Raw genomic sequence first — 230,445 nt, 5'->3', positions numbered from 1 at the left:
ACAAGATAGAAAACTGCAGGAGGATTTTCCTGTAATGCAAATCTTTAATATGCCTCCAGTATATGAAGCAGTGAACCACCCAAAAAGGACGCATAGTATCAAAAGAATGGTTTAGATTGGAAGAAGAACCTTAAAGAATCATCTAGATCCATTCTCCCTGCCATAAGCAAGGGACACCTTCCACTAGACCAGGTTGCTCAAAAACCTGCCCAACCTGGCATCCACACCTTCTCTGAGCAACCTGTCCCAGTGTCTCACCTCCCTCACATGACAAAGCCTAACACCAAAAGAGAATGAACAGGGACATAAGAATTATAAATTAATTTATAGAACACCCTTGTTCAGAATGCAAATGTTAATATCAATGCAATGTGGAATGATCAGGAAGTATTATTAGATTATTTAAACATTGTTCTAGTAATACAAGGTTCCTGAAAAGTGAAGAAAACAGTCAACCAACCACCCAAATCCCAGAAATTACTCTGTTTGGGTTGTTTCAATAAATTGCACTGGGAAACTTCTCAGTGTTTATTAGCAATCTAAGGGAGGAAAAAAAACAAACCACAAACCAAAACAAACAATAAACCCCCCAACACCCCCAAAACCACCAAACCCACAGAAAACAGAATGGAGGATCCCAAACCAAAATACCCCCCAACCCATGGCTGTCAGGATTTTCAGTCATTTCACTGACAAGCTGCACAAGCCATTGTACTATCTTCTTTACTGTGGGCATATTCAGTTCATTCTTTTGTCACCTGTAATGTTCCTCTAAACAAGAACTGCTCTGGAGCACCTCTCCTATGAGGACAGAATGAAGGAGTTGGGGCTGTTCAGTCTGCAGAAGAGAAGGCTCTTAGGTGACCTAATTGTGGCCTTCCAGTATCTGAAGGGGGCCTACAGGAAGGCTGGGGAGGGGACTTGTCAGGATATCAGGTAGTGATAGGACTAGGGGGAATGGAATGAAGCTGGAGGTGGGGGAGATTCAGGCTGGATGTGAGGAAGAAGTTCTTCACCATGAGAGTGGTTGAAGCCCTGGAATGGGTTGTCCAGGGAGATGGTTTGAGGCCCCATCCCTGGAGGTGTTTAAGCCCAAGCTGGATGAGGCTCTGGCCAGGCTGATGTAGTGTGGGGGTGTCCCCTCGCCCATGTCAGGGGGGTTGGAACTAGCTGATCCTTGTGGTCCCTTCCAACCCTGACTGATACTGATACTATGAACTGAAATGCTCCAAGCTGCTACATGTGTAGTGGAAAAAAGGCCTGGCCCTGACCAGTTTTCCTTCTTGCTCAGGGACAAATGCAGCAAAGTGTATTACCAAGTCTGGAAGCTCTGCCCAGCAAGAGCTCTAAAACACCCTAAGGCTTCTTGTTTACTTCTAGATGTCAGAAGCAAGTTTCCTGTTCTCTAGAGGCTTAGGCCAAAAATCTAATCACAAACACATGCATGGAAGTGGGAGCCATTAGCCTTAGGAAATGAAGGCATTGACTTATGAGGGAAAAGAAGTCTGAAGTAGGTATTTGCTGGACTTTTCTAAATTCATTATTTGAAATACAGCAGCCTAGCTCTCTTTGAAACTGAGAGTGTGACTGAACTAACAGGATCATTTTGAAAGCACTATCCAAACTTTTTAAAAGCATGAATGCTGGCACAAATTCCCCAGATAATGATAGCTGAATATAAGACTGGAGAACATGTTTACTTCAGTGTCCTTGTACAGGCAAGGGAAGAGAGACAAGCAGCTTCAGAGTGTCAGTCGGTTCATGAAAACACATTGAGATGCAGATTTCTAACTAAAAACAACGCTGCTAAGTGCTTTAAGGATCATAGGATTCATCTGAACTAACAGACAACAGGATCTCTAGTTTCATGAGTTCAGAAATCCAGGGAGTAGGGTATAAAGTTGTCCATCGTTAGTGTGGATCAGATACAGGACTTAGGATGTCTTTTCAATGAAAGTTGAAAAGTTGCAATGAAGTTGGTGAGGGGCTTGGAACACAAGCCCTATGAGGAGAGGCTGAGAGAGATGGGGCTAGTTAGCCTGGAGAGGAGGAGACTCAGGGGTGACCTTATTGCTCTCTCCAACTACCTGAAGGGAGGTTGTAGACAGATGGATGTTGGTCTTTTCTCCCAGCCAGCCGAGTACCAGAACAAGAGGACACAGTCTCAGGCTGTGCCAGGGGAGGTTTAGGTTGGATGTTAGGACGAAGTTCTATACAGAGAGAGATGATTGCCCATTGGAATGGGCTGCCCGGGGATGGTGGGTGGGAGTCACCATCATTGGAGGTGTTCAGGAGGAGACTTAGCAGGGTGCTTGGTGCCATGGGTTAGTTGTTTAGGTGGGTTGGATTGGTTGATGGGCTGGACACGATGATCTTGAAGGTCTCTTCCAACCTGGTCCTGGTTCTGGTCTATTCTATTCTATTCTATTCTACTTCTATTCTATTCTATTCTATTCTATTCTAATTCTATTCTATTCTATTTGGGCTGGGGAGGGGCCTCGAGCACAAGCCTATTGAGGAGAGGCTGAGGGAGCTGGGGGTTGCTTAGCCTGGAGGAGTCACCAACCCTGGAGGTGTTCAAGAGGGGATTGGATGTGGCACTTGGTGCCATTGTTTACTAGCCATGAAATGTTGGGTGGCAGGTTGGACTTGATGATCTTTGAGGTCTTTTCCAACCTCATTGATTCTATGATTCTATTTTCAATAGCACTGCAACAGACAAGGAATAGTGAAAACAAAAATTTATAGACAAACTAGCTTAATATGAACAGACTTAGACATTGGTCCAGGTTTGCACATTCACAGGTGCTTAACCCATTGTCTGGGTTAGGGCCATGTTTGGGGCTTGTCCCCTTCAGGACAATCCCAATTCATAAATTCTGGTTTGGTCAGCTCGCAGTCAATGAGCCTGTTAATGAAAAAACTGCATGTAATAATGAGCTGAATGTTGCCAAAACAGAAGACTGATTTGCCTTCATTATCATGTCTCCTTATTCCTAACCAGCATTTTCCCCAAGGCAGAACTACACCAGCATTATGGAGATTTTTGATGCAAAGCAACCCATACATCAAACTTTGTTCAGGATGCATGGTGGATTATCCTTCTATTCTGTATCCCTGATGTTAATTCACTGTAAAATTAAAGCAGTGAATACAAAAGAGGACAAATTGCCACACAAATACTGCTCTCAGTAGGCTCTTCTTCACAATATGTATATTTAAATTAAAAAAAAAAAAAAAAGGTAATTGCACCCAGAAAGAATGTCTTAGAAGGTTTTAATATCAAAACTACAATGTTCACCTATACCAGAAACTCATTAGGGAAGACAGTATAAAAGCTGCTGTTTTATAATGAAGAATAATCTACAAGATCTCAAAGAAAAGTTTAAACATTTTAAAGAAGATTACAGAATCACAGAATCAACCTGATTGGAAGAGACCTCCAAGATCAGCAAGTCCAACCAATCACCCAACTCTATCTAAGCAGCTAGACCATGGCACTGCGTGCTTCATCCAGGTCTCTTCTTAAACACCTCTTGGGATGGTGACTCCACCACCTCCCTGGGCAGCCCATTCCAATGGCCAATCTCTCTTTCTGGGAAGAACTTCTTCCTAACATCAAGCCTAAACTTCCCTTTGCACAGCTTGGGTCTGCATCCTCTTGTTCTGTTGCTGGTTACAGTTAAATCCAATCCATTCTTCAGTCAGAATCACCTCAAACTACCTTTTAAACTTCTGTTTATCATGAAGAGACAATAACATTTTGCTATTCAAACTTCTTAAGTATAATACCTAAGATAAACCTTAAGTGGATTAATTTATTGTAATTTATATTACATGCACATATGGCTGTGATTGCTGAAGTTTATTGATTTTCTGTGGCCATTTTGGTTATTAAAATACATAGTACTGTGGAAAAAGAACAGAACATGCACACATATGAATGGCAGTTTGTTTATCTAAAGTTTTCAAGCATACCTAGGAACTATTTCTAAAAATCCCAGTCTAATATTTAAATAAAGCTTTCAAAATTTTAATAAAATGAAGCAAGACTTAAGAAAAGTCTCTGTGTGCAAGAAAACAAAATGAACAAAGACAGTGAGAAAGACAGAAAGAGAAAGACAGAAAGAAAGAAAGAAAGAAAGAAGGAAAAAAAGAAAGAGAGAAAGAAAGAAAGAGGAAAGAAAGAAAGAAAGAAAGAAAGAAAGAAAGAAAGAAAGAAAGAAAGAAAGAAAGAAAGAAAGAAAGAAAGAAAGAAAAAAGAAAGAAAGAAAGAAAGAAAGAAAAGAAAGAAAGAAAAGAAAGAAAGGAAAGAAAGAAAGAAAGAAAGAAAGAAGAAAGAAAGAAAGAAAAAGAAAGAAAAGAAAAGAAAGAAAGAAAGAAGAAAGAAAGAAGAAGAAAGGAAGGAAGGAAGGAAGGAAGGAAGGAAGGAAGGAAGGAAGGAAGGAAGGAAGGAAGGAAGGAAGGAAGGAAGGAAGAAAGAAAGAAAGAAAGAGGAGAAAGAAAGAAAGAGAAAGAAAGAAAGAAAGAAAGGGAGAAGGAGAAGGAGAAGGAGAAGGAGAAGGAGAAGGAGAAGGAGAAGGAGAAGGAGAAGGAGAAGAGAAAGCGAGAAGGAGAAGGAGAAGGAGAAGGAGAAGGAGAAGGAGAAGGAGAAGGAGAAGGAGAAGGAGAAGGAGAAGGAGAAGGAGAAGGAGAAGGAGAAGGAGAGGAAGGAAGAAAGGAAAGGAAGAGAAAGAAAGGAAGAAAGAAAAAGAAAGGGAAGGAAGGATTGAAAGGAAGAAAGTAAGGAAGAAAGGAAAGAAGGAAGGAAGGAAGGAAGGGAAGGAAGGAAGGAAGGAAGGAAGGAAGGAAGGAAGGGAAGGAAGGAAGGAAAGGAAGGAAGGAAGGAAGGAAGGGAAAGAAGGAAGAAAGAAAAAGAAAGGAAGGAAGGATGAAAGGAAGAAAGGAAGGAAGGAAGGAAGGAAGGGAAGGAAGGAAGGAAGGGAAGGAAGGAAGGAAGGAAGGAAGGAAGGAAGGAAGGAAGGAAGGAAGGAAGGAAAGAAGGAAGAAAGAAAAAGAAAAGGAAGGAAGGATGAAAGGAAGAAAGGAAGGAAGGAAGGAAGGAAGGAAGGAAGGAAGGAAGGAAGGAAGGAAGGAAGGAAGGAAGGAAGGAAAGAAGGAAGGAAGGAAGGAAAGAAAGAGGAAGAAAGAAGAGAAAGAAAGAGAAAGAAAGAAAGAAAAGAAAGAAAAGAAAAAGAAAGAAAGAAAAGAAAGAGATAGAAAGAAAGAAAGAAAGAAAGAAAGAAAAGAAAGAGAAAGAAAGAAAGAAAGAAAGAAAGAGAAAGAAAGAAAAGAAAGAAAGAAAGAAAGAAAGAAAGGAAGGAAGGAAGGAAGGAAGGAAGGAAGGAAGGAAAGGAAGAAAGAAAGAAAGGAAAGAAGAAAGAAAAGAAAGAAAGAGAGAAAGAAAGAAAGAAAGAAAGGGGAGGAAAGAGAAGGAGAAGGAGAAGGAGAAGGAGAGGGAGAAGGAGAAGGAGAAGGAGAAGGAGAAGGAGAAGGAGAAGGAGAAGGAGAAGGAGAAGGAGAAGGAGAAGGAGAAGGAGAGGAAGGAAGAAAGGAAGGAAGAGAAAGAACAGGAAGAAAGAAAAAGAAAGGAAGGAAGGATGAAAGGAAGAAAGTAAGGAAGAAAGGAAAGAAGGAAGGAAGGAAGGAAGGAAAGAAGGAAGGAAGGAAGGAAGGAAGGAAGGAAGGAAGGAAGGAAAGAAGGAAGAAAGAAAAGAAAGGAAGGAAGGATGAAAGGAAGAAAGGAAGGAAGGAAGGAAGGAAGGAAGGAAGGAAGGAAGGAAGGAAGGAAGGAAGGAAGGAAGGAAGGAAGGAAGGAAGGAAGGAAAGAAGGAAGGAAGGAAGGAAAGAAAGAGAAAGAGAAAGAGAAAGAAAGAGAAAGAAAAAGAAAGAGAAAGAAGAAAGAAAGAAAGGAAAGAAAGAAAGAAAGAAAGAAAGAAAGAAAGAAGAAAGAAGAAAGAAAGAAAGATAGAAAGAAAGAAAGAAAGAAAGAAAGAAAGGAAGGAAGGAAGGAAGGAAGGAAGGAAGGAAGGAAGGAAGGACGAAAGAAAGAAAGAAAGAAAGAAAGAAAGAAAGAAAGAAAGAAGACAAGAAAGAAGAAAGAGAAAGGAAAGAGAAAGAAAGAAAGAAAGAAGAAAGGAGAAAGAGAAGGGAGAAGGAGAAGGAGAAGGAGAAGAGAAGGAGAAGAGAAGGAGAAGGAGAAGGAGAAGGAGAAGGAGAAGGAGAAGGAGAAGGAGAAGGAGAGGAAGGAAGAAAGGAAGGAAGGAGAAAGAAAGGAAGAAAAGAAAAAAGAAAGGAAGGAAGGATGAAAGGAAGAAAGTAAGGAAGAAAGGAAAGAGGAAGGAAGGAAGGAAGGAAGGAAGGAAGGAAGGAAGGAAGGAAGGAAGGAAGGAAGGAAGGAAGGAAGGAAGGAAGGAGGAAGGAAGGAAGGAACGGAAGGAAAGCAGGAAGGAAAGGAAGGAAGGAAGGAAGGAAGGGAGAGAAGGGAGAGAAGGAAAGAAAAAGAGAGAGAAAGATAAAGAGGAGGTAAGAAAGAGAAGAAAAGGAAGAGGGATTCTAGACTGGGCTAATACTTTGAAATACACTTTTTCTCTTCTGCAAATAGCAATCTGTGGGGTAATGTTTGTGATCATTGATGAAATTCCTATCCCTTCAAATATGTGTTGCTTTATTCCTGAAAGGAATAAGGAAAGCAGGCCCAGCCCTTTGCCATGTTGTAACTTCAGTTATAACAGCTGAACTTTATCCTAGGCAGAATGAACTTTTTAACAGAGTGGAAATGTTGAACATCTATCTTCATGAACAAGAGAAACGATCCAAACGATCTTATTTCAAGAAGCACTTTGTGAGTGTTAAGTAGAGCATTCAAAGCTTAATCCAGCTTCTTACCATATATTCAACATAAAGGTTTAAATTTAATGTGGTGTTACAGATGAACATTTGCATATGCCAGACTCAGGAAATTTCAAAATGCAGGTTCTCACAGTCACTGGCACTGAGCCCCTTTGCAAGCATGTAAAATTTTACTAGAACAATGATGTGAGTCTGTGCTGCTGTGGCTGCAATGTAGTTAAGTGACAGTTGCTGTGAAAAACATAAAATCCAATTTCCTGACTTCTGCACACTGTTCACATCCTCTTGAATTAACCCAAATATTTATAATGAATACAATACTTGGCATTCTACTATGAATTGTTTTGGCTTTTGGAAAAATAGACAATTTTTCATTAGAAAGCACATATGTAATCTACCAACTACTGACTCAGTTTAATGAAGTGCTGTATTTTAAATGTACTTCAAGTCTTCAAATATATTAATAGCTCCTATTTTCAGTTCATGGTCTGCATGTTTTGTCTATTGCAATGCCTGTGTCTGAAAAGATAACTTGTCTGAAACTTTAATTCATACCTGGGGAAGGTGGGGGTGAGGGGGATGAGGGGGGCAGATATTGATGGAAATGAGAAAAAGAAATGTTTTCTGATCATATCTTCTCTCCTTTCCCTCCACAGGCACTAAAGAGTTTCCAGTATAGCCTTGTATAAGTACAATTTGTATTTGCTTTCTTTGAGAGACTTCATTGCTGGTTGAAGACTCACATTGTTTCTGAAACTGAACTGAATGGATTTGACTCTTCTGGTAAATACAGAGAAGTAAACTTATAATGAGAAACAGCTGCAAGGGTCTACAAAGCACGAAGATCAGTCACCCTAATATTAAAAAATGTCAGTCACTGGAGTGCTGATAAATATAATTAACTATTTCCTAGACCACATCACCTCAGGTTAGGTCAAAGTAATACAGAGTCCATGGTCTTCCATGGTCCCCTGACACCAACTGTCATTGCTGCAATTAACAGGGACCAGCCAAGCAGGACCACCTAGGCTTTTAATGACTTAAGCATTAGAAAAATGCCTAATAATAATAATAATAATAATAATAATAATAATAATAATAGTAGTAATACTAATAAAAACCAGGTTGGAAGAGACCTTCAAGATCATCACATCCGACCCATCAACCAATCCAACCCACATAAACAACTAACCCATGGCACCAAGCTCCCCATCAAGTCTCCTCCTGAACACCTCCAGTGATGGTGACTCCACCACCTCCCCAGGCAGCCCATTGCAATGGACAATCACTCTCTCTGTATAGAACTTCTTCCTAACATCCAACCTAAACCTCCCCTGGTGCAGCCTGAGACTGTGTCCTCTTGTTCTGGTGCTGGCTGCCTGGGAGAAGAGACCAACATCCACCTGTCTACAATCTCCCTTCAGGTAGTTGTAGAGACCAATAAGGTCACCCCTGAGTCTCATCCTCTCCAGGCTAAGCAGCCCCAGCTCCCTCAGTCTCTCCTCATAGGGCTTGTGTTCCAAACCCCTCACCAACTTGGTTGCCCTTCTCTGGACTCGGTCCAGCAAGTCAACCTCCTTCCTAAACTGAGGGGCCCAGAACTGGACACAGGACTCGAGGTGTGGCCTAACCAGTGCAGTGTACAGGGGCAGAATGACCTCCCTGCTCCTGCTGGCCACACTGTTCTTGATGCAGGCCAGGATGCCATTGGCCCTCTTGGCTGCCTGGGCACACTGCAGGCTCATGTTCAGCCTACCATCAACCAGCACCCCCAGGTCCCTCTCTGCCTGGCTGCTCTCCAGCCACTCTGACCCCAGCCTGTAGCACTGCATGGGGTTGTTGTGGCCAATGTGCAGAACCTGGCACTTGGATAGATCTGTGAGAGTTTTCACATCACAGTGTCTTAAAGAAAGAAGATGTATTTACCTAAACCTGTTATTTCATCAAATGTCTTCAAATCAAACAGATCTGGGAAAAAAAAATAAAAATCTTGTAATACATTTATTTAGACAATTATAGAGAGCTCTCCACAATGCTGCATGGTCAAGTCTGCACTGAGAGAAGCAGTTGAAAGTTTGCACCAGCACACCAGCAGGCATAGCCTCCTCCTTAGAAAAGAGCATATTCCTTTTTTTTCAGGAGACAAGTGTGGGATAAGTGGTTATTGACTTAATGTGATATTAGTGACACCTGACACACAGAATCACAGACTCACAGCATTATTGATGCTGGAATAGACCTCTGAGATCAAGTCCAGCCTACGACCTAACACCACCACAAAGAATCAACCAGGTTGGAAAATACCTCAGAGATCATGAAGTCCAACCTATTACCGCATGACTAACTAAGCCATGGCTTCAAGTGCCGCATCCAATCATCTTTTTAACACCTCCAGGGACAATGACTCCACCACCTCCCTGGGCAGCCCATTCCAATGGCCAATTACTCTTCCTGTGAAGAACATTCTTCATGGACTAGACCACATCACTAAGTGCCACATCCAATCTTTTCCTAAAACACCTCCAGGGACAGCAACTCCACCACCCCCCTGGGTAGTCCATTTCAGTGTCTAATTACCCTTTCCATGAGGAAGTGCTTCCTAACATCCTACCTAAACCTCCCCTGGGGCAGCCTCAGGCCATGGCTTCTTATCTTGTCACAAGTTGCCTGGGAGAAGAGCCTGACCCCCACCTTACTACAACTTCCCTTCAGGTAGTTGCAGAGTGTGATAAGGTCCCCTGCTCTGTCACAGAATGATGGGGCCCATAATTCATGACAAATTGTCTCAGCTACAAAGCACAGTGCACTAGTATGAAATGAAGCTTTAAATTAATTCTTTTTTGCCCCTGTAATTGGCAAACTGCAAAGTGTGAGGCTTAGATGTACACTAGTTCAAAGCAAGACTGTGTAGTTTTGTTTTCACAAAGCACCGTGCTGCTTCACTCCATGACTCTCATTATGTGAATATGAGGGAGGTATTCAGATAGCATGAGGTGAACACTTAAGGTAAAAAAGTTATTAAGTTATAAAAGTTAAGTTGATGATCACAAGCCAGCAATGTGCTCTTGTGGCCAGGAAGTCCAATGCCATTCTGGGGTGGATTAGAAGGGGTGTGACCAGTAGGTCAAGAGAGGTTTTCCTCCCCTTCTACTCTGCACTGGTGAGGCTGCATCTGGAATATTGTTTTCAGTTCTGGGCCCCTCAGTTCAAGAGAGACAGTGAGCTGCTTGAGAGAGTCCAGTGCAGAGCCACAAGGATGATGCAGGGAGTGGAACATCTCCTGTACGAGGAGAGACTAAGGGAGCTTGAGCTTTTTAGCTTAGAGAAGAGGAGACTGAGAGGTGACCTCACCAATGTTTATAAATATATAAAGGGTGAGTGCCAAGAGGATGGAGCCAGGCTCTGCTCAGTGGTGCCCAGGGGCAGGACAAGGGGCAATGAGTGGAAGCTGAGGGATAGAAAGTTTCATGTAAATATGAGGAAAAATTGTTTCACTGTGAGGGTGACAGAGCACTGGAACAGACTGCCCAGGGAGGTTGTGGAGTCTTCATCTCTGGATATATTCAAAACTTGCCTGGATATGCTCCTGTGTAATCTGGTGTGGGTGATCCTGCTGTGGCAGGGGGGGTGGACTAGATGGTCTTTCGAGGTCAAGGTAGCCAAAGTTCACAGGTTGGTGTCCTTAGCAAAGATCTGCCTTCAAAGTAGGCCTGAAAAACACAGAAGATATTTTCTCTTACTGCTAAAAATGCTAAAAATGAGTCTATACCCTGATCCATAACTACAATGTGAATTAAAAAGACTTATATAGCCCACAGCCTGGATTGAATGAGAAAGACAGAGTATCTGCCCACATTAGAGAAAAGATTGAATCCCTGTATTCACATTGCCCCACTCACAGTCTTTCTGAAAACAAAAATCCTTTTCCGGCTGTACAACTCAAATAATTCAACAGTTGCTGAATTAAACTAAAATAGGAAGTGGCTTTCTTCAGAAGTTTTGGAGCAGCTTCCTGAAGCAGTGTGGTGTGTTGCTTTCATAACACACAAAACCTCTAAAATCACAAAGCTTACTGAAGGCTCTTGGTAAGTCACGATATCAGTAACAGAGAGAAAAGCTTTGTGCTGCATGTTGCAAAGCTGGCTATAGTTTGCTCATTGAAGCAAACAATCTTTAACAGATAAATAATATTTCCTTGTGCCAGTTGCAACTGATCCCTATGCACCATAGCATCATAGTTTCATAGTTTCATTCAGGGTTGGAAGGGACCACACAGATCATCTAGTTCCAACCCCCCTGACATGGGCAGGGACACCCCACACTACATCAGCCTGGCCAGAGCCTCATCCAGCCTGCTCTTAAACACCTCCAGGGATGGGGCCTCGACCACCTCCCTGGACAACACATTCCAGGGTTTAACCACTCTCATGGTGAAGAACTTCCTCCTCACATCTAGCCTGAATCTCCCCACCTCCAGCTTCATTCCATTCCCCCTAGTCCTGTCACTACCTGAGATCCTGAGAAGTCCTTCCCCAGCCTTCCTGTAGGCCCCCTTCAGATACTGGAAGGCCACAATTAGGTCACCTAAGAGCCCTCTCTTCTGCAGACTGAACAGCCCCAACTCCTTCAGTCTGTCCTCATAGGAGAGGTGCTCCAGCCCTCTGATCATCCCCATGGCCCTTCTCTGGACACGTTCCAGCACCTCCACATCCCTCTTGTAATAGGGGCTCCAGAACTGGACACAGTACTCCAGGTGGGGTCTCACCAGGGCTGAGTAGAGGGGGAGGATCACCTCCCTCGACCTGCTGGTCACACTTCTCCTGATGCAGCCCAGGATCTGATTGGCTTTGCGGGCTGCAAGTGCACATTGAGAGCTCATGTTGAGCTTTTTGTCCACCAGCACCCCCAAGTCTCTCTCCTCAGGGCTACTTTCCAGCCAGTCACTGCCCAGCCTGGATTTGTGCCTGGGATTGCCTCGACCCAGATGCAGGACCCTGCATCTGCTCTGCAAGTGCAAACTGCTCTGCAAACACAGCATGCCATCTTTTTTTTTTCATTAGGATATATATTTATAGATATAAACTTGTTGATTCAGGTGCATTATCAGTTTTTAACTTTTTTATTCTTCCTTTTTTTTTTAAAAGTGGCTAAGAGACTTTTTTATCAGTTTTACACTTTTATATTCTTCCTTTTTTAAGTGAGTAAGAGACTTTTTTTTTTAATAGAAGTTATTTAGAATCAGGCTAAAAATTGGACAGAAGGAAATTTGAGATCCAAAAGTGAAATATTTAACACTCTTGCCTTCACCTCTGATGTCTGACTACATGGCTCTTCTGCAACTATCAAAGTATTGTGACAACATAGCAAAGCACAGCTGCCTTCCAACACCTGAAAGGATCCTACAAGGAAGGCTGGAGAGGGACTTGTCATAAGGGTGTCTAACAATAGGACAAAGGGAAATGTTTTTAAGCTAAGGGAAAGTAGGGTTAGACTGGATCTTAGAAAGAAGTTCTTCAGTATGAGGTTGGTGTCACTCTGGAAGAGGCTGCCCAGGGAGGCTGTGGATGTCTCGTCTCCTCTTTGGTGGAGTTCAAGGCCAGGTTAGATGAGGCCTTGAGCAGCAGTCTGATGATAGTGATTGCTATTCCAGCACTATCTCTGTCTGGAAAAGGTGTAGCCATCTTAAAATACTTCTTAAAATGTAGGTTGTTTGTGCTTTAAGTCTGCCCAAGGAGGTGGAGGACTTATAGACCTCTAGAAGAAAGGCTGCAGAGACAAAATGTATAATCATGAGATTTAACACATCCAAGTGCTGGGTTCTGCACATTGGCCACAACAACCCCATGCAGTGCTACAGGCTGGGGTCAGAGTGGCTGGAGAGCAGCCAGGTAGAGAGGAACCTGGGGGTGCTGGTTGATGGTAGGCTGAACATGAGCCCACAGTGTGCCCAGGCAGCCAAGAGGGCCAATGGCATCCTGGCCTGCATCAGGAACAGTGTGGCCAGCAGGAGCAGGGAGGTCATTCTGCCCCTGTACACTGCACTGGTTAGGCCATACCTCGAGTACTGTGTCCAGTTCTGGGCCCCTCAGTTTAGGAAAGATGTTGACTTGCTGGAGCATGTCCAGAGAAGGGCAACAAAATTGGTGAGGAGCTTGGAACACAAGCCCTATGAGGAGAGGGTGAGAGAGCTGGGGCTGCTTAGCCTGGAGAAGAGAAGACTCAGGGGTGACCTTATTGGTCTCTACAGCTACCTGAAGGGTGGTTGTAGACAGGTGGATGTTGGTCTCTTCTCCCAGGCAGCCAGCACCAGAACAAGAGGACACAGTCTCAGGTTGCACCAGGAGACGTTTAGGTTGGATGTTAGGAAGAAGTTCTATACAGAGAGAGTGATTGCCCATTGAATGGGCTGTCCGGGGAGGTGGTGGAGTTGCCATTACTGGAAGTGTTTAGGAGGAGACTTGATGGGGTGCTTGGTGCCATGGGTTAGTTGATTAGGTGGGTTGGATTGGTTGATGGGTTGGATGCGATGATCTTGAAGGTCTCTTCCAACCTGGTTTATTCTATTCTATCAGCAGTATCAGTAGTATCAGTATCAGTCAGGGTTGGAAAGGACCACAAGGATCATCTAGTTCCAACCCCCCTGACATGGGCAAGGACACCCCACACTAGATCAGGCTGCCCAGAGCCTCGTCCAGCCTCGTCTTAAACACCTCCAGGGACGGGGCCTCAACCACCTCCCTGGACAACCCATTCCAGGGCTTCACCACTCTCATGGGGAAGAACTTCCTCCTCACATCCAGCCTGAATCTTCAGCTTCATTCCATTCCCCCTAGTCCTATCACTACCTGATATCCTGAGAAGTCCCTCCCCAGCCTTCCTGTAGGCCCCCTTCAGATACTGGAAGGCCACAATTAGGTCACCTCAGAGCCTTCTCTTCTGCAGACTGAACAGCCCCAACTCCTTCAGTCTGTCCTCATAGGAGAGGTGCTCCAGCTCTGGGCTTCATGTTTGTCTATTAAAACAAAGAAAAGATACACTTCCCCACCTTCTTCCAGTGATTAAGCCTAAATTGTGGTTTAAATTAAACAGCATTTTCTTTTACAACTTGCAGAGTTACTTGAGCAATGAAGTCTTTTTTTATGAGTAGCTGGCATAAGGCACAGGAACAGAGGTTTTGTTTCCTGTATGTTCAGGTTATCCTAAATAAATATATGATGCAATTGTGAGCTGTCAAGTTATTTACAAGGCTTGTATAGAAAAACTTCTAGGGTTTGTATAGTATGTGGTTACATGGTTTACCAGTCCTTTATTTGTTGCATATGAAAATGAAATGAAATGTTTCTTGACTTCCAAACAGGAAAGCTATAGTAAGATGAAGTAAAGACTGCAAGAAAGTAAGTGTGAATGAAAGGAAAATATAGTTCTATCTTGAAATCCAGCCTGCTGAATTGTCAAGGTTAAAACTTTGAATCTGGACATTTCCAAGTAAGAATCTGCGATGCACAACTGCAGTACTCCTTGCAATAAATTCCTTTCTTGTGAATACTCCTGCTTTCCATTTTGACCTTCCTCTATTCTGCAGGCTGCTTCAGATGCCCTGCACCATTCCATTCCTTCATCCTCTCCCCTCCTGAGTAAAATACTAGGTTCCCCTCTAATGATATTCTGAGCTCTGGCTTTTCAGTTTCACGCAGTGAAACCAAAGCAGCAGCAGTAACCAACTTCGATAAACATTAAAAGATCAATGACAGTTTAGGTAAGAAATCCATCGATTCTCTGCTCCCACAGGCAGTCTCTCTTAACTCATTAAATCATTACAAGTAAGGAAACACACAAAAGAATAGAGGAGCAGTGTTTATAAATCTTCTTATACCTGTTGTCTCAAGAATCCCACCTAAGGACTACCTGGATCTGTATGCAGTCTCAGTATTCATGAAGCAAACATTAAGTAAACATAATTGCATGTATTCAAATTATACTGTGCACCAAATTTTGTGGGTAATAATACCAAACCACATAAAAGTATGGTAAACCCAGTCATAGTGAGACCAACCAGCTTGACAAGCTCAGTTAGCATCTTTTTAAATACAAAGGCAAAAAGCCAGAAGTCATTTCAGAAATATCTAGCTCCTAGACACATTTCTAGCTCAATTTTAAGGCTGCCTGTAAATCTGTGTTCTCTCCATACCATCAGACACTGCTTACAAATAAGACTCTGCCATCCGTTCCAACTCTTGGCCTCTCTGCACATTGTCTACTTGGACTCCATAAGATTTGGAGACAACTGTTAAGAGCTTGTACCCTGCTTTAGGCTCTGTCTGCTCACAGAAATAGTATGGCCCCCATTCCTATAGGTCAAAATCATGCATAAATGACAACACACATATCTGATTCTGTATGGGCAGTACTCTCATTCCCAGGACCTGGATTATATTTTGAACTGCCAAACAATTTCAGTGGAAATTACCTGAGGGCTTGGACAGCAGCCACAAAAAATATTAATGGTAAGTAACAATATGGCAGGTTCCTGGTGTGTAATAGAAAAGGGTTGTAAGTTAGTTATGCTTGTATATATTAATTAGTGAACTTCAGGAACTTTGCTATAATAAAAGAATACAGAATAACTGACTTTAAGGAACATAAATATTTCACTAACTGAAATATCCATTTAGTTTCAAGAAAATTACAAATATAACAATTATAGCTATATATATATAAATAAATATATATATACACAAATATAACAATATAACAATTACAAATATAACAAGCTCCATAGTGAAAATCATGTAACCATTTGTGAAGGGGAAACAGCTGTTGAACGCTGCTACAAAGTCTGACTCTTGGACCCAGAAATTTCAGGACATTGCAGCCCAGAATTCTGTAGAATTGTGTGATGCTGACATTCAGGAGAATGTTTTGTGAAATGGTGCTGTATAAGGGACATAAAAGGTGTCCTTCATGCAAAATACACTATTTGGGCATCATCTAAGAAGCAGCATGAAAAAAAATTCTGAATTCTGAATAAAACCTGTGCTGGGTCTTCCTTCAGGGTACAATGACTACATCATTTCTAGTATCCTCGGAATGCAAAATAGATCTCTCAGAGAGCAGTTTTAAGCAGCCATGGGGTGTTGTTCCAGAAGCTCTCTGCTTGTAAGAACCAGGGAGCTAGTGAGCACAGTTTGCACAAACAGTGCCAAGATACTCATACTTATCTGAATACATATCAGTCATTCTATCACCAAGCCATAGCAAACATCCTCAAAGCATACTTTGGGGTAAGTGGAGCCTATCCTGTCTTCCAAGTATAGACAGGTCAGTTTGGAGCAGAGAGACAAAACCCACCAAAACTCTTCTCTCCCAGATCTGCAGACTTTTTGCTGCAGCTTGGTGTCATCGGCAAACTCGCTTGAGGGTGCACTCAACCCCATTGTCAGTGTCACCAACAATCCATGTTATCATTTGGGCATATCCTGCATGAGTCTGTGCTAGGTGTTTGAATTTATCTATTTTTTAATAATGAAAAGGTATACACCATGTAATTGCTTGTATTGAAGATATATGGGTAACTGGCTATTCAAAAAGGAGCAGCTGCGTTGCAGATAAAGAAAAGCACAACACAAGGTTTTCTTCATCAAGAGGACGATTGCTATTCCAAACGAACAGAACAGAATGCTGCCTGTACAATGTAGTAGGTTGAAAGAAAAGCAGGAAGGTAACTGTTTCAGAAAGACAACTAAGTAGAGGGTCTAGTGTACCATCCATGAGAATGTACATACACCTCTATTCACCCATCATACTGTAAAAATACAGATTACTTGGAAGTACCATTACAACAACTATAGCTTGGGGGCAGCTGGGACAACATTCATAAAGTGATGTTAGAGGGATATCCTCTGCTGACTGCTCTCTTCCTGTATGTGGCTAGATGCATAAACAGCGCAGCCACATGCAGCTAACTCAGTTTTTATCCTTCAAGTTCATCTGGCAATTCAGGTACTGCGTAACTGATCCATACTGGTGTAGTGAAACCTAAACTTCCAGTGTTTTTTCCAGCTATGCATGTACAGATTGGCTTAACCAGGCATGCACACTGTATCAGGTCACAGGCAAGAGAACAGACTGCTGTAAACAGTCTTTTCCCCTCCCTGGCATCAGCACAATAATTTTCCCATCTGGAAGGATCATGAAATAGATGACATTTCAGTCAGCACAACAGGCTAGGTTGTACTCAGGATCACATCATGTGATTTCACTGAATCCTTTTATAAATAGCATCTGCATTTGACTGGCTGACATGACACTGAAGAAGTTCTGGCTTCATCTGTTCTGATTACAGAGGTGTGTTCAACATGGCTGAAGACTAATCAAACAACTCAGCAACCTACAACTTTTTAAAACCGCTGTAATCTTTCCTTTTGAAGAACACTTCCTGTCCATATCTGCACAGAGGATGTGGATCTGCCGTTAAGTCACAATCTATGAGTTCTATCACTAGATTTCATACAGATGAGAAAACCAAGGACATATCTTCAGCATCACTACTGCTACCTCTCTGGTTATTTCAAGAGCTGCAAAAGAGCTCCAGCAAGTGTTTAGTAGCTAAGGTCATTTTCCTGCCCTTTCCCTGGAAAGCAAATGTGACTGATGTTATGAAACGCTCAATTATGTGACTTCATAATTAAACGTGGCAAAGGTGGGAGACAGTAGGACAATCCACCACCTCTGTTGCCATCAGTGCACATCTGCTTTTGCCACAGCAAGGTGTAAGGAAGAGGCACTCTGAGAGAAGTTGACAACACTTATGATGCTTCACAGCATTCAAGGATGGCCTAACAATGAAGCAAGGATGCAGGATCTGCTAGTATGATTCTTTCAACAGGGAAGAAGCAGGAACTACAATGCTCAGAAAAAAAACTTTCCACTGCTGGCTCCCTGATGTGGCTCCAGCCTTGCATTTACATTTGAACTTAGGACAGTCATTCAAGACTGGTGCCTACTCCATGCAGATTCCCTCCTGCTACAGATTCATACTTGGACCTCACAGTTCTCCCATGCTGACTCATGTATAGAAAAGCCACAGGATCATGGGAAAGCTTGCAGAAGTTATAATGCCTCAGCAAGCTTCAACCTGGGAGTACAAACACACACACTCCAAAATATCTAAGCATCAAAATGTCTAATATAGCAAGTTGTTAGGAAGTAGCTGGTCACAATGCTAACCAGCTTAGCCAGGGTACACTACTGTACCAAAATAGGTTATATCCTAGGCAAATACTGCAGACAATGGAAAAACTAAGTAGGACTTTCAACAACAAAGCCAAAGAATACAGCTGAAGATGGTATTACTGCTAATGTGACAAGAAAAGTCTACTAAGCAGGACTAGTAATAATCTCATTCTAGACTGCTTACATTTTCAGGTGATTCAGTAGGCTGTAGAAGTTGCAAACTAAAATGTAGCAACTTCAAAAGAAAATTCACTAAAAAATAAATGGATTAAAAAACTATACAGACCATAAACTGCTGTGTATGCACAAACCCCAGGTGGGAAACAATATGGCAATAGTAAAATGAGATCTAATAAGGCAGCTGATAAAGATGAAACAATCCTGCAGCTGTACATTTGGTCACAACCACAGTTTGTAAAGGAATAGGTTGTAAATTTGATCGACCACTGCACTTACATGCACTTAGTGCTATCGTTCTTACAGGTGCTCTATCTGTAATGCTTGAGAGTTTCTCCATTGGTACCTAAAATATTTACAGCTCATGTTTCCGTTGCCTTCACAGAATTTCAAGCAGAGATTAGAGATGTACTTTCTAAACATTGCCTGCCATCAGTGCTGCTTGTGCAAAGGGATGAGACAGGCGTGCAGTGATCCTGGGAGCTGGGAAGAGTAATTCATCCCGGGTTCAGGTGAAAGTGAGCTCCTCCTTAGTACGTCCTGTACCTGAAACTGGAAGCTGTTTTAAAGTGGATATGGGTAGGAACTGTCCCGCACTACGGGGGCTGCCGGAGGAGGCGGTACGGTGCTGACCGGAGCGGCCAGCTGAGGCCAGGCACTGAGACCGGAGCTGCCGCGCTCCTAACACTTTTCCGTCGCCCTGCCAGGGAGAGGCTACCGTGCTGCCCGTCGGCGAGGGGAAAATTCGACCCTCCTCAGGATCTGCCTTCACCTGAGGCCCGGGAGGGGGCAGAAGGCCGCGCGAGGAGGGATGAAGGCGACTTTGAGGTACTGCCCAACCCGGGTAACCGGGGACGGGAAGCTTTTCCCTTCTCCAGCACCACAGCCCGCTAATTGAGCCGGGTGGGGAGACCAGAGACGGCGCAGGCGAAATCCCGCCGTGCCAGGACCAGGCGGCCCCGCGTGGACTGATCGGCCCCGAGGTCTGCCCCTGACGCTGGTCGGAAGGCAGCTGCCGTTTGGTGGCGGAGCGGCGCGGCCCGGCAGCGGGGCCCGGCCCGGCGGAGGGCGCGGACCGTCCCGCCTCCGCGCCGCGCACAGCGCCAACAGTCGGAGCGGCGGCACCACCTCGGCGGCGCTGGGCCGGGCTCCCCCCTCTCGCTGCGCGTCTCTCTCACCGCCTTTTCCTGTCTGCATCCTCCCCGGTCCTCCGCCCCCACCCCTTCCACCCCCCCGCCATTTTCGCCCGGGAGGAGCACGGCAGGACTTCCCTGAAACTTCGCGGGGGAACTCGCCCGGCGCCTTCGGGGCGGCCGCAAACTTTTCACTGCGTCGTCTTCTCTCTCCATCCGTCCCTGGTCTCTCGGCTCCGGCGGCGGCTCCGGCGGGAAGTTTTCGATGAGCGCCCCTCCGCTTATCCGGCCGCCTAGCCCGCTGCCGCCGCCGGGTGTTGCTGCCGGCGGCGGCGTCGCCTTCCACCTCCAGATCGGGCTCAGCCGGGAGCCGGTGCTGCTGCTGCAGGACTCCTCGGGGGACTTCAGCCTTGCCCACGTTCGGGAGATGGCTTGCTCCATCGTCGACCAGAAGGTAAGAGGAAACCTCCCATCCAAGCCCCCTCCCGCCGTGCCCCGGACCCGCAGCCTGCGGGCGCTCTTGGTAGCTGTGAACTTTCCTCTCCCCGGCGGCTGGGCGCCGGAGCTAACGAGATCGATCTCAACTTTCCTGTGCCTCTCCCTCTTAGCCGCCCACCCCGCTCCCCTCTCCCCGGCCCCCCTCTCTTCCTCTGCTGCCTCCCCAGCCCCGGTGCCGAGGAGGCTTCGTGCAGGATGCTCGCACGCTCGCTAGGCTTTCATTTTGTTGGCAATTAACTGTACTGAGAGGTGTTACTGAAAACAAACCCCAGCCGGATCTATCTGCCTGCTTTTTAATGCTGCAGAAGGACGCGGGGAGGCAGAAACCTGTCAGCTGTGATGGCAGCGCCCTTGGGCAGTTTGCGCCTTGTCCCGGCCTCTGCTGGGAGAGGAGGAAACTTTCCACTTTGGAAAAAAAAAAAAAAAAAAGGCAAACAGCAACAAGGAAAAACCAGTCCTGAGTGCCCAGGATTCAAAGCGCCTTTCCCCGTGCCGGGCAGCCCGGCGGAGCCGTGAGCTGGGGCCGCGGCCACCGCACCTTGCCTGCCCGTGGGACAGCGCCAGGCCGCGGGGGCGGGCGAAGCGCCGGGGAGAGAGGTCTGCGGTTGGAGCTGGTGCTAGGTGCCAGCCCCAGGAGCTGGCAGGTGACCGAGACGCAGGAGAGGACCGAGTCAGCCCTCGGGGGCAGCTGCTGCGGGCGGCAGTGGGTCTGCTCGGCGGGAGGGCGGCCAGTTGCTTTGGTGGTCCCGAGGAACAAAGGTGGCACCACCTCGCAGGTAGCAGCGGGTAGCAGCGGTCGCTTGGCTGGGCACGGTTCACCAGCACGCTGGTAAAATTCGTGCAACGCGCTAAAATCAGCCTCGCTTGCATCTGAACCTCCGCTGTCCTTTGCTTTTTCCGATTTCAGTGTTGTAGCAGTTATGTTCTATACGAAAAGAGTTTTACTTCACTACTGTTTGTTCTGTGACCCACGTGTGATTGCAAAGGATAAGAAGAGCCCTGAGCATTCAGGATAGTTATAATGGAAGGAGTTGGGCATTTTTTCTCCCATGTTTTTACTTAGTTAAAATAATTTCAGGGTATTTTCATTTATTTTTAATAAAAGTTGATAGCCTTGCCTTACATCTGTTTGTAGGTCCCATCGATCTGAACTTCATTTAATAACAGAATTGCCTGGTTTTTTGAGGAGCAACTAATGAAGTGTTTCCAAAAAAGTATGACATACACATCTTTGTGGCTAAGTTGTCTTTTCCTCGTAGTTTAAGAAATAAATTTATTGAATTAAGTTCTGAAGAAAGGCAGACCCTTTTGTTCAGGCACACCTGCTTTAAAAGCGAAGTCAAAACTCACTTCTTGGTCACATATACTTTTAATATTTCACTGTGCATAAGTTATTGTGCGAGCAATAGTGGAAACATAAAGATTGTTGTATACAGTGTTTATATACTTATGCTTGAGTAGTTTATTATTTTAATAGGTTTAAACCTAAATCCTGATAATGCTCCATTGTCTAAAGAGAAAACTTAGTGTGTTGGCCTCTGCTCAAAGAGCCATACCTACTTGAGTACATGCTGACATAAAAATTTTGACACTTTAATTTGTTGTTGTTTCCTGACTACATAGAGAGCATCATTTAGCAGCTTCGCTGCAGGGGACACTTGAATGACGAACTTTATTATAGCTACAGTTTCTCAGGGCTCAAATGTCTGCTTTTCCAAGGCTGTTCAGAAGGCTCAAAGAAAAGGAAAACTGGAAGAAAGATAGGCTTTTTTTTTTTCTTCTTTCTTATCTGGTAGTGGCCTCTACTTCCTCTACTCAGCAGATTAATTTGCTTGTTACATAATCCTCATAATCTCTGTTTTATGCTTAAACCTGCAAGTATGTCTGTATAGATGACATCACTAATGCACATTGTTTTCACTAAGTATGATGGAGTGTTTTGCAGAAAAAAAGTTACTGGCAACCTGGCAGAGGCCCTGTTTGCAAAAAAAAGTGGTGTCTAGAACGGTTAGGAGGTGACTTTTTTGTGTTGTAGAGTCATCTATCTTTTCCTGAAATGATTTGACGCCTTGCTTGCTCTTGGTCTTATGAGAGAGATGTATTTCCTTATCATAACCACATAGGAGACTAAAGTGTTTAGAAAATAATATCAAAATCTCACACTGCTTTCAAATTTCTTTGGGTCTGTAAAAATCATGGATTACCAGGTAATGGTTTTGTCCCAAAGTCTGTTTGGTTTGGATTGTTAAAGCCATACATGAGGATGGGAAAGTGTGATTTTGTTTTTTACTTTGGCTGTCATGTTGGACTACTAAAATCAACTCTGTCTCTGTGGTGTGCTGCTAAATATTTAAGTAGTCTTCCTGTACACAGCTTTATTTTCAGGGTTGTGCTGAATTCTCTGTATCAGTGTCAAATAATCTGTTTATAGGGAGAGTCTCTTCCGTGGTAGTGTTGGTATACCTGATTCAAGGCATTTAGGACCCTTACTCTGGACAGATTTATGTACCAACTTAATTTATTGCTTCTCAAAATTTACCTTAAATTAGAACTAAGCTTCTCGAGGTGTGCAGAATGGAGCACATCCAGGCCTGAGTAGGATGTTAGTATAGAGAGAGTGTGTGCATATCTACAGGTGTGTTTCTGTATGCTTGTACTTGTATGTCTATAAACCAACCATATTTCTGTACCCTTATGAGGTGGTTTTATGTATAAATGAGATTATATGTGCATGCACATACATAAAACTGTTGCTGCTATGTATAATTAAAAAGTTTATATTTGGAAATAAACGTGTGTTTACATACATTTACACTAGCAGATCTCAAACAGCACTGGAAGTGCAACAGTTAGTTTTTTTCATTTTGGTAGAGTGTAATTGCATTAATAATCTTAAGTATATGTTGTGAAAAATGGAATGAGCAAAGTGTGGCTTTTTCTCTGCTGTCCACGAGAGGCATTGTTTTAGGAACTTCATCCTGAGACATGTGCATGGATATTCTTCTTAATTTTTAAGATGGAATGGTACATGCAAATTTCAGACATAAATTTTCAACACATTTAAATCTGTTAGGAACTGCTCTGAAGACAACAAAATTTAATGCCTTTGAGTCAGTGTGTTTTATTGCCTTCCTTAAAACGAGTGACGTGAAAACCTTGTTCATGGGGGGTTAATTTTTTAATTCAGTGGGAATGGGAGCTTAGGATGGTTGACAAGAAATGAGGATCAACTGCAAGACGTGTGTCAGTGTTTGACTTCTAGACTGCCTCCTTCCCCCCCCTGAAAAAAGCACACCTCACAAAACCACAATGGGAGGAGATTGGAACATACAGTCTTTCTTTTCTGAATATAGTTTGAATTATTGCCCTTTTTTAGGTTAACCACATGCAATACAACTACTTCTGCAGGGCAAAAGTGTCATGCAAAGTAGGCATGCAGCATATTTTTAGTTGGCTAGAATTACCATCTTACCAAAGACTTTTTACTAGCAAAAGACAAAGCAAGAATCCTTTGCACATGTTTTGATACAAATTTGTGCAGATTGAATTCAAATGAGATCTTAGTTATTATTTATATTTCCTGGTTGTTATTTATATTGTTGAAATTCTTTGTCGTTGTTACACCTCACCTAAGATGTGTTGGGCTACTGTAGAGGCATTGCCAAGTTTTGAGAACTCAAGTAAATATGTGATGCAATGTTATTTGACTGGAGAATGTGGGTTTTATGAAACAGCCTTTAGGTCAGCCATTAAGATCAGATGTTGGCTAGGCCTTCAGCACTTGAAGGCAAGAGAAGTTGTGAGGAATAGGAAACAGGCAACGAAGGCAAGAACCAGAAATTGATCTGAAATGGAGGAAGCAAAATTTGATCCGCATGGGCTGCGTGTAGTTCAGACTGACTTACAAAAATAGGGGTGTGGGTGGGTTACTGGTTTGGATATTTCTGACATTTCACAGTAGGGGAAAAAAGAAAGGCAAAACACAAAGTAGTCCATTTTGGGAAGGGAAAAGGACAGGGAAAAAAGAAAAGTAATAAAAAGATGGTTCAAGTGGCATACTGAAACTAGAATACTGTGCCCAGGTTCATCTTGCTGCAAGGTATTCAGTGTTAAACTAGGAAGATTGGCACAAATCAAGCCGAGAGCCCTTTGAAAATATTCCTGAGAATAGAACCAGGCTCACTCAGGAGCAGGTACACATCCACTTGTGCTTCTAGTTCACTGTGGTAAGGGAAATCTAACTTACTCTTAAATAAAACAGGAAAGCAAAAATAAGTTTATCACAGAATCTATCCAGTTGGAAGAGACCTCAAAGATCACCCAGTCCAACCTTCCACCCAGCCCTGAAGGGTCAACACTAAACCACATCCCTAAGCACCAGATCCACACACCGCAGGGATGGTGACTCCACCACTGCTCTGAGCAGACCATTCCCATGTTTGATAACCCTTTCAGTGAAGAAACATTTCCTAATATCCAGGCTAAATCTCCCCCAGCCTGGTTTAGTTATGCTTTCTCAGGCTGGAATCTCTAAGCTTGTTTTCTGAGCAAAGAAAGGAGCTCTTCTAAAGGTTTACAAGAAAATATACTTAATGTGTTTGCTAATATTTCAAGCAGCCTTAGTGTGGTAGTTTGAGGCTTCAACCCACCACACTTAGAAAACATATGAGGGTTGGTTATTTGGATGATGTTTTGGGGTTTTTTTTTGGTGTCCTATCCACTCTCCCCAAATCCAATCACTCTGCTGGTACAAATAAGCGTCTGGTGGTAATTAAATAATTTCCTTTGGACTAAGATTGGGATTCAGAGTAAATAATACACTAGAAGGAACAATTTTTAGCCTTAGGCTAAAGAGAAATTGAAAGGGTTTTAATGCAGTGAAACTCCTATACTTATAATCAAACACAGGGATGTAGACATGTTCCATGCTTCCTTCTGGAGAGCTCCCAAACAGAGCAGGACCTGGGGGTGCTGATTGGCAGCCACCTAAACATGAGCCAGCAGTGTGCCCAGGTGGCCAAGAAGGCCAACGGCATCCTGGCCTGCATTAGGAATAGTGTGGCCAGCAGGAGCAGGGAAGTCGTTGTGCCCCTGTGCTCTGCATTGGTTAGGCCACACCTTGAGTACTGTGTCCAGTTCTGGGCCCTTCAGTTTAAGAAGAACATCGAGACACTTGAACCTGTCCAGAGAAGGGCAGCAAGGCTGGGGAGAGGCCTTGAGCACAAGCCCCGTGAGGAATGGCTGAGGGAGCTGGGATTGTTTAGCCTGGAGAAGAGGAGGCTCAGGGGTGATCTCATTGCTCTCTACAACTACCTGAAAGGTGGTTGTAGCCAGGAAGGGTTTGGTCTCTTCTCCCAGCAACCAGCACCAGAACAAGGGAACACAGTCTCAAGCTGTGCCAGGGCAAGTTTAGGCTCGAGGTGAGGAGAAAGTTCTTCACAGAGAGAGTCATTCGTCATTGGAATGTGCTGCCCAGGGAGGTGGTGGAGTCACCGTCCCTGGAGGTGTTGAAGAGGGTATTGGACGTGGCACTTGGTGCCATGTTCTGGTCATGAGGTCTGTGGTGCCAGGTTGGACTTGATGATCTTTGAGGTCTCTTTCAACTTTAGTGATACTGTGATACATTTTGGGCTGTAGTCACAGTGTTAATATGTTCTGGAGCAATCACTATAGATGCTAAAGTTAGATGTTAAAGTTACATTCTTGTGGAGTCTTTAAATGTTCTCTCCCTGAAGCAAGCCTTTCTCTGCACTGAATGCTTCCTTCTGCCTGTGTTGTGAAAGCACCAAAGTCAAATTCCATTTGAGGAATATGAAGTACCTTGTCCTTACGCATATAAATATATTCCAACGTGGAATAATCTCATTCTACAAACTTAGGTGAGACTTTGGATATTTACAATTTAATCTGGGTTTGGGTTTCTTTTTGTTGTTGACTTTACATTTATTCTTCACCCTGAAACTGTAAGACAGTGCATGTAACACCAGTTTGTAGATTGATTAAAATTACTGTTGGAGTACGTGTGAAAAAACACTAGGAAAAGCATAACTGCTGAAGGGGAGTCAGTCTCAATTTTCTTTAAAGAAACTGTATCCTGTCAGTGGTCCAGATGAGGAAAATGGTTAAGTTCCTTGCCAAAGGTTAAAAGCTATTCTTAGAGAACAAGAAAGAAGGAGGAGCTTTGGATAGAGAGCAGGTTTGTCACCGAAGATGTCAACCTTGTAATTTTTGAAGGAATTACAAAATCATAGTATCATAGTATCATTCAGGGTTGGAAGGGACCACAAGGATCAGCTAGTTCCAACCCCCCTGCCATGGGCAGGGACACCCCACACTACATCAGGCTGGCCAGAGCCTCATCCAGACTGGTCTTAAACACCTCCAGGGACGGGGCCTCGACCACCTCCCTTGACAACCCATTCCAGGGCTTCACCACTCTCATGGTGAAGAACCTCCTCCTCACATCTAGCCTGAATCTCCCCACCTCCAGCTTCATTCCATTCCCCCTAGTCCTATCACTACCTGAGATCCTGAGAAGTCCTTCATCAACCTTCCTGTAGGCCCCCTTCAGATGCTGGATATCATAGAATCATAGACTCAGTCAGATTGGAAAAGACCTCAGAGATCAAGTCCAAGCTATTACCTAGTACCCAACATGTCATAACAACTAAACCATGGCTTCAAGTGCAACGTCAAATCCTTTTCTGAACACCTCCAGTGATGGTGACTCCACCACCTCCCTGGGCAGCACATTCCAATGGCCAAGCACTCTTTCTATGAAGAACATCTTTCTAACATCCAGCCTAAACTTGCCCTGGTGCAGCCTGAGACTGTGTCCTCCTGTTCTGGTGGTGGTTGCCTGAGAGAAGAGACCAACCCCCACCTGGCTACAACCTCCCTTCAGCTAGTTGTAGACAGCAATAAGGTCTCCCCTGAGCCTCCTCTTCTTCAGGCTATACAGCCCCAGCTCCCTCAACCTCTCCTCATAGGGTTTGTGCTCGAGACCTCTCCCCAGCCTCTTTGTCCTTCTCTGGACACCTTCAATTGTCTCAATGCCCTTCTTAAACTGAGGTGCCCAGAACTGGACACAGTACTCAAAGTGTGGCCTAACCAGTGCAGAATACAGGGGCAGAATGACTTCCCTGCTCCTGCTGGCCACACTATTCCTGATGCAGGCCAGGATGCCATTGGCCTACTTGGCCACCTGGGCACACTGCTGGCAGATCTTCAGCTATTGTCATCCAGTACCCCCAGGTCCCTTTCTGCCTGGCTGCTCTCCAGCCACTCCAACCCCAGCCTGTAATGCTGCATGGGGTTGTTATGACCAAAGTGCAGCACCCAGCACTTGGACTTGTTAAATGCCATCATGTTGGATTCTGCCTATCTGTCCAGCCTGTCAAGATCCCTCTGCAGAGCCCTTCTACCCTCTAACAGACTGACACCTGCCCCAAACTTGGTGTCATCTGCAAACTTACTGATGATGGACTCAATTCCCTCGTCCAGATCATCAATAAAGATATTGAATACAAAACTTAAATGACTTCAGAGATTTCTGAAATTACTTTGCTACCCTCTTCCTAGTGGGTCTTAAAAAAACTTAGAAGAAAAAACCAATTTGAAGCCCTATACAATGGGGTCTGGGTTTACTGATGCTCTTCCAAATTCACTATCAGCATTCCAGCAGCTGCATTATTTTGCAGTTCCAGTGCATATTGGTTATATTCTTCATGTTTTCTGTTCCAGATTTAATGTAATTTGGTTGGAACCGGGTGATCTTTAAGGTCCAGGCCCACCTCATGAAGTTCAACAAGGCCAAGTTCAAGGTCCTACACCTGGGTTGGGGCCATCCCAATCACAAATAGAGGCTGGGTGAGGAGTGGCTCGAGAACAGTACTTGGGGGGAGAAGGACCTGGGGGTGTCAGCTGATGAAAAGCTCAACATGAGCTGGCAATGTGTGCTTGCAGCCCAATAGGCCAACAGTGTCCTGGGCTATATCAAAAGAAATGTGACCAGCAGGATGGGGGGAGTGATTCTGCCCCTCTACTCTGCTCTTGTGATACCCAACCTGGAGTAACTGTGTCCAGTTCTGGTGTCCCCAGTATAAGAGGGACATCGAGCTGCTGGAGACCTTATAGTGGCCTTCCAGTACCTGAAGGGGGCCTACAGAAAGGTGGGAAGGGACTTTTTACAATGGCTTGTAGTCATGGGACAAGAGGGAATGGCTTTAGGCTTGAGGAAGGTAGATTTAGACTGGATATTAGGAAGAAATTCTTTACAGTGAGTGTGGTGAGACACTGGAACAGGTTCCCCAGTGAGGTCCTGAATACTCTCTTCGTGGAGGTGTTCAAGGTCAGGTTGGATGAGGCTTTGAGCGACCTGGTCTAGTGAAAAGTGTCCCAGCCTGTGGTAGGGGGCTTGGAAGGTTCTTTAAGGTTCTTTTCAGCCTAAACCATTTCATGAATCTGTGTGGGCATAGTATGACACGTGCTCAGGGAATTTGAAATGCCTGAGGTCTGATACAAGACTTAATTGGAAATAAACTACATGGATAACCTGAGAACTCACAGTTAGCCCACAGTGCCCTGAAGGTGCAGTGGGTTTACTGCTCATACTGAGGTCATCTGTGGTGTGGATTCTGCATGAAACACCCTGTATGTGTCCTGTGTGGATTTGTGCAGATGTTTTCCACTGTTTGTTTCCCCCCCCGCCCCCCTTAATTTCTGGAAATCCATTGCAGACATCCCAAATAATTTGCTCTTCTCTAGATTCCCCCCCCCTCCACCCTTATGTTTGGAGAAATGTGGCTGTATGTGTACTATTTGTGTTATTCTGAGGTTATCTGTAAGGAAAGAATAGGATAGGATAGGATAGGATAGGATAGGATAGGATAGGATAGGATAGGATAGGATAGGATAGGATAGGATAGGATAGAATAGACCAGGTTGGAAGAGACCTTCAAGATCATCGTGTCCAACCTATCATCCAACACCACCTGATCAACTAAACCATGCAACCAAGCACCCTGTAAAGTCTCCTCCTGAACACCTCCAATGATGGTGACTCCACCACCTCCCCAGGCAGCCCATTCCAATGGGCAATCACTCTCTCTGTGTAAAACTTCCTCCTGACCTCCAGCCTAAACCTCCCCTGGCGCAGCCTGAGACTGTGTCCTCTTGTTCTGGTGCTGGCTGCCTGGGAGAAGAGACCAACCTCTGCCTGTCTACAACCTCCCTTAAGGTAGCTGTAGACAGCAATAGAACAGAACAGAATAGAATGGAATAGAATGGAATGGAATAGAATGGAATGGAATAGGATGGAATGGAATAGAATGGAATGCAATGGAATGGAATAGAATAGAATGGAACAGAATAGAATGGAACAGAATAGAATAGAATAGAATAGAATAGAATAGAATAGAATAGAATAGAATAGAATAGAATAGAATAGAATAGAATAGAATAGGAGTAGACCAGGCCAGAAGAGACCTTCAAGATCATCATGTCCAACCCATCATCCAACACCACCTAATCAACTAAACCATGCAAAGCACACTTCTTAAAGCCTGTATATTACTACTTTTGGTTTCTTTTTCTTACTGTGTTTTGTCTGTGAAACAATTTCAGTGTAAAGCTTTTGCCAAATGTACATTTGCCTTTTTAAGTGACTTTATGTCAGCAGTTATTGTATGGAATTTTTAAGATACGGCTACGTGAAGTAAAAAAAATTACAACCAATTAATTAAATACATTAATGAATTAAATGAATTAAGTACAGTGAGACTGAGAGTTGTCTACCTCAAGCAGCCAGTTGATAAGCACATGCATTGTTTGTAGTCATTTTAAAATCACTTCTGTACAGTGCTGCAGGTCATCACTAACATCTTAACTTTGCCCTCTGGTTGACATCAGACAGGTGTATGTTGACATTATGTAACCTGGGTGCAGTTCTGGAGATACAATTAAGTATATTAAGTGTATAAATAAAACCTCTCTCTCAAGTATTTATCCAAAGTGTAGATGACCTTTTCTCTAGAAATATTTGATTAATCCTCCCCCCGTAGCAGCGTGGCTGTTAGTCAGTGCTTGTGTAAGTGTGTGGGTATTTAGTCAGTGCTAGCAGCTGACTTGTATTTGGCGCTCTCTGCTCGGAGGAGGATGACTTCTCTCTCAAATTGTCTTCTGGAGCTACTGTATGCTTCTTGCAAAATGTCAGCTTGCCACTTTGGGATAGATTTGAAATCTGCTTTAGAGTGTGTTCCAGTACGATACTTGTCTCCTTTTTTGGTGTCAGACTTCAGTGTCTCTTCACACAGGGTTGATCGTAGAGGTTCTCCTAGAGAGGCTACCTGAATTTTGTTAGCATGTCTCATTAACTCCAAAAGAATGTGATTTTAAAAAGCCTCTATTTTACTGAGATCTTTTACCCCTTATTTGACAGTGATTTTCTTTCCATACATGTTACATTCAATGTGTTTACCACTTTGTGAGAAGAGACAGTGCCATTCTGTGCTTGGCTGCGGGGGTGAGCTTGGATACCCAGCATGAACTTCTTAGTGCTTTGCCCAGACATCACCTTTGTTTGAGCTCCCTGGGCTTGTGGTATCCTTGTAAACATCCAGGATTCTGCAGAGCAAACCAGATTTCTTTTCCAGGCTTTCAGTTTTCCTCTTCTTCCTGCTACGTGATCCTGCTCTCTGGGACTTTTCTTTCCTTTAAAGTGTTTCTATCCATGTAAGATAGACATAGGCTAAGATGACAACAGACTTGATGTCACTCAGGAACTGTGTAAAGATTAAAATAACTGGTTTGAACTTTTAAAGTATAAAACCTTGAAGCCTGCACTTAAGTCAGCTACTTCATGAAGCAGATCTGTGCTTTCTAAATCTTCTTCTAGTTTTGTCTGCTAGAGCAATGTGTGAAAGTTAGATTGTGTGGTGTGTTATGCTATAATGTAGAGGTAATACTAGGGGGGACGGAATGAAGCTGGAGGTGGGGAGGTTCAGGCTGGATGTGAGGAGGAGGTTCTTCACCATGAGAGTGGTGAAGCCCTGGAATGGGTTGTCCAGGGAGGTGGTTGAGGCCCCATCCCTGAAGGTGTTTAAGCCCAGGCTGGATGAGGCTCTGGCCAGCCTGATCTAGTGTGGGGTGTCCCTGCCCATGTCAGGGAGGTTGGAACTAGATGATCCTTGTGGTCCCTTCCAACCCTGACTGATACTATGATACTATGATAATAATGTGGACATACAATAGTGATACATGCATAGTCATGAAGTTAGACATAAATTTCAGTGTATATCAATGTCTCTTACTTTCAACTGCTCCATGTACTTGTGGGTCCCTTTTGCTTGTTCTTTGTATTGTTTTCTTCTTTGTCTGAGGACAACTGGATCAATAGGTAAACTTTCATTTCTCTTATCATGTGACATGTATATTGGTATTGCAGTCTTTCTTACACAGCCTTAGCCTGCTGTGTCTGCATCTATTGCAGTCAGAACCAGCTCTGAAAAGGTGTTGTGGCATTAAAGGTAGAACATAACTTATTCTTTTGATCAAAATGTATCAAATATCAAATTTTATTCTTTTTAAAAAAAGAAACATGAACATAATCTACTATCAGTCTTGACTGTTTCCTAAGAAAAGAGGCATTCAGAGGCCTTTGTTAGTGGCTGGCTTACAAAGATCTGTAATTTTAAGCACAAGGTACATGAGAGTATGCAAACAGAAGCTGCAAACCATGACCACAGTTGCCAGCTCTCAACCTCTATCCTGTACACGTTAGAAGACTCATATCTGAACATATCCTGTGCAGTCTCAAAAGCATGTTCTGTTTCTCCTTTCTTCAAGCTATGTAAAAAAACCCCAGTCAACCTTCAGATATATGTTCCCCCCCCCCCCCCCCCCCCAAGTGTTCGAAATAGTTTTTGTTAGCATCTTGTCAGTTGCAAAAGTGCAGACAAGACACAGCTGGCACTGGGAGCAACATTCTGGCTACAAGGCAGTTTGCCTAAGAGATGCTTATCCTTCAGAACAGCAACTTTCATATTGTCCTATCCTTTCCCTACCACTTGAGAAATCCTTTTGCATCAAAATCAAAATTACATTGATTTATGTGAACTGTCATAGTAAAATACCATGCTCTCTCAGTCTTCCTTTCTGCAGCACCTTATGTCCTTATGTAATTTGTGGATGCTTGGGGTCTGTGTTCAAACAGTCTTGAAAGCTTTGTAGATCCTTGGGCCACAAGAGATTATTTATATGATTTAAACTTCTTCATTTGTGGCTTTGATCCATGAGATGAGGGTCTGTGGAAGGAAGGAAACCCCACTGAGAAGCTTAACAATATGAGTTATTGAAACTGTTTTCACTCTAGCTGTGCTAATATTCACACTTTGCTCCTGGAGTTTGATTCCTCTCTGTACCACTTTTAAAGGGTGGCATTACAGGCTGTTTATCTGTTTACATGATGTGACTGTAGATGTGCTGACCATGCTATCTAATGTTGCAAAATGCTGAGCTTTTCTGTCTGAGGATTTCCTATTGCCACCCAAAATCAACTGTATCTAAGAAAATGTGAAGACTGTACATTAAAATAATAAGATGAGCTTTGCAGACATTTGCAGCATGTATGAACTCATGCATTTGCACTGGAGCTTTTATTATGTGTACCTCTAAAAAGATGGAATGCAGCAAAATATGTAGAATATGAGTAGGAGTCTGTCCAGTTCCAAACCCACAGAGTTTTCATGGTGGTTTTTCAAACAAAGTTGGCTGTTCTGCACAAAAAGTTTAGGGGGAAAAAAGGAAAAAAGAAAAATAAAGTGAGGTGAAAACTGAACTGGTCTGGTAAAACTACCTGAAGGGAGGTTGTAGACAGGTGGGGGTTGGTCTCTTCTCCCAGGCAAGCAGCACCAGAACAAGAGGACACAGTCTCAAGCTGTGCCAGGGGAGGTTTAAGATGGATGTTAGGAAGAAATTCTGCATAGAGAGAGTGCTTGGCCATTGGAATGGGCTGCCTAGGCAGTGGTGGAGGTGTTTAAGAGGAGACTTGGTGGGGTGCTTGGTGTCATGGTTTAGCTGATTAGGTGGTGTTGGATGATGAGTTGGACTTGGTCATCTTGACGGTCTCTTCCAACCTGGTCTATTCCTATTCTATTCTATTCTATTCTATTCTATTCTATTCTATTCTATTCTATTCTATTCTATTCTATTCTATTCTATTCTATTCTATTCTATTCTATTCTATTCTATCTATGCCATTCCATTCCATTCCATTCCATTCCATTCCATTCCATTCCATTCCATTCCATTCCATTCCATTCCATTCCATTCATAGTTTCATAGTTTCATAGTTTCATTCAGGGTTGGAAGGGACCACAAGGATCATCTAGTTCCAACCCCCCTGCCATGGGCAGGGACACCCCACACTAGATCAGGCTGGACAGAGCCTCATCCAGCCTGCTCTTAAACACCCCCAGGGACGGGGCCTCGACCACCTCCCTGGACAACCCATTCCAGGGTTTCACCACTCTCATGGTGAAGAACCTCCTCCTCACATCCAGCCTGAATCTCCCCACCTCCAGCTTCATTCCATTCCCCCTAGTCCTATCACTACCTGAGATCCTGAGAAGTCCTTCCCCTGCCTTCCTGTAGGCCCCCTTCAGATACTGGAAGGCCACAATTAGGTCACCTCGGAGCCTTCTCTTCTGCAGACTGTACAGCCCCAACTCCCTCAGTCTGTCCTCATAGGAGAGGTGCTCCAGCCCTCTGATCATCCTCGTGGCCCTTCTCTGGACACGCTCCAGCACCTCCACATCCCTCTTGTAATAGGGGCTCCAGAACTGGACACAGTACTCCAGGTGGGGTCTCACCAGGGCTGAGTAGAGGGGGAGGATCACCTCCCTCGACCTGCTAGCCACACTTCTCCTGATGCAGCCCAGGATCTGATTGGCTTTGCGGGCTGCAAGTGCACACTGAGAGCTCATGTTGAGCTTTTTGTCCACCAGCACCCCCAAGTCTCTCTCCTCAGGGCTATCCTCCAGCCAGTCACTGCCTAGCCTGTATTTGTGCCTGGGATTGCCTCGACCCAGATGCAGGACCCTGCACTTGCTCTTATTGAACTTCATGAGGTTGGCCTGTGCCCACCTCTCCAGCCTGTCAAGGCTGTGTGTGTGTGCTTGTGTGGCAGTGGGGTTAGATTAGGGCAGAGGATCACTTGATTCTAGACACAAGAAGCTTGAGAAGTCATCGCAGAAAGAATTCAGGTAACCAGCCAACAGATTGCTAGGCAGAAAATATAAGATCAGACCATTTGTAAAATAAATTCTTGTGCTTTACATCTAGAAACATATCTGGTATGCCTTCAATATATGTTTATTGTCATGCATTTTGTTTTCATGCTGTGTGAACCTGGCCCAGAGAACAACAACACTTTTCAAACCTGCAAACAAATGCCAGTGTTTTGACTTTCAGTGCTTAATCTAGGTTAAACTGATCATCCAATGTAAACTCTCACAGAATCCCAAAATGTTAGGGGTAATTAGGGACCATTGAGCCCAACTTCCTGCCAGAGCATGATCACCTAAAGCAGATTACATAGGAACATGTCCAGGCAAGCCTTGAAATTCTCCAGAGGTGGAGACTCCACCTCTCTGGGCAGCCTGTTCTAGTGCTCTGCCTTCCTCAAAGTAAAAAAGTTGCTTCTCATGTTTAGATGGAACTTCCTGTGTTCAAGTTTATGCCTGTTACCTCATGTCCTCTCACTGGGGACCACTCAGAAGATTTGCCCTATCTTCCTGACACCCACCCATTATGTATTTGTAAGCATTAGTAAGATCCCTGCTCAGCCTCCTCTTCTCCAAGGTAAACAAACCCAGATTTCTCTGCCTTTCCTCGTAGGAGAGCTCTTGCAGTCCCAACAGTATCTTAGTGGCCCTGTGCTGGACTCTTCTGTAGTTTCTCTTTTTTCCTTCTAGTTGATTTACTTAGCAGCTATCACAGAACCAAGAGGATTTTGAGCTGTATTCTGGTGCTGAATTTGTTCTTCCTGTGAACTGAGTGCTTTAAGAGGATTTACAGAGGCGATAGAGCTAAACTGTTCTACCTAGTGACAGACTGAAACGAAGTGCAATGACTGCAAATTGTGGTTTGAAAGGGGTTCCAATTGGATATTAGGAAAAAGACTTTTTTTTGCTGGAAGAGTAGTGGAATACTGAAACAGGTGCCCAGAAGGGTGATGGAAACTTCATCCTTCATGTTTGAGCATGGGTAAGCAAAGCCTTGTGTTGAAGGTAGTCCTGCTGTAAGAGAGAAGTCAGACTAGACAAATTGCAAAGCTTCTGATATTTCTGTGATTCTCAGAGTATTCAGTTCATCATAGTCTAATTGAACTAATATTCAAGTTAAAGTAGTGGCATTACCCTGTTGGACACAGCTAAAATCTATTCAGCAGTTGAGACAGCCTGTATATTGACTTTAATCAAGCTGTTGAATAATCAATCTATTTTTTTTATCATGCTTTGTGTTGCATCCGTGGTGTCTTGTTTGCCTCTGATTTGAATACTTCAAAATTGAAAGTTGTATCTGATAAACATTAAGTTATAGCTGATAGTTCAATATACTTCCTAAAGAGAAGGCGGGAAACAGCTGTAAACCACTGGTCTTAACAGTGGTCTTGAATCTTTGTTCCTGTGTGCACATTTGTTGCATTAATGCCTTATAGATACCAGCAGGCTGTGTTATGACACAGCCTTATTATAAACTGTATTGTGTACAGGGAAGAAGTCTCTCCCTTAAGTGCTGGTTATTACACCTCATCTGAAACCACATAGAAGGATTTCTCAACATTAAAACCAGATGCTTATTGACAGTGTCTCTGAAGAAAATGTTGTGAGAAATCCATCCTAGCTTGTGGGCGAAAGCACGAAAGTTCCTCATGGAAACCTGTGGTTAGCAAAAATGGTTAGTTAAAACCACTGGCCCTTTCAAAATGAAATAAAGACCTCAAATCTTATAGATTAGAAAAAAAGTAATGGTATTGCATAGGGGAGGGGCCTGCTGAGTTACCTATCCTCATGAAATGGTGAAGGGTTAGTCTGTGCAAAGATGAAAAAAGGAGGAATAAAATGAAGCAATATATCCATCTGCTGCAAAGATTGCTTTAAGTGGATTAATGTGTAATTTTTCAAGGGAGGAAGAAAATAATGCTGCTTGAATAGTGACCTGATGAGAATATATTTGATCTGCCTGTCTTTGCAGGGAGGACGTGTGCGTGTTAGAGATGTTCCACAGGAAAAACGATGCATTATTTAGACCCCACCTAGCTGTTAGGGCTTAGAGGGAAGTTCAAGGTGATGGCAAAGCTAAAATTAGTGTTTGTTGTATTACTTCCTGTTTTTCCTCTTCCTTTACCTTTGCTGATTTTCCCTATGCTTCTTAACAGACTCATCAAATGGTCATACTGTGTAATTTAGGCATCTAAATTCAATATCCTGAACTGAAAGACAGCCATTGGATAAACTAAGGCCGTACAGTCTAAGATAAAACTTGCTGATTTGTTCAGTGTGTCTTCAGTCTGGAGAAGAGGAGGCTCCGAGGTGACCTAATTGTGGCCTTCCAGTATCTGAAGGGGGTCTACAGGAAGGCTGGGGAGGGACTTCTCAGGATCTCAGGTAGTAATAGGACTAGAGGGAACAGAATGAAGCTGGAGGTGGGGAGATTCAGGGTGGATGTGAGGAGGAAGTTCTTCACCATGAGAGTGGTGAAGCCCTGGAATGAGTTGTCCAGAGATGTGGTTGAGGCCCTGTCCCTGGGGGTGTTTAAGCCCAGGCTGGATGAGGCTCTGGCCAGCCTGATGTAGTGTGGGGTGTCCCTGCCCATGGCAGGGGGGTTGGAACTAGCTGATCCTTGTGGTCCCTCCCAACCCTGACTGATACTGTGATACTATGATACTGTGAAGATGCTGTGTCTTCACAAATGGCACATGACTGTGTGTGCAACTGTATGTTGAAATGTAAGAATGTTAACAACATTTTGATAACATTCAAATGATTGTTTTATGCTGTGGTTAAGGAGTTTTCTTAAATAGCTTGTTTTACCCAGAAACAAGTGCTTTCTGTTGTTAGCAAAAAGAGAAAACACATTTATTGAAGTTTCCCCTGACAGTTTGGCAAGTTTCACATATTTGGTAAATAAGGGAATAAGGATTACATCTCTTTAGTGGTTCTTGTTTCATACTTCAGTCTTCAAAACTTTTAAAGGCACTGAAAGTCAGACCTGTTTGTTCAAAGACAGTTCCAAGAACAAAAAAGTTAATGTGGGCAGTTTGAAAGGATGGCAAATACCTGCTTCCCTCTTTGAGAGATAAATAACATGTAAAAACTTGCTACAATGTATTTAGAGATGGCTCAGGAACAGTTCTGAAGGAAAAGAGCTAACTTGAACCTCCTCAGAGACCTACCTGGAAAAATCCCATGGGTTGGGACTCTAGAAGATAGAGGAGCCCAAGCGAGCTGGTTAATATTATTCAAGCACCACTTTCTCCATGACCCAGATCAGTGCATTCCTATGAGTAAGGAATTGAGGTAAGGCAGCAAGATGCCTACATGGATGAGCAAGGAGCTTATGGAAGAACAAAGTTTACAGAATGTGGAATGTGGAAAAAGGGACAGAGAAGTATAGGAACGTTGCCAGAGTAGGGATACAATGCAGAAAGCTAAGGCCTTCTTGGCATTAATCTGGCAAAGGATGTGAAAGACACCAAGGTCTTCTTCAGGGACTTCAGCAGCAAAAGGAAGGCAAGGAAAAATGTGGGCCAGCTGCTGAATCAGGTGGGCTGCCCGGGTGATGGTGGATACAGAGAAGTTGGAGTTGCTGGCTGCTGTTTTTGCTTCACTCTACTGCTGAGGCAGGCCCTCACGAATCACAGTCCTTGAAGATGAGAGAAGAAGTCTGCAGGAAGGAAGACTCCTTTAGTTGAGGAGGATTGGGCCAGAGATCATCTAGGAAGGCTGTATACCCACAAATCCATGGGCCCTGAAGGAATTAATGTACAAGTTCTGAGGTGTCTGGCTGATGTTACTGCTAAGCTACTTCCCATCGTTTCTGAAAGGCCATGGAGAACGGAAAAGGTGTCTCAGAATTGAAAGAAAGCCACTGTCACAGCAGTCTTCAAACAGAGCAAGAAGGAGGAGCCAGGAAATCACAGGCCAGTCAGCCTTGCCTCCATCCCTGGAAAAGAGATGGAGCAGCTCATTCTGGAGGTTGTCTCTAAGCATGTGGAGGAAAAGAAGCTTATCAAGAATAGTCAGCATGGATTCACAAAGGGGAAATCATGCTTGATCCGTCTGATAGACTTATGTGATGGTGTGACTAGCTGGGTGCATGAGGGAAGAGAAGTGAATGTTGTCTGCCTTGACTTCAGCAAGGCTTTTGTCACTGTTGTCTGTAATATCCTCACAGGTAAGCTTAGGAGGTGTGGATTAGATGAGTAGACAGTGAAGTCGATTGAAAACTGAATGAGGGCACAGAAGGTTGTAATCAATGATGCAAAGTCTAATTAGAGGCCTGAAGCTAGCAGTGTTCTGGGGGGGTCGGCACTGGGTGCGGTCTTGTTCAGCACCTTCATCAACTACCTGGATGAAGGGACAGAGTGTACCCTCAGCAAGTCTGCTGATGACACAAAACTGGGAGGAGTGGTTGACACACCAGAAAGCTGTGAGGCCATTCAGTGAGACCTGGGCAGGCTGGAGAGCTGGGTAGAGGGGATCCTAGTGAAGTTCACAAATGGCAAGTGTAGAGTCCTGCATCTGGGATGGAATAATCCCATGCACTATTACATGTTAGGGACTGGCCTACTGGAAAGCAGCTCTGCAGAGAATGACCTGGGAGATTTGGTGGACAGCAGGTTAACCAGGAGCCTGCAATGTGCTTTTGTGGTGAAGGAGGCCAATGGTAACTTGAGGTGCATTGAGAAGAGTAACCAGCAAGGCAAGCGAGATTCTTCTTCCCCCCTACTCTGCCCTAGAGAGGCTGCACCACAGTATTGTGTCCAGTTCTATGCTTCCTAGTGCAAGCAAGACAGGAAACTACTGGGAGAGTTCAATAGAAGACTACAAAGATGATTAGGGAACAGGAGCACCTTTCTTGTGAGCAGAGACATCTGAGCTTATTTGGCTGAGACATCTGAGCCTATATTGCCTGGGGAAGAGAAGACTGAGAGGATCTTACCAATGTTTGTAAGTATCCAAGAGCAAGTGTCAGGAGGATGGTGCCAGACTGCTTTTAGCAGTGCCCAGTGATAGGACAAGAGGCAATGAGCACAAAACAGAACATAGCAAATGCTGTCTAAATATAAGGAAAAAACATCCTTATTGTGAGGGTGTTGGAGCACTAAGCCAGTGTGCCCAGAGAGGTTGTGGAGTATTTCAAAACCTGTTTGTGCATCTTCATGTGCAGCCTCCTCTAGGAAAACCTTTACATGGGGAGGTTGGACTGTGTGATTCCCAGAGGTCCTTTCTAATTACTACATTCTATGATTCTGTTAAAAAAATATCCCCAAACACAAACCTAATCCTTCAAGAGTGCCCATAAAACACTGAGTGTGTCTCTCATCCATTGCATTATTTACCTTCAGTTTAGGCAGCATTTTTTTTTTCAGTTAAGAAATGAATTTTTGAGCAATAATGCCACTATTGTTTTCCTTCAGTACAAGAGGGAGGTTCTGAAAACAATAAAAATCATTATATAACAAGAGAGGCTTCACAAAGGGCAAGTCAAAGCTTGATTTCCATCTTTTGGAGTACATAAAAACCTTTCAGTAGTGTGGCTTGATTGTTAGCCCAGTCTTTTCCCAATAAAAAGGAATGTTGAATGTCACTTGCTCTGTTGATATCCTTGATTAGCTTGAGTACTGTGTCCAGTTCTGGGCTCCTCAATTTAAGGACATTGAGACACTTGAATGTGTTCAGAGAAGGGCAACGAGGCTGGGGAGCAGTCTGGAGCACAAGCCCTATGAGGAGAGGTTGAGGGAGCTGGGATTGTTAGCCTGGAGAAGAGGAGGCTCAGGGGAAAACTTATTGCTGTCTACAGCTACCTGAAAGGAGGTTGTAGGCAGGTGGAGGTTGGTCTCTTCTCCCAGGCAACCAACAGAACAAGAGGACAGAGTCTGAAGGTGCACTAGGGGAAGTTTAGGCTAGAAGTGAGGAGAAAGTTCTTCAGAGAAAGAGAGATTTGCCATTGGAATGTGCTCCCCAGGGATGTGGTGGAGTCCCCATCCTTGGAGGTCTTCAGAAAAAGATTGGATGTGGCACTTGGAGTCATGGTTTAGTTGTTATGTGGTGTTAGGTAATACGTTGGACGTGATGATCTCTGAGGTCTTCACCAACCTGGTTGATTCTATGATCCTGTGATTCTGTGATGAAATGAGTACAGATAAACAGTAGGAGAAGATTTAAAAAGAGAGTGAACCTCATGGCAATTACAAATACATTTTTAAAGATTAATATCTCTTCCATTTATTTTTAATCCAACACAGATACTATTATTTGATTCCAGAGTTTGGGTTTGGATCCTCAGGAGTTAGATTAGCAACCAACCCAGCAAGAATTTGAAAATACATGAAGCTTTAAATCAGAATGATCTGTCTGTTTATTCTTTCTCTAAACTTAATTGCTTGTGTCTGTGAATGCAGCACTAGGAGAGATATTTTCCTTTCTCTGCACAGTCATTATTTTGTCTGAATTGAGAAAATAGGCCTTTGTATTACAATTATAAACATAAGCACAAGTATTAACACTTTGAAGTTTGCATCTTAAGATTTATCTAAAAGCTGTGTATTTCTGTGCTGCCTTTAGAAACTTTTGTATCAAGGCATACAGAAAACACTGAATCTGGGAAATGTGTATTTGATAATTTCTCTGACTCCTGCTGGCCAAGGATATCACTGAATGAGTCACTTCCTTCCCTGACTTACTAATTTCCCTTTCTGAATGGCATATTGATGCTGAGGATGACTGAATATGAATAAAGCAGGATTCTGGCTGATTAATCCTAGTGGAATTGTTTACTCCCTGTGTATCTTAAGAATTTAATGTGTGTTTTGATGAATCTTAGAATTTACAATACAAAGATTTGTGTAAGTGACCAGAAATGTTGCTGAAGATTTATGCAGTATATGCATAGAATCAGAGAATAGTTTGGGTTGGAAGGGACCTACAAAGGTCATCGAGTCCAACCCCCCTGCAGTCAGCAGGGACATCGTCAACTAGATCAGGTTGCTCAGAGCCTCATCAAGCCTGATACTGAGTGTCTCCAGGGATGGGGCCTCAACTGCCTCTCTAGCAACCTGTTCCATTGTTCCACCACCTTCATGGGAAGAAACTTGTTCCTAACACCCAATCTAAATCTATTCTTGTCTAATTTCAAGCTATTGTCCCTCATCCTATGATTACAGGCCTTTGTAAACAGTTCCTCTGCAGCTTTCTTGTATGCTCCCTTCAGGTAGTGGAAAGACTCTTAAATCTCCCTGGAGCCTTCTCTTCTCCAGGCTGAGCAGCCCCTGGAAATCTATATAGTTTTCTGGTTTTCAAGGAGGTAGAAATGGGTCTCTCATTTTCAGAGTGAGCTATTACCAAAGCTTTCGTAGTAATACAGAAACATCAGCAAGGTAAGAGTGGGTGACGCCTTTTAATCTTACTTCAGTGAAGCACTCTGTTGTGAAGGGTCTGATAGGGAATATTTTGTAGAAGACTTGGTATCCCAGGGAAAGTTCTGTTTATTGAAACAAGGAATTTGCTACATCAGTCTCTCAATAAGCAGGATGGAAAAAGAAGAATAGAAACGGTAGCACATCACCACTGAAACACGAACAAGTAGCTGGAACCTTTTCTGTTGTGGGTTCTCATTCCTTGGGACTCGGGCGGCCGTGTGAGGATGTACACAGGGCAGTTAAAATACCACTGGAAAATTATTTTTAGCAGTCTGTTGTTATCAAAAGGAAGGCATATAGTTGTAGCTGTCAGAAAGATGCTGCTGTAAACAGTGTTGCAGTTGACTCAGCCCTTTGGACCGATAAATGTTGTTAGTTTTCTACTTTAGATCTTTCCAATTCACCTGAATTCATTGTAGACCCTGCTTTAGGCAGCCACTTGGACTAAATGACCTCCCAAGGTCTCTTCTAACCCAAATGACTCTGCAGGAACAAGGGATAAAAGTTACAGAGGAAAAAATAAATTACTGCAGTCTGTGGTTTTGTGCAAGAAAATCTTCCAAATTCAATTAATCTTTGGCAATCTTTAGGTAGCAATATTGGGGACCTCAGCTTGCAGGTTCATGTTGGAATACCTTTCTTTTGTGTTGAATTTCCATCAAGTTGCAAATAGTTGTATTTTCCCTTGTGTGCTATATTATGTTATTAAATCTTCCCTCTTTTTTTTCTTCTTTTGGTAGTAAAATGCTGTTTTTCCATTGTGTTTTATGGTTTTGTATTTTGTAAAGTAACTTACGGATTTAAAGAGACTAAATTCAATCTTTCAAACTTCCAGGGTAAGGGGAGAAATAAAATTAGGTAAGTTATTTGTTTCTTCATGCAGAGGTTGGTCTCTTCTCCCAGGCAGCCAGCACCAGAACAAGAGGACACAGTCTCAGGCTGTGCCAGGGGAGGTTTATGCTGGATGTTAGGAAGAAGTTCTTCATAGAAAGAGTAATTGGCCATTGGAATGTGCTGCCCAGGGAGGTGGTGGAGTCACCATCACTGGAGGTGTTTAGAAGGAGATTTGATAGGGTGCTTGGTTGCATGGTTTAGTTGATTAGGTGTTGTTGGATGATAGGTTGGACATCATGATCTTGAAGGTCTCTTCCAACCTGGTCTGGTCTATTCTATTCTATTCTATTCTGTTCTGTTCTGTTCTGTTCTGTTCTGTTCTGTTCTGTTCTGTTCATGCTTAGGCTTCCAGTGAAGGTATATAAGAGGATAAAGTTCAAAGAGAGAAATTCCTCTCTTCTGTTATTTGTAGAGATAATTCCATTCCCTGTGGTACTGTAGTGTTCTTTAGTGGTTACAATTATGCTTGGCATTTAAAAATTTGACAGCAAAGACTTCTCAGTTCAGTAGGTCATATATATTATATATATACAGGTATTTAAACTGGACACTATATCTGTTTCAAACATAATTCAGTTTCTCATTAGTTCATATGATCATTCCAGTGATTAAATAATTGCCCAGTATGTAAATGTTTGGGGTTTTGGAACATTTAATTTTTCTTTCAAACTTAGTATTATTTATGTAGCTCTTCAGCATGTATCTAACTTTTCCTCTATGAGTTACATGATCCAGCTTACTGCACAGCTGCTCTGAAAGGTCAGCAGGGGAATGGAAGCAAATGACAGGCAGATGGGGTGGACGGTATTGAAAGAAACTAGATCTTGGTTTTCAAATCTAAGCTTCAAAAGTTTGTTGTTCTGTCATCTCTGCCTCTTCCCTTTATCCACACCTCCACCCCTCCCCATTGGTTTGTTTCAGTTTCATGATGGAAGACTAGAAATACGAAGGTAATTAGATTACTGTTTTTAAACACTTCGGTAGAACAAGTCACCAAGTAGCCTGATTGAAGGTAGGCTAACCCAGAGCTCTGGCTTATTAGGTTGCAGGTAATTCATATGGGAGACAGACATTTCAACTGGCTTAAGCACAGAATATTTTACATCAGAATTTACAAACAATGATGAGACAAATGCATTGAAACCCAAGATTTATTATTACTAGGTTAAATGGATGCAAATTATTGTGCATCCTTAGATTTTCTTTTGCCTTCTAATTTGCCTCAGCAGACTAAATTAAAGGAGCTGTTTGTAGGCTCCCTACTTATATGCAAATGCTTAAATATTGATGGACTATTAATGAGCTTTCCTAAATTAGTTATTTATTTTAAATGTCTTTCATCATACTGTGTCTCCTCGCTCTTGGGATCTAGGCTATAATTCTAACAGGACAGGCAGATCATCATTCTCTTGCTCCTTCTCATAACAGACTGATGTTTTGCCATCTTTTTGTATTGCTCCCATATGCAGTTTTAGACAGAGCATAGTTTATAGTTTGATTTATTTTTATCTTTTAGAATAAAGCTCCACAAAACAAAAAGAAAACTTCAAAAGAGTAGATCCACTTCAAACTCTGCTACAAAGTATTGCTGTATTTGAGATTCATAATGACAAATTTCAGTGAAGATAACATATAAAGGATAGATGTGAATCTAAGCAAGAGTTTTCAGTAAGCAGTTGTAGAATCATAGCATGGCTTAGGTTGGAAGGCACCTTAAAGATCATCTACTCCAACCTCCCCATCATGGACAGGGCAGGGGCATCTCTCAACTAGACTCAGCTGCTCAAGGCCTCATGCAAACTGTCCTTGAACTCCCCCAGGGAGGAGGCATCCACAACCTCCCTGGGCAACCTATTCCAGAGTCTCACCACCATCATACTGAAGGACTTCTTAAGATCCAGTCTAAACCTACTCTCCCTCAGCTTGAAACCTTTCTCCCTTGTCCTACTGCTAGACACCCTTATGAAAAGTCTCTCCCCATCCTTCCTTGTAGGATCCTTCCAGGTGTTGGAAGGCAGGTCTAAGGTCACAGGATCACAGGGTGTTAGGGGTTGGAAGGGACCTCCAGAGATTGAGTCCCTACTGGAGCAGGACCACAGAATCTAGCGCAGGTCTCACAGGAACGCATCCAAATGAGTCTTGAAAGTCTCCAGAGAAGGAGACTCCACAACCTCTCTGGGCAGCCTGTTCCAGTGCTGCCCATGTTGAGGTGGAACCTCCTGTGTTGTAGTTTATATCCGTTGTCCCTTGTCCTACCCCTGGGTGCAACTGAGCAGAGCCTGTCCCCTCCCTCATGACCCACAGCCCTCAGATATTTATAAACATTGATTAAATCCCCTCTCAGTCTTCTCTTCTCCAGACTAAAAAGCCCCAGGGCTCTCATAAAGCAGTACTCAAGTCCCTCAATCATCCTTGTAACCTTCCTTTGGAGTCTCTGGAGTAAGATCCCTGTCCCTCTTGAACTGGGGAGCCCAAAACTGGACACAATATTCCAGGTTAGGTGTTACCAAGGCAGAGTAGAGGGGGAGGAGAGCCTCCCTCGATCTGCTGCTTTTCTTCCTGCATGTATATATACAGCCTCACATCCTCCAGATAAACATAATTTAAAAATGGTATTTTTTGTGCATTGTGAAAGCTATATGGAAGTATTCCCAACTTCAAATGCAAGTGTGTGCTAAGGCCACACTCGTGGAGCCTTAGGGCTGTACTCTTAAGAGGTCCTTTGTGCACCCTGGAGCGCACCTGCCCTGCAAGGTGTATTGAGCATGATATCTGTTACATGTATCAATGCACCTCAGTGAAAAAGTGTCTGATACCGCTGAGACAATGAATTTGGGCTATCTCATTGACAGAGCATGACAAATGAAGTTGCTTTGCTGTCTTTTGGTGTGCATGTTTCACTGTTTGAAATTTTCACTGTGACCTCCTTAACAATGCAGAAGATCCATCGGAATAAAGTTTTTATGGGCAAAGAGATAATTAAAGAAAGCCTTTCCAGAAACTTTATTTGATAAAGAAAGATAAGCATGACCATATTTTGGTCTGTGGGGTTTGTTTGGGGGGTGGAGGGATTGTCCTTGACAATTTAGTATGTTTGCTATCACTGGTGGCTGCACAGAGTAGCAGGCAAACTTTCATTATATGTTGAATCCTGTCCAACTGTAGTCAAATTACTACTTACCACTGCTGATAGTTTATACTGATGCAGTCTCTTCTGCCTGTTTTTGTTGGACTGACCTTCAGTGTTCATGGTGTTATTTTGTACTCAACCTCAGTTAAACTAAGTTTCCACTTTCTGCATGTGTTGTTTTTATGCTTGGTATCAATCAAAACCACACAATTTGCTCAGTTCAGTATTTTAGTACACTTTGTTTTAGTTTCTTTCCCTTCAGCCTGTTTAATTCATTAATGGAACTGCAAATTTGGGTTCTTTTCTCAGCACTGAGATTATTGAGGACTGTAAGGCCACTGCTTTCATTTTACTTTTCTCATTCTTGTCTCATGCTGTAGCTGCCCTTTGACAAAGTGCTTTTCACCTTTTCATTCTCAGTCATGTCCTTTGTGTTGGTTGTGTTGAGAATTTGAAGTCTTCCACTACTTACTTCAACTTCTAATAATGTTTACCATTGCATTCCAAGAACTTGAGGGACAATCAGGTGCATTAGGGACTAGGAAATTGCAAAGCAAAAGGAACTAGGATGCTATTTATGTGGTTTGTTACAGATCTAGGAACATATGTTCACAATGCATATTTGTCACCTGTGGGAAATTTGAACCAGGTATTGGGCTTAGGTGTGTACTGCACAGAATCGCAGAAACATTGCACTTGGAAGAGACCTCTGAGATGGAGTCCAACCATTAACCCAACACTGCCAGGTCACCACTAAGCCATCTCCTTCAGCACCACATCTACGTGGCTACAAGGCCTCTAGGCATGGGAACTCAAGTCTAGGGATTGGGCAGCCTGTTCCGGTCCTTTACAAGAAGAAGCACTGAGGAAGAGGTCTCTTCCAACCTTAGTTATACTGTGATACTGTGATAATGTGAGGAGTTCATTCTGTGGATAACCTGCTGCACACAATCTCCTCTTGACAAGCATCTGAGACTCTCCCAGTCATTGTTGACATTTCTGATACACTCAAAGGACTTTTTCTGAGGGACATTTGTGTCTCTTCTGTGGAATAGGGCAACTTTTCTAGCTGCCTTCCACAGCAGCTGTGATGGCTACCTCCTGCTGCTGGGTTGTCTTCATGGGTCAGTGGTGCCTCAGCAATTAGTCAGTCTGCTTCTTTAGCATTTTGGTGCTTTCCAATGCAGAGCAGATTTCTGGATAGATTTGTGTACATGCACAGGGTTTGTGCTGTTTGAGGGACTTTGAGAAGCTACACTTTATTTCTAGTGTAGTGGCTATTTTTGTCTGCCTTGCATGTGCAGTGTTACTGTGCACAACCTCAACTTGGTTCCACTGGAGGGGAGACTGTGCTGAACACACCAGTTACATGTTGTACTACCTAACTCCAAGAACGGCTGCAAGGCACATTTGCACCTAAAAGATGCCTTCAGTAGCCTCTACCACTAATCCAAGTGCATCTCTGTGTCCTGCTGCATTTGTCTCACAAATCCCTAAGAAATTAAGGTCTGCGGTTTGAATTAGTCGGCTGGCTGTTTTAGAAGACTGGTGTGGATCATTTTTGAGTCATAGGAGCCATTTCACAAGCTAGCTGAGTTTCAATTATACCTCAGAACATCCATGTCCTCTGCTTCATTCTCTCTGCTTTGTGTATTAAGCTGTTTTTTGTGAGGTCTCCGAGTTGTTTTCCTCCTCGACTGCTACTATGAGTCACCATTTTGCTATCCTGTTGCTTTGGATTTTGCGTGTTTCTTTGTGTTTCATCTTTAATGTGGAGGTTTGTCACTGTTTCCTCATTGGCTTTTATTTATTTAGTTTTATTTTTTTACCAGAAAGGAGCCAACAATGTGTGCTTGCCACAGAGAAGGCTAATAGCATCCTGGGCTCTGTTAGACAGAGCATTGCCTGTTGGTTAGTGGAGGTGACTGGGGCCTCTACTCAGCACTGGTGAGGCCATACCTGGAGTACTGTGTCCATTGCTGGGCTCCCCAGTACAAGACATGTGTGGACTCACTGGAGAGAGTCAGTGTAGGGCCACAACAGTGATTAAGGGGTTGAAGCATCTGTCCTATGAGGAAAGCCTGAGAGAGCTGAGGCTATTTAGCCTGTCAAAGGAAAGGCTCAGGGTGAATCTTAGTGTGTACAAATATCTCAAGGGATTGTGCAAAGAAAAAGAAGTCAGACTCTTTTCAGTGGTACCCAGTGCCAGCTCAAAATGCAATGGGCAAACAGAAACACAGGAAGCTCTGTCTGAACATCAGGAAAGACTTTTTGTCATCGTGAGCCTAATGAGTTTTAGTGCCTCCATGCTTGCAGATATTCAAAAGCTGCCTGGGTATGAGCATGAGCAGATGGCTCTAGGTGGCCCTGCATGAGCAGTGGGGTAGATCTAGGTGACCTCTGGAGGTCCCTTCCAATCTCAGCTAGTCTGTGATTCTTGAAACAGAAGGAAAGTAGGGAACAGGAGCAGAAAACTGGGGGTTCTGCCATTCAACTGGAGTGTGTCAACTCTGGAAGTACAGTCAGAATTCTGTGTGAGAATTTATGGAGTGTTTCAGTGAGTGATTTCTGGCGAGTGTCCAGAAATTTGATTAACTCATATGATTTATTACTGTGGGCTTAGATACGTTTGTACTGGCACTTGCTTGTCTGCTCATACTGATTTAGGCAAAGCTTGCAACCTTTTTCTAAATCCTGTCAAAGAGAATTGTCAAAAAAGAATTCTTTGAGAGCCTACTGTAGGACCAGGCTGCTGTTGTAACCAGCACCATGTATTGACTCAGCTCATAGAACTGGCTCTATGAATAGCACACTGATGCAAAGCTCATAGCATCAGAGAATGGTTTGGGTTGGAAGGGATTTCCAAAGGTCATCTAGTCCAGCCCCCTGCAGTGAACAGGGCTATCCTCTGCTAGATTAGATGGCCCAGAGCCTTGTGAAGCCTGACCTTGAATGTCTATCTATATGTATGTCTCTTCTTGAATCTATCCACATGTATCTCTCTCTCTCTCTCTCTTTCTCTTTATATATATATATATATATATATATATATATGTATAAATAAAGTGAAAAGTGATCCTTCCTACCCCAATGAAAAAGTGTAAATCAGGTTTATGAACTTAGGAACCCATCAGTTTCAAGACTACATGAAGGTGAGGTTGGATGAGGCCTTGAGCAGCAAAGTCTAGTTGAGAGAGGCATCCATGCCTGTGGTGGGAAGGTTGGAGTAGATGATCTCTAAGATCCCTTCCAACCTAAGCAATGCTGTGGTATTTGAATGACAATTTGTAATCCATCAACAGTGTTCTTTGTAAGAACTACTAAGTAAACAGGATGGTTGTTGAACAATATCTGCTTGGGCAGCTTGACATCTGCATCCTAAAACTGTGAAATGTGTCTCTTGGTGATTCGAAGTTGTCTGCTTTTTCCTTTTGGACAAGACTCATAGCAGTACAGCTCTGTGTTTTGCTTAGCTATTTAAGTCCCCAGAACTAAGTGGCTTGGTGGGTTAGGTTTAGTAGAAAAACAGCAGGTGCAGAGATACTGCATATTGGAAGAGATACTGCATTTCAGTTAAAATGTAAGAATTAAATCTTTAATATGTGAGGTAGTGTTTTCAAAGGTTGGGAATCTTCTGATGTGCAGAAAATTGCCGTACTTGTAATAGGACACTTTTCTTCATGTTTCAGCATATTGAGCACCTTATGGTGTGGTAGTAGAATATAAATTTGAGGCTATTTGTCCTGTTATTTGGGCTTACAGTAATAAATCTGTTAACCAAAACTCAGATACTCTGATGCTGCCTTCAACTGTAGTATTTTGGTTTTTATTGTGTTAGTATGCATGAATGCCTGTGAAAAAGAACAGCTGAAGGGGTTTCCTTTTGCTCATCATACAGTAAACCTCATTTGGTCTTCCTTTGGTGAAATGTGGAGGGAATCCGAACTAGGGTTCTAATAATTTGTGATTGCACCCTGTTTGGCCCCCCCCCCCCCCCCCCCCCCCCCCCAACTCCTCCCCAGCTCCCATTAAAAGAAGAAAAGAAAGGAATTACAATTTGGGTGACCTGGGATAATAGTGAAACAGAAACTATGTTGTGAAAGGAGAAATCAGTCTGTTGAGTAAGCAGTAATAGCTAACTTAAAGGAAAAAGTAGGGAACTGGGTGAGAAAAAAATAGCTGGGCATGTATTTGAGTTGGGGGATATGGACATGCTGGAGTGTGTCCAGAGAAGGGCCATGAGGATGATCAGAGGTCTGGAGCACCTCTCCAATGAGGACAGACTGAAGGAGTTGGGGCTGTTCAGTCTGCAGAAGAGAAGGCTCCCAGGTGACCTAATTGTGGCCTTCTAGTATCTGAAGAGGGCCTACAGGAAGGCTGGGGAGGGACTTCTCAGGATCTCAGGTAGTGCTAGGACCAGGGGGAATGGAATGAAGCTGGAGGTGGGGAGATTCAGGCTGGATGTGAGGAGGAGGTTCTTCACCATGAGAGTGGTGAAGCCCTGGAATGGGTTGTCCAGGGAGGTGGTCGAGGCCCCGTCCTCGGAGGTGTTTAAGACCAGGCTGGACGAGGCTCTGTCCAGCCTGATGTAGTGTGGGGTGTCCCTGCCCATGGCAGGGGGGTTGGAACTAGCTGATCCTTGTGGTCCCTTCCAACCCTGACTGATACTATGATACTATGAATATTTAATTTTACAGCTGAGAACAAGGGCAGCTTTTTAAAACTACAGAAACACAGTTCAAGTTTAGATGTAGAGATCGGAAACATATTGGTTTGTCTGTGTTGCAGCTGTTACAAAGTAGGGACTGTAGAAGAAAAATTCTGCAGCAGAATTAAAGATTCAACTTACTAAATCAGTTTAGCTTAAGAAACCATTAAAACTCAAGCTAAGGAGCAGTAGGAAAGAGTATCAGTTATTTTTATTTACAGCTCATTTTGTTAAAAGGATGTAATTTGCTCCCATAGACAAACATAAATATTAAGTTCCATGGGATGTGCAAGGTATAATTAAAGTCAGAAATAGTATGCCAAGAAACGTGCATGATAATGCTGCACACGGTTTTAGTTCAGGATCTGTTGTGTATTAATCCAGATGTCATTTTTCCAAGGAGAATAGATTTGGTTTACAAAATGCTGGACTTTTACCTCAGTTGGAGTTTGAAGCCTTAAAACTTTACTGTGGTTTGACTGTATGCCTTAAGAATAAAACTGTTTTTGGAACAATTTCTTTTGCTAGTCATAAACAACCTAACTAACTTCCTTTGTGCTCTCTGTAACTGGTATAGGTTGTTGGGTTTTTTTGTATCTATATCAGCATGAGGATAGTCTGGAGAGTATCTCCAACGTGAGTTCAGTCTGGAGAAGAGAAGGCTCCGAGGTGACCAAATTGTGGCCTTCCAGTATTTGAAGGGGGCCTACAAGAAGGCTGGGGAGGGACTTCTCAGGATCTCAGGCAGTGATAGGACTAGGGGGAATGGAATGAAGCTGGAGGTGGGGAGATTCAGGCTGGATGTGAGGAGGAGGTTCTTCACCATGAGAGTGGTGAAACCCTGGAATGTGTTGTCCAGGGAGGTGGTTGAGGCCCCGTCCCTGGAGGTGTTTTAAGCCCAGGCTGGATGAGGCTGTGGCCAGCCTGATGTAGTGTGGGGTGTCCCTGCCCATGTCAGGGGGGTTGGAACTAGATGATCCTTGTGGTCCCTTCCAACCCTGAATGAAACTATGAAACTATGAAATACTTGAGACCAGATGGAAGTGATCTTTAGATCTGATCTCCAAGAAATAGTTGTCTGTGAACTTTTTAATTTGCCACACACTTCCAGTGTTAGGCTATTCTGTGTTTGTTTTTCCATCAACTGTGTGCTCTGTTTGTGCATGCATGCTTCTTGCATAGCTCCCTGAATGTCAGCCAGCACTTCAGGGCACTTCAGATTTTATATCTCAGAAGGAATCTGTTTCCTGGGGAACCTGATGTTTTTTTTTTCCTCTTTTACCTGTGGGTTTCTTTTCATGGAAGCCCAACAGCTCTTTCAGTGTTGTGAAAATACAGACAATCAGTTTAAGGGGACACAAGTAACACGACACTGGATTTTTTTTGGTTGGTGCGTGTGCTGCTGTAGCTGGAAAAGACAGCCATTGGAAGAAACAAACTTTCAGAGCCCAGGGCAGTGGTTGAGTCACCAACCCTGTGGATATGCTTCAAGGTCATTTAGATGTGGTGCTTGGGGATATGGTGTAGGGGTGAAATTTGTAGAGTAGGGTTAATGGTTGGACTTGATGATCCCAAGAGTCTTTACCAACCTGAAAGATTCTGTGGTTCTGTGATATAATCAGTGATTGGCTTTTGAGGAAAACTTAGGGAACGAGATACTGGCTGAAATCAAGCATGAAGAAGTGTAACCAACTTTATTTTGTATTTTTTTTATCTAACATTTAAAAGGCAATCAGTGTACTTTTTTTTTTTTTTTAACTACAGCATGAAGTATGCTATAAAGTGTACAAACTGAGACTGGCCTTTACAAAATTAGAAAACACAATTAGGGTGGAGCTGTAAAACTGTTGACATCTGGTTCTCTATGCAGCCACTGTATCTGGAACCACTTACATGCTAGGTCCTATTTTATTTGCAAGAGTGAAGCAGGAAATCACATTTGTATAGCTTACTGCACAAGCCCTATGAGGAGAGACTGAGGGAGCTGGGGTTGCTTAGCCTGGAGAGGAAGAGACTCAGGGGTGACCTTATTGCTCTCTACAACTACCTTAAGGAGGTTGTAGACAGGTGGATGTTGGTCTTCTCCCATGCAACCAGCACCAGAACAAGAGGACACAGTCTCAGGCTGTGCCAGGGGAGGTTTAAGTTGGATGTTAGGAAGAAGTTCTATACAGAGAGAGTGATTGCCCATTGGAATGGGCTGCCTGGGGAAGTGGTGGAGTCACCATCATTGGAGGTGTTCAGGAGGAGACTTGATGGGGTGCTTGGTGCCATGGTTTAGTTGTTTAGGTGGGTTGGATTGGTTGATGGGTTGGACACGATGATCTTGAAGGTCTCTTCCAACCTGGTCTGGTCTATTCTATTCTATTCTATCCTATCCTATCCTATCCTATCCTATCCTATTCTATTCTATTCTATTCTATTCTATTCTATTCTATTCTATTCTATTCTATTCTATTCTATTCTATTCTATTCTATTCTATTCTATTCTATTCTATTCTATTCTATTCTATTCTATCCTATCCTATCCTATCCTATCCTATCCTATCCTATCCTATCCTAAATACCTTGAAATAATGAAGATCTAGTAGATCCAAAACAATAGGTCCATGACAGATATTCCACTGGTAAAGAAAGCATTTCCCATTTCTTTTTTTCCCCTAATGAACATATGAGTAGAAATGTCTCACCATACCTCAGTACTAAACTAAACTAAACCCCAGAATGCACCCAGAAGAATATAGATACATGTGAACTTCTGGGCTGTAGATCTGGTGTTGAGCTGAGACAGGTTATTGGAGGAGGCTGTTGACATGAGGTCATCTTTCTTTGTTGCAAATTTTGAAGCATATATATGGTGAGTGAAGCAAGAAAAAAAGTGGGAAAAAAGGAAGGGATAATGGCATAGTTTACAAAGTTGGGTGCTATTTTGGAGGATTGTATTCATCTCCATACCTGCTGCTAAATTGCCTTGTAGAGTAAGTCAAGTAACTTTTCACTAATACCCCACCATCGCTTTCTGTGTAGCCAATTTCAGCACATGAGACCTGGCTCACAGAAATGTAGGGCTCTGCAGCTGCAACTCCATGAAGAGCTTAATTTTAAATGAACTGGACACCATGTAACAAATACAGACTTATTTTGGATGTAGTTAAGGAGCCAAAGAGAGGAAGCTATTGTGGCTTTATCTTCTTGATTACCCTTCATCACTCTAACCTGCAGTGCTGTGAAAAACATTTTCTCCCCCAATGTGTGCTGTGGCTCCCTTCTTGTATTTTGTGACATAAAAGGATGTGCTGTCTTAGTTTCTAGGTTTGCATTATACACATCAGCCACATGTAGTGGGAGATGCTTTGGAAAGGAACAGATACATACATGAAAGATCAAACTGGGCACCGGCAGCCACTTTCCATTTACTCTTTCTGACTAAGTTCCTAATAATTCAAACAGACCTAACTGTAATAAGAACATGAGTGTGAAATTAAAAGTTATTTCGTATGACTGTTGCCACAGGAATATTTTTGAAAGATGAATATGCTGTAGCAATGAGTATCAGACAAAAGTAATTGAGAAAATTTAGTCAAACATTATTTCAAAACAAGCAGTCAGCATCTCAAAAACAAGTTGCTCCATGCTGTCCCTGAACATCAAGGAGAAAACAAACCATGTAGACCCAGGCACAGAGTAAAGGGGACAGAAGTAGAATCATAGAATGAACCACAGAATCATAGAATGGTCCAGGCTGGAAGGGACGTCCAAAGGTCCTCCAGTCTGACCTCCCTGCAGTCAGCAGGGACATCATCAACTAGATCAGGTTGCTCAGAGCCTCATCAAGCCTGATACTGAGTATCTCCAGGGATGGGGCCTCAACTGCCTCTCTAGGCACCCTGTTCCTTTGTTCCACCACCCTCATAGTGAAGAACTTCTTCCTGATATCCAATCTAAATTTGCCCTTCTCTAGTTTGAAGCCATTGCCTCTTGTCCTATCACCACAGGCCCTTGTAAACAGTCTCTCCCCATCCTTCCTGAACAACCACAGTTCCTTCAGCCTGTCCTCATAGCAGAGGTGTTCCTACGCCCTGATCATTTTCATGGCCCTCTTCTGGACCCTCTCCATCAGGTCCATGTCCTTCCTATATTGAGGGCTCCAGACCTGTACACAATACTCCAGGTGAGGTCTCACCAGAGCAAAGTAGTACAATGACAAGTGTAATGACAGGTAGTATTGTGGTTCTGCAAAGCAGACGGGTGAAGGTTTCATGGGCAGCCTTAATTTTGGTGCTTCTGAGGTTTAAAATGTCTGCCTTTGCAAACTTAAAAATCAGTGTGTGTGTGTGTGTGTGTGTGTGTTCAGATATGTGCTACTTTAAAAACACACAAAGGGAATTTGTACTGATCTGTGTGCCTTACTACTAGGCTTGGAAGCCTGAAACCCCTTTTACAGTTTGGCAATTGACCTGATAATCTAGGCCAGTATGTGTAATGTTTCCCTTTTCATCCTGGAGCTTGTCATGTTATCACTTTTGGTGATGAAATGTTGTATGTTGAAAAATACCTGTAAAATCTTCATATTTTGAAAAAATTCTAAGATACTGTTAGAAAGAAATATTTTCTCTGCCTTGTTTCTGGTGTGACCAAAGCTTCTGTTTTCCTGTGTTTGTTGAACAGTGTAGCAGAAGAAAAAAGCTTCCAGGACAGAGGTTTTCCAATTAAGTCATATGGTTCTTATAAATTATACTCACTTTAGATTGATCAGATTCATAGTCAGAAATGGTTCTAATTTGTACTCAAATCCTCTAATTTAAAAACCTATTCTGTGCATTAGGTTTAAGAGCACTAGTATGTAAAATAAATGCATCTCATGTATGGCAGAAAATGTTATATGGTAAAGTAATCCTAATGAGCAGCCTGGTGAGTCGACTTCAACCCCATAATCTCCCATCAAGTCCATTCACTGCTGTTCCAGTCCAGTGGTCTGGAACTTCATGGTGTGATTAACTTTACTTCTAGGCAACTAAACATGTTGTCCATTCTGCAAACACGTGGAGGACTTGGAATTTTTTTTTTGATTTGGATCCCCTGAGGCAAGTACTTTCTGTATCAGGCCTGAAGTTTGAAAAACACCTGCCTCATGAAGGACATAAAATGTACACGCCGTTACTGACATTCTTCCGCTTAAGACAAAACACTTGCAGTAGAAATTCTCTTTCCTTTCTCTTCACTTGCCATCACTGTGGGCTACTTTGTTCCAAGTTCCAGTTAGAGGGTAGAAGGGCTCTGCAGAGGGACCTTGACCGACTGGACAGGTGGGCAGAGTCCAATGGGATGTCATTCAACAAGTCCAAGTGCCGAGTGCTGCACTTTGGCTACGGCAATCCCATGCAGAGCTATAGGCTGGAGTCGGAGTGGCTGGAGAGCTCCCAGACAGAGAGGGACCTCTCTGGTTAGGCTGCACCTTGAGTACTGTGTCCAGTTCTGGGCCCCTCAGTTTAAGAAGGACATTGAAACACTTGAACGTGTCCAGAGAAGGGCAACAAGGCTGGGGAGAGGCCTTGAGCACAAGCCCTATGAGGAGAGGCTGAGGGAGCTGGGATTGTTTAGCCTGGAGAAGAGGAGGCTCAGGGGTGACCTCATTGCCCTCTACAACTACCTGAAAGGTGGTTGTAGCCAGGAAGGGGTTGGCCTCTTCTCCCAGGCAAGCAGCACCAGAACAAGGGGACACAGTCTCAAGCTGCGCCAGGGGAGGTTTAGACTCGAGGTGAGGAGGAAGTTCTTCACCAAGCGAGTCATTCGTCATTGGAACGGGTTGCCCAGGGAGGTGGTTGAGTCATCATCCCTGGAGGCGTTCAAGAGGAGATTGGACGTGGCACTTGGTGCCATGGTCTAGTCATGAGGTCTGTGTTGATAGGTTGGACTCAATGATCCTCGAGGTCCTTTCCAACCTAAGTGATACTGTGATACTGTGATACTGTGAAGTGGCACTGGACAGGCTGTCAGGAAAAGGATTTTTATGCATTTCTCATTGTCCCTGCTCTCCAAAAAGACCACCGATAATCATTGTGTCTGTCTCATCAGACTGAATACGCAGTGACATGTGCTTTACAAACGTGGATGTACAGTTGAAAAAGACAATCTGGCAGGTTTTTTGGGGTTTCAGCAGTTTAACTAATTGCTATGTATGTAATAATGGTAAGTGGAAATAGAAATAGACCCTATGAATTTTCATTATTATGAAATACAAAACCCTACTCAGACACTGCTTTAAAAACAAAACAGAAAACACCCAACTTGGTCTGCAGATAGACAGTGCTATGCTATTTGTTTGTTCATTGTACAGAGTACCTTTTCACTTTATGCCTCTTGGGGGTGTTCAAGGCCAGATTGGACAAGGCCTTGAGCAGCCAAGTCTAGTTGAGAGATTTCCCAGCCCATGGTGGGAAGGTTGGAGTAGATGATCTCTAAGGTCCCTTCCAACCTAAGCTGTTCTATGGTTCATGTAAGTAATGTAGTATCATATGACCTTTCAACTTTTCAATCATTGTTTGCTTGAAAAGTAATTGTTCTTAAGAATCATAGACTGGTTTGGGTTGGAAGGGACCTCTAATGGTCATCTAGTCCACCCCCCCCCCTCTACTGAGCAACTAGAGCAGGTTGCTCAGAGCCCCATCCAAACTCACCTGGGATGATTCCAATGATGGGGTGTCTACCACCTCTCTGGGCAACTTGGGCCAGGTTCTCACTGCCCTCAGGGTACAACATTTTTTCCTTCTCTCTAGTCTGAATCTCCCTCTTTTAGTTCAAAACCATCACCCCTTTTCCTGTCATAATGGCCCTGCTCAAAAGTCTGTCCCACAGCTTTCTTCTGTACCCCTTTAAGTACTGAAAAGCCACCCAGAAGGCCCCCCTGGAGCCTTCTCTTCTCCATGCTGAACAACCTCAAGTCTCTCATCCTGGCCTCACAGCAGAAGGCTTCCAGCTCTCCCATCACTTCCATGGCCTTCTCTGGCCCCACTCCAGGTCAGCAAAGGAAGGCAGAACCCCAGTGACAATCTCTACAAGGCATTATAATATGAAGTTACCATACCTTTTGTTACCTTTTCTGGCTGCTGCACACTATTGGGATCAAAACATACACTGTTTTACATTGAATCTTTTAAGAATGGTTTGCTTGCTGCTTTTTTGGTTCCCTCCTTTGTAAGGAATGTTTATTTCATATACTATGCTTTAGGAAACCGATTAGGAGTTTTCCTCAACTTTTTCCTAAGGATTCCATTTTAATGAAGAAGGGAAGGTAAATGCACTTGTTTTATGCATGTGGGAATAATGTGTTTAAAAGTGTGTCTAAAATCTGTAAAAGTTTTAAAACACAAGCTGTTCTCCCCTGAGTCTTTGATCTCTGTGTTTTGATATTACTGTAGATAGAACTGACCTTATATATGGACTGTGGTGTGAAATGTGGTAAGAAAGTGCTGACTAGAAGTTGCTATTACTTTCAGTGTTGTGGCTCTGTTGTGAAAATTTAAGTCTTTGACACTTTAATATGATTGAGTCATTACACCACTGCCTTTATTTTTTCACCTGTGGAAAGCACCAAGTATATTTTGCACTTTGTACAGTGGTGTGCTTTGAGATCACTGGGCAGCACTTACAGAAGCTTACTGGTAATAGCAGTAGCACTTTTAAATATTTGTAAATGTTCAGATCTGTTAATCTGTGATTAACATAGAATGGCTTAGGTTGAAGGCCACCTTAGAGATCATCTACTCCAACCTCCCCACCATGGGGAGGGATGCCTCTCAGCTAGAATAGGCTGCTCAAGGCCTCATCCAATCGGACCTGCAGAGAGGAAGCATCGACAACCTCCCTGGGCAACCCATTCTGGAGTCTCACCACCCTCTTACTGAAGAAATGCTTCCTGAGATCCAGTCTAAAACTACTCACCCTCAGATTCAAACTGTTCCCCCTTGTCCTATTGATAGACACCCTTACAAAGTATGTAGGAAAAGTGAATGCTATAAGGGTTCTGCACTTTGGCCACAGCAACTCCATGCAGTGCTACAGGCTGGGGTGGAACTGGCTGGAGAGGAGCCAGGCAGAAAGGGACCTGGGGGTAATGGAAGCTGAACATGAGCCAGCAGTGTACCCAGGTGTCCAAGAAAGCCAGTGGCATCCTGGCCTGCATCAGAAATAGTGTGGCCAGCAGGAGCAGGGAAGTCATTGTGCCCCTGTACTCAGCACTGGTTAGGTCACACCTTGAGTCCTGTGTCCAGTTCTGGGCCCCTCAGTTTAAGAAGGACATTGAGACACTTGAATGTGTCCAGAGAAGGATAACGGGGCTGAGGAGAGGCCTCAAGCACAATCCCTGTGAGGAGAGGCTGAGAGAGCTGGAAGTGTTTAACCTGGAGAAGAGGAGACTCAGGGGAAAACTTAATGGTCTCTACAACTACCTGCAAGGAGGTTGTAGACAGGTAGGGGTTGGTCTCTTCTCCCAGGCAACCAGCACCAGAACAAGAGGACACAGTCTCAAGCTGTGCCAGGGGAAGTTGAGGCTCAAGGTTAGGAGAAAGTTCTTCAGAGAGAGAGTAATTGGCCATTGGAATGTGCTGCCCAGGGAGGTGGTGGAGTCACTGTCCCTGGAAGTGTTCAAAAAAGGATTGAATGTGGCACTTGAAGCCATGGTTTAGTTGTTATGAGGTGTTAGGTAATAGGTTGGACTTGATGATCTCTGAGGTCTTTTCCAACCTGGTTGATTCTATGATTCTCTGAGGGCAAAGCTTATTTGTTAGGAACACATAGTTTTAAGAAGTATATTTAACCACTCTTAGAAGAATTACTTTCTTAATAATATTTTTTTTACTATGGTGCTTATCAGGACAAGAAAATTACCTTGAATTGTAGTTCAGATTAGTTCTCAAGTCATAAAAAGGGAACAAATGCTGCTTTAAACATTTCTTTATTATAAAGAAGTGGCATTTCTGGCTCAGATTTTAGAATCCTAACAGGTATCTGCGTGCTGCTGTGCCTCTATTGTCATTGCAGGTTATCTACCTGACACTTGGCATTCACACCTCTTTCAGTGACGCATAGTTAGTGTTTATGTAAATGCAAACAGGGACCAATGTCACCATTGCTGCAGTTCTCATATGGTGTATTGCTAAGCAACATGTGTACAAGTGACAGTGTTTGCTTTCATTTCATCTTTCCTGTCCCACTCCAGCCCCCCCCACCCCCCTTCCCTAAAATGTGAGACAAGTTTGAAAGGTGAATATTAGCTTGTCAGGCAAAACAGTATTTTTAGTTCATACCCTGTGAATGATGATGATACAGTAGGTAGTGAGGATTTTGGATGTTCTTCAGTTCCATTACTAAAACATTGATGACATTCCCAGCAATATACATTTTTTTTTATTCCTTGCAAGTGCTTTTATTTTTGTAAGTTTGGGAGCAATATTTCATTAGCATTGCCTTACATCTCCTGGGCCATAATTGCCTTGGAAAACAGTTTTGGAATGCTGTCATGTATACACCTATTACATTGTACCTGGACCAGGTGGGTGAATTATAGACCTGTGCATCTATTGCAGATAGTGTGATGGCAGATTTTCATCAATATCTAGATTCCTGAAGTGTAAAAAGTACAGTGATGGAACATAATACAAATGTGTGTACACACACACACACACATATATCGATGTAGAGGAAGTCAGACAGAGACAAGATTTCCTAGAATTTGAGTTCATGGAGTGTTTTGACTTTTCACATTGATATCATAGTATCATAGTATCAGTCAGGGCTGGAAGGGACCGCAAGGATCACAGTATCATTCAGGGTTGGAAGGGACCACAAGGATCATCTAGTTCCAACTCCCCTGCCATGAGCAGGGACACCCCACACTAGATCAGGCTGGCCAGAGCCTCGTCCAGCCTGGGCTTAAACACCTCCAGGGATGGGGCCTCAACCACCTCCCTGGACAACCCATTCCAGGGCTTCACCACCCTCATGGTGAAGAACTTCCTCCTCACATCCAGCCTGAATCTCCCCACCTCCAGCTTCATTCCATTCCCCCTAGTCCTATCACTACCTGAGATCCTGAGAAGTCTCTCCCCAGCCTTCCTGTAGGCCCCCTTCAGATACTGGAAGACCACAGTTAGGTCACCTCAGAGCCTTCTCTTCTGCAGACTGAACAGCCTCAACTCCTTCAGTCTGTCCTCATAGGAGAGGTGCTCCAGCCCTCTGATCATCCTTGTGGCCTTTCTCTGGACACATATATATAAACACATATACATAAACACATATACAGCAAGCCAAATTCTGGTATAAATTCTGGGGAAGAAATGGACCAAGTCCTATGGAATCCTGGATTCACAGTCTTTTAAGAAATGTAAGCAAAGGGATTACTGTGTCAATAAACACACTTATCTGAAGAATTCTTAAGCTTAAATAAATTAACTAAATATGCAAGGTCATGTTTATGTTTGGTCCACAAGGGTCTTCTTTGTTCAATGAAGGTGTGGGAATGGGAAGTCTGTTTTTGGGAAGTACATTAACAGCACCAAATCTTGAAGAGGTCCTCAACAGACAGCTGTGTTTGTGTAGAAAAATTGAAGTAAAATGTGTGTTTTCTTTCCTGTACTACTGCTAATACTAAAACTCAGGAAGGAGGTATGCAACCATACTCAGATATTTTATCAACTTCAGTTTTATTTTCCAGACAATAGGCTTTGTTTTTTTCAAAGTTAATTTTACTTGTACAGTGCAAACTTACCTCTCTGTTAAAAAATTTACAAAGGTGCTTCACTAGTTGATTTTTTTTTTATACTCTGGGGCCAGCAGGAGCAGGGAAGTCATTGTGACCCTGTACTCTGCACTTGTTAGGCCATATCTTGAGTCCTGTGTCCAGTTCTGGGCCCCTCAGTTTAAGAAGGACATTGAGACACTTGAACGTGTCCAGAGAAGGGCAACGAGGCTGGGGAGAGGCCTTGAACACAAGCCCTATGAGGAGAGGCTGAGGGAGCTGTGATTGTTTAACCTGGATACAAGGAGGCTCAGGGGAGACCTTATTGCTGTCTACAACTAGCTGAAGGGAGGTTGTAGCCAGGTGGGGATTGGTCTCTTCTCCCAAGCAACCAGGACCAGAACAAGGGAACACAGTCTCAAGCTGTACCAGGGGAAGTTTAGGCTCGAGGTGAGGAGAAAGTTCTTCACTGAGAGAGTTGTTCGCTATTGGAATGTGCTGCCCAGGGAGGTGGTGGAGTCCCTGTCCCTGGAGGTGTTCAAGAGGGGACTGGACGTGGCACTTGGTGCCATGGTTTAGTCATGAGGTCTGTGGTGGCAGGTTGGACTTGATGCTCTTTGAGGTCTCTTCCAGCCTTGGTGATTCTGTTATTCTGTGTGACTTCCCCAGTCCTGCTTACATTTTGCTGGGTTTTTCTGTGGTGATGTGTTGTGATTACCTTGCCTTGTTTCATCTGCTTTCCTAGGACAAATTGTTTGGAAGAATTCAGGATAGAAGTTATCATTGCTTGTCCTCCTAGATTTGGGCTATGAGCACCTGAATATACTATTTACTGGCAGATACTCTTGCAAACGTGTAGCACTCTAAACCTGTTATTCAAAATCTGAAACCCTTTCTCAGATTTTACTGCGCAAATTAAAGGCATTTTGCAGAAGTCAAATTCTGTACGTTTTATATTAGCATTTGCAAATAACATATAGCTCGAGGTGATCAGCAGTAAATTCAATTTTCTTCTTTTTAATTGCATTGCCAAACCGATGTAGCCTTATTTCTATGTTGCCTCTCCTTTTTTTTTTTTTTCCCATTTTTGATGAGAAAAATAATGTCTTTCCCCGAATGTTTGATTATACAAAGGTGAACTCCATTATTTTCCTCGTTTGATATTCATCAATTTGCATATTAATGTTTTCAGTGGAAACGAAGTATGCTAATTTCACAGCTTCTTAGCAGATACCTTAATCACGAGGATATTTGTATGTTTAAAAAGAAATTAGGTAAACTGCAGTGTTGGTTCTGAAAAATTATACTGCAGGTCAATGTGGAAATCCTCTCTCTTCCAGACAGAGTGATTGCGCTATGGAATGGGCTGCCCGGGGAGGTGGTGGAGTCACCGTCATTGAAGGTGTTCAGGAGGAGACTTGATGGGGTACTTGGTGCCATGGGTTAGCTGTTTGGGTGGGTTGGATTGGTTGATGGGTTGGACATGATGATCTTGAAGGTCTCTTCCAACCTGGTTTGGTTTATTCTAATAAAGGTTTATTCTAATAAAGGGCCTTATCTCCGTAGGAAATGCAACCAGCTGCCACTGAAGTTGAAGTTAACCTGTGAATTAATTCATGTTTTTGGGTTGGTGGATTCCACTGCCTTTTACCCTTGCAAACAATAGTAACAGGCAAGCAAATGTTCACTCAGCAAGTCAGACAACAGATCTTCCAGGCTTTTTGTATATATTCCTTAACAATGTGTTTGTGCACATATTAAATACAGGTAGCCTCTTTTCCTTCACTTGAGCTTAGATGGATAAAGGCTTCAGTGCCTTTGTCTGTTGTAATATGAAGTTACTGTGAGGTAAGCCACTGTTTTGGAATCAAAATACCTAGGAAAAAATAACAAGGTGTTCCTTTTAAAACTATAGCTGCTCTTGTGAGGCTAATTGAATTCTTTTTTTTCTTAGTGTGAAATTAATTCCTTCCACATCTACAGAGATCATCTATAATGTCAAGTTGCAATAATCTGAAATGCATATAAATGGTTGTAAGATTGACAGGTTTTGTCTCACCTTGCAGTAGAAGTGTAGCATCATAAGTTCTATGGCTGTGGGGATACCTAAAATAATCTAGGTTCTTCTGCATACTAATGGGGAAAGTAAGTTTAGGAGCAATGCAATTTACAGTACCCAAGTTAGGATTTACCCTAATGGCCTGTATGACCTCTGAAGGTTCCTGGGCTGGTGGTGGAAATCTTTCAAATATACTGAGCATTTTTTCTAGATATTGGAACACAGAGCAGTTTAGTTTGTACTGCCAGCACAGTATTATTTATGGTGCTTGCTGGATGTCATTTTCACCACAGTATCATTGTACTTAAACTTGGTTTAATATGTCTTTTTCCTCCCATTACTTCTACTGTATGGTACATGCTGAATAATTACACCTGTAAATTCATGCAGTTTAGAGCTTAGTCATTACATTTCGTAGTCAAATTTAACAATTGTCATCCAAATGTCTTCATTTAAATGGGAGCTGCATCTCAGGAGGCTGTCCCAGTGAGCAAAGATTTAACTCAAACGCATGTCATCTTGTCAGGATGAACTCTGTGAGGAGATTTTTCTGTTTGGCTCTATTTCATTGTCATTTCAGTGGATTTTGTAGTAATTTCAGTGACATTGTTGCATAAAATTGATAAAACATTAAATTATAGATATATATGTGTGTGTATATATATATATGTAGGCTGGATGAGGCTCTGGCCAGCCTGATGTGTGTGGGGTGTCCCTGCCCATGGCAGGGGGGTTGGAACTAGATGATCCTTGAGGTCCCTTCCAACCCTGAATGATACTATGATACTATGATACTATGTTTGTTTCTTTATAAAGCCAAACAATCTTGAAGCAATCTACCCCATAATGTGTTGTTATTACTACTACAATAATAACAGTACATAAAACTAGTTGAACCTAATGTCTGGAAATGAGTATTTTAGTGCTCTTCAAATGGGATTTAATTCGGATGTTGCACAAAGACATCACCACGACAGACTGATAGCATACAGTCTTTTGGAGCTGGAGTAATGTTAGAAAACCACATTTCCTCCACAATTTCTGAGCAGGAGTAATTTAAATTGTCAGTAAGTTAATATTGATGAGGTGAATTTCCTTTTCCAGACCAGATTTCAATTAAGACGAAGTAAAATCTATACTTTGTGAAAAACCACAGTCAGCAGAAATAAGTACAGTTTGCAATATGTAGTGTTTCAAGCCATTTCTATGAAGAGATCCAAGATAGATTTTTTATTCTCTAATCATATGTTTAGGGGATTGGCTATTTAGTAGATTTTTTAGCTTTCCAGATGCTCACACAATGGACTTTAAGTACAGTATCCACAGATTATCCCCAGAATGCTGTAGATTAGCTATTTTAAGATTTGAATTGTGAATAAAAGCTGGAGGAAAAGCAAGAGCAGTTGCAAATGTGCTGTCTCAATTAGCTCATTTTAAACGTATTTACAAGTGAAAGAGACAAAGCAGGCAGTGTCTGCATGTAACACTGTTACTTCATTAATATTTTATATACATATGCGTGTGTCTATAAATAAAAGCTTTATGTGAGTTCTGTCAACAACAAAAGACTATCTAAATCAGGGGCCCTTTCTGTTTGTTTATTTCACTGGGAGGGCATTACAAGTTATTATCACCAAGGACTGATTAGCAAATTTTGGACAATAATGAACGTAGTTAAGTTTTAAGTAGAACTTCTCTCTGTTTGTTTAGATACTCAACATTTCCCAGTTTTGGCAGATAGGTTGCTGCACTGCCAGTTGGAACAGCGTTTTTAATTTGCTTTAATTTAGTAATTGTAACTCTTACAAACATATCTTTCTATTGAGCAACTTGTAACATGTAATTTTTAGTCTTTAAGGATAAAATATGCTTATTTTAATTTCAAATAATTTTCTTATTAACAAACAGTACTTACTGGGTCTGTGTCTTGCTGTGTTACCTGATTTAGCTAACTTAAAGCAGTCCAAGTTTGAAGCTGTGTGGTTATCTTCAAATACTCAGGTTGAAGAACTACTGAAGGTTCTTCAGTGGCTTTTTGGATGAAAGACATTTGCCTCCAATCAAGTCAGTAAGCTGCACAGATACTTTAATGAGAAATCTGATCTAGTTGAGGATGCCCTTGCTTACTGCAGGAGGAGTTGGACTAGATGACCTTCAGAGGGCCCTTCCTACCCAGATCATTCTGTGAAATCACAAAACAATTCTAATTCTACACATAGGTTAAATTTAACCTAAACCAGCTTCTTAGTGGCTACTAACAGTCCAAAGTTTTACAGATCTTACTTTTTTTTTTTTGGGGGGGGGAGCTCTGTACTGCAGTAGATTGTTTCCCACAATCTGTTTAAAGCCAAGACTGACAGTAATGGTTTAATTTTCTCTCGTAGTTTGATTCGGTAAAGCTTGTATCTCAGCAAACCTCTCCTCCATCACACATGGTCAAAACAGTTTGCATATGTTATTATATTATTACAGTCTTGCTGAATACTAGCAGACTTTTGAGTGGGTACTTGCAGAACATGATGGTTCTCTTTAAACTTGAGGGAAGACAGCTACAGAACAGACTTGCAGGCAGAAAAGAACCAGTCTGCATAAACCCAAAAGAGTCCAGTAATGATTTGTCCTTCTGTAGTGACAAAGAAAACATGAAAAAATTCCTTTATTTGTTCAGTCAAATTAACTGATGCTGCAATTTCAAAATCACTGCTGGTTGGTTGTTAGCAATGCTGACAGTATTCTGTGTATGTTCTTTTTCTGATGGCCACATTTTTATGTCATATAGTCATAGAAGAGCCCAGATTGGAGGAAACCTCAGAAGGCTGTTGGGTTCAAGCTTCTGTGGGAAAGGGAGCCTATATGAGATTATCTAGCAGCCTGTCCAGTGACATCTTGAAAACCTCTAGTGGTGGGGACTCTACCACAACCCTGGGGAGGTTGATCCAGTGATAGCTGTGACTGCAGACTGCACTTGCCTTAAGGTGAAACCTCTCCCAGCACATCTTGTTCCTATAGCTCCATGTCTCCTCCGTGTGATTCCTTGTGGAGAATGAGCCTCTGTCCCTTTTGTAGCCACCCTTTAAGTTCTGGAGCACCCTTGAAGTACTTTGGAATACTTATAAGTGAGTATGACAGTGTTAGTACTGGTAACATTTTTGCTTGTATTGGTTTGGAGAATTTTCATGTAAGTGTCTGGACGACTGCAAAATGCATGAAAAAAGTAACATCTGCAAACCAACAGGAAAAAGTGACTAAGATGCTTTTCATGGGGCTTTTGATTTAGGATTACATAATCATCATAGAATCAGCTTGGTTTAGGTTGGAAGGGACCACAAAGGTCATATAGTTCCAATCCTGCCATGAGCACAGACACTGCCTACTAGACCAGGTTGCTCAAGGGCCCCATCCAACCTGACTTTGAACAGTTCCAGAGTAGGAGGCTTCACAGCTTCTCTGGGCGACCTGTTCCAGTGCCTCACCACCCTCATGGTGAAGAATTTCTTCCTAATCTCTAATATAAATCTTACTTCTTCTAGTTTTAAACCATTATTCCATGTCTTATCACTAAGTGTCTCTGTAAAAAGCCTTCCCCAGCTATTCTGCAGGTCCCTTTCAAGTATTGGAAGGCTGCTGAAGATCTCCCCAGAGCCTTTCCTTCTCCAGACTGAACAACCCCAACTCATTTAGCCTGTCTTCATAGGAAAAGTGCTCCGGCCCTCTTTACGTCTTCATGGCCCTTCTTTGGACTCTCTTCAAGAAGCCCATGACTTTTTGATGCTGGGGGGCCCAGAGCTGGACACACTACTCCAGGTGGGGTCCCATGAGAGCAGATTAGGGGGGAGAGTCACCTCGCTCATGCTTTTTTGATTCAGCCTAGGATACAGCTGGCTTTCTGTGCTGCTGATGCACATTGCTGCCTCTCATTGTTTGTTGAGGTTCTCATCATCACTTCACTGGAAGCAGTGAAGTGTCAGTGGCCCACTGATAGTCCACCCAACGAATATTTGAAGACCAAAAGAAAAAAAGGCTTGTGATATTTTATTCATACCTCACATTTCGCAAAATCACAGAATTCAGGGGTTGGAAAGGACCTCAAAATATCATCAAGTCCAACATCCCCTGGCAGAACAGGATCACCTTGAGTAGGTCACACAGGAGCCCTGGTGATTTTTTAATGTCTTCAAGAGAAGGAGACTCCACAACCTCTCTGGGCAACTTGTTCCAGAGTTCTGCCACTCTCACAGTGAAACAGTTTTTCCTTATGTTTGTGTGGATCCTCCTCTACTCCAGCTTGCACCCATTGCCCCTTGTTCTAGCATTGGACACCACTGAGAAGAGCCTGGCTCCATCCTCCTGATATTTGCCCTTCACATATTTATAAATATTAATGAGGTCATCCCTCAGTCTCTTCCAAGCTAAAGAGACCCAGTTCCTTCAGCCTTTCCTCAGAAGGCAGATGTTTCACTCCCTTCAGCATCTTTGTGGCTCTGTGATGGGCTCTGAAGCACTTCCCTGAGGTCCTTCTTGAACTGAAGGGCTCAGAACTAGACACAATATTCCAGGTGCAGCCTCATCAGGGCAGAGTAGAGGGGGAGAAAAACCTCTCTTGCTACTAACCATACCTCTTCTAATACAACCCAGGATGCCCTTGGCCTTCTTGGCTGCAAGGGCACATTGCTGGCTTACGATCATCGTTCTGTCCACCAGGTCCCCCAAGTCCCTCTCCTCTACAATGCCCTCCAAAGGGTCAGTAGCCAACCTATACTGGTCTGTGGGGTTGTTCTTTCCCAGATGCAAGACTCTACACTTGTCTTTGCTGTATTTCATTAAATTCCTCCCTGCCCAACTCCCCATCCAGTCTAAGTCTCCCTGAATGGCACCACTCTCAGTTTGGTGTGAGCAAGCCTGCTGACAGTGCACTCTGTTACCTCATCTGGGTTGTTGATGAATGTATGGAATAGTACTGGTCCCAGTACCGACCCCTGAGGGACTCCACTGGATACAGGCCTCCAACATAGATTCTGTCCTATGGGCCACAGCTCTCTGACTTACTTCCTTCAGCCATTTCACATCCACCTCCCTACCCGATCATCGAGACCACCAGTTTAGCTGTGAGGATGCTGTGGGAGACGGTGTTCAATACTTTACTGAAATCAAGATAAATCATAGAACCATAGAATGGTTTATGTTAGCTGGGCTCTCCAAAGGTCATCTAGTCTAGCCCCCTCTGAAGTAAGCAGGGGAATCACATCTACTGCTCTACTGTCATCTATCCACTTGATGATGTCCTCCTAAAAGGCTGTCAGGTTGGCCAAAGGTGACTTCCCTCTGGTATATGAAAACATTTTTTGCTCTCTATTGTTTGCTTAGAATAACACTGAACAGCTGCTGGGAATACACCACCATTCTTCTTGTGGAGAAGTCACTTAAAATGCACATGGATTGATTAAACCGCTGAAGTGCCTGGAGGGTTGGCTTCCAACTGTGCGTGCTCTGATTGCTGTGTGCAGTGTACGCTGGGAAGTTCACTCGCGGAGAGCAGGCAGACAGTTGGTATTGCACCGTTCAATACTAATTGTGTAACGGGAATGGGGACGGAGGAAAATGGGCTCGATCTTCTTGGGGGAGAGTGGGCTTTTGAAGGGAAAGCAAAAACCTGGCATTGCTATCTACTTACTAGTGCAGCTGTTCCAATTTTCATGTATTTTCTGTATAAACACCAGCTATATAGCTAATAACAGAAACTTGACAGTTTACTCAATCCTGCTGTCATGGCTTTGACTACTGAGGGTAATTTTCTGAGGGAAGATTTTTGTACCCTCCTTTTTATTTTCCTATGGGAATTATATTCTCTGCACTCTTATTTGTTTACTGAACAGAGACTAATAGAATCACTTTGGTTGGAAAAGCCCTTGAAGGTCATGAAGTCCAACCATTATGTAACTCTGCCACGTGTGGTACTAAACCATGTCCCTCAGCACTACAATCAGAGAATCACAGAACGGCTTAGGTTGGAAGGGACCTTAGAGATCATCTACCCTAACCACCCCACCATGGGCAGTGATGCCTCTCAACTAGACTTGGCTGCTAAAGGCTTCATCCAGTCTGGCCTTGAACACTTCCAGGGAGGAGGCATCCACAACTTTTCTGGGCAACCTATCCCAGAGTCTTCTCTTCTCTAGGCTGAACAAGCCCAGCTCCCTCAGGCTATCCTCATAGCAGAGGTGTTTCAGACCTGGGATCATTTTTGTGGCTCTCTTCTGGGCTTGCTCTAACTGCTGAAATCCAGTCTCTTGTGTCTTTTAACCACCTCCAGGGATATAGATTCAACCACCTCCCGGGTAGCCTATTGCAGTGTTTGACAACCCCTTGAGTGAAGCAATTGAACAGAACAGTCTTCTCCGCGCAACATGTGAGCAGTCTAAAACACAGAACCATGCACATGTCTGACAGCAGGCATGATCACCTAAATGAACCCTGCCACTGGATGAAACTCTAGTTCTCACAGTCTTAACATTAAAGACCAGCTGTGAAATGTACATGTGGGAAAGTGTAGGCTGGGGACTGACCTGTTGGAGGGCAGTGCAAAGGAGTGCGACATGGGGATCATGTTGGATAGGATGACACGAGCCATCAATGTGCCCTTGTGACCAAGAAGGCAAATGGCAATCTGAGGTATATTAGAAGGGCTGTGGTTATTAGGTTGAGAGAAGTTCTACTCTGCCTTGATGAAGCTGCCTCTGGAATACTGTGTCCAGCTCTGGACCCCTCAGTTCAAGAAGGACCTCAGGGAAGTGCTTCAAAGAGTCTGGCTCACAGCCACAAAGATGCTGAAGGGAGTGGAACATCTCCCTTATGAGGAAAGGCTGAGGGAGCTGGATCTCTTTATTTTGGAGAAGAGGAGATTGTGGAAATACCTCATTTATGTTCATAAATATGTGAAGGGTGAATGTTAGGAGGATGGATCCAGGCTCTTCTAAGTGACATCTAATAATAGGACAAGGGGCAATGGGTGCAAGCTGGAGCATAGGAGGTTTCAATGTGAAGGTGACAGTGCACTGTAATAGGCTGCCCAGAGAGGTTGTGGAGTTGCCTTCTGTGGAGACATTCAAAACCTGCCTGGATGTGTTCTGCTGTAACCTACTCTATGTGATCCTACTCTGGCAGAGGTGGTTAGACTGGATGATCTTTTGAGGTCCCTTCCATCCCCTAATGTTCTGTGATTCTGAGTAATGGTGAAGAAGACAGAGCAGCAGAAGGCACTCACACATCCACATCACAGACATGTCAATAGCATGATGACAGTTTCTAAAGGAGGAGCTTTAGTGATTTTAAAAAGAACTGATTACAATGACATGAGGGTGACAGAGACTGGCACACTGTGGAGTCTCCTTCTCTGGAGATACTCAAAACCCGCCCGGATGCATTCCTGTGTGATCTGCTCTAGGTGATTCTGCTCTGGCAGGGGGGGTGGACTACATGATCCTTCGAGGCCCCTTCCATCCACTAACACTCTGTGATTCTGTGACATTAGAAATTACAAAAGGAATCCTGCTACAGAATCTCACAATTTCCTAGTGAGGTGCAAACTGCGTTTTGAGTTGACTGGATGGCTGTCAAATAATGATAGCAATAGCACGTTCTTAAAGTTAGTGGAGCAAAAATACAGTGTTAATAAAGCCACTGTGTTAGTTGTCGAAGTTACTAAATTTGATCTGCTGCTGACTGAGCTCTTCATCTTGAGTGTAATGAATACTTTGTGTTAAATGGCTGCATTACTTATTCAAATCTTTCATCCAGAAAACTAGATCACTCTGTGCTCATGGGAGAAAAATGACTGTGGGGAGCTAGATGCTGGTAGATTGAGAGTCAAGGAATTATCAGTCCTTAAATACACAAAGAATTGAATTCACTCAGTTGCTCTTTAGCACTGGTTCACAGTTACTGACTACAAGCGTGGGCATTTGGTATAAATATGGATTATGGTGTGAGTTGGTAATGTAGCAAACTAAGAGTAGTTCTTTATTCTATTGTATGCTGCTTCTTGTATACAGATGTTCAGAAGCTTGGGACTTTTGGTTTGGTTTTCATTTTGGTTTTTTGTATAGTATGTACTCATTTCAGATTTTACACTGAAAAGAGAGAAATTCAATGCAAACTGAAGGGATGTTTCTGTTTAAGAAAATCCAGCTATGGATCCAGCCACCATTTTGAAATGTGAAGGATTTCTTGCCAAAATTGAGTTTAATTTTTCATTTTAATAGGATCCTCAACATTATTACTGAATGAACAGTAAATTTACAGTATAAAATTTACAGGGTAAATTCTGGGGCTGCTTTTACTTACATGTGTATTTAACACTCATAGTATCATAGTATCATTCAGGGTTGGAAGGGACCACAAGGATCATCTAGTTCCAACCCGCCTGCCATGGGCAGGGACACCCCACACTACATCAGGCTGGCCAGAGGCTCGTCCAGCCTGCTCTTAAACACCTCCAGGGACAGGGACTCGACCACCTTTCTGGACAACCCATTCCAGGGTTTCACCACTCCCATGGTGAAGAACTTCCTCTTCATGTCCAGCCTGAATCTCCCCACCTCCAGCTTCATTCCATTCCCCCTAGTCCTATCACTACCTGAGATCCTGAGAAGTCCCTCCCCAGCCTTCCTGTAGGCCCCCTTCAGATACTGGAAGGCCACAATTAGGTCACCTCGGAGCCTTCTCTTCTCCAGACTCAGCCCCAACTCCTTCAGTCTGTCCTCTTAGGAGAGGTGCTCCAGCCCTCTGATCATCCTTGTGGCCCTTCTCTGGACATGTTCCAGCACGTCCATATCCTCTTGTAATAGGGGCTCCAGGTTAAAATAAGTAGAATTAGTGTGATGTTCCATTCAAGAACTGTTTTACCCACTCTCTTGCTAGCAAATGGCTGGCAGTATAGTTCAGCTTTCTTTGTTACCTCTTGGGGAAGTCAGATTGCAAATTAAATTACCAATGGGAACAAAACCCCAGACCTCTCCTATCCTATTCACAATGGCATAAAATTCTCCTACCTAAAAATGAGTTTTAAGCCAGCAGGGCTTCATTAAAATCACTTGCAGTTTCCTGATTAATAGGTGAACTTCCTGGAGGAGATCAGCATTCACTACTGTCTCTAGCAGGCCTAAAACTGCAGAATGGGAAGTAGCTCAAATTTCACTGAAGCTTCCCTGTCATACCTTTCAACTTTGGAGCCTGCCAGCGTGTGTGATAGAAGCCATCAAAATGTGTGAAAAATGACCCCATAGCAGAACTGTTATTTGCAGTTATCAATACAAACTGTTATTGTGCCATAATTGACAGATGGTTTTTCACTCTAATATCTGTTTTTAGGGATATTTTTACACTGATTTAGACAGAGTTGTGTTGTGGGGTTTGTTGTTTGGGGTTGTGGGGTTTTTTTTTTTGTTCTTGTTTGGTGGGTTTTTTCCTAAGAAAAAAGTGAAAACAGAAAGCCAGGAATTTAATGGTCCTCAAAAAGGGGAGAACTGCACTGGAGAAAAACTGGGGGAATGTGGTATCAAATTGAAATCTGTTATGTGAGTTAGGGAGCACTAGGGCCAGAACACAGGCTTTTGACCCCCTCAAATATGCTGGTGAATTGACTATTTTGATGCAAAATGTATTTTTCTGTCTGTAAAACTCTGTTAGATTTATTCTGCATCAGGTAATATTTGAGAATTCATAAAGCTGCATGAAATGAAAACTGATTTCTTTCTAATATTGTTGGAAAGTACATTTGGCTTAAGCAGTGACAAAGTGCTGTTAAAGTGGCTTTAGCCAGTTCTTCCCTTCTGTCCAGTGATTCTCGTGGAGTGAATTCATGTGGATGGTAATTGTATCTGTGCCTGAAAACTGGCATTAAAATTAATGTGTTCTTAGAAAGTTCATACAAGTCACATCTAGTTTTAAGTGTACAACTTAAAGACTAGTGTCTGGATCAAGCATTAACAGATAATTGCCCTTCTGACTCATGCCTTAACCGTGGCTGGGTAGGGGGATAACTTAAGCAGTTTGAAAATTCCCCCCCCCAGCATTAAATTGCCAGACCAGGCCAGCTGGAAGCAAATGAAGCTGTATTTACAAGCAAAACTACAATCTACAATGAAATGCAATGAATATGTACAACATACACAGTATTTACACTATTTGCAGGTATTTACAATTTGTAAACAGCTCAAGAAGCCCCCTGGCCAAAAGCCAGGGGACCTGATAGCTACCCCTTCCCTGCCACCTTCCCTCTACTCCCCTGGACACTCCCCTCTGCTCAGCTCTGGTGAGACTCCACCTGGAGTACTGCGTCCAGTTCTGGAGCCCCTATTACAAGAGGGATCTGGAGGTGCTGGAACATGTCCAGAGAAGGGCCACAAGGATGATCAGAGGGCTGGAGCACCTCTCCTGTGAGGACAGACTGAAGGAGTTGGGGCTGTTCAGTCTGGAGAAAAGAAGGCTCCAAGGTGACCTAATTGTGGCCTTCCAGGATCTGAAGGGGGCCTACAGGAAGGCTGGGGAGGGACTTGTCAGGATCTCAGGTAGTGATAGGACTAGGGGGAATGGAATGAAGCTGGAGGTGGGGAGATTCAGGCTGGATGTGAGGAGGAGGTTCTTCAGCATGAGAGTGGTGAAGCCCTGGAATGAGTTGTCCAGGGAGGTGGTCGAGGCCCCGTCCCTGAAGGTGTTTAAGCCCAGGCTGGATGAGGCTCTGGCCAACCTGATGTAGTGTGGGGTGTCCCTGCCCATGTCAGGGGGGTTGGAACTAGCTGATCCTTGTGGTCCCTTCCAACCCTGACTGATACTGTGATACTATGAAAAGGAACAAGGCAAAAGTTGAGAGAGTTATTTTGTTAGGACACTCAGCCAAAACAAAGAACACAGCCAAGGTCAGCAAAGCCAGCCAGAAGCAAGTTAGTGTCTCCCAGAGCGAGGAAGCCAAAAGCGAGAGTTAGCCTACACAACATTTTATGTTTGTTATCTATCCAAAAGGATTGTTTAGAACTTACCATTATTTTCCTTGTTGCATCCAATTGTGCTTTATTTACGTTGTACTGCTTTCTGTTCAAGATCTGTGGAAAATTTTCTAGGCAGAGCCTGAAGCTATCACACAGTAGAACAATGTTTGTTCAATAACATAATATTTCCATAGATGCTCATGTGTGTAATTACAGCTGAATTCTCCTATGAGAAGAATTGGAGTGATGGACTAGAAGCACCTTCAATCTCACTCACTATCAACAAGGTTTCCTTCTAATGATCAGTTCTGCAAAACGGAAAGGCAAGAAGCCGCCTTGGCTGTGGCAGCTGTGGTGGTGGTTCATCTCTGTGGTGAAAAGGTGATAGGATTCAAGAGTGTAGTGAAGTATGAGGAGCTACCTGCAGGTAGATGAAAGAACTGTAGGCAGTTCCATCTGCCATACTCTTTTCCTGGATAACAGAAGAAAATTGATCTCAAGAGATGCTAAGTGAAGTAAAATGATAGGAACCAGATCAGGAAGGGCAGCTGAAAGAAATCTGAGAAGCCAAAGCAGAAAGGAAGAGGGCTTTGTAAGATGAGAATAAGATGGTAAGAGGTGTTAAGCTAGTGTACAGATATTGAAGTGCAAATAAACTAAGAACTTTGAAAATAAGCAGGGGAGTTGTGTGTGTTCGTTTTGTTTTGTTTGGGAAACAAGCTATATCAAGTGTTGGGGGGGGAAAAACCCAAACAGCACAATCACCTCCAGAAGCAGAGGGGGATAAGAGGCATGAAGGCAAACCATTTTGGGAATACTGTCTTTGTCCCCTTTCCCTTCAGTATTCTCCACAAGCTCACAACTCTAGGTATATCTAATGTGGCCTTCTGGGATAATTGCAGCCCCAGAGTTGTTTATGTGCTGATCTCTCCTCAGGCATTGCTTTATGTCAGTACAGCCATTTCTGGAAAGTGTAGGAGAGTAATTTCTGAATGCAGTCATCCATCTGTCCTTGTTCTAATTCTGCACATTTGCCTATTCCCAGTGGGTTTCAGGGGATTTCCTCAGCATTTGTCGAAGGTAAATGTTAGCGTGTGTTGGCGATAACTGCAAGAAACATGTTCTTAGCACTCAACTTTAAGCACCAACTTGAAGTTGTGACATACAACTTTGCCTGAAATTAAATTGAAAACTGTTGCCCAAGGTGTTTAATATTCCTACACAGAGAGAGAGAGATTTCTTCTCTTTGCATTTTTATTGCTTTCAACCCATTGAAGAGTTAGTACTTGGGGCTGACTTAGGGAGGGTTGCTTTGTTTCCTGTCTGTTTCTATAAATATTTCTGTCATAATCTTAACAACAATCTGAAATGATACAAAATTTGCCAGTCTGCAAGAGTATTCTCAGAGCTTCAGCTAATAGCTAACAATTTTGGTCTAGGGAGGTTCTTCTCCCCCCTACTCTGCCCTGGTGAGCCCACATCTGGAGTAATCTGTTCAGTTTAGGGCTCTCCAGTACAAGAGAGATGAGTCTGCTGGAGAGAGTCCAATGGAGAGACATGAGGATGATTAGGGGACTCAAGCATCTCTGCTATGAAGAGAGACTGAGAGTCCTGAGGCTGTTTAGTCTTGAGAAGACTGAGAGAATATCTGATCAATGTCTATAAATGTCTGAGGGGTGGGTGTCAAGTGGAGGGGGACAATCTCTTTTCAGTGGTGCACAGTAATAAGACCAGGAACATTGGATACAATCTTGAACATTGAAGATTTAACCTCAACATGAGGAGAAACTTCTTTACAGTGAGGGTGATGCAGCACTGGAACAGGCTGCCCAGAGAGGTTATGGAGTCTCCTTCTCTGGAGACTTTCAAAGCCTGCCTAGATGCATTCCTGTGTGGGCTGCCCTAAGTGATCCTGCTTTGGCAGGGGGGGTTGGACTCAATGATGTCTGGAGGTCTCGTCCAATCTCTAACATTCTATGATTGTATGAGTAAAAAAATGAAGAATGAGCCCCACAATAACTTGTTTATTACCCCATGACCACTTCCTGCACTTGCATGCATAGACAATTTTTTTGTTTATACTGTGTGTTTATTTATTTTCTTCTGTTTTATATACCTGGTGAGGAACCTTCACACAGGGATTAAAAATAGTAATAGCAGCAAAAGTCAAATATGAGTACAGTGGCCACCCCTGTAGCCCTTTATACAAGAAGGACATGGACCTGATAGAGTGGGTTCAGAGGAGGGTCACCAAAATGATCAGGGCTTTGGAACACCTCTGCTGTTAGGACAAGATGAGGGACCTGGGGTTTTTCAGCCTGGAGAAGGCTCTGGAGAGACCTAAGAGCGGCCTTCTGGTACCTGAAGGGGACCTGCAAGAAGGCTGCAGATAGATTGTTTCCAAAGGCCTGTGACAGGACAAGGGGCAATCATTTGAAATTAAAGAGTAGATTTAGATTGGGTGTTAGGAACAAGTTCCTTACCATGAGGGTGGTGGAAGCCTGTAATAGGTTCCTCAGGGATTGAGGCCCCATCCCTGGAGATATTCATGGTCAGGCTTGACAAGGCTCTGAGCAACCTGATCTAGAAGAGGATGTCCCTGCTTACTGCAGGTGGTTTGGAGTAGATGACCTTGGACCACTTTTTACAAGGTCCCTTCCAACGCAAAGCATTCTGTGAGTCACCACTTTTATGTAAGCCAGAGTTTTAATATGACAGCAGCACTGCCCTTGAAAGTGTAAATGTTAAGCTGCTGAGAGGTTCAGCATCAAGCACTAGATATCAAGCATTCATACCTACTGCCCTTTTGTGTAGTGAATCCATGTAACTTATTTACTTTATTAAAGACACCAGCTCTAATCTGACAGCATTTGCAATCTGCCAAAGTGTAAAACTGTTGCAGGATGCATTTACATTTATAGCAGGATCCCCATAGCTGTACAGGAGGTGAAAATCAGTCGATGTAAGCCTATGTCAGTGAAGATGGGGGTTTGTGTATGAAAACTGGCAAAACAGTTTATCAAATTTTGGGCTGTCTTTGGTGCCAGATGAGAAATGGAAAGTTTTATGAGAAAACAAATGCCAAAATTTTGAGTTGGCTTATGATAGGAGAAAGTACAGACAGTAAACTAGCCACTCATGCATTGAAAGCTTACAGTAAATTGATATTAATCACTGCCTACAACATGTTGCTAAATTGTTGCTCTCTTTCAAAGGCTTGCTATTATTCATGGTGCCCGTGCTTTTCTTCCAAGCTTTGACTTTATTTGAAAGCTTTGCTGTCTTGAGGTAACTGTTGAGATACTTGAAGGTGAAAATGAAGCCAGTGAAAAATCCCAAGCAATTTTTATGAAATATGAAGAACAGGTTTATGGTGTGAGGTTTATTTTCACATGCATTTCTTTTGGATATGTTTAGGTTTATCTTTTTGCTTTTTGTTTCTGACACCTTCACTAAAGGTAAAACTTGGATTTTAGTTGCATGCACTAATAAATGAATGATAACTCATAATACATGCAATTCAAATTAAAGATTAGCATGATCACCTCCAGTGATAATGACTCCACCACCTCCCTGGGCAGCACATTCCATTGGCCAATTACTCTTTTCTGTGAAGAACTTTCTCCTCACCTTGACCCTAAACTTCCCCTGGCACAGCTGGAGACTGTGTCCCCTTGTTCTGGTGCTGGTTGCCTGGGAGAAGAGACCAACTCCCTCCTGGCTACACCCCCCCTTCAGGTAGTTGTAGACAGCAGTAAGTTCTCCCCTGAGCCTCCTCCAGGCTAAACATCCCCAGCTCCCTCAGCCTCCCAGGGCTTATGCTCAAGACCTCTCCCAGCTTTGTTGCTTTCTCTGGACACATTCAAATGTCTCAATGTCCTTCTTAAATTGAGGAGCCCAGAACTGGACACAGAGAGAGTGATTGCCCACTGGAATGGACTGCCTGGGGAGGTGGTGGAATCGCCATCACTGGAGGTGTTCAGGAGGAGACTTGACAGGGTGCTTGGTGCCATGGGTTAGTTCTTTAGGTGGTGTTGGCTGATGGGTTGGACGCGATGATCTTGAAGGTCTCTTCCAACCTGGTCTGGTCTGGTCTGGTCTATTCTATTCTATTCTATTCTATTCTGTTCTATTCTATTCTATATTCTATTCTATTCTATTTGAGTTGGAAGGTGAGACACAAGTTTCTTCTCACCCACGTAAAATTATTCTTTATTTGTGCCTTAAAATGCGTCAGATCTTGGAATCCAGGACATGTGAATCCTCTATCTGCTAACATTGACAACTCTAAACTGAATGTTTGCCATAAATCCAAATCCACTGTGGTAAGGTTACCCTGGACGAGGGGGTAGCATGTGGGAATTACTTAGCAGCGTGGCAGCTTTTGAAATGCAAACATGTGAAAATGGTCACAAATAAAAACATTAATAGCTGCTAAAAGGAGGGTTTCTGTTAGAAGATGTTGAATTCACTGGGAATTTTCTGGCAATTTACAGCAAGTTCTGCTAGACAGACTTGTGAGTCTTTGCAGATAGTACAGAAAATGGAAACTTTGGAAAATGAGATAAAGCATTAACCACCATGCTGACACAGGATGGTCAAACCCTTCATTTACCCACAGTTAGTTTTTCCACAGAAGGTTGAAATAAATGTGCTTTATATTGTAATGAGAGTTTATGTAAATTTGTTCCAGACTCACTAATTAAGTACCACTTGAAATTAATGATTGTTTTACGCTGAAAGCATATTTACTCTTCCCCCCCCCCCCTTTCTTTTTGTTGTGGCACGGGAGAGTCCCACATGAATATTTATTGAAACTTTTCAAATTGCTTAACATTTTACATAATGCTTGTTTGTTAATGTCACTTAGGTTGTTTTTCTCTTACCAGTTTTAGAGTAGGAATGCAAGAGAAGATTTTCATTATGATACTAAGATTGTTTGAGCCAAAACTTTAAACCGTGGGTTCCTGAGAAAACAATCTTGGGTTTAAGTTCATTTTGAGATTTATAGATTGCATAAGTAATTTTTTGAAGTTGATTTTTGCTTGAGTGTACAGGTTTTTGGTTAGGTTTTAGTGTTGATTGTTTTGTTGTTGTTGTTTTTAGAATAGAATAGAACAGAATAGAATAGAATAGAATAGAATAGAATAGACCAGACCAGGTTGGACGAGACCTTCGAGATCATTGTGTTCAGAAGCCTCTCATGTAAGAAAATAGGCCTTGAAAACATCTCTATTGTTAGGTATATGACCAGATAATAGAGAACCATTAAGGTTGGAAAAGCCCTCTAATATCATTGAGTCTCGCCATAGCCCAACTACCATGACCACTAAACTGAACACTTTGAGTACTGTGTCCAGTTCTGGGCCCCTCAGTTTAGGAAGGAGGTTGACTTGCTGGAGTGTGTCCAGAGAAGGGCAACAAAGTTGGTGAGGGGTTTGGAACACAAGCCCTATGAGGAGAGGCTGAGGGAGCTGGGGTTGCTTAGCCTGGAGAAGAGGAGGCTCAGGGGTGACCTTCTTGCTCTCTACAACTACATGAACGGTAGTTGTAGACAGGCAGAGGTTGGTCTCTTCTCCCAGGCAGCCAGCACCAGAACAAGAGGACACTGTCTCAGGCTGTGCCAGGGGAGGTTTAGGCTGGATGTTAGGAAGAAGACTCTTCCAACCTGGTCTGGTCTGGTCTGGTCTGGTCTGGTCTGGTCTGGTCTGGTCTATTCTATTCTATTCTATTCTATTCTATTCTATTCTATTCTATTCTATTCTATTCTATTCTATTCTATTCTATTCTGAAGAGCCACAGCTAAACCCTTCTTGAACTCCTCCATATGTCATTTATTCACACGTTTAACAGTATTTAACCTCTCAATTTGCAATCTTTCTCTCATTACAAGAAACATTTAATCACATCTTTGTTGCTAATGAGAATTATGAGTATATATTCTTCAGATGTACTCTGCATGCAAACACATAGAATTGCTTCTGAATTTTCTCTAACAGATATTTAAGGAGTGGGATGACTAATGCTAAAATGTTCCTTTTGAATATGTGGCCTTAAATTTAATAAGTCTGAGCACTTAGGCAAATTCTAGATTTGGCAGTGTAATGCTCTTCTCAAAATAATGTAGGGTTTCTTAAAACTGCTACAGAGAAAAGATATGTTTGAATCTCTGTCCATCACTTTGGAATAAAGATGTTTCTGAACTTTTTAATGACTTCGCTTTGTTAGAGCACTAGGTTAAAATCTGTAAGGGAGGAATACAGTGGGAACTATTACAGGAGAGTTTGTCAATGTAATGTATAATTTGTTTCATAGTTTCATAGTTTCATTCAGGGTTGGAAGGGACCACAAGGATCATCTAGTTCCAACCCCCCTGCCATGGGCAGGGACACCCCACACTAGAGCAGGTTGGCCAGAGCCTTGTCCAGCCTGCTCTTAAACATCTCCAGGGACGGGGCCTCGACCACCTCCCTGGACAACACATTCCAGGGTCTCACCACTCTCATAGTGAAGAACCTCCTCCTCACATCTAGCCTGAATCTCCCCACTTCCAGCTTCATTCCATTCCCCCTAGTCCTATCACTACCTGAGATCCTGAGAAGTCCTTCCCCAGCCTTCCTGTAGGCCCCCTTCAGATACTGGAAGGCCACAATTAGGTCACCTCGGAGCCTTCTCTTCTGCACACTGAACAGCCCCAACTCCTTCAGTCTGTCCTCATAGGAGAGGTGCTCCAGCCCTCTGATCATCCTCATGGCCCTTCTCTGGACATGTTCCAGCATCTCCAGATCCTTCTTGTAATAGGGGCTCCAGAACTGGAGGCAGTACTCCAGGTGGGGTCTCACCAGGGCTGAGTAGAGGGGGAGGATCACCCCCCTCGACCTGCTGGCCACACTTCTCCTGATGCAGCCCAGGATCTGATTGGCTTTGCGGGCTGCAAGTGCACATTGAGAGCTCATGTTGAGCTTTTTGTCCACCAGCACCCCCAAGTCTCTCTCCTCAGGGCTACTTTCCAGCCAGTCACTGCCCACTGTGTTTGACTATGTTGTTAAAAACAAAAAGGAAACACTTTATTGTTTGCAGTTGGCCTCATGGGGACAGCAGGTGCAGTTTTGTCTTTGCAATACCCCACATTTCAGGTGCAGTAATGAATTTTGTACAAGTGATGGTTTGGGAAAGGAAAACACTAGCCCTGTGATACTGAAATGTCTTTAATTCATCCCTCACTTTGAGCTCACAAATACTAAGCATTTGTTTATTTTTATATTTTCCCCCTTCTTTTGTAGGCAGCTCATTTGCCAGCACTGATAGGTCAGTCTAGATTGCAGGTCCAGCGTACCTGTGAGACAGTACCTCAGGAATAAATACTCTGTGTGTGGAAAAACCACTTGGGCATTTACCATTAACATAAATAGCTTGTTACAAAACTATATAACCTAAATTTTTATGATGTCCTAGAATAAAAGACAGACATGACAGTATGAGCTCTCAGTGTGCACTTGCAGCCCGCAAAGCCAATCAGATCCTGGGCTGCATCAGGAGAAGTGTGGCTAGCAGGTCGAGGGAGGTGATCCTCCCCCTCTACTCAGCCCTGGTGAGACCCCACCTGGGGTACTGCCTCCAGTTCTGGAGCCCCTATTACAAGAGGGATATGGAGGTGCTGGAATGTATCCAGAGAAGGGCCACGAGGATGATCAGAGGGCTGGAGCACCTCTCCTGTGAGGACAGACTGAAGGAGTCGGGGCTGTTCAGTCTGCAGAAGAGAAGGCTCCGAGGTGACCTAATTGTGGCCTTCCAGTATCTGAAGGGGGCCTACAGGAAGGCTGGGGAGAGACTTCTCAGGATCTCAGGTAGTGACAGGACTATGGGGGATGGAATGAAGCTGGAGGTGGGGAAAATCAGGCTGGAGGTGAGGAGGAAGTTCTTCCCCATGAGAGTGGTGAAGCCCTGGAATGGGTTGTCCATGGAGGTGGTTGAGGCCCCATCCCTGGAGGTGTTTAAGCCCAGGCTGGATGAGGCTCTGTCCAGCCTGCTCTAGTGTGGGGTGTCCCTGCCCATGGCAGGGGTTTGGAACTAGATGATCCTTGTCCCTTCCAACCGTGACTGATACTATGACACTGTGATACTATGACATATTATATTGAAAGAGGTTACCGAAAATCTTCAGGCCAATAGGGAAAAATTTCTGGGGTGATGAAAGTAGGATTAATGAGATTGATTTCATGTCTTTGTTAATCTTTAAGACCTTTCTGGAGGAAAACTTGCATTATTTGAACCAGAGTGTGTTTGTGTGTGTGTGGTATGTTAAAGTATTTGCACATTAGTAAAAGTTCATACTGTCTCTACTTTCTGTGCGCTTTCTTTACCACAAGCTACTATAAACCACTGCAAATTTATCTGTGGGAGATTTCAGCTTTAATATTGTGAAGGTTCAGAAGATTTTGCAACAGCTTGTTCATTATGCTGACTTCTAAGAGGGTAAATCTGATTAGCAGATTAGTAATAATTTAGTATTTTGGTAAGATTAGTAGCAAGATAGGCATGTTGTTTCCCTTTACATTCAAATAGGATTCTAGGACTGAAAAAAGGACCTTCTGAGTTTCTGCCTGCTGTTGCTGACAATCATATAATTTAACTTGTGTTATGATGTTGTCAAGCCTGGCTTTTAAAATATTCTTTTCTGCCCCTGAGGCTTTTGTTGGAAAAGCTATCCATAAGATAAATTTCTTTGAAGCTAAGGAATCCTCCTTAAATCTCCAGTCTGACTCTTTTCCTAGCCACCAGATACATTTGTTAGGCTGAATCTTGATTTTTTTTTCCCCCTTGTTGTTTTCCTTCTGTTCCAGATCTTGCTGTATGTGTAAGCTGCTGTTACTTTCTCTTTCAGGTTCATTGAGACAAACTAACCAAATCAAACTTAGTCTCATCCCATAAGATACCCATTTCCTTCATCATATTACTGGTACCTTTGTCCAAACAGTCGATTTGATTATTTATTTATTGAGATACTTTTTGTTTTGTCTCAGTGCTGAAGGGACCTGTTAGCTGGTATACCAAGTAACAATACATAAGGGAAATCACTGATATTAAGGAAGAGTAAGCATGACATCTGTGAAACAGCTAAAAAAAGTAACAGCCAAAGAAGTGTTTGAATTTTAGTAGCTATCAGTAGTCTTTGATATACTATAATTGTGACTTCAACTATGAAGTACATGCTTTTTGTCCCTCTCAGGCCTGGTTGGAAGACAGTCTAAAACACTGCTTTCTGCCCTTGTTTATGGATAGGATAGATTGAAGTAGTTCTTTGGTATCTGAGACTCAGATCCTCTTTCATTTTACTTCTGGAATCAGTGTTCAAGGAATTTTGTGCCTCGTTCTCCTCTCATCACACTCATTTACTGGCATCAGCCAAACTTACTGTTCTTGTTATATAAATTAATCCTCCATGTTTCCTCCTTATTATTCTACTTCTAATCATAGTTGAGAAGGTTAAACAATTAGAATCAATTAATATAAACAACATTGTGCAGCAAGCTTGATATTTTTGTTGGGGGGAGGGAGAGAGCCCTCTGACCTGATGATCTGCTCAAGTCACTGTAAAGAATCATAGAACCATACAATGGTCTGGGTTGGAAGGGACCTCCAAAGGTCATCTAGTCCAACCCCTCTGTAGTAAGCAGGGGCATCCTCAACTAGATCAGCTTGTCCAGAGCCCTGGTGAGCCTCACCTTGAATATGTCCAGGGATGGGACTTCACCTACCTCCCTGGGCAACCTGTTCCTGTGTTCCGCCACCCTCATAGTAAAGAGCTTGTTCCTAACATCCAGTCTAAATCTACCCTTTTCTAATTTCAAACCATTGTCCCTTATCCTGTCAGTCCAGGCCTTTGTAAACAGTCTCTCTCCAGCCTTCATGTAGACCCACTTCAGGCACTGGAAGGTCATTATTAGATCTCCCTGTAGCCTTCTCTTCTGCAAGCTGAACAAATCCAGCTCCCTCAGCTTGTCTTCATAGCAGAGGTGTTCCAACCCCTGAATCATTTTTGTGGCCCTCCTCTGGACCCCCTCCATCAGAGAAGTATTGTATGCTAGTATAGAGACATAAACTTACCTTTTTTCTGTAACAAATAATTCATAGAATCACAGAATATTAGGGGTTGGAAGGGACCTCCAGAGATCTTTGAATCCAACCCTGCTGCCAAAGCAGGATCACACAGGGCAAGCCGCACAGGGACACATCCAGATAGGTTCTGAAAGTCTCCACAGAAGGAGACTCCACAACCTCTCTTCATGGTTAAAGGATCTAGATTTTAAAATGTTATGTAACTTCAGTGATCATTTTGCTGTGTATATTTTCATTTATTGATTTCCAAATCTCAAAGGAAAGCATTCATGTAAAATGACACTGATGCATGATGAGTTACTTAGCCATTGTGGTTGGCAGGTGTGGGGCTTTGTGGTTTAGTGGTTTCTTACAACTTCATGCAGGCACAGGCTTTGGAGAAAGGAGAAGGGAGTGGGTAGGGAGAGGTGCATTTGTTTCCTGATGATTATGTTTTTATTCAAAATAGAGTTGATAATTTTTTTTTTTCCTCCTCTCTCACTAATTTGCTTCTTGCTAGTTCGAAATTTTCTTAAAGACCCTGTTTCAGAGATGACTGCTGCATCTGAAATACAGGATTGGATGTCTCTTTGAAATGCCATTCTGTTTAGAAAGAACACCTACCATTTAAGTCAAATTATAGTGCTTTGAAAGCAACAAAAAAAAAATTCATCTTTTGTCACTCTGGTATATTTATGCATATTTCATTTTAACCAGAAGTGGTTGGGTTGGTTTTCTTTCTTTTTTTTTTTTTTCATTTTGGCAGAAGTAATCACTGACAGAATGATTTGAAAAAGTTTTTTAAATACCAGTATGAAGACATCTCTTTCTGTAAAAGTTCCTCCTTGCAGCAGAGTATATTCCTTGTTGATTTTGGTGGAGTTTTTTTTTGGTTTTGTCTTTCTCTTATTTATTTTTCTTGTTTTCTCTTTTTCTCTTTTTTTTCTCTTTCTTTTTGTTCTCATATTTTTCATAAATACAGGCACTGCTACTCAGGATCAGATTGTTTTCACTGTTTTAGTTGTGTGAGCTTGTGGGTGAAATCAGCTGTTTTTCCCTCAAAGCCATCTGTAGTTTAATATGGGGTCAGAGTGGCTGGTGAGTGGCCAGGTCGAGAGGGACCTGGGGGTGCTGGTTGATGGTAGGGTGAACATGAGCCTGCAGTGTGCCCAGGTGGCCAAGAGGGCCAATGGCATCCTGGCTTGCATCAGGAACAGTGTGGCCAGCAGGAGCAGGGAGGTCATTCTGCCCCTGTACACTGCACTGGTTAGGCCACACCTCGAGTCCTGTGTCCAGTTCTGGGCCCCTCAGTTTAGGAAGGAGGTCGACTTGCTGGAACGAGTCCAGAGAAGGGCAACAAAGTTGGTGAGGGGTTTGGAAGAGAGGCTAAGGAAGCTGGCGTTGCTTAGCCTGGAGAAGAGAAGACTCGGGGGAGACCTTATTGCTCTCTACAACTACCTGAAGGGTAGTTGTAGTCAGGTGGGGGCTGGTCTCTTCTCCCAGGCAAGCAGCACCAGAACAAGAGGACACAGTCTCAAGCTGTGCCAGGGGAGGTTTAGGCTGAATGTTAGGAAGAAATTCTTCATAGAGAGAGTGATTGCCCATTGGAATGGGCTGCCCGGGGAGGTGGTGGAGTCACCATCACTGGAGGTGTTTAGGAGGAGACTTGATGGGGTGCTTGGTGCCATGGGTTAGTTGATTAGGTGGTGTTGGGTGATAGGTTGGACGCGATGATCTCGAAGGTCTCTTCCAACATGGTCTATCCTATCCTATCCTATCCTATCCTATCCTATCCTATCCTATCCTATCCTATCCTATCCTATCCTATCCTGATGTGAGGAAGTTGTCACAGACTCATTGCTTCTTATACCCAACAGGCAGCCCAAGCTTCTGGTGATTTGTCCTTACCCAGGCTTTATTGTTTTTTCCTGAGCCTACTGCAGAGTGCTAATTTTCCTCCTTTATTGTGGTTATAAAAACCTTAGAGGAAAGAAGGGAGCTTGTCTGTATTTAGGACAAGAGATTGAACAAAATATGTGCAAGTTTGCAATTTGGAATGATTTTGATTGATTTGATTTTGATTCTGGTGAGACCCCACCTGGAGTAATGTGTCCAGTTCTGGAGCCCCTATTACAGGAAGGATCTGGAGGTGCTGGAAGGTGTTCAAAGAAGGGCCACACAGATGATCAGAGGGCTGGAGCTCCTCTCCTATGAGGACAGACTGAGGAGGTTGGGGCTATTCAGTCTGGAGAAGAGAAGGCTCTGAGGAGACCTAATTGTGTCCTTCCAGTATCTGAAGGGGGCTACAGGAAAGCTGGGGAGGGAATTTTTAGGGTGTCAGCTAGTGATAGGACTAGGGGGAATGGAAAAAAAATGCAAATGGGTGGATTCAGAGTGGATGTTAGGAAGGAGTTCTTCTCCATGAGGGTGGTGAGACACTGGCACAGATTGCCCAGGGAGGTAGTGGAAGCCTCATCCCTGAAGGTTTTTAAGCCCAGGCTGGATGTGGCTCTGAGCAACCTGATCTAATGCGAGGAGTCCCTGCCCATGGCAGGGGGTTTCAAACTAGATGATCCTTGAGGTCCCTTCCAACCTTAACAATTCTATGATTCCATGATATTGAGGAACAGCAGATGTATTATTATTGCACTAAAGAGCATGCAACATTTTGTCTTCTTCCCCTGTACAGGAAAATAAACAGTTGCAAAGGAGATTACTGGATGACTCCATATTTAATTACCTTTTAAGTGGTTGAAATGAGAAGCCTTACCATGCATATCTGTAGATTGTGCTGTCATGGAAAAGAATGGCTGTTTCTGAGTGGTGAATTACTTGGCTTTCTGAAGGAGATTATCTGCACAGACTTCTGTAGGCTGTAAACAGAGCTTCTTGCTATAACCGTGTTTGTGGCTGTGGGCAGAGATCATCTGCAGTCTCTAATCAGAGAGGTCCAAAGAAGGATCAGTGGGCAGGGAGGAGGGAATGGTAGGAAACCAATAAGCACAGTGTAAACTTGCACATAATTTGAATATGCACCTGCCTGTGGATATGATATCTGCATCTGTGCATGCAAAATTGATTCTGGCCTCAGTAATTTGGTCTATCTTCCCATTTGAGTCTCCATAACAATACAGATAATTTATTTCTACCTCATTAAGTTTTCTTCTTCTACTGGTGTTCCCTAGGGGTCAGTGCTGGGTCCAGTCTCGTTCAACATAATCATCAGTGACCTAAATGAAGGGACAGAGTGTACCCTCAGCAAATGAGCTGATGATACAAAACAGAGGGGAGCGGCTGAGACACTGGAAGGCTGTGCTGCTATTCAGTGAGACTTGGACAGACTCAACATCTGGGCAAATATGAACTTAATGAAGTTCAACAAGTTAAAATGTAGAGCCCTGCACCTGAGATGGAATAACACCATGCACCAGTACAGGTTAGGGGTTGACCTTCTGGAGAGTAGCTCTGCAGAGATGTACCTTGGAGTCCTGGTTGATAGTAAGTCATCTATGGGACTGCAATGTGTTATGGTAGCCAAGTTCGTCATTGGAACGGGCTGCCCAGGGAGGTGGTTGAGTCATCATCCCTGGAGGCGTTCAAGAGGGGATTGGACGTGGCACTTGGTGCCATGGTCTAGTCATGGGGTCTGTGTTGATAGGTTGGACTCGATGATCCTCGAGGTCCTTTCCAACCTAAGTTATACTGTGATACTGTGATGTTGAGACAAGGCCAGTAGTACAGAGTGTGTCCAGCAGGTCAAGGGAAGTTCTTCTCCCCATCTACTCAGCCCTAGTCAGACCACATCTGGGATATTGTGTACAGTTCAAGAGGGACTGGGAACTACTGGAGAGAGTCCAACAGAGAGCTACGAGGATAATAAGGGACTGGAGCATCTCTCTGATGAAAAACTGAGAGTCCTGGGACTCTTTAGTCTGGAGAAGAGAAAGCTGAGAGGGGACCTTATCAATGTCTGGAAATATCTGTATGGTGGCTGCCAGGAGGATGGAACCAGTCTCTTTTCAGTGATACCCAGTGAAAGAATGAGGGGCAATGGACATAATCACAGGGAATTCCATTTCAATATGAGAAAAAACTTTTTTACTGTGAAGATGACAGAGCACTGGAACAGGCTGCCCAGAGAGGTTGTGGAGTCTCCTCTTGAGATCTTCAAAACCTCCCTGGACTTGTTCTTGTGTGACTTGCTCTAGGTGGTCCTGCTCTGGCAGGGGGCTTTGACTGCCTGATCTCTGGAGGTCCCTTCCAATCCTTAGCAATCTATGATTTGATGATTCTACTTGTTGATTTTAATTCATTTTATTGATTGTTTACTTTATTTGTGAATAAAAACTCCTTTCTCCTCTGTGTAGAGATGACAGAATGGTGGAAATTATGATGATGGTAAATCATTTGGAGAGGAAAATCTGAGTGATTGGACAGAGCTTCTACTTGCATGCATCCTCTTAGTGGACAGTTAAATATTAGACTCTCTCCACTTGAATTTTTCTTTGTTTTCTTTCTTTCTCATTACATTGTAGATTTTAGTGGGGTCCAAGTTACATATGTTCAGCACAGCAAGAAATGAGCATGAGCCAAGAGAATCTAAAAGTCTGTTTTAACTTAGGACACATAAGAGCAATTACCAGATGCTTTTAAAAATCAGGGCCTCAGTCATTTTTTCCTTCTGAAAATTCCAAAAGGTCAGAGTGGTCTGTCAGTGCATCATAGCCAGTTTCAAGTGCTTATTTACCTTCTTGGAGCATAGCAATTAATGAGCAGGGTATACTTCTCATGGTACATTGCATGAACTGAATCAGAGGTGACATACCCATGAAGTGTTCTGTGGTGATTGCTTTAGGGTGCTGAAAAGTTGGCATTTCAAGAAAGAATGGTGGATCACCACTCAGATCAGTGCTTGTTTGAAATGTTTACAGCTTTGTTCTCACACAGGTGTGCACTCACCAGTTTTAGAGGTAAGAAATACTTGAGGTGAAATTACCTGCTGATAATAAATAATTAGTTGAGTAAAGATATTCATTGCTGTGAGTTAAAAAAAAAAAAGAGTAAGTAATTCAGGAAGCACAAGATTGCAAAGTGGGAAAAAACAACAAAACCTCTACATTTTTTCCTCTTTGTAGTTACAGATGATCTGATACAGGAGAAGGGATTTCACAGTATCACAGCATCACTAAGGTTGGAAGAGACCTCGAGGATCATCGAGTCCAGCCTGTCACCACAGACCTCATGACTAGACCATGGCACCAAGTGCCACATCCAATCCCCTCTTGAACACCTCCAGGGTTGGTGACTCCACCAGCTCCCCAGGCAGCCCATTCCAATGACTAATGACTCTCTCAGTGAAGAACTTTCTCCTCACCTCGAGCCTAAACTTCCCCTGGCACAGCTTGAGACTGTGTCCCCTTGTTCTGGTGCTGGTTGCCTGGGAGAAGAGACCAACCCCTTCCTGGCTACAACCACCTTTCAGGTAGTTGTAGAGGGCAATGAGGCCACCCCTGAGCCTCCTCTTCTCCAGGCTAAACAATCCCAGCTCATTATAATCTTAGTAATATATCCATCCATTACTTCATGGCTTGGCGATGCATAGTAATAACACTGCCACTTGTGGAGAATCAACACAGTTGAACAAGTTGTGGGAAAATACTTAGACCAATGTTTCTAAATGATCACTAAGTATTTTTATGATCACTGTGACCCCTTCAGTGCTTTAAGAGTGGGTAAAAATGTTGGGAGCCAGGTGGTGTGAAGCATGTTAGGTGGCATGTGGGTAATGAGCATGTGATAATGTTGGTGTAGTGAGCACCTTGACTGTTCAATACTGGGCATGGGAAATGTGGGTAAGATCACCCATAAGAGATGTAGAAGCACATCTGGCTTGGTCTGGACTCTGAATACTACACTGGGCAAGAGTCTGTTCCTTGAGAGGGGCCCTGAGAATTTATTGCTTGCTGCCACACTCAAGAAAATGTGTGATCAGAGCTAAATGGTTTAACCACCACAATTCCTGAGTGAAAAAATAAAATTGGTCTTTTTAGTTCTTGCTTTAATTTCCAGTGTGGTGTGGGTTTTGTTGTTGTTTTGGTTTTGATGTTGTTGGAGGGTTTTTTTTTTACTTGGTTGTTTGGTTTTTTTGTTTGTAGGTGGTTGGGTTTTTTCTGTGTAAGAAAACATGGAGGGGAGGGGCAAAAAGAGAATTTGAAAGTTCAAGGAACAACACTTAAAAGATTTTGTTTTGTCTTGCTAGAAGAGATGAGTGTCTTAGTCACCAGCAGGAAATTCAGAGAGCTTAACAGAGTTCCTGGGTTTTTAAATGGTGATCAATGAGACTGGCTGGGGTATTCCCTCTGTTTCCCTTTCATTAGAAGTTAGTCTCCTAATATTTTTACTCCACATTGGAGGGTTGTGCAGCTTATGGGATATATAGGTTTCTGCCCTCTTTGGCTCTGAAGCTTGCTGCCCATCTTCCTGCTTCTGATCTATTGCAAAAGACCAAGGCAGCCCACTAAAACTTAATTCTGCACATTCTTCTGTAGTATCTGAGATCTTGTTCTCTCAGCTGCTGGTAATACAATCTCCTGCTCCCTGCAGACTTCCAGTTGCTAGGAACTTTGTGTATTAAGTGTCTGGCTCTTCAACCCCCGGCTGGCTGGGTGCCAAATGGCTGAGACCTCAAGCGAATGAGATTACTTTACAATGACTCTTTTGTTATTAGAACTTAGAAGAGTTTCTTTGCATGTTAGATGAAGGTCTGAAAAGTTTTCTCAGTTTAATATGTCAGCTGCTTTTCCCTGGCAGGAACAGAATTTTGACTTTGCCTGTAGTTCTCTTCAAAATATTGTGGTTTGTGCCAAAGACTTCAGTTTCTTTGTAAAAGGCAGGAAGCCATCATTTCCTTGCTATAAGTGATACATTTTTAATACCATATTCTGCATGAAATTACCCTGTCAACCAGTGGCTTAAAGGAGCTGATTTACCTCTTTGTTCTCAGGGTAAAAATTTCTTTTATGCAACATTTATAAGTTAACCACTCTGACTTCAACTAAGAAAAAAAATAAGATCATAATCTTATAACTTGATTTTATGGCCCTTGTTTGAGCCATTTGTTAAGAAGACTCAAAAAAATCCTTAAAATTTCAGCATCAATTGTGGAACACAGTTCTGCAACTGAAAATCGTAGCGCTGAAACCTCAGGGGAGACCTTATTGCTCTCTACAACTACAGGAAAGGAGCTTGTAGACAGGCAGTCAGCACCAGAACAAGAGGACACAGTCTCAAGCTGCACCAGGGGAAGTTTAGGCTCAAGGAGAGGAGAAAGTTCTTCACAGAAGGAGTAATTTGCCATTGGAAGGTGCTGCCCAGGGAGGTGGTGGAGTCCCTGTCCCTGGAAGTGTTCAAGAGGGGATTGGACGTGGCACTGGAAGCCATGATTTAGTTATCATGAGGTGTTAGGTATTAGGTAATAGGTTGGACTTGGTGATCTCTGAGGTCTTTTCCAAGGTAGTTGATTCTATGATTTCATTAGTCTATGAAACTAAATATCCAGAGACAGGATTGAGTCAATATTTGCAAAAGCATTTATGTTCTTTTTAGCACCAGGATAGCTTCAATCCCATGAAAAACAGCAGGGGACCTGTTTAAAGTCCAACACAGGAGAGGCAGAACCATGAGAGTTCTTGTCAATTGTTGACCCAGAGAACAATCCCATTCAATGAGAAGAGGTGAGATTAAGTGTAAGAAAGATGTTGAGTTGCTGGAAGGTGTCCAGAGAAGGGCAACACAGCTGGGAGGGAATTGGAGCACAGCCCTATGAGGAGAGGCTGAGGGAGCTGGGGTTGCTTAGCCTGGAGAAGAGGAGGCTCAGAGGAGACCTTATTGCTCTCTACAACTACCTGAAGGGAGGTTGTAGCCAGGTGGGGGTTGGTCTCTTCTCCCAGGCAACCAGCACCAGAACAAGAGGACACGGTCTCAAGCTGTGCCAGGGGAGTTTTAGGCTGGATGTGAGGAAGAAATTCGTCACAGAAAGAGAGATTTGCCATTGGAATGTGCTTCCCAGGGAGGTGGTGGAGTCACCATCACTGGAAGTGTTTAAAAAAGAGACTGGATGAGGCAGTTAGCATCATGGTTTAGATGGTGGTGGGTGATAGGTTGGACTTGATGGTCTCGAAGGTCTTTTCCAACCTGGTTAATTTTGTATTCTGATTCAGTGACTGTGAAAATCTTTACTGGAAAAGTTAGACACTTAAGTGTTGCAAGGTAAGGATGGATAGATGAAGATTAGAAAACCCCCATAGAATTTTCATAGAATGTGTAGGAAGGGACCTCCAAAGGTCATCTAGTCTTAACTCTCCCAGAAGTAAGCAGGGGTATCCTCAACTAGAATAAACCTTTATTTAGAATAAACCAAACCAGGTTGGAAGAGACCTTCAAGATCATCGCGTCCAACCCATCAACCAATCCAACCCACCCAAACAGCTAACCCATGGCACCAAGCACCCCATCAAGTCTCCTCCTGAACACCTCCAATGACGGCGACTCCACCACCTCCTTGGGCAGCCCATTCCAATAGGTTGCCCAGAGTCCTGTAGAGCCTGGCCTTGAACTTCTCCAGGGATAGAGCCTCAACTATCTCCCTGAGCAGCCTGTTCCAGTGTTCTGTTACCCTCATAGTAAATAACTGGTTTCTAACATTAGGATTGACTGTGTTAATTTAATTTGTTACTGATATGATTTCCAAGATGGACATCCTGGACATCTTAAACTCTCAGGCAACTTTTAAAAGCCTTGATGTTTAAAAATACTATTGAGGCAGATAGGTCTGACTGAATTTAAACTGTGAAATAAGCTGTCAGTGCTATCTGGATGGAGGTGGACATGTATTCACCCACACTGAGATGCAAAAACTTCCCTTGTGAAACGTGACAGCTATGTAGTGTTGCAGAGGAGCTCTGCACAACAGTTCAGGATGAAAAATGAGGATGTATTTCTTTGGTTGAACTTACACTGGGTATTTTAGATAATCAGAAAGTAAAGTCACCAGACTTACAGAAATTAGTCACTGCAGCTCTAAACTGCAAAGCACATACTGCAGCTCTAAACTGTAGGAACGTGCCTTGGGTAGTTTATTTTTCTTACTCTGAATGAAAGTAATTTTTTAAACTTGTTAATGTTTTTTTGTCTGCCAGAAAAGTTGTAGATACAGGGAAAGAAAGACTCCACAGACTTTCCTCCTGTTTAAAGTCAGGATCAGTTTTGTTTGCACCCTTCTTGTCTGCCTAACCACTTTGGAGAACCTCTAGCGACAGAGATTGCAGAGCCTCCTCTAAACCATCCTCAAATCTCCTTTGAATAAAACCTCTACTGCCTAACAAACAGAAGCAAAGAGTGACTCTCAAAGTTTCTATCAATGTACTTTCCTCTAATCAATGCTTAGCTCTTTATAGCTTTTCTTTTTGTATCACATTTTACAGAACTCTGCTTTTTGGAGCTGTCAGTGGACATTGAGCCAGCAGTGTGCCCAGGTGGCCAAGAGGGCCAATGACATCCTGGCCTGCATTAGGAATAGTGTGGCCAGCAGGAGCAGGGAAGTCAATGTGCCCCTGGACTCTGCTTTGGTTAGGCTGCACCTTGAGTACTGTGTCCAGTTCTGGGCCCCCCAGTTTAAGAAGGACATTGAAACACTTGAACGTGTCCAGAGAAGGGCAACAAGGCTGGGGAGAGGCCTTGAGCACAAGCCCTATGAGGAGAGGCTGAGGGAGCTGGGATTGTTTAGCCTGGATACAAGGAGGCTCAGGGGTGACCTCATTGCCCTCTACAACTACCTGAAAGGTGGTCGTGGCCAGGAAGGGGTTGGTCTCTTCTCTCAGGCAACCAGCACCAGAACAAGGGGACACAGTCTCAAGCTGTGCCAGGGGAAGTTTAGCCTTGAGGTGAGGAGAAAGTTCTTCACTGAGCGAGTCATTCGTCATTGGAATGTGCTGCCCAGGGAGGTGGTGGAGTCACCGTCCCTGGAGGCATTCAAGAGGAGATTGGACGTGGCACTTGGTGCCGTAGTCTAGTCATGGGGTCTGTGTTGATAGGTTGGACTCGATGATCCTCGAGGTCATTTCCGTCCTTAGTTATACTGTGATACTGTGATACTGTGACTGTCTCTGGGTACCCAGAGCTGGATAAAGCATGACATTAGAAGTCTTTTCAGTGCCAAAATGAGTGGCAGGATAATGCCAGATAGCCTGACTGTGAATGTTGTTGCTGAGTATGACAATATATAAATTGTTCTAATAATTTTCTATAAGTGAAGCCATGGAAGTTGTCTGAATGAATTCATTTTCTGAGTGTCTCTTTTAGAAACAAACATCCAATAATGTGCAAAGACACTACCATGTTGGTTTTTCAGTGAGCACTTGTTTTAGCTGCTTAAAATAAGGGGGTGGGGGGGAAAACTAATAAATTGGACCAGCAAAATAATTGTGTTGTCTAATTCCCCATAACCTCAGCTGTCAGAAATTGGAACTTGCTGTTTCTCTGTCTGCAAGGTAGATGAATCAATAGATAATCAGATTTCCCTTTCTTGTACTGATGCTTATCAAACATCATCAAATCACATCCTGTCCTTCCTTCAGAACTTAACAGTTTAATCCCCTGCTGCCACATACAGGAGGGCATGTCTTTCAATTCCTTCCTTACTGTATCATTCTGCTCTTGAGTCCATTCTCCAGTCTCCTAGTTTTCTGACTTTCAAATCTCTGAGTAGATTCCAGTGGTAGTTGCATCCATGCCAAAAGCAGAGGCAATAAATCAGTATGCTTCTCTGATATTCCCTGGTTTATGGCTAAAACAATTCACTAAGAATGCATGCTCATCTAATTGTGCACTACATTAGCTAAATTTCATCATTGCTTTGCAGAAAACAGTCTCTGTTACATCAGAGCAGCTTGTATTCCATTTGTGCAGGGGCCTGACATAGGTCAGCCAAGATATCACTCTTAAGTCATGCTTCTGCAGTCTCATAACCAAGTTATGTAGTTTTTCTGTAAATAGCAGTATTGTCCTTCATGTGTTGAGGTATGTATCTTTTGTTACATTAGTTTGAGAACTCTACCATTATGCAAGTAGCTCAGTTTCCCTTTTAAAATGAAGTTAACATTGGTTTTCCTCCTCTTGATTGCTCCAGAAGCCACCCTTTGACTTTACAGCTCTTTCAGTTTTGCTTTAAAAGTTGGTTTTGGACATGCCAATATAAGTATATAGCTTCAGTGAATACTCTTCAACACTGACTGTCAACAAAGCTGGGAAGGGGTTTGGAGCACAAGCCCTGTGAGGAGAGGCTAAGGGAGTTGGGGTTGCTTAGCCTGGAGAAGAGGAGGCTCAGAGGAGACCTTATTGCTCTCTACAACTACCCGAAGGGAGGTTGTAGCCAGGTGGGGGTTGGTCTCTTCTCCCAGACAGAACAAGAGGACACAGTCTCAAACTGCACCAGGGGATGTTTAGGCTGGACGTTAGCAAGAAGTTCTTCGTAGAAAGAGTAATTGGCCATTGGAATGTGCTGCCCAGGGAGGTGGTGGAGTCACCATCACTGAAGGTGTTTAGGAAGAGACTGGCTGGGGCGCTTTGTGCCATGGTTTAGTTGACTAGATAGTGTTGGGTGATAGGTTGGACTCAATGATCTCAAAGGTCTTTTCCAACCTGGTCTGGTCTGGTCTATTCTATTCTATTCTGTTCTGTTCTGTTCTGTTCTGTTCTGTTCTGTTCTACCTTAAGATTTATCCATGAGCTTCTTTCCATGGTTTTCCTAGTCCTATGAAACTATTCCTAGCTTCACAGAAGACTTAAACATACGTTTAATTTTGACGCCTGAATGAGCCAAGAGTTTTTCCTTCCATTTATGCTTGTTAATAAAGGATGTGCAAATGGAAACAGAGCAGCTACAAGCACTTCTGTTAAGAAACACCATTGCTGACAGGATGCCTGGGGAGAAGAATCTTAGTTTAGGCCTTTGCTCTCAGGAGGCTTTTTTGGGGGTTTCAGTCTCTTAACTGCCAGTTTCTGTTGAGCGCTCATTACATGCACAGAAACTTTGTTGTGATCTGTTTGTGATCCCATGCATCTTTCAGTGGCTAGTGTTTCCTTTAGTGGTCTTGTCCTATACTGATGATTAGGACTATGTTCAAAAGGTCATACAGTCCAGCCTTGAAACTTTCAGGTAGTGCGGCTAGAAGCCCAAGTGGCCTCTTCCTGAGTGGCAGGGAAAAAACATTTTGGGTGTGGTGCACAATGAAACCTGAACCTCCCCTGACAGGCCTTGCTCAGATTTGCAAAGACGTGCTAAATTCATAGAAAACAATCCTTCACAGACATTTCTGTTCTTTGCTGGCTGCCCCAGGCAGCTTCCTGTTAATATTCTGGGTATTCTAAGCCACATTTTGAATGGGAAATTAGTATGTATAACATCAGATTGTGAGTTCTTATTTATAAACAAGTTAGTCCTCTGACTCCCTGTACAGAGCTGGTTCTAGATATGTGCACTCATGCTGAAATCATAGAATCATAGAATCACTAAGGCTGGAAAACACCTTTAAGCTCGTTGAGTCCAACTGTAACCCAGCTACCGTGACCGCTCAACTATATCCTGAAGCACCACATCTACACACTTCTGAACACCTCCAGGGATGGTGACTCCAACACCTCCCTGGGCAGCCTGTCCCAATGCCTCACCACTCTCTCAGTAAAGAAGTTTTTCCTAAGGTCTAATCTAAATCTCCCATGGCACAAGTTAAACCTATTTCCTCTCATCCTATTGCTAGTTACCTGGGAGAAGAGACCAACACCAGTCTCACTACAACCTCCTTGCAAGTAGTTGTAGAGAATAATAAGATCTCCCTTTAAACTTCCATTCTCCAGACTAACAACCCCGGTTGCCTGATGTGATGCCCTCCAAACCCCTCATCAATCTCATTGCTCTTCTCTGGACAAGCTCCAGGACCTCAGTGTCTTTACTATACTGTGGTGTCCAACATAAGTGCCCTCAGGCTTTTCTCATGCTATACTCCCCTCCTGATTATATTCCTTAGAGGATTGAGAAGCCTATTTACCTTGTTATTTGATGTTGTCTCTGTCTTTTATTAATGAGGATCCTGTTATTAACAAATGGAAGTAGACAACTGACCAATGAGCAAACTAGTTGGACAGACTGAGGGAGTTGGGGCTGTTCAGTCTGCAGAAGAGAAGGCTCCAAGGTGATCTAATTGTGGCCTTCCAGTATCTGAAGGGGGCCTACAGGAGGGCTGGGGAGGGACTTCTCAGGATCTCAGGTAGTGATAGGACTAGGGGGAATGGAATGAAGCTGGAGGTGGGGAGATTCAGGCTGGATGTGAGGAGGAGGTTCTTCCCCATGAGAGTGGTGAGACCCTGGAATGGGTTGTCCAGGGAGGTGGTTGAGGCCCCATCCCTGGAGGTGTTTAAGCCCAGGCTGGATGAGGCTGTGGCCAGCCTGCTCTAGTGTGGGGTGTCCCTGCCCATGGCAGGGGGGTTGGAACTAGCTGATCCTTGTGGTCCCTTCCAACCCTGAATGATACTGTGATACTATGATAGTTGTTAGTACTAGAAGTTGAACCAACATGCTTCATATACTTAGTCATTCACGTTTTGCTCAAGTTCAGTAGAAAAAAGCCCTTTACAAGTATATTTCAAATGACTCTCACAGTATTTTCTGGAATATAGAATTAATGTTGAGAGCTAAGGAAAAATTTAATAGATTTTTTAAAATATCTTTACACTTTATTCAAAATATAAGGCAGTTGTGTTTTTTTCAGGAGGAAACCATGTATTTGGGAGTGCTTTAATTAAAACAGCAGCTTCTGTTAGGGCTGGTTTATTTTGTTGCCTTACAAAACCCAGATTTAAATTCATCTTCTACAAATTACTGAAACTGACACTTCTCTTGAAGGAAATGGAGTATATTTTGGAAGCAGATTAAAGGTATAAAGAGGTGAGAATGATCTCTAGATCTCTCACTTTTATAAGGTCTGTCTAGATCTCTTACTTCATCCACAGAAACTGCGTGTAAGCAGTTTATGTGTTGTGCAATCTGCAAGAGATCAAAGAGATTTGTTCTATGTGTAGTCTATTGAGTTATGTACATGACTGAGTCTCTTGAATTGATGTAGTGCTTGTTCAGAGGCAGCTAAAACACATCTGGTGACAGACTTGCAGAAATGGAGGGGCTGGGATTTTTTTTTGTTTGTTTATTTGAAAAATCATGTGTGGAATTGGCCCTTGAATTGGTTTATTTTCATCTTAAATTAGGAGTTTGTTTTGGCATAGAATTAGTGAGACTGCAGCTTCAGAAAGAGTGAATGCATGTGAGCAAGGGACTCTTTAGTCCCTGTCTGAACACTTTTTGGTTACAGGAACTAGAAGAAAGACTTGATTTTGTTAGTTGATTCATCATCCTTTTTTCTGCCTGTTCCCTAAAGGGTAGGAAAGTTTCTGCTCCAGTTCTCAACCTCCTTGGTGAGAACTGCAATCTGTTCATGAAGCATCTACACAAATGGATGCCTGTCAACAATCTGACACTGTTGTTGTCACGTTCTTCTCGTCAATGTTTTGCAGGAAGCTCCGTAATTCTGTACTGGGATGGACAGTGTTGAGCTGCGCAGAGAACAGATACAGGAACTGTGGGAGCCTTTCTGCCAAGGTCTCCATATTGCCTTAGAGAAATGTGACACTAATGGATCAGTGTTAGTAGAACAGTGCTCCCAAACTCTCAGTAGAAAATAACTGAGAAGACACAAACTGTTAGTGCTCTCCCTCAGTGCTTCTGCCAGTGACAATTTTCAGGGGAATTCCACAGCCTGTGCAGATTTGGTAGGTGTGATAATACTTTTGGCTCCAACAGAATGTGGAGACCACTTTCCCTTTTGAGACTCATTGTTGTGTGTTTATTATTATTACTTTTCTAAATATTTCTGTTGACTTAGCCTCTTCATCTAGAATAGGATAGGATAGGATAGGATAGGATAGGATAGGATAGAATAGAATAGAATAGAATAGAATAGAATAGAATAGAATAGAATAGAATAGAATAGAATAGAATAGAATAGAATAGAATAGAATAGAATAGAATTAACCAGGTTGGAAAAGATCTTTGAGACCCTTGAGTCCAACCTATCTAATCAACTAAACCATGGCACAAAGGGCCCCATCAAGTCTCTTCCTAAACACCTCCAGTGATGGTGACACCACCACCTCCCTGGGAAGCCCATTCCAATGGCCAATAACTCTTTCTATGAAGAACTTCTTGCTAACATCCAGCCTAAACCTCCCCTGGTGCAGTTTGAGACTGTGTCCTCTTGTTCTGGTGCTGGCTGCCTTGGAGAAGAGACCAACCCCCACCTAGCTACAACCTCCCTTCAGGTAGCTGTAGAGAGCAATAAGGTCTCCTCTGAGTCTCCTCTTCTCCAGGCTAAGCAACCCCAACTCCCTCAGCCTCTCCTCACAGGGCTGTGCTCCAAACCCCTCCCCAGCTTTGTTGCCCTTCTCTGGACACTTTCCAGCAAGTCAACATCTTTCCTACCTGATAAAGTGAGCCACACAAGTTCTATGATTCTAAGTCTGTTTTGATTTGCATGGCATATGAGATTACAGAATTTTTATGTGACCACAAAAGTTATTTATTTATGCTTTATATCTACTTGACTCTGGTCATCTTCATTGTATTGGAAGGTGTAATAACATAGTCACAAAATAATAGTAAAAAACCTAACTCATGCTGAAGATGAACTCTGAAACGTCAGAGGTTATTTTGAATTAAGGCAGTCTTTACCTGTTATTAGTGAAAATCAATTTCCAAGACATCATGAATCCATGGTTTTGGTAACCCATTACATGCAGTCATTCAGAATTAAATAATTCCAAGTCTCGATGAAAAAAATTTAGTGGAAACGGAGAAAGGTATCATAATGACTCATGGTAACACAAATAATTACTCTAATTGTGCTAAAATCCTCTTTGTTTGGGAGAGAAGTGCTATCATTTCAGATTTTTAGTTGGGGCTGTTCAGTCTGCAGAAGAAAAGGCTCCGAGGTGACCTAATTGTGGCCTTCTAGTATCTGAAGGGGGCCTACAGGAAGGCTGGGGAAGGACTTCTCAGGATGTCAGGTAGTGATAGGACTAGGGGGAATGGAATGAAGCTGGAGGTGGGGAGATTCAGGCTGGACGTGAGGAGGAAGTTCTTCCCCATGAGAGTGGTGAAGCCCTGGAATGGGTTGTCCAGGGAGGTGGTCGAGGCCCTGTCTCTGGAGGTGTTTAAGCCCAAGCTGTACGAGCCTCTGTCCAGCCTGATGTAGTGTGGGGTGTCCCTGCCCATGGCAGGGGGTTGGAACTAGATGATCCTTGTGGTCCCTTCCAACCCTGAATGATAGTATGGTACTATGATACTATGAACTGCATTGAGCTGAGTTGGGTTGACCCTCAAGGGTTGTGATTTTAAAAGAAGTAAGAAGGAGAATATTGTAAATAGGGAACCACACTGCCCCATAGTAAAGCTTTAAGACACTCGTCTGATGTTAGAAATGCACCAAGTGGTGGTGGTTCTCTGAAGTTATATCCAGAAATATATCCACAATAACCAAAATGAGAATACAGGCTCAAGCCATGGCCCAATATCACACAAATGTTTTAGTTGTTTATTTGCATGCTTCCCAATACAGTTTGAACTGTGTCAAATCACACTCTGTCAGATGATGCCCAGATGGTTTGGGTCCTAGCATGCATAAGGGACTGTTCAAAATAATCTCTGGGAATTGCATCTCCCTATTTTGGCGGAAAGTGGTCATCTATGTGGCAGTGAGCCATTTCTGTGCCGCCCAGCATTGGATCTGGAGAATGGTTCCTGGCTGGTTTAGTGGGTATAATCTGGAAAACTTCTCTGTTTCACTCCGTGACTAAGTCAGAAGCAAACCTAATACTTTTTTTTGGGGAACCCATAAGCAAAAATGATGCAAGAACCTGTAGTGCTGTTCCTTTTTTCTGCTTTAATCCTTGTAAAGCTGGCTGCTTGCTGCTAACCTCAAGGCTCACAAGGCTGAAGGTCTTTCCTAAGTGTATTTTCCTTGTTCACATCATTTCTCTTCCTAGACTTTCAAGATTTTGTCAGTTGCTTCTTTACCTTTCCAGGTCAAGGTCTTTGTTCATCAATCATTCAGCTTCCTTTCTGTACCCATGAAATGTGGGCTTGACCTAAACCCATTTTGCATAGCACTGCAATGTAGGCAGTATCAAGATGGTTAGTACTACTCTTCTTATCTTCTGATACTTTTCTTTCTTGTACCACTGAAAGCTGATTCTCTGGAGAAAATAGAAAGAAGGGGGGAAAATAGATGTATGGCCTATCCTAACTGTTGCGTGCCTGGCAAGTGCAAGGAAGTTCTAGAAGGGGAATGTTGCCATTTTCTGAAGCATCCTGGAATGAGGAGTCTGCTGCTGGAGCAGGCACCGGTTCCTGTTCTTGCTCAGATGATACTACGTATATTCTGGAATGGGCTGCCTGAGGAGGTGGTGGAGTCACCATCACTGGAGGTGTTCAGGAGGAGACTTGATGGGGTGCTTGGTTGCATGGTTTAGTTGATTAGGTGGTGTTGGATGATAGGTTGGACACGATGATCTTGAAAGTCTCTTCCAACCTGGTTTGGTCTATTCTATTCTATTCTATTCTATTCTATTCTATTCTATTCTATTCTATTCTATTCTATTCTATTCTATTCTATTCTATTCTATTCTTTCCTATTCCTATTCCTATTCCTATTCCTATTCCTATTCCTATTCTGTATAGCCACAGCATGAATTTCTTCTGTGAAGAAAGTCTTTGAAAGCTAACTACTGCATTTTCCAATAAAACTGTCATCAAGTCTCTTATTACTTACCTTGTGCATACAGAACTAAAGTTTTCGTGATAGCATTGTGCTGGGTACTTAGAGCCTTTTAAAAGGGACTGGAGTTTTGCCACAATTAAATGAGAATTTAGACAGTACTCCTGGCCAAAAATTCTGTGCTTCGCAGTACCGTGAATTTTTTGTGTTGTAACCTCTCTAGAGAAAGGAAATCCTGATTTCTAAAAATAAAATGCATTGTTTTTTAGGAATGTAAAAGAAGTGTGTTTTGCTTAGTATGGTTGTAGATTTGTATCTTTATTTTGAAACAATTGCATCAATGTAAGAGTTTTTCTTTGTTTATTTATTTTTATACAAGTCAGGATTAGGTTGACAACAGCTGAGTCTAGTTGAGAGGCATCCCTGCCTGTGGTGGGAAAGTTGGAGGAGATGATTGCTCAGATCCTTTCTAACTTAAGCCATTGTATGATTCTATGACTCAACTTTTCCACATGCTATGAAGACATTGTTTAGCCCACAGTCTTAACCTGCACTGGATCATGATCTTGGTGCTGAGAAACACTTGGAGGTTCTATCAAGGTTCTTGTTGCTTTTGATGGTAATCACTAAGGACTTCTCGAAGTAACTGAGAGAAAAAAACCAGCAGCTTTTCAGCCAGCACCAGAACAAGAGGACACAGTCTCAGGCTGTGCCAGGGGAGGTTTAGGCTGGATGTTAGGAAGAAGTTCTACACAGAGAGAGTGATTGCCCATTGGAATGGGCTGCCTGGGCAGGTGGTGGAGTCACCATCATTGGAGGTGTTCAGGAGGAGACTTGATGGGGTGCTTGGTGCCATGGGTTAGTTGTTTATGTAGGTTGGATTAGTTGATAGGTTGGATAGGATGATCTTGAAGGTCTCTTCCAACCTGGTCTGGTCTGGTTCTATTCTATTCTATTCTATTCTATTCTATTCTATTCTATTCTATTCTATTCTATTCTATTCTATTCCATCCCATCCCATCCCATCCCATCCCATCCCATCCCATCCCATCCCATCCCATTCCATTCCATTCCATTCCATTCCATTCCATTCCATTCCATTCCATTCCATTCCATTCCATTCTGTCATGAGGTCTTGGTTGACAGGTTGGACTTGATGATCTTTGGGGTCTTTTCCAACCTTGTTGATTGTGTGATTGTGTGTGATCCATATGTTTAATTGCTATTAATTATTGAATGCGTCTCACTTCATTCCAGAAATACTCCTGTATTTAGATGTATCAGGTCTTTTACAGTTCCATTTCTTTAATAACAAAACAATTTGGTTGTCATAGTAATTGCATAATTTAAAAATCTTTTAAATACCACCTTTTTTCTTCCCCCCCCAGCAGTTTGCCTTTGATCCTTGTGTTGAGAGCAGTTATGGATATATGTGACTCAGCTTCTGTCTGCCTCTGGATGGATGTATGCCATTGAGATTACCGACTGATACAATGGATAATGGATTAAATTAATTACTGAATAATTATAATTAAGAGGTTCTAGTTATTGAAATTTAATGAGTCTGCAATTTTTTTGTAGTATCACTTGAAGTCTTTTTAAATGAAACCTAGAATTTGCATAATCATTTGGCTTCTATACAGTTATTGGTGAAATATTGTGGTGGATTTTCTTGAGATGTTTACAGTTGCTAAGGGTAAAAACACTTCAGTAATTGCTTCTGCTTTGGTATCTGCTGAGGAGAGGTTAGTGCTGAGCCTCCTTTTGCCCTCGTGTTATGGATAATCTGCTGGCACTGTACCCACAAGCTGGGCAATACCAAATCTTTACTTGAGATCCTAATTAGCAGTTTTTGTCATGGGAAGAATGATTATGTTAGTAAATCAATATTTTTTTAACTATTTAATGAGTTTTTAAAGTCTTATGGGTTTGACAGGGTGCTTGGTTGCATGGGTTAGTTGACTAGGTGGTGTTGGATGATAGGTTGGATGCGATGATCTTGAAGGTCTCTTCCAACCTGGTCTGGTCTGGTCTATTCTATTCTATTCTATTCTATTCTATTCTATTCTATTCTATTCTATTCTATTCTATTCTATTCTATTCTATTCTATTCAGGAAGTGAGGAAGTGAAAGAATCACACAACCTTAGGCTGCTTAGGGGTGATTTCAAGTGCTTCCTGGCTTTTACCATGAGATCTGCTACAATAAAATGAAATGTGTCATGTAAGAATGTTTAGAGGGCAGTTTTTAAAGCTCGGGGTTTGGAATAAAAGTCCATTATGCTTTTTCCAAGTAATCACATTTATTGTGGCAACATTACAGTACTCAATAAGGAGAAACTATTGGCATAGTATGAGACTGGCATCATTGCAAAGGCAAGATTGGGAATGCTGAAAACTGACATTTAGGGCTTTGTTGCAGAAATTTCTGGAAGTTAACATAAGGGTAATCACACCTCTTGAGAGGGACAGATATGCATTTTATTTCTTGTGGAGGGGTAATTGATTAAAGTAGTACTAAAGTAGCATTCACAGTCTGTGAATGATTGCTGCATCTATGTTCTGTAAATATTAATGCTTTAAAAGCTAATAAACTGGCAAATTTAAATCACTATTATCCAACAATAAATACATCGTACTTTACTGTGCTCTGGTAAGACCTCGCTTGAAATGACTGCATCCAGCTCTGGAGCCCTCAAAACAGGAAGGACATGGATTTGATGGGGCTGGTCCAGAGGAGAGCCAGGAAAAATTATTAGAGGGCTAGAACACCTCTCCTACAAGGACAAGATGAGGGAGCTGGGGTTGTTCAGCCTGGAGAAGACAAGGCTCTGGGGAGACCTAAGAGTGGCCTTCCAGTACCTGAAGAAGGCTTACAAGAAGCCTGGAGAGAGGCTGTTTACAAAGGCCTGGAGCAGATTATTCAGAGCCACATCCAGCCTGGCCTTAAGAACCTCCAGGGATAAAGCTTCTACTACCTCCCTAGGCAACCTGCTCCAGTGTCTCACCACGCTCATGGGGAAGAACTTCTTCCTAACATCCAATTTGAATCTCCCCATTTCTGGTTTTTTTTTTTCCCATTCCCCCTAGTCCTGTCACTCCCTGACACCCTAAAAATTCCCTCCCCAGCTTTCTTGTAGGCTCCCTTAAGATACTGGAAGGCCACAGTTAGGTCTCCTCAAAGTCTTCTCTTCCATACTGAATTGCCCCAGCTCCCTCAGTCTGTCCTAGGAGAGGTTCTCCAGCCCTCTAATCATCCTTGTGGCCCTTCTCTGGCCTCCAGATCCTTCCTGTAATAGGGCTCCATGTTAGATAGCAGTTCGTTAGCATGTTAGATAACAGTTTGCTTTGAGATTAGTAGTTGTTTATAACTACCTGTTCCCCTTTGCAATGGTTTTCTCATAGTGGGCTATGATATCCCTCTGACAGATTACAAGCTGCTTACCAGTAATGAGTATGTCCACTTGTACTAATACTAACATGGTAATGAAATGCTCTGTTTTATGGAGAATGTAGCTAATATGATGTATCTTCCTAATGTCTCTCATAAATTGACCTGAAATAGCAAAATTGAAAGGAGAAGTTTGCAAAATAGAAATAGGGCTCTGTAGGATCATAGAATCAACAAGGTTAGAAACGACCTCAAAGATCATCAAGTCCAACCTGTCACCCAAGACCTCATGACTACTAGACCATGGCACCAAGTTCCACGTCCAATCCCCTCTTGAACACCTCCAGGGATGGCGACTCCACCACCTCCCTGGGCAGCACATTCCAATGGCTAACAACTCTCTGTGAAGAATTTCTCCTCACCTCGAGCTTAAACGTCCCCTGGTGCAGCTTGAGACTGTGTCCTCTTGTTCTGGTGCTGGTTGCCTGGTTGCCTCCTCTTAGAAGGATTGACATTGGTTATTCTCTTCAATAGTAATTGCATTCCTTCTTCTTTTTATTTTCTTTCTTTCAAAATGGCTTTATTAAAAAACACTCTCAACTTTTCCAGAGTATCAGTGTCTAAGGCAAATCAGATTTTCCATTTATCTTCAGGTGTGCTAAAGCTTTCATTCATTTGGCCAGCCTGGTCTGGTGTGGGGTGTCCCTGCCCATGGCAGGGGGGTTGGAACTAGATGATCCTTGTGGTCCCTTCCGACCCTGACTGATTCTATGATTTTCTGAACCCCGGTTTCTATTCTGCCAAATCTTGCAGAAATGCTGAATTTCCCTCCTTACAGAAATGACAATGACCATTTCACTTCTTATAATTCTACTTTAATCACCTGTTATAACAAAACAAGGCTTTTTATTAGTGTTAGGAATTTAGACCCAAGACCCTTTGGTTTTGGTTTTTAATTAGTTTTTAGGTAGCTTATCCGTAGTTAGCATTTAGGTAGCTTGGCATTTATGCATTTCGATTTGGCATTTCCTGTTTCCCTGTATCTGGCAAAAAGAAATGCTATTTATAGTGCTGTAGTATCAAGCAATGTGGCTGCTTTTTGTTTACTTTTGTTTGTGCATCTCAGCGTTATTGTTGGCAGGAGAAAGCTTAGCCGAGGGAATATTTTTGTCGCCATTTCAACAGTTGGTCCTTACACAACATTGTATTTGGAGAATTGCACTGTGAAACAGCTTTCTTGGCATGAGAGTAGTTTATCTGGGGAAAACTATCTTGAACCCAGAAGAATCATAGAATGCTTTGCTTTGGAAAGGACCTCCAAAGGTCATCTAGTCCAATCCCCCTCCAGTCAGCAGTGACATCCTCTGCTAGATCAGGTTGCTCACAACCTTGCTGAGCTTGACTTTTAATATCTTCGGGGATGGGGCCTCAACTACCTCCCTGGGCAACCTGTTACAGTGTTCCACCACCCTCATTAGAAAAAATTTGTTCCTAACATCCAATCTAAATCTACTCTTCTCTAATTTCAAACCATTGCCCCTCACCCTATCGCTACAGGCCTTTGTAAACAGTCGCTCTGCAAGCCTTCTTGTAGCCCCTTCAGGTACTGGAAGGCCACTATTAGGTCACCTTGGAGCCTTCTGTCCTCCAGGCTGAACAACCCCAGCTCCCTCAGCCTGTCCTTGCGTATAATTTACCAAAAAAATGTTGTGATTGAATTTCTTTTTCGCTATAGACCATAATAAATGCCACCTCAAAATGCAAATACTTTCATGTACACGTTTCATGTATAGCAAATTGCTTTGAAAGCTAGAGTAAGCATTTCACATCTAAGCCCTGACTTTAGTTTGCTCTTGAGCCAGAAAATTGCTTTTGGAAATAGATTAATTTTTTTAGTCATAATGGGATTTGGAAATGATACTTTGAGAATTAAGGTCATTCAGCATTATTTGTCTTATTCTTACTGATTTAGTCCTTAGTATTTACTGCATCTTATGGATGTGATGCTTGAAATATTTCATCTTCACATTTGGGACTGAGAGAAAATGCCCACTGGGTTATGTTGTCTTTATGCACAATCAAGAATAGCCTTTCATAGGACACAGACAAGCAATCTGTCTAGGTCTTTCAATGTGCACAGTAGACATGAACAAAAATTCTATATGTTCATACACATGTACTGTAACAGTATTTTGCAGATACTCTCTGAGAATGTTTTATGTTTCAGAGTGTGTAAATTGTTTCTCTTCACTATTAGTGACCATTTCCACCACATTTTTTTCAGTCAGGTAATCTGCCTAAGTAAGTATTAGCAATGGGTTGGTACTTAGGTTGTAATCTGGGATAAAATGTGGCAAAATTTATGAGGTTGTAGCCAGGTGGGGGCTGGTCTCTTCTCCCAGGCAACCAGGACCAGAACAAGAGGACACAGTCTCAAGCTGCACCAGGGGAGGTTTAGACTGGATGTTAGGAAGAAATTCTTTATAGAGAGAGTGATTGCCCATTGGAATGGGCTGTCCAAGGAGGTGGTGGAGTTGCCATCATTGGAGATGTTTAGGAGGATACTTGATGGGGTGCTTGGTGCCATAGTTTAGTTGATTAGATGGTATTGGATGATAGGTTGGACATGATGATCTCTGAGGTATCTTCCAACCTGGTCTGGTCTATCCCATCCTATCCTATCCTAGTGATAGGACTAGGGGGAATGGAATGAAGATGGAGGTGGGGAGATTCAGGCTAGATGTGAGGAGGAGGTTCTTCACCATGAGAGTGGTGAAACCCTGGAATGTGTTGTCCAGGGAGGTGGTCGAGGCCCCATCCCTGGGGGTGTTTAAGAGCAGGCTGGATGAGGCTCTGTCCAGGCTGATCTAGTGTGGGGTGTCCATGCCCATGTCAGGGGGGTTGGAACTAGATGATCCTTGTGGTCCCTTCCAACCCTGAATGAAACTATGAAACTATAATATTTAGATGATTTAATTCAAACCAAGGATCTGACTATTTTTTTCTCTCTCTTTTCAGTATGTGCTTTAAAGCTTAAAAAAAAAAAGCATAGCTTTCTTAGGATGCCTGGACAGGTTCCAAAGTTTCCAGTAGTTAGTAACTAATACATTGTTTTAAAGTAGTTTTTTGTTGGGTTCCTTCTATTCTGCATTCTTTTCACAATAATTCTAACCTCAAAACCTGCCAGTTTATCTCTCAAGCCATGCTTATTGTTGTGTTTCTTTCACTGCACACTGAGAAAACTCCTAAATAACACATGAAGCAGTTCAGAGATGTAAAATTGAATTTGAATCTTTTGTCAGAAAAAAATAGTTTCTTGGCTGTGTTTTCAAAACAAAAATCTGAATTCCTTAGACTGGGAGCATGAAAAACATTAATTCCCATCTTTTTTTTTGTGCTGCAGAAACAAAAGAAACCAGAAAAGCCTGGGGGGTGGTGGTGGTGAAAAGTTTCTTCTATAATAATCTCAAAGTTAATTTAGTAGTTACTAGGCTTTGTAAAGCATTTTTTAATCTTAAATCTGGTTCCAAAGCTCCAAATTAATTGCATGGAAATACATGATTATGATTAAGTTTGGAAGTAGTGTTTTATGTGTTTAGATAGTAGGCATCTAGTAACTTTAGCCTCAAGGAATAGGTAGATATAATGAGCTGTCTTTTAGGCATTGTGTGTTAGGCAGAGCTGAAAAATACTTCCTCCACTTTCAAAGCATCTTTTTGGCAGTAATATGAGGAGAGATCATAGAATCATTGAATAACACAGACTGAAAGGGAGCTCCATAGATGATGTGCTCCAAAATCCTGCTCCAGGAGGGTCTGATTAACTCACCTTGCTCAGGAACATGTCTTTGATAAAGCTACCAGCAGTGGCTAAGGCATGCATGTATTTCTCTCTCATTTTCTAGTGGTTATGCATTGTTCACAGGGGAAGAGAAAGGCAAATGAACTTACGTGCTTGGGGGAGTACTGGAACAGGCTGCCCAGAGAGGTTGTGGAGTCTCTGGAGACTTTCAAAACCTGCCTGGCTGGATTTCTGTGCAGCCTGCCCTAGCTGATCCTGCTCTGGCATTGAGGATGATCTCTAAAGGTCCCTTCCAATCCCTAACATTCTCTGATTCTGTGATACTCAGAATATGGTAATAATTATTGTCATAAATGAAAAAAATGCATACCCTATTTGGTACTAATTAGAAGAATTATTTAGTCTGCCCTTAAAATTTAATTACATACTAATTGTATGTTACAGTTATGTATTTTATAATACAATAAATTCTTCTGGGTTTGTATTTGCAGTTTCCTGAGTGTGGGTTCTATGGAATGTACGACAAAATTCTGCTCTTCCGCCATGACCCTGCCTCTGAAAACATCCTCCAGTTGGTGAAATCAGCTGCAGATATCCAAGAAGGAGACCTAGTTGAAGTTGTCCTGTCAGGTAACTATAAAACCCAATGAAAATTATTACTGTCATGCTTTTGCAGCTGAAAATAGGAACAAGGTTTTTAAATCCCAGTTAGGTTTCCAACAAAAAAGGAGATTTTTGTTTGCATGGACATTCACCTACACTCAGTCGAAATCTTTTTCAGATGTATGTAAGTATGTGTCCAGTTCTGGACCCCTCAATTTAAGAAGGACATTGAGACACTTGAACGTGTCTCCCAACGAGGCTGGGGAGAGGCCTCGAGCACAACAAGCCCTGTGAGGAGAGGCTGAGGGAGCTGGGATTGTTTAGCCTGGAGAAAAGGAGGCTCAGGGCAGACCTTATTGCTGTCTACAACTACCTGAATAGAGGTTGTAGCCATCTGGGAGTTGGTCTCCCAGGCATCAGAACCAGAACAAGAGGACACAGTCTTAAGCTGCACCAGGGGAGGTTTGGGCTGGAGGTGAGGAGAAAGTTTTTCACAGAGAGAGTTGTTAGCCATTGGAATGGGTTGCCCAGGGAGGTGCTGGAGGTGTTCAAGAGGGGATCAGACGTGGCACTTGGTGCTATGGTTTAGTAATCATGAGGTCTAGGGTGACAGGTTGGACTTGATGATCTTCGAGATCTCTTCCAACCTTATTGATTCTCTTCTATGATATTATGACTACTTTTAAAAATTAGATTCTATTTTCTATTGCACTGTATACTTTCAATCAATCTCATTTTGTCCATAGTACTAGTTAAGCAACAAGTTAATTTTAATAAGCAATTTGGAAGATGCATGTTCCACATACATCAGGGAAAAATCATCCTGTGTGGCAGCACAACGCTTTTCAGAGAGGCACAGTAGAAACAAATTGTAACAACAAATGCAGCAGGTATTTTAACATTTGCTTAATTAACAGAGTAGCTTGAAAATTGGAACTGGTCTTCATATATCCAATTAATACTCAATTGGATAGAGTGTACATTTTCCTGTTAGTTAATGCAATCAGTTCATAATTACCTTTGGAGGAACTGTCAGTGCCAGTCTTGCCAGCAGTGACCCGGCTTCTTTTAAAGTAAGGGGTTACAGTTTTCACCTTATATGAAGGGTCGTGACAATGTCCACTGGAAGCAGGGTTAACTACTTTTTCAAAGCCCTACATGACAGTGCCTACCAGGCCTGCTCAGCTCCCATACATGATTCATTTTTAAGCTTAGTAAAGGAAGGCAAGAGAAAAATGTAAATTCTAGGTGGGATAGCAAACAATGTTTGCTGATGACACCAAGCTGTGTGGTGCAGCAGACACGCTGGAGGGAAGGGAGGCCATCCAGAGGGACCTTGACAGGCTGGAGAGGTGGGCACAAGCCAACCTCAGGAGGTTCAACAAGACCAAGTGCAGGGTCCTGCATCTGGGTCGAGGCAATCCCAGGCACAAATACAGGCTGGGCAGTGACTGGCTGGAAAGCAGCCCTGAGGAGAGGGACTTAGGGGTGCTGGTGGACAAGAAGCTCAACATGAGCTCTCAATGTGCACTTGCAGCCTGCAAAGCCAATCAGATCCTGGGCTGCATCAGCAGAAGTGTGGCCAGCAGGTCAAGGGAGGTGATTCTCCCCCTCTACTCAGCTCTGGCGAGACCCCACCTGGAGTACTGTGTCCAGTTCTGGAGCCCCTATTACAAGAGGGATGTGGAGGTGCTGGAACATGTCCAGAGAAGGGCCAGGAGGATGATCAGAGGGCTGGAGCACCTCTCCTATGAGGACAGACTGAAGGAGTTGGGGCTGTTCAGTTTGGAGAAGAGAAGGCTCCGAGGTGACCTAATTGTGGCCTTCCAGTATCTGAAGGGGGCCTACAGGAAGGCTGGGGAGGGACTTCTCAGGATCTCAGGTAGTGATAGGACTAGGGGGAATGGAATGAAGCTGGAGGTGGGGAAATTCAGGCTGGATGTGAGGAGGAGGTTCTTCCCCATGAGAGTGGTGAAACCCTGGAATGTGTTGTCCAGGGAGGTGGTTGAGGCCCCATTCCTGGAGGTGTTTAAGAGCAGGCTGGATGAGGCTCTGTCCAGCCTGATCTAGTGTGGGGTGTCCCTGTCCATGGCAGGGGGGTTGGAACTAGATGATCCTTGTGGTCCCTTCCAACCCTGACTGATACTATGATACTATTTCTGAGTGGTTATTCAAGAGGAGTGCTGGATGCTTCTTGTAAAGGATTATTGGTTGTCTGACAAGTACAAATGATGGTATGGGAAGGTGAAAAGGTGGAACAAAACAAAATAACTCTTCATAGCCTAGGAAATGTAAAAGTCAAAGGAGACAAGCTGATAAATTCATGCAAAGCCAGAAAATGAAAGTTGTAGTCTGAAGGTGACTAGCAGTTGAAGGAATGTTAGAAGAGATGTAGAACAAGTGATTGTTTGTGATGTGAAAGGCCAAAGGTTGAAGGCAATGAGATTTAAGGAAAATGGATTTAAGGAGCATGTTCAGCCAACAGAGGGGTCATCAACTGGAGTAAGAAATAAGCACAAGTTATGTGAGTGGAATGTGGAGGAAATCTAGGGACACTCTTAGGTGCCTATAGGACTCGTCAAAAGCTTAGATGCAAGAAGGGTTAAGATGCAAAGTTTACAAGAGAATGCAGAAGAGTGAATGCTGGAATTGTAAAGATTTAAGGATACTATTTGATAAATCAAGCCTAGAAGGTGGATGAAGTGCTTTATTTTTGCACAGTTCTGGGAAGATGCTTCAAAACAGGGAGAAGTCCCATGAAAGCAGAAATTTCTATAGAAGAGTATAAGGATTAGTGAAGAGAAAGCCAAAGTCCTAATGGATGCTCAGAGGAGTGGAGGTCAGAGTTAGATCACCTGATCTAAACCAACTGAGCTTGTGAATGTAGTTTTCTTGTATAGGACCCCATTCCATACTCCTTGATTAGAACAGGAAGAAGTACAATAAGGAATAATGGAAGACATTCCTTCAAGTCATTGTTTTTCCATATCAGGAAACAAATTTTTTCCCCTTTTGAAAAGACACAAGTAATCTCCATTCCATGTTTCCCACAGAAAATAGTCACTCCAGATAAGCAAATGAGTTGCAGTGGAAAAAAATCAGCGAGGAATTTCGTGATTTAGTTGATGTATTGCTTATATGCCTTTGAAATAGAGACTACATCTCATCCAGCTCCCCAAAATTAAACTAGCTGTTTAAATCTTCAAGAGCAGCACTTCATATGATATTTGCCAAAGTGATAAAGTGTTTAAGAGTAGGACTCAAAGCCTTAAATTTTTAATATAATAGAGTACTATCCTACTGTATTCTAGTAACCATATTTTAACTAAAGGTAAATCCCCAAAGTGCACTGTTGTACACTTCCTAATAATTCTATTACCCAGTTGTTGACAGTATTGATGATATAGATAATTTTATCTGGTTTTATTTGTGATGAAAATAAATTGATCTTTATTACTTTCCTGTTATTGATTTACAGAATTTCTGTGGTGTTCTGTTTCCCTTTTACAATCACTGACTATCAACAAAGCTGGTGAGGGGTTTGGAGCACAAGCCCTGTGAGGAGAGGCTGAGGGAGCTGCAGTTGCTTAGCCTGGAGAAGGGGAGGCTCAGAGGAGACCTTATTGCTGTCTACAACTGAAGGGAGGTTGTAGCCAGCTGGGGGTTGGTCTCTTCTCCCAGACAGTCAGCAACAGAACAAGAAGACACAGTTGCAAGCTGTGCCAGGGGTGGTTTAGGCTGGATGTTAGGAAGAAGTTATTCACAGAAAGAGTTATTGGCCATTGCAATGTGCTGCCCAGGGAGGTGGTGGAGTCACCATCACTGGAGGTGTTTAGGAACAGACTTGAAGGGGTGCTTGGTGTCATGGTTTAGTTGATTAGATAGTGTTGGATGATAGATTGGACTCAATGATCTCAAAGGACTTTTCCAACCTGGTTAATTCTATTCTATTCTATTCTAACTCTATCAGAAGTTGTGCAACCATAGGATTGTGTCATGATGGATTGGAAAAAAAAGAGAGAGAAAAGAAATAGAATTTAGATGATACAGATCTTTTAGGAGGTCATTGTAATGAAGGAAATCTTTATGTGAAGATTGTTGAGCTTGAATAACTGTGCAATGCAAAATGCCTATGTGAGATTGTGTTATATTGAGAACTAAGTATAGTGTAATATTTTACATGTTTAATGGTCTTACAGAAAACAGGGTGTGATCCTGCTTGTGTAGTTATAGCATTTCTGAATTTAAAAGTCTTAATTTCATTAGCTTGTGGTCACTGAAAAACCCCAAAGAAAATTTTAAGCATTATGATTTTCTTATTTGAAGCAAAAAATGCATTAAAAGATCATCCAGATTTGACTGTTGAAGGCAACCAGTTCTGTTGCTTATTACCATACTAAGGCGCTGCAAAAGAACATGTGAGATGTCATAACTCCTCTTACAGAGTTTACTTATAAGTCTTCCCAATTTCTCTCCAAAAATTACAGATGTTTTCTTGTGGTGCTACTTTGATTATCCATGGGTCTTCATGGGAAACCAATTCTTAAGTATGGAGTTTGTGGAGTTCTGGAATCAAGGCCTTTTTCCTCTAATTCCAGTGCTGTGAATTCAGCGAGAAATATTTTATTCCTCATACTTCTTTATGCAACTTGCCTTTGTAGATGACACACATGCCTTTCTCCTAGTACAGTTGTGCATATGAACTTCAAAAGTGATGTAGTTAATTGATGCAAGCTGCTTCTTGGACCAGTGGTTGTGATCTCTAAATAAAACACTGAAACCCTATCTTATTATGAAACCTTGGCAACAACATTAGTTTTGCTAGAGGAGAAAAGTGGAGAACATTGATTCATCAGTTGGTGACATTGCAAGGAATTTAACAGCTGAAGCATACCCTGAAAAGGGATGAATGAATTGTTTGCACCTTTTCAGTTACACTGTCATACCAGATTCCTCAGTGTGATTTCCTGATGCTGGAATCTCAGCTTTCATCAACTTGTGTCTGTTTTCAGTCTTCATCCTGTCCTGCTGCAGGAGTTTCCTGCGAGGAGTAATTGCTAAGACATGTTTTCTATATTATAATACCAGCTCCAGAACACTACAGCAGGAGTAAGTAAAAGACAAGCCTTGAAGTACCCTTTTTGATATTTACAGAATTGGGAAGGATTTGCTCCACGGGAGCTTTAACATAGCAAAAATTGCTGGATTTACTTAGAATCATCTGCTGTCAATTCAGAGTTTTCCACTATACAACATTTTGCTCAGAAGGCTTTGTTTATCTCTGAATGCAAAGGGCAGCAAATCAAACTTGCTTAATATGTCATGGTCTGAGTGATGTTTACATTATAACAAATGAAAGCCTTCATTTGATGCCTTGAGTTATATGAGAAATATAACACATTTCTTCCTCAAGAGCATCACTGCCCTCCCACAGGTGAGCCTTAGCTAAATGCAACAGTTCATTTCCGCAGTGTCATAGAAACATAGGCGGCTTAGTTTGGAAGGGACCTTAGAGATCATCTACTTCAACCTCCATGCCATAGGCAGGGATGCCTCTCAACTACACTGGGCTGCTCAAGGCCTCATCCAACCTGGCCTTGAACACCCCCAGGGAGGAGGCATACACAACCTCCCTGGGCAGCCCATTCTGGATTCTCATACTGAAGAACTTTATCCTGAGATCCAGTCTAAACCTACTCTCCCACAGCTGCAGACCATTCCCTCTTGTCCTATTGCTTAGGTAGACACCCTTTTGAAAAGTGTGTCTTCAGCTTTCCTGTAGGATCCCTTCAGGTATTGGAAGGTAGCTCTAGGGTCCCACTGGAGTCTTCCTTCTCTAGGCTGAAAAGCTCTGCTCCCTCAACCTATCCTCACAGCAGAGGTGTTGCAGCCCTTGGATCATCTTTGTGGCCCTCTTCTGGACTCGCTCCAACAGCTCTGTGTCCTTCTTACAATGGGGACACCAGAACCGGATGCAGTGTTTGAGGTGGGGTCTCACAAGAGCATGGAGGGGAGGAAAGCATTTCCAGTTTGGCATCACTGGAGAAGAGCAAGAACTATATAAACAGCCTGTAGTGTTCAGGGAAGTATTCAAACTAATGCAGGCAGGTTTTCACTGAAATGCATTCAGAGTTTGACGTGTATCAAAATTTAGCTAAAGATGGGTCATCTCTCTTTAATTAAAAAACCAAATTCTACCTAAATGCATGTCTGAGAGATTTTTTTCCATGATACTTAATAATTTGGATATGCCTTGAAAATTTATTTGGAAGGGAGGTAATGGGAGATGGGCTTTGAGCACTGCAGTGGATGATGCTGAACGCTTGAGCAGTGACAAAGAAGAAATGCAGTATATGTTCAGGTGCTTATGTTGAACTGGTTGAAGTGTTCCATTTGCAGCCTACACATTGCAAGTGTGGCAGTTTTAGGCTGATGCCTAGGAAACTTTCCACAGATCTTGAGTGGAAAGTGGTAGAATGTAAATAAATTGCCCTTGGATGTAAAAGGAAAACAATTATAAGGTCTGAACCTAATGCTAACATCTGATAACTAACATAGTTAGTTGTACAAACTCTCTCTCCTTGGCTCTTCACTGTAGCTGATACTTGCTGGTGGGTCTTGCTTGGCTGTTGCTGACCTTGGCTCTTCTCTTTTCTCTTTTCCCTTGTACAGGGGGAAAGGGGACAGAGACGGGGAAGCTATTGGTAGTCCCCTAGTTTTGTCCAGGGGGGTCCTTGTGTTGTTTGTAAATACATGTAAATATTGCATATTTTGTACAAATTCATTGCATTTCATATTTCTAGATTTTAGTTTGCTTGTAAATCCAGCTTCATTTGCTTCCATCCCAATCTGAGCTGGTCTGGCAATTTTTTTGGGGGGGCAATTCTCCAAGTTAGTTAAGGGGTAATTTGAACCCACCCCAAGAAGTACCTAAACAGAATTTACACTCTAAAGTTCTGAAAATTCAAGGTATGTTATGGCAGTTATTTTTGAATGGCACGTCTGAAAGAGGCAGTAGAATGCTGTTACTGCTACAGCTTTGCTGCTGGAAACAGCGTGCTGTGGGTAAACATCCCCTGAGGCACCCATATCTGATGTCAGAAGCTGTACTGAGCCGCTGCATTTGTGTTTTATTGCATGTGTCAATACTGGTCAGGGGAGAGAAAGCCAGGCTGTCAGTCCTGGTACCACTGGGTTGTGCAATCAGTCCATGTGCATTTTCTAGTTTTCATTGAGGTCTACCTAATTACAAGGTTATTTACAAAGGCTGGATAACCTGTGATTCATTTTTTTGCCTCAGCGTACTTGTGTTCTTGGCAACTAAAGGAACAAAAACTTCTCACCCTTGGTTTATGGGCCTCCATTAATTAATATCCTTGTATTCTTCTCTGGGGAAGAGTTGTAAAGATAACACTAGAGAATGTAGATATATTGATGTGCATACTTGATTTAGAGACCGATCTTTTGACGAGTGGCTGAGGGAACTCACGGTGTTTAATCTGGAGAAGAGGAGGCTGAGGAGAGACCTCATTGCTCTCTGCAACTCCCTGAAAGGTCAGGGTGAGGTGGGGGTTGGTCTCCCTTGTACCAGGTAACAGAATGAGAAGAAATGGCCTCAAGTTGCAAGGTTTGGATATGAGGAAACATTTCTTTACTGAAAGGGTTCTCAGGCATTAGAACTGGCTGCCCAGGGAGGTGGTGGAGTCACCGTCCCTGGCACTGTTAAGAAACGTGGGGAGATGACAGTTTGGGACGTGGTTTAACTGCCATGGTGATCTTAGGTGGATGGTAGGCCTTGATGACCTTGGAAGTCTTTTACAACTGCAATAATTCTATGATTCTACAATCATCTTCTGATTTAGATCTTGCATTACAGGTTCTTGAAAGATAAAAATATTTATCTAGTAAAATTTATAGTTGAGAGTTGCTTATTGTAGGTGAAGCAGTTTAGTCCACTTCAAGGAAGAAAATTGTACTTGCAGATCCCATACAATATAACTGAACCAGTTGGTGGTAGAACCAGAGGTTTGTGAAACACAAGAAATTTAGTCAGCTCAGAATGCAGCACCCTCTGTGCTTCTCTCTTCATAATGAACATTATTGCTTGCATGTTGCACTGGTGCATTGTGTAGTTGGGTTTTAATGGAGTGTAAGAATCACATAACTGACTGAACAAATGTTGTGTTTCTGTCTGCTGACTGGTCCAGAGGAAATAAGCACAGGCTCTTACAGTTAGCTGAGTGAATCGTTGCTGAGTGTCAGTATAGATTGTGGCATTTTGTAAGTGAGAGATCAAGCAGTGTTATGAGCATGGAAGCAAAAGGGCCTCATGAGTTACAGATTCAGTCTGCTGCACACTAAAAGAGGAAAAGGGAACTTTCAGTATGAATGCTCACAAACACAGGGGTTTTTTTGCCTCTTACATTGTTTTCTTCCTTTCATGTGTTTTAAAATGCTATCTGTTTTAACACTTGTTTCAGTTGACTGCATGCTATTCTGATAGTGTTTGTGTAGGAGATATGGGGACACTTCAGAAATGTGTTAAACCCACAGTTTTGTGTGTTGAGCCCAGCTGGTTCATTAGGCTGCATTCTTGGCCATTCATTGAGCAGTATCATGCCCTTCTGTCATTAGCATATTGTGTGCTACGTTGTTTTTTTTCTTAGCTGTGCATTTTCTATTTCATTCCATCTTCAAAGTGTTACAAAAGTCAATCCAGTCTCCTGATGCACAAAACAAAATCCTTTACTGGTGCTGTGGATATCTCCACCAATGTGTTCACTGAATCCAACATTTACTTAGTTAAATTGCATTTCAGACTCAAAAAGGATCTCTGGAGAAAAGATTTTATCAAGCTACAATTGTAGGAAGGGCTCCTTTTGATTAGAATACGCTCAAAAATTAGTAGACAGCCCAGACCAAGAAGCAAGGTACAGAACTTGCAGTCTTTTATAATCAAAGATGGCTGTACATGAGTAGTCAGTCATTCAAAAACACCAAAAGGAAGAGAAACCCAAAAGCTGCATCTTTGTAGGTCCCTCTCTAAAGTGCAGTCTGTTTGCTCAAGAAAAAGGAAGTAAATTTATGTAAGGTAATCTTAAGTCAAAAAGTGTTCTTCAGTCTTGATTCTTGATGAGATTAAGGAAGCTTTTGTGTTCTACTCATGAAATAAAACATGCAAATGTGAATCACCAAAATAATGTCAAATTCACAGCGAATTGAACAGAATGGAATGTCCTTGCTCTGATAAACTCACTTTAACTTTATTCCAGTTTTTGAAGCTGTTTGTCTAGACTTAAGAAAAAATACTATTTCCTAATGCCAGTAAAGGCAGATTAATGATTGGGTGGTACAGTCCTTTGTACCCTTTCTTTCTGGAGAAGTTAAAATAGTTAAGAAACTTTTATATTAAGTTATTAATGGAGAAATCTGATCAATATTAAAGAATAGAATAGAATTAACCAGGTTGGAAAAGACTTTTGAGATCATCAAGTCCAATCTATCATCCAACACATCATGGGACCAGTCTTTTTTCAGTGCTATCCAGGTCAAGAGGTAATGGGCACAAACTTGAGTATAAGAAGTTCCATCTAAACATGAGGAAAAACTTCTTTAATTTAAGGGTGACAGAGCCCTGGAACAGCTGTCCCAGAGAAGTGGTGAAATCTCCATGTCTGGAGAGATTCAAAGCCCACCTGGACATTTTCTGATGAGGCTCTGGGTGAGCCTCCCTTGGAAGGGGGGTTGGACTCAATGATCTCCAGAGGCCCCTTCCAACCCCTACCATGCTGTGATCTGGAATGTAGAGTTAACCTCTTTCTAAGATGAAGAAAGCATTGAAGTTGGATTTTCAAGCTGTCTGTAGATGCAACCACCACCACTTCATCTGTGTATTTGTGAGCTTTTCAGGATCTTTGCCAGTTTTCCTTTAAATGGAAGCACAGACTCCACAGAATGAGCTGACAAATGAGAGTTGCTGTGGCTCTGTGTCTTTTTGAGTTGTCTTTTTTTTGAGGACTTCAAGGAAACAATTACTTTCAATGCCTTCAGACTTCGATTCTCACCAGCACAGTTCGTCTCCAGTGCCATACCTTACTCATGAAGGTTTATTAAAAACTGCTGTGTAAATTTGCCAAGTCCTTTCATGTTTTATAGAGGGGGGGAAAAAAAGAGAAAATTTGTAATTTCAACTTTAATATGCATTTGCTTGTAAAATTTTTATCTTTTTACTGGGGCTAAATTACACTGGAACTTAAGAGCTTGCTGCCCGCTGCTGGAAGGCAGACGATGAAACATTAGCATCTTGTTTGGATTAGCAGAACGTACTTCATCTGCTTGCTGTGAGCAATTGTGCTCGACTTGACAGGATTCTTGATGCTAGGAAGTCAGATAGCAGCTCTTTTATGTTCCATTGCTGAGGGCAGGAATTGATCCATTGCTTTGTTAAGAAGCTGGGTTTGGTTTATTCTCACATAGATGGTGCACCACCTAATCATTAGATGCAGACAATGTATTTGGATTCAGTGTGGTTTGTAGTGTCTTGTAAAATATATTGAAGTGAATGAAAGCTGTGGAAAGACTATACAATTACAGTAAATGGCATACATCAACATGTAACTGGATTGCAGTGTTAGTTTGACTACCAGCTCCTTGAGGTAAACATTATGATCTTATACCTCTGAGCATAATTTTATAGTACTTACCTAGTTGGTCACAGTCTTTGATTTTGCATCATTGTGATTGAAAAGCATCCTTCATAGCTTTGTTCACAGACTCTTTTGCTGGTGTCTTTGAGAAATACAAGTGTCTTCTCTATCCTGCCTAAGATAATACGTTTCACAATTCACTGTTCCCTTTTAGTTGTCTCTAGCTGTCATATTTCTTTTCCTATTTCTGTAGAAATAGGGTTATTACTGATTATATTAAAGTAGATTGATATCCCTCACTGTTCATTGGCTTACATCATTCTTGAATCAAAAAATTCAGATAGATGACTCTTTATGCTTGAAGTTCTTGGGGCTAAAAAGATACTTAGTTTTTTGTTTCTGTTTTTGCTTCCTTTTCTTTTCTTCAAGACTTCTATTTTTTTCTTCATCGGCAGAATCTTTCTGAACCTGCCTTGCTGTTCTTTTCTTTCTGCTGCAGGAGGGAGTGGGTAAAAATAGGATGAAAAAATCTCATGTATCTTATCAGCATCACTGCCTTACATTCTCTGGCTGCATCATCAACAGTCCACAATGGGTCAAGTGATACGCAACAGGCAGGTGTTAGCTAGGGAAAGCAGTTACTGTGTCCACTTTGCTTGTAGTGCTCTTACAGAAATACAGGCCATGCTAGTTATTCTTCCTTCAGTATTTCTCTATGTTTACAGTATTTAATGATAATTTCAACAGCAGAAAATCTGAAACAGTAGCAAGATTTTGTGAAAGTGCATTGCAGGAGAACAGTATTTCTTTATAGGAACAAAACTACCTTTACATTCTTAAGCAAGCTCTTTTGAGCTCTAAATTTCTCAGTCAGGTGTAATTTTTAAAGCTTCATTAGTTGGCAATCATATAAATACAAAAAGACATTTCCTATTACAAAGATTAACTATGTGTTGGAAGAAATATTTGTAGGGAAGATGAAGTTTCCTTGCAAGAAGCCACACAAGTTTCTCTGTCAGGATCTTTTTATGAGAGGTCCCTGCTCCACTGCAAGTTGACACAGCCTACATTGTACAGTTTTAACTGTCCAGGTTTTGGAGATAACACATTCTCAATTTGGTTGTGTGGTGTGTAATGACAACATCAGGTTTTCTGTTCAGTTGAGACAAGCTGTGTGGTGCAGCAGACACGCTGGAGGGAAGGGAGGCCATCCAGAGGGACCTTGACAGGCTGGAGAGGTGGGCACAGGCCAACCTCATGAAGTTCAATAAGAGCAAGTGCAGGGTCCTGCATCTGGGTCGAGGCAATCCCAGGCACAAATACAGGCTAGGCAGTGACTGGCTGGAGGATAGCCCTGAGGAGAGAGACTTGGGGGTGCTGGTGGACAAAAAGCTCAACATGAGCTCTCAGTGTGCACTTGCAGCCCGCAAAGCCAATCAGATCCTGGGCTGCATCAGGAGAAGTGTGGCTAGCAGGTCGAGGGAGGTGATCCTCCCCCTCTACTCAGCCCTGGTGAGACCCCACCTGGAGTACTGCGTCCAGTTCTGGAGCCCCTATTACAAGAGGGATGTGGAGGTGCTGGAACGTGTCCAGAGAAGGGCCACGAGGATGATCAGAGGGCTGGAGCACCTCTCCTATGAGGACAGACTGAAGGAGTTGGGGCTGTACAGTCTGCAGAAGAGAAGGCTCCGAGGTGACCTCATTGTGGCCTTCCAGTATCTGAAGGGGGCCTACAGGAAGGCTGGGGAAGGACTTCTCAGGATCTCAGGTAGTGATAGGACTAGGGGGAATGGAATGAAGCTGGAGGTGGGGAGATTCAGGCTGGATGTGAGGAGGAGGTTCTTCACCATGAGAGTGGTGAAACCCTGGAATGGGTTGTCCAGGGAGGTGGTCGAGGCCCCGTCCCTGGGGGTGTTTAAGAGCAGGCTGGATGAGGCTCTGTCCAGCCTGATCTAGTGTGGGGTGTCCCTGCCCATGGCAGGGGGGTTGGAACTAGATGATCCTTGTGGTCCCTTCCAACCCTGAATGAAACTATGAAACTATGAAACATACTTGCTTTTTCAGATGTCATACAACCCCTTTTGTTTCCAAAGACTCCTACAGAAACTATCACAGAATTGCCAGGGTTTGAAGGCTCCCCAAGGATCAGCTAGTTCCAACCCCACCTGCCATGGGCAGGGACACTTTCCACTAGATGAGGGGTTTCAGAATCACATCCACCCTGGCCATAGAAACATCCAGGGACAGGGCTTTCCACCATCTCCCTACCTATGCTTTCTTGAAAAAAGGAGAGCATCTCAAATGGCTATGTAACTATTTATGATCTAGTAAAGAGTGTGCAGAAATACACGTTATCACAATGGAAGCAGCTCACTTGGAGTCTCCTAGGTCTATTACATATATTCATACATAATCTGGAAAGCATAATTAGCAAAATGTCACTTTCACCCCAAATGGAATTTGTTACAGATCACTATGAAGTATTGGGAATTTCTTGATTATTATTTTTTAATATCTGTGTAAAAAAGGGCTCAGAGAGAGGTGGTGCTACCAAAAGTTGAGAAGTTCCAAGTTAGAATTTGGAAATTTCATCTAGTGCTCAATACCATTCAAGAAAAGGAAATACTAGACTTGGAATTCTTAGGAAGGGAATAGAGACGAAGCAGAGAATGCTTGTGCTGTCACTGCTCTTGTGCCATCTGTTTTTGTGACCTCTCTGCTTCAGAGAATCCTTTTGCTGCAAGGCATGGTCAGCTGAGGTGGTGGTTTGGGGACATACCACTACATGCTGATGCTGCTTTGGGAACTTTTCTTTGAAAGGCAGGATTCCAGGCTTAGTAAATTTTGGTCTGATTCAATGATTCCCATACCTTTGTATTTTTTCCCACAAGATTTCACAGAAAAGAAAGATTTTAAAGTTACGACAGTTTAACAGGGGTAAGCTCAATTCCTGTGGAATTTCTGTGTTGTTAACATTTTTGAGCATAATCCCCAATATACGTATGTTTGTTTCTTTCCAACTGCTCCATTACCACCATGGTCTCTTCCAACCTGCTTTATTCTATTTTGCACCCATCCCAGAGCCAGGGGCAAGATCCTCACCAGCCAAGATACCACACAGAGGAGCTCAGTCACAATAAGGAGGCCTAGCCAGCACCTGTGGATAATATTGAAGTTGTCATGAATCATTGCCCTACCTAACCGGGGGGCCAGCAGGCCCCCCGGCCTTTGTTGTCACCACCACCATCACCCAGTGTGCACCATGGGCACTCACCGGTGATGAGAGGAGGATCCCTCAGCCCAGATGGGCTCAGCTTGGGGCTTCTGCCCTTCCTGGTGGGGATTAAATAGGGGAGTGGATGGGGAAGGGCTAAGTGGGCACACCTGGGGTGGGAGGAGACTCCAACAGAGCCCAGGTGCTCTGGGATTTGAGGGGCAAAAGTGTGAAAATGGGGCAGGTGAGGGAGTTTTTAGTGTGCCAGGTAATGATAGGACTAGGATAGAAATGGGTAGATTCAGGTTGGATGTTAGGAGGAAATTTGTCACCATGAGGGAAGTGAGAAACTGGAACAGTTTACCCAGGGAGGTGGTAGAAGCCCCATCCCTGGAGTTTTTGGGGCCAGGCTGGCTGTGGCTCTGGGCAACCTGATCTAGTGTGAGGTGTCCCTGCCCATGGCAGGGGGGTTGGAACTGGATGATCCTTGAGGTCCCCTCCAACCCCAACAGTTCTATGATTCTAAAACACTTTTGCATTTTAGGCTGGACGTTAGGAAGAAATTATTTACAGAAAGAGAGATTGGCCATTGGAATGTGCTGCCCAGGGAGGTGGTGGAATCACCATCCCTGAAAGTGTTTAGAAAGAGACTGGACGAGGCACTTAGTGCCATGGTTTAGTTGATTAGATGGTGTTGGGTGATAGGTTGGACTTGATGATCTCATAGGCCTTTTCCAACCTGGTTTATTCTGTGATTCTATGCCTCTGTAACTTGCATGAAGCGCTAGTATTTTATTCCTGCACCCTAATGGTTTGTCTTGTACACATCCATGGGTGTGTGCACCCCTTTTTGCAGGCTCATCAAATTTGTTTTCACTGGCTGAATGCTGTCTTCAGTAGATTGAAAGAAAAAACAGGAATACACAATCTCCTGGTTATTTCTGATAGATAATGCTTGCAACCCTTTATGGTAAGATACACATCTTCTTTTAGGAAGTGCTTGAGATGTGTATAGCTAAAGCAGGTCTGAGCACAAATGAGCAAACCTGCTTTTGTTGCATAATATGATGGAAACTAAGGAGGAAGGGATTCAGAAAGTGCCACAAGTTGCAGTCTACTGGTTTTTATATCTGGATGGTAGTGTGAGTCAAGCCTGGAGGCATTGTCATTTCAACTGAAATCTGGCTTATTCCAGCTCTTAAAAGAGGCCCCAGGAATGTATCTGTTAATCTAGTTAAGGTGTAACTTGTTGCCAAATAGAAATTTGGAAAGCCTGCCTGCCTTTGAAGACATGAAGACTCCTGTCATAGAATATGGAAGTCTCTTCTATGCCTCCAGTGGTTTTTTGTATCTGTCAGTTCTCTCTCATTGTACATCTTTTCAGGTTGTTCTCACAGAAACTGAGCAAAGAACATCGAGTGAGGGACAGCAATATCACCATTTCTCAATTTTAATTTCCATCCCTTTTATTTTTGTGTATAGCTGAAATCCTGAGGAAACATGAAACCAGTAGAACACTTTGTTATTCGTTGGAGCAGTTATATAGTTTGCTTATCTTTTTGACCTTCAGTTCTACCTGGCCAGGCACTGGAGATGTTTCCATGATGAGTCATTCTTGAGTAGTTGTAATCTGTTTTAAAAAATTAACCACAGTTGAGAGCAATCATTGTTTTATTTCTTCTAGGTTATGTCCATGGGCACTTCATATACAAAATTGTCCATTACTTACAATGCTTAGCCTAATAATGTTTTCTTCTTCCCTGCGCCAGGGGAGGTCTAGGCTGGAGGTTAGGAGGAAGTTTTACACAGAGAGAGTTATTGCCCATTGGAATGTACTGCCCAAGGAGGTGGTGGAGTTGTCCTCACTGGAGGTGTTCAGGAGGAGACTTGATGGGGTGCTTGGTTGCATGGTTTAGTTGATTAGGTGGTGTTGGATGATAGGTTGAACATGATGATATTGAAGGTCTCTTCCAACCTGGTTTATTCTAGTCTTCTCCTTAATGTACACAGAAGGACCTTAGTGAGTTGAGCATATGATTGTATTTCTAGTTCCATTTTATTTATACATTTAGCCATCAACATTTATTCACCACATAACAAACCATTTTCTTAAACTCTTATGAAAGACACTGAAGGGAATTAGTTAAGTTGTTAAGTTTTACAAGTGCTACTCATTCTCTTTGGGCACTATCATTCTGACAGTGACCATGTAATCTATTACCTTGATTTTTTTTTTTCAGAAGCCTGGGAAAAGAACTATGGAGAACTTCCAAAACAAAGTCAGTGTAAAAGACTTGCAGTGTTTATTATAGGATATTAATTTAGGTCAGCCTGAGCATAGAAAAGGAACAAGAAGCTTTATTTTTAATTTGGACCTGCTTCCTATTGCCAGTAGTCAGAGGGAATTTAGAACACTGCATGAGTAGCTCTAGTAAACTTGTGGAGTGTTTAATTTTGTTTCCCTATGTTAAATCAATACCTCTTCAGTGTAATTTTGTGATTAACAAGGCCTGAATCTGTGAACTAAGGTATTGCTGTTTTTTTCCACTTAGGTGAAAAATGTGTGAATTTATAAAGAAGGAATTCTGTGCTGGGATTTCAAATCAACATAGGACCTCCCTTGTTGTATAGTCTGTAGAACTGAACCTGTGACATCATTCTCAAATGAGTAGAAGTACATTAAAATTGAACTTTAAAAATTCAGAAGGTAGAGATGAATCAAGCATGTTGACTCATCAATGTTATTCTTCTATTAAAGCTCTTGTTAAAAGTCTGAGCTAGCACTAGACAGATGAGGTCATGCTTTATTATCTCCTACAGTTTACAGCTTAAATCTCACTTTATGGCTGAGACAATATAACCACAGCCTGTAGTGGATTTGAATACTGGAGTTTATTTGAAAGAACCAAAGAGATCAAAGCTTTTATCTTACTTGGATGCCTCCTACATTGGCTCATTTGCTCACTTCCCAGCCTTACATTTACTAGCTCCTCAGTGCCTCTCCCAGTAAGGAGGTAGCTGCAGGCTAGGGAAGGCTAGGCACAAGTCATGTTCATTTCTGCTATGCCACTGCTTGCAACTACCAGTTTTTGGTGTCATCAACCAAAATATATGAACATTCCCTGGCCTCCATCTCCCTGTTCTCTGGGTTCTTCCCTCACTTCCACCATATTCCAGCAGAATGTTCACCTTTGGCTTTCCAGGCCCAGTGCTTTTTGAGATGACTACTTCATTTTTTAGGATCTTTCTTTTCTACCTCCAATTCTTTTTAGGCCCCCACATTCATGGTGTTTCCAATCTAAATAGCCCATGTGCAATCAGCCTTGTCGTTGGTGGTTCAGTTTCCTCTCTCTGTCACTGGAGGATTAAGAGTATGCTGCTTTTATCTGTTTCCAGAGCTGCAAGATACCCCTAATCACATGGTTGGTGGTTTCTAATGTATGACAGGCATGGATGCTAGATCACAGATCCTATTATGTGAAGCTTTGCTGCTCTGCTAATTGTTCAAAGCCTTTTTGAACTTGACCTCAAAAACGATCAGGAATCATTTACCTCTTTCTGAAAGCAGAGCCTTGCCTCCACGAGTTGCAATGGCTTCTTGTTCTCATTTCAGCTGTGCTGAATGATAGATCTGCTCCTGAGCCCAGGACAAGGAGCACTAGCCATTAGCAGCAGAGTCATTAACAGATTTGATGAAACAGTCTTGTCAAAACTGTTGTAGTTTTCTATGTCTATGTTATGGTAATATTGGGAATGCTTAAATAGATGATGACAAGTTAGCCTGAGAGTTAACAGTGCAGTAGTATCATATTAAAAGCATCATATTGCAAGCTTTTCTGCAGGATATGGTTGTAGGCATATTGGGAGCCCCTTCTTTTTTCTTTTTTACTGCAGAATTTTACATCATCCAGGAAGTTGCTTTCATGGCATCCATGCCCTGACAAAGCAAAATGATAGCTGAGGGAGAGCAGTTTTAGACTGGATCATAGGAAGAAGTTCTTCGGTATGAGGGTGGTTACTCTGGAATAGGCTGCCCAGGGAGATTGTGCATGCCTCCTCACTGGGGGTGTTTAAAGTCAGGTTGGGTAAGGTCTTGAGCAGCCGAGTCTAGCTGAGAGGCATCCCTGCCCATGTCAGGGACATTAGAGTAGGTGATCTCTTAAGGTCCCTTCCAACCTAAGCCATTCTATGACCTTCAATACTAATGTACTTGTATTTTGTTCTGTTTGCACAAGTGAAGAATAAATACATATTTTTGTATTTCAAATACATCAATGTGTTTAAAAGTGAGAGTGCTTGACCCTTTCATGGTATTCTTTGGTCTGGTTGGAATTGCAGAGAATGATCTTGCTGTATTCACAGAAAAGATGGTTGAGTTTAGGTCATGCACAAAGTAAAATCACAAGAATTCCATTCATCATCTTAAATGAAGAGAGCATTTCCATTACAGACTGAACTTTGCCTTAGCAGTGAACTTGACTGCTGTAGAAAAATAACAAACTTGAAAAAGCATCCTTATGTGTTTGGAAGCCCTTGAGGCTGACAGAAATGGCTGGCCTAACGTTGTTTAAATAAACATTACATGATCTTGTTTCAGATTTGGGATGTTCTCACGTCAGAGTGTTGTAGGAAGTACCAGTTTTCTGAGTTAAGTAAGGTTTTTAACATGGCTTATTATGAAACCTAGAAACAGAATAACTCTGGGAAAAGAAAATGAAATCCTGATGTAAAAAACCTGTTATGTGATTTGGATTATTTGAATAAAAGAAAGGTTGATAGTATTGGAGTCACTGTATCCTGCAGGATGATCATAGTATCACAGTATCAGTCAGGGTTGGAAGGGACCACAAGGATCATCTAGTTCCAACCCCCCTGCCATGGGCAGGGACACCCCACACTACATCAGCCTGGCCAGAGCCTCATCCAGCCTGCCTCCAGGGACGGGGCCTTGACCACCTCCCTGGACAACCCATGATATTCCAGATGCCTCTGTTGAAAAGATCTCTAAACTACTTGAGATGAGAAACATATTTTTTTGTGGGCATTTTTGGAAAAGCTTTTCCTAAGAGTAGGAGTTTTGTGCCCATAAGGAACTGAGTCCAGGGCATAGGCATAGCATGCCTTGCCAGCACCCTAGTTAAAAACCTTTCTTTGATCGGTATGCAGATTTTTGATTCTCTTAACATTAATGCAAGCTAGAGGCTTAAGGGTATTTGGATCTGTTAGGAATTTAGTTGAACTGAACCATTTAAAAGACTGTTTGTTTTTTCTCTCTCTCAGTTACAAATCAGGAATGTATTTCTGTTGAGAGATAAAACACTTCGATTCGGTGGCCACATACTTTATTCATTCACACTGATAGCTGTGAAGAGTAGCCATACACTTATATCACCTGTTTAAAGGGCAGTCTGAATGAGATCAAATGTTTGCATGCATGCTTAACGTTTCACATTTGACAAATACTAGTTTGCATGAGATACTGATACATGTTCAGCATATTTAATGAGAGAAAGAAAAGATTGCATGGAAATACTGTGGTACTGGCTGCATCTATGTATTACAGAGTTCTGAAAACACTTTATTTGGATGAGAATCTGGACATGAGCCATCAGTGTGCACTTGCAAATCAAAAGAAGTGTGGCAAGTAGATTGAGAGAGGTGATTGTGACACTTTGCACTGCTCTGGTGAGATCTCACCTGGAGTGCTGCATCTGGCCTTGGAACATGTCTGCTCCAAGGACAGACTGAGGGAACTGGGATTGTTAGGCCTCGAGAAGAGAAGGCTTCAGGGAGTCCTACTATTAGCCTTCCAGTCTCTGAAGGGGGCCTACAAGGAGACTGGGGAAGGGCTGTTCACAGAGGCCTGTAGTGATAGGACAAGGGGCAATGGTTCAAAATTAGAGAAGAGTAGATTGAGATTGGATGTTAGGAACAAGCTGCTTCCCATGAGGGTGGTGGAACACTGGAACAGGTTGCCCAGGGAGGTAGCTCAGTCCCCATCCCCTAGTGCCTTTAACTCACCCCTATAGCTTTGTGCAGCTGTTGCAGTAGTTGTAAGCTCACATCACTTTGAAGGTGTTGGTACATCAGGAAATCTACGAGTCTTTCAGACTGCTCTGCAAGGTTTTTGTCTTTATTGATAATCAGCAATATATTAGCATATAAATACTTGTTTTCTTTTTACATTCTACTACGTACTTTCAACTTGAGTGATCAGTTCACTCATACCAACATAGGCTGCTGAATCAGATATAGCAAATAGTCAGCTAAAAAGGCCATTTCTTGATGCATTTTCCTTGTCTAAAAACCCCCCAATATTTCTTTGCTGTGATGTGTTCCATTTATATTATTTATACTTATACTACCATCAAGTAATCTGTTTATATTTATGTATAAATATTTATGTTGCCACTTATATTACCATCAAGGATCAAGGTTGTAAAAGAGTATTTTGAAAAAAATTGTAACATTTGATTGAACTCTGTTAATTCCTGGGAAATGTTTGACATGATCTTATCCCCCAGTGTTTTATTGAAAACATATTAATAATGCTAATAATGATAATAATAATAATAGTAGTAATAATAATAATAATAATAAACAACCAGGTTGGAAGAGACCTTCAAGATCATCGTGTCCAACCCATCAACCAATCCAACCCACCTAAACAACTAACCCATGGCACCAAGCACCCCAGCAAGTCTCCTCCTGAACACCTCCGATGATGGTGACTCCACCACCTCCTTGGGCAGCCCATTCCAATGGGCAATCACTCTTTCTGTATAGAACTTCTTCCTAACATCCAGCCTAAACCTCCCCTGGCACAGCCTGAGACTGTGTTCTCTTGTTCTGGTACTGCTTGCCTGGGAGAAGAGACTAACATCCACCTGTCTACAACCTCCCTTCAGGTAGTTGTAGAGAGCAAGAAGGTCTCCCCTGAGCCTCCTCTTCTCTAGGCTAAGCAACCCCAGCTCCCTCAGTCTCTCCTCATAGGGCTTGTGTTCCAAACTCCTCACCAACTTCATTGCCCTTATTCTTATATCAGTTATTGCTGGAGGTTTGTAAAAGCAGCTTTATCCTCCTTTTTCCCCAGTGGTCATTGTAGTATGAAGGTCTGTCATCCATCTTTTTATCTTCAAAATGCAGTACAAAAACCAGTACAACATTCATCATCCTAGTGAGCAAAAGGCCTTTTGCTTTGTTCTGTGATGAAGTACCACATAAATGAAAGTATATTTACGTTATTGGCTTTATCACTTTTTTGAATGTTCTTCTTGTTACAGCTTCTGCTACATTTGAGGACTTTCAAATCCGGCCCCACGCTCTTTTTGTTCATTCATATCGAGCGCCAGCCTTTTGTGACCATTGTGGAGAAATGCTGTGGGGGCTGGTGCGACAGGGACTCAAATGTGAAGGTAAGCCCCAGTGAGATGTGTTTTATTTCAATCATCTTAGTGTCCATGCCACTTAGATGTGGTGCCTCTGATGCTGCTTTTAAAACTGGTTAGACATCAGAAAAAAATTACAGTGAGTAGACACAGTAAGAACCATCAAAATAATTAACTGATTAAAGAACTAATTCTTTTGACTCCCACATACGGCACATGAAGTGCAAAAATATTGGTCTATCTGTATATTTAAGAGAGGGTTTTGTGTCTTACACTTCTGAGCATTTATCATTCTATATAAAATTAATTGGGATGGTTTAACTGAAATTACTGTCAGTCCATGTGATCTCATAATAGCTAAATTTTCTCATTTTGCCACAACTGTTTTAACTCCTGGCAGACTCTTATCCAATGGAGTGAAAGGCTGTTTTCAGTGAAAGATTTCCTTACCTCACTAATGCTAATCACAGATATTTCCTCTGTTTTCCAACCACAGATTTTTTGAAAAATCAAAGTAAAAACACTAATTCTAGGTACAACTGTTCAGAACTTCTAACATTATCTCACTAAAAACTGGTAGGGTGGAGGAGCTAAGCCTACAGAGTAAAGAACATCTCATCAAAAAAAATAGTAAGGGTTTGAATGCATTTGTGAAGAAGAAAACAAAATAATTAAAAACTAGTTCTTTGCTTTTTTTCAGTTCATAAAAAGTAATCAGATGGTTTTCATTTTCTCTTTTCAGGATGTGGTCTAAATTACCACAAGAGATGTGCATTTAAAATCCCTAATAACTGCAGTGGTGTACGGAAGAGGCGCCTGTCAAATGTGTCCCTAACAGGACTCAGCAGCGTTCGGACAGTTTCTGCAGAGCCCTCACCCAGCGTACCAGATGAAGCCCTCCTGGTATGGGATTCCCTAGCTATAGTGACCATGGGTGTTACTGATAAGAAGCAGGGACATTTAATGCTATAGTAGCTAGTTTTGCCTGTTAGAGACTACAGAGGAGAATGGTATGCAAATTACCAAACCTTGCTGTGAGAAAAGACATCTTGACATAAAGGGTAGGTCATCAGCTTGAAGTATGTGGGTTGAAAGTATGTGTCACTTCAGATAGTCCCAGGAGTCTCCTCCCTTCATCAATAATGAGACCATCATTATCATCTCAATAAGGAGACCATCAATAATGAGGTCTAAAACAGCCACTCAATGAATAGTTGCATCTTGGAGATTGTCTTCTCTGGAACTAGAAGTTGAATTGCATCTGTATCAGACCATTACATTCATTGGTTTATGATACAGGAAAGATGTGCCTCAGGACAACACTGACCCAAAACCCATAGCATCAAAGTGGGTGTCTGTCAGAGCCAAGGCTATAGATAATTAGTTGAAACCTCTGTATTTATCATATTTCTAAGTCTTCACAAGTATGTAGGAGAACTCTCCATTATTTCCTTAAACAGATGGTTATGGTGAATGTAGGTATATGTGTCTAGATGTATATGTAGCTGTACAGTATACACATAAATATATGGTATACTTGTATAAGCATTAACATAGTCATCTTCCATCATGAAAACAACTCCTTGGAGAACAAAATGTGTATTGGAACACAGCAGAATTATCTTTGGCATACTTTTTCCTTTTAACACTCATGGTCATAATACACTTGAATAGTTCAGAATTTACACTGTGTGTAAATGAATCCACTCCTACATGAAAGTTTTGAAAACTTCAAGGTTTGAAAGAGAGGAAAGGATTTATAAGTACACACAACAATTAACATGTTTTCCTCTCAATTAGAGTATTAAACTTATTAAACTTGACATACTAAAAGGACACTATTGCAAATGATGTAGACCTGGTATTATATGCAGTACCATCTATGAACTGTAATTATGTACTTATGCTACTGATTATCATTAGCCTAAAAGCTACTTGGAAATTAAGGTTAACATTATGAGTCTGTATTTTTAATTGAAAAGCTGCATAAATGAGTAAGGTGCTTAAGTTCTACAAAAAATGCAGTGGCAAGTCTTTGTAGATTATTCATCATTCTCAGTAGGTTGTTTCAGAATGGTGACTTATACTCAGACTAAGGCAGAACATTTTGAGGAAGGGTGGCCCTGGTTCTGAAAGGTTTCTGGAATTTCAGGTGAAAAAAATGCTATGAGTGTCCTGATATACTCCCTAGAAATATTTATTGCACTGTCCAGTTATAAGAGAGAGAAAACAACATCAACTGGAGAACATTTGTAATTCTATGGCTCTGTTTGCTGATACATTCTTAGATGAAATACCTCTTTTGCAAAGCTACATATTTTTAAATTACTGAGAACATAAAAATTGCTAATGAAGGAAGCTTTTATATATCCTGCAGGCTATACTTTTCTAAGTACTTTTAGTCATCAGTATTCCCATGTGACGATTCAGGACATCACAAATGCGTACACACACGTACATGCACGAAAGAGATATGTTTACAGTAGATACAGGGATGGGCACTAGCCCACAGGACATAAATAGCTTTTCAATTTCACCTTTATTCCAGGAAGCTGGGGTATCATTTACCATATTTTCAGAAGTGCTGTCACCTATGGCTTCCATGGCTTTTGTTTTGCTTCAGGTTTTTAGCGTTGCATGTGTTTCACTTTTGCTCTCTTTATTTTTTATTTAAGTGTGCATAAGCTGTCAGTTCTCCTGTGTCAGCTCTGTCCTTTGGACTCCATTCTTCTGCATTATTTGTGAGATAAGTTTTATGGCAGTTTATGCTGTGGTACCAATCAAAGCATGCACTTTGGAATGCATTTAATTTTTTCTGCAGTCAATGTGATTGTACTCGGAAGCATCATCCCTGCTCACAAAATCATGTCATTTATTACTGGTATTGACGTGGCATTTGAATCACTGGTAACAAAACATAACCTCTGTTTGGGACCACTGAATTCACTTCTTCAAGTAGGACTAAAATGTTGGGTTTACCCCTATTTTCTGTAGAGTCAGAGCACGTGAGAGAGAAAGGAGTTTCTGGAGATCTTTCATAAATGAAAATTATTAACTGTTGTCATTTCAGACCATTGAACCAGAAAGAAGCCAACTTTAACTGACAATGTTAAATTTAACTTCTAAGTCAGGCTTCTGAAAAAATGCCACTGATGAATTCAAGAAGTTATGCCATAATTCTGGCATTTGAAAGTCTTTGAGACAGGATAATGTAGAATCCTGCAAAAGGCATCTTAATTATCCTTTCTTAAAGAACTTTGACACGGAAACACAGTGTCAGTTTGGCTATAAATGTTTTCATTAGCCAATAAAGCATTTCATTTGAGCTGAAAATGGACTGGGGACTATATCTGAGTAGAGCTTTAAAAAAATCTGCTTTCCAAGAGTGAAATCTGACCAATACCGGATGCTATGGAACTCACATTTTTACCTATGATAGCTCAAATGCAATTCTTGTGCATTCTGTTCTATAATATAGAATGAAGGTATAAAATAATCTCACAGTCATGCTTGCTTCTAAAGTAACATTATTTTCTGTCTTTTTCTCCCCCATATTTCTTTGTTCTGTTTTTTTCCTTCTTTCCAACTTTACTCTCTCAGTCTCCTGTCAGCCCTGGCTATGAGGTATGTACTGGATTTACTCTACTCCCTACCACACTGTCAGGAGCATCATCTATTATGGTTGTCAGTGTCAGTGTGAAGAAATTCAGGAATTTAATCAGATTATAATTATTATAATTATTAGTATATTATTAGGATATTAGAATCTTCAGAACTCAGGAACATTTGTTTATCTTTTTGAAAGAGTATACCCAGTGGGAAACTCCCGAGTCCAGGTTCCAAAGTGAAGGTCATACATAATTCTTACACTGAAGAGTAAACTTAGTTAACATTAAAATATTTTGATACAAAAGTGGCCTTTTCATTTCCTAGACATGATTTCAGTACATTGGTTGGACTGAAGGCCTTTTCTACTAGTAGTGACACACTTTAACTTCACTTTTGGAACATTGGCAGTTTGCTGGAGTGATGTAGAAGAAAAACATTTTCTTTTAAGCTGAACAAGCCTGATCTTTGACTTCTCACCAGCCATGAATACCTAGTATCATAGCACAACATAGCAGCTTTGTTTCAGAATATGGTTCCATTTCTGTGGAAGTAAATATGAAGAATCTACAGCTAACTTACAGCCATATCACAGAACTGTCAGAACTAGGTGATCCTTGGGGTCCCTGCCAGCCCTCCTGCCATGGGCAAGGACACTTTCCACTAGATCAGGTTGCCCAGAGCCCTATCCAGCCTGGCCTTAAAAACATCCAGGGATGGGGTTTCTGCCACTTTCCTGGGCAACCTGTTCCAGTACCTCACCACCCTCATGGTGAAGAACTTCTTTCTGACATCTAATCTGGAAGAAGTATCTAAAAAAGTATCAAGCCTAAACAAGAAACCAATATTGTTTTAATACATACTTCTTGACAAAGGCTGTCCTCTTCAGCCTGCAGGATGGATTTTCCAAGCTTGGTTGAAGTTTTGAAAGTTTTTGAAACTCTGACATATTGGCATCTTTCCCTGGAAGCATGTATTTGAGATGTAGAGAAGAGTACATTTAGATTAGATGTTGGGAACAAGTTCTTTACCATGAGGGTAGCAGAACACTGGAACAGATTGCCCAGGGAGGTAGTTGAGGCCCCATCCCTGGAGATATTCAGGGTGAGGCTCAACGGGACTCTGGGCAACCTGATCTAGTTGAGGATGCCCCCCTGCAGAGGGGGTTGGACTAAATGATATTTGGAGGTCCCTTCCAACCCAAACCATTCTATGATTCTGTAATTCTATGATTCTAAGAGTAGGCTTGGCAAATGTTTCTCTTTGAAGAAATACTACACAGTTAATCTAAGGGATATTTTGTTATGGTGAAATGAAGGTTATCAGAGCCAAACATTGATCTCCTTGTAGGAAATAACTTTATTTCTTCCTAGAGCACATAGGTTCTTATTTTGATGTGCCCCAGAATTTCAGCTTCACAGAACACCTGTAAAAGAATACGAATCAGCATATATATAGAACAAGGGGTTTGTAATATCTAAGATATGACTGGCTAGAAAGCAGCCCTGAGGAGAGAAACTTGGGGGTGCTGGTGGACAAAAAGCTCAACATGAGCTCTCAATGTGCACTTGCAGCCCACAAAGCCAATCAGATCCTGGGCTGCATCAGGAGAACTATGGCCAGCAGGTCAAGGGAGGTGATCCTCCCCCTCTACTCAGCTCTGGTGAGACCCCACCTGGAGTACTGTGTCCAGTTCTGGAGCCCCTATTACAAGAGGGATGTGGAGGTGCTGGAACATGTCCAGAGAAGGGCCACGAGGATGATCAGAGGGCTGGAGCACCTCTCCTCTGAGGACAGACTGAAGGAGTTGGGGCTGTTCAGTCTGGAGAAGAGAAGGCTCCGAGGTGACCTAATTGTGGCCTTCCAGTATCTGAAGGGGGCCTACAGGAAGGCTGGGGAGGGACTTCTCAGGATCTCAGGTAGTGATAGGACTAGGGGGAATGGAATGAAGCTGGAGGTGGGGAAATTCAGGCTAGATGTGAGGAGGAAGTTCTTCCCCATGAGAGTGGTGAAACCCTGGAATGGGTTGTCCAGGGAGGTGGTTGAGGCCCCATCCCTGGAGGTGTTTAAGAGCAGGCTGGATGAGGCTCTGGCTAGCCTGATGTAGTGTGGGGTGTCCCTGCCCATGGCAGGGGGGTTGGAACTAGATGATCCTTGTGGTCCCTTCCAACCCTGACTGATACTATGATGTTTTTATTTTATGGATGTGTGATTAGTGGATAGTGATGGGTTACACTAAATTGACAGCAATTAAAAGTAGTAACAATGGAGGAAAAACAAAATCATGTTTCTTCAGAAAATATGCTAACCATCTATGTTTTTACTTTAAAATACATTTGTATGACACAATAGGATTTTATTTCTTTTTATTTTATATGAGTTTGCATTATTTTGGGAAGTTTGGGTTATTCTTCTGCAAGCAGTGAACGCTGATCTGTTAAAGTCGTTGTATGGACACACTGCAAGTGATTTTACAGAAAAAGTCTAGCTGAGCTTTGCATTTAAAATAAGACCTCTGTGTCTCCCAGGGCACAGGTAAGTGGAACAGTCCAGAGTTACTTACATATTACCTTTGCTTTTTGATGAAGATTTGAGAATTTTTTTTTGTACTAAATCAGTGGAAATTTAAGTGATTTTAGTTACAAAGACCATTTGTGTATCGCTGGCTGAATACAAAGCACCAGGTGTTGCCTGGCTCTGTAGATTTGTTATAAGCAGAGCTGGCTTGAGGCTTTTCAGCTATATATAGAAAAGTGATTTTGCAAAAGTAGGTCAATAGAATCTCTGGGAGGGAATCATGTTGAGGTGTAGGTGGCCATTTTCTCTTTCTCCCCTTGGTGCTCACCTCTTAATACAGCTGCTTGTTTCTCTTACTGTACTGAAATAAGGAGTCCTTGTTTCCAGTGACTCAAGTATTTCCCCTGGATGAAGCCTTCCTTTTCCACACTCAGACAGAAGATGCATCTCGTTTTCCTAGGTGCCTCCCCAGCTCACTGAACTGGAAAAATGGAGCCCTTGAGGGAAGGGTTAAAGAAGAGTTAGGGTATTGCAGCTGAGAGCATCTTCCTGCCTTAAGCCAGTTGCAATTAGTAGGAACCCTTTTCTAATGGCTAGAGTTCCTTAGGCTGAACAGCCTCAGAGGTGAAAAGAGTATTTCCTCTTGAAGAAGGACACTCAAGTTAGCAGTGAATTAATACCACACATCGGTGTGTTCTACTCTCTCACTCCCAAGTTACCCTTCCATGCCCCAGTGGCGTACGCTGCACGTTCCTCTCTGTCCTATGGGAACTTATTTTCAGCGTGTTCATCTGTTTAATAAACACCCCCATGCTGTTCTGATATTTTTGGAGGTTCCAACACTAGATGTTGTTTAAAAGTAATGAAAGTGTAGAATACAGGCAGTGGACTAAACCAATCCCAAGTAGTGTTTACATTGACTTAGAGCCAGATCCACCAGGTGAATCTAGGGTCATGCACTGCATAGAAATGAGACTCAAGTACTCAGTGAATCTGCCACTGAGAGTTAATTATTTAAACAGGAATTTGAGTTAATCCCACTACCTCTGAGGTGTATATATATCTACATTATTTATTTATTTATTGTTTTACTTTTCATAGTTTCATAGTTTCATTCAGGGTTGGAAGGGACCACAAGGATCATCTAGTTCCAACCCCCCTGCCACGGGCAGGGACACCCCACACTAGATCAGGCTGGCCAGAGCCTCATCCAGCCTGCTCTTAAACACCCCCAGGGACGGGGCCTCGACCACCTCCCTGGACAACCCATTCCAGGGCTTCACCACTCTCATGGGGAAGAACCTCCTCCTCACATCCAGCCTGAATCTCCCCACCTCCAGCTTCATTCCATTCCCCCTAGTCCTATCACTACCTGAGATCCTGAGAAGTCCTTCCCCAGCCTTCCTGTAGGCCCCCTTCAGATACTGAAAGGCCACAATTACGTCACCTCGGAGCCTTCTCTTCTGCAGACTGAACAGCCCCAACTCCTTCAGTCTGTCCTCATAGGAGAGGTGCTCCAGCCCTCTGATCATCCTTATGGCCCTTCTCTGGACACGTTCCAGCACCTCCACATCCCTCTTGTAATAGGGGCTCCAGAACTGGACACAGTACTCCAGGTGGGGTCTCACCAGGGCTGAGTAGAGGGGGAGGATCACCTCCCTCGACCTGCTGGCCATACTTCTCCTGATGCAGCCCAGGATCTGATTGGCTTTGTGGGCTGCAAGTGCACATTGAGAGCTCATGTTGAGCTTTTTGTCCACCAGCACCCCCAAGTCTCTCTCCTCAGGGCTACTCTCCAGCCAGTCACTGCCCAGCCTGTATTTGTGCCTGGGATTGCCTCGACCCAGATGCTTTTGTACAATTATTTAAAATACTACAACATACTAAGAGTGAAAAACAGCTCAGAAAAAAATATTTGAAATGCTGTTCCCCTTGTTCTAAAAGGACTGAAACATCTCTGCTATGAAGATAGACTGTGGGAACTGGGGATGTTCAGCCTAGAGAAGACACTCAGAGGACTTTACAGTTGCCTTCCAGTACCTGAAGAGATCCTACAGGAATGCTGTAGAGGGACTTTTCATAAAGGTGTCTAGCAATAGAACAAGGGGGAATGGTTTGAAACTAAGGGAGAGTAGATTTAGAATGGATCTTAGTAAGCCTACAAGAAGGCTGAGGAGGGACTTTTTAGGGTGTCGGGGAGTGATAGGACTAGGGGGAGTGGAATGAAGCTGGAGGTGGGAAGATTCAGGCTGGAGGTGAGGAGGAGGTTCTTCACCATGAGAGTAGTGAAGCCCTGGAATGGGTTGTCCGGGGAGGTGGTTGGGGCACTGTCCCTGGAGGTGTTTTAAGACCAGGCTGGATGAGGCTCTGGCCAGCCTGATCTAGTGTGGGGTGTCCCTGCCCATGGCAGGGGGGTTGGAACTAGCTGATCCCTGTGGTCCCTTCCAACCCTGACTGATACTATGAAGAAGTTCTTCAATGTGAGGGTGGTGAGACTGGAACAGGTTGCCCAGGAAGGTTGTGGATGACTCCTCCTCCTTGGGTATGTTTAAAGCAAGGTTGGATGAGGCCTTGAGCAGCCAAGTCTAGCTGAGAGGTGTCCCTGCCCATGGCTGGGAGGTTGGAGTAGATGATCTCTTAAGGCCCTTTCCAACACAAGCCATTCTAAGATTCTGTGATATTCAGAGTCTAACTGAACCCTGAATTACAACATTGTAAGGTACATAAAGTAAAGTTGGAGTAGTTTGGCTTACCTTACACACTGTGCTGTCATAAAATAATAATAGACCCTGTACTAGCTGCCATGCACTAAATACTGTAGGGATGAATTTCTTGTGACTAATTCAAACTACATTAGAACATTTCTGACCTAATTTGCCCCAATATGATTATTTCAGTAGTTCATTACAGCTAGATGAGATGTAGAAGATGATCAAGTTAAAAGATGTGTATTTAGGAAAGCATTAAATTCAGTCAGTTGTGAGCCTAATATCTTCCAAATATCTAGGAAGATAGGTACAAGAGAAAATGGTAAACAGATTAAGATGTACCTGTTCTGAAATCTCATGTGCCATGTCTACTGATGTTTTTGAATACAACTTGTTTGTGATCCCTTAGAGAGGTTTTATGGATATTTGATTCTTCAGTTTGGAAGAGGAGAGAGATTTGGGTTGTTGTTGTGCTTGGGTAATTGCCACCTACTCTTAAGTCCTCTATTTTGTGTTCAGGAAAGACTATACAATAGAGTTGTCAGGTTGTAATCCTTCATGTAAGTCACCATGGCTGAAACTGAAGGCTTGTTAGATGCTCTGTGACTGAACAGTAGGAATTCTGTAGGAGTGTATGGTACATCTAAGCAAACGTATACTCAGAGCTAAGTTCTTGTTCCTAAGTACTAACACAAGGGTTTGCACAGATTGAAAATACCAAAGATTGGCAAACACTGCAGCATGCATTTTACCATTGCATCTCTGAAGCGTTGTTCATGTTAGCACAGGGGCTTGTGAAGTGGTACAAGATCCCAAAGTGTGATTTGTATTTTGAGGAATAGGAGCAAGCAGCACATCCTTTTATCAACACTTAGCTGGCCTAAACACACTCACTGGTGCTTTCCCTTCTCATATACAAGTTTGTTTTTCTGTGTTGGTAATATCCTACTGCCCCCAGACTTCCTTTCTTTAGATAAGCCTCTCCAGGCTGGTTTGTCTAGACCTCCTCTGCCTAGTGCCAAAACCTTTTCTAAACCAGTGGCTGTGCTTAAGACAAAAGACCTACAGGTTTTCTCTGATTCAGTAAGGATGGTTTGGAGTCAGTGTCAAAAGGAATGCACTTATACAGGCATTGGGAAGGGAAAAAACAACAAAGGCAATATTCATGCATGCAAAGATTCCCTGAAGGGGTTTGTCTTGAGTTTTAACTTGTCTATGATATCTTTGTACCATGGTATGTGCCTTTTGGTTTTTCTTATTAGTTCTATGTGGAGAGCAGAACTGAGCTGCTGCACATAGCAGAAGATCAAGCCAAACCTTATATTTTTGAAGGAACTCGTATCTGTAAGATGCAGCAAGAAAATCTTTGTGCTGTGTAAGTTCTACTATGCCTGCTGGCACTAGCAAATCATTGTCAACAAAGGGCTTTTGTTTTGGGAAATCCTTGACTCGGAGAAGTCACACAATGACTGCTGAAACCCAGTAATCTTCTCTTATTACTTTACAAAACAAGGCAGGTTACAGACGGAGCATTCAAGCCACTGTCTGCTGGTATTGATGTCTGAGTAGAGGAACAGGCTACATAATAATTTACATCTGTAGATAGTTTAATATTAACAGCTTGTACTGAAGTAATTTCTTTGATGTGTTTACACATGTGATGCTGAAGTGTTTTTCAGACCATAGCTGTCTAACTATGGTGCTTGTAAGATTAAATCATGCACTTGACTTAAAGAGAAGAGTGTGAGAAGCCTCGAAAGACAACACAGTTGATTGCAGTCTAAGTGTGGTATTTCAGTGTATTTAACTGAAGATTTGTTTCTTTGAATTCACATAATTGCAGCCACATAGTTTAATTTGTAGAAGTAAGTCAACATTTGCATTGCATTAAAAATATAGTAGTTCCTGTGGTTACAGAGATATCTAGCACCTCATTTGACAGTAGCTTCCTGTGAAGAAATTGTATATGAACATATTAAGGCTTTTATCCTCTGCCTTCAGTGTAGGAAGGAAACACATGTTTCAACAAGTGTGCTTCAGCACTGAAAGTGAAGCTTCATGTGGACAGTTAGCACTGTTTGTTTTTTTTACAACACATTGCTCAGTTGTCTAAGTAATTTATAGAAAGTAGCTCTGTGGTGGGTTGAGGATCAAAAGAAACCCTAAAACTACCACAAGCTCATAATAGTTTCTTTTGTTAAGGCAAGCATTTCAAAATTACAGGAATACCTTTGTTGTCTCTGGTTGGGTTGGAAGGAATTGCTGAGGATCATCTAGTCCAACCCTGCCTGCTAAAACAGGTTTGCCAAGAGCACATTGCACAGGAACACATCCAGAGAAGGAGACTCTACAACCTGTCTGGGCAGCCTGTTCCAGTCACTCCCAAAATAAATAAAAGAATTCCTTTTGTTTAGATGGAACATCCTGTGTGCTAGTTTGTGCCTGTTGCCCCTTGTTCTGTCACTGGGTGACACTGAGAAGACACTTGGCACCATCCTCTTGATACTCTCCCTGTAGATATTGGTAAGCATTGATAAGATCCCCTCTCAATCTTCTATTCTCCAGGTTAAACAGCCCCAGCTCTCTCAGCCTTTTCCAAAATCACAGAAACACAGTGACAGAGGTTGGAAGAGACCTCTGGGGATCTAGTCCAACCCCCCTGCTAAGGCAGATTAACAGAAAAGAATAGGATGTGTAATGTGTTCTCTTCTGAGTGTAGGTTACTAACTTAAATGTTTCTGCAAGCATCATTTAGAGTAAAATGATTAAATGTCAAAATGTAAGTATTTTCATTCTGTCTCCTTGAACATGAAGCTCTTCAGTGCAGTTTTGTCAGAATCCCTGGGACGTTCTTTCAGTGGGACTCTTGAAACCTTTTAAAAGAAGTCAGGCAGACAGCAGTCTGGTTTATGTTTTAGGTTAGCCTGTGCAGCTGGGTTGCAGGAATGATCCTTGCCTTTGTTCCCAAGAGGCCAACTCTGCATCCAGGCAGACAGCCTTCTTGCTTCCCATCAGTCCTTTTAGTTCCTAAAGCTTCTTTGATTTCTGTGCCTGAGACAAATATATCTGGTGCTAGAAGACAGTCAAGCTCACTGAAGTAAGAACAGCTGTATCCATTGGCAGGCAATCAGTATTTACTTCCATTTCTTTACTGTGTTTTGCCATGGATATAGACAAGGTAAAAATGACAGGAGAGTTCTACTGATGTGTGAGGTACCTTTAGGGTAACAGTATTACGGAGCACTGTCTCTTGCCTGCAGTGACAGGGTTCTGTACAATGACTTTCTGCTTCTTGCTAGTGTGGACAAATTGTTGCATCCTTGAATAGCTTTTAACAAAGCTATAAATAAACCATGAGTAGATTCACTATATTCCAAAAATTGGAAGTAGTTGAACAAAGAGGGGCAATGCATCTGCTAGCAAAACACAAGAGTGAGCAAACATGGACTCTATGACATATCCTCATGGTTTAAAGGATAATTGAACTGAACTCTCTGGATGTGACAAGTGTGGCTTGGTTGGACATCCATACAGTTAAATATATGCACATGGTTTTTTCTGTTTGTTGTCACTTGGAAAGTCATATTCTGAGCTGTTAAAATATAGATTACCTTGCTGAGATGCTTGTTCTGAGGGACTGTTTAGTGTTTGGAGCCATGCAGGCTGTTAGTTTCCATGGTGTAATCCAGTTAAATAATTGTTTCCTGGGCAGTTTCCAGATTTGCTGAGTCAGTAGCCTGGCTGACAACTGGGAAAAACTAATTTCTCTAGGCACAGTGGCCAAAGAAGAAGGTGCTTTGTGGAAGAGTTTGTTACTTTTGTAGAAGAAATGGTATAGTTCCTGGTTATCTTTTCTTTCAGGGGCTTTAAATAGTGGCATGTGTCTGATGCTGGGAGTGGTAGAAGTTGAAGCTGAGGGCTATTGATGCATTTTGGAAGATACTGAGAAGCTTGTCATTGACAAGAGATTGGAGATAATCCTAAGCAGACATCAGAGGCTTGTTGAGTGATGCTCTGACTGCTGCTCCTATGAATTATCTGTCACCACCTTCCTTTCCATTGCTGCCTCTGAGCAGTGCAGAGTGTTACATTGCCTCCAGCTGGAAGAGGGAAGGAATGCAAGTCCAGTCTGAGCATGCAGGAGAGAGACCAGAACCATAACTGCTGATCTTTTCTAGTATGGGAGAAGGTGGAACTTAGCTTTACTTCTTACTTCACCTGAAGACGCTGTAAATGAAGAGTTGTGTAGCAGCCCAGTGCTTGCAGAATGGCAAGGAATAACTGAAAAACCTTTTGTGTACATAGAAAAAGCTGAGACAGATTTCCTGCAAAGAAAATGTTTAGGCCTACTTAATTTTGAGGTACAGGTGGTGAAATTGGGTTCATTTGTTACTGAGCTTGCTATACATTCTCAGTTTATTACTCTTAACAGAAATAGAAGCAGCTGTTTGAATATTAAGGTCACAATGAAGGCAAAGCCTGGATCTCCTATAGGTTCTTCTGCTATCAGAATGACTTCCAAACACCTCTTTCTTGCAGGATTCTCAGAGAGAAGCATACAGAAATGTATTTCTAAATAATCACCCTTCTCAGACAAAGAATTTCCTGTAACATTATTAGTTTGAAGGAAAACTATTGTTTTGAGGAAAGCCAATCTGAAGCTGCAGCTACTACAACTTTTTGAACAGTTCAGGCTCATTGGGAATTATTCATTTTCTAGCCTTAGATTATTTGCAGATGATGGCAAGAAGATGCTGAGTTTTAAATGATCAAGCTGCTTCTTGCCAGGTTTTTTTCCTCCTTTCCATGTTAGCTGTGAGTGTAGTTTGGCTGTTTCTCAAGGGCAACTCTTAGGAGAAGTTAGTTTCCTGAGTCAGTTGCTTCCTGGGGTAATTAACATAATTACACCTAAACAAATTTAGTAGAGAAAATAAGGTAGCTTGTTTCTTTCAGGGATTCTTTGCATTCCATAGCTTAGTCTGTGTACCTCATTATTTATATGTATATATATATATATACACACACACACATACACACATATATATATGCTCATTTAAATACCTATTTAATCTGTTTTGCATTATCTAAATGTGGTAAGGTTAGTGATTGTAAAAGTTGCAAATAAAGGGAAAGGAAATTACTAAATCTGTTTGGTATCAAAACCTGCATGCACTTTTAGATTAAGGTAATGATTTTCTTAATGCTTATGCAAAAGAAATAATACATACATAGAATAATACATAAAATAAACCAGGTTGGAAGAGACCTTCAAGATCATCGCGTCCAACCCATCAACCAATCCAACCCACCTAAACAACTAAACCATGGCACCAAACACCCCATCAAGTCTCCTCCTGAGCACCTCCAATGATGGTGACTCCACCACCTCCCCGGGCAGCCCATTCCAATGGGCAATCACTCTTTCTGTATAGAACTTCTTCCTAACATCCAACCTAAACCTCCCCTGGCGCTGAATACACAGTCCTTGGAAGTTACTCTTGATACAAAACAGAAAATGAAAGGTACAAATGGTTTGTGTTTTGATCAGAGCAGAAAATGCTTTTCTGGGCAATCTTCAGTGAATATTTTCATTTTGATCATTTTTTAATTTTTTTTTTTTTTAATTTTTAATATAAAATCTCATTTCATCCTCAGTGTGAAATGTATGTCAGTAGTGTTGGCAAAGGTATTCATAGTATCATACTATCATAGCATCAGTCAGGGTTGGAAGGGACCACAAGGATCATCTAGTTCCAACCCCCCTGCCATGGGCAGGGACACCCCACAATAGATCAGCCTGGCCAGAGCCTCATCCAGCCTGATCTTAAACACCTCCAGGGACAGGGCCTCAACCGCCTCCCTGGACAACCCATTCCAGGGCTTCACCACTCTCATGGTGAAGAACCTCCTCCTCACATCCAGCCTGAATCTCCCCACCTCCAGCTTCATTCCATTCCCCCTAGTCCTATCACTACCTGATATCCTGAGAAGTCCCTCCCCAGCCTTCTTGTAGGCCCCCTTCAGATACTGGAAGGCCACAATTAGGTCACCTTGGAGCCTTCTTTTCTCCAGACTGAACAGCCCCAACTCCTTCAGTCTGTTTTTCCGAAGCAGTCTGAGGAGGATTATGTTGCACATTCTATTAATTTGTAAAAGCACATGACTTTTTCATGACTTACTGTTCTTGAGGTGAGTATGCATATGACCCTCTTAAAAATGAATAAACCATGGTCATGTGAAATGTTCTTTTTATGTGTTTATTTCACAGCAAAAGACACCTTCGGAATCTTTCACCGGGCGAGAGAAGAGATCAAATTCACAGTCCTACATTGGACGACCTATCCAGCTAGACAAGATCTTATTAACCAAGGTTAAAGTGCCTCACACTTTTGTCATCCACTCTTACACACGGCCAACAGTTTGCCAGTACTGTAAGAAGCTTCTCAAAGGGCTTTTTAGACAGGGTTTACAGTGCAAAGGTAAGTAAATGCCCTTTAGGAACATAAAAGCTAAGCATAGTAAAATTAGCAAATTAGCATTTGAGTAGTTACTATATAACCCTTTTAATGATTTCTTCACCACACTGTTCAGGTCTGGGCACATGTACCAATGCATTGGATTAAGCTGGAAGCAAAATTGCAGTAACAGTTGTTCTGCAGGAGCTGGCTGTATGGCTGCTCATTCTTCCCCTGTGATGTACCTGTAGTAGCTTGCATCTTTTTCATTGAGGTGCAAACTGTCTTGTGTTTGGCACTGGGTGAGCCTGTGCTCACAGGCAATTGCAGCAGAATAGTTCACACAAAGGGCTGTGTTCTTACCTTCATTGTTTTCAGTCTACAGTCTTAGATTCACAGATTCACAGACTGCATCACATTGGAAAGGACCATCAAAGATCATCTTGTCCAGCCCTGCTGCAGTGAGGAGAGACACCTCCCACCTGGATCAGGTTGCCCAGTGCCACATCAGGACTGATCCTGAATGTCTCCTAGGACAGGGCCTCAACCACATCCCTGAGCAACTTGTTCCAGTATTTCACTACACTCATTGTACAGAAATTCCTCTGCTAGTTCAACCTAAACCTACTCTGTTCCAGTTTAAAACCATTGCCCCTCAACCTATCACTAGAAGCTCTTCTATAAATAGTCCTTCCCCAGCCTTCCTGTAGGTCCCCTTCATGTTGCAGTTTGAATTGAAGCATGTTCCTGAGTCCCAGCAATGCAGAGTTATGGGGAAGTTGTGATAGAAATAAAATACGATGAGCTTATATGAGAATGTTAAACATTTTTTCAATTGACTAATGTGCTTTCAACTCCCATGGTGTTGTGCCTTAGCTGGTGCCAAAGTGAATCAAGCCTGTTGGACTGGAGCCTAGATTACTGGCTCACTTTTGCCAGCTTGAGTGTCCATAAATACAAAGTGTTGTCCATGCTGTGTTGTTAGATAACATTGCCTAACAGATGCTTAAAATCACTTTCCTCCCATTAAAGCAAATCATGATGATCATACAATTAATCAGGATACTTTGTGTTACTTCTTTGAACTATCAACCTTGCAAAAGCTCAAAGCTGTATTCATTTAACTTGGGATGTGCTGCTGATGTGATTTTAGTCAAGCAAAATCTCTGTGAAGGCATCACCTCTTTCAGCTCACATGGAATCCCAGTGTTGAAGCAATTATTAACCTGTTTTGGCTGTTTTTTAAGTATTTAGCTACAGTTTGGTACTTCTGAACCTCACCCAGTTGTGGTAGTTTTAGGATATGCCTTTGAAAATTTTTCACAGGCAAAGTTAATGTTGAGGGACGGGGGGAAATTTCAATCCACCACACCAGTTAACTAATTACAAGGACACAGACATCTTTAGTGTATTTCTTCCTTCCTAACTCTTTGATTTTCCAGGTGTGTTACTAAGTTATAACTCTTAGTTTAAGCCAAATGTGTTCCTAAGCCAAAAGAAAACAGTTAAGATGACAGCTAATGAAGTGCTGCTTACACATAGGAGAAAAGTATAGGCAGAGTGAAATAAAAATAGCTGGAAAATAAGGAAGGTATTGAAGGTCTCAAGAAGTTGCTCAGCAATGCAAAGAACAAATATTTTCTCACTTAAAATTGTTGGCTGTGTTTCTGCTGTTTCAGTTTTCAGTCTTCAGCATTCTATTTGTCAGGCATTTCAGCTGTAGTGTATACACTGTAACCTGATCTGCTTCTTTCACTGGAAAAAGCAGCTCTGGTTTTCCAGGCAAGTGCTCAGGTCTTTTGCTTGCTTCCCTGGAAGAGGTGAGCACACACTTCAGCTGCAGCTAGTGCCTCAGTAGTGCTTTGCTTTCCTCTTCTAGCATTTTTATCTTGTCCCTTCCACTGGCAGGTGGCATGAGGCCCAACTAAGGAATGCGCCCTGACATGTAAACTCTGTGTAAGTGGGGTAGGATTTGACATTTATAGGCTGGATGGCAGGGAAAAGTATAATTGTCCCTCAGAAAAGAAGTAATTTTACTCTATGCCTTTTTTGTTCTTTTCTTCTTCCCAGACTGTAGGTTCAACTGCCACAAACGCTGTGCTCCAAAAGTACCAAATAACTGCCTGGGAGAAGTTGCCATTAATGGGGGTAAGTTGCCTTAACAGTTGTTCTGTCACTGTTTAAACCAACAGTTAAATGCAAGAGAACTGCAAAACTGAGCCATGCACAAAGACATGTTTTTCCCTTGCTTGGGAGGGGTCTTCCCTCTGCAATATTTCTGTTGTATGTTGAAGTGTGGGAGGGAGGAACCCTGTGAGTGGCTCATACCCCAGTGCGTGTGTATTCCATATAGTTGGCACTGAGAGATTCATTGAGGGGTGGGAAGGTAGTGTTTGTTTTAGGATAATCTTCCTGAGAAGGAAAAGTATACCTCGAAAAACTGAGAAGGCCCTCTAGGAAAAGATTCCTGCTTGCTGTAGGTTTCAAACTAACCATATCCAATGCCAGAAATAAAAGCTTGGATATCTGTTGGTTTTTTCATGTGCGTGCTGTTGATTTTGTGTCAAGTGCAGGAATGTATAGGGAGGCTTGACAGACGGTACTGGAGGAAAAAAGAGTGGCTGTAGATGAGTTGTTGATTGCCTTGAAAATGTCACTTTTCTGTGTGATAAGGGAATGAGAAGTGTGGTGAAGTGTGCAGTTTCTGATGCGTATTTACCACATTAAGTTGTCAGCCTAAACTGCTTCTCAGGTTAATAAAGTATAGGCATCCTTTTCCAAACATCAAACTGGTGATCTAATTTATTGGAGAATCAAGAATTTCCAACATGAGGAAGGCTGACAAATATTTTTCTTTGTATTTCTCATAGTAGGGTGACTGTGTCACAACAAATTCGTTGTGTTTAATGGCAATTAGCCTAGGCAAAAATACTCAGCGTCCAACTTGAAATGTGATAAATGATTTTCTGGAAGGTTGGTGTTCCACTCCTACTGCATGTCTTGTCTGATGTATGTCATCATGACACCCCTTCAAGTCACTAGTAGCTTATTTATTTTTAATCTTTACACTGAGACCCCACTTTGAATACTGTGTCCAGTTCTTGCATCCCCATCATAAGGACACAGAGCTGCTGGAGCGAGTCCAGAGGAGGGCCACAAAGATGATCCAAGAGCTGCAACACCTCTGCTGTGAGGATGGGCTGAGGGAGCTGAGGTTGTTCAGCCTAGAGAAGACTCCAGGGTGACTTTATAGCTGCCTTCCAATACAGGAAGGGATCCTACAGGAAGACTGGAGAGGGAGTTTTCATAAGGGTGTCTAGCAATAGGACAAGGGGCAATGGTTTTAAGATCAGAGAGAGTAGGTTTAGAGTGGATCTTAGGAAGAATTTCTTCAGTACAAGGGTGGTGAGACTCTGGAATAGGCTACCCAGGGAGATTGTGGATGCCTCTTCCTTGGGAGAGTTCAAGACCAGGTTGGATGAGGCCTTGAGTAGCCAAGTCTAGTTGAGAGTTGTCCCTGCTGATGGTGGGAGGTTGGAGTAGATGATCTCTAAGGTTCTTTGCAACCTAAGCCATGCTGTGAGTCCATTATTAACCATTCCATAACACAACTGTTCTTTCAGGACTGTAAATAAAATTGCTTATCGTAGTTCACAGCTTGATTTTCACATCCAAGAACTGAACATACAGCATTATATATTAATACACCATTATATATTAATGCTGTTGAGAACAGTATAGAATTTTCCCTGATATTTTCAGCCAGAGAGAGTAAATAAATCTGCTTATAAATGGTAACTGTTTTTCCTGCATAGGTGCAGGAGAGAGAGAAGTACAAAACAGAATTGATCAGAAGTTCTAGGAGAAGACAGGAAGGCAAGCCTTGCTTCTGGAGAGCTGGACTTAAGGAACAAAATTTACATCTGATTCTTAATAACTCCTTGAAATTCACTCTTTCTGTCTGATGGAGTTGTATTGCATCCCTGCAACATACCCTCAGTACCTCCTCCTCACCTTTGCCTTGCAGGCAAGATGCTACTGTTGTTGACTTGCCTCCAACACATTAATATCACACTGCTGGAAGCAGTGGTTTGTCTGAGGAAAAGCTGAGTGAGGATAGCTTATATTAGGTCACTTGGGGTGAGAATACATACTCCAGGTTTACTCCAACTTGAAGCTCTCCATCTTAACATTTATAGCATTTGACTGTTCCTCACCAAATAGCATCCATAGAATGGTATTGATAGTGTCAAAATAGAATGTTTGTGTGTCATAAACTACTGATATAGGGTCCTTAGGATTATCAAAGACAATTTCACCCTGGTATCTCATTTCTGGTTTTGCAGTAACTTGGTTGACATTATTTTCAAACTTAATGAATAAAATACAATATCTGTCACTGACCATCTGCTCTGTGATACATCTCCCTCAAAATAGTAAGTGAAGGAAGAGCTAAACCAATAAAATTCTAAGTATGGTCTCATTAATAAACACATTAAATACTTAATGTAGGAGGTTATTTTTAACTGATTGTGGGGGGTTTAAAAATAGAGATTGAAAAACTGTTGTAGGAATAGCAAAGAGAGAGCCTAGCACTGTAAAATGTCAGATGTGACTGAATGACTGTTTCTGCTGGAGATGAAGTAGAAATGTGGCTCTTAATCATACATCAGTAACTTATATCCAAATATTTTAAGACTACTCTACATAGAAACAAACCTTTCAGCTGTGCACTTCCAATGTGAATGAAAAGCCATCGATTCAAAACATTTTGCTGTCAGTCACTCCAGCATGCTTTTTCTTTGGGGCATAGTCTACATTGACTGTCAAGAATCTTCCTCCAAACACTTAGGCAAAAGTTTCTCAGTGAGAAATTGGTGTCCTCCATGTGGTTTTAACCTTAATTCTAATCTGTGAGACACTGCAGGCATCCCAGAAAGATGAGTGCTCTCTTTATGGCCTAAGAGCACTGATGATTTCAGCATGTTAAATCACAGCCTGGATGGCAGCAGACTGAGTTTCAAAAAAAAAAAAGGTCTTTGTAATGTAAGTCTTAGAGTAATCTTATTTATATAGGGTCACAGAATGTTAGGGGATGGAAGGGATCTTGAGAGATCATCCAGTCCAACCCCCCCTGACAAAGAAGGGTCACCAATACCTGGTCACAGTGGAGCTCATCCAGGCGGGTCTCGAGTATCTCCAGAGAGGGAGACTCCACAACCCCCCTGGGCAGACTGTTCCAGTGTTCTGTCACCCTCACAGTGAAATAATTCTTCCTTCTGTTTCCATGGAACTTCCTATGCCTCAACTTCCACCCATTGCCCCTTGTCCTGTCATTGGGCATTGCTGAGAAGAGCCTGGCTCCATCCTCTTGGCACTCACTCTTTACATATTTATAAACATGAATGAGGTCTCCCCTCAGTCTCCTCCAAGCTAAAGAGCCCCATCCCTGGAGGTTTTTAAGACCAGGCTGGATGTGGCTTGGAGCAGCTTGATCTAGAGTGAGGTGTCCCTGCCCTTGGCAGGGGTGTTGGAACTAGATGATCCTTGAGGTCCCTTCCAACCCTGCTAATTCTGTGGCTGTGACTCGGTGTGCCAGGATGTTGTGCTAGGAGTATGGCTTGTTTTCAGATAATGACTTTTAAAATGATATTTCAGATCTTCTTAGTCCTGGGGCGGAGTCTGATGTAGTCATGGAAGAAGGGAGTGATGACAATGACAGTGAAAGAAACAGTGGTTTTATAGATGACATGGAAGAATCCATAGCTCACGATTCTGAGATGTCAGTGACAGAATGCCATAGTGACATTGGGGACATGCAGGACGCTGATCCGGATCACGATGAGTCTAACAGGATGATCAGGTGAGCTGGGGAGCGAGGGCACCTTCCCTCTTCTTTTGTGCTGTTCTGTGAAGTATCATGTCTAGGACTCCAGGAGGAATCTGCATGGACACTATTCTCACTCATTGAGAATGAAGAGCTAGTGATACATGATGGTTCTGAAAGTGCGATCAAATTGCTTCATAGAATATATGCATTAGGAATTTCATAGAAGCTTAAAAATCCTTGTCAACTTGAAGCAGCAACTGAAAACTGATTCAGAAGGGATTGTTACAGGTCTGTTCTCTTATGAAAATTATGTTGTGAAATTACTTCTGCATGAGCAGTAGAGAAAAAGATATGGGTTTTGGTTTTACTTATTTTCCCAAGCATTCTTTTCCCTGACTAATAATGCAATGCTTGGTCACTTAAATGAAGAAGAAGAACAACAAAAAATGTCTAAGTGCCCCTGATGTAATCAGCTCTAGATGAATTGTTTGCATTTTCAGATACCTGTAGAAAGAAGGAAAGTTTGACAAACTTGAAGTAGTAGTTTGAAGCAAGTTACAAACTGGATTAGTGGTTTGAAATGACTAATCGAGAAAGAAAATAGGAATTGAGTTGTGCAACCTACCTCAGAAATGCCTGAAGAGAACATTATTCACTTACTGGAACTGTGCAAAATAGTCAGGGAAAAAAGTAGGAATTGTTCATTGCCAGGGAACCTACAAATGAATTAAGATCCTTTCAGCTGTAATTTCTGTGATGCAAGGAATATGTACCTTGAAGAATTAGGGAATATTTTTCTTACCAGGACCTGATTTGACCAACAGTTTCCTCTTTTATTTTGCTTACCAAGAGTCTGTTTCAAAGCAATCCATTTCAGCAATATGCACTTTTACCTCCTGCAGCAATGAACTGGTTTTCTTGCTGCTGTACAGGAGGGCTGGGGAGGGACTTCTCAGGATCTCGGGTGGTGATAGAACTGGGGGGAGTGGAGTGAGGCTGGAGGTGGGGAGATTCAGGCTGGATATGAGGAGGAGGTTCTTCACCATGAGAGTGGTGAAGCCCTGGAATGGGTTGTCCAGGGAGGTGGTTGGGGCCCCATCCCTGGAGATGTTTGGGACCAGGCTGGATGGGGCTCTGGCCAGGCTGATCTAGTGTGGGATGTCCCTGCCCATGGCAGGGGGGTTGGAGCTGGATGATCCTTGTGGTCCCTTCCAACCCAGACTGATACTATGATACTATGATATTCATCTGCATGGGCACTCTCACTAGACACCTCGTGTCACTGGAGCATAAGCCTGTCTTTATGGCACAAAATCAGTGTCATGATACAGTTTTGACATTCAGAATGGTTAACATTGCAGAGTCTGGAAATAGAGATACCCAATTTTAATTAATCAAAAAATTAATAACCAAGGTGCATGTTTTAGTTACTTGAAGGGCATCTCTGTATTTCCTTCCCACAAGCATAATGTTAGTATTTGTAATTAATTGTCATGTAATACCTTCCCACAGTTATTTCTAAGGGTAGTCTCCACATCCAAGAATTATTTTAACAGTATATTTAGTACAAATAAAAAAGTAAGCCTCGCATCAGTACACACAGAAGTAGTTAAAAACAGGAACTGCAGCTCATTTGATCAATTTTAGGCAAGGAAGAGGTGGTATCTCTATGTAAAAGTCTTAATGAAGCTTTAAGACAGCACACTGTTTGCATTTTGATTGAAAGCTGCTCATTCTTAACATATTTCTTATTTCCAGTATGCATTTCATAGTATCATAGTATAGTATCATAGTATCAGTTAGGGTTGGAAGGGACCACAAAGATCACCTAGTTCCAACCCCTCTGCCATGGGCAGGGACACCCCACACTAGAGCAGGCTGATTTCAGTAAATCAAGGCCATCTGCAGACATCCACAGTCACAACTGTAGAAACCTAAGATATTAGTGTTTTCCTGGGCAGTTTCTGCCCTTTTTTTGTTGTTGTTGTTGTTGGAGTTGTGCACCTATAGCTCTGCAGGCAGGACAGCTCTCTGTACTGTGTTTTCATGTACAACACAGCATCTCTGTTTAAAGTTCTGCCTGGGATAGCTAAGTATTTAGGTTTAGGATTGGAGCAGTTTATGAGTCCATATTCCATTACGCAGAATCTACTTTAGGAATTTACCTCTTAATAGGAAAGAAAGTGGGAAGATGGGCTTGGTTACTTCTTACACCTCTCCAACTAGATAGTCCAGTTTTTATCTGATGGTGCTGTCAGTCACCCTGCCAAGTTCCCAACCCGTCCCAACATACTGTATGTTAGCCAAGTGGTGTAATTTCAGTACGTGTACCCTGGAGTGCAAGGCAAGTGAGGCTTTAAGGCTTGGAGGATAAACTGTATCAGCTTAAACCTCTTTCCCTGAGTGGTTCCAGCAGATTCTCTGCTGTGCTCTGTGAAGGTATGTGCAGCTAGGCAGCTGACACATTTTCTGCTCTGTAAATCATCGTCACTCCACTGCATGTTCGAACCCAAGAAAGATCACAGGACAGTAGTCTGATGGACAGTGTTTACTTAGATTATGAGAGAATCAAGATCAAGTAGTGCTCTGAATCATGCATAGCACAGCCTTGAGCTGTGGCTTCCACCCTAGCCATTTACCAGCAAAATGGTGTCCAGTCCAGGTCTGGTAGTGATGCTAAATATAAATGTGGTATCGGATAGAGAGAGAGAGAGAGAGAGAGAGAGAGAGAGAGAGAGAGAGATTGTTTTAAAAGATTTTTTTTCATTTGTCCAAACTTATCTCTTTTCTAAAAGCCTTTCTTGATTTATTTTGAAGCCCTTCAACCAGCAACAATATTCCATTAATGAGAGTGGTACAATCTGTGAAGCACACAAAAAGGAGGAGTAGCACGGTAATGAAGGAAGGTTGGATGGTTCACTATACAAGCAAGGACACACTGGTAAGACACATTAAGGAAGACCTAAGGCATTAAGCAAAGCCTAACAATACTTCAATAATTTACAGCCACTCATGGAAGACTTTTTTTTGCAGTATTTGTGACTCTTGAAGCCCTGACTCTTGTCATCAGTGAGGACTGGCAGTGCTTGTAAGAAACAGGAGAAAGTTCAAACGAAAAAATATATCTGTGTATATCACTTGCATTATCATGGGCAGCAAAAAGTGAAGACATTCTAGAGAAAGTGAAAAATAATGTTAACACCTTAGGGGCATGGAAAGCAGCTTTTGTGTTCCAGCTGAAGCGTCCTAGATAGATATCTTACTGCTGGGTGAATTGAGACTTTGGTAGACAAGATTTAGTGTAGAAAAAGAGTTATTTCCATTTTGACCTGCTCAAACAGGAATCAAGACTTCAGTATGTGGCCTTCTAAAGCAAACCAAGGTGGTAAAACTGATACAGGAAGAAAGTTGAATTATTTTAGCATCACACCTGTAGCAAATTGTGCTGAACTAATGCAGACATGGCAGTGACATACTTAAGTTTTTAAATTTGGACAGTTTGAACAGAGCTTGGTTATTACCAGAACAACAGAAGGTAACTCTATAATGAAGAGTTTAGATTTATATCCTAAACTCAAATAGAAAGGCCTCATAAAAATTTGTGACAGCAAATAAACCTTTATCCTTCCCATCTCTTCAAACATAAGCAAAGCATGGTGGAAGTGATGCTTGTGAGAAAGGAGCATTTTGTTAATTCACTCAGCAAATGCTAGAAAGAGTTTTCCCTTGTGTTTCATTGCAGAGGAAACGACACTACTGGAGACTGGACAGCAAATGCATTACACTCTTTCAAAATGATACTGGAAGCAAATATTACAAAGTAAGGAATACTGTTCAATATTCTTTTGTACCAAGAGAACCTGGTTAATTCTATTCTATTCTATTCTATTCTATGCTGGGGTCAGAGTGGCTGGAGAGCTGCCAAACAGAGGGACCTGGGGGTGCTGATCGACAGCCGCCTGAATATGAGCCAGCAGTGTGCCCAGGTGGCCAAGAGGGCCAATGGCATCCTGGCCTGCATTAGGAATAGTGTGGCCAGCAGGAGCAGGGAAGTCATTCTGCCCCTGGACTCTGCATTGGTTAGGCCGCACCTTGAGTCCTGTGTCCAGTTCTGGGCCCCTCAGTTTAAGAAGGACATCGAAACACTTGAACGTGTCCAGAGAAGGGCAACAAGGCTGGGGAGAGGCCTTGAGCACAAGCCCTATGAGGAGAGGCTGAGGGAGCTGGGATGGTTTAGCCTGGAGAAGAGGAGGGTCAGGGGTGACCTCATTGCCCTCTACAACTACCTGAAAGGTGGTTGTAGCCAGGAAGGGGTTGGCCTCTTCTCCCAGGCAACCAGCACCAGAACAAGGGGACACAGTCTCAAGCTGCGCCAGGGGAGGTTTAGACTCGAGGTGAGGAGGAAGTTCTTCACCGAGCGAGTCATTCGTCATTGGAACGGGTTGCCCAGGGAGGTGGTTGAGTCATCGACCCTGGAGGCGTTCAAGGGGAGATTGGACGTGGCACTTGGTGCCATGGTCTAGTCATGAGGTCTGTGTTGATAGGTTGGACTCGATGATCCTCGAGGTCCTTTCCAACCTAAGTGATACTGTGATACTGTGGCTAATATAAGGAATTAAAAGATACTTCCTAAAAGTCTGCTGGTAGCATCTATGTTCGATCTATGTTTGTTTTCATGCACATCCATTCACTGATTTAATTCTGTGCTGTGGACATTCTGTTGTGACATTTTGGTTGTAAAAGGTTCTTGTAAGGCTTATATCCTTTTAACCTGCAGCAGTTAAACTCCTCAGGCATCAGTGCAATGAATTTTAATAATGACAAGTGTCTTTTTCATATGGCTTCCTCTTGGGGAAATATGTCATTGAAACATAATGAAGCAATCAAGTTTACACTTGTATGGAAGGTGGATTTGGAGTCTTAATGCTGGATAGATTTGTTCTGCAGATAACTAATTGCAAATATTATCTTTTTATTAAATAAGGAGTCAACAATGTTTTGTTGTTTGATGGAGTTCTGTTGATACCTGGATGGTCCTGCTCTTTTCTGCTAGCATCTCACTGGTCTCTTTTATGAGTTTAATGAAATAATTAAAGTTCTACTTGGTTTTTGGGTAGAAACTTCCAGTATTTTACCATCAGCCCTCTTTTGTTTCATGGAGTTTCAGGTTACAAGAGCCTTTTTGCTTGTACAAGGAGCACATGGTTAAAAGCAACAGCTAATATGATATAATATCATTTAAAGTTCATGGTTGACTTTTATATGTTGGTAATATTTACACAGAAATTAAACCTCTTTTTTTTTTTCATTTTAGGAAATCCCACTGTCTGAAATTTTATCTCTGGGACCTGCAAAAACATTCACTTTGCTGCCTCAAGGAGCCAATCCTCATTGTTTTGAAATAAGCACAGCAAACATAGTCTATTATGTTGGAGAAAGCATAGAGAACATCTCAAGCATTCCACTGAATAACAACGTTATCACCAGTGGTGTTGGCATCGATGTGGCACGAACATGGGAGCTGGCAATACAGCATGCCCTGATGCCTGTCATCCCTAAAGGAGCATCAGCTGGGTCAGGAAACAGCCTGCACAGTAAGTCTGTTCATTTCTTTCATTTCATATAAGTAGAGTCATATCACAAATGACATGGCTCAATCTTTTACACACATTGAAATGAAGTTTGGCACAGCTAGTAAAGGCTATTCTGTCACAGCTTATCACTTGTCTGCATGTTACTTTAAACACCACAGTCTCTCATGTGTTTGTCTCCAGTTCACACTAGGACATCTGTACAAATCTGTATCTACACAAGATATAGATATATCTTGTAACTATATATCTGTATCTATACAAGATACAGATTATATGCAAGAGATGTACAGATATGTACAAAGTATATATAGATTATATACAAGGTATATACAGATTATATATTACATACAGGAGATACACAGATACATAGGAGGTATAGCAGGTGTTGATCTGCTAGAGGGTAGGAGGGCTCTGCAGAGGGACCTTAACAGGCTGGACAAATGGGCAGAGTCCAAGGGTGTGAGATTTAACTCATCTAACTGCCAGGTTCTACACAAGGCCACAACAACCCCATGCAGCACTACAGGCTGGGGACAGAGTGGCTGGAGAGTAGCCAGGCAGAAAGGGACCTGGGGGTACTGGTTGACAGTAGGCTGAACATGAGCCTGCAGTGTGCCCAGGTGTCCAAGAAGGCCAATGGCATCCTGGCCTGCATCAGGAACAGTGTTGCCAGCAGGACCAGGGAAGTCATTCTGCCCCTGTACTCAGCACTGGTTAGGCCGCACCTTGAGTATGTATCCAGATCTGGGCCCCTTAGTTTGGGGAAGATGATGAGTTGCTCAAACATGTCCAGAGAAGGGCAGCAAAGCTGGTAAGGGGTCTGGAGCACGAGCCCTTTGAAGAGAGGCTGAGGGAGCTGGCATTGCTTAGCCTGGAGAAGAGGAGGCTCAAGGGAGACCTTATTGCTGTCTACAACTACCTGAAGGGAAGTTGTAGCCAGGTGGTGGTTGATCCTTCTCCCAGGCAACCAGCACCAGAACAAGAGGACACAGTCTCAAGCTGCACCAGGGGAGGTTTAGTCTGGATGTTAGGAAAAATTTCTTCACAGAAAAAGAGATGAGCCTTTGGAATGGGCTGCCCAGGGAAGTGGTAGAGTCATTATCCCTGAAAGTGTTTAAAATAAGACTGGATGGGACACTTGGTGCCATGGTTTAGTTGATTAGATAGTGTTGAGTGACAGGTTGGACTTGATGATCCCTGAGGTCTTTTCTAACCTGGTTAATTCTGTGATTCTGTAGTACACTTAGATACAGATTATATACAAGATATATACAGATACATACAAGGTGTATACAGATTGTATACGAGATCTATCTATATCTAGGCACTATCAGATTTGTTAGCAAGCAGATAGCTTCAATATTTGTAAGACATCTCATCCACATTTGTGTTGCTAACATGAGTAATAGCTTTCTTGTGTTGAGGCATTACATTTTCTTAGCTCTGTTTGGGAGTTGATAGATTTCTCCCATCACAACTGTAATTTTTGTCTCTAGCTGTCTGCAGAAGCAGCTCTTCACTCTTTAGGTGGCTGCAGCCTAGATGATATGCTCCCTTTCATCACATTTAGCTGTAGAACTACCACAAATGTTCCATGCTGAGGTGAAATGAGCTCAAGTGTGAAGAACAGCTGTTCTAAGCACGACAAGGCATGGTGGTTACCCAGGACCAAAAGGCATGAATGTATCTTTGCCTCCAATTTACATCTCTGTGGGTGACACTCTAGTACAGATGATAGCATAGGTAAACCAAACATGCAACTCATTTAAATCTAGCTCAGATATTGATAACAAAATAACACAAAGCAAACAATTCCCTACCGCTAGGCATGTGCTGCTGTGGTTGCTCTGCTGCTTGTACCTCAGCCTAGGCAGTGTGAAGCAAATTAGGATCTGTCTACACGATTTGGATTAGACCTTTTGTTGCGATACGCACCCGCTTTAGCACTTGACATCTGGATGCTATTGATGCAGCACCAAATGCTAATGAGACAGCCAGCCCTTCAGAAGCCAAGTAGTACAACAGGCTGTGGCATTACATCTCCAGGCACAACAGCTCACATGGCAGATTAGATCAGCTCTGTCCTCTGCTTTCTCAACTGGATTCCTGCATAAAATAGTCTCAAATTCTGGATGTCATTTCAGTCAGGCTAGTGGCCCGGTTTGGTCCCAGGATACCTAAACAAATCACCTAAACTGCTGGACTGGGAATGACAGCTGTCTTCTCTCCCTCTTGAGAAGTTTGAGAATGTTCCTTACAAGTTAGTATTTATCTTTGGACTTTTTTTTTTTTATTTCCTTTTTTTTTTTTTCTTCTTTTTTGTTTGTTTGTTTGTTTATTTTTCAAAAATGAAGGTAATCTGAGGCCTTTAGAACAAGTTCCTGTGAGCAGTGAGAATGGCAGCAACCTTCTGGAGTCTCCTTCTCTGGAGACTTTCAAACCCCGCCTGGATGCTTAGCTGTGTCTTTGTCCATGCTTTATGCTGTGTACACAAACCTGCACATACCTCTGGAAACAAACTGGCAATGATAAATAGCCTCTGTGTTAACTGAAACATTCCATCCTAAAACCAGCCTGTTCCCTGAGGAAAAGATGAGGGAATATACTGTATAGGGTAAAAGATACTCATGCTACTTACTACAACTAAGGCAGGTGCTGATGGGTAGTACCAAGTGTCTCTAGTGTGTAATACAGTCTGGACACTGGTTTTGATGAGGCTGAAATCTGCACTAAAACAATTCAAAAGTCAACATGAACAGGATTCTGGACAGGGGTAGGACACAGAAGCAGCAGTGCTCCAGAGAACCATTCTTTCCTCCCCTGTATGACATCTTTGTGTAATACAGTTAGCAAAAGCCATATTTTCATGTTTTATTGAACCCCTCAGCATGTTTGCAGTTTAAAATGCCTATGGAAACATCCTCAGCTCTGAACTTGCAGAGCTTGAGGTATTTGTTGTGTTGAAGCACAAGGGCAATCATTATGTGTTTTAATAATGTCCCTTAAGCTAGTTGAAATGCATATTACTTTCAACAGAATGTTGACCAATTCAATCCATGTATTCATGGGCTGGGCTGGTTTTATACTGGCCTGTAGATGAACAGCTGACCTAATTGGTCCAATTTCTAGAGCTGTCATAGATACTGATGTACTGTACATGTCATTTCCTATTACTACATCTTTGAAGTCAAAGCACAGCAGTCTAAAGAATATTTTGCTTTCTTCCCCAGGGGATGTATCCATCAGTATTTCTGTGTCAAACTGCCAAGTTCAAGAGAATGTGGTGAGTATGCTCTGGATGCTGGTGCTGCACGTGTCGTGAGTAAGCTTCCAAAGTCATTGATCCGTTTGGCAGAGAGGAATGTTAGGGGAGTTGCCATCAGCTGTTTGTCACTTACTTTGTAGAAAGCAATAATTAGCTTTGCTAACTTTTGAGAAGAATCATTTTCATGGCACCTTTTCCTGGGATGCAAGGATTACGTATGGGTAATTCCACTTAGCTCAGAATTTCACTGTGGGTTATTGCAGAATGTGAATTACCAAAAGGAAAAGCAAACTGCTATTAGTTTGTGAGATCTGTCGACTGAACTTTGTAAAGCTGATCACAAACCTTGATAAATACACTGTTTCCTATCATCACTGAGGTATTCTCTCTTGTAAAAGGGTGAGATGCTATCAGAGAGTTACATATGTTGTTACATATAAAAGGAATAAAAAGGAAGTCAAGAATTCTGGGTTTCTTTGACACTAGGGCTAGTAGGCACAGGAGGTGTGGTCAAGGTAAACAGTCACATCACTGGCACTCTGTCTCAAGGGCATTGGAAGCAAACAGGACTCTCTGCAGCCAAATAAAGCTTTGGGGCAGCTTTGGCATTTGCCAGAGAAAGATTGCCTGCTAGGGATGTGTCCATCTGTTTTCTAAGAAGAAGTAAGACAGCCTTTGTTGTCCACTCCTGGGTGTTTTTTTACTCTGCTTTGTATATCCTGCTGGTTAAATATCAGAAATGAAACTGAGCTCCAGGATTTGAGGTGTGAGTCTCTCAAGTGAATGCTAGCAGCTTGCTCTTTAGCCTGTGTTTAGGCACTAAGAAATTGTGAGACATGAGAAATCCTCTCTGTCACGGATGGAATATTTTAGGCCTCTCAGTGGACAAACACAAAAAGCCAGTGCTCAGAACTGCTGCTGCTCACAAGCTTTCTATAAGAGCCCACTTGCATTTCCACAGCCAGCCCAGATGAGCTGTCATAGGAACTTTTCATGAAGACATAAAACTTATAATTATGTCCAGTTCTGGGCTCCCCAGTTCAAGATGGACAGGGAGCTGCTCAAGAGAATCCAATGGAGGCCTACAAGGATGATTAAGGGTCTGGAACACTGCCCTATGAGGAGAGGCTGAGAGACCTAGGGCTGCTTAGTCTGGAGAAGAGAAGACTGAGAAGGGATTAATAAATGTTTATAAATATCTGAGGGCTTGGTGTCAAGAGGGAGGGGACAGGCTCTGCTCAGTTGCACCCTGTGATAGGACAAGGGGCAATGAATATAAAGTATCATAGTATCAGTAAGGGTTGGAAGGGACCACAAGTACAGCACAGGAGGTTCTACCTCAACATGAGGAAGAACTTCACTTTGAGGGTCACAGAGCACTGGAACAGGCTGCCCAGTCTCCGTCTCTGGAGTCTCCGTCTCTGGAGTCTCCGTCACTGGAGACTGGATACATTCCTGTGTGACCTGTGCTAAATTCTGTGGTCCTGCTTTAGCAAGGGGGTTGGACTCAATGATCTTTGGAGGTCCCCTTCCAACCCCTAACGTCCTGTGAGCCTGTGATGTCCCTTCTCATAAAACCCAGCAGTAATTCCTAGGTCAGGGATCCTGGGGCATCTGGGTAGAATGTTGCTAGCAAGACCCTCGTTATTTTCTTTATCTCCATATGTATTTTCCTCTTCACAAAATTTAAGTGCAACACTACACACTGGGGACTACCTGCCTGGAAGATGGCAGTGGCTGAAACTGATCAAGTGTTCGACATCTTTTGCAGCAATTGCAGAAAATGTGGCTTTTAAGAAAACCTCTGGGAATGTGTTTTGCAGATAATACACTTTGAAATGTGCTGTAGTAGAAGTGAGCTACTTCCCACTAGTAAAAAAAAACAAACAAACAAACAATGCAATACACATTTTATTTCCATATCTCAGGGTTTAATATTTGTTATGTTTATACAAACAGGACATTAGCACTGTATACCAAATCTTCCCAGATGAGGTGCTGGGATCGGGACAGTTCGGGATTGTTTACGGAGGTAAGGCTTTGGTGTGTTGTACAGTTATGTCTAGGTAGGAGATTTCTGGGGTGGTGAAAGTGTTTGGAGTCTGAAATGTTTTGTCACAGAAATTAGTGTCCATTGTGTCATATGGAAGCAGTGTTCATTAAACAGTGAAACTAATGAAACTGATTTTTGTTGACAGTCTTTCTGTATCATGAAGTCTTCTACCCAGTAGTGAGTCATTGTGTATTAATAGCTTCATATTCTATATTCATACTCTAGTAAAAACTAATCCTTGAAGTGCAGAAAACTGTTCTTTTCGAGAACTCTAATTGACAGGGGGAAAAAGATGTCTTCTTGGCATGTTCTTGTGAGGTTTTTTCCATTGTTTTTCAATAGTTGTTAGTTTTCTTTTCTCTCTTTTTCATTTTCTTAGCTGATTTTCCTCTTTTACCTCCTTTTCTTCAGCAGCTTTCAGATATGTATTTAGGTACAGTTGTTTGAGACAGTGTGAAGTGTGAACAACAAATCTCTACAGTTCTCTGATAAACCTGGTACATGCACTCACAGGCATTATTGGCTAGACTGAAGCTACTGTCCAGGGACTTAAGGCTGTGACCTGTTAGCTGCAGAGAATGCAGCTTAAATATATGAGCAAGCATGAATGAGAAATCTAACTCTGCATCCATGATATGGAAATGCAGAGCTGCCCTTCTCATATGTATGTTTCTTACATGTTTAAACTGCCTTGTCAGCTGAATGATAAGCAGAGAAGAGAAGGGAACTGCCTAGCATTCAGAAGAGGATGCTGAAAGGGAACTTTATCACCCTCTGTAATTCCCCCAAAGGAGGTTGCAGCAAGGGGAGGGTCAGTCTCTTCTCACATGCAACAAGTGACAGAATAAGAGGAAATGGCCTCAGGTTGTGTCAGAGGAGGTTCAGGTTGGGTATTAGGAAAATTTTCTTCACAGGAAGGGTGCTCAGGCACTGGAACCGGCTGCTCAGAAGGTGGTGGAGTTGCCATCACTGGAGGTGTTGGAGGGATGTGTGGATGGGGTACTGAGGGTCATGTTCTAATGGTAGCTTCTAAGCTGCAGGGGTGGGATTGTGAGCTCTATGCAAGTGATTTGACTTGATGACCTTGGAGGTCCCTTCCAGCCTCAACAGTTGTATGATTCTTTTGTCAAATGGGAAACGTCAGTAAATTTTTAATCACTTACTGGTTTAATGTGTTGCAAACCCGCTCTGGGAATTACTTGGTTGTGGCCATTTGTGCAACTCCATGGAAGTGGAAGCCCTTTGAGAATGAGTCACGGTAATGGACAGAGGCCTTTTGTTTGATTCACGCAGGAAAACATCGCAAAACAGGAAGAGATGTTGCCATTAAAATAATTGACAAGCTAAGGTTTCCAACAAAACAGGAAAGTCAGCTTCGTAATGAAGTTGCAATTTTACAGGTATGTTTAGAGCCTTCCTTTTTTTTTTTGCTGTACTAATTACATTTTTTAATTCCTATAAATATCAGATGCAATGGTAATAATTGTAATGGGTAACCACTGGCAGAAACAGCCAAGGAGAGACTGAGGGAGCTGGGGCTCTTTAGCTTGGAGAAGACTGAGAGGTGACCTCATCAATGTTTATAAATGTATAAAGGGTGAGTGCCAAGAGGATGGAGCCAGGCTCTGCTCAGTGGTGCTCAGTGACAGGACAAGGGGCAATGGGTGGAAGTTGAGGCATAGGAAGTTTCATGTAAATAGGAGGAAAAATTGTTTCACTGTGAGGGTGACAGAGCACTGGAAGAGGCTGCCCAGGGGAGTTGTGGAGTCTCCCTCTCTGGAGATACTCAAAACTCACCTGGATGTGTTCCTGTGTAATCTGGTGTAGGTGACCCTGCTCTGGAAGTGGGGTTTGACTGGATGATCTTTTGAGGTCTCTTCCAGCCCCTGAAATTCTGTGATTCTGTGAAACAACCAAGAGCAAATGTTTTGTCAGTGTCATGAGTTACAGCTCCTGCAGTTTTATGCATCAGGCACAACAAGAGAAATGTGTGTGTTAAACTAATTCATCCATTTTCCTGCACTGACCCTAGAAATTTCATCTCTGCTGTGTACAGGTTAGGCACACCACTTAAATAAGTGTTGTCTGATTTAGAGGAACCTAAAGACTGGCTATGGAATAATAAAAGCTACTGATCACATTAGGAAATCTAGTCCTGTATTTATCTTTAACAGAATCTTCATCATCCTGGGGTTGTAAATCTGGAGTGTATGTTTGAGACACCGGAAAGTGTATTTGTTGTTATGGAAAAACTCCATGGAGACATGCTGGAGATGATCCTATCAAGTGAAAAGGGCAGATTGCCAGAGAGAATAACCAAGTTTTTAATTACTCAGGTAAGAAATTAATTATAGACCTAGAAGGAGATTTTAGGTCAGTTACTATCATTGCTTCTTAAGTTTTGCTTTTAGCACAGTTTACCTTTGTGATTTATGGAGTGCAGTATCAAGGATGGCCAGACAGCCTTGTGTACATTATCTGATAGGTAGTAAACCAGTAAGATGACCTAGAACTAGACACAGGTACAGTGGTCTGGCTACTGGGCAAGGGCCATCAAGCTACAGATGCTTGAATTAAGCACAAAAAAGGAAGTCAAAGCACTCATAGAAAAATGTTGAAGGAAATCTGTGCCTCTGGAACTTCCCTATACCTGAGCCATTGCAGTTCATACTATGTGCATATTTTCTGTGCTGAGAGCCATTCTCACTAGCCCTGACTAAATGGATCTGGTTTCCTGTATGACTTCTTCTAACAATGTGTTCTGGGTTTGGTTTTTCTGTTGTTCTTCCTGTTGTCATATTATCATATTGCTTTTTTGGCTGCCCCTAATACTCGTTTAAATTTAGATCTACAGTTGAGTAGTGAACCATCTGAGAGTCAGAGCAGCCTGTGTCTAAGGAGTCAGGAAAAAGAAAGGAGCAGGAGCAACAGTGTTGTGGTAGAGGTTTATTATTTGGGGTAGAACATAGTAGGTTGGCTACTTTTCAGGCTGTCATGGGCAAAACAGACACCAACTTCAGAACTTGGTTTCTTGCCTTACCAGGTTTGTTCAGCCTCCTCAGCACTGCCTGCTGTAATTCAGTGGGCAATTCTGCCAGCCCCTGACCAGACACAAGGAGTAGAGTTAAAGCCACAGAAGAGTAGGATGAATATGGGCTACAGCTTTCTTAAGGGGCCTACAAGAAAGCTGGGGAGGGAGGTTTTAGGGTGTCAGGTAATGGTAGGACTAGGGGGAATGGAAAAAAACTAGAAATGGGTAGATTCAGATTGGATGTGAGGAAGAAGTTCTTCACCATGAAGGTGGTGAGACAATGGAACAGGTTGCCCAAGGAGGTGGTAGAAGCCCCATCCCTGGAGATTTCTAAGGCCAGGGTGGATGTGGCTCTGAGCACCCTGATCTAATGTGAAGTGTCCCTGCCCATGGCAGGCAGGGGGGTTGGAACTAGATGATCCTTGAAATCCCTCCCAACCCTAACAATTCTGTGATTCTGTACACTGTTCCCATATTCTTGTGTGTGCAGTGCAGTAGAAATAAATGCAACACTCCTCTCCTCAACAAAACACATACATTTGCTTACGTAATATTTCTGTGATTTGGTTTTTTTGAGTGAATTTAGATCTGGAAGGTCATTTTGCACATGGCTCTCTACTCAGGGATTTCACACATGAAAAAGTGAACAGGTACTAAGCCCCAGGGTTTTTAAAAATGTTTGGAATGTGAAGTCTTTGGAGAGGGAAAAAAATCATCATATTCATCCAGTGAAACATGAAGAAGACTTGAGGCACAGCAAATAACAGCTGACATTTTTACCTTTAATTTTGTTTTCTTCCCTCCCCCACTCTAGACAGTTTTGTAAGAGACAACTTCTTGTTGGGTTATTTCTCTCTGCACCATTCCCTGCTTCTCTGGTCACTAATATTATCCAAAGAGTACAAACAAACAGACAAAACACTGAGCTTTTAAACTAAACTTCTTTCTAATTTGTTTCGTCACAGATCCTTGTTGCTTTAAGACACCTTCATTTCAAAAATATTGTTCATTGTGACCTCAAACCAGAAAATGTGTTACTGGCATCAGCTGATCCTTTCCCACAGGCAAGTAGAAAATGTGGCCTTTCTTAAGACTTTTGTTTTTTCCACACTAATAAGTGTTAGCAAGCAAACAAAAAAGTGATTAGTGGCATGTCTACATCTCTCTCAGGAGCTACACAGATATTGTAGCTATGAAAATACTGATCACTTACTCAGAAGGAGGTTGACTTGCTGGAAGGAGTCCAGAGAAGGGCAACGAAGTTGGTGAGGGGCTCGGAGCACAAGCCCCATGAGGAGAGACTGAGGGAGCTGGGGCTGCTTAGCCTGGAGAGGAGGAGACTCAGGGGTGACCTTATTGCTCTCTACAACTACCTGAAGGGGGGTTGTAAACAGGCAGAGGTTGGTCTCTTCTCCCAGGCAGCCAGCACCAGAACAAGAGGACACAGTCTCAGGCTGCGCCAGGGGAAGTTCAGGCTGGAGGTCAGGAGGAAGTTTTACGCAGAGAGAGTGATTGCCCATTGGAATGGACTGCCCGGGGAGGTGGTGGAGTCACCATCACTGGAGGTGTTCAGGAGGAGACTTGACAGGGTGCTTGGTTACATGGGTTAGTTGATTAGGTGGTGTTGGATGATAGGTTGGACACGATGATCTTGAAAGTCTCTTCCAACCTGGTTTATTCTATGTAATTCTATTCTAAAAAAACTCTCCAAAGAAGAGATGCTTGGCAATCCTCACCTTTTGTCAAATCCTCACCTTTTGTCATTTGCCTAAAATACCAAACTGGATTTTCAAGTGTAACATAATTGCTTATGCAGTTGTTTCTAATTTGCTTACCACTACAGCACAAACTACTTCCGTGGCTGATTGGGTCCACATAGGCAACCATATGCAAGCAGTCACCAGAAAGACAGTTATTTCTCTGAAGGTTAGAGGTCATGAGCAGCTCATGAGCTGGAGAGTAGCCAGGCAGAAAGGGACCTGGGGCTACTGGTTGACAGTAGGCTGAACATGAGCCAGCAATGTGCCCAGGTGGCCAAGAAGGCCAATGGCATCCTGACCTGCATCAGAAATAGTGTGGCCAGCAGGAGCAGGAAAGTCATTGTGCCCCTGTACCCAGAACTGGTTAGGCCACACCCTGAGTACTTTGTCCAGTTCTGGGCCCCTCAATTTAAGGAGAACATTGAGACACTTGAACTTGTCCAGGCAGTGAGGCTGGTGAGAGGTCTCAAGCACAAGCCCTATGAGAAGAGGCTGAGGGAGCTGGGGTGTAGCCTGGAGAAGGGGAGGCTCAAGGGAGACCTTACTGCTCTCTACAACTACCTGAAAGGAGCTTGTAGACGGGTGGTGGTTGATCCTTCTCCCGGGCAACCAGCACCAGAACAAGAGGACAAAGTCTCAAGCTGCACCAGGGGAAGTTTAGGCTCAAGATGAGGAGAAAGTTCTTCCCAGAAAGAGTAATTGGCCATTGGAATGTGCTGCCCAGGGAGGTGGTGGAGTCCCCATCCCTGGAGGTGTTCAAAATCCAATCAGCTCCTGTTACCTTTGATCTGTAGCCCATTTATAGTCCCCTTCAACTATATTCAAAAGGAGCACTCTTTAGAATTTGCAAATACTATCAATACTTGGAAAGGAAGGATCTAGACTGAAGTGTTAAGTGAGAATTTTTTAAGTAGCTGAATCTGTCCCTCCAAAGAGATCAGAGAGGATAGCTGCAGAGGCAGAGTGTAAGCATGTCCACAAGAAAATAAAAGGGAAAGTCCAAGAACTAAATGTTGTCAAGTTGCTTGATTTAGGAAACAAATTATGGGTAAAATATTTTTTCTATTTGCTGTGTTCTTATGCTATGAATAAATAAATTTTCCTTTATATTACTACTTTCACCAGGAGCCTGAGCTGATAGGCCCATCCAAAACTCTATTTCTTTTGTTCTTAGCTGTTCTGTGTTACTGAATTCACTGTGAGGAAGAAAGGAGATGCAATGGACTGCAAATCTAGTCTCCTACCTCAGTGGAATAAAGGTGCTTCTCTCAACGAGAAGTATAAATAAAAAGTATGTTAAAGGATCAGTACAGATGCATCTTGCAGCTAAATCATGCTAAAAGCTCCTGAAGTGTGTATTTGATCATAAAATTAATGTCTTACACATTTTTCTTCCAACAGGTAAAACTCTGTGATTTTGGCTTTGCCCGAATCATTGGAGAGAAATCCTTCAGGCGCTCAGTGGTAGGAACGCCAGCCTACCTTGCCCCTGAAGTGCTGAGGAACAAAGGCTATAACAGATCTCTGGATATGTGGTCTGTGGGTGTCATCATTTATGTGAGCCTCAGTGGTACCTTTCCCTTCAATGAAGATGAAGACATACATGACCAAATCCAAAATGCCGCTTTCATGTATCCGCCGAATCCATGGAAAGAGATTTCCCCTGAAGGTACTACCTGTTTGTGGCTGGAGTATATCAATGCTAAAAGAGACTGGTTTGCTTTTAGATTATGTTTTTTTAACCCTCTACATTCCAGTGAAGAAAAAAAAAAAGGATTTGAAATGTCAAGGTACCAGAATGTACCAGAATGTAAAGTCTCTGTTTTGTGCTATCAGCTGCTTTAAACATTTCCTGCAGAGCAAGTATAGACTGCATATGGCATAGGCCTTTAGAATGGTATCTCTCCAGGAGGTGTTGAAGGAAGCACATACCCACCTACAGATTGGGTTGCTATAGAATCTTTTGGGGAACCCCAGCTGCTGGAACTCATGTTGCTTATATTTATTTCTCTACTTCTTTCAGCTCTAGTGCTTCTGCAGTCTTTTTCTCATTCTACTTGTGCCAGTAATTTAGCTTCCATTCAGCAGGATCCTGTTGCTTGATAGTCTTTCTGTGGAGAAGATTAAAAAGACTGAACAACTTCAAACAGATGAGCTTTCAAGAGCAGTGTAAAGAAAGTGGCACAGAAGAGTCTTTCTGTGGATGGGGGACTCTTGGAGATAAACCATGAGACTTTTGAAATGAGAGTTCTGGTCAATGGCATCAAAGATACTAAGAATGCTGGAGAGGGACTACTGTTTAGAAAGGTCTGTAGTGATAGGACAAGGGGCAGTGGCTTGAAATGAGAGAGGAGCAGATTTAGATTGGATATTAGGAACAAGTTCTTTACCATGAGGTTGGTGGAACACTGGAACAGGTTCCCCAGGGAGGTAGTTGGGGCCCTGTCGCTGGAGATATTCAATGTCAGGCTTGACAAGGCTGTGGGCAACCTGATCTAGTGGAGGATGACCCTGCTCACTTGCAGGGGGGTCAGACTAGATGACCTTTGGAGCTCCCTTCCAACCATTCTATGACTCTGTGATAGGAAGAGAACAATGTGAATAATTCATTATGAACATCTTTAAAGAAGATCATAGTATCATAGTATCATAGTATCATTCAGGGTTGAAAGGGACCACAAGGATCATCTAGTTCCAACCCCCATGCCATGGGCAGGGACACCCCACACTACATCAGCCTGGCCAGAGCCTCATCCAGCCTGGTCTTAAACACCTCCAGGGACGGGGCCTCAACCACCTCCCTGGACAACCCATTCCAGGGCTTCACCACTCTCATGGGGAAGAACCTCCTCCTCACATCCAGCCTGAATCTCCCCACCTCCAGCTTCATTCCATTCCCCCTAGTCCTAGCACTACCTGTCATCCTGAGAAGTCCTTCCCCAGCCTTCCTGTAGGCCCCCTTCAGATACTGGAAGGCCACAATGAGGTCACCTGGGAGCCTTCTCTTCTGCAGACTGAACAGCCCCAACTCCTTCAGTCTGTCCTCACAGGAGAGGTGCTCCAGCCCTCTGATCATCCTCGTGGCCCTTCTCTGGACACGTTCCAGCACCTCCACATCCCTCTTGTAATAGGGACTCCCTGAATCCTGTTAAAGATGTCTCTAAACACATTTGGTGCCCAATGACAGCACAAGGGGCAATGGGTGGAAGTTGAGGCATAGGAAGTTTCATGTAAATATGAGGGGAAAATTTTACCTTGTGAGGGTGACAAAGCACTGGAACAGGCTGCCCAGGGGGGTTGTGGAGTCTCCCTCTCTGGAGATACTCAAAACCTGCCTGGCTGTGTTCCTGTGTAATCTGGTGTAGGTGATCCTGCTCTGGCAGGGGGGTTGGACTGGATGATCTTTCGAGGTCCCTTCCAGCCCCTGAAATTCTGTGATTCTGTGAAGCACACCTAAAGAGGGCATTGAACAAAAATAGCAGTTCTATTTTCACCAGCATTTTCTTGGAGATAAAAAATCTTGTCAGGCAGGTTGATTTTCTTTGAAAGTGTTTTTTTTTTTTTATCTTCTCAACTTTTTGCAAGGTTGCTTCATAAGTCTTAAAAGGAAACATTAGAAACATCTGATCCTTATTTTCTTTTTTTCCCTGAATTGTAGGATGTACCAAATGGAGGTAAAATATTAGGATTTACAATTTCCATGATGTACAGTACAGTTTTTCTGGGTTGCAGGTGACATGTTTAACTTCCACATTAAGTACAGCTTAGAGAAGTGTCGGGGTGTGTACTTTACTATAATATGCATATTATAGCTGTGTGAGATCATCAGCTGAAAAATGCTTTGGGAGAATTGTCTGTTATTTTATCTCAGTGGCAGATGAAGTTTGATGAGATCTGTTGAAGGGGAAAAGGAAAAAAAAGAAAAAAAGCTATAAATGTGCACAATTACACACTGAAGTCCTCCTGAGCCTCCACACTTCTATGTAAGCTGACATAATTTGTTGGCAGCAATGTTTTATCTGGCACTGGAGATCAGCAAACAGCAATCAGCACAAAAGAGACTGCAAGAAATTGTCTCCAACAGGTTTCTACTGTGGTAGACAGAAGATCAATTGCTACATTCAAAGGTGAAGATTCAGTAGAGCACCTAAAGAAAACTCACTCACTAGGGTGTTATCTCTCCTTTGACAGAATCTCACAGCCTTCATAGATTCATAAAATGCTCTAGGTTGGAAGGGACCCCTTCATTAAGATTTAATGGATATCAGGCTGCAGGCCTGCAGAGGAGAGGGTAAGAACACAACTGAACAAATTGTTAAGTTGAAATCTGCTTATGCAGATATGCAGTGTGCCCAGGTGGCCAAGAAGGCCAATGGCATCCTGGCCTGCATCAAAAATAGTGTGGCCAGCAGGAGCAGGGAGGTCATTCTGCCCCTGTACTCAGCACTGGTTAGGCCACACCTTGAGTCTTGTGTCCAGTTCTGGGCCCCTCAATTTAAGAAGGACATTGAGACTCTTGAACATGTCCAGAGAAGGGCAACAAAGCTGGGGAGAGGCCTTGAGCCTGTGAGGAGAGGCTGAGGGAGCTGGGATTGTTTAGCCTGGAGAAGGGGAGGCTCAGGGGAGACCTTATTGCTGTCTACAACTACCTGAAGGGTGATTGTAGCCAGGAGGGGGTTGGTCTCTTCTCCCAGGCAACCGGGAGACTGGACAACGGAGTCTCTTGGGAGGCAGTCCTGAAGGGCCATGAAGCCCAGGATGCCTGGACACTCCTCAAGAAGGAGTCTTAAAGGCTCAAAAACAGGCCATCCCATGTGCTGAAAGATGAGTCAGCAGGGAAAAAGGCTGGCCTCCATGCCTTTTGAATAGGGAGAGCCAGGGAAGGTTGTGGAGCAGGGTAACCAAGCGAGCAGGCCCAGTCAGCAGGGGTTCATGAAGAGCAGGTCCTGCTCGATGAACCCAGTCTCCTTCCACTGCTGATCTTTCACATAGGCAGCAGTGAAGGACAAATAGTCCATGGGCAATTAAGAGAGACTTCATGGCTTTAGGATGACTGATTAAGGGATCATGAGCACAAGCAATGTTCTCCTGTATCCCCCCAGCCACAGGGAGTGATGAAGGAACAAACAGGAAGAGCCAGGAGATCAATGCCTGGCTCTAAGCCTGGTGTTTTTGGCAGGACTCTGGGTTCTTTAGTCATGGGTTGATTTAGAGGACACCAGGTCTGCTGACAACAGACAGGGTACACCCATCTCAGAAGGCAGTAAGAATCCTAGCCTAGGACCTAGCAGGGCTCCTTGAAAGAGTTTTAAACTGGATTTGAAGGGAGGAGGGCACAAAACTGGGCTGGCTAGAAATAAGTGCAAGGAGTCACAAGAGCACCTGAGAAGAGCCAGGCAGATATTGGGAGCTGTCACTACAAAAAGGTGGCAAGATCATTAGACCATCTGAAGTGCATCTACAGTAGTGCACATAGCATGGGAAACAAACAGGAGGAGCTGGAAGCCATTGTCTGTCAGAAAATTGATGATATGGTAGCCATCACAGAAACGTGGTGGGATCTCACTCCACTGGAGTACCACAGTTGATGGCTATAAACTTTTCAGAAGGGATGGGCAAAGAAGAAGAGGCAGTGGCATGGCCCTATGTGTCAGGAAGTGTTTTGATTGTATTTAGGCTGATGATGGTGGTGATAGAGTTGAGTGTTTATGGGTAAGGATCAGGGGGAAGGCCAACAAAGCAGAGATTCTGATGGGAGTCTGTTATAGACCACCCAACCAGGATGAAGAGAGAGGTAAAATACTCTCTAGACACCTGACAAAAGTCTTGCAACCACTTGCCCTTGTTCTTGTGGGCGACTTCAACTTCCCTCATGTCTGCTGGAAATACAACACAGCAGAGAGGGAGCAGTCCCAGAGATTCCTGGAGTGTGTAGAGGATAAGTTCCTGACACATATGGTGACAGAGACACCAAGGGAAGATACGTTCTGAACCTGTTGTTTGTGAGCAGAGAAGGACTTATGGGTGATGTGATGGTTGGGGGCTGTCTTGGGCACACTGATCACAAAATGATGGAGTTCTCAGTTGCTGGAGAAGAGGAGGATCAGGAGAACTGCCACCTGGGACTTGTGGTGGGCAAACTTTGGCCTGTTTCAGAGGCTGGTGGCTAGAGTCCCTTAGGAGGCAGTTCTGAAAGGCCAAGGAGGGGCTCAGCACCATTCAGGAGGGAACTCTTAATGACAGTATCACAGTATAACTAAGGTTGGAAGAGATCTCGAGGATCATCGAGTCCAACCTGTCCCCACAGACCTCAAATGGCATAGGAACAGGCCGTGGCCCTGTGCTGAACGATGAGTTGGCAGGGAAGAAGGCCAGCCTGGCTGGATAGTGAGAATTGGTTTCTGCTTAGGGAGATAAGGAGAGTCTATGGTCATAGGAAGAAGGGGCAGGCACCTTGGGCAGGCCATTGCAAGATTGTTGTGAGACTGTGCAGGGAGAAAACAAGAAGGGCCAAAGCCCAGCTGGAAATGGATTTGGCTTCATCTGTTAAAGAAAATAGGAGATGTTTCTACAAATTTATTAGCAACTGAAGTAGGACTAAGGAGAATCTCTGTCCTTTGTTGGACAGAGTCAAGGATGAGGAAGAGTCTGAGATACTTAATACCTTCTTTGCCTCAATCTTTAGGAGTATGACAGAAGTTTTGACATACCTGACTGTGATTACTTTCAATTTGAAACCAAAATTGATTAGACCAAGTATCATTGTTGCAGACTAAATAAATGCAAAATAACTGTTATCCTTAATGCAGGTAAGACAGACAGAGATTTTTTTAAATGTATTTTACTGTATGAACTTGAAAAACATCACACCATAAGCGAAATGAATGTAAAATTCTCCTTGCTTTCTCTGTTACACACTGATTGCTTCTCAATATATCCAAAAGGCAGTGCTGGGTCCAAGCAGTCTTGAACAATGGGCTCCATGAATTGTACCTTACAGGCAGATTTTTAAAGTGGTACCTTCATCCAGAGGCTATATTACATGCCTCAGTAATAGCAGGCAGAAACTGAGAATTCAGTCAATTTAGAACAGCTAAACTACCATCTAAGAACGAGTATTAACTCTTAATTTATGCATGACAATAAAAATGCTAGGTTCTCTGACCCTGTAAAATGCAATATGCATGACTTCTCTTTTTTTTCCTGCTGAAATAAATCAGCACTGGTTGCTATGAATGTTCATAATATGATAATCCTAGGAAAACTGTTGTAGAACAGTGAGGAGTAGTGGAAGAAACTTTTGTGTCAAGTTGAGCAAAACCAAATTGTTTTAGAACTGTTTTTTCAAACCTGCTGCTGTCTGTAGTCAAAGCAGGTGGCAGCAGGTAAGACACAGACCCTCAAACAATGGATGTTGGGGAGGGGTTACCTCACAACCGTATCAGGTTAGGATCTCCTGGGCTGCATCAAAAGAAGTGTGGCCAGCAGATTGAGAGAGGTGATTCTGCCACTTTATGTTCTGGTAAAGATCTCACTTGGAGTACTGCATCCTGCTCTGGTGCCATCAACATGGGAAGGACATGGACCTGATGAACTGGGTCCAGAGGAAGGCCACAAAAATGATCAGGGGGCTGGAATACCTTTCCTGTGAGGACAGGCTGAGGGAGCTGGGGTTGTTCAGCCTGGAGAAGAAAAGGCTCTGGAGAGACCTAATAGTGACCTTCCAGTACCTGAAGAGGGCCTACAAGAAGTATGGATGGGGACTGTTTACAAAGGCCTGCATTGAGAGGACAAAGGACAATGGTTTGAAATTAGAGGAGATGTACATTGGATGTTAGGAACAAGTTCTTTACCGTGAGGTTGGTGGAACACTGGAACAGATTCCCCAGGGAGGTAGTTGAGGCCCCATCCCTGGGGATATTCAATGTCAGGCTCGACAAGGCTCTGAGCAGCCTGGCCTGGTGGAGGTCTCTTCCAACCCAAACTGTTCTGTGATGCTATGATCTAAAACATACACAGCTGATATACCTGAGCTAGCTGCTGCTAAAACTGCAGGAACCTGTTTACTTGTATGTAATTCTCTAAGTAGAACTGAGCAAGTTACAAGTTCTTTGTTTTGTTCTGTAATTTTCAGTTTAAACTACGGGAAGTGATCATCAACCAAGAGTGTTGACAGTGTCTGTGCAAGAAAGACTTTTTATTCAAGGACATGTAATTTGTTGCAGAATGGCTAATGAAAGAGTGTTGGGGCATTTTGCATGCCTATTGCAAAACCTGACACTGACCATTACTTTGTCTTGGAGAACCAAACTAGATGTAAAACTTGCAGCTGTAGTTATTTCCACACTCTTTGCAGACCATTACTCATGTAAAGTTGGGGCTCTTTGTTCTGGAGGGGAGAAGGCTCCGAGGAGACCTTATTGTGGCCTTCCAGTATCTTAATGGGGCCTACAAGAAAGCTGGGGAGGGACTTTTTAGGGTGTCAGGTAGTGATAGGACTGGGGGGAATGGAGCAAAACTAGAAGTGGGTGGATTCAGACTGGATGTTAGGAAGAAGTTCTTCATGAAGGTGGTGAGATGCTGACACAGGTTGCCCAGGAGGTGGTAGAAGCCTCATCCTTGTAGGTTTTGAAGGCCAGGCTGGATGTGGCTGTGAGCAACCTGCTGTAGTGTGAGGTGTCCCTGCCCATGGCAGTGAGGTTGGAATTAGATGATCCTTGAGGTCCCTTCTAACCCTAACAATTCTATGATTCTATGATAAAGAGCTAAAAACAAGCACCAAAGCTTATTTCAGAGACAGCAATATTCCAGTGGTGAAACAAGCAGACTTACGTGTAAACTTCTTTCAAGAGCAAGTGATTGCTCAATGCTGACCATCCTAACCATCCACTAAAGCTGCCTTTTCACTTCTCTTGGGTTTCCTTTCTTGTCCTTCTTTATGTACCTTCTCTTGTGATTGTTTCTAGGCCAATGCCTCAGCAATTTCCCCCAAAAATACAAAGACACTGCATATGGTATGTCATTGTCCTGAGAGGAAAATAAAATGAGCAAAGGGGGTCTTCATCCTGGTGTCATTTGAGGGAGGCTGAATAGCTGGGTGTAATTTTGTTCTATCTGCTTCCAAAGGGTTGGAAAGAAAATACATAATAGACACATTGTCAATATTCCATGGCAGGATGAATATTCAGTAGTACTTGGCAGTTACAGAGGCACATCTTGGGATATGTGCACTTATATCTCAATAGTTGGCTGACTGAAGTCAGCCCCCAGGACAGTCAACTCTTTCATCAAGTTCTTGAGCTCTTTGCCAAGCTGAGGTTCATAGTAAAAGATTAAATCCATTTCACAGACATTTTGAGAGGGAACAAAATAAATATAAGATAGAGAACTTAGCATGAACCGCACTCTACACTGAAAGAGTAGCTAAAAACCTGTTTGTCCACAACAGAAAAAGTAAAATGAGGACCATCTGCTCCAGGAAGGGCATGACTCAGAACCTCTGGCAATGCTGCCTTTGTCAGAAGTCCTGAGCTTTGTCTTATCTCAGTCCCACTGTTGCTTTGATTTCCAAGATAATACTCAGCACCAGGAAGTCAGGGCTACTTTAGTGATAGTCTGCTATTGCTGAGAATAGTTTGATCTGTTTATGGTTACTGCATGCATCCAGGTAGGCTGCCATATTCTGCCCCTTTTTCCTAGACATTGTGCCCGTTGTCCTCTGCCCCGTGGCAGAAAGATGCAGAAAGCTCCAGTTGGCAAACTGACCCTGGGGAGAGGAAACCTCTGTTAAAGAAAATAAAAGCTTTTCCTCATTGCTGAGATGGTTGATGATGGTTGATGGTTTAAAGAATTCAGTCCCATCTGCTTTTAAAATAGACAAGAGGATTATTCAGCTCCTTCAATACCCAGCTGGCAACAATATCTATCTAATGTGTTCCATACTGAATTATACTCACTGATGCCATGTTTCTGTGTCAATTTCAAGACCATCTTTCACTGCCACTATGATATAAACAAATAAATAAAGATGTAAATCATCCTGCTTTGGACAAGCCCAGAGATACTGTGATGAAACAGGAAACTTGCACTGATACCAATCACAGAATCACCAAGGTTGGAAGAGACCTCAAAGATCATCGAGTCCAACCTGTCACCACAGACCTTTTGATTAGACCATGGCACCAAGTGCCACGTCCAATCCCCTCTTGAACACCTTTATTCTATAACAATAAGCTTCTCCTAGAACACGTGCCAAGCATTTAGCACCACCTGGAACAGAATTTAACCTTTCATAATAGCCTCATCTTTTATTTCTTTTGGTTTTGAGATGGTTTTGGTAGATGCATTCAAAGCTCAGCAATCTCATCCCAAAGAGTTTTTCAAATGGGTCACTCAGTGCAGTTCTGTGCACTGGTCATTGACTCATGGGCTTCTTCCCTTTAGGCCCCAGTGCCATAACTGTAACTTCAGTGAATCATTTACTCCTTCAAAAACATAGATATTGGGAAATTTGTAAAGAAATATGGCTACATTTCAGTATCTATAGCTACATTTCAATATCCTATCAGTATCTGAAGGGGATCTACAGGAAGACTAGGGAAGGACTGTTTAGAAGGGCTTGTAGTGATAAGATGAGGGGCAATGATTTGAAACTGTAGCGGGGTAGGTTTAGGTTGGACGTAAGGAGGAAACTCTTGACAATGAGAGTGGTAAGATACAGGAACTGGTTGCCCAGGGATGTGGTTGAAGCTCTGTCCCTAGAGACATTCAGGATCAGACTCAATGTAGCCCTGGACAGCCTGCTCTAGTTGGAGGTGACCAGATGGCCTTTGAGGGTCCCTTCCAACTGAATGCAATTTCTGTGTCTGTAAGTGCTCTTACCATTGTGAAACACAAGTCTGCTGACTAGCAGGCAGAAGCAATGCTCATTTCAAAAATAGAGTATTGCAAGACTCCATGAGTTATAAACCCCAGTTCCTCCACTCAGTGCATGGGAAGGTGCTGCTCTCAAGTCATCTAAAAGTGCTAAGAGTCTCAGAGATATGTGTGCATGTATATATGTTTACTATGGCGCTTGACAAGTACTGAAGTCCTCATGTGAGATTTTGTCCACTTGAGCAGGAGCTGAGTAAGAATTATCTTTAGTCTTTGCTGTGTGCCTGCCAAAAGAACCCAGAGGTAGCCAATCTGCTGGCTAGTGGACAATTGATTAGTAAAACAGTTGCAATCCCATTAGGAAGGGAACCCTCAGGGATATCAACGCTGACTGCACTTTGCAAAATGCTGCCATAAGAAGGGTTAACTGTCCTCTTTTTACAGCTGCCACATCTGTCTGTCCCTTTGTTTACATGGCCCTGTTGAAACAACTGTATTCAAACTGACTTTTTTCCAATATTATTTCTTTCCAGCTATTGATCTCATCAATAATTTGTTGCAAGTGAAAATGAGAAAGCGCTACAGTGTGGACAAAACATTAAGCCACCCATGGTTACAGGTATGGCTTCAAGTTCCTTTTTTTTTTCCTAATGTATTTAGGCTCTCAGCATAGAACAAAATTGCATCTTTTAAGTGCAGTAGAATCTAAGCAAACCTACAAACCTGATCTTTCCAGATCCAGAAACTTCGTACTCCTTCACCAGTTCACCTGCAGATTATCAGTGATCTCTGAAGTGTTAGATTCCAATTCTAAGCTCTTTTGTGTTTTCAAAATGCACTACAAAATTCTTTTCTTTGTTTGCTTAGAATGTGATCTATATAAAAAAGTCATTACAGTCATTTGACTTAACATGAATAGTTTGCCCAGGGAGGTTGTGAATGCCTCTTCCCTGGGAGTGTTCAAGTCCAGATTGGCTGAGGCCTTGAGCAACCGAGTCTAGTTCAGAGGCATCTCTGCCCATGGCAGGGAGGTTGGAGTAGATGATCTCTAAGGTCCCGTTCCAACCTGAGCCATTCTGTGTTTCTTTGATTCATTCTGTGATGCTATGGGAGCTAACAGCAGATTTCCAGCACCTGAAGGGTCTGATTCTCTGATTCTGTGGATTGTTTTAGCACTGTGCCTCATTTAGGTATTATGGAAATCTGCAGAATAACCTGTAACAATCTGCAAAATAACTTGTAACTCATGACAGGGTAAGAAAATTGATTTCTCAAACAATCCTCTGGAGATGAAACCTATCTCTGTGGGCAGGTTTTGTATTTATTATTGAATACAACTTTTCTATTCTGGAGCAGTAAGGGTGCATGCTCTGTAGATTGCTGAGTTAATAGCACTTTGCATATTGTTGGATCTGGGCCCCTCAGTTTAGGAAAGAGGTTGAGTTGCTGGAACATGTCCAAAGGGCAACAAAGCTGGGGAGGGGTTTGGAGCACAGCCCTGTGAGGAGAGGCTAAGAGAGCTGGGGTTGCTTAGCCTGGAGAAGAGGAGGCTCAGAGGAGACCTTATTGCTCTCTACAACTACCTGAAGGGAGGTTTTAGCCAGGTGGGGGTTGGTCTCTTCTCCCAGGCAACCAGCACCAGAAAAAGAGGACACAGTCTCAAGCTGCACCAGGGGAGGTTTAGGCTGGATGTTAGGAAGAAATTCTTCACAGGGAAAGTGATTGGCCATTGGAATGTGCTGCCCAGGGAGGTGGTGGAGTCACTATCACTGGAAGTGTTTAGAAGAGACTGGATGGGGTGCTTGGTGCCATGGTTTAGTTGATTAGATGGAGTTGGGTGATAGATCGGACTTGATGATCTCTGAGGTCTTTTCCAACCTGGTTAGTTCTATTCTATTAGAGTAGAATAGACTGCCATTTATTTTAGGAGCTTTAATATTGTTATTCTATTTCAGGACTATCAAACCTGGTTAGATTTAAGGGAACTTGAGTGCAAAATGGGGGAGCGCTACATCACCCACGAAAGCGATGACTCCCGATGGGAACAGTATTCAGGAGAACACGGATTGCAGTATCCAGCTCACCTTATCAGTCCAAGTGCTAACCATAATGAAAACACCAAGCTAGAAGAAACAGAAATGAAAGCCCTCAGTGAGCGTGTCAGCATCCTTTAAGTTGCATCCCCTATAATCTGTCAAAACACTGTGGAATTAATAAATACATACGGTCAGGTTTAACGTTTGCCTTGCAGAACTGCCATTATTTGCTGTCAGATGGGAACAAAGCTGTTATGCTGTTACACTGTTGATGTATCTGAGTTGCCAAGACAAATCAACAGAAACATTTTTTGTGTGACCAACTGTGTTGTATTTACCAAAGTTCCCAGAAACACTAAACTTGTTATTGTGAATGATTCATGTTGTATTTAATGTATTAAAAACCTGTCTCCACGGTGCCTTTGCAAAGGAGTGTTTTCCTTACTTGAGCCTCGTTTTTTGGTAAGAGAGAACTTTTCCCATGAAGATCTGGGGTTGGTTTTATATTCTTTTGTGCATCGTTAGTATTGTAATTGTAAGCAAACTCTTGAGGAGTAGATTATAACTGCTGTTCTGTGAACAACTTCTACCATTTGGATAAAAAAGCTTTATTTAGTGTCAAAAAAAAAACCCAAAAAGGTTAAAAAAAAAACAAAAGGGAAGGAAGGAAGAATGACTTGCATAGCACTGTACAGTTTCAGATCAGATAACCTCTGTGTGTGGTGTTTGCCTGTTTGTGTACGGAGATACACACACGTAACACACAGCATAACTTGCTCTTAAGCATAGAAATGCCTTAGTAATGTAAACTGCAGCATATGTATGGGTTGTATTTCCCCTTTTCTTAAAATATTCTTCTCTAATATGAATATTCTCTAATATGTGCATTCAGAAGTTAAATAACTTGGTGACTATATGTATGTTTTCAATAAAAGTCTTGTTAAAACAAGTTCGTTTCATGAATCTTTTTGTTTAAAGTATCCCTGCAGTGCCAGCAGAAGTTGGTAGAGGAAATTAGTCCATCAGTAGACTGAGGGAGCTGGGGTTGTTCAGCCTAGAGAAGAGAAGACTCTGGGGGGACCTTAGAGCTGCCTCCCAGTACCTGAAGGGATTCTACAAGAGGGCTGGAGAGGGACTTTTCTTAAGGAGTCTAGCAATAGGACAAGAGGGAATGGTTTTAAGCTGAGGGAGAGTAGCTTTAGACTGGATCTTAGGAAAAAATTCTTCAGTACAAGGGTGGTGAGACTCTGGAATAGGCTCCACAGGGAGGCTGTGGTTGCCTCCTCCCTGGGAGTGTTCAAGGCCAGGATTGGATGGGACCTTGAGCAGCAACGTCTAGCTGAGAGGCATCCCTGTCCATGGCAGGGAGGCTGGAGTAGATTGTCTCTAAGGTCCTTTCCAACCTAAGCCATTCTGTGTTTCTGTGAGACCTGATGGCAGCCTTCCAGTACCTGAAGGAGGAGGGCCCTTAAGAAGGCTGCAGAGCAACTGCTTACAAAGGCCTGGAGTGATAGGACAAGGGACGGTGGTTTGAAATGAGAGAAGACTAGATTTAGATTGGATGTTAGGAGGAAGTTCTTCAGCATGAGGGTGGTGACACACTGGAACAGGTTGCCCAGGGAGGTAGTTGAGGCCCCATCCATGGAGATATTCAGGGTCAGGCTCAACAAATCTCTGAGCAAACTGATCTAGTGGAGGATATCCCTGATTACTAGAAGGGGGACCTTTGGAGGTTCCTTGCAACCCATTCTGATTCTGTGATTCTATGATTTTCATTTCTAACAATTAGTGTTTCCATTTGCTTCCAGCTGAGGTGGTCTGGCAAAGCTAATGGGGGAGAGAAAATTTCAACCCACCACACACACTAACCATTTCGTTTTAACTGTGAGTGGTTCAGGCACTGTGAGATACTTGACACAGCAACTGGCTGACAAGCTGAAAATTATTCTATGCCAGCTCTGGGGAGAAAAAGAAAAAGTTGAAATACATATATCCATATATCTGTAGAGGTATGGAAGACTAAGGTTAAAAAAGAAACATATCTGAGAAGCAGAAGGATGCAATAACCACATCTGACAAACCTCTTCTGATCAGCTCTTGGCTTTGTGTTACAATGATGAGCTTTTCAGTAGATAAATTAATTCTTTCCTCAAAAAAGAGCTTTGTCCAGAGGAAATTTGTGTAAGTACATTACATGACCAAAGCCAGCACAATTTTTCTTGGACACTTTACACCTTTACTGGACAGATACTGTGTACTGTAGGAGGAATGAAGATGCCTTTGTTCAAACAAACAAACAAAAATGTAGAAACTTAAGAAGTATTGTGAAAATTACTTATAAATCCCTTCCTTATAATGACTTATGACCTCCCTCCTCCCCATCTCTTTCCCCTTCTCCCACTGCCTAAAAAGAAATCCTTTTCCACTTCAGCTGGACCCTGAAGGAAGCTCTCTGATAATATTGACCTTGTAAGACGTACTGGAACAGCTCCAGTTGGGCAGAGTTCAAATGTGTTGACTGTTCTGCTATACTGTGGTGTCTATATTTTCAGCCAGGATGTCCCTACAAGGCTAAATGTGGTTAATCATAGGCCATTGTTTCTCTTTCATTCAGTCTTAATCTTTAAAGTATAAAATAAAAAGACAGGTTCATTACCAAATTTCTGTCAGTAAATGTTTATATGTGTGTGTGTGTGTGTATATATAAGCAAGTCCACTTAAAGGTGCAGTGGTGGACTTAGTGATATGTAAAGATTATATTCTGTTCTTTAACTACTCCAGGAGTCAAGCCAAATTAACTACCTTTTCTGAAAGGGAACAAGGACATTATCAGGCACACAGGACTTGTTCAGAAGCTGGTGTCATGACTGTTCACAGAATCACAGAATTGTCAGGGTTGAAAGGGACTCAAATAGTCATCTAGTTACAATTCCATTGCCATAGGCAGACACCACACTGCATCAGGTTGCTCACAGCCACATCCAGCCTGGCCTTCAAAACTTCCAGGGATGGGGCTTCTACCACCTCCCTGGGCAACCTGTGCCAGTGTCTCACCACCCTCATGGGGAAGAACTTCTTCCTAACATCTAATCTAAATCTCCCCTCCTCTAGTCCATTCCCCTAGTCCTATCATTACCTGACACCCTAAAAAGTCCCTCCCCAGCTTTCTGCTAGGCCCCCTTCAGATATTGGAAGGCCACAATACGGTCTCCCTGGAGCCTTCTCTTCTCCAAACTGGATAATCCCAACTCTCTCTCAGCCTGTCCTCATAGGAGAGGTGCTCCAGCCCTCTGGTTATCATAAGGAGCCATAACCCCACAGCAGTTCCTTAATTTTGTTGTCTCATTCCTCTATGTTTAATCAGTAACAAAGATTTCAGGTTTAGCTTTCACAATGATGATTTAGGTGAGTCAAGGTTTTATTAGTAGCTTGGATGTATTTACAACTGCTTTACACAAAGGAGATTTTCAACCACAGTTAAATTCTCAAAAATCCCAGCATACTGGCCCTCTGCTCTCAAGCATGCACACTGGTCAGGAGATTAAAAGAGAGCACAAACTACTTTGCAGCTTGCAACAGCATCTCTAAAAAGCTGAGTGACTGAAAAACAGAGCAGCCCCACAGCATCCTTCTTTCTAAGCTGGAGAGATACAGGTTTGACGGACAGAGTGTCCAGTGGATACAGAATTGGTTGGATGATCACATCCAAAGGGTAGCAGTCAACAGCTTGATGTCCAGATAGAGATGAGTGACAAGTGGTGTCCAAGGGTCTGTACTGGGACCAGTGCTGTTCAATGTCTTCATCAATACTATAGACAGTGAGACTGAAGAACCCTCAGCAGGTTTGCACATGATACCAAGCTGAGTGGTATGGTTGATAAGTCCAGAGAACAGCATGCCATCCAGAGGGACCTGGACAAACTGGAGAGGTGGGCTGAGGAGAATTTAATGAGATTCAATAAGGCAAAATTGTAAGGTCCTGTACCTAGTCCGGGGCAATCCTAGATATCAATACAGGCTGGGGGGTGATGAAATTGAGAGCAGTCCTGCAGAAAAGGACTTGGGGGTGCTGCTGGATGAGAAGCTGGACAGGAGCCAACAGTGCATACTTGCAGCCCAGAGGGCAAATCACATCCCAGGCTACACCAAAAAGAGTGTTGCTAGCAGATGGAGAGAGCTGATTCTGCCACTTTGCTCAGGTAAGACCTCACCTGGAGTACTGCATCCAGCACTGGAGGCCTCCACACAGGAGGGACATGAACCTGATGAAGTGGGACCAGAGGAGGGCCATGAAGATGATCAGGAGGCTGGAACACCTCTGCTACAAGGACAGGCTAAAGGAGCTGGGGTTGTTCAGCCTGGAGAAGGCTCTGAGGAGACCTAATGGCAGCCTTCAAGTATCTGAAGGGGGCCTACAAGAAGGCTGCAGAAGGACTGATTAAAAGGCCTGCAGTGACAGGACAAGGGGCAATGGTTTGAAATAGAGAAGAGGAGATTTAGATTGGATGTTAGGAAAAAGGTCTTTACCATAAGGGTGGTGGAACCCTGGAAGAGATTTCCCAGGGAGGTAGTTGAAGCCCCATCCCTGGAGATAAAGTGAGACTCAACAAGGTGCTGGGCAACCCGATCTAGTGGAGGATGTCACTGATGACTGCAGGGGAGTTGGACTAGATGACCTTTGGAGAATGCTTCCAATCCAAACCATTCTATGATTCCATGACCTTGAGTGCTTACACCAAACCCCATCACCAGCTGATTTCTGCTGTAGCAATGCTCAGGATGCACAAGGGTTTGCTAAGCACAGACCTATGTTGACAAACCTATGAAATCACATGGAATACTCTTGATAAACTGCCAACAGAGCAGAAATAAAAGTATAAATAAATCAGTACTCTGAGGAACTTTCTGACTAGCTACTAAAGATGATTTCAAAGGAACTCTTTGTTTTGTTTTGCAAGGGACATATACCCTTATCCCTATCCCCCCCCCCAACCTCCCCCCTGGCCCAGTGCCTGTGGGTTTTTGAGCACTGAAGCTTCATTGCTTTAAGGTGTTTGTTGTGCAAATATTCATGGCTTTTCAAAAAAGAATTGCTGTTAGCCAGTATAATAAATCAACATTTTCCCTTCTGCTGTTCAAAAAAATGTTGCACTGTGAAATCTGAACCATTTGCAGTTCAGCCAGACAGATGAATTCACTGATTCCTGACTCCAAGCCGAAACGGAAACTTGCTCTTCCAGATACATCAGCATCAAAGTGTCCTGAAGCAAATCTGGGATGGTGTTGTCCTGCATGATTTTCCTTTGCTCATTTTAGTCAGGAAAAGGGAATGGTCGACTGCTCTGTAGTAATGTTTCCATGGCCTTTACATTTTCCATTAGGCAAACAATCTTTGAGGTCTCTTCCAACCTCAGTGATACTGAATACAGCTCCTGCACATGCATCATGGAAGCAAACCCAGCAAGGGTTATGCTGCTTGTAAACATTGGCATGAGGATCTGTTGAGGGGATTTCCTTTACTGCTGTGCTACTGCATATCATATGCATACCAAGCACATGTGCACACATAATCATACATCCACAGACATGTTTATTCTGTCAAAACTTAGCTGTGGAGTGAAGTAGCCAACACACACTTGGAAGCTAGGATTTCTTATTTATGTTAAGCAGCTGTTTCCATTTACACCATCTTCTTTATTCATTAAGATACACTCTTTTTCTTTTTTGTTCTTTCTTTTCTTTTTTTTTTCCTTTCTTTTCTTTTTTTCCCCCCTTCTTTTTTAATCCATTGTCTTGTCCAGGCAGTTTAAATAACTCAGCAAACAAGATGAGCAAAAATAATGCACTTGTGCAGCTTGTACAGGACAAGCGTTGTGCAGTTGCTGGACCGTGTGTGACCATCTTTCCACATCTTCACATTGTAGGATGGAAGGGAATTCCTGTCAGTAGGCTTTGTCTCCCATTGTCTCAGATAGTACACCAGACCTCCTTGAGCTCTGGAGAAAAGAAAGCTCTGAGGACACCTAATTGTGGCCTTCCAGTATCTGAAAGGGGCCTACAAGAAAGCTGGAGAGGGACTTTTTAGGGTGTCAGGTAATGATAGGACTAGAAGGAATGGAGCAAAACTAGAAGTGAGTAGATTCAGACTGGATATTAGGAAGAAGTTCTTCACCAGGAGGGTAGTAAGACACTGGAACAGGCTGCCCAGGGATGTGGTAGAAACCTCATCCCTGGAGGATTTTAAGGCCAGGTTGGATGTAGCTCTGAGCGACCTTAATGTAGTGTGAGGTGTACCTGCCCATGGCAGTGGGATTGGAACTAGATGATCTTTGAGGTCCCTTCCAACTCTAACAATTCCATAATTCTATGATCTCTTCAAAGCTAGCTGGATGTTGTGTCTTCCTCTTTTCTTCCTCGTCCCTCTTCTTTCCCCTCTATATATCACTACTGAAACACCTTCCCACTATTCCACCTCTCCAGTGGTTAGGAAGTTGTAACTCCTGACCTCATGACAAGGCACTAACCATCTGGTTTGTGTGTCAACAGCAGTTGTCTTTTGTAAAGAGGCTAAACAAACCAGTTTAACATTAGTGAATAAATCAACACCTCCTCTGCACACCTGAATTTATTCTGGACAACAAGTCATGGAGGTGATATGGAAAATTATCATAAGCTGTAAAAAGTCCACAACCTTACAGGAGTAAAGGGAAGAGGGAAATAGGGAGAAAAGGGGGGGGGGGGGGGGGGGAGAAAACTAAGGAAATGTAAAGAAATAATCACTAGGTGGTTTAACTCCCTTCAATTCATAAGCCATAGAGCCATTGCTGAGTAATTACAGATTATGGTGCAGTAGTATTCAGATAGGTATATCTGCCTACAAAGATGATGAAGGCACTGGAGCACTGCCCTGTGAGGAGAGGCTGAGAGGTCTGGGGCTGCTTATTCTGGAGAAGAGAAGACTGAGAGGGGATTTAATAAACATTTATAAATATCTCAGGGCTGGGTGTCAAGGGGGGGGGGGGACAGGCTCTGCTCAGTTGCTCCCTGTCATTGGACAAGGGGTAATGGATATAAACTACAGCACTGGAGGTTCCACCTCAACATGAGGAGGAATTTCTTCACTGTGAGGGTCACAGAGCACTGGAACAGGCTGCCCAGAGAGGTTGTGGAGTCCTGCTCTGGCAGGGATTGGACTCGATGATCTCTGGAGGTCACTTCCAACCCTTAACAACCTGTGATCCTGTGATATCAAAATACTGACATCCTAGGAAAGCTCTGTTTCATACAGATAAGCCAGGACCCTGACCCTGTTTAGAGCCCTAAACTTTACTCAACTTCTCACTTTCTCAGAGAGAATTCACCACCACCACCACCACCCCCTCCCCCCAGAAAGGTAGGCTATCATTTATTCCAACAACAAAGGAAACAAACACATGCTGAACTCACCACTTTATACCTCATGGCCAGACCAGTGCATCTGAACCAAAAGTCCTGGAGTTCCTGGAGTTTACTCTGCTTGTGCCAGTTGGGAAAGAGCTCAACCAAACCAAATGTAAACCAGAGGAACCATCTTGATAGATCAGGTACTTTTGGGTGGTGACAAATCTGACACCTGAATGGGATGCAGAGTTTCACCTTGCTTTTTGTTTAGCTTGTTCCTAGCAACTGGAGCAACTGAATACTGAAATCAGGGCCTACTGGGTGAGCTAATATTTGTTCTTCTTACCGAATCTTTGCTTTGGTGAAGAACAAAGATCACATGTTATGAATGCAACCTGTTTTGCTGCCTTTCTGAGCACACCTACAAACTTGAACATCAGCTGTTCACAAAGAAGAATTGAAGAAAAACAACACTGCAGTTTCAGACTGAAAAGTTGCTATTTTGAAAGGTCCCGTGGAATGAAGCGTTTTGCTTGAGCATCCAAGCACTAAGGTTCTACGCTCTAGGATGTCTCTCTGTGCTCTGAGCCTGGAAGGGATTGAGGCCTCATGCTGCACAATTCTACCAGGCAGGGTGCCAGCAAGGGGATCTACAAGGAAAACAGGCACGATGAAAATGTGCCTTTAAGGCAAATAGTGAAATCTGCAAGCACGTGTGTGCTGCCAAGGCTTGACAAAAATTGGCAGATTCTGTTGAAGTATTTCTATCCAGACAAACTATTTTCCAATATGAATTTATGATACATTTGCCAGCTACAACTTAGTTTCCGATACAACTTCCAAAAGGAATAGTGACTTATGGGTGACAACCCTTTTTCACTTTTAATGGGGATTGCTTTTCCACAAAGTTCTAATAACAGCCCTCTGAAAAGCAAGTAGCTCATTCTGGTGCCTCTGTTGACTTAGGCATCCAAAAACATGAGATCATTTTGAGCAGTTAGGTCACTGCATTCAAGAAGTGGGAAGTGTACTGACATATTCTAAAGAAAAAACATGACTATTTATTCGAGGGACCTGGCTCATATTTACCCAGTAAACAGCTGCAGCAGTTTAAGATGTTATTTTCTCAGCACCCAGCTGTTTGTTACTGGCCTTAGAGGAAGAATAGATCATTTCATTTTTTTTTCTAGGCTGCGTTCAAAATCATCTAAGCACAATTTTTGTCTTAACAAAACCATCTAAGCACAATTTTTGCCTTAACAAAACCATCTAAGCACAACTTTTGTCCCAATACTTCAGTTATTTTGCCCAGTTGTGAATTGGGCTGCCATTCTGCCAGCTTTGCTGCAGGGAGGCATCTGGAGGAAGGGGTAGAAGAGTATGGGTATTGCGCTACCTACCCAGGTTAGCTAGAAGTTACATGTCAGAGTCTTCAATTGTGTGTCTCAAAAGTGCATAATCATAGTATCACAGTATCAGTCAGGGTTGGAAGGGACCACAAGGATCATCTAATTCCAACCCCCCTGCCATGGGCAGGGACACCCCACACTAGATCAGCCTGGCCAGAGCCTCATCCAGCCTGCTCTTAAACACCTCCAGGGACGAGGCCTCAACCACCTCCCTGGACAACACATTCCAGGGCTTCACCACTCTCACGGTGAAGAACTTCCTCCTCCTCACATCCAGCCTGAATCTCCCCATCTCCAGCTTCATTCCATTCCCCCTAGTCCTATCACTACCTGAGATCCTGAGAAGTCCCTCCCCAGCCTTCTTGTAGGCTCCCTTCAGATACTGGAAGGCCACAATGAGGTCACCTCGGAGCCTTCTCTTCTGCAGACTGAACAGCCCCAACTCCTTCAGTCTGTCCTCATAGGAGAGGTGCTCCAGCCCTCTGATCATCCTTGTGGCCCTTCTCTGGACACGTTCCAGCACATCCATATCCCTCTTGCAATAATGAGCTTGCAGTCTTGAGTCCCTGAGGATTTTGAGGCGTCTCAAGCTTTCTGGTTTCTGAAATAGGATTTAAAGTCCTCAGTCAGTAGTGAGGACTGCTGATGTGTGCAACTGCCCAAGGAGGTGGTGGAGTCACCATCACTGCAGGTGTTCAGGAGGAGACTTGATAGGGTGCTTGGTTGCATGGTTTAGTTGATTAGGTGGTGTTGGATGATAGGTTGGACTTGATGATCTCAAAGGTCTCTTCCCAACCTGGTCTGGTCTATTCTATTCTATTCTATTCTATTCTATAACTCAGCCACTTATGCTCATGGCATTGTATCACTACATGTGCTCAGCACAGCTGATCACTACAGGTATTATGAATCTTACTAAAACCAGTAGTTAAGGTAATGTCAAACCCCCATGCTCATGTAGAATGCACATGTCCATAGGCCTTATTCTTCAGTCTGTCAGAAGGATGTATGCTCAGAAGCACATACAGTCAAGAATAATTGTGGTACAAAGGAATGAAAATTTAGAATAGGCATTTGGCACACACTCCCTTGGCTAGAAAACCTCTAATAGGCAAAATAAGATCCACTAGTAGAAACATGATGACTGTAGTCTCTCAGAGGGAAATGAAGAACTCTTAATAAAGAGCACTTTTTGTATTACTGGACTGAACTTGACTTTACTTCAATCATAATGGAAAGTTTTTTACATCAAAGTTCCATCCAGAAATGGGTCCATTCCAAGTATATCTGAAGGGGGCCTACAAGAGAGATGGTGAGGGACTTTTAGGGTACCAGGTAATGATAGGATTAGGGGGAATGGGAAAAATTTAGAAATGGGTAGATTCAGATTGGATGTTAGGAAGAAGTTCTTCCCAGGAGGGTGGTGAGAGACTGGAACAGATTGTCCAGGGAGGTGGTAGAAGCCTTGAGGTCTCTTCCAACCCTAACAATTCTATGATTCTATAATTAACTCTTTTGAGTCTGATAATGGCCTTTCTGTATTCATTATGACTTGAAAGCAGCCTCCATTGCCTAAAAGATGCTTAAGCATATTATAATATGCTGAAGGGAGGTTGTAGCCAGGTGGGGGCTGGTCCCTTTGCCCAGGCAACCAGCAAGAGAACAAGAGGACACAGTATCAAGCTGTGCCATGGGAAGTTTAGGCTCAAGGTGAAGAGAAAGTTCTTCATGGAGGGGGTGATTGCCCATTGCAATGTGCTGCCCAGGGAGGTAGTGGACTCACCATCCCTGGAGGTGTTCAAGAGGGGATTGGACGTGGCACTTGAAGCCATGGTTTAGTTAGTCATGAGGTGTTGGGTGATAGGTTGGATTTGATGATCTCCAAGGTCTTTTCCAACCTTATTGATTCTATGAAATCTTAAGCTGAAGCTATTATGTATAAGCATATTCATTATTGGAAAGTTGGAAAAGTTCCTATTAAACAAGCAAAGCATCATCAGAAAATATTATGCATTTAAAATGTAAATACCCATTCTCAGAACTCAGTAAAATGTGAAGGAAAAAATTCAGACTGTTGGTTTCCAGGATCGCTTTTCAGAGCATTCCAAGAAAGGTATAGATTAGGATGATGAATCCATACTGAGAAACTGGACAGAACTGCTTGATAGGCAGAATTCTGTTCCCCTCTTTGCAGCTGTTCAGATGCACAATACTTCTACATGTTCTAAAAATTGATTGCCTGTGAGAAAGTAGGCAAATACCACTTTTGGAGCTTCACAGCTTGGGGTAACCTAGGTTTAAATACATGAATTGGCTCATTGGGATCAGTCTCAAAACACAGGTACCTTCTCAGTCAGATATTATTCCTACTTCTATCTTAGTTTGCTTCTGGAATTAATGACACTTGGAAAATACAACATTCAAAATATGCAGGAATGTGGATTACAGAATCACAGAATCACTAAAGTTGAAAAAAGACCCATAAGATCATCAAGTCCAACCTTCTACCCAACACCTCCATGACCACCAGACCATTTCTCTATCTTCCCCAGCAGTGAGGCCACACCAATTCTCAAGACTTCCAGGTACTTTTGGAGACCTTGTGCATAGTTTAAATTTTAGCATTAATTCACTTAAAAATAAATGGGAAAGAAAAGGATAAATGGTGCTTTCTGCCCCTTAGAAAAGCATTGATGGGTTCTGACCTTCCTCCTAACCATCTCCCACATCAACAAGAAAGTAAATGAACTACCTGGGAGTAGAGCAGTAATCTGGAACTCAAAACCAAGAAAAGGCAAGATATTTTCTTACCTTGCCAGGTCAGCTTGGATGCATCCAAAGAATATGCAGCCTTAGATGAGATGTTCTGTGGGAGGAAAAGGCTATAATGTGTGTGTGAAGTGACAACTACAATCAATTTACAAGGAAAACATTTCATCAGACTTGTAAAGAACTTGTAAATACACAAATTTCCTGCAACTACAACAACAGTCACCTCACAGATCACACTGTCCCCATGCTAGCTGCTGAGCAAAGGCATGGCCTTTGAAGTCCTCATCACAGGCACTAGCTAGCCATGGCAGATCCATGGCTTTCTGTCCTCATTCAGCACAAACTCTTAGCATGTTGCTAACAGACTACTATGACAAAGTAGGATATCATTTCATAGTGTACTAAACTGTACCTGTGCATCCCTATGCAAAATGCAGAACACTTCTCATAGAATGTTGAGAAAGCAATCTAGCAGTTCTGTGTCAGTGCATGAATAGACTGTCACTGAGAGATGATGGCACAAACAATCTTCACACTACTATATGAGATAAAAGCATGGTTACATGACAATTTTCTCGCTTGATCAAGAGGCTAGAGGTGCCAATGACAATACTAGGACCATCATTTCTTCCACCCTTTCCCCCCACTCCCAGCCCTTCAGGCAAAGATGATCTTTACTGTCCCTGGAAACACCTTGTGGCTGAGGTTCCAGCGCCTTAGGCAGGGGGCAGTCCCTTCTCTTCCTCTGCCTTTGCACAAGCCCTTGCATCTACCCAGTTCCTATTGCATCTCACAAGCCTTCATGGCTTACAGATATACTGTAGATCTCCTCCATGATTTTGCTTGAAAGGAAGCTCAAGCAGCTTTTGGACAGTAGAAGGTTAGCAGCTCTTCCACTGTTACAGCAGGCAGCCTAGGAAGATAAAACCTCCTTGAGTTTGGTGAAGGAGAGAACAGTGTGGGAAGGCAAAGGATGCAGGACTAGTGTCTTAAGTAATGTAGTATTTTTCATGCTTAATAAGCATGCTATCAGATATTTGAAATCATGGACAACATACTCCATGTCAAATTTCCTTTGTGGAGAGCTTTTCATCTATTTATAGTCTTAATAGAGATAAAATTATTCATTTATTAATCTAAGTCTCTCTCAATAGTTGCACTCTTTTGTTGCCTAAGGTGGGGCCTTTAACCAGTCAATTATATCACAGCCTCCAGAATAAACATATTTATATGAGGAAAAAAAAGTCTGTCATAGCTATAGAGGGTTAAAGCCCTACCCATATGGAAACAGAAGTGTGTCTACATCCAGACAATAATATCACTTTACATCTGTGTAAGCAGCACAACTACTTTACTGTTCAGAGAAATCCTAAGCCTCCCTTTTCAAATCACTTTGCCAAGTAGCTGTCATCATTTTGTGATGTGGACAATCATGCCTGAAACCACCAAAGCAATCTCTTCTGAGCCAAGTGGGTAACTATTGCCATCCTAGGTGGAACTCAAACCAGATATCAAATGCAAAATTGCAAGGGCATTGCCAATTTCTCAAGCATCCTGTAACCAGTCCTTGTGTTGTCTGATTTGTGTGATACTGGTGTAACAAGAGATGAGCTGTATGATTTTGAACCATTCCAATTTCGTTTCTTTTCAAAAGTATTATAGAATGATGGAATGGCTTAGGTGAGAAAGGACCTCAGAGATCCTCTACTCTAACCCCTCTGCCATGGGCAGGGACACCTCTCAAAGAGACTTGGTTGCTCAAGGCCTTAAGCAATCTGGCCTTACACACCTCCAGGGAGGAGGCATGCATGACTCCTTCGGGCAACCTATTCCAGACTCTCACCACCCTTGTACTGAAGAACTTCTTCCTAAAATCCAGTCTAAACCTACTCTCCCTCACCTTAAACCCATTCCTTCTTGTCCTAGACACCCTTGTATTATAGCCCAGGCTGGAGAGCTGGGCCTGTGACAACCTCAGGAGGTTCAACAAGACCAAATGCAAGGTCCTGCATCTGGGTCAGGCCAATTCCAAGCACTGATATAGGCTGGGCAGTGACTGAAGAAAAGGACATGGGGGTGCTGGTGGATGAGAAGCTCAACATGAGCCAGCAGTGTGCACATGCAGCTCAGAGAGCCAACCAGAGCCTGGGCTGCATCAAGAGAAGCATAGCCAGCAGGTCAAGGGAGGTGATTCTCCTCTGCTCTGGTGAGACTCCACCTGGAGTACTGCATCCAGTTTCAGAGTCCTTATTACAAGAAGGATCTGGATGTGCTGGAGTGTGTCCAAAGAAGGGCCACGAGGATGATCAGAGGGCTGGAGCACCTCTCCTAGGACAGACTGAGGGAAATGGGGCTGTTCAGTCTGGAGAAGAGAAGGCTCCAAAGAGACCTAACTGTGGCCTTCCAGTATCTGAAGGGGGCCTGCAAGAAGGCTGGGGAGGGACTTTTTAGGGTGTCAGGCAGTGATAGGACTAGGGGGAATGGAGCAAAACTAGAAATGGTTAGATTCAGATTGTATTTTGGGAAGAAGTTTTCCCCCACGATGGTGGTGAGACACTGGCACAGGTTGCCCAGGGAGGTGGTGGAAGCCTCATCCCTGGAGATTTTTAAGGCCAGGCTGGATGTTGCTGTGAGCAACCTGCTGTAGTGTGAGGTGCCCCTGCCCATGGCAGTGGGATTGGAACTGGCTGATCCTTGAGGTCACTTCCAACCCTACCAATTCTATGATTCTATAGCAGATCCTTGTTCAGAACAACTTCTTAGTTTCAACTAAGTGAAGACTTCCTTATTAAACCATAATATTCGATAAGGAATCATCCTTAAAGCAAACTGAAAACACTGGAGCTCTATGGGACATCCCTGAGCAGAGCTGTGGCTTCTTGCTGCTGCAGTCCTCTCCGGGTTGCCGCTGTGCCGCCGGCGGGCCGCGGGCAGCGCCTGACCGGGAGTCAGGCAGAGCGGCGGCAGCAGCTCGGTGCATTTGCCTACCTCGCCACCTACTGCCCATCGTGGCTGCCTGCACGTACCCGGGCTCATTAACCGAGCTGCTAACGAGCCCCGAGGCTTGCCTCAAAAAATTAATCAGTAGTCGCGCCGTTCTTACAAAGCCTTAGGCATACGCCGGGTTTGCAATGTTCCAGTTTGCTGTGGCATTTCAGTGCGAAAATAATTCATAAAACAGGTCTCCCAGTTGATGTCAGAATGTTTCCACTGCTGCTGCTAATTACTCCATGTTTTAGAACAAAAAGGTTCCCCTCTGCTTTCAATTTACACAACAAAGCAATAACTATTTTATTTATTTTATCTTTTCTTAAAGAGATGCCCAGCAGCCAGGATCGATATGGTACTTTTGGGAGCTTCTAGTCAGCAGAGCTCACAGCTTCCAGAATACAGGATTAACCAGGTTGGAAAAGACCTTCAAGATCATCAAGTCCAACCTATCACCCAACACCATCTGATCAACTAAACCATAGCACTAACTGCCTCATCCAGTCTTATTTTAAACACTTCCAGTGATGGTGACTCCACCACCTCTCTGGGCAGCACATTCCAACAGCCAATCACTTTCTGTGAAGAATTTCTTGCTAGCACCCAGCCTAAACCTCCCCTGGCACCGTTTGAGACTGTGTCCTCTTGTTCTGTCACAGGTTGTCTGGGAAAAGAGATCACAGGATCACAGAGTCACAGAATCACCAAGGTTGGAAGAGACCTCAAAGACCATCAAGTCCAACCTGCCACCACAGACCTCATGACTAAAACATGGCACCAAGTGCCATGTCCAATCCCCTCTTGAACACCCTCCCTTCAGGTAGTTGTAGACAGCAACAAGGTCTCCCCTGAGCCTCCTCTTCTCCAGTCTAAACACCCCCAGCTCCCTCACCCATTCCTCACAGGGCTTCTGCTCCAAACTTGATGCTGCCAAGCTGCTCACAGGCAACTAGATCCAGCTACATTTTAAAATAAAGTTGGGTTGAATGAGTGCTGAATGCTCCACTTACAGCTCAGAAACACTGCTCCATAAGACAAACAGCAAGATATACAACTCAAAGGCATGCATTGAAACAATTAGCCCTTTAATGGATAATTAACATATTGTGCAAAGTATTTCTATGAAGTGAAAAGGTTAACTTGAATTAATAAAAAGAAAAGACATTTAATAAGATTGTGAACATTCTTCAAAGCAGTTGTTCAAAGAAAAAAAAATAATGACCTTACAAGAGTAAAAATTAATCTGATTTACTTATCTCCATAGAAGACAAATGCAGGATTTTTATCCAAGTAATTTTCTTCTAGAAATACAGTAGCATAGTGGGGAAAAAAAAAGAGTTAAAAACCACAGCTAAACTGTAATGAGATACACTTAGGGGCTACAAAAAGAAAGGTAAGCTATAAAACCACATAACAAATGATCTGAGCTGATTATTACTCCTAGGCTTATTTTTCCTGCCCGCTTTGTACCTCATGCTATTCCTTCTGTTTGGTCCCACCACTGTTTTGCTTGCAAACAGCTGAGTATCTGGCCTGTAGTATATATTGAGATTCTTGACCATTTGCTTTGTTAGTCACCATTTTGATTGCAATCTCCTCCTAATACATGTTTTTAAAGTCCATCTTCAGATAACTTGTTTGCACAAACAATTAGCTACTCCACTGCACAATTCAGTGTGCAGCTCACATCTATCCACCCTTAGAGTTCCTCAGGGAAGTATTCTGCCATAATTTGACCTCTCCTAGTAAGATGGGCAGTTCAGTCCTCCATTACCTTGCAAAATTGTTGTGTTGTAGTGACAACATTTTTCCTGTTTCCCTTGCTAGCATTTCAGCTTGTCTGCACACAAGGCTTCACATAATCTCTGGAATACCTTTCTGTGTGATTCTTGTGTGACCTCTCCCAAAACTGCCCATATTAGGGCTTCTTCATGTACTGTAAGACCCATTTCCAAGAAAGAAGCAGGGTCTTTACATTTGCCAGGACAAACTGTCTGCAGTTCTGAAGCTGCCAGTTAGTACCTTTGCATCTACTTCCTTCTTTCTAGGTAGGAAGACTGAAGAGATGCTACACAGAACAGGATAAGCATGGAAAAATGTGAGCAAATAAGTGGAAAATTCAATTACAGAACTGCTTTCCTCCACTCAAATAGGTACACCTGGGAAACGAGAGGTGAGGGCTGGTTAAACTTTGAGGCATGATAATGTTGTTCAAGTGCACAGTAGAGTAAGTTTGGTGCTGGTTTCCAAGCATGGCAATATGAAGAAAAATAAATATTGCATAAAAATGGAATCTGGAGCAGCAAAGCCCTTACTTAGAACACACATCTATTCCCACTTGTAAGTGAAGCTTGTCCATGCATTCAGGGCACTATGGTAAGTTTCTGCAAAGCTAGCTGCCCTCTTATCCTGGAGAAATTTTCATGTCAAATCTGAGTCCAGTAAAAGCCAAATTCAGCATCCCTAAGAAGTTTACCTTGCTACAGGAGTTGCATTACAAGTTAGATTAGCTCCTGCATGGTTCTGAAATTTCTATTATACAAGAACTTAGCAAACTTTGTTTACAAAAATCTTATGAAGAACAAGCTACCATCACTCCTGTTGCAAATTCTTCCTGATTATAAAGAGCACAGAAACATATCTCAGCATCTACATTTAAAACATATCTGGGACTGAACTATAGCAGTTGCCCTATCACTTGATGCCCTCCCTCCCCAGTCAAGAAGGGGAATCAGGAAAAAGAGAGGAGACCCTCAGGTCAAGATGAAAACTGACTTAATACATCAGAAAAAAGAATACCAACATAAAGTAAACAAAGTTATACTCAGTCCAGCAAAAGAATGGTGGTCATAACAAGCAGAAAATCAGTCCTCAGCAAAAGGAAGAGGTGCAGCATCAAAAAGAACCCAAGCAACACCAAGAGGCCAGGCAGAAAACCACTCTACCCCAGCAAACACCCCCTTTTATCCTGTATGTGCGGTTTATGAGCTGGGATACACCTGTAGCCATCTCAGGTCAACTCTCCTGCTAATATCTTGCAGACCTAGGATTCTGGCCAAGCAATTCCAGGGCATTCGATTAAGCATTTTTTTTTTCAGAGTAACACGAAAGTTAGTGGCAGAACTAGAACAAAAACAGAGCTAGAGCTCTGAAAATAAGTTTACACTCCCTTTGCCACAATACAAAGGTAGCAATCCCTTTGTATCAATGACTGCAAAAATTCAGGAGACTATTTTTCCTCGGTGTAGTGTCAGATAATTAGATCCATTACTTTAATATTTCACTTGTTCCACTGAAGCTTGGCCAGCAGATTGAGAGAAGTGATTCTGCTGCTTTGCTCTGGTATGACATCATCTGGAGTACTGCATTCAGCTGGGAGCCCTCAATACAGGAAGGACATGGACCTGATGGCGTGGGTCCAGAGGAGGGCCATGAAAAAGGTTAGGGTGTTGGAACACCTTTGCTATGAGGAGGAGCAAAGGCTGAGGGAGCTGGGGCTGTTCAGCCTGCAGAAGAGAAGGCTCCAGGGACACTTAATAGCAGCCTTCCGGTACCTGGAGGGTGCCTACAAGAAGGGTGAAGAGGGACTGTTTACAAAGGCCTGTAGGGATAGGGTGAGGTCCAATGGTTTGAAATGAAAGAAGAGGAGATTTAGATGGGATGTCAGGAACAAGTTCTTCACCATGTGGGTAGTAGAACACTGGAACAGGTTGCCCAGTGAGGTAGCTGAGTCACCATCCCTGGAGATATTCAAGGTGAGGCTCGACAGGGCTTTGGGCAGCCTGATCTAGTGGAGGATGTCCCTGCTGACTGTAGAGAGGGTTGGACTAAGCAACCTTTAGAGGTCCCTTCCAACCCAAACCGTTCTGTCATTCTATGATTGTATTTCTAAATTCAGTAGCACTTTATTTCTTAGATCTCCTGAAAACTGAGCCCTTGCAAGGCTCTGAATATGCCATTCAGACATTGCTATTTCCATTCCAAATTTGAAGACACATTTCTTACTGCTTTGGGCACACCATCAATCTCTTCCAGTGCTCACTTGTCAAACATCCTTCAACCCACTCTGAATTACCCTGTTCCTTTCCCCAAATGTAATGGTTTAGGATTTGCAGACCCATTGCTTTCTGTGAGTATCATCTGGCTTTACTTGGTTTTATACTGTTTGAACCTTACAAAAGGAACGTGACAGCAGCTTGAGTGGGAAAAATAAGATACCTTTGAAAGCCTTTACAGAAAGCCCTGAGTCTATATCCTGCAAGTCACATTCTGAAATGCACCACTGCTTATTAAGAGCTTGCTTCCTCCTAGAATATGCCTTATTAGATAATAAACACAAAGTTAACAAACAAAGCCATTCGAATGATTTTGTTTACCTCTTTTTGGTGCCATGATATTAAAATAGAAAGTGTAAGTATTTAACAAGTTTATGAGGGCAATGATTAGCTTAGCAAATTGCTACCAGGAGATGGCACCATTAACAAAATAATTTGAGTGCCACGTACGAGTTCCTCTCAACCATCTGTATGTCTGATGGCTTTGACAATTCCAGGTGTTGTCTGAGCCCGATCCTGCAAATCGTTTATTCAGAGAATCCTCACATGTGAGTGATCCAAGGCATGGCAAAAGGATCCTGCACGTTATGTGCCTTCTTTGCTTGGGTTGGGAGATCAGGACTTGTGCTGACTTTATCAAACACAGGAAGAGACTAATCGTTCCTAGCCAGTATTTTCCTCCCTGATAAATATGTGTTGCTTTTGAAAAGGGATTGAGGGGTTATGCATGTAAAATGTTTGTTAATTTTTGTTTGTTTGTTTGTTTTGTTTGTTTCATGTAGCTGCATGAAGAACAGAAAAATGCTGCTGTGATCTGGACTGGCTCCAATTACAGTTGCAAGAGCCGAGTGCAAATGTTCAAACAGTCCTTCCTGGAGACTGAAGGTACGATATTCTATGTCATTCTTCCAACACCTCTAAAGAATAGTGTTAGCTGATTTTATATTTACAAGCCTGTAGGAAATCCAGCTTAAAATGACAAGAACTTAGACTCTGAGACTTTCTCCTACCCTGCTCAGAGAACATTCTTGCGGTCAATTCATTCCCATGGGAAGCGAAGGAAGTATTTTGGTTGATGACAATAATGTCAGAATTTCACCTGTTGACTGTAGACAAACCGGAGCTTTGCACTCACACAGCTTGCAGGATTGGATCCCTTGTGTGACAGGAAGCAAAATATTTGCCATGTGTTTCATTTCAGTTTCAAGCACTTCAGGTTTTGAATCCTCTCGGTTAAGTAATTGATGTTTGAATGCCCTGTCCCCTGCTTGGTATTTTAAAATAAACCTTGCTATAGAACAGATTATGAATCAAAACAGCTGCTGTAGCTGAAAGTGTACTTAAATGGCAAGATGGCTCTTTGTGAATCGTAGTAACTACTCTCACATATACTGCTGCAGCACCCAGGGAGCTAAATTTCATGCATTTTGGTTTAAAAGATTCATTATATAGATCTGGTGTTTACAGCTTTTGCTTTTTCTTTCTTATTATTTTCCCTTTCCCCCGATCACTTCATGCCAAAAAAAAATTGAACAAACCCTCCCTTGTTACCAATATCTGTTGTCAAACTTACATTTTTTCATATGCCATAGCATATGAGATTATGAATAAATCTTTTGTCTCCTGCAAATGCAACCAGAAGCAGTTGAAAGTAGATTTATTTCTTTTTTTTTCCAAGCATTGCAGTAAGCTATTTGCAAGACAGTCAAACCCTGGCATAGATACCCCTCTAGGCATGGCTAAAACATCTAGATTAAGTTTTTGCATTTGCTCATTGGTCTCAAGGTAAACTTGTAGAGGGCTAAATAAAGAGAAGCTCAAATCTGTACTTTCTTGTGAAGACAGGACAGGAGCTGTGTGGGTTAGTTGATTAGTCTGAACTGAGAACTGCGATGAAATGCCATGGCAAGAAAGACTGCATACAATTTTCTTCAGCATGCTAGTGCTCATCTAGAATTGATGTATGAAGCCTTCATTCCTCTAATAAGACAGAAAACAAGAAATTACAGAAGCCATTGATTGAAGCATGCAAAACCAATAAGAAGGTAAAATATATGGGCACAGTGACTGAAAACAAACACAAGGGGCTGAAAGCAAACTAGTGTAGAGATCAGGGCGAAGAGGTGAGGTTGCAATATTGTTTTACTTTATTCAGTGTAGAACCAGCCTAAATGAAGCAAAAGTAGTGTAAAGCCATCAAAAAGAAAAGAACTAGGGGGGAAAAAATATCAACAACTTGGAAAACACATGGAATTGTGAACAAAGATGTTCTCACCTTTTTGTCATCTTACAATGGAAAGGGAAATAGGGAGTTGTGCATGGTCTTCATTGCAAACCAGAACTCAGAGTACATTGCTCATTCCAACCAAAAGCAGCACACATGACTGTGCACATCATCAGGCTGCTGGGGTTGTTAATATATGTTGTACTATTAATCAGTCTTTCTGCTGCAGAATAACTGCTGCCACAGCTCTCCTCATCTTTCCTAACTTCCAGTCTTACTGCTGGAACTTATTAGAGCTTGTTCTCTGAGCTTCAGTAAGGTCTCCAAGCTACATCCTCTGAGATGCTCTCTGGTAAACCATGTCCTTTAAAAAGTTATATTTAGTGTAAAACATACCTTAGTGCATGTACATGGCAAGAGATACTGTAGAGTCTGAGCACCCACTTCATTTATCTGCATTTCTGCTTGCAGTTCAAAATACAGGGAACTAGGTTTAAAGACAGTTCAGAAATGATGCTTTCATCTTGGTTTTTTTTTCCTTGCCTATGACTTTTAGTACAATTATTCTTAAATTATTACCCCCATCAATACAAATAAGAGTGGGTGACAAGTTACACTATGGTGAAAGCAGGATCAGTTTTAGTTCCACTAAAATCCCTACTGGCCATTTATCTGATTGTCATGAGGGAATCCTGCCACTGAATGCCTGAATGTTTGGAGTCTCTGGAACCGACGGGAAGCCTGAGTGCTGCCCTTTAACCTTCTGGCCTCTTGGCTTACTCTTAGATTCCCTCAAAAGAGCTGAACCTTGCTGTCCAACTTCCTATCCCAGCAGTAAGTCCAAACTCCCATTGTCACCTAAACTCCTAGAATCTCCCTGAAAATTGAGCTCTCTGGTTTACAATTTAACCCTTCAAAAGCCGAATCAGGGACGTGATTAAACTTCCTGGTAACAATAATTTTGCTCTCTCTCTCTTTTTTAAAGATAGAGTTGTTTACCAATGTCTGGGAAAAAAAAAGAACATGTCTTAAATGCTGTGCATTCTCTTTATCTCTCCCTATTTGTGAAATTCTTGAAAATTCATTTGTCTTCAGGAAAATGGGCAAAGAATATGCCTGCCTTCAGCAGGATGCCTCATCAGCTGCAAGCTTCTCATTTCAGATCCTACAATTTGCAGGCAAACTCTGCTACCAGAATGGCTCTGCACTGCTTAGAGAAATTGTAGATTATAGTTGTAAGTCTTGCACCAGCAGTGACTAGAAATAAAAGCTAAAAGCTGAAAGTGGGAAAGCATAGGTTAGACCTGAAATCAAGGTGGATTTTGCAATCTAATGTGAATAGCTATGATGTTTACACTACAGAAATTATGCAGCACAAGATGCACACATTGATTGTGTTTTTTTTCCAAGGAGAATATGGACTAAATACATCATTCCCTCAAATTAGCAATTATAATTCTAACTAGACAAATAAAATGAAACATTCTGTAGCACACTAACAGCTCTGGGAAGGCCGTGAAACAACTAGGACAAACCTGCTGTAGACACTTCAAGGAAAGCACTGTGTTAGCCTGAGTTAAGATGGAACAGAAAGTTTTATGCAGAAAGTGCAAAGACAAAGTGACAAATCCAGAAGGAAACAGGACCAAAGGACAAAGATGAGGCTTATAGAGACCACTGAATTTTTTTAATCCAGGAGAAATCATATGTATAGCCACTCATTTCTTCCACAGGATAAACTGGAAGATCTCATTCCAGTGATCTTCCTTATCAGTTCAAGAACTTCTGACTGAATAGTGTAGAAAGAACTCAAACCTGTGAGGGGTTGGAACCTGTTTTGAGTAAGACCTATGTAACAACTCTGTTCCACAGAAGTGAGGTATAGCTTCCCTCTGATATATTTTTCTCTGTCCTTATGTTGCTGTTTCAGAGTTAAATAGAAGATAAAATAAAAAGGGGAAATATTCCACATGGTGGAATGAAGCTAATAAAAATGCAAGTCTGCTGACCCTGATCCTCAGCTGCTACAAAGAAATGGAGCTATGCCCTCAAACATTCCTGAATAGGACAGAACTTACATTCAATTGCTTTAGTGCTTAAAAAAAACCCAACCAACCAGACAACTAACAACCCAACCAATCAAAACATTACTGGTGAACATTTTACTGGTTTTAAATTAGTTCTTAGTCTTTGCAGCTCTGACCAAAATCTGATTTAGTGACTGGGAAATGTTCACCAACAGTAGAGCAAGGTGGAGCTGAAAGCCATTGAGACACTTAAGTGATGCTAGCAGTGACACTAACAGTGACACACAATTAGGCAGATTTCACTGTAATCCACACATTTACCAACAACCATAGCAAGCTCAGTCTTCCTCTACTGACTTTGACTCAGTTGTCACATGTACTGTGGCTTTAGATTGGCTTAGATTTTGTATGATGACTTTAATCACAGTAGGCAAGCCAGTTTATTATAAGTGACAGCACTGAAAAAGACATACCCTTTCAAAACTGCTTGAAATAGGAATGACAAGACATAGCCAGTGCCTTAGTGGGACAATGAAATGTCCACATGCCCCAAAGTTTGCTCTTAGGACAAAAAATTACATGTGAGAAAAAATAAAATCCTTTGATGCCATCAAGTTGTCTGAACAGTTGACCTCTCAGATAATTCAGATACACTGAGATATGAGCAGCTTCCAGAAAGAAGTGATGCATTCTTGTTTTTCCAAGGTTTTATGACTGTAATTTCTTCTCAGCACCAAAATAAAAAACCAAAAAACCCCAAAACCATAAGAAGATAAAAACCCCAACCAACGAAAAAACAACCAAAAAGCCCCAGCCAAGCCACTGGGATGCTTATTCTTCTACAAGTGGATGGAAATCACTAGAACAGTGCAATAAATTGTAGTTGAATTATTGCTTACTAATTTTCTTTTTATATTGTACCTTGCATTTAACTTCTATCCTCTAAGGACAGAGCACTGATGAGTTCTCTCTTCTCTTTTCCTACCTTTTGTCCATAGTCAATATTCCTTGTTCCTCCAGCCTTTTTAGCAATAGATGGAGCCCTGAAAGTTAATTCTAACCCACAGAAGAGCAACAGGTACATCACCTCTGCATTATTAATTGACAAAGTAAAAACAGATATTCAAAACTTAGTCATCAGATTTTACCCATGATACAGCTAGGATGTACCTAAGTGATGCAATGTCCTGGAAAGGGAAGGCAAGGCAAAGAAAGGCAAGGCAAAGCAAGGATATTGCTTCACAAATTGAAGGCCTGAATATCCAATACTTAGTATTATAATGACCTTCCAGTCCCTCAGTTAAGGATTGAAACAGTTTAACAAAGATGTTGAGTTGCTGGAACATGTCCAGAGAAGGGCAACAAAGCTGATGAGGGGTTTGGAGCACAAGCCCTATGAGGAGAGGCTGAGGGAGCTGCAGTTGCTTAGCCTGGAGAAGAGGAGGCTCAGAGGAGACCTTATTGCTCTCTACAACTACAACTGAAGGGAGGTTGTAGCCAGGTGGGGCTTGGTCTCTTCTCCCAGGCAAGCAGCACCAGAACAAGAGGGGACAGTCTCAAGCTGCATTAGGGGAGGTTTAGGCTGGATGTTATGCAAAAGTTCATCACAGAAAGAGTGATTGGCCATTGGAATAGGCTGCCCAGGGAGGTGGTGGAGTCACCATCCCTGGAAGTGTTAAGAAGAGACTGCATGAGGCACTTGGTACCACAGTTTAGTTGATTAGATGGTGTTGGGTGATAGGTTGGACTTGGTGATCTCGAAGGTCTTTTCCAACCTGGTCTATTCTATTCTATTCTATTCTATTCTATTCTATTCTATTCTGGGCAGTTGGTGAAGAAAAAAAAGGATGTCTATTTCTAGAAAAGTTGGAAAGCCATATAATTAAAGGATTATTTAAACATCTCCTATACATTTTCTTTACATTTGAAACACCTTGCATGCCGGTGTATTATACAGGAGGTTATGATCTTATGATCTGCTTCTTATGCACTAGTTTTATGATATTCCCATTACTGCAGAGGAGAAATCCATGCCATACATAACAAGCAAGCAACTTCATCACTCTTCTACCTGCACAATTGGCTTTTACCCCTTCATCCTAGGAACTAAAAGTGAAGTAAGCTAATAAAACTCATTACAGACAGAATTTTGGTAACTACAGCCATTAGCATATCTGAAGTTTGTTCTGTGTATTAGCACACCAATGCTAGGCTGACGTGTAGCAAAGAGCACCTGTCAAAACAAAAGAGCTTCACGCCTCACAAGTTTAAGCCCCAGGTAAGAAACTCGGCCTTGTGGATAGGCTGAAAAGAAGGCACTGCAACCTGAAACGAAAAAGACTTGTAAGAGAGAAAATGAGATCCCTCTGGGTGCCAGTAGGCTTCTGTTTGCCATGATTAAATCCTCTTTGTTTCATTACATACATCAGTGCAAAAACAAACAGTCAGATCAAGATAAGGAGCTTGCAACACATCTTTCTCACTGTTTCCCTCCACATCACAATTGGCACCTTTTTCCCTAGACAAGCTTAAAAGAACTGGCTTTACTCAAGTAAAATTGATGAGACCTCTGAGCAGGTGTACAAGAAAGCTTTTGGCTTAAAAAAAAATAAATGTGAAGCACTTATGTAAATGACCTGATCAAATGATAAGCTTGCTGGCTTCCTTGGCTCTCCAATTAATTTTCTCTCTTGATGTGGATATATAGAATTGCATGATGCCTAGACTATGTCTTAAGGTCTTAACACCAATGAAAATTCAATGAAATTATGCTTTTTGTGATAAAAAGAAACCATTGTGATAGCACATAGGCCTCAAAAGAATGAGAAGACCATTGCAATTCTCAAGTTTGGGCTAGATATTTATTTCAGCAATCATTTAAACTGCTACTGTTAATAGAATATAGAATTTCTTTGCCTACACACACACAAAAAAAAGATACTGGCAGCATAGTGGCTACATAAAGCTAGCAGGAGCTGTTCTCAGATAGACATAAATGTTAATTATGTCATTGAACCAGTGACTTCATTCAGAGACATTTATTACCACCTACTGTATTGTAAAGTAATTACAAATGACTCTGCAACTTCTTCACAAACACTGGCTTCTCCCTGTAGTAAAGTCCAGCAAGGGAGTGACCAGATGGAGTAATGCCACAGTCTGCACAGAACTAATAAACTACTCCTTGCATTTTGTTTTTACTGAAGTGGCAGGAGTTTGCAGTGCTGCTGTTAGCTGGCAATGTGCTTCTTGCAGTGCTGAAGTGCAAAGGTGAATGACAAAAATGTGTGCTCCTTTAGGAGAGGTTGATTGTGAAAGAATAGAGACTTAACAAGCAATTTGTGCTCAGGGCAATTGCCTTTGTGTTTCATAAAGTTAAAGGAGGTTACAAAGCTTCCTCCTCCCTACCCTGTTTATTTTCTACTTACCTTTAGTTAGTAGAAGTACATACAGGACAAACATCGCTGCCGAATTAGTATAGAACTAATTGCAGTAACAGTTTGTGTTATGGAAGTTAAACTGATACTCAGCTTAGGTATCCTCGATGAGGTGAGATAAGGGTTCACTCAAGTGCAGATACACAATACAGTTGTAAAAAAGAGAAGCTAAGCTAGTCTGATAATTACACTTTTCTGTTGATGACTTCCTCTCAATGAAAGAATAGGATTCCACAAATGAAGTATGCCTTACTGTGTTTATTTACACACACAGACACACCCACACCCACACCTGGGTGTAAACAGTTCTTGCTTTTTGCCTTTGGAACCCTTGCTGTAAGCACTCTGTCCTCACCTGTTGTGGGTATTGTTACTATTTGCTAAAAACCTTAAGGAGCAGAGATTAATTTGATTTAGGTCTTACAGTGCAGTCCTTAACCAGCCGTTGTACAAACCTCACCCACAGCAGCAGAAGAACATGTTGCAGGACTAAAACAAAACAGAAAGAAAGAAAGAAAGGAAAGAAAGAAAGAAGGAAAGGAAGAAAGAAAGAAAGGAAGAAAGGAAGAAAGGAAGAAAGGAAGAAAGAAAGAAAGAAAGGAAGAAAGGAAGAAAGGAAGAAAGAAAGAAAAGAAAGAAAGAAAGAAAGAAAGAGAGAGAGAAAGAGAGAGAAAGAAAGAGAGAAAGAGAGAGAAAGAAAGAAAGAGAGAAAGAGAGAAAGAAAGAAAAAGAAAGAAAGAAAGAAAGAAAGAAAGAAAGAAAGAAAGAAAGAAAGAAAGAAAGAAAGAAAGAAAGAAAGAAAGAAAGAAAGAAAGAAAGAAAGAAAGAAAGAAAGAAAGAAAGAAAGAAAGAAAGGAAGAACAGAAAGGGAAGATCAAAAACTAATAGAGAATTAATAAGCAGATTAAGCTGAGTGAACTTTCTGTCTTTGATTACCTTAAATTTTTAAGTCTGGTTCAGTGCAGATCATTTTTTTTATCTATTTTTTTTTTTAACCAAGCTTTTCTCATGCCCCAAGCACAGTTTATTAATCTTAAACTTCTTAAAACCACCTATAGATGTGGTTTTTTAAAGTGAAATAACACAGAGGACAAGGTTGTAGTGATCTTCCCAGTGCTACTTCTGACAAGAGAATTTCACTGTCAGTGAAAGTCTGCAGTACTGTTGAACCCATTCAGATATGGCACTTTCTTTTCCCTGTTATGTTTTGCAAGCTACCATGGGACCGTGGATTCAACAGTATGTGGCACCAAACATTTGTAATTTCATTTCCCAAGAATCTCTGGATTTACCAGTCTTAGACAGCTCTAAATTTACCCCTGCAGAGACCTGGGTAGCATAAAATCACCTACAACCAGGTCATCTAACTCTGTCACTGCTGTGTTGAGATACAAAGACAAGAATACTGGAGTGAAGAAATTGAAACATAATTGCCTGGTGGTTTGTTTTTTTTTTTTCTTCATTATTAGAGGGTTGTTTTGTTGAGGTCTTTTTTTAATTTGGGGGGAAAGAATGATTAAGACTAATCTCACACACATCTTTTGTTCTGCTGTTGCAATATTCTCTCACACTCAGAACTCACACTCAGTTGTATTGTCTACCATACCTCTTACGGAGGGCATAAGGCATTTGTAGTGTTTTCTGCTAGGGAAATTGCCTTTAATACAGTAGCCAACACCAAACAACTCCAATGAAGGCCTGATGCATTGTTTTGTCCCCACAGGACCACCCAGCAGTCCATTGGATGCATTTCCTTTGCATGATCCTGAATGGCCAAGCAAGCATTGTGGTTCATATTACAATTCCTATATGTTTTGCTGTACCTCCTGAAGGGATAATCTATTTACAGGAGTGAGCACTTCTTATATTCCCCATATGTTTCCTCCTGAAAGGAGGTTATAGTGAGATAGGTGTTGGTCTTTTCACCATAGTAACAAGTGAGACGATGAGAGGGAATGACCTCTGGGTGCAGGGAAGGTTTAGATTAGATATTGGAATACATTTCTCTGCTGAAAGTGTTATCAAACATTGGAGTAGGCTCCTCAGGGAGGTGGAGGTGTTTAAAAGACTCATAGATGCGGTGCCAAGGGACATGGTTTATCACCAGACTTGGTAGAGCTAGATAATTGCTGGACTTGATGATCTTAAAGGTCTTTTCCAGCCAAAATAATTCTAGGCTTCTATGGTTCTGTGGTTGGTATTATCTTGTCCTAGAGAAAAGGAGTTTATGGAAAACACAGCATGAGAAAGAAAAATACTGAAACACGGTTTAAAAAATTATCAGAATGTCAATCATTTTAAAGTAAAAAGAGAAATGCACCTCAATATTTATCTCTCTAACAAGAAAAAGTTTTGTTTGGGGTTTGGTGGGGTTTTCTTTTTGAGAGGAAAGATGCAGAAAAGGGCACTGTATTAGCTAAATATTGTACCTTGCAACATCAGTCATTTCCTACTCAATAATACTGAAAGGGTCTAATTTATAAGTTTTTCTATTTCCCTGTTATGCTGGTTTGTAAGTTCTGACATTGCTACTGGTATGTTAATGAGAAGCTAGTGTTCCATTAAGAGTAAACCATATGCTCTACCGCATACTGTGAAAGAGAAAGCATATAATGTGACTGTTGCCTTAGTAACACATTAATTCATTTTGTCAGTGTTGGCACAGATCATTTCATTTATAAGAAAACAAGTATAATAGTTTACCACATCTATAATATTTACAGTGTTTCTGTTACAAAACAGTGACAAAATGAGTTTAAAAAATAGAATTGGGATGGTATTATTAAAATATGGAAGTCGTGGCAAAGAACAAAAAAAAGAAAGCAAACCGGTTCCCCTCCAAATGAAAACTGAGGTTGGGGTAAAATTTCTTTTCACATTGTGACACCAATCCCTTTGCTTTTTTTTCTTTTTGCCTTTTTATTTGCATATTAGTATTCCACTAATAATTATGTGTAAAAATGTAGTCCCTGGAAAACTCACAGGGATATTAGCAGTTTTTAATGAATACTAAACAAAATATTTCCTACAACAGTTTTGTTAAGTTACGACCATTACAACCTAGTCGGATGGTGGAGTGTTACTCATAACAAAGCTAAACATTGATCTCTTCTGATCTGTTCTTCCAGATGTTGCTTAGTGTTTCACCAGGGCTAAAACACTGGAATTGAAAGAGTCTGCTCATTGAGTCATCATACCTTGTTAATTGAAGAAGTGGGTACAGATCAGGATAGATAGGTATATAAAACACACTGCGTGCCTTAGAAATGGCTCTTGCACGAACTAAAATGATGCAAAGACTTTGGAAGGAAAGCCAAAAAAAAAGTAGAGAAGGAGGAAACATAATTCCTCTCCTTTTAGTTTGCACCTGTAGAATGGTCCCAGCTCCACTTGTTCTTAGGGCTGGGTACACCTGTAAATGTATGTTTCGAACAACAAATACTTTGCAGCTGCAATGCACACCAATCACTTCACACTAAAATAAACAGCATTACATTGGCAGGAAATTGTATTAGTATTTTTTTCCTTGTGCAACTCTTCTCTTTTGCACACATCTCGAGCAAGTACTTAATAAGCTGTCAGCCATGTTTACAGCTCTTTAGTTATTCAAACTAATGCATCTATCCTGTAAGGTTCACTGCAATTCAGTTTCTTATAACAGTATGGGGAGTGGGGCAATTTATTCTCAAAACCAAAGAAATCTTTCCATGATGATACCATGCTTAACAAATCTGTAATGCTGTGAGGTTTGGGACTTGGTGGTGGTTTTTTGTTTGGTTGGTTTTGTTTTGCTTTGTGGTGTGGGTTTTTTTTAAGAGGATTTAGTTAATTACAGTTATGAAATTTCCTAACATGATTCAGGAATCATTTCCATTAGAGTCATATTAAGACTTGTGAACAACTTCTGTAAAGGAAACTTAAAAGATAACATTATGTTCAGATAATGCACAATAAGTTTCCTCTGGAAGAGAATCACAACCACAGAAAATAACACTGAAGCATTTTATCTACTTTTTGTAGCCAGTTTTTTTTTTTAAATGATTTCATTTTATTTATTGAAGAATTAAAATAAATCTGTAAAGACTGAAAAAAAAAAAGGAAGAAAAAAAGCTCTCTTTTAACTGCAGGCACTATCCACTAATACGTGTTTGTCACCTGTAAAACCAAATTCCACTGCTAGACTAAGATCTTAATATCTTTTAGCTTAATATTGTGCAATTGTAAAAGTAATGAATACAATTACTCCTATTGCATGGTTCTCAAGCAATGTAGGTAATACATTCAAAAACCTCTCATTATAGCTAATAAACCAGCTATAAATAGGAATAGCTAACAAGGTACCTAAAATATCTTGTTAGGTGCAATATTACAAGCCCGTTCTGCATTGTTAGTAGTTTTAAGAATGTACAGATTTCTTCTAACATCCAACATTCAGCTAACTCCAATTCCAAGACATTTTGGTAGAGCAAATTGAAATTTGTGTTTTCCTAGCTGCTAAAATGAAATTCCACGCTGGCAGCTGGGTGTCACACTGACAGAAGATCACATGGCAACATGAAACACTTGATGTTTTAATAGTGAAGAGCTTGTGAACCTGAGGGTTGCCAAACTTTTATAGGAGCTGCGTAGCTACATGGGATCTAGAGGCTGTGAGTGGCCTCAAATTTTCTTTCCCATTGTAATCAGTCATATCACATCACCAGTTTAACTGACAGATCTCTCCATGCACAAACAGAAAGGATGAAATAATTTAAAATCATTTAAAAAGGTGTAGTGGTAACTTACAGGATAAACAAGGAATTATTGGCCCAGTGCAATCTCAATTACTTCCTGATTTCATTAGGAATCTGAACTCTTGAAAAAACTTCCAGTCTGACAATTCTGTACTGATTTCTGTCGGCCAAAATGGAAATGAAAATCCAAATTCATCCATTCTCGAATTTACCCTGGCTTTACTTTGACCTGAATAACATTTTTCATTATCAAACGTAATGCTGCGTCTTTATTCTACTCTAAATAAATCTGCAACAAAAGTTCAGTAAAAATAAACTGAACAAAGAAAGGTAGCTTCTGACCTGTTTCTTCTAGTTTGATCAACAGAGTAGATCTGCTTGCTCAGCCAGCTTGTGGAAAAGAAGGGGGAAAAGAAAAAAAGAAGTTAACACTATGGGGTGCTTGGTGCCACGGGTTAGTTGTTTAGGTGGGTTGGATTGGTTGATGGGTTGGACACGATGATCTTGAAGGTCTCTTCCAAACTGGTTTGGTTTATTCTATTTTTATCCTATTCTATTCTCCCTCCATGCCTGTTCCTGCTTCACAACTGTTGCAGAGAAGTCAGGTGATAAGGTAAAATTTGAAACATATCATGTAACACTAAACAACTAATATAAGCTTTATGTGGAAAAGTCATTTTGTTCAGATACAGAGAGACAGATGCTAACTTAAATCACATGAATTAAAGTTTTCTAGCTACACCATTTCACTACTAATAAAGGTTTCAGTATTGGCTGCTGTTTTATAGTAAATCATAGTTATGGCACCACAGCTATTATTGTGATCCACTTTGTACAAGCCAAAGCTACTAAACTGATTTTCTTAAATGTTTCTGAACATAAAGACTGCTTTTCATAGAATCATAGAATTGTTAGGGTTGGAAGGGAACTCAAGGATCATCTAGTTCCAACCCCCCTGCCATGGGCAGGGACCCCTCACACTAGATCCCTCACACTAGATCACGTTGCTCAGAGCCACATCCAGCCTGGCCTTAAAAGCCTCCAGGGATGGGACTAAAACCTCCAGGGATGGGGCTGGATTTCTTTTCAGAAGTGACTACTGAAGTTTAGAACATGAGCCTGTACCAACACATTGCTGAGTAAACCTCTTTCCAGAAATGTGCTTTTTTTTGAGCATGAAAAGGAAGATCGGTGTTGCTATATCAAATCAAACTCTCATCTGAGCCTAGACCTGGAATAAACTGTGGATATAAAATGTCTCCTGCATTTCTGCTGGACACCTCACATTTTTGCCAGTCCCTTAAAGGGCAGTTAAGGACAGTTTTAATGTCCTACTGCTCTGAAGGCAGCAGCTGGCTGAGTGAGTAGATAGAACATGGCCTTCCACTGAGCTGCTGATGCTAAAACTAGCCAATACATCTCCAGTGAAAAATAATGGGCAGTTCTGAAAACCTGTGTCAAGAGAATTTTCACTTCTCAGTTAGTCAGCAGCAAGCAGAATCTTGACCAGGTATGGAAAACCGTGCAAATTCAGACTGGTGCCCAAAGTTTGCACACAGGTACATGTTTAAGTGGTCTTCTCTCCACAGTGATAGGATGCCTTTTAAATGCAGTCACTACTGAGCAATGCACCCACTTGCTTAAGATGACATATTCCCTGCAAATCAACATTCTGGATCTGACACACTTTATGTGTGTGTAAAAGACAGGGCTTCATTGTTTCTGGTGGGAGAAGATGAACAAAGAAGAACCAAGGTTTGTATCAGATTCTCTGAGGAAACAAGCTGCACCTCATTCTTCTCCAGACGTTGACCTGAGTACTGACAGATGCAAAGTGATAGCTGAGATTCAGACAAATTATTTAATATCTTCAAAAGTAAGGTACAAGCTATTATACTACCCAAATACTTTTTTCTTGTTGGATGTCTATCAAGCCAGTGGCAAAACACAGGTGACTTGCTCCAGTTTTGACCTTACTATATATAATATCCCACTTCACTTATGAAGCACAGTATGGAGTGGTGATTTGCTGTCTTGACACTGCTCTGGCATGTTTGGGCCAGGCAACAGCACCAGTTATAGAAGCCACTGTCCTTTAAAGGCAACTGACTTGTTTTCAATCTGCTTCTAACTTTGGTTTTGCCCAGTTCTTATTTACAAGATGAATACACCTTATAAGAAACCAAATAAACAGATAAAAAAGCCAAAGCCCAACAGCAACAGCAATAAATGTTCATAAATATCTGAGGGCTGGGGGTCAAGAGGGAGGCTCTGCTCAGTTGCACCCTGTGATAGGACAAGGGGTAATGGATATAAACTACAGCACAGGAGGTTCCACCTCAACATAAGGAGGAACTTCTTCACTGTGAGGGTCACGGAGCACTGGAAGAGGCTGCCCAGAGAGTTTGTGGAGTCTTCTTCTCTGGAGATTTTCAAGACCCATCTGGACATATTTCTGTGTGATTTGCACTGGATTCTATGGTCCTGCTCTGGCAGGAGGAGGGTTGGACTCAATGATCTTTGGAGGTCCCTTCCAACCCTAACATCCTGTGATCCTGTGAACAACAATAAGAAGAGCAAAAAAAACCCAACACCCCAAGAAAAACCCAAACCCAATTAAAAAAGGAAAAGAATTTGTTAAAAGGGGATAAAGACTCTTAAGTGAATGTGTTTAAAAGAATGTGTTTAAAAGTTATTGTCCTCTAGACAGTGGCAAAATGTTTAGCCTGTGACAAGTCTTGCAATATGGCCATGATAGAGTGTAAACACAGTACAGCTAGTTGTATCTGGCACAGAAGCATTCTAACTTGCTTCTGACAGCCAGCTAACCAGAACCTTATTCAGATTTAGGGGGTGGTGATGATGAGTCTTTGGCAGTTGTAGAAATAGTAGCCTAACAACTTGTAATACATATAATTACTCTCCATATTCCCTGGTCAGCATATCTTCTGATATGTAAATTAGATGGAGCAAGCAGATGTATAACCTAGGAAGCATTCCAGATTCATCTTGATAAAAGTATGGTATTCATACTGGGCAGGGTTCCTTCATCTATAACAATGCCACCAACATCACCAAAAATACATGTAATGTGAAAATAAAGCTATTGATCATTTCTAGGCTTTACAGTCCACATGGAACATTTTCACTCCACCTGCCATATCTAATAAGCTGTATTATTTATCAGCTTTAGCATCACACTAAGGTAGGTATATGATAAAAGCATAGGAAGAGATGATAGAAACTGCAAACATAAATAAACTGACAGAACTTGAGGATTTGGCTAAAAAGTGAGCAACCAGGGAAAAATGAAGATGATGATGTGGTAAAACTTATGCCTCCAGAAGCTACTTGAATTTTGAAGACTTACTTGAGTGTGTCCATTACTTCCACTTGAACATACCCAGAGAAGGGCAACGAGGCTGGTGAGGTCTCGAGCACAAACCCTATGAGGAGTGGCTGAGTGAGCTGGGGTTGTTTAGCCTGGAGAAGAGGAGGCTCAGGGGAGACCTTCTTGCTCTCTACAACTACCTGAAAGGAGCTTGTAGACAGGTGGGGGTTGGTCTCTTCTCCTAGGCAACCAGCACCAGAACAAGAGGACACACTCACAAACCATGCAAGGGAAGTTCAGGCTCGAGGTGAGGAGAAAGTTCTTCACAGAAAGTGATTGGCCATCGGAATGTGCTGCCCAGGGAGGTGGTGGAGTCACCCTCCCTGGAGGTGTTCAAAAAAGGATTGGATGTGGCACTTGAAGCCCTGGTTTAGTTGTCACGAGGTGTTAGATATTAGGTAATAAGTTGGACTTGATGGTCTCTGAGGTCTTTTCCAACCTATTTGATTCTATGATTTAGAGATCTCTTTCAGTGTGTACGTTATGATTGTCTCCCCCATAAACAGAGAATCTGCTCCAACATCTCAAAGCCCTGACACCAGATAACGCAGAAAGCAAAATAAAATGAAAATCATTGAAAAAATTATTGAATAAAATAAAAGGATCAGTCTGGGGTTCAGTCCTGCCATGGGGCAACAACCAATGTATTTATTTTTCCCCCTTTCCTATAAATACTAAGACTTAGGGAGCTTTTCTGGTGTCAGAAACTAGTGGAAGTCGTCAGGGCACCAACTCCGTTGCAGTCTGTAACAGGTTTTGTTTGTTCAGGGATTTTGTTGGGATTTTGTTTTTGAGTGGTGGTGGCGTTGGAACCTAGGGCCTTCTTTTGTGCTCTCTCCTGACAGCGCTTACATTTGCTGAAGCAAACCACTCGTGTGGACATAGTTCATTTTATGCACGCTTTGAGTATATTCAATCTGCTCTTAGTTTAAGCAAGCTCATGATTTGGCATATTGTCGCACAGTCCTGACCAAACTTTTTTCTTAGGGTGTTGACACAGCTAGGATGTTGTTATTAAGACATGATTTTCACTGTACAGCAATGCATTTGAGCTAATGTGGCAAATCAAATCAGTACTCAACTTGACTGTTGCTGCTATTCCCTAGGTATACTCTCACAGAACTGTAAATTATGAGCATATTTTTGTTAATTCTAAAAGGAATACCTTTAGTTATTCTTTTGCTTTTGGTCAGATTCCTCAAATAGAATTGAACTACAAGGAGTGAGTTCCCTCCCCCTTGTTTATATATTTATTCTATCACAGTAGCTTGTTATTGTAATGAGTTTAAGACTACTAAATTCAAAACAGAAATTTTGGATCAAACCAACTGTTACAAAATCATTCCCTGAACTCATTGCTGGAACACTTCTGGATGCATTTCAGGCTGTCTTGCTTTAGTCTCAGTACATTTAAAGCCTTTTATGTTGGTTTAAATTGCATGTTTTATGCTCTTGGGAAAAAATAACCAATGAGGGTAGTTACCTGATTTTTCTTATTTTGTGTTAGGATATGCAGTGTCTGGTTATAACGTTTCACTCTGAGGGTGACAGAGCACTGGAACAGGCTACCCAGGGGGGTTGTGGAGTCAACCTGTCTGGAAATATTCAAAACCCACCTGGATGCATTCCTGTGTGATCCGGTATAGGTGATCCTGCTCTTGCAGGGGGGTTGGACTGGATGATCTTTCGAGGACCCTTCCAGCCCCTAATGTTCTGTGATTCTGTGTAATGTGAAGATGAACTATATCTGTGTATTTGTTAGCCTGATGCATTCTATTGGATGTCCCAGTGACTTGTGGGAACTGAGACATTAAATTCCATTTTTTTATTAGTAGGACACCAGGTTCATTTCAGTGGGTGATGACATCTTTTGCTACTGGCATGTTTCCTGGCTCTCAGATTCATAGTTTTCTTAATTACTGACTCTTCTGAGCCATTGCTTCCACTCTGTGCCTCTTCAGACTTTGTAAATGGGGAGAGCTTTTCTTGACCTTCACTCAGAAATATTTCTAGAAGACTTGAACTAGATGTCAACCAGAGGAACCATTCTGAGGGGAATTTCCAATCCTCATGAGGAAATCAAACAGCATACCATGCATATTCATAAGCTGGAGAGTTTTCTATTGAATCCACAGGCTTTTCAAAGGAAAATTTCAGGGTTTTATGTATAACAGATTGATAAAATCCAGGACATGAAGTCTGAACTCTGCTGTATGAGCAAGCTATAAATTAACTATTCACCATGCACAGGTGATGAAATGGTAGCAAATCCGGTATTCTTGACACAGCCTAAAGAGCAATGATTTATGGTAGATACTGCTTTGGCTTTGGTGGGGTTTTTTGTTTGGTTGGTTGTTGGTTTTGTTTTTGTTTTTATTAGAGAGAGAATAGGCTCTAATCTGTGCAAATAGTTTTGTAGTTCACTTAAAATTTCAAGGAAACCTGTTTCAGTTCTGTTTGCCAGTCTATCCTTTATAAGGCTTTATAAGGCTTTATAAGCCTTTATAAGGCTTTTTATAGTTAAAATTTACTTCTGTGCTTCTTTTATGGAGAGTTTTCCTGATTTCTGAATACTCAGTATTGCTTTCTCTTTGGTCTATTGGCCACTTCTCTATTTTTTTTTGAGTTGTCCTACAAATAAATCAAAGTTATCTGTCACATATGTCTCGTAACAGAAATCTAAGACCATGGGAACTAAAAGTTCAACCAGGTTAGTATTGCCATTGATTTCCTTAAAACCTCAGGGTTGAGAAGCGAACCAGAACTTGAAGAAAGCCTACTAAACACAGGAGTTTGATCTCTGACATTGCTGCTTGCTCGTTTTCTGCTATGATTTCAGCGTTAGCTGGGTGAACTACTGTACTGGGTATCGAAAAAAAGTACTGTCAAAGAGAAAATTGCTTGCATTTTTGGAGATAGTCACCAGAGGGCATTTATGGACTAACTCAAAATATATTTCTGCATTCACTGTAGGAATGCTGAGAACTATCCCGAATTTTGTTGTGTTGATATGAAAACCAAACCACCACTTTATAAAAAAAAAACAAAAGGGGGGGGGGGGGGGAAGGGTTGAGGGGGGCAAAGTTTTGATTTAAAATGAGATTTTATTTACAAAGAGGGAAGAGAGATGGCCCATACCGTTTTGAACTTCTCCAGACTAAGTTATATATGTCAGCTAGCATGAATTTTTCACACCACTTGGGAAAGTAATGAGAAAAAAAATGAAAATATGGGGGAAAAAAAGGGAAGGGAGTGAACATTTTCTTTCTTTCCACATTTTACACATGCACCAAATATTGTTGGAGGAAGAAGCTAGTTTTCTTCTTAGGATGCTGCAACTGAATAGGTTATTTTATTTTATTTTACTGAAGATGATTTAATGTTTTGTGCTAATTGATCCTATAAACCAGCTGACTTTCGATGAGCACAATAATTAATACCCTAACAGAATAACTGAGACTTTGAAGTAATGGTTGGGCAGCAAGTAGTAAAAGCTGATCTGATATTTCAAATGCAGAGTTAAGTCCACAATATAAATTTACTTACATAGTTATACAATCAAAATTAACCTTTTTGTTTTATTATTGAGTTTTGTGAATGTCTGAAATTCTACATTTCATGTATGGCTCTGTTGCAGAATGCAGTAACAACTTTGTAAGTGTCTTCTTTTTCAAGAGGGATGTCTTTTTGACCCAAACCAGAGATCCTGCCAGCATGAACTGCATAAAATACAACTGAAGTGCTGCAATGCACTAGAAAGGAATCCTCATGAAGTAAATCCTAGCTTTGGCAGTAATGACCATATCATGGGGGAGCTTGATTATAAACTAGACAATTATGCATTTTAGTTTTAGTAGAGGAGTTAAATGGAAATCAAAAACAAATAGAGAATTATGAACAAAATTAAGAGGGAAAAAAACCATAGAGATCAGTTAATGTACAAATGGTTTTGCACTCGTCTGTGTCCAAAGTTAGCAGGGCTCAGGGAATATGATTTTAAAAACCACCAACTTTAAATTTCCTATTGGTATTCTATCTTTAACACTCAAGTTTTATTCCACAGAGATCACAGGCACTGGTAAATAGCAAATTTAAGGTTGAAACCCCGTTGAAAGGGTTACACTGTATTTAGTAACAACCAAATCATGCTTTTTAAAAGGTAATATAGGTATATTGCATGCTCTTTCTTTTCCACTGTTTTTTTTTGCCTTTGCAAAAAGGTTATCCTCTGTTTATTGCAAAGCAGAGTTTTCCTATGCTATTTGCATGCCAAGGTTTTCAGATTGTGTTCAGGTGGAGTTCAAAAATGTTTCTGTACTTTCCATTTGCTTCACACTTCTGTGCTGCAATCATACAATAGCAGTCCAGTGAACGGACCTGATGTTTTCAGCCTCCTCTTTCATTCCTTGTGACTGAATACAGGTATTCCTTCAAATGCTCTACACTGGCAAGAATTATTTTAACCTATATAGTGTTAATTAGATGTTTCCAACTGAACAGAACCCACGAAACTACTAAAATCATATGCATAAAATTTTCTTCTAAATACAGCTGCAGCCTTGGTTTGTATGTCTCTGAGATGTTTAGAGTTAAGACATTTCATGCCTTGAAGTTCAGGAGAATCCTCCTGTTTAAGCATTGCATGCAATATGTTTTAGAATAGGGGTTTACCACAGGCAGTGGCTTGCTTTTCTGTTTAACCCTGAAAGTTCAGGTGTGTTCAGCTGGTGGAGGAAAGGAAAGGAAAGGTGAGTGGCTACCTGGAGGTTTCATCCAAGCTATCTATAGGCCAGATCATCCAGTGTTGTATTTAAACTAGAACCCTGAATTACACACTAAAATGATACCTCCTTTATGCCACAAAACAACCCAATTCACTGACTGTTAAAATGGCATTAGTGGTAGCAGAAAAGAGAGACAATTTCTGAAGTCTTTTCTTGATAACCATACATTTCATTGACAGAGATTTTGAACTGTATTGAATACACTCACATTTAAAATATCCTTACAGCAGCTGGGGGTCTAATGCTACAACCATATTCAACATATAAATAAATTAAATTTTAAAAGGTATTGTGGAATTGATCTTTCTTTGGCCACATAAGCTTTCAGAACTGTGAATTATACAGTAGTCTCTTGTCTCAATGCTAATGTGGAAATATGCATTGTACATTCTAAGTGCTTCATGGTAACTAGCTTAGGAATATCATTTATATATATATATACACACAAATTTATATACTTTTAGATATATTATATATTTATATATTTATAATATATGCATGCCTATGCAGCTAAGTATTGCCTTTCTCTCCATGACAATTGATTTTTTCTTTTTTCTTCCTCACTCTGTAAATCCAAGAGGCCAAAGATTCACAGACTGAAGAAATAGCCATTAAACTATTTTTATTCTGAATTTTTTGCAACATTTCTGATTCTTTTATAAATGCCCTAACAGTGATGAAGTTATCATAGTCCCAGAATGCTTGTGTCGCAGCGATGTAATCACACTTTTAAAGGACTTTGAATGCATGCAGTCTTGAGGTATATCACTTCATGAAGAAAATTCTGGTGTCATCAATGTTAGAAGAGACCTTGGTGAAAATTTTTGTTTCTCTATGATATAAAAATCTTGTTATTATTTTTTCTTCTTCTACTTCAATATTTTTCCTATGTGTTTGTTTATATCCACTGTTTCTGCTCTGCTGTCTGCCTTTCCCCTCACAACTGTCAGTGATGAGAAGCTGCGGAAAGAATTAAACAACACTAGTGGGATTGCTCAAAAAGGTGCAGGCTACACAATTCAGGAAGGAAAGGGCAAGTTTGGCTTGAAAGAGAAATGTTAATAGGATCAGGAAGACAGAATTTAGCACTCTGGGACAGTGAAAAAGGCAAACTCAGAATGACAAGGAAGATGGTGGAAAAAAAGGGTGTGCAGAAGAAGAAAAACAAAAGACCAAGGCCGCCTAGGTTAGGAGGACACGAGAACAGTGCAGACTTTCTTCAAGCCACTGTATTCCTAACAAAGCAACCATCATACTCATTTTCATGTAGAAATGTAGTAGATCATAGAAACAATCTGAAGTTATCCTAGCTGGTGATTAACTGGAGAGACATGATAACAAGAGAGTGAGTAAAAGAGATATAAATTGGTAAAAGAGAAAAAAGAATGAGCTGGACTGAAAACAAATGATTCAATTGATTACCAGCTCTGCCTGGGGCTGATGTGGGACCCGATGCTGCTTGTCATTTTCACTAATAATACAGGGGTATGGGGGTTGAAACTTGCCAGTGAGCAACAATGGAAATGTTCCACAGAAAGTCATCAATATACTAAGAGGAGAAATTAGAGAAATGTGATGAAACATATATGAAAATTACAGGAAGAGGAGAACTTGCTACACTTACTTGATCCTTGTTGTTCACAAAAGGATAGTGAGAAACCTAAACTCAACCTATTTTACTAACTTTGGGTTAATCAAGGTATTTCCAGAAGAGCCATGCACCTGCTAATGCCATTGCACAAGAAACTGGTAGGATCCTTTTACTACTATGCTAGGTTGTGGTGGTCCATAGCCGCTGAATGTAGTCTCCTTCCAAAAGCAGTGAAGAAAACTACTGGGATGTCTGGGGTGGAGCTTACAAGAAGGGATTCATAAAGATTGTCTGGATTAGTGTAGACATATGAAGTTCAGATAGATGTCCCAAACAATGCAGAAGCATGTGTGGGCACCAGGAGCAGCGTGCCTTCACTGGGGACAAGCTACTTATCTGGGTTTGAAGGCTTGACTGTGTGGTGGCAATGCACTGGACTTGGTGATCTTGAAGATTCTTTCCAGGAACCACAGCAGTAAACATTTGCACTAACTGAAATAGTGCCTGTATAGGCCTGCAGGTTAAGATCTGTTGTTGGTTTTGTGTTTATTAGATGTGCACCTGCAAGGAGTTACACTGCATGACTAAAACTCTTTCAGAGATACAAACTCACCCTTTCTCTCTTTTCTTCAAGGAAACTTTGAACTGTAAGTTTTGGGTTTTGTTTCTAGTAAGGCAGGCTCTAATTCCCGTTATCATGCCATTCCATTATCCCATTAGAGATTTAGAGTGGAATAGCAGGAATTTCACTGTAAGAAGTGCTCAATTCAGATTTTTATTTGTATTGATTAAAATTAATACACTTTTTTAGATAATAGTGAAAAATTATGAGCAGAAAGAATTTTTTTGAATGCTATAATTTATGACTTCATAGCTGTCAGATTGGCTGACAAAGATTGGTGATGCTATGGATAATAGATCTGCTCCCATCTGTGGGGAGAGAAGCACTTTGAATGGCAGTTTTGGAACCTCTCTGCTAGACAAAGGTAGTGACAGAATGTTAGAAATATCTGAGGTTGAAACAGGAAGATGAGCAAGTAAAAGCCTTGAGAGAAGTTATTGTCCTGCTGGTGAAGAAACTAACATCCATTCTACTCTGAAGTGTAAAAACTGTCTATGAAAAAGAAATACAAATTGCACTTAAAGAATTTTGAGTGGGCTGATATGTTTTAGAGGTATTTTCATCCACCAGCTCAAAATAAGACTAATATATTAATGAATTCACCTTACAAAATTACTGGACAATTAGAGCCCAGCTTATGTGCACAGGATGTCTGAAGACTAGCATCAAGCACCCTGCTTTTTTGCTCTGGATTCTCTTGTAACAAGATGTGGTGATGGTGGAGATGACATAGGGACCTTTCTACCATCATGGCTGCTAAAATAATCCTCCTCTGTAAATAGTCACTTGAGGACAATAATTTCTTAAACATCCACCCCAGGGTTGCTGAAACTTTGCTACAGACACTGAGTGGCATTCAGCTCACAGTATCACAGTATAACTTAGGTTGGAAAGGACCTCGAGGATCATCGAGTCCAACCTATCAACACAGACCCCATGACTAGAAGCGGCTCTGTAAACAGCTGTCCAGGTGAGCCTTATGTTGTCATCTGTGCTCCTTTCCACAGGAATGGAGAAGAAGAAACATTATTACCTCTAGTTATCTGCTCTATTTCTCTACTAGAGATTGACACCCCATCAGGGTACTTGGTCAGTGAAAGAAAGCCTTTCACACCCCAATAGAACCACAGAATCATAGAACGGTCTAGGTTGGAAGGGACCTCCAAAGGTCATCCAATCCAATGCCAATCCAATGCCCTCTGCTGTAGTGAAACAGCCATCAATGAATTCATGCATCATCTTGCATTTGGGGGAGCAAAAATTGAGAGAGGAATGGGCCTACAAACTAACTTTTCCTTCATCTCTTTTACATGGGAAACACACAGCAAAGAAACAAGACAGGTAACTGTGGACAGCACCAACACAGCACAAAACATCAGAGCTTCTATGGAAGTACTCAGACTTGTGATATCCAAAGTACATGCCACCACTTGCCTGAGCACTGGTTTCCCAACAGATAAAGAACAGTTAAAATTATTTATCTGGCAAGAACAACCCTAATGTGCAAAAACTTACCAGCTCCACTGTCCATAGAGTTCATAACGGTTTTTAATATTCACAAGTGAAAATATGAGTACGAAAGGACATCTATCTCAAGTTTCTGTAAATAACTGCACCATGGATAATGACATTTGACTACTTTGAAAATGTCATTATCTTCTTCTGCTAAATCAGTTGCAGATTAGAAAATAGATTATTTTTTTCCCCCCCTTGTTGCTGTTGAAAACAAATAAATAATGTCTTCCTCGTGAATATTTTGCCCAGCTCTACTGTTTCAGAAGCAGTGTTGGATGCTTGAAACATTTGTGTTATAAAATAACATTGCTTCAATTTTCAAGCCTGCAATGATAATAATTAATACTTGCTACCAGCACTTGATATTCACTGCAAGTACCAGTAACATTAGTGACATTGTTAAAAGTTCCTAATCTGAATGCTGCTGAGATAGACAAGATGCACGATTTTGGATCATAACACAGTATCATTTAAACCTGGATTTACTTGCCACCATTTTTTCTTGGCTTCTCCATCAAATGGTGCTTTGTAGAGATTATTTTGGGACCTGAAACGTTAACTATTCATTGGAATTTGCTGCACAAACTTAGAAACATGACAAATGGTATTTTAAGCAGAAGCATTTAAAACATATCTGTTCTGTGTTTAAATGTCAGAACAAAGCAGATTACGGGGGGGGGGGGGGAAGAAAAAAAAAAACCCACCTACAAATGCAAAAATGTAATAAGCCCACAAAATATGGGTTAAAAATTTCCATATTTGATCTGGGTAGCAAATTATAGAGAGAGCAAAAACCCCCTACGCGTATCTATAGCTGCCAATTCTGGATCTTCCAAAAAGAAAGGGCAGGATACCAAGTACATGATTCTGCCTTGTGCCAAGCAACCATCTATGAAAATGTCACCTTTATGCAAGCGAAACACAAAATGAGTAGAATCTGCCCTTAAATGTGAGGGGGAAAAAAAAAAATCTTCTGAAAATAAACAAAATGGTTTTTATTGCTAATTAAAACATGAATCAATAAATATTTTCAAAGTTAAATAATACTGTTCCTCTCAAGCTGAGCACCAATCTGCTGGGCTCCAGCCAGGAGAGAATCTTTTCTAGCACAGTTACAAACAACTGATGAGTGGGGTGGAAAACAGAAACATGAATACAACTTTCGCAGTAATTCAAACAACACGGCATGACTTTTAATGCATCAGTTAAAGGTTCTTTACCCTTTCCCCCCCTCTTTGTTTAGTGGTCAGTACATTGCTGGTGAGATAATGACCTACAATGAGCAGCCAGATTATTGGAATTAAGATGTCAGTTTCAAAATAAACACCAGTTGGTTCAACAAAGCCTGCAGCTAGGATTATGTCAGGGCTAGGAAGACATTTAAAACCCAGCTGAAGCAGAGTTACCGCTTCTGAACAGAAAACATGTTACTACATCCTATTTTGCAGTAGGTTTACTGCAATGCTCTTGCTGATTACCTGAAACCGATAGCTAAAACTATGGTAGGAAGATGCTCTAGACGCAGTCTTTGCTTTGGATACAGAATCTGATCAGACCTTCGTTTCTTATCCTCTTGGTCTTGATATATTTGGGTTTCCCACAAACAGTTTTTCACAAGGGAGTCTATGATTAGAGAAACAGATCCCCAGTTGCCATCACCTACTCTTGTTGCGTTGTATGCTGGTTACAGGACAACATACCCAGCAGAGATGGCATAACAGGGACAATAAGGGTCACTTGAACTACAGAAATAAACAGCTCCCATGATTCTCACTGACCACTCAAGAGTTAAAACATGTCCCATTTTGTCAATTACATAAGGATTTAGCTTAATCTGAGAGTACCAAGCATTCTATGAAGAGAAGTTTACAGTGAGTCAGACAAGTGTGCAAGTTTCTTTGTTCTCTCTGCTGCACCTATTCTGAGCACGACAAACAAATTAAAATCCCACAGGCCCCATACCCCCAACCAAATTTTACAAAGAATGGTAAAGATCTCTGTACCTGAATTGTGGGATCCTTTCAGGAACACTACATTCCACAGTAAATTCCATTTGGATCTATTAGCATCATGTACCATTCTAAAAAAAAACAAATTATGTTTGCCTTTAAACTGCACTGTAACACTAAGAAGGCAAAGATTAAAAGGTTTTATCATCTTCTTTCATATATTTCTTTCTGGGATACATCTGTTAACATCCTAAGCAAATACATTTCATGTCACCTGGGAGGCAGAGTGATGTAATGTCCCTAGAAAATGCCTAGATCATATGGCCAAATACTTGGGTAGGAAGTTTTAACTTAAATGCTGGTTTTGTGATTTGCAGGCCCTGCTTTTTAATAGGTAGGCCTTTGTGGAAGTTCTAAAGTGTTAGGGTTTTTATACCTCTACCTCATCAATGTTTATCAATATGTAAAGGGTGAGTGCCAAGAGGATGGAGCCAGGCTCTGCTCAGTGGTGCCCAGCGACAGGACAAGGAGCAATGGTGGAAGTTGTGGCATAGGAAGTTTCACTTAAATATGAGGAAAAATATTTCCCTGTGAGGGTGACAGAGCACTGGAACAGGCTGCCCAGGGGGGTTGTGGAGTCTCCCTCTGTGGAGATATTCAAAACTCACCTGGATGTGTTCCTGTGTAATCTGGTGTAGGTGATCCTGCTCTGACAGGGGGGCTGGACTGGATGATCTTTCGAGCAGCCCCTGAAATTCTGTCATCCTGTGTACACACTTGGCCCCCTTGTGCCTCTATAGCTCCAAACATGGTTGTATGCCAATTACTCCAGACAAATTTATCAGGTGTCCCTGCCCATGGCAGTGGGGTTGGAACTAGATGATCCTTGTGGTCCCTTCCAACCCTGAATGAAACTATGAAACTATGTCCATAAGGACTCAGACAAAACAACCCCGAGGAATGGACATAATACTCTCCATTTCCATATAAAATGTTCAACAGAGCAGTATAAATGCATTATAGTTCCAACAGTGTTCAGAATCACTACTGACAGTATTTTGAGCCTGTGGATTTTATAACAGCACTGAGGTTTCAGAACTAGCTACGGTAGTTGACATTTTCAAGGTATTTGATCAGTGGCAAAATTAACAGGGGAGCTGTTTCAGACTTATTGCCAGGGCAGGGATGAAGGTTTCAGACCTGCTAAGCAATACTGAAGACATTTCTGGGAAGTACAGGAATGAGAATATTATAACCACACACTAATTCTGGCTAGGGATTTACCCAGCCCGTGGCTAATCTGATCCCTGCCTTCAGGAAGAATATTCTGGACTCTCACCCTACACCCCAATCTTCTACCCAGTCACTCTGTCTTGGCTAGCAAAGTTTTGCTTGCCTGTAGCTCTGCTACTCCTTTGTGGCTAGTGTGGGAGTATATATATATATAATATATATATATTTATATCTATAATATATAAATATATATCTATATATAATAAAGGTCTATATATACTTAATATATACTTAAGAAAAAAAATATATTTAAGCACTTGGATGCTGGGTTTTACAGGACTTGAATGATGACTGATGAAAACCACTGTGCAGTCTGGGAAGTCAGGTGGTATGGAATATCAAAACCAGTGAGTGTTGTAATGATAGCAGTGTCATTGGTAGTGAACTGATGGCATAGCACAGGCTGGGGGGGGGGGGGGCTGAGCCAACTTATGATTTTGAACATGCTTCTGGAGGTAGTACAGCCACTTCTCTGGTGTGGTTAAGTGCACAGGGAAAACCCATATAGGAGCACTCTGGAAGGCATGATGGATGGGAGAGCATGTGTCCTGCCAAAATATTAAAGTCTTATTTATTATTCCACTCTATTGTAATCTGAAAGCAATTAAATGCCAGGATCTAGTCTATTGCTCAGAGAACTAAAAGATGATGCTTGCTTTCACACTGCAATCATTTACATTTCCTTTGTGGTGAATTATGACAGGATGCAAAAGACGTTGCATTATGTAAGAGTAATATAAAGATCAGTAGAATTTATAGCAAATAAGATTGCTAAATCCTGCATTAATGAAAAATTCCAAAGAGCTGCTGGAGCTGCTGCATGGCAGTAGGGCTAGGTTGAAGATGATAATTGTAGGAATACAGATATATTATTAGAAAAAAAGAACTACTCTGCTTCCAGCTGCATCACTTCAAACAGACTTAATGGTACTCTTTACCATCTTTTGTGTGTAAGCAGAGGGCACAGGCACGCAGATAAGTAAGCCTACTGCTCACTCTCCCTTTTTCTTTGCTGTTACATACATTACATGAATGCATGACCAGGGACTAGAACACATTACATCATTTCCTATGTAATGCACAGAGTATTTCATAATTCTCATATGGCTGTTCCTTACTTTGTATGAATACTTTCCAATCCTTTATTTTCTTTTTACACATTACTTCATTTCACTCCTTTGGAATGGAGACAAACAGAGTGTGACGTGTGATCTGATGGATAAGATTAAAACTGGAAATAGGAGGCCAGACTAATTTCTGTGCTTTATAGAATATTCATATGTAACTTTAAACAAGTGAAATCAGAGAGAAAATCCATTCCAGACACAAGGAAATATGTTGTGAATATAAGTAAAAAGGAACATTTCAAAACATTTACTTTCCTGTAGTGGGTCATACATGCTCTTCATACTGAGACTGTGTCATACATGCTCTTCATACAGAGACAGCTATAGAATTTGGTGAGACACTGGAACTGGTTGCCCAGGGAGGTGGTGGAAACTCCATCCCTGGAGGTTTTTAAGGCCAGGCTGGATGTGGCTGTGAGCAACCTGCTCTAGTGTGAGGTGTCCCTGCCCAGGGTAGGGGGGGTTGGAACTAGGTGATCCTTGAGGTCCCTTCCAACCCTAACAATTCTATGAGTCTATGATAATACCCTGGGGGTTATCAAAAGAGATTACACAAATGAAATCATGCTCTTCTAACACAGTTCAAGCACTGTAAATTCATCCCCTTTATGCATGTATCATGATGCTGCATCTTTACTTAAGCCTATCTATTTTTGTACAATCTCTGCCACTTTTAATGAATGATTAGTTATTCAATATTTGACTAGTTATTCAAAGTGTGATCTCTCTTCTTTTTTTCTTTGGTATTCACCACAGTATTTTGGTATGCTTACTGCAGCATCTGAATGCTATAAAAAGTTAATTAATTTATATTCACAAAGTTCTGTGAAGATAGATGGTGTTATTATCCCTGCTCTGAGAGTAAAAACCTGAGGCATGGAGTAATTATTGGTTTAACTGAAAAATATGTAGCTACACTAGCAGGAATAGAATAGGATCATCTTAGTTAAGGACTGCATCATAATGCAGCTATACCAAAGTATTAATTGCAGCGGTTTAGGAGGCACAAAATCTTTATTTATTGTGATTCAGTATCTGAGAAAACAAATATCTCATGTTTAGAACAGTTTTGAATAAAATAAAAACAAACACCAAACCAACCCAACCAACAAACCAAAACAGCAACAAAACCCCAACAAAACCAAACAAAACCAAAACCCCAAACACACACATGCCAAAACAAACAAACAAACAAACAAACAAACAAACAAACACTTTCCTGTCTAGCAGAAGACTTCTAGAGCTATGGTGTTTCTGGTGTCAGAAGTCAACATAGCTCTTCATTTGGAGCAGCCCTGGTCTGTGTTTGAAATCATAATTTTATGGATGAAGAGCAAGACTCACTGGACACATTTTCAGTGCTAATGATCAGACTACTTTGCTTTTGTGTCTCAACTCTCCCTTTTCCTTGCATTTTCCTGGTTACCCTCCAAACCCCACTTCTCCTTTCAGTCCTTTTGCAATTATCCACTATTTTCATACTGATCCTTTCCCACTCTGTAAATGTGTAGCTCAAGCTTCTGCTCCTTTCCTCTAATTCTTGGCTATACTTTGTGCAAATGCTTTCTTGTGTCAAACCATATCCGCTTCTACTCACATTGCCTAGGAGTCAAAGGGGGGACAATGCTCAGAGATCTGGAAGGCCAGGTTCTGTGCTCAATTTCCTCAGTGGTAGCAGCAAAGATTGCTTGTGAAGGAAGCATTCTTTATTGGAGATGGATAACACAGCAACAAGAACTCTGCTCATGAACTCAGGTTTTATTTACAGTCTTGTAACTGTTTATTCTTAAGTAAGTTTTAATGTGTATATCAAAGTTCATTACCTGTTAACTTGGCAGGTCCAAGACCTGCTCTCCACTAGGGCATCTGAACAAATTAACTACTGAACGTGGGACAGGGTTTGTTTTCCTTTCTTCTACAGATTTCAGAAACAGCAGCTCTATTTTGTATTTTTATCTAAAAAAAGAAAACAACAAAAAACCCAAGCCAAAATAGCTATGTACATTGACATCTAGGAACTCACAAATAATTGAATAAAATTCCCTTGAATCAAAACACTTTAGGCTCGAGGTGAGGAGAAAGTTCCTCACAGAGAGAGTCGTTAGCCACTGGAATGGGCTGCCCAGGGAGGTGGTGGAGTCACCGTCCCTTGAGGTGTTCAGAGGGGATTGGACATGGCACTTGGTGCCATGGTTTAGTAGTCATGAGGCCTTGGGTGACAGGTTGGACTTGATGATCTTTGAGGTCTTTTCCAACC

At 42.2% G+C, this 230,445-nt stretch overlaps 1 protein-coding gene across 2 annotated transcripts; it reads left to right on the top strand.

Annotated features, from left to right (window-relative positions):
* The first annotated feature begins 19,452 nt into the window (after nucleotides 1–19,452).
* Nucleotides 19,453–181,529, top strand: PRKD1 (protein kinase D1). 2 transcript variants are annotated; one of them, XM_068160307.1, is made up of 19 exons: nucleotides 19,453–19,887; nucleotides 109,802–109,940; nucleotides 131,057–131,188; nucleotides 131,904–132,064; nucleotides 134,762–134,785; nucleotides 146,261–146,471; nucleotides 148,518–148,595; nucleotides 152,106–152,310; nucleotides 155,095–155,218; nucleotides 156,020–156,097; nucleotides 157,592–157,871; nucleotides 161,102–161,154; nucleotides 163,096–163,168; nucleotides 164,483–164,589; nucleotides 165,364–165,525; nucleotides 167,186–167,284; nucleotides 169,382–169,649; nucleotides 179,389–179,474; nucleotides 180,811–181,529. In XM_068160307.1, the coding sequence occupies exons 1-19, from the start codon at nucleotides 19,699–19,701 to the stop codon at nucleotides 181,027–181,029; spliced, it is 2,688 nt and encodes an 895-aa protein (XP_068016408.1). In that variant the 5' UTR covers nucleotides 19,453–19,698; the 3' UTR covers nucleotides 181,030–181,529. The 2 variants fall into 2 exon arrangements, with proteins under 2 accessions (XP_068016408.1, XP_068016409.1); XM_068160308.1 differs by lacking the exon at nucleotides 134,762–134,785 and having other exon boundaries at nucleotides 19,455–19,887.
* Nucleotides 181,530–230,445: the final 48,916 nt, after the last annotated feature.

The sequence above is a fragment of the Melanerpes formicivorus genome, unplaced genomic scaffold, assembly GCF_026170545.1.
Source record: "Melanerpes formicivorus ecotype bairdi unplaced genomic scaffold, bMelFor1.0.p_v2 SCAF_49, whole genome shotgun sequence".
NCBI classification, from domain to species: Eukaryota; Metazoa; Chordata; class Aves; order Piciformes; family Picidae; genus Melanerpes; species Melanerpes formicivorus.
Note: the sequence above shows the minus strand (reverse complement) of the source record. Positions and strands in the feature narration are given on the sequence as shown.

What these genes read in the sequence shown, in the direction of transcription:
- PRKD1 (XM_068160307.1), top strand. Translation starts at nt 19,699, where the DNA reads ATGAGCGCCCCTCCGCTTATCCGGCCGCCTAGCCCGCTGCCGCCGCCG. An exon ending in ACAGGGTTTACAGTGCAAAG is followed by an intron (nt 146,472 to 148,517) that starts GTAAGTAAATGC and finishes TCTTCTTCCCAG; the next exon opens with ACTGTAGGTTCAACTGCCAC. An exon ending in CAGCTGATCCTTTCCCACAG is followed by an intron (nt 167,285 to 169,381) that starts GCAAGTAGAAAA and finishes TTCTTCCAACAG; the next exon opens with GTAAAACTCTGTGATTTTGG.